This window comes from Telmatherina bonti (genome assembly GCF_933228915.1).
Source record: "Telmatherina bonti genome assembly, chromosome: 7".
In the NCBI taxonomy this organism is placed as follows: domain Eukaryota; kingdom Metazoa; phylum Chordata; class Actinopteri; order Atheriniformes; family Telmatherinidae; genus Telmatherina; species Telmatherina bonti.
In genome coordinates this window covers 24360339-24648696 of record NC_136625.1, presented here as the reverse complement: position 1 = coordinate 24648696, position 288358 = coordinate 24360339, and the positions used below count along the sequence as shown (strand labels likewise).

Here is a 288358-nt window from a genome sequence, read left to right as displayed (position 1 = left end):
TACAGTAAAATAAATTTCTATGTAGCATTTATTACCTAAAAATACCCTAATACTCAGTGTTACTGTACTTTTAAGAAAACAGAGACGATTGACAGGATGATGTTGACACTTTTTGCTAAGCTAAAGCTAACAAAACTGCATTTATTTAGCAATTCATACACAACTGCAAGTGAGTCTTCAAACTTTATTATTACTACACACATTATCCAATCCCAAGATACATACACTTTGATGCAAATTGCACATCTTAATTTTCTTCAAAGTATTGTTGAAAAAAAGGTTGAACCTTGGTATATCGCTTCATGATATCATGCTAGGAGAACAAACAAGATAAGTAAAGCTGACTGAGTCAACAGTACAAATCATTTGCAAACGACTTCATCAATGCAATAACAAGGAATCAAACATTTTTTAATGTTTTCACATTTCAGAACTGTAACCAATGTTTTACCAATATGAGGATGACTGGAGCATGGTTGGGCCACTGAGGAACAAAATGAACATTTTTCTGTATTTGTGGACAGCTGAAACAACAGCAACACTTAAGGATCAGGTGATTTAGGATCCTAAACTTCCAAACTTGCTGCCAGTTTCTTAAAAGTGAAGAGGTTTGCAGGTTTCCAGAAGGCCAAGATTTTAAACCTCAACCACAAGAATAATAACAAAAAAAAAAAATAAAATCTTATTTTGGTGTTTTACCACAATTCATGATATGGAAAACTTGTGGGTTGGGTTTTACAGTGTGGAATGGCTGCACAGCAAGTTTGTGTGTGGTTGCTGTCTCAGCAGAGTCTAATAAAAGAAGAAAAACTAACATGTTTCATTGATTAAAGCATTTAGTTTTTCCAACAACAGCTCAGAAAAACAGAAGTGGTTTAATAATTGGTTCCGCTGTGTAAATGTTCTAGTAAAGACCGGATACAACATACAGTATGTAGAGCTTATATTTCTGACTGTATTGTACACTTTCTCATTGTTTAGTTAACGTTTGTTCCTGCAATACACACACACACACACACACACACACACACACACATATATATATATACTACTCACAAAAAGTTAGGGATATTTGGCTTTCAGGTGAAATTCATGGAAAATGCAATATGTTCATGCTACAGTGATATAATATCATAAAGGTAAGACATTTAAGTAGAAGGATGCACTACTGATTGCCTCATCTCAAAAAATTTATTCAACACAAAAGGTAACAACAATGGTAGTTACACCACAACAAAAAATCTGAACGTCTCAATATCTCGTCATGTGCCCTTGAGCATCAATTACAGCTTGACAACGACGTCTCATGCTGTTCACAAGGCAACTTATTGCCTGCTGAGGCATGGCATCCCACTCTTCTTGAAGGGCAGCCCTCAGGTCATTGAGGTTCTGGGGTGCAGGGTTTTGAGCCTCTACACGACGGCTCAGCTGATCCCACAGGTTTTCAATGGGATTCAGGTCTGGAGAGAGTGCAGGCCGTTCCATTTGAGGTACACCAGTCTCCAACAGCCGTTCCCTGATGATGCGGCCTCGATGAGCAGGAACATTGTCGTCCAAGAAGATGAAATTAGGCCTGTACTGTTCATGTAGGGGCACAATCACTGGATTAATGATGTTATTCAGGTAGTATGGGCTTGTCACTGTACCATTCACAAAGTGTAGGGCAGTTCTGTACCAAGTGGACACCCCTGCCCACACTGTAACACCGCCACCACCAAAAGCTCGCCTGGTGACAACAGTGGCTGATGCATAGCGCTCTCCCTGACGTCTTCAACATCGTTGCCGGCCATCATTTCTGCTCAGTGTGAATCGACTTTCATCAGAGAACAGCACTGAGGCCCACTGGTTCCTCGTCCAGCGTAAATGCTCCCTGGCCCATGCAAGACGATGATGCCTGTGCCTGGTGGTGTGGTCAGGTACCCGTGCAGGTCGTCTAGCACGCAGACCACGCTGATGGAAACAGTTTCGAATGGTCTGACGTGACACTTGGGTGCCTCTCACCTCTCTTAAACGTGCCTGGAGTTGAGTGGCATTCATCATCCAGTTTCTCAGGGCAGTGTTCACAATGTAGCGGTCATCAGCACGGGATGTGGCCAAAGGACGTCCACTTCTAGGCCTTTCTGTGACTCTTCCAGTCTCTCCATATCTCTGTTGCAACCTGCTGATGACACTCTGTGACACTCCAAGCTCAGTGGCCACTTCTGTCTGAGAACGTCCTGTTTGAAGCATCGCAATGGCAAGGGACTGTTGTTCCATCGTTAGGTGTCGTCTTGGTCTCATGATGTCAAATTGTGAACAGCATGATGAGGACAACTGTTTAAACACCAGCTCTAATTGAACCAGGACATTTATTGGTCAATTCAAGGATCACACACCTGCCGTGATTTTTGCCGTTAAGCTCCTTGTTAGAGAACAGCAACTTGTGCAAAATTTATTGAAACATTTAACAGTTGGACATGTGCATTTAAAAGCTTAGAGAAGATCACATTAAGTTCACCTGTACAGGTTTGAATGCATTTTAGGCTTGTTGTGAAATTTCACCCAAAAGCTGAATATCCCTAACTTTTTGTGAATAGTGCATATATATATATATATATATATATATATATATATATATATATATATATATATATATGCACTATTCACAAAAAGTTAGGGATATATATATATATATATATATATGTATATATATATATATATATATATATATATATATATATATATATATATATATATATATATATATATATATATATATATATATATATATGCACTATTCACAAAAAGTTAGGGATATATATATATATATATATATATATATATATATATATATATATATATATATATATATATATATATATATGTATATATATATATATATGTATATATATATGTATATATATATATATATATATATATATATATATATATATATATATATATATGTATATATATATATATATATATATATATATATATATATATATATATATATATATATATATATATATATATATATATATATATATATGTGTATTTTTTTTATATATATGTATATATGCATATAAAAAAAACATAGATAACTAGATAACAACTAAATATCTCTGAATTAGATTTTTTAAAATGAATGTGGACAAGTACTGCTATTTAAACCTCCGTTTACACTTGTATAACCACAGAATTAATTACACTGTATATTGCACCTTCTAAGCCAAATTGTCTTTTTTGGCTCTGACAAAAGTTTGGAAATTTGCCAGGTGTAAACTGGTCCCTGTAGAGGTGGGTTTTTGTGGTTATCCTCAGGTTTCCAACTCCTCCGTTTTACACAAAATGAATCCACCTCTGAATGGCAACATTCCCAAACATAGACAGTTGTCTGAATGTTGTCTGAATTCCTGCATCAGGGGAGACATATTTGTGTGATTAAGGTAACTAAGTGTGCCAGCAAGATGTTAAACACATTGCTGAATGACTTAGTTTGAAGTTTAAGGTAATGACATACAGCTTTTAAAAAGCTTAAAATCACCATCTGTTGTTAATTAGGGGAAAAAGTGATTTGCCAGCCTCAAATATACTAAAATGAAAGGATGAAAATGGAAAACCTCAGGTGAAATACAAGTGTTGAGATGGTGTTTAATTCTAATAAAATCTTTTCTGTTCCTCCAAGGACCTACAAACAATTGGTCAAAGTCTGGGAAATAAAACGTTTATCAGTTAGGAAATTAAATATCTTGTCCTTTAAATCAAATTTAGCTTAAAAAGGATTAGCAGATCATTGTAGTCTGTTTTCCTTAGGAGTGAGTGTGAATGGTTGTTTGGCTCTCTGTCATGGACAGGCGACCTGTCCAGGGTGAAGCCCTCCTCTCACCTGATGATTGCTGGGATAGGCTGGCTCCTGCTTCCCCAAACCCTAAACTGGATCAACACTCTCAAAAATAGAGGTACAAGATAAGGACATTTCTGTACCTATAGGTACATTTTAAAGAAATGTTCTCACAAAAGTACAATACTGGTCTTTAAGAGACCAGAATCACACCTTCAGAGTACGAAAAAGGGTTCAAAGTGACATAAAGTACAAATTTGTACCATTTCGACCATAAGGGTACCTGCAGCATTGAAAAATGTGATGTTAATGGCTGTAATGTTACAAACTAGAGCAGAGTTGAGTGATGACAGTAGTACTACTTAACAGTCATTTACTGCACCAGACAATGAAGGTCAGATGCTGCAAACTAAGTGTATGTCTGGTCAGTATTTTGAGTTTTTGAAGATTATTTCTAGATTAAAGATAAGATAATATTGCTAAGTGGAATGGACCAGGCCTAATGCTGTGGAAAACATAAAAAAACATAACTTGATAAGGTGAGGTTGAACTTGATAAGGTACAAAAATAGACCAGAACTGAAGGGTACAGAAATGTCTCTCTAAAGAGTACACCCCCAGCGACAAGCATTTGTACCTTTTTAGGTACAAGCTGGTACCTCTATTTTTGAGTGTGAATGTTTTAGAAAATGAATGAATGAGTGAATGAATGAATGAATGAATAATTTGTTTTTATTTACATTTTACACTACGGCCCAACTTCATTGGAACTGGGGTTGTACGCCCACACACATCAGGGATCTCAGACTCCAACTTCTTGCAGGTTTTACATACGTTCCTGATCTGAAACGTCTGATGCAAGTTAAATGGCTGCCTCTGCAACAGGAAAGATCTAAAACCTGCAGGACTGTGGCCCTCAAGGGCTGACGTGTGCGATCCCTCAAATACAGTGTCCAGTACAAGGACCACCAACTCTGAACCTCTTGATCCAGTGCCCTGTGGGCTTCCCTGCTCCAACAGACTTGACTCAAAATAATGGGTCGTCAAGAGGATGGAGTGGAAACATTTGAACCCTGCAATATGCTGGCCCGAACAGTCAGCAGTTGTTCCTGATCCAGTAAAGTTAATTCAAGATAAATTTAATCTTCCAACTCATAAACTGCCTTGGCCCCAAAGAAGAAGACCCTCAGACTGGATCCCTTCTTGTCAAAATAAGGCCATGAATGTATACTTCTGTTTTAATTTAAAGATCCAGTTGCTGTGAAGTAAAGCCTGCAGTGTTGAGAGGAAAAGAGACAACCTTGAACAGACACAGAGACAAAACTTGTTATCGACAAAAATTGGCCACCATGTTTTTTTTTGTTTTTTTTTGTTTGTTTTTTGGTAAAATCATGCAAGAGCTTCTGATGTTTGCAGCTGAAAATAAAATTTTGGAACTGTAAGATTTTCACATGATAGCAGTCAGACACATGAACACCCACACAGTTAGAATTGTGAAAGAGCTGTGGTCGAAGCTGCTGGCTAAATTAAGAAGAAAGAGAGATTAGAGGCTTAAAGGAAATCAGCCAAGGCTCTCATTTGAGTGTTTGAGAAATCTAAGAAATCTAAATGCTGCATTTCTCAGAGAATCATTCTGATCAGTGATAGCAAGTAGTCTCTAAACTGGTGCAATAACCAGATGATGCCTTGTTTTGTTTGAGAGTCATGCAACTGGTATAACTGTAATACAGACAGGTTCAATTAAATTCAACTTTATTTATATAGCGTCAAATCACGGCAATGCCATCTCAAGATGCTTTACAGACAGAGAAAAAAACATAAAGAAAGCCAATTCAAAATAGCCTATATAAGGAAACCAACGGATTGAGTTGGAGGATCCAGCTCAATCTCCCATCCTGAGCAAGACAGGTGCGAAGCAGGTGTTTTCCAAAATAAATAAATAAAAAGTCATGATGATGTCTTTTAATCCCTTATAAACAGTGGAAATGGCTGTGATCATCCGTTTGGTTTCCCTCCTTCCGGTCCATGGGTCTTGGCCTAATAAAGACCTGTGTGGAGGGGAACAGTCAGACTTTCTGTGGAGAAATGTGTTCAGTCACCATGGCTACGGGTCAGAGAAGAACCCCTGCTGTGGTTATTATGATTTATCTGTCAGCTCAGTGAGTAGGTTAACAACTTACTGTCTATGCTGGATGTGTGTGTGTTTGTTTGTAGGTTCAGAAAGGCCCATAGGTCAGCTATAATATAATATTTAATTATCCCTTCATAGGAAGAAGCAGTGAAATTTCAAAGCATTATTTAAACAAAAACCAAAAAACCAAAAAGTGGATCACTCTGGACTTTGGTGCCTTCCAGTAGCAGCACTGATGTGAAAGTGGGAACATGAGAAAGCTTTGAGCAGTATTGATTCAGCCGAATACTCTCGGAGTGAGCACCAGAGGATCCGAGGAGAGAATTATCCATGCACCATTTCCTCCCCTGCTCCTCTGTGGAAAATTCTGCAGTTCCAGCTTTCTGGTAGCCTACATACAACAGAAACACACACTCACATAGACACAAAAAGTCACATTCACACTCATATGCTGTGTTGAGGTTTGAGAATAGCAGTTGTTTGATTTATTTATAGGTATTCCTTTTCATCTGATTGGCCCAGCTCCTGTCAAATTAATTTTAAAATAGGACAAACATGAAAGGAAAACCACAGACAAGTTGTTCCAATGGAAGGAATTTATTTATTTTTTCCCTCTGTAAATAATTTCGCCTATATGAAATTGCCATTTTTGGACTCATTCTGAGGATCCCAGATCAGTTTTTATAAAGTGAGCTAAGCTTGTGAGAGCTGCCACGGACCGTAATGCCAATTTGACCGTTAGTTCCTCTCGTGAGGTTATTGCCATAAACCAAGAGAAATATCTGAGACACGGGGCATTGTCTGCATATGCCGCTTTGCCCTGAGAATATCCTCCTCCTCTCCTCCCCACCCGGTTCTCCTGAATAATACACGCAGCCCCTCCTGCTCCTCCTCCGCACCATCCACAATTCCCTTCCCACCCAGCTGGCCCGGCGTCCAATGGCAGGCGCGCTTTCCTCTCCAGCTATCCAGTTGGAGCCAATCCCCGCCGTTCCAGTGATCCCTGTAAACCGGATGCCCTCCCTTCTGCCCCTCCAACCCACGTAATCTGTGGATCGGAGAAGCAGACGCGCAGTCGGTGTGGAGTTGGACTCAGATGGAGATGATGAGAGTGAAAATAGTGACCATAGCAGACGCGAAGAGATGGCACCAGTTCGCCTCAACGGGACAGTGAATCCTGCCGGAGGTGCGGGGGGAGTTTGTGAGTACATGGCATCAGGCGCGGTGTAAAAGGAAGACTGTGTGTGTGTGTGTGGTTTTTTTTTTCTTTTGTTTTGTTTTGGTTTTTGTCTAATCAGAGTCCATGTAGAAGATTATGCTTCCTTGAAGTGCTTGTTTTTGTTTTGAGGGAAGAAAAGTATATATGTTTGAATGAATTAGCACTTGGGCTGATTGTGAAAGTGTGTGTTGTGCGGTTTTGGATGGCGCTCAGTGGAACCAGGCGGCTACGCGTCTCTCAACTGCGCGCCTCTGAATTTCTTCTGCGTGCCAGTCATTTCTTATGGGTATGACTAGAAGGGGGAAAAAAAGAAAAAAACAACAACAAAAGATTGCTCTAGGAAATACTTGTCTTCTTCACGCACACTTAAACTTCTAAAATGCTCGTCGTTCCATGCGCAGATGCTGTCCTCGCCTTTTTGGAAAAGTTTTAACTTTAATGTCTGAACAGCTCAAAGGAATTCTGATCGAAGGCTCAAAAACAAAACAACTTTAATTCATTTAACCCCACCAAAAAAAGCTCGCCTCCTTGTTCCCACAGAGCCTGAAAGTCGGGGAACACTGAAAAAATCTTTATTTTTCAGCTGAACGATGCGCACCGGCTTTGTGCAGACCATCTGTCATTATATCGACATTACAGCAACCCTCCTGCCCCCTCCCAAAAGACACCTGAAGAGCAGAGAGCAGGCAGTGATCATTCAGCGAGCCGCCGCCACCCTTCTCTCACCGAGTCCTTATTTACGTAGGATCAGTCTGGGTGCGCAACGCAGCCGGACAAATATCACCAATAATAAAAGACGTAAAAAGAGTTCAAACGTGCTACGTTTAGTGAGATGCCACGCGTTGTGATTGTGTATCTCTTCGTAAAAGCGCAACAAGGAAGCAGACGGGTGGAAATAGAGCAGAGGCGGTTTTGTTGCTGGTTTTTTTTTTTCGCATCCTGAATTCTCGGAAACAGCATTTGCGCATCAGACTTCCTCCCGGATTCTGGGATCACGGCACATGGCAAACAAACAAACAGGAAGAAAAAAAAAAGAAAAGAAAAGAGCCAGACTGCCATTTTCAGGGTGGGTGCTCAGAAAGGATGCACACTCACCATACACACATAGTTGATCATGAGCATGGCTCATTCAGTTTTAGGGTCACAAATGTGGGTCTGGACTTTTTGTCTCCTGGTAGTTAGACTTTTTTTTTTTTTTTTTTTTTTTTGTTTTTTTTGTTTTTCTAAAGGGGCGTTTAGAAAATGCCATTTTGAGTTTCTGTATAGTGCAGTGCCAAGCACTAATATGCCTTACGGTTAATGAGGCAGTCTCCATAAATTCTCCTGCCATCTGGATGTAGTGGGTCTAGACGCTTAGAGCAGCACCACAGTTTACTGGCTATGGGGTGTGCACAGCATGCTTTAATGAAAAAGGCAAATTCATGCATTTTTTTTGTTTTTGGATTTGCAGCAAGGTTAATCTACTCCTGATAGCAGTTTGTTTATATTTAGATTCATTGCATAGACAAATAACTTTAATTTAGCTTTTTTTTTTTTTTTTTTTTTTTTTTTTTTTAAAGTATAGGACATGAACAGTCCTGATAGAAGCTGATGTGATCTGCTATGATGGCTTTACTTCCCTTCTCAGGACTGAGTTACACCTAACTCACTTTAGCTTTGTTCCTCTTGAAGGGAAAAAAAGATGAATAAAAGCAGCAACTTCCTGGTTCCTCGCCATAAAGAGCAGCTCATGTCCAAGTGCATGTCTGTTTAATTCAGTTTCCAGTTGCTCTCAGAGTCATCAGGGAGGTCTGAGTGAACAGGGAAAAAGCCAGCGTCTTCCTGCTGCTGTAATGTAGTCAGAGTAGCATTTAGATGTTGCTTTATCTGATCTCCTGCAGCTATGATAGTCATTTCTGTGTAAGTCATTATCACGTATGATGAGATTCATCAGCTGCACCCTACAATTATGTCAAGAAGCAACCTGCTATCACAGTGGAGATGCTTTCAACCGCAGGTTGCGGCTATTCCTGTGTTGCACGCCATCTCTTGTGCAACCACAACAATTAAAAATGCAAACTATTGTTGCTGTAGTTTGTCATTGTGTGGCGAAAATGCAGTATTTGCATCAAGGGGTCCCATTTTTTTTTTATATGTATCCCACTTTTTAAAGTTTGATTTCTACATCTGACTCGATATGTTTAAGGATGTAAAGCGGAAATTTTAACAGCGCTGTGTAGTAAAAGTGTTTGTGTTCATGCAGCCCAGGTAAATGGAAGCTGAGATCTGGCTGACTGCACATCAGTAGGAACCTGTGTTTGTAACGTAATGTGTTTGTGCTTCCCTGTGCAGTGGAGGGTAAATAGAAAGGTTAGGTAATGGAGACCCCTGGCCCCTGCCTCGGGCATTGCGACATACTGCCTATCTAGATGAGTGGTTGACCTCCAACCTCTTGTCTAGCCAAGGGCTCGGGTCTGCTTGGGTCAAGCCAGGTGGCTTTCAAAAGCCTATTGGTCCGTTCAGACTCACATGACATTTGAACTCACTTCACTCCTGAACCAAATGCACTCTGGGTTTATTAAGAAACTCTTGCTATGTGTGTGTGTGTGTGTGTGTGTGACTGCATGCTTATACGCACGTGTGTGTTCCAGGTTAAAGTTTAGGGAAACTTGTCAAAAAAAAAAAAAGAGGATATACTTTCTGATTGCAACAAACTTTTGCATTCTTTTTATCTGGAGGTGGAAACTAAAATGACGTAACAATGAAAAACAGTCAGGTTGAAGTGACTTGCAGAAGCCTGATTTCTCTTGTCACAGCGTCTGCGTTGCTGCCTGAACTGTAAAAATACTGCGACACACACACAATCTGGTCCCGACCTCGTCACAGCTGAGAGAAACAGGCTGTCTCTATTCTGTCACAACATGCTCTCTTGATTGTATCGCCGTGCAAGAAACTCCCCGTGGAAATTTTGGAATCTTTCCCTTTGTTCCTGAAGGAAAGGGGGCTTTCATATGGAAGTGGGGAACGCCAGGAAATGACAGGCATTCTTTGTGGACTGTTTGAAAATAAACTTGTCGGTCTTCGCTTCCCACTCTACAGCTAAGCAAAAACTACAAATTAGAAGAGAGGATTGAGGATTAAGGCCTTAACAATTCCTTAGAGGCATTTTCACTTTCCCAAATTTTCTGCTGCAGTTTATACTCCAGTGTGTGTTTTTTTTACATTCAGCGCACCAGGAAGAGGTGCCATCAGAGTCCGGGCTGAAAGGCTTTTTGTCCAGAGCTTTTACTTCTTTTCTCTATAGGTTTTTCAAAGCGTGCATTCTTATTTTTGTCCGTATTTGTCCTTATGTTGCCTTATTTTAACCCCCCTCTCCAGCTTTAAACTCAACCCTGCTGCTTGAGCTTTGCTTTATGAGGTGTGACAGTGAGGTCTGGTTGCCGAGGCAGGCTGTGCACACTGGAACATACAGCTTTACATTCAGCCGGCTGTGGCCGGGTTTGGGGAGGACTTAAACTCACTTCACCCTTATACATTTCCTTGAATGCAGGAACTCCCTTCTTTCTGCTGAGCAGGCATGAAAGTGCAAAACAGAAAGAAAAGCAGGGGTGGTGGTGGTGGTGGGGGCTACTGTCTTCAACCACATTCAGTTTCACATGTGGCATTGCATTACTGCCTTTTTTACAAGAAAAAAAAAAGCTGAAATAGGAATTTTATACTTTGTAGAATCATGTCTCTACATCGACAAGCTTACCGTCTTTCCTGTGGGTAATTTGGCACCAGCTGTTCAAAGTTAAACATTTTTCGTTCCTTGTAGCTTTACACCCACACCTTGTCACTCTTCCTCATCCTCCGCCTTCTTCTCTTGTTGTTTTTCCCACTAGGCCAGTGGTAGTTCCCAGGTATTTGACCAGTGTAGCGTAGCCGGGAGGCCGGTTGTTCTGTCCTCAGTGAGACAAAGGCAGCGTGCTTGAAGGAGAGGGATGAAAGGAAACGGGGCTGTGCAGCCACTCCTGTTTACAATGGGAAACCTCCTTAGTGAGGCTGTAGAGCAAATAACCACCTTCTCTCTTCTTTTTCTTTTTCTTTTTTTAAACAAGCAGCGACTCTGAGAGTGTGTCTCCATCATTTTGTGGAAGGTTCAGAGCAACCTGTGCACCCAGTGTACAGATATGAGTGCATGTAGTGAGGAAATGCAGTTCTGCAAACATGCATGAAGTGGATATCAGTTTTCTCTTCCTTACACCTGCTTAGAGTGAACGGACAGATGGAGACATTTCTTGGACAGAGGTTTGGTTGAAACTGTGAAAATTGAGCTTAGAAGCAAAGCAAGAGTTGTGTAAGAAGGGAAATAGAAAGCTGTCATCAGCTACATTTTCCCCCACATACTCTCAGTCATGTTTGAGCACTACATGTTGCAGAAATTTTCCCACATTGTTGCATGCTTGTGAGTGAATGTTTTTTTTTTTTTTTTTTTTTTTTTTTTGCATGTGTGTGTGTGCTGTATATCTGCCCGCTCTAATCCACTGCTGCTCAGTCTTCTGTCATCATCTCGGGTGGTAGTCAGGGGGAGGGAGCGGAAGCCGCAGGAGTCTTTTATGGCTGGAGCTCCAGAGACAACCTGTTCTCAGGCACCTCTCTGCTGGCACTTTTTTATGACATCATAAATTCCCCCATTTCCTCTGACCAGCCCTAGGTGGGTATAAAGGACGTACCTGGCCAGTAATTGTCTGTCTGGCTCTCTCATCTGTCAGATTCCTTATACTGCTGGGGACTTCCTTCACAGCCAGACTGTCAGACCGCCTGAAGATGTACAGATCTAGCACATCTGAACAAAGGAAGCATTAATAAAAATTTAAAAAAAAATTTAAAAAAAAGATTTATAATATAGCTGTATAGTGTTTTGTTGCATCTCCTTTGGTCATCTACGAGAAGAGTGGGCTTTTCATTAGCATTCAGAGTCGTTTCTGTGTGCATGTGCACTTCAGGCCGTCAACAGCAGCCTGCTCTTAGACCTGTCTGATACCTTTTGTTTGCTGAAGTTTTTGGGATGAAGAGCAAAAGAGAAAGGATTAGAGGAAGAAAGAAGAGATTCTTTTTCAATGTGGGGGGGGGGGGCGACCCTTAGGAACATTCATCGCTCAAATTCATTTGACGCTCAGCTCGGCTGGCCTCACCGAGGCTTGAACAATACACGCACCAGCGTGGCAACATTCCTTAAGGTTAAAAAGGTCAGGGGTCACCCTGTGACCCCACCCTGCCAATCAGTCCCAGGGCACTAACTCAGTGCCTTTTTGCTTTATGTCTTTGCACTTGTTGAACAGACTCTGCACCTTGTGTTACAATGTGCCCTTTGCTCTCTAATGGACTAGAATGGCACAGATCATTTTTTAACATTTTTCTAATGCTTGTTAAATCTGTTTTAGAAGTGCATTAAAAGTTAAAATAGGCAGAGAGGAGGTTGTGTGGGGGGAAAATTTCTTTTGCTTCCTTTTTTTTTTTTAAACTTGAGAGTCCACTAAATAAAAATGCTGCAAAAAATGTAAAGAGGAAACGGAGACTACGTTCACTAAAAGCTGCAAACTCTACAGGTTGAGTTAGAATGCCTTGGCCAGGTTTCCTTGGCGATGTCTGTAGCCCATGGCACATACAATAACCCAACCAGATGTTTTGCAAGCCTGGACTTACATATGGTAGAAAAAGACCCACCACACAGCAGCCCAGCTGTAATTATTGCCCATATTTTAAACTGATTTATGCCTATTTTATATAATCAGCCCAAAATGGTCAATGATTAATCCGACTAGGGCACTGCAGGGGCTCAAAGTAATATTTTTCCTTCTTTATGAAAAAAAAATCCAGGTTTATTTTTATTTTGTGAAGACCACAGCACTCTTCAAATAAAGCGTGATGATCGCTATTAAAATGGAGCACATGCATGTGTAGGCATAGAGGCCCTTTGAGTCAGACTGTAGGTCTGTTAGTCATTATAAGTGAACATACAGTATACACTGGAGTGGACAAGCAGCTACATTAAAGTCTCACCAATGGCCACATAAGACCACCCCAGAGACACACCACTGGCACTTCCTCTGCCAACTTCCATCACTTGGCCTCTTGGGGGTTTCGGGATTTCCGGGACATGCGCTGGACATTAGTTGACGGGGAAGCTTTCTCCCGAAAACTGTATTAACCTTGAGATAGATTTCCAGAAAAGATGGTTGTTTACTTGCTTCTGCGTATGCCCTCTGCCACTGACTGATATGTGTTTGTTTCTGTTTTTCTTTTAGATTTTCACAGACTATTTCTGTGACCTTGTGAAGATCGTTTCAATCAGGTATGCACAACACCATTCAGAAATGTTTCAGGCTCTGTGTCCTTAAATGTGTCACATTCAGTTGTCATCCTTGTTGGTGGGAAAACATCCGAGAAAGATGACTATAAAAACCCCTGAATTTCAACCCGGACAATAAATCCGCTTACAGTAGAGGAAGGAGACATCGCTCTCTATTAGTCTGCAGTTAGAAAAGAAAGGCTATCCGGCTGCAGCTGTGGAGGCGCTCCAAAGATGGGGACGTTTATTGTCAGGAACAAATAGAGGCCTTTTTATTTTGTCTAGCAGCTGACGCCTCTCCCCACCCACTCCTCTAAAACCGCTTTTGTCGGTAATGTAGAGTGGTCTGCTCAGGCAAGAGCGAGACACCATGAGAGTTTCCGAGCAGGAAAAAAAAAAAAGAAGAAGAAGAAAAAAGAAAAACAAGTCCGGGGTTTGTTGGCGACAGGCATGGGGTATGTGGAGGAAAGGCCCGGCTGTTTGCCATATGGTGTAATTATCTGCTGTTTCAAAAGATTATCTCCCTCCATCAATATAGTGTTTAATGTATATAAGTATAAGTAGGAAGGTATAAGTGTCTGTGTGTGTGTGTGTGTGTGTGTGTGTGTGTGTGTGTGTGTGTGTGTGTGTGTGTGTGTGTGTGTGTGTGTGTGTGCGTGTAGTTGTGATTTGATCTCTGGTCTGTAACCCCAGTGTAATGTTGAGACCCTTTGGCTTGCAGCTTTGCTGCTCCCCTCCTCAAGCCCCCCCCCCCCCCCCCGCCCTTCCCATCATGAGTACTCCCTCCCACACACACATGTAGAAGCACAGAGTCTCTCAGTACAAAAGAAATATTCAGCTGTAGAGAAGGGGTCCCCTCAGAGGGCGCGACATTGAACTGGGGGGGATTAAGAAGAAATGGCTGGCTGACACTGGGGTTGCCATGGCAAAGCCCCCTTTTCTCCTCTGCCTTGACCCTCTGCCTATTTTTCATTTTATGCCTCATTGTGGGGTGAGATGTAAGTGTGTGTGCTTGTGACTGTGATGGAGAAGGGAAGGTTTAATACAGCGGATGAATTTCGGGTTTGAAGCTGTTCTGCTTCACCCTGAAGGAAAACTTCCGCCTCAGATCAGCTGCGTTTTCTGCCAGCATACCAGGTGACTGAATAATGTGCCACGTTATTGGACTTTATTTACAAGCCAATGGATCTCTTTCACTGAGGATGTAGGAAATCATTTGCACATTGTTCCATATTCATAGAGAAAAGCGCATCGCAAGTGAACGCTGACAATAATTCAGAGATCCAGCATATTCACAAGACAAAAACCATTTTGTCTGTTTTATAACTTTCTAAATTACAGCTGCGGTAATGTAGCGCATTACTCATCCATTGTAGCCTGCGTCTTATCATGCAAGCTTGATGCTGGCCTCCCTGCCCTGGCAGAGTAATGGATGCAGGTCTAGCTTGCACAATGACATCAGCATCCCAAGCTGATGAAATGGGGCGATGAATGTCCGTAGATCAGCATTTGTCATTCTGACGTCAGCCCATGCCTCTATGTGCAGCCAGCAGCAGCAGCAGCACAGTGACACTGTCAGTAGTTGTTGACACCTCCCCCCCCCCCCCCCCCCTTTCTGTTTTGGGCTGTTTCTGACAATGGGAGCTCATAGTCTTCTGTGGCTATGTAGCGAAGGGGGGGTCTGGAAGAAGCTGGGATGCGCAGTAGGACATCACCATTGTTCTTTGGCCTGGATGTCCATAAGAGTTGTGGCAGAAATGAAGATGGCTCAGACATATTGAACTGAGCATTGTTGACGAAAAAAAAAAAATTTTTGTGTTCTTTTTTTTTAAAGTTAAAACTACTTTGAGTATCAGTGCTAACAAGCTCCTGTTCTTGTGTGTTTCAGATGCCGTTAGTGCCGGTTTACATCAAAAGATGAGAGACTTCAACTTACTGTGATTCATGAGGTGGTATTCATGCAATAATACAGATCTTTCCAACTTATGCTGAAGCGTAAACATACGTAGATATGGTTTCTATGCACAACATGAAATGATCAGATGTGTCACTGCCTTGCGGACAAAACACAGACTCCGCCACTGTCTTGTGCCATTACGTCCCCTCATTGCGCAAGCTGACCTCTGCGGTTTGAGCGACGTCCCCGTCCCTTCGCCTGCCTGGCTGCCTGTCCTCCCTTTCCTTGGCACCCTGCCTCCTCTGTCAGCTCGGCTCATGGTCACAACCGCCGTCCTGCCTGCCTCGGTGAACATTCAACGCTGTCGGTGAGTTTGGTATGGATTGCATAAAAACCATCGACCGTTGACTGTGCCCCGCGGCTCGCTCTGGCAGCATCAGAAATAAGAGAACAAAAAATAAGGGAAATAAATAAAAAGGGCAAGTAGGCACAACATGCAAATGCAGAAACGAAAAAACTGCACGCGCACACGGGCATAAGTGCCACTCTGTTTCCTCTGTACCCAAAGACCAAAGGTCACAATCAACATTCATTGCTGTCGCTGGGTTGGACTGTGTAGAAAAGCTCACTGAACAATGAGTGCAACTGTGGCCCAGATCTGCCTGACTTGCGTCTCAGCCAATCAGCCGCCCGGATGTGAAGCACTCTGATTTCTTTATTTATATACTTCTTGTTTTTCACTTCTATTTTCTCCTTTCCTCCTCCTTCCCCCGGTGCTGGGAGTTTAAGGGGAAGAGAGCGATAGACACGCAAATAGACTTCTGGCTGCTTGCTTTCTTGTCCTCCTCTCCTCTAATTGATGGTTATGTGTGCAGCTAGGGGGAAGGAAGCGGAGTGAATGTGTAATCATTGGGAGTCTCTTCTCGAGATGTTTCATCCCTCTCTTTTTTGTTTGTCTAATTATATACTGAGCTCAGTTTACTGTTTGTCTCTGCTGGCAGGAAAGACAGATTGGCAGAAAGGGAGGACAAAAGGATAGAAAAAGAGTAGAAGGATTACAGTACTAGAAAAATGATTATCTTGTTTTGAGTATATTTCTTATAATATTCCCACTGGTGCTGCTGCAAATGTGGATGGATAAAAGCAGATTTTAAAACATAAAAAGATTTTCACTTTTCTGACTAAGGATGTTTCATTATTTGTGTCTGCGCTTCATGTCTGCCCCCCCTTTGTATATGTATGTGTATCTGTGTGTGCACCAACACTATGATAGAGGACCTGTCTGCTGATTTCAGGGTGCAATATGTTATTTTCCTTCTATACGCACCCTTGCTCCCTCCTGGGAAAAAAAGTAGTTTATAAGCTTGTCTCCGTCCTGTCCAGGACCAGCCACACTGCTGCCATTTCTCATTGTACCTATTTTCTAATGACTCTGTCCTTTATCAAATATCCAATTAAGATAAATACACAACTCATGTAAAGTCTCACATAAAGTCTGCAAGGTATTATCACTGATTCCTTGGGTAAGTCAATAAAGTTTGATACAAACCAATTTGTCAATGTGCAATGTGATTATTTGCTGCCTGGATCGTTCAATTAACTCACATTCATTGATAACTCATTGTAAAATACCCCTCTAGCTCCATCTCTCTGTTGCCTCTATCATTCGTTTTTTTCTAATGTACTCTTCTGACATTTAGTAACCAAGCTCCATGTCCATGTCCTCCCTCTCCCAAGTCTCTCTGTATTATTCATAGGAAAGCACTCTGTGCAGTGGTGCAGAAGAATAGAGGTGATGTAATAGTGGCTGCAAGCGCTGCTTTAGACCATCATTTGGGATGGATTCATGCAACATGAAAAGATGCCTAGTTTACTCATCTTTGTTTGTGCTGCTAACAGCTAAAGATGATGGCCACGGATTGGACATTTATATATTAAAAAAGTTTATTCATAATTTGAAATTCTTTTCGAGTTGAGTTTCAGGAAGTTAGTTATAATGAATCAGCTCCATTCAGGACTTCTGTAGTGCAAATGTTTGGATGGAAAGTGAATGAAATCATGTGAAATTTTAGATAAAAGTCCATGTTGAGATGTGGACAAACTGTGTGACAAAACATTTTCACACGCAAACAAAACCACAGCAGCAAACTTAGTGCAGAAACTGCCAGTTTATTTCCCAGCACATCTGTAAGTGATACTAGCGCCATCTAGTGTTGAGTTGCCCGCATAGCTGCAGGCTGTGATTGAGTGGATATCACTTAGTGGAGTATTTACAGAAAGGAAACTGCAGGGAAGTATTTATTTTCACAGTTTATGTTAAGATTTTTCATTATCTTAGCTAAAACCTCTTTTTTCCTTTAAATTGGTTTTGTTTATTTAACATGCTCATAAATGTCATTTACACATCAACAACCCAAGTTTAATGAAGAAAATAATTCATTCATTATATTAATAATGCAGGATATGGACGCTCTCAGGAAAGCTGTATTAACCTGTTAATGACTGTCAATTCATTGTTCCAGCTGATCTGCAAATTACTGGTCTACAACTTTGAGATAAAATCTGTTAAATGTTACACTTTTTCATTAGACGATTTAGAAAAAAGGTGATAAGGATGCTGGTTGGTTGTAGCTTTCTAGAGATTTCATTATAAAGATTTAAATTACTTATCAACAGGCAATTATATTTTCCTTAAAAAAGGTGGGATGATGCCTGATGATCACAATGCACGGTAGTGCAATAGAACTGGGAAAGTTGTACTGCATAAAAGCTCACAAATTTATGTTTATTATTCATTAATTCCTTATTCTAACCATTTAATCCATTGAAGGGTCACAGGGAAGCTGGAGCTATCTCAGTAGTCTTTGGGTGAAAGGCAGGGTACACCCTGGACAGCTCGCCAGTCCATCATAGGGCCACACAGAGACAATCACTCACAATCACAATCACTCCTAGGGGCAATTTAGAGTAACCAATTAACCTAACATGCATGTTTTTGGATGGTGGGAGGAAGTCAGAGACAACCCACGCATACACAGGGAGAACATGCAAACTCCACACAGAAAGGCCACTGACCAAACCTCGCCCCAGCTGAGGATTGAACCAGTGACCTTCTTGCTGTGAGGCCACAGTGCTAACCACCATGCAGCCTTTAGCTTTATCATGACACTAATTATTATTGCTCTACTGTCATTATTAATTTTTTAAGTGGCAAAACAAAAATACATTTTCTGTGGCTGGATGTAAAATGTGGCCATATATTATAGATGATGGCTTGTGAAAGTATCAGGTCTCAACATTTCCAAGGCAACTCACATGTTTTCCTTCAGAAACCAACATGTTCCAAAACTGTAAATGATGAAGATAATTAATGTTACATTAATTAATTAATAATTAATGTTACATTTAGGATGAGGTTATATTGGCATATCAAATGTAGATTATCATGATAGTTGCAAAATAAGAAAAAAAAAAAGCTGAGATTATTATTATTATTATTATTATTATTATTATTAATAATAATAATAATAATAATAATAATAATAATAATAATAATCATAATAATAATATTGCTCTATGGAATTTAGCAGTAATGGGGCAGAGCGTTGCCCCCCCCCCCCCTTTCTTTTCTTTTTTTTTTTTTGATAGAATTTATTTTCATTTCTGACAACCAAAACACTTTTCACATCATTTGAGTACTATATTTTTGTATATATCCCCCCAGGTCTCCACCCCCTTCTATATACAATACCAATCTCTCGTAAAAAAAAACCAAAAACAAAAAAAACAAAACAACTTATTTACATATATTCATACATACACATACACGTATACACATAAACATACACAATATACCCCTATACACCCACATTTACATACATAAACACACATGCACATCACTAAACATGTGAATACACTAACATTTGGATATATATGGAGATATAAATTAATTGATTTTCAAATAGATAAGATCCGTTGCACACCCCCTCTTGAATTATTTCAATTTTGGAGACTGAAGGCATTTTGAAGACCGGATTTCTCTTTATTACTTACTTAATAATTTTGTTGCTTTTATTTCTAAGACTTGCAGACCAAATAATATGTAGTTTTTTATGCTGATTTAACCCTCAGCTGTAAAGATCATATAGTGAGTGCAGGATATGATAAGCATTTTTACAATAAACAACTAAACCAGAACAACTGAGTTTTGCTGACTGAGGTTTGACATGCCTGTTTCCTGTGTCATCAGCAGGAGAAAACAGACATAAGAATAAAGTTCACACAGTTTTAAGATGCAGCACTCACATTCACAGAAAAGAGGTAAAAAATGTAAAATATATTAAAGAAAAAAAAGTATACAATACAATACAGTAACACCGAGAGACTAGCTAAAGAAGTCCTCCAGTCACATGTTGTTGGAATGTTACACTATAAGCATTCATTTAGTTTTTGCTCCCTATATATGACATATCACAACACCATTAGATAATACTGAAGAATCCATTTATAAGCTCACGTTACTGCTATCACTATTTTAATTACATTCAGTTTTCTAAACTGAGAGGTCACAAGAAAAGAAACAAAACCTTAAACCCCAATACTCAAATGAAATAAACCTATATGTTACCTTGATTTATTGTTGTGAAGCACTTTGTGACCTTGCGTCTGTGAAAAACGCTATATACATAAAGTTAACTTACTTTAGAAGGAAAACAATTTCTACTTGAAGGTGTTTATTAATTACAGCAAGTGGAAAGTGACTGACTGCACACTGCTCCAAGATGTCAACATGTTGTTTCAACAGATGTTTCAAACATGTTTAATATTTAACAATGTAGTTTATGAATGCATGTAATATTACACCTCCTGTAACATCCCGGCCTTTCTTAACAAAAGAAGTCAAATAAATGCTATGAAGTGGAAAGTGGAATTCCCTCACAAAGTCAGAAATATAAAGGGTCTTACAATGAAATGAAACATTTGGTTGCTTTCCAGTGCTCACTATATCTATAACACATTTAAAGTGTCTTGTCTGTGGAGCAACACATGTGTGCAACATATTAAACTATGACCTGCGGAAAACCAAGCATCGCAGTTCTTTCTTGCTAATGTCAGCACTGATACAGCAGCGTGTGTCAACACTGAAATACCTGCACTGTTACATGTTTTACACAGATTGTGTTCATAACTTCCTCCTGCTGATGTCACATGCAGGAATTTCACCTGCTTAACTCACTTCCACCTTTGATCAGGGCCCAAAACTTCCAGTGCTGGATTTTTTTCTTTTTCTTTATTTCAATACCAAGATTGATCAGGAAGTCCGATATAATCATTACACTCCTGGAATGTACTGCATGTAGTAATTACATACAGTGTGATACTCATAAATGGTGAATGAATATTTCAATATGACAACAGAGACTTTAATAGCTTTATGTTCAAATATGTAAAACAAACAAAAAAAAAAAAACCCATTACATTGAGAAAGAATGTAAAAAAAGAAACAGGGCTCTTACAACTGAGCTAATATTTACATAGCTTAACAACAGCATATTTTTTTTCTTTTTTATTGCCAGCTGAGGCTCAAATGAGCTATAAAACGGTGAAACCTCTTCTGTTACTGCATATCAGGCAAAGCTAGGACAGAAAACACTCTTGCAGTATCTGTGCTCTGCTGTCTCCTCAAATGAACAGATGAACTTTGTTTTCTGTGAAGTTTATTTGTGAGGTTTTGACTGCTGGTGGAACCTTCTTGCTTTGGACCTGCAATAACAATTGAGATAAGTTTCTGCATTTGCAGTTTGCTTGCAAAATGACATAGTTTGTTACGTTCAAAGAAATCTCACCTTAAACGGTCGATATAGTCCATCACCCAGTCCCAGGCAGGATCAGCGCAGGCTTTACCCCTTTTTGTGAGGAAACTAGATGAACAATTGAACAAATAAAAAAAGCATATACACGTTATTATCTCTATTATAAACAATCATTGGTTATATGATTTGACCAAGATGGGCGGAATTTAAAAAAACATCTCAGTTACTCACATAATGGCATTGATATCACACATCTCTGTGTCAGTCTGCACAGAGTACCCCTTGATAATTCCAAAGGGTATTTTGCCTTTCATGTAATTTTTACAGCATCCAGGATAACCTAAAAGAAAAGGAAAGACAGAACACAATTAAGTTACTTTAAAAAATAGTAAAAGAGAGACACATTTTAATGTAACAGATTAATATATATATGTATATATATATATATATATATATATATATATATATATATATATATATATATATATATATATATATATATATATATATATATATATATATATATATATATATAAGAAGAATTCAAAGAAGCCAATAGCAGAAAAGAGAGGAAAAAAAGAATGAAAACAAGCACATACCTGCAGCTGTGTTTGTGGCCAGGACACAAACAGTAAGGAGTGTGATCGCCACCGCCGTGACTTTGATTGACACCATGTTTTCCTCTGAACCAGTGACTCTGATCTGAGCAACTTGTCTTCAGGTGAAGTCAGAGAAGCTGTGCTGACAAAGTGCTGAGTGCAGCAGGTTTAAATATAGTCTCTGGGTGACACAAGAAAAAAATAGCTCTGTACATAGCAGATGTAAAAGAGCAACTCAGAAAACCCCCAGCTTTTTCCCTTAAGAAAGACAAAGATAAGGGAGGTGGGTGGGAAAATCACATGTGCACTCTCACTCAAAGTAGTAGTTCTGATATTTATCTGTGAATTTTGGGTTTGATTGTCTGTATACAGAAGCATGCAAAATGAGAAACTCCCAGTAGGTAGTGGTTTAAAAGTGCTCACAGAGATTTCTTGTACATGCTTTACAATTATATTTCAATAAACTTAGCAATTACTATGAATGTTTTCATTTTAATCGATTAATTCCAGTGTCACATTTGTCCATTTTGTTGTGCCAGTTCAGTTCAATCCCACATTTTAAAAACTGAATACCGATAATAAAATGAGGATGTATCATCATCCACAAGGAATTTAAACACTGATAAAGGAAATAGATATAAGATTTGTTGGGGTGTGTACATGTTAGTATACAGTATGTGTTCCTGGTGAAACTGGCAAAGAATAAAAATAGATGGCAGATAGCACAAACAAAAAAAAGGTTCGAGGTTCGACTGAATAAACAAAAAAAAAAAAAAGAATTACTGTTTCAGCATGAATTTTACTATCTCCTTTGGAATGATGCTGTAGTTTCTCTATATCTCTATCAAATCACAAACCGATTTGTGAACGTTATCTCTTCGAAGTCCAGCTATGATCAAGTGACACGGAACAAAATCTGAGAGGTTTCTGTACAAAGACTGAGGTTTACAAAATGATCAGACTGGTAACCAGCTGTTCTCAAAGTCCTCTGACTGGGTCACCGCAGGTTGTTTAACCTTTAGCTTTCACACCAACAAAAAGGTCAAAGAAAAATGTTTCTCTGCGTTTTTCCTTTTCACTTTTGGAAAGGATTAAACAGAATAAATGTCTTTTAACAAATGGTTGAGATGTTGAAAGAAGAAGTTTATAATAATCATGTAGCAAAAGTGAAATGGTTGAGAGTTGAAACAGTAATGTTATAATAAACACTTAGTTTGGGTTTTACATACCCAAACGGTAGCGATGGCTCAGGCAGGTCTATGTCCACAAATTTTTAAAGTAATTCATCAAAGTGACTGCAAATTTACCTCTACCAAATGGTAGACAAGAACCTTTAAGCGTTAAGGTGAACTTTGCAAGCTATTGTTCTTCTGCTCAAAACTATTCCACTGTTATAAATAGACTAGATGTTTAGTTTTATACACAAAAAATAAGTGATTATTTAGAAAAGACTTAAAATGAATAATTCCCCACATTTTAATGGCTAAAACCCAAGAAATGGTTAAGAAAAATATTCTTAAATAAACAAAATACCAGTCATGCATGAATTTATAATGGTACAGATACATTTGTGACAAAAATGCAACATTTTTATGTTTTAAAATAACTTATTTGATTAAGAATTAGTATTCATAAAAGCTGTCCTCTGCATTGTAATAAACTGCCAGTGGAAATTAAACTCTCACCAAATGTAGAAACTTTTAAATACAGGTTAAAAAAATTTCTTTTCTCATGCGCCAAAGTATGACATCTGCACAGTAACTTTTAATTACTTCTGCCACCATTGTGTATCTGTGTTCATACTTTAATAAGAATCCTGTATAACCGGTACAACATGGGAAGTTACAAGGCATGACAATTCCAGCACATAAAATTTAAAGGACATAAAATAAGTATCTAATGGTTTTGTAAAATTTACAAGCAAGTGGAAGAGAGCTAGTGGAGGTGGGGCGGGGTTGTGACTCTGAAGACCTCCGTGCACCATCGTAATGTGGGTTGCTAAATGGCACATAAGTTATTTTCTAGGTCAAAGAAACACTTAGTATGAACTCAAGACCGAAGCATCAAAGGAAAAAAGTGCATTTAGAACACCGAAATAGGTCATGTTAAAGTCTATGCGTGTATCATAGACTTTCCACTAAAACCACACAATGTTTGAGTTATATCACAGAATTCTTATTTCCTGCTGCTTGCCTTCATCGTTGCAGGGCATCAGCATCATGAGGTAACTCTGATTTTTGACAGAAATAGACAACTTGTCTGGCCTTAAGTATAAATATGTTTCTTTATTACAAAATGAGTTTTTCAACACGTTTGATCCAGATCTTTATCTGAAAAGTCATTGTGATTGAATAATTTTATTTTTCTGTGGTAACAGGGCAACAGGAATCCACTCACAATCAGGGGGGGACACAAATCTGCTGAGTGGAAGAACACAAATGTCTTAAAACTTTGTTGACATGTTTCTTTAGGATCTCTTACTGCACAATAACAAGATAATTGAGAAATTGGGATTTAAGACATTTAATGTTTGCACTGGTTGCATGACTTCCCCTCTCAGAATATGTTCACTACTTTTCACTGAAGTCTGAATTGACTTCAACTTTCCATCTACATTTCCTTCAGGAGTAATGGTAATATGCATTGTGTGTTTCCTACGAATAAATAATAAAATTAGTGTACAGGGAAACTTGCATGTGAGGTCAGTTGATTTGATGAAAAGTTTTTTTAGTCATTATTTCAAACAATATGTCTGTTTTATGCTGCTAAAAAGTTGGCAGGATGTATTTCATGAGGACACTGTGTGTCTAGTTTACAAACCTTTCTCAAAACCTTATTTACAGTGGGGGTTGAAGTATTCAGATACTGTACAGTAATATTACATTAGGTTGTAAATATATCAAATTCTATCTAATTGATAAAAGTATTGTATCATAATGTTTGTGTGACAGTGGCAGCAAATGAGGAAGTAAAAGTTAAACATCTCTTTATGCTGTCAGTATTGTTATAATATGCTATTATTAGTATCAGATTTAAAAGAACCGTCTTATAATAGCCTATTTACAACAGTATACAACAGATTTTTTTTGGTTTTTTCACATCCATTTTATATTAAAAAGCAACTGTGTATTGTTTACATAAAATATGACTCATCAAATCCTGACTGTCAAACATTTACTACAATATTTTTCAGTTATAATGAAGGAAAAGATTAAAATTACACAACATTTGATGAATCATGTATAAAGAAAACACATTATGTATTGAATATTGTAAAACATGTAATTGAAGAAACATGTAATAAAGAATGAAAGAAATTATAAACACTGACATTCTAAAAGTGCTCGATGAACTATTGTTCAATTATCATTAGTTCATTATTACATTATCAATATTAAGTAAACAGTGTGAATTCCTGTGCTTTAATCCTGCAGAGGGGGTTTTGAACTACCATGTGGGTAAAGTACACTTCACGTCATACTTCCCGCCTGACCTAAATACATCATAGCATGGGTGTTTCCAGAGAGCTCCTTGATCTGTGGTTGGATAGTTCCATGAAAGTCACCGAGTATTTAAACGCTACAACCATCGGCAGAGTTTATCAGCTCATCCCATCTGAGATTCCTGAACTGCCTGACTGACGCTGCAGAAGATGGCAAAACTGGCTCTATGTGTCTCTGTGCTGCTGGTGGTTCTGATGGCACTGACTTCCAACTGTAAGTACAAATTCATGATGATATATTTAGAAATATCTGAACTTTATTAGCACACATAAAAGAGTAATTTGTTTTTAGTTCGTGTGATTTTTTTGTTTGCATTGAAGTGGCATTGCGTGGCTTTTGTTATTCATGTGCTTCATATGAATATCTTCTTTAAAGTTGCCATGATGCCTTGCTGCACAGAGTATCATGAATCTCCAATTGGATTTAAACACCTGAAGAACTACACAAACCAAACGATCACAGACTACTGCAATATTAAGGCAGTGATGTAAGTTTAAACTATTGATCTTAATTCATACATTCGGAAAGATCTGGTGCCAGCATGGCTTTGGTACTAATATGCAAACTTCTCCCCTTGTTTCATTACAGTTTCAAGTTACAGAAAGGAAAATTTGTCTGTACAAATCCTGACAAGCCTTGGGTGAAGAAAGCTATCCAGTATTTGGAGAGGTAAGAAATCTTTATTTAAATATCAAACTTGAGAATGACACCAAGATCCAACATATGTCTAATTTCAGTTTTGCCTCTTTTAACAGGAAACCTTGAGCGACGTGTACATTCACTGTGATCATCAAGAAGCCATCTGATTCAAGTCAAAATGATACATCATTTTAAAGAAACTTAACCAATGTCTGTCTTATTTTGTATGTTTCAGTTCAGTTAATAAATGAGTATTTTTGTAATATTTCTTTGGTACATTCATTTATTCATTTTAAAGGTATTTTACAAGACCGAACACGTGATCATTTACATCCACGTACAATAATTATCCCTGAAATAATACGATGCAGCTCTTCAACTAGGAGATAGGGAGAGAAGACAATTCTTTGGATTTACACACAGAGAGGTAGAGATTACCGAGGAACAACAGGAATGAGTAAAACACAACAAGCAAGAAAATATTTCATTTTCAACTGATAATTAATAATCTATATAAAACAAAAAAAATCTGCAACATTATAATTTCCTTCAACGGTAACTGAGTAAACACACGCGCGCACACACACACACACACACACACACACACACACACACTACATTTTTGTTATATAATTATCCTATCAACACAACAGTCCTGAAATAAGTTCAAATTTTTTGAAGATTTTAATTATTATTTAATAAAGTATGTGCTTATTAGGCTGCATTTTCCTGAGACTGTCCTCTTGTGTTAAAATATCCCTGGCTGGATAAACTATTCATTTTGATAGCAATTTTAGATGGCTGCTTTGGTGACAGTAACATCCATAAAAGGGATATGTTTGGGCCGGGTTGTATTACCATACTTTCAGTGAATGAATATCAAAATTGCAACCGATCAATTGATTAATTATTGTTTCTTATTAATATTCTTGTTTAATTTATACATCAATCCCCAGCAGGCATGACAAAATTTTAATTTACTCTGTAACCAGCACTAGATGTGCTATGTGTATCCGCATACTTGATTTTTTTTTTTTTTTTAAAGCTTTTGGTTTCTGATGAATAAAATGCAGATGTGCATGTTGAGAAAAACCTAACAAAAAATGTTGCAATGTTTCTTAAATCTTGTAGGTCTACTCTAAAATATCAACGTAAAAGGAAAATAAAACTGCATAATTGTTTATAAAACATTGTGTCAAAAAATAATGCAAAAATAGGCAGGTTAACTGTGTGGTTACTGCTTATAGCAGGATACTTATTTTTGAAAATATATTTTAAAAAAAAAAGACTATTGACATAATTGGCACTTAAGACTACAGTTAAAAACAAACTTTTAGTTCTGATTACAAACTATCAGCTACAGTCAAACCCTGTCTACATTAGTTAGAGGTGCACTCAATCAGGGGTGATTCTAAGATCAGAGCTGCTTAGCCAGGTAATATATACATATATATATATATATATATATATATATATATATATATATATATATATATATATATATATATATATATATATATATATATATATGCATTTAACTGATGTGAACTAAAGCATTAATTAATGGAGACTTTATCATTAATTCCTGTTGCATTTAACTGATGTGAACTAAAGCATTAATTAATGGAGACTTTATCATTAATTCCTGTTGTCATGAACTAATGATGATCTCAGTGATGATTCATTTGATTATTTGACCCCTAATTTGCTTTTTATTTTTAAAAACGCATATACAAGAAGGAAAAAAGAAATCTGATTTTAGGGGTGCTTTGCTTCTGAAGCACCCCTCCAAAAAAGGGCTAAAACTGCCAATGCACTCAATGAATGAACTTTCCATCAGACGCAAACCCACCACGGTGTGTGTAATTCTGTGCATCAGCAGCGGGCGGCAGTGCCAAACACCACAGGAAGGATTCTCTCTTAATGAATGACCTGCTCGCTGTCCAGGCGGAAGACGCTTCATGTCCTCTGTTTTCTAGGCAATATGGCAGGTCTGGATGGTGTATAGCTGTGACTCACAATGAAATGTGCCGTACTGATAAAACTCGCTGCGGTTATAGATCTGGTGAGGATGCTAGCCTTGTTCCGGGGAGTGTAGCGCTAACGACGGCTAGCTGAAGCTAACTGGGTTGTTTTGAAGAATGGCAGCAGCAGGGGGAGAGATGCTTTACTTAGAAACAAGGTAAGAATAAGAAACATAGACAAGAGTCACATTATTACCAAATATTTACAAATATGTTGTATGCAAACTTGTTCCTACACCTTTTCTTTTAATATCAGTTCAGCTATATTTGCGTTGTTAAGGACGTGTGTAGCATTTCATGTGTAATGCAGCTGATGTTTTCTGTTTAGGTGTAAAATAAGTGAGACAAATAGTGAAGGTGATACCAGATGGCTGATCTGCTGACCCTGCTGGAGCCATGAAAGAGGAGGACAAGGCTGAAGGTTCGCGTGTGCCTCTGTTTGAGGACCCGGACTTTCCCTGTGAAGATACATCGCTGTTCTCTGGCAGCTCCACGCCCATCACCAGGCTGAGGGAAAGCATCGCATGGCAGCGCCCGCAGGTTAGCCCTTATGCTTAGCCCTGAAGGGAGGAATAGGGAGGGCTGGAAATAACGCTGTGGATTCCTTGATTGTGTTTTGCTGACAGTGGTGAAATGTTTACACACTGTCAAGTTCTTTTGGTATGCCTTATCACCTGTCACAGGTATTTCTGCTCAGTCAAAGAGGGATTTTCCATGTCAGTGAATTGATTAGATGATGACAGATAATTGCTGTGTGCCAAGAAATCATTCCATGTAATGAAGGAAGTAAATAGTTTTTTTTTTTTAAATTCTTTCTTTGTTTGACTAAGGACATCTGCCAGTCACCAGCTCTCTTCCCTACCAACATCAACTTGGCTCATGCAAAACAAGGTTTGCTAGGAGACTGCTGGTTTCTGTGTGCTTGCACCTTCCTGCTCAAGGCCCAACAGCTTTTAAACAAGGTATGCAAACAGCTGTTCTTATTTATCTGATAAATGTGCAGGATTTGCCATCCTGGCTTTATCATGTGCTCGCTGTGTTTTTGACTTGTGTGTAGGTGTTGCCTCCAGGTCAGCCCCAGTGGGGTGACAGCATATACAGGGGCTCCTTTCAGTTTCGATTCTGGCAGCAGGGTCACTGGACGGAAGTGACCATTGACGACCGCCTGCCCTGTATTAATTCTGCTCTGTGCTTCTCACGCTGTCACTCACCCACTGCCTTTTGGGTTGCCTTGTTGGAAAAGGCCTATGCCAAGTAAGTGGCCTTGCTTGTAGAATTTCCCCATTTTATCTTTACAATTCAACCTAATGTACCATGAAGTTTGATGCAGGACCATTTCTATCCCTTGTACTTTCCACAGACCTTTTTGTACGTTCCCAGCAACAAGTTTACTGAAGTCTGTTAATCTGATTTCCTGTCTGTATGATCCTCTCCAGACTTAATGGATCCTATGAGCAGCTGTGGGCAGGGCAGGTGTCTGAAGCCCTGGTGGATTTGACAGGTGGTCTAGCCGAGCGCTGGAGCCTGGGAGACTTGGGCTCAGTGGTAGAACTGCAAACAGAGCAGGACAGGGGCCAGATGAGGAGCAAAAAGCTGGACCTGAACCTTCTCTATGCTGTGAAGGATGACTGTGCTCTGAGCTGCTCCACTCACAGTTCCCCTGGAGGTTAGAAAAATGTTTCCCTGTAGATAATAGAACGAGTAATCCTGCACCTAATCACTGGCTGACATTCTTATTTGACATAGGTGTCAGTGAGCCGGGTCAGTACCACGCATTGATTGTGATGGAGTGGTTGGATGTGAAGAAAGTGTCAGGAAGTGAAGTGCGGCTTCTTAGGATTCGAAACCCCTGGGGACGGTGCTGCTGGGGAGGAGAGTGGATGTGGAGGTGCTGTGGTGAAGATTGATTGTCACTAGTGTTATTTCTTAATCAATTTCAATGCTCAGTGTTTAGGCATATGGATTGGAAAATATTAAAATCTTGCTTTTAAAAGGTTGCCAAGTGTTGCTAGGTGACATGATGCTAAGGGCACTATTAAAACTTAAATATTTGGTGAAGCTAAACTTGAGTCAATCTGGCCTTATGATGACGATGATGATGATGGATCAGCTTTTTTCTAGCTATTCCATCAATATTTATGTCCAAATCATATCTTTATTTATAAACAAATGGGAAGGGGTTTTCCATATAGATGTAAGGTTGTTGCCATCATCAGTCATCTCTAAAGTTGTCCAGTTGTGTAGGAACTTTGCAACAGCAAGGCTGTGGGATTACAGACTTTTCCCTTTGCCACATACTTTTTGACTCTACCAAATGTTACTGTTTAAAAATCAAAGTGCATCAAGTTTGAACTACACTCTCAACCCTTTGTGGACTTAACTCAGTCTATATAAATATTCCAAGCTTTTGATAACCTCAAATGGACCTTAAAAGGTAATTAGATCCTAACCAGGTTACTTCTGAAGTTCTGTTTTTCCTGACATGCTGCTGGCTTAAAGGATTTATTTATTAAAAAAACACACACACACACACAAGTGAGAGATATAGAATTTAAGCTTTTCTACACCTCTAAAACAGCATGTTGTCATGCTGTTTTAGAGTTCTGAAAAGGGTGAACCCATTCTAATACTTAAAATCCAACTTGTTTTGTGATGATTTTGGTCTATAAACTCATTACGACTTAATGCACCTTATGACTGTGTTTACTTTTTGACTTTTGCCTCCCACCAACATTTTCATAACAGATATAGTAAAAGCATATTGATGTACATGAGAGCAAAATTAGTCGTTTTGAAATGCAAAAGATTTAAGTTTTCAGATGGTTTTAATTTATTGTGTCTAGTTCTTTCAGAGGCTGAGAAATAAAACGTTTTGATGGAAGTTTTTTTTAAGAAACCCATTTGTATGTTTGCATCCCTATATTTTAAATGTGATTTTTCTGTTCCTGCAGTGGTGCTGGTTGGGGTTCTGTTGACCCTGTTTGCACCTCAGACCTACAATCCAGGTTAGCTGAGGGTGAATTCTGGCTGGATGAGGCTGAATTTCTGTCTCATTTTGATGACATCACAGTGGGATATCCCATCAATGAAGATGGACACTTGAGGAGCATTTATACTGGTTAGTCTTTTACTCAGCTAAACAGCTTTTTTATTTTCAGTGTCACTTTTAGATCTACTTTGTGGTACATTTTCATACTTGCAATTGTCTTTCTATCTGTCCCTCACACAGGAAATCTCCTGACACACCGCCATCAGCTGGCTGCTCGGTGGGTGAAAGGGCACTCGGCTGGCGGTAGTCGAAACAGCAGCAGCTACAACAGCAATCCCAAGTTTTGGCTTAAAGTTTGTGAGAGAGGAGAGGTTCTCGTGTCCCTGCTGCAGCATCGAAAAAGGAGAAACCTAGAGAAATACGCACAAATGCCACTTGAAAACAGCAAGAATATAAAGCACCAGCACTACCAAGCCATTGCACTGCACATGTGGAAGGTTCGTTCTGTCATTTTTAATTAACAAAAGCTGCAGCAACTGGCTTTGTATCTGTTTATGTATGACTAATTTTCCTCAGGTGGAGAAAAAGCGTTTCAATTTGAGCCGAACGTTGAATAAACCTCCTTGTGCTTCTACGCACTGCCATGCCTATGAGAGAGAGGTGGTCCTTCGCAGGCTGCTTGAACCCGGACACTACCTTGTTATTCCCAGCACCTACCAGCCAGGAGCTGAAGCCCACTTTCTCATCAGGGTCTTTTCCTCCTCTTCCACATCCCTCAGGTAGAAATGATTCGACTGGAATTATCTTAAACAAAACTTTAAAACTAAAGACTGTTAAATGCCCTCCATGTTACCCCGAACTGTTTTACAGAAGTTGGATTTTCCCTGCGTTATGCTTATTAATCTGACGTATTTCGATCTGACTGTATTATTCATGCATTACATAAAGTCATTGTCCCCCTCAGTGCCCTGAAATGCCCAGCACCTTCACTGCCACTGACAACAGATGGCGAATGGGAGACCAGTTGCTTCCGGGGCTCTTGGGTGGAGGGAAGCACGGCCGGAGGAAGCAGAAACTTCCTCTCTCACTGGCAGAACCCTTGCTTCCCTTTCACAGTGAATGATGAACAAACATCAGCAGTAAATGTCAAGATTATTCTGCACCAGAACCGCCCTGACTCTGATTTGTACCCTATTGGCTTCCACATTTATAAGGTCAGTCACACAAAGAAAACGACAGTGGTAGCCAAAGTTGTGGGTTGTAAGTCATTCTGCTGTACACCACCAGCACACCCAAAGCCTTTTTCATGTGTAAATTTAGTCACCATTAAATGTATGCTGATGGTTTCAGCATCATTAATATTCCAGAGTGAACTTGACGTGTCGGGTCTTAACAGTGTGTCCAGGTACCAGAGGGGGGATCTGTACAGCCCATAATGAGGAATGACGACCCTGTGGCCAGTTGCATCCCGCACTGTTACACACAGGATGTCAGTTTGGACTGCTCTCTTCCTCCTGGTTGTTACACCATTGTGCCGTCCACTTATCAGCCAGACTGCTCAGCAAATTTTACCATCAGCCTGGCTCGCAAAATACACAGGTTAGCTCATTTCTGTTGATTAGTCAGAGGGTCTTTAGAGATAATTGAATTAATTAAACTTTGTAAAATATGATGGTGGACTTGGCTCTCTTTCAGGAAAGTGGTGAAAAGTCAGGAAAGGCTTGGAAGATCCATTCAGGAGGTCAGTCTATTTATTGTACATTTTGTGTCATTTTATTAACTCTGGATATATTTTTTTTCCCCACATCTGAGGTTTACTTTCTGTATTTTATATCAAATTCAATATTTTGTGTTTCATTTCATCCTATACAACAATATAAAGCGATTATACAACAGAGTAGCGACTGGCAATGTTTCACCAACATTTTAATATTAATTATAACTAAATTATAACAATTGTTTAAAGTTACATATCAACATGAACTAAAAACAAAATTGCTATAATTTCTGGCAACAGCTCCTCTCTGCATATCCAACAAATCAAATGATGATGATTTATTTTTGGGGCTATGTGATGGCGTGATGGATAACACCGCAGCCTCACAGCACGATGGTCGCTGGTTTGAGCCTCAGCAGAGGTGAGGCTGAGTTTGAATAGTGATCTTTCTATGTGGAGTTTGCATGTTCTTCCAGTGTATTAGTGGGTTCTTTCCAAAGACATGCATTTTTAGGTAATTGTTTACCCTAAATTCTCACTAGCAGTAACCGCAAGTGTGAGTGTTTGTTTGTCCCTCTGTGTTGGGCCTACACTGGACTGGCGACCTGTCCAAGGCGTATCCTGCCTCTCACCTGCTAATTGCTGGGATAGACTTCAGCTTCCCAGTGACCCTGAATTGGAAGATGGGAAATTAATGATTTTTTAAATTTTTGACAAGTGGTCTCAGTGAATTGGTGGCACTGAAAAAAAATCCCTGCATCAAGGACAAGTCAGGGCATCATGCTGCATACGTGCATTGCTTGTATTTACATTTTTACATTGTTGTCAGAAGATGGCACCACTGAATAATCCCTCTGTGTTGTTTTGTCTGTCTCTGGGCGGCAGGTTTCTCACATCTCTGTGATGCAAAACTATCTCACTGGGACTGTTCCTGCTTCACTGACATCAGCTCACCTCCCTGCACCTCTTGGCCCACGATGAAACAACCCGTTCCACCATCCACACTCACTACAGAGGCCACGACTTTGTTTGTGTGTGCATGTATGTACCATGAGTGGCTGAAAAGGCAGGGATAGGAACCGCTCTTGGTTTCTGTGCAGCAATATACTGGATTAGAACATCAGAAGTTGCCGGTGGGCTGGGCTGCTAATGAAGTATGACGGGACTGGCTGGTGTAAACAAACAACCGCCACTGAAGAAGACCGCCGCTGCTCTTGCTCATTCATTCACTGGTGCGCCTGCCGGCCCAGAACAAAGAGTCCTCTCATGATGGTCCTCACACAGGCTGGGGGAAGCAATGGGTGAGGGGATGGTCTGCATCATCAGAGCCAACCAAACCAAACCGCACCCCACCATGCCATACGATCCCAGATATTTCCACCTATTCCACATCTTGTTCACAATCCTTTATATCCACTTGTATTGTTTCAAAAGGCAAACTCTTCTCCACAAATCAGTTTACAAGTGTATTACCAAGCACTAATGTCAGGCTCAACCACCTGAAATCCCCTCAGTTTGCAATTTCATCCTCTCCCTCAACCTCCCCCTTTGTCCCCCAGACTTTGTCGACAGCTCTGGACCTGAACAGAGCCACTGTTTGAGGTTTCCGCAGGAAGAGATGATGAGCAAAGGGATGACACAAGGAAAGCGGCACATCAGAGGAAGCCACTTCAAATGAAGAAGCCGCCATTCTTCTTTGTTTTGAAGCTGCACATGTGCGGTGGTGTGTGTCTGCCAGCTTGTAACAATTTCTGTGAACTGAAATCCCAGGGTTTCTGATCATTCACCAAAGCCAGAGTTACCAGACTTATGAAAAGCCCCGATTAACTGATCACAGTGGTACTATTCTGTTTATTTATTTTGTTTGGAAATAATAAAATCTAATCAATAAAATCGTAAAACACAAGTTGGTATTAAGATTTTATTCAATGTGATTGTAGGTTTTTGTAGATATTGTCCTACTGTGTATCTTTCCGGTGAGTACATTATGGAGTTGGAGTCACCCCTGACCTCTCCAGCTCATCACACAGCATGCGCGTCCACATGTCACTACTGCGCGTTGCCGTTCCTGCGGAATTCAGGAGGCTGTGATCGGGCTCCGAAAGACTGCTAACTAGAAGATAATGAACAACAAATTCGATGCGTGAGTACAACTTTTGGTGTAATATGTCCCAGAGAATGGCTTTATCGGCGCATCTACAAATGCACAGGGAAGCATAAACTTGAGCTGCGCTGCGTGTTAAATGAGAGGTGTGTCAGCTTTATAGCATGGTGTTGCATGCTCTTCTCGTTTATGAATCCACGTAAGGGCGAGTTTAAGGTATGTCTGTCCGTTTATAGCGGAATAAAATAATATTAGTGAGTAGATGGCTGTTTATACTGAGGAATAGTGTCTGTTGTTAGCTTTAGCTTAGCCTAGCTAAAGATGGGGGTAGGCCGCTAATCCTCGGTGTGGTAGTGTTAGAGAGGCGGGAAAAGGGGCATGCATGTTCGGCTCAAACTAGTCTCCCACGGTCATTGAACAAGTTGATAAAACTAGAAGTTTTTAGAAAATGGCTGTTTCTATTAACAACCAGAGTAGCTAAACAGAAGGTGTGCACAACTGTTTTATTTTTCGTCTTTATATTTGGATACCACATGGGAAAGGGACCGGGAATTTCTAGTTAATCAGGCTCGGCTAGCTTCGCATGAGGCTCTTTCGTAGTACAGCCCGGTGTGAATGCTCACATTTAGGAAATAATAGTTAACTGTTGTTTGTATATATTTGTTTTTTTTTCTCTCTAGAGAATTTCTGTTGATCTGAATAATTATGTGTTTAATACAGTGAAGTGAAATTCAGTATAACCAGTCTTAGCTCTGCCATTTGCACTTGCTTCATGAAGTTTAAGATCCACTGGAGCACTCAGAAATGTGTATGAAAGTGTATTACAGGGTTGTGACTTAACCATGAACTTTGTTTAATCTAATACAAGTAAGTCCCGTTCCTTTCTTTCCATCAAAACCAGGCTGAAAGATGATGATAGTGGAGATCACGACCAGGACCAAAGCTCACCGAAAGACAGTGAAAAGGAAAAAGCTGAAGACGACGACAAAGAGCAGAACACAACCAAGAAAAAAGTAAGGCTTTTCAGGCATTAAGTAAAGTTTATTCTGAAACACTGTTGACCGTGTGTTTTCAGCTAGAACTGAGCCATTTCCTTGTTCCTGGCAGATGGTGGTTCCAGGGGCAGGAGAACACCCTCTTCAGTACAACTACACATTTTGGTACTCCAGGCGCACCCCAGGAAGACCAGCCAGCACTCAGAGTTACGAGCAGAACATCAAACAGATTGGAAGTTTTGCCTCGGTCTGTTGCTTTTTTTATGATCTCATGATCTATAGGAAGCTGTTTGTCACCTCAGCTAGATGCAGTCACATTATGCAAGCTGTGCTGCCTCATTGTGCTGCAGGTACTCATTGAAATTGTAATTATTAATTTTATTTCTTGGTTTTGTCAAGGTGGAGCAGTTCTGGCGTTTCTATAGTCACATGATCCGCCCTGGTGATCTGACGGGCCATAGTGACTTCCATCTGTTCAAAGAAGGCATCAAACCCATGTGGGAGGTGTGTAGATTTACTGTAATCTTTACTTGTAACTTTTCATGGTAAAATATGACAAGACAGTGTTGTTTTAACAATTACTCTGTTTGGCCTCATCAGTAAAAAAAAAAAACTTCTGATGTGCATGTGTATAGGATGATGCCAATAAAATGGGTGGGAAATGGATCATTCGTTTAAGGAAAGGTCTGGCATCTCGGTGCTGGGAGAATCTCATCCTGGCCATGCTAGGGGAGCAGTTCATGGTAGGAGAGGAGATCTGTGGTGCTGTGGTGTCAGTACGCTTCCAGGTAAGCTCACTAACGGAGTCACACCTGTTGCATGTGACTGTCTGATATCATAGGACTCACACATGCCTTTTTCCTTTCTTTTCTTCTTTTTTTATGCCCCCCCATCAGGAGGACATAATTTCCATCTGGAACAAAACAGCAAGTGACCAAGCAACCACAGCTCGCATCAGAGACACCCTGCGCAGAGTCTTAAACCTGCCTCCCAACACCATCATGGAGTACAAGACACACACAGACAGCATTAAGTATGTATGTCTCCTTGTTTATTATTTACTCTTCAACTTTTCTCTATCCTATAAACACTTCCATAAATTTGCATGCTCATAATTTTAAGCTTACTAGATGCAATGCAGGATTGAAATTGTATTGTTTTCTAAAGTTGCTCCAAAAACGGCTCTTTTATGAAGTAGTGATTGTTTCTCACAATAAATTAGAAAATGAACAAGATTGTAGTTAGTTGATATAGTTGTACAATTTTCTTTTTTTTTTTTTTTTTTTTTAATGAGATGCTTTAATCAATATTTTAATCATTTTTGACTTTGGTAGTCATGTAATTTTTCTTTTAATTTTTTTTTTTATTTCAAACAGGCCAACATTACTTATATTCTTCATGTGCCTACACATATACACATACCTCCATATACATATGTACTTGCTTACATTCATACATATAGCCTCTAACAATACCCATGTACTCTGTTGACAAGTCTAAAAATTGAATGAATGAATCACAGCTAATGAGAATTGGCACACACTTTTCATAGTTATTTGAGTATATTTAGATAAATGGAAATGTGTGTATTTATGCTGTTATTTAAATGATTCTGGATAACATCTTTGTGGACTGAATTTTTTGTTGTTTTCAACATACTTTTAAGATATTAAGCAGAGAGGAAAACTTTGACACAATGACAATAGATCAGACGATGTCAGGAACACTGTGCAAGTGTTTCTAGTTTTTTTGCCAGCTGTTCATATTGTGTGTGGTTTCACAGTAGTTATTACACTGAAAATGCACAAATATCAGAAATAGTATTTTACTTTGAATGATGATGCACTATGTGTTCCTCTGGTTGCAGAGCCTGGGAAGACTTCCATGGTCTGGTGAATGCTAGTGGCGGACGTTAACTCCTCACTCAGACACTCTGCCAAGAGTAAGAACTACTGTTTCATTAGTCACTGTGAGCAAAACCGATTTTCTCAGAGGTAAATGGTCTAATCATGTGGTGTCTCTCTGTGCTATGTAGGTGTGCATGTATATGTGACGTGTTGTGAGGGGTGGACAAGTCCATGAAAGGATTTCTTTTCGTGGATTGGCACTGCGGAACGTGGCGACGGAGCTAAAGTCAGGAACAGAGGCCAGAAGACCATTCCCTTTTTGTATCAAATTGGAAAAGAATAAGAAAACCTGTCGGCAGAAGAGCAAACCATCCTGTAGAGTGAAATGTTTGAAATCAAGCAGATAAAAACTGACTTTTTCTTCTATTTCTTTTTTTAAGAAAATAATTTTATACAAGACGCAACATCTGTTAACTTGCCACCAGAGGGAGGCTGCATTACTTGTGTCGTCTGATGTGGTCATCTTCTGTTGAAAAAGTGTACTTGATAAAAATTACAACCAAGTTAGTCTGATTATAAAACAAGTTTTTTATTGCTTAACAGGACATCACACCAAATGTTGAAATAAGTCTGTCTTAATCAGTTTTATTGAGACTCAAACAGGGTTGCAGGTTGACAATACTTTATTACAGTGCTGCATTTTAATTACAATTCCTCCGGCCATTTTGAACTAAAACATATATTATTGTATATGACATAATTGTAAATACAGTCCAATTCAGGATCGCTTGCGTTGAACCATAAATGATTCTTACTTTGACTTGGAAATTGAACCCCAAAGGATGTGGACCATCCTGTGTTAGGCAGAAAGTTTGTCAAGCTTCATTATGAGCAGAATGGTCAAGCTGCCTATATCAGCATGCCTGGCCTCAATTCCAACATGCGTCCTCTGTTAGTGCTGTCTATGCTCCATTGTTCCATGGGAAGGGCTTTGTTTTAAGGCCCTCAGCTAATGTGTGTGGGCATCCTGAAACAGATCTTTATCTGTCATACAGGAAATGAAACTGGGCCCAGAAAGCAGGTCTGTGACAGGTGTTATCCCAGGCAGCTTTTTTTTCTGTGGGTGAGGGCAGTTTGTGGAAGAACTGTAATGCTGCCCACGTCTGGTCACGTGATGATGGAAGCAGGTGTCGGTGTCAAAAGTGAAGAAATGCTGTTGGATGTACACCTGATGGATTATAGCAATAAATGTTGAATATGCATATGCTGCTAAAGTTGGCTCAGTGTTACTTCATTTCATGGATGGATACTGGAATGTCGTAGTTGTGTCGATGCTCCACTCTTTCTTTCCCCCTTTGGTTTTCCCATGGTTCATCTTTTCATTGGAGGCCTTTGCTTGTAGTGCAGTCTCATGTCCAATGTGGAAGCTGATCTGAGGGGTTTGTGACCAATGGCAGGGTCTTTGCACTTATTAGCTCATCTCAAAAAACATGTAATTCTGCAGAGAAATGAGGAAAAAGTGAGGTGCCTGGACTTTTCTTGAGGATTTCATTTTTATCCTTCATTTTTGAAGGATTTACAGATAAATGTTGCAAGGTAGTCTTTCAATGTCTGCAAGCTCACACTAAAGGTACCAAATTGTATTATACAGCTGTTACTAGCAGTTAAAATGAAAAACACCCAACCCTGCAGCTGTACAAAGGCCCTTTATAACCTTAAGGCTTTTTATTATCAGGCATTGGAATAAAAATGAATTCTTTCCTCACAGTCTATCCTGTCCAGGTCTTCAGGTTTGGTAAATACATTCCAGATAAAAAACAGACATTGCATTGTGTTATTTACAAAAAAGCCAAGCAAAATTTCAGATGTAATGTGTGTTTGACACAATGCTGAGGAAGAAAACAACGATCCTAGAGAAACGGGTTACATTTTGGAGCCTGCCGTTGTAAAAGGGGGAAAAGATTATTTTCAAGTGGAAAATATTCAATGCAGCTATAAAGTTTCCCAACCAATTGTTTAAGAATTTCCCCCAAGTGATCAGATTTTGCAATGCTCAAAGAAACGACTGAAACCCAAGAGCTACATCTCAGACTACTCAGCATGTCAAATATTAAAGTTTACAGAGAGTCATAAATCACTTGTTTGAAAGAGCTTTCATCAAAAAGACATTTCTCCAAGGACCACAGCACAGCTTAAGTTAGCCAAGTTGCATCTGAATAAAGTACAAACCTTTTAATACTTTGGGCAAATGAGGCCAAAATGAAATTAAAAACAAATATGACTGATACAGCCATAAAGAATATAATTTAACTGCTGCCAAAAATGGCTCTACAAGCTGTTGAATCATGGGGTATGATTAGCTTTTCAACACGCTGCTTTGCATTTTGGCTTAGTTTTTATCGATAAAAGGGAAAAAAGCCACATACTGCTGTTTAGCCGACAATGTAGTAATGTAATTATTAGACCTGGTAACATCTGGTGAAGGGGTTGATAATCTTACCAACAGGAAAGTTGCTGCCAGAAGCAGGAGCTTGTTCGGTGACTCCAAACTCAGTGGCACTAGAGGACAAAAACAAATCCACAAACATCAGTCACAAATTTTAAACAAAATATCCTGAATGTAAGTCAAAGCTCACCATTCACCAAACACATGTGACAATGTAAGGACAAATCCAATATGAAGTGTGTCAATGTTTCTGTACATGAACAGCTTTAATGTGCCTTATTGTCAGTTCTACAATAAGTCTTGTTGGAAAACATGTCTCATGATGGAATAAATGTCATGACTGGGGCAAGTGTTTTTTGTTTATTTATAGACTCATCCTTTGAAATGACCCATTTAAGCCAAGCTGTACTAGTCTGGTACAAGTAAGGCTGTCAAGATTCAGTTGAGTAAGATTTATTAAGTAATAAACCAACTTGAAACCTTGGTATGATGTTTAGAAGACTGTGGTTAGTCCAGACAACTTAAGGAAGTAATTTCTCAGCAACGTGGTATTGTATTGTAAGGTTCTTCTTTGTAATAATTAAAAATAAGTAACACTGTAACTTAATATTTATTCACAATTTAAGCAGTAATACAAACACTAAATGAAATCTAAACAATGTTGGACATATACACACATATATATATATATATATATATATATATATATATATATATATATATATATATATATATATATACACACAAAAAGTTAGGGATATTTGGCTTTCAGGTTAAATTTATGGAAAATGTAATATGTTTATGCTACAGTGATATAATATCATAAAAGTAAGACATTTAAGTAGAGGGATGCACTACTGATTTCCTCATCTCAAAAAATTCATTCAACACAAAAGGTAACAACAATGGTAGTTACACCACAACAAAAAATTTGAACGTCTCAATATCTCGTCATGTGCCCTTGAGCATCAATTACAGCTTGACAACGACGTCTCATGCTGTTCACAAGGCAACTTATTGCCTGCTGAGGCATGGCATCCCACTCTTCTTGAAGGGCAGCCCTCAGGTCATTGAGGTTCTGGGGTGCAGGGTTTCGAGCCTCTACACGACGGCTCAGCTGATCCCACAGGTTTTCAATGGGATTCAGGTCTGGAGAGAGTGCAGGCCGTTCCATTTGAGGTACACCAGTCTCCAACAGCCGTTCCCTGATGATGCGGCCTCGATGAGCAGGAGCATTGTCGTCCATGAAGATGAAATTAGGCCTGTACTGTTCATGTAGGGGCACAATCACTGGATTAATGATGTTATTCAGGTAGTATGGGCTTGTCACTGTACCATTCACAAAGTGTAGGGCAGTTCTGTACCAAGTGGACACCCCTGCCCACACTGTAACACCGCCACCACCAAAAGCTCGCCTGGTGACAACAGTGGCGGATGCATAGCGCTCTCCCTGACGTCTCCAACATCGTTGCCGGCCATCATTTCTGCTCAGTGTGAATCGACTTTCATCAGAGAACAGCACTGAGGCCCACTGGTTCCTCGTCCAGCGTAAATGCTCCCTGGCCCATGCAAGACGATGATGCCTGTGCCTGGTGGTGTGGTCAGGTACCCGTGCAGGTCGTCTAGCACACAGACCACGCTGATGGAAACGGTTTAGAATGGTCTGACGTGACACTTGGGTGCCTCTCACCTCTCTTAAACGTGCCTGGAGTTGAGTGGCATTCATCATCCAGTTTCTCAGGGCAGTGGTTACAATGTAGCGGTCATCAGCACGGGATGTGGCCAAAGGACGTCCACTTCTAGGCCTTTCTGTGACTCTTCCAGTCTCTCGATACCTCTGTTGCAACCTGCTGATGACACTCTGTGACACTCCAAGCTCAGTGGCCACTTCTGTCTGAGAACGTCCTGTTTGAAGCATCGCAATGGCAAGGGACTGTTGTTCCATTGTTAGGTGTCGTCTTGGTCTCATGATGTCAAAATGTGAACAGCATGATGAGGACAACTGTTTAAACACCAGCTCTAATTGAACCAGAACATTTATTGGTCAATTCAAGGATCACACACCTGCCGTGATTTTTGCCATTAAGCTCCTTGTTAGAGAACAGCAACTTGTGCAAAATTTATTGAAACATTTAACAGTTGGACATGTGCATTTAAAAGCTTAGAGAAGATCACATTAAGTTCACCTGTACAGGTTTCAATGCATTTTAGGCTTGTTGTGAAATTTCACCCAAAAGCTGAATATCCCTAACTTTTTGTGAATAGTGTGTGTATATATATATATATATATATATATATATATATATATATATATATATATATATATATATATATATATATATATATATATATATATGTGTGTGTGTATATATATGTGTATATATATATATATCTTTTTTTTTTTAACAATATCAAGTGAGTGTCAGAGGTCTAACAACATTGTTTTCAAAGTGTATTATCCAAAAATGTAGCCTTGGTCCTTCACTTTATCCATTCCAAAAGTCGCTCTTGTGAATTATACTGAAAACTGACAGTTCTGAACCTTTAAATGTTAATGAGATGTGCCTGTCTATGCCTACTCCATGTCCCTCTAGTGCAGTGGTTCTCTTTCTATGCAGGAGCCCTATTTCATCGACAACAGTAATGTCAAGCCCCACATTTCATCACATGAACCAAAGAAATAAACTAAGAAAATGTCATTAGTTTGGTTGCTGGAGAAATGTCTGCAAACTACTTCGAGTGAACCGAGTTTTCAGTGAGATTGATGCTGCTTTAGTGAAAAAACTCTGCTATATGATAGTTGGGTGGTTTATTTCTAAAGTGACCAGCAGGCTTATTCTTTGTGTTCAGGATAAAATGTCCCCAAGTAGTGTTATACTTGTTAAGCTTCATACTTTATAATATCAGATGATATCAGATGATGATACAAGCAAAAGACTGTGGTCTCTTCACTACCCACCATTGTTTACTACTATTATAATTTATCATTACTGGTCAAGCATGGACAGATATGCACATGTTTTCTTCTCTCTTTTTATTTTTAGTACATGAAGTTTTTTCTTGTTGATTCATAATATCCCATCAGTTCTTTTACAAATTTGTCCAGTGAGACAAACTGTTGTAGCTCTCGACCTGAGCTGTCATGTAATAACCCATGTGTTTTACCTACCAACCGGGGCTGCTGTCAAATATTGATAAAAGACATTTACATTCATTTAATTTGATTGTTAAAATCTGAATCCTTGGTTGTGTTCACCAGCCATTCAAAATGTAAAGATGTGGGTTACATTAAGATATTCTTGCCAAACTGTCCATAAATTACAGCTTTTGCATGGGACGTATGACTGACACCAAGAAAAGCCAATAAGAAGGGCAGGAAGTTTAAAAAGAAACTCTTGGAAGAGCCATAAACAGGAAGAAAACTGTGTAAATTGCTAATTATTACTCTAAAGCTTATAAATTTGTTGGTATGAACAATTGGTTGCTTTGCTTAGAGGTTTAACAGAAATGGAAAACAAAATAGAAAGCAGTTTGGATGTGCACAACCTTGCTTGAACGTGCCACTGCGGGGCCGTCTTACAGGGCCGGTTAGTTTGACTGGCACCAGCCAAATGGTCTGAGAAGAGCATAAGATTGGGAAAGAGGTGGAGTTTATTTTTTTAATTAACAGGAAAAGATAGTTTTAATTGTTTAAGTAAATGCCAAAGATGTGATGTGAGTCTTTTTTTAGGCATTGTTTAGAGCCAGTTTGTACTGGATGTTTCTAAGGGTCACAGCTGTAAATGTACTCCTGTGTTTGGTACTGAATAGTGTTGTTATACCTCATGAGCAGTGTGGATAGTAAGAAGTGTTGCTTTTCATCGTGTAAATGTAACAAGAAAAGTAACCACTCTACAAGAGTTGTGCACCTCATTGGGTGTTTTCATTCTGCAAAATGTAAGGTCACATCCCTGTTATATGAACTCACTGAGAAAATTCAAAAGACAAATTAACCATTTTGAACTCTGTCTGCTCGTGCACACCATGTAAACATGCACACACTAAATAAATTTAAAAAATACAATTGCCAAAATCAGTAAATAGATTTTAAAAAATGATAACTCACCCTCCATTCCAAAAAATTCATGGTCCATGTTGCAGTCATCACTGAAGCCAGGCCATTTTTTCCAAATTTTGCCTATTTTCTCCCCAATATTGGAGACAATCTGGAATATAATTTTAAATAATGTGAAAATGTATCTGCAAAGGCAAAACTATGATGCTGATTCGTTGTGATTATATCAAGGCTACTTGGAACTGCTGGTTGGAGAAGCAGCGACATGGGCAGCAAGAACCCTGGATTCTGATTGCAGATGCTCCTTCTGGATCACACACTTCCAGGAGAGGGGTGAACATGCTCCACCTGACAAGCAAACACATAGCAATAAGCAGCCGCGCAGACATACTGGCAAGTACTTCACACAGTGAAGCAAAGCCTCGATGCTTGGTTGACCACATTTTCAGCTGTCATGACTCTGCAGCAGCAGAACCTTTGTTTACTGACTGTCAGAAGAACTCAAACTGGGGCATGTATTATTCTAGCACAACTGAGAGAATATTTATACCGAGTCAATTTCTGGGCACTGAAACCTCTGCCAGGATGCTCCTAATTGGACAGAACTTCAATGAGTATCTCTTCTGGAAAAGTCTAAATTCGAAAGCACAAAGGCACTCCAGCTAACCCTGGAGTCAGATTTAGGCCAAACAAAGAAGGAAATATTTTGGTTTGACTACAGGAGTTGTCACTCCTCCCATTAGCCAACTTTCCCATTAGGAAAGATGCCGCATTCTTTCCTTGCAAGCCCAAAGCATCTCTGTTAGTGTATTTCCATGCAGACAGCTGTTTTGTGTATTAGCTCTCCCAGGTTTAGACTACAGCCTGGCTGTTGGAAAATGAAAGGCCTTTGTTGCTATTTACAGAAAGGCAGGGAGTCTGGACTGGCTCATGGTAGGCAGAGGCTTGGAGAGATGCGGAAAAAGGACCTTATGATGACATATTCATTCTGGGAGTTCAGTATTACTTTTGAAAGCTCTACATGTCATAACACAGCCTGGTTTAAAAAAAGAAATATGCCAGCTTTCAAAAACATGCAGCGATCAGTATATGGAGGACCGGGAGGGTCTTTCAAAATGTACTGCAGCATTTTAAATGAGAAGTCATTAATAGTGAAATAAAAATATTGATAGCTAAATATTTCCAATTATTTTTAAATGCTATGACAAAAAGGACAAATAAGTAACATAATTCTTAAATTTGGTTCAACATTTTCATTGAATCTATTTAAAAAGGTAATTCCCTTAATAATTTCCTATAAAAATGCTGAATTGCTTTTCAAAGAGCCTCCTGGTCCCTCCTATCAGTAGTCACATGGTCCCTCTCTCCTCTTTAGCCAATACAACACAGCATCCATTCCTTGTCTCAGTCTTTGTGAAACAAGAAAAAAATGTTGTTCTCTTTTTAGAAAAGAGAGCATTTTTATTTGAATCTTTTTAGCGTATTAACACCTTTCACAACTTTTATTCTATTCTATTCTACAGTCATTTAGCATTTAGCAGATGCTTTTATCCAAAGCAACTTACATGACAATGAACTTAACTAACATTAGTTGATTCCACAGATTTAATGATTTAATTAGTGTTATTAACGTGACATAATAGATAAGTGACAGAAAAAGTTTATATAAAGATAAGAGCAACAAAACAAGGATCAGACTGGCCCACCTTTGATATACTGTGCCAATGAGATTCTTTTCAGGTGAGTAGGCTCTCATCTCCATCAGACAGCATCCAAGGCAGCAGGCATCCACCCTGAGGGGCCGTTCAAAGAAAAAGACCTGGCGGCCCTGACAGTCAAAGCCTTGCAGGAAACAGGCTCGAGCTGGACCGCAACAGTGGAGGCACACACATGAACTCTCTAACACACACACACACACACACACACACACACACAAAGAGAATATGCTGAGTCCTATTTCATTCAACATCCATGAGTTGGTTTTTAGTTAAGAGACGAGTACCTTCCACAGCCACAAACATCTGTGACTTGCTGCCTCCTGTGGTCATGCTGTAAATCCTCTTGGAAACACACTGTGGACCTGCATTGACAAAGCAGTGGTCCCTTAAAACGAGCAAATTAAAAGGTGATGCAAATCACTACTTTTAGCGAGAAATATCACATCTACTCCATCTACCCACCTTGTAGTTCTGGTCTGGCAGTGATGTGAATCTGTCTGACTGTTTCAAGGACAGACATAATGTTCAGTCCTGCTGCATCTTCCAGCTTGTGCTCCTCCACCTCCAGCCTCCTTTCCACTCCTGATGGCTGCATGCATCCTTTCTCCATCTCCTGCTGACGGGTCTGTTGTTCTTCAGATTGAAGTTCTGGAGATGCTTGGTGGGATGTTGGTCTGGGTGAGTGAGTCTGGCATTCACAGGTAGGTCCACAGTGGCCTTTGAAAGCTTTGAAAATCATCTGGATGTGCTTCTCTCTCTCAAGTGGACCAAAGGAAAAAGGCTGACTGGTCACCACTGACATGGTATTCAGCTAAGATGAGTCATATGTGGTAAAAAAAAAAAAAAAAAAAAAAAAGAGAGAAATCTAATGATTTAGAGACTTTTTACAGTTGATGCTGTAAATTGCTTGAGAGATAATTTATTAGGAAAGTTCTCGGAAAACATATAAATATTAGAAGAAATCCACAGATTGAGTTATTTAAACTGCTGTATGAGAAACTTACTACATCATCTAATGAAAATCTCTACAGCTATAAAGTCTAACACTCTTTTGTAAAGTCCCACAAATAAGTGGGTTTTTAATTGAGCTTACCATTTAAATATTGATTAAATTCTTCAAGTTCTAGTCAAGCATTTCAAGGAAACAAGATTTCCCCTGCGACGCTGTGTTTCTTTCAGAGGTTCAGCTCTGTTTCCTGGCAGTGATGTTAACATTATTGTCACTAAAGCAACCATTCTGAGCCTCTTTATCATTCACATCACACACCGATGGTCCCAGCTTCCCAAATCCAAACTGAAGTTTTGTATTAAGTTATGACCAACAAGCGAAGGGATGCTGAGAAAAATCTAAATGTTGCTGGAAACAATCTTCCTGCGTATATTTGGTATAAAACAAATTAGAAAGAAAAAATAATTATAAAAACCTCTGGCTTCTTACCATTACTGGTGAACCTCCAGGCATCAAGAAACTCTGATCATCTAGCTGTGAGACACCAAGCAAGCACTGATGCTCAGGAGGGGTTAAGCCCCAGCCTACTTTTAACCTGTGTATGTGTGTGTCATTATTCACGTCGCAGTGTTTGGCTTTGTGAGTATGTGTGTTAGTAGATGTCTCACGCCAGCCCTTTCTGTCTCACCCCAACTCCGTTTCCATCCCAACCAGCCGGATCAGCCTTTTGTTGTGCTAGAAAGGCACCACTCAGCCATGTAATTGAAATCCTGCTTCCAGAGGTGGGGGACTGCGGTTCGTTTGTATTTGGGCGGGAGGTTGGGGGTGTCCATGCTCTCTAATGGCCTCAAAGATAGGAGGATGTTTAAAAAAAAAGAAAAAAAAATCATTGTGACATAGTCATGATGTCACATGTGCACCGTACCTTTATTAATAGAAATGTTCATTTGGAACATCCAGTTTTTGTGTGACATACATCAATTGCAGCTTTTTTCTTCATTCGTACCACTTCAACAACAGTCTGAGCCGATACCAGTATGGCTTCACACAACTCTAAAGCAGAACCATTATTACCTTGAGCAGGTACTTTAACCTCTGTTAAAGCCTAAGGACCAAAAACAGAGAGCTGTATCTTCTCTGCTCGCTGTGCCTCGCTGATCACTAACAGAGCTCTGACAAAAACTGTCACATTCCCAGTTTTGGTAAATCAAAGAGTTTCCTCCTGGCTCAGTCGAGGAAATCTGCATATATTCCAGACTCAGTTAACCAAGTGTGATATTGTTTAATGGAGGGAGATACTCCTTCGAATCCTCAAGGAAAGGTGAGGACGGCGGCTGGTTGAAATGGCCCATCAAGAAGATCCCAGTAGTGCCAATGAAGAACACCAGCGCCATTATAATGAAGCAAACCCTGTCAATCACCCGGGCAGCCAGGAACCATTCTTCATTTTCCTGAAGATAAGAAAAATTATATATGAAAGATTATATCATATGCAAAATACCCCCCCACCACACACACACACACACACACACACACACACACACACACACACACACACACACACACACATCCTATGAATGAGTAATAAGTAGATAAATACTAGTCAGTCTATATGTATATATTATGTCTTGATCATTTTTTGTATCTGCAATCCTTGTCATGTTCATCTTGTATGTCAGATAGTTCTCTACTTCTTTAAGGTGACTTTGTTTCCCTGTGCTGTAGTGGTGTTGGATGTGTTAATGGGTATTTTGGGCCTTTTTGCAAGAATTTGGAACCTCAGTGTAGTTATTTGTGTTTCAATGATGAGTGTCACTTTTTGTGCTTGCTTTATTTACCTTACAATGATAATTGCTAACATTTTCCGTAGATAGAGGCTTAGGGAGCTCTGGACCCCTGTCTGCAGAAACTGTGTTCATTAGCCTCATTCTGTAAATTATATACCTATCAGATATTTTCACACCTGCTTTTCTTAAATAGAAGGCAAAATTAAATTAATAAAAAGAAAACTAAGTAAGTATGTGTTTGAGCTTACGCTTTGGAAGTTGCTCTGCTGTCTTGCAGTCTCTGCTATGTGTTTGCACGAGGCCACACACTGCTTCAGTTCTGGAGAGGCGTGTGCCAGACTGGTACCAAGCTGCTCAGCTGTGCCTCCCTTTATCCCGTCATCTGGGCGCAAGAAAAATCAGTTTCATGTTATGTTGTAAGGGGAGGGGAAACACATTGCTGTGTGTGTGCTTGTGTATGAATGTGTATGAATGTTTGACAATGGTTTGAGAGGTTGTTGACTTGTATGTTATTGTTATTATTATTATTGCTGGAGAAACTCATACATGTACTCTTTTTTTTATTACTTACGAAGCTTCTCCAACACCGATTTCACTAATCCATTTCTGTCTTTGAGCGTGGCAAATATGAGCTCCGACCGAGCAGTTTTCATCAAATATTCTTCAGCCTTGGTAATGACTGTCATGGAGCTGCGCCTTCGAATGGGGACTCTGTCTTTGGAAAGCTCTTTTGAGTGTTTGTCACTATCTGGCATCCAGCGCTGCATCTGCATCCGCAGTAGCCGAGGTAGGATGTTCAGGAGGACCTGAGGTTGACACAAGGTTAGATGGGAATCCATGGATAAAAAGATTTATTTTCTACATTACAAAGTCTGAACATAGTCTCACCTTTCGGACCTTGTCAGTCATTATGTGGGTGTTTGGGGTTCTCAGGGACACATTGAGCACTATCACACAGTTCATCACAACCATGGTAGTCACTGACATCACAAACATCAGATACCTGCAGTTGAATGTCACAAATGAAGTTTTATTGGCTCTGTTACGAGTCACCTCTTCTTGGACTGAATCTTTGACTCATATAACTTACTTTCCAATAAGAGGCACCGCTTTCGAAGTCTCTGGAACCTTCTTAGCGATGAGGAAGAGGAACACAGTCTGTCCCAGAAGCGTTGCAATAGACATTGTGCACTTCTGTCCACCAGCTACAAAAACCAATCCAGTTCTCAGTGATGCGTTTTGGGGCACATGTAAACATACTGCATAATGCATGTTTTCTTTCTTTCGCTGTCTTGAGGGATCAAACCACCTCGGCCATGTAATAGTAACAAGTGAAGGCAACGTAAAGCTGATCAGAAGTTTACATTTATAAAGAGAGTGGAAAAACCTTTGGCAGGTAAGTAGTAAACCAGCAGACCAAGAGAGGAGAAGAGCACACATGGAGCGATGATGTTGATGATGTAGAAAAGGGGCTTTCTCTGAATAATGAGGAAGAAAACAACTTCCTGGTACTCCAGCTCGTCTTTGGTATATTGTGTATTGATCAACTTCTTTGCTGGCCTGTGTTTGATGACCCACTCTCCGTTCTCTGAAACCATCACAGCCAGTCTGTCATTTGTTTTAAGCACACAAGAACACCTTACTGTGCTTCACGATCCTTAAAAATGCTTTTAATAGCTATTTACACTAAGTTCTCCAATTGTTTCTATACCTGTAAATGCCTCTGGGTCAATATCCACCCACTCCAGTGTGTGGTTGTCCTCCTCCTTGAGAACCAGCTCGATCTCATTAGCGCTGTAGCTTTGGGATCTGAACACAGGCAGAGAACACGGTCTGTCTCCACAACAAACACGATCATCAATTCTACTTTACAAGACAGAATGGTGAATGGGGTTTGTGGATGAATAAACTTGGTTTGAATGTCACAAATGCTGTTTATGCTGAGAATCCTGGCTTGGAAAAATAAAGCTGTCTTTTGTTAAAACTCCGTGGTCGAGAAAGAAACTTGTGAATATTTATAGATATTGAGTTTATTCTTATATTTATTAATCTGATCATGATTCACTTACATAGAACTGGAAGATGTAAATTTCATGTTTATCCATTTTTCTGGCAATAGAAGGTGTTTCACGTGGAAAGGTTGCTAGTTGGTGTAAATTTCTTTGTTTGTTAACAAACGTCCTAAATTCTCAGGATAAATGTGATGGACAGTAAATTCTGTGTTCTGAGATGCAAAGATATTTGTTCAACAGTAAAGAACGGCAGGTTTTAAAAACTATTTTGAAACTCACCGAAATACCATGGTGCAGTTTTGCCAATCGAAGGGAAAGTAGTTCACTGTTATTGCACATGCACTGCGGTAGATGGCAGGAGGCAGCCAGTACACACATCCATTGGGAGCCACCAGTGCATTGCAGTAAAGAGCAACCTCAAATTGTCCATCCACACTGCAGAGCCAGAAAGAGAGGTAAGAATGAGATGGGTTAAAGTTTGTCATGCACACCATTCAGAAATCAAAGGAATTGTATGTATTCTTTTTTTCCTCGGGCCTCCTGGCTGACTACATTGACTTTTCTTCTCACATGAGGGTGGATGCACTCACTTGTTCTCTAGTATGACATCAGGCAGCCAGATGCTTTTGGAGGGGACACGTAGTTGAGATGTTATGTTCCCAAATAGAGTTGATCTGGGTGGCTTGTCCCACCTGAGCCTGTAGTCACACCATTGCTGTGGACAGAAATTCTGTAGGTTTGTCTTTTAAATAGAATCACGAGAAATGTCCAATCCATATGAAGCATGTGCAAGGTTACCATTTCAATCCAGACGCTGGTCATCAGGGCCTCCTCCTTCTCATTCTAAACAGAGACCAGTTTGAATAATCATATTAGTTCAAATGCCTGTTAGGCTAACTGCAAATAAAACCCCAAAAACCCAAAAAGCAAAAACAAAAGAAGAACCGCCATAATGAGCTTCACTCACCAGAGAGATAAGGTTGGTGAGCGTCATCTTGATGAAGACCTTGGTGACATCTCCGCTTTTCTCCATTGGCCGGACATTCTTGTTGTAGCCCTCCATCAAATCTTTAAAAAGTTCCCCTTCAAGGTTGACTGTTGACACTTTGGATGAAACACAAAGGATGGCAAGAAAATACCAAAGACTCCCACTGTCTCAGCAAACATAAAGATAAATAAAAAATTTAAAAAAGGAACTGTAGCTCAGTTGTTCACATCAGGTTTTCTTTGCTTACCTGATGTATTGTAGTTCTACTATGTTTATAACTTTGGATGGAAGCTTGAGAAAGTAATCCTGATGGTCTTACTATGTTATAAGTTTTGCTTGGATTAAGATTTGTGATGTAAAATTTACTGCAAAATATGCAGACTGAATGCTTCTGGCAAGAGAAGTCAAAACTTCAGCTGTGCAGTTATACACTAAAATCTCATTGGACCAAGGTGTCGCAGCTTTTTGCTAATAAGAGTGTTGTATATATATATATATATATATATATATACAGCATAACTTGATAAAAATCCAATGTAAACAAGTACAGTGTGAAACTAATAGGAAGGAACGTGAGGGTAAGTTGACCAAACTAACCAACTTTTGTTCAACTATGGTTTCGTTCAAATTTAGGGCTGTAATCATTCAAAATTCACTGACAACACAAAATAATCTTGAAGTTCATTTTAGTTATAGTTGAAAAAACTTGCAGTCCTTACCAAAACACAATATGCACATCCAGCACGAGCACAAATCAAGTCAATCTTTGTAGCCATGCCTTTGTTTTCTCCTGCTCAATAATGATATATAATTAATAAACCAATAATGGAATAAACAGGTTGTTGTTATATAGCCTGGTTTTCATGACTAAACCTGCTACAGATGTCACATGTAAAAATGCCAGCTTGCTAAGTAAAAGCCGCATAAAGTTTATATGTGGAAATGACACCTATGTTTTTACTTACACTTAGCTGAGAGAATACTTATTTTTGCATAAGTCATTTGTTAGTTAGCGATCTTCAGTTAATGAAAAAATCAGCACTGAGTTATTCAAGCCACACTCTACAAAACCAATAACATCCCACAAGCAAGTCCCTACCTGTGGTAGACATCAATAACACTCTTAAAAAGAGTAACAGAGTGTGTACAGGTCCAGGATCCATCAGTGTGTGTTTTTACACTGCTGATGTTGATCACTAATAAGATACTTGAAGGCAATGCTGCTAGCCGTAAATCACGTGGATGTATGACTACATGAATATGTTTGTCTGTAGAAGTCAGATCTCAGGGCGGAGCACCGAGGTGTTAGAGGAGGGGGTTGAAAGTGGGGGACTTCAGTCCAAAGATGTATTTCCACTCATGCCCAGCTGTCACAACACATACAGCAGGGACATGACATGCACATGGTTTTGGCTCTGCCCTCTGTACACAGATGCCTTCCAGTGTTGCACACGCTGTAATTCTGCTCTGTGCACCTGGCTATTGTTCTTGAGTGATTCCCATTAACAATGTAATATGAAGTCTTTATGGGCAAATTTTAGCACAGCAGTGCGCTGTAAAAAGCTTGTTCGCAGTTTTTTTCCCATCAAAAATCATAGTTACTTGCCTTCTTTAAAAAAGGATTGTGAGGAAGACAAGCTAAACGGATGCTGCCCATGTGTGACTTACATGGTGGTCAGGACAACAGGTGGCCCATTTGCATGACTGACTGGACTCTGCTCAGGTTACTAACACATTTATGGTTTGTTATTGCTTTGCACGTTCTTCTGTGTGGGCCACAAAAACACTTGCCATAATAAGGCACACTTCCCACTCACTCACATAAACACACAGGCCTCAAGCAGGAATTGATGAGTTGCAACACAGGCATGTCTCTGTGTTTACCCAGCTGTAAATCCCTGCATATCCCTTCTTATTGGATGTGAGCTGTGTGTGTGTGTGTGTGGGGGGGGGGGGGGGGGGGGGGGGGGGGGGGGTTGGGGGGGGGGGGGGGCAGATTTTCCTCTGCCAATCATCATTATACTCTCATGGTGACTGAGACTTGGTGAATGGAAAAGAAAGTGAAAAAGTAAGAAAGTCAGTGTGATACTTCTGCTTTTCCACAGACAATAAGAAACCATCATCATCGTCAGAGTGGCTCTCAGCATCAGTCTGGGAAGTAAGAAGAGAAAACATTGGGGTATTTGTTGTCATCACCATGCAGCAGCTGCAGTGCTGATGGTAAAAGTCTATACCCTTACATAGCATAATGAGGTTGGAATGGAGTCACTAAGACAGGCCATTTAGAAAATTGCTTTCATAAGAATATGATCACATGCTGAGAGTAGGGCTGCATTACTGCGTCACCTCTGAGATGCTTCAATTAACCCAACATGCAATAGCATTCATAGCAATTTATTTATATATAGATTTTTCTTTCTTTTTTTTTTTTTTTTTTACAAAAATACAGACTTTCTCTATACAAATAAATATTCAAAGAATAAAGATAACATGGATAATATATATATTTACAGTTTGTGTGCTTCACAAGAGGCTCAACCTTTGTAAGAGATAATATGAATAATTTAGATTGTTATACAGGTTCATAAGTTAAACAAGGCCACAAATAAAAAACAAATAAACCTAAGACGTGGCTTGTGGCCAGTAATTGGATTGATACATTCAGGTCTGCATTAAAAGTCACAGTCAGGCTCTTAACTGGGGAAACGCTTTTCACAGAAGACAGCAAGTGTGTGTTTGATTTCTGTCAGGATAGACCTTTTAGCCCCACAAAGGCCGTTTTGCATCACTGTCTGTCATGTGAGTTCGCTCATGCTCCTCTGGGGTTAAGTTTTGAGAGCCTCGAGTGCCAAAGCGATGATCCTGGGCACAGCACGGTAGAATGAATCGTTCTCCAGGCCTACAAGACTGTAGAAGGTCAAGGCTCTTCCTCCAACTATAGCTTTTATCCGGGCCTGGTAAAGTCCTCGATCGTTCTTAGAGTTCAGATCAACTAACACCTAAAGAAAAAAGAGGGCTTGGTTAGTGGGACTAATCCGAGTTTATAAAATATTCACCTTGGAGGCTTTCATTTTAAGGCATTTACCTCTTGGAAGTTCATACGCAGATTCTTGTTTGGGATGTTCAAGACCCAACTGTAGGAGTCTCTGATCAGATTGACTTGCTGTGAAGACTCTCTCAGTCCAGGACAAACTAGAAGTATGACAAGAATAACACAGATTAGAGAACATATGCAGCTAAAATTCATTCCACATGGATTGTTTTGTAAAAGAATTTAATAAACATTTATCAGGTCAAGGTGAGACTCATACTTTTCCCTGTTGCTCCAGGAATTTGCCTTTTGTGAAGAAGGCTCCTGTATTTTCTGTGAAGACTTAAAGGCTGAGCAGTGTATCTTGGATCAGAGGTCTCTGTGTGAGCGCTTTTGATGACTTGTTGATTGACAGAGCGCTGTGGGAATGGTAATGTTGAAGATTTTATTTCCAATCCTTCCTCATTTCCGGCAAATGTAAAATCCTCTGATGCCATGCTCCACTCTGTGTTAGAAGAAACAGCTTTGCTGGAAAGCGTTTCACTTTCTGACACAGCTTCTGATGCCGTCTCATCTTGTCTTTGTAATTTTTGAATTTCACCAATCAAGACTTTCAGCAGTGACCAAGGCTCCTGAGGTTCTTGGGAGGAGGGGGGCTGATCACCGTGGGCTGGCTCTCCAGTAGAAGAAGCAGGAAAAGGGAGGCTGTTAGGAGAGTCCTCCTCCAGGTAGATTGGATCCAAGTTCAGGTATGGAGGAGCAGTTCTGGATCCGAGTTTAGAGTAAAGAACCGAAATAACAGACTGATATTCTCCTGCCAGCTGTTGGACCAAGGAGTCCTGAGTCTGCAACATGTAGAAATCCACACAGATGTTGAGATTAAGCTGGAATAAACTCATAAAAATCAATAAAGGAAGAGAACTGATAACATCTACGGTTTTTAAAGAATCATAAATATACAAAACTGAGCTATTATGTGCAAATATTTTTTAATTTTTTTTACATTTTTTAAAGCTAATCTAACCAAACACGATTTCAGATATTCTTCTGGCTCAAGAAAACATTGAAAATCTAAGTATGAAATAGTTGTAAGAACACTTTACTTGTGGATTATACCTGTAAAAAAAGGTTGCTCTCGTGTCTTCTTGTTGTGATGTCTGAGATGTCAGCATCAGTGTGTTGGTCATCCATATCATCTGCCATGTCTTTCAGGTATTTCTCCCAGTCATCCACAGAGGGTCCGACATCTCTGAATAAAGCTGGTGTGATGCAGGAGGGACTGTGCTCTGCTGGCATCACAGCTCCACCTAGCTGTTCTGCAAGAAATTAAACTCCTGTTACAACAGAGACCCACAAAACAACACTATGATTACCTCAAATTAGGCTGTGTTGCAAAACACCACATGGTGTCATTAAGTGTTCACATTCTTGACCAAACATGCCGTGATACAGAAACATAATCTGTCAGTCCTTTACCTTTAATCTGCGTGAGACTTTGGCTCAGGCTGAGGTCCCTCCTCTCTCTGGTGTGGGTAAAAGCTGTGCTGTAGATATGCTCCACAAGCTGAGGTAGAGTTTGGGTGAAGAAAGTCAAGTCCACTCTGTCTCTGATGTAGTCCTCGGCCCTCTGGAGCAGGTCCAAGAGGGTCTGCAGGAATGATCGCAGCTCTGAGTGATGGAGAGTGGACAAAAAATTCAGAAAACCAACCCAAAATCAGCCTAGGAAATGTAGTCATTTAGATTGCTTTATCTTCATTAAACTGAGTTTTAGAGTAAGCACACTCACGACATTTCTTGAAGCGGGTGAGACATTTGTCGTCAGCCAATCGGCTACAAGCGCTGGCTGACTGTCCCGCAGGACAGGTCAGGGTGTAAAAATGACACAGAGAGCTAAACTCTGATTTCTGTTCCTCCTCTGTCATTTCAGTCGTCTTTAGCAGCTCAGAGCATGTTGGCTCCCGACTCCCAAACGCCTCTGAAAGGGGCAGGGTTAAGGTAAATTTAATGTTTTAATATTTGGACATTCTTAATTGTATGTTGCAAATAAATGTAATTATCTTCAAATGACACAATGACAAAAGGTTATCATGATTATTATATTAATATAATGTGAATCTCACTCTGAATTTCAGTCTGAATCCAGTCAGAAAACGCAGACACTCGCGTGTAAACTCCAGGCTTGCCTTTCTCCCCACAGCCATCTCCCCAGGAGGTGACGCCATGGAGCTGGAAGCGACCTGAAATTTGTTCCTGGTAAATCAGAGGGCCACCAGAATCCCCCTAAAGATGACACAACATCGTGCAAATGTTGAAAAGCTTTTACAGCGCATTGAGCAGACGTGAGTTCTGTAACTGAACACAACTCCTAAGTACAACTTAAAACAAGCTACTTATTTGACCCACCTGACAGGAGTCGATGCCTCCAGAAAGGTAGCCGGCACAAAGCATTGTGTTGGTGACTAGTTCTTTGCCAAGAGCACTCTTGCAGGTGCTTTGTGGCAGCAGCGGCACCTTGGCCTCCATCACCACGTCAGCAGATGGGCCGTCTGCAGAGAAAAACACAAAATCCTTTTGAGCTTAACAAAAATCTCCATATTAAGAAAACAGCACTTAGGTATAGTGGTTAAAGGGAATGAACAGGTGAAGGGAGATAAAACGAATGCATCCTCCACTAACCTTCATAGAGGGATCCCCAGCCTGCCACTAGACATGGGCTGCCAGTGGGGGGCTCCATGCCAGAAGGGAGGCACACTGGAGTGACATGTTCTGACAGGACCACTGGGGAAGTCAGCTCCACCAGGGCTATATCGTTGTTGAATGTTTTTGGGTTAAACTGTAGGAGAATGAGACAACGTGATTTATAAAATTGCAAATAAAATTGCAAATACTTGAAATAATAACTTAGTTTCACGTATATGTATATATGTTCTTTTTTTGTTTTTTTTTTACCTTGGGGTGGGGAATGATTCGGTTCACTTTAAGAACCTGCTCATCAGGGTCAGTCTTGGTGATGTCAAACTCGCCCACTACAGCTGTCCAGTGGCTCTCACCGCGGCTGCTGCAGAGAAAATATGTCAAAGGTAGTAGTGCGAAGGGGAAAACAAAATAAAGACAAGCTCAAATGCAATAGAAAAAATAAATCTTCTTCAGAAAACTCTGAGATAGGCACACCTACCCAGCAAAACAATGTGCAGCAGTGACCACCCAAGAGCTGTCCACCAGGACACCTCCACACATCAGCTCGCCATCTACTTGCAGGTTAACTAGCCAGGGCCAGCTGCCTGGAGATGCAGGAGAGCCACCTACAATCCTGAAACGCGGCTGTGTGATGTTTTGCACTGTGGAAGACCTCTGACCACACACTGCTGCTGGGACGGAGAGGTGAAAACATGCAGACGAATTAGTGTTTCGGAAAGGAGGAAAGATGATCAGAGCTGTGCAAATATATGCTTCTTCACCTTGTGCGTGCGTCTGCATAATAGGTTCCAGGTTCTGCATTGTGTTGAGCAGGCTGCACTGCAGGACACGAGCGCTGCAACTCTCACCCATGATCCTGATGCAACTTTCATTGTTTAGTTCACTGGGTGGGCAGCGATGCTGATAGTACGCACAGGCCTGACTCAGAGCCCAGCTCCGCTCTGCCTCACCTTGAAGCTTCTGAGCCTTACTGATCACATCACAACTTGGCTCTGACAGGGCGCCAGAAGGAGATGCTGTTGGACATGAAAGGGAAGTCAGGATGATATGAGATGCTGTCGGGATTCAACACGATGAAAGAAGGTAAATAGTGTTCTTACAGCAAGACCCAGACAGCTGTCCACAGTTCTGAAACAGACAGGGAGCACAGCCTCGACAGTTTGCTTCAGCCCGACTTCTCTCTGAAGACGCATGTTCAAGAGTGGACAGGGCGCTGGCCATGGCTGCTTCCAGAACAACTGTCCCACGGTCTGACAAGGCTGCAGGAGAAGACAGGAAGAAAAGAAATATGTTCATAAAAAGAAAATCTTTTAAGAGATTTATAAGCCAGCAAATTATTTAGGCACTGATTTCAATATCAAAGTCAGCTTTAAGATTCAAAGCCAAGCATTTCAACCTGCTCCTTTATTGGTTTTGGTAAAAACTGCTGAGTCATGGTGCAGTGCATGCAAAGCAAATCCACTTTTAAGTGTCATAAACGTAAATAATACATCCACACATGTATTTAGAGGTTTGATGAATTCAAATAAAATGACCAAATTTGGAGAGGAAGTCTTTGGCGTTGTGATTAAAGAAAGGCCATCTAGGTCATCACATAGAAGGCTGCCATTTGCTGTGGGAACACAATGTGTGTGAACATTTGCATGAATTGGTGCAGCTTTTTAGTATGTGTGTGTGAGTAGCCCCTTTTTCTCATGCTGCTCTTTGAGCTCATTGGCAGCATTTTAGAGAAGCTAGCTCACTCTCAGCGCACTGTTGAAGCTTCTACCGACGCACTTCAATGGGACCGCAGGCCCTGCAGCCCCCCTCTGTGCTGCACCACATCACAGGATACGCCACTAACAACAACAATGCTGATTGAAGACTTAATTAGAAGGCCAGGGCTGAGCAGGCAGAGGCTGCTGGGTTAGGGACCGGCCTTGAGGGCACCGGCTGACAGTCCCTTGTTCTGTATGCTCAACCCCGTCATCACCGACTGCTTATCTGAAGGCTTTACTGTAATCAACCAGAGGAAACCCAGACGTTTGAGCTCTGCTGCAGGTTTTGATCTATTTTAAAGTGTGAGAGAGCGGGCTTCCCTTAAATGAAGTTTGAAAAAAAAAAACAAAAAAACAAACTGATTCACATTCAATCTCTCTTAGTTTCTAGATTCATATAGGATCATAATTATCTTGTTTATTCCAATACACACTTTGCAAGCGAGCCACACACAGCTGTCTAACATATCCACACTGCACTTACATAAATATGAAAAGGTATTTATGAGATTTTAATTATGTAAAAGTATATTTTCAACAAAATGCAATGCGTCTGAACTCTTCGACCACCATACAAACATATTCCTTCAGTCGCTGAGCCTCCCCCAAAAGCTGTCTGGAATCAATGAATTTGTCTTCATATGTGTTTTGCTGTTTGCAATGAGTTGCGTTATTGCTTCAATGCCTGAATACATGCTGATCTACGGTGAAACTTAAATTTATCTGAATATACAGACATTCATTCAGAGGTAAGGTCAGAGCAAAATCCCAGACTTTTACCTGCAAACTATCTGGAGAATGTAATACTGAAGTGGGGTCACCAGATGTTTGTCTATTTAACTCTTTTATGATCACAGCATTGTAGCTAAGATGTATTTAGTTTTAATACATTGACAATAAGAGGCCAAAGCAAGTATATCAACTTCATTAATTCCAGCCCAGAAGATGTGCATGAAACCTAAATGCTACAATTTAATTTTCTGCTTATAGTTAGAGACAGTTTCTTTCAGTGAAAGTTCAGACTGTACCTTTGAGTGTGCTTTGGGGCATCCTGTAGACGTCCCTATTTGTTGGGGCACCCAGCAGACAGTCCAGCCCCAAAAGCAGCAGTGATATCAGCAGAAGCACCATGGTGTCCGAGCATCAGACCTCCAGTCCACAGTGACAACAGGCAGACAAACAGAGTACCTGCGGGATGAACGGAGAGGATGCAGAGGTGCTGGAGATGAAGCTGCTCTGCAGAGTTTCTACGTCTGGTGGCTCTATGCAATCACTAGCTGTCTTCCTCCTCCTGACTCTCTGGGCTCTCTCCCACACCGCGGTGCAGAGCATCTGTCTGTAAGTTTACTTAGAGGAACAATAGCTGCCTGGAGTTGTGCCTGGTATATATAGAGACCCATAGAGAACACCAGTAAGAGGGAGGGGGACGAGGATGGGGAAGGGAGGGAGAAATGCTCCCATGACCAATACACAAACAGATGAATTCATTAAGACTGTGACAGCAAATCGGGCGCAACTTGCCAAGGCTGGACATCACAAAGAGGTTTGGTTCTATGAAAGGAGACAGAGGGAGGGAGAGAGAGATACAGATAGGGAGGGGGGGGGGGGTTGGGGAAAGCAGAGAGATTGGCTGGGTGGCAGGGAAAGGGGTGTTGTTTGAATTAATTACTGTGAAAGGAAGAGGGAAAAAGTTATGCAGATAAGGATATGTGCTGATGTGACACCGGAGTGGAGGAATGTGGAGTGAGAGGGACGTCAATCAGCGACTGAAGCGAAGAGCTGCAGCGTGAGCAGAGCAAGCGGGACACATAGGGAGGCTGAGTGTGAGAGAGCAGGAACGAGGGAGAGGGAAGTGTCTGCCATTCGTGCCCCTCAAAGGGGGCATTGTCCCTGGTGTCCCTCTGAGGATGCCCACATCAAAGCCGTCCCCCGGGCATCACTTGGCTGCCGCCTCCATTGATCACTTACAGTCTTTTATTCCTCCCATTAAAATATTGTCAGTTCACATCACTTTTGTCTTTCTCTGCTGAACTCTGCTTTTGTTACATAAAGATACAGTAACTCACCGCTTCTGACCATCGATTACTTTAAAGGGAAATCAGTTCTTAAACATAACCTTTCATTATTGGACATTTTCAGCAACTAAATCAAACAAACTAGCTTATTAGATAGCTTAAACTGATGTTTGACATAATTCAAATGAAGTAATGCATATTTATAGGACTAAACTGGGTACAGAAGACTGAGAAATCCCAGTTTAATATTAGCTCGTGATTCCTTCCTTGATGCTTCTGATCAAATGGAAATAAAAATTGCTTTAAAAAATATTAGAGATGCCATGACATGGTGAAAGCATCATCATTTGGCAAAGTTAGTAAAATTTATAACATAAAATTTATATATCTTACCTGAGTGATAGGGATGGTTCTAGCAGATTAGTCTAAGATAAGTCTAAGATACAGATTAGTCACTGAAATGTACTGATCTGGCTGAGTTGCAAGTTCAAGAATTAAAGTATAAATACTCCTGCCTTTCACATTTATATGAGAATAGATTTAACTGAGCATGAGGGAGTTTTTTTTTTTTAAATCCCACCTTAAAAACCATTCAAAAATTTAGTGAGTGATACACAGCTCGACAACTGAGAGGCCAAACTCAACAATCGTTGGTTTTATGGGTAAAAGACACTCAGAAGGATTCTAAATTACAGCAAGTATTCTTTTTCATGTTATATTAACATATTTAACCTCAGTCAAAATGTGCAGAAACTACATCACAACTTATAACTCATAAAACTTAAAGAATATCAAGGCTAAAAATGTCCATTTCAATCAAGAACAAACAATCAAATAATTTCAACTATAGAACTTTAGGTTGTTAAACAGATGCTGGGAAAGAAACACAGGCCCAGTAAAGGCTTCCATAATGAGCAATTTCAAGATTATCTGAGCTACATGTGCTGTGAAAGAAAATATTAAACATACATAATATCTCAATCAGACCTTGCTGAAAGAAAGATTAATCCAAATTACATTTAATTGATTTAATTCAAAATCATGAATTTTTTGTATCATGAAGCATGATACAAGGAGGACAACTGAAACTGAATGTTCACTAGTTTATTTATAATACTCTATATTAACTCTGTATGGTAAAACTGTGAACAGCAATCGATGATATAAACTTTTATAGATAAGATGCTTTTAACATTCATATTTATAGAGTTATGAAAACAGAGAGACGTCCATGCTGACTACTAACCCTGAGAAGGAAAACAAATTGGAGTCTGCTTTGAACCAGCTGACATGCTAAATGACAAAAAAAGTTGTGACTGAATCTAGCAGCATGTTCTTAAAGAGAGCCATCAAATGCTGCCATGAGCCAGCTCTGATGGAGCAGTTCACACTGACAACATACAGCAGAGAGACTGTTATGTTTTAGTAAAAAATGTATAGCCAGTCTGGAAAGCTCAAATGCTGTGAAGATGTTAAACCACAAATGAATCACAACAAAAGCACAAGCTTGTGTTTGGCCATTAAATTAAACTTCTTCATTTCAAGCTGCGGTTTCAGTGTGCACATGTTTCTCTGTGCCCCAGCCCCCTCCGTGCACCCATGTGGCACAATGGCTCAGAGATCTGAGAGTAGGCTCAGGCGGAGCGGAGCAGGAACGGCATGGGACAAACGGGCGGCACTCTTTCATTCTCTCCATCCATTTGCCTTTAATGTCCTTTGATTAATTTCTCTTCTGCTCATTCTTCCTTCATCTGTCCACCAAGCGTGGTGCGCTGTCTTTTCTTCCTCTGCCAGCCTATCTCACTGGCCACCACTGTGATTTCTTCCTTCTGTACTGGATTCATTACCTGGCATGTGCAAAATATTGCAGGTTGTTTGGGTTCTGACTCTTTATGACCATTTTATTCTACAAACTGCAAACTTAATCTTGATTAGTATATTTAGACACTACTTAATAAATAACCAACACTTCCGTTCTTTGCTGAGAATACAAGTTGCTTATGGATGTTTAGCAATTACAGCAAATCACGTAAACATGTGATTGTTGTTTAAATCAAAATATCCAAAGGATAAAATATGTTCCAGAGTAAGACGTCAGTTCTGACACATCTCTTGAATTATCTTAAAGTGATTTACACCAGCACACCAATGGAGTTTGTCCAAAAGAAAAAAAAAAGAAAAAAAAAACCCAAAACAAAACAAACAAACAAAAAAAAGATAATACACCGCATAAACTCACTCTACAATGAAAATCTTCACAACAGTCGTGTGGAGTAACACCCAGGTATTGTGTTCAGTTATGAAACCATTTCTCCCATTGTCTCAGGGAGAAAACAATTGAAATCTAGGTCAGTGGGGTACACAACGGAGAAGAGGTTCCCAACATTTCAGCACAGACAGACACTTGAACCCCCTGACAACAGTCAAGCAGAAGCAGCTCGTCTGCACAGGCCTGTAATGGGTCATTGTTAGACATGTCATTAATTGGATCTCTCATGACCTCAACAATCGCATTAACTGCCATTAAAGGCACATTAAACACCAACTGTTCCATAATGAAATACCTAATTTACATAATCACGTGACAATGATGGCATGGTGGATTATGTTGATATGGAAACCGCTCAGACTATACAACTTCACAACACAGCCCCTGAATATCATCTTCCAATGTTCTGTGTCTATGCAGATAAAACTGCATGTTACAATAAACACAGACCATAAACAGTTTCAGCCTAACTTTAACAAAACAGGCTGAATCTTTGCATTTCCAACCAAGATTTAGTGATATAAAACTCTTTTTTTTTTTTTTTTTCATCAGATGTGGGCTTTTAATCTTACTTTTGTTGGCTCATCCTAACTGTGGTCATCACTTGGTGGCTGAAAAAGGATTGTCCAACTTTTTCCACCTAAAGAAACAATGAACAGAAACAGAATCACTCCTTCAATAAGCATCAAAACACTGATAGATTCTGCGTCTTTTATCCGACAATCTATTTTATTATGTCATCATAACTCAGCATAGATAAATTTTAAAAACTCATTGTTATCCTTTCTCTGCAGACCAAGTTATCTGCAGACCTGGAGACTGAAATGCTTTTAGCAATAAAAGGAACAAATCTTAATTTTAATTCAGATGTGAAACAGATGATGAAAATTCTCAGTTTACAGTGATTGTTTAGACCTTCAACTGGCTGAAAAGGGAGACGGAGCACATAAAGGGGATCCAGTCTGCATTAAAGAAATCAAAAAGCTGCAGATTTGAAGAGACTGACATCTGGTGTCAAAGTGCTGAAACTTCTTTTAGTACTTACATTGTCCAGTTTGGTTGGTGCAATATTTTTAATGTTTTTTCTTCTTTGGACTTGTTTACAAGTGCAGAAGTTATATAGGCAGACTTTGTCCTTTTTTTCTTTTTGTTGTAAGCAACAAGATGTGCAGGATGATTTTAACATGTAAACTTGATTAAGCAATGAGATATTTGTAGTTCAGGAGACTGAGTTTTCACTCACCAGTCAGGAGGCTGTTGTACTTGGGCATTCCTAAAGCCAAGAAGCTAACAAATTGTTACAACTGATTACCAACTAGATTTTTTTTTTTTGGCTCGTGACCTTACATTTTTGGTGGCTACTAAACTAAAATCTCCTTAACTTTGCAAATCATATCTGCATCAAGAAGCTGACCCACAGTAGTGCAGACGAACACTTCATTTAGTTAACTAACACATAAAATGATCAGGCTGTAAACAGGAAATAACTGCCTTTTTCATATAAGGCACACATTGTGGCTAGTTTGCTGGTAGTTTATGCCTAGAAGCCAGTGGGATACCAGTTTACAAACTGTTTGCTGTGTTTGGCTTTGATAGTGGCAATGACATTGACATTTTTAGGCACCACATCACCGCAACACAAGAGGGAGCAAACCATGTACTTGGCATAATCACTGATTTCTGGGGAAAGCAGGCGTCAGTCATCTGGTTGTCAACCATGAAAACACAGTCAGAGTTCTAGCATGGGGTTGGGTATGTCAGGATGAAGTTGAAGGGCTTTATCATAGCAGTGGGCAACTGAGGAGGAGTGTAGACTGTGAATTAACAAGTTTTCTTTGATGACAGTACACACATACTTGAAGAAGTGTTTGGTAGTTCAGGTGTTTTTTACCTGAACTTTTTCTGTATATTTGAGTATATTGGTAAGATCAAGTTCTGAATTGTTGTTTCTTTAACAATACATACTTAAAATGAAATAGACATATTAAAAAATCTGTAAATTAAATAAATTGGTAATAATATTTACTTAAAAGGACTGAAAAAAGGTGAACAAAGTTTGCTCACCTTATTTCTGCCTTGCGATTTATCAAAATTATTTTTCAAAGTCCTGATGAAACATGTAAATGAAAGAGGCCACATGGTGGCAGGATAGCACACAATTTGGAAATACAGACGAGCACAACTCTCTCTCTCTCTCTCTCTCTCTCTCTCTCTCTCTCTCTCTCTCTCTCTCACACACACACACACACACACACACACACACACACACACACACACACACACACACACCTATGGTGCACAAACAACTTTTAATAACAGTTCTACAATAATTTGATGGTAATTGGAAAAGAGTCAAAATTGACTAGCATCACTGGCCTGATTCAGGATACAAATAAGAAACAAACAAAAAAAAACATGAACAATATGATACTACATCATACACCCCAAGTCATAACTTGAACATCAAAACAAAAACTTGAGTGCTAGCTCTCAGAGGATGTCCACTGTCCTTTTCTGGCCTTTCTCTCTTTGTGTCAGGCTTTCAGCATCATATATAAACACACCTGCAGGAGTTACAACTGACAAATAAGAGTGAGAAATAAAATAAATAAAAGAAATAGTCTCATTTTAGGAAAGGCAAGTAGCGAATTAGTCTGTTATCAATTGATCAGGTTTTTGTATTTCAAATAGTGGTCTGCCATGAAGGACTATTTCTAGTAAAACGGTGTAGTTTTGACATTAAAAAAAAATTTCTGACATTACAATTTATATGGATGACCGAAGGCGTTCACCCTTTAAGTTCCCCATTTCTTCTTGCCAGTGTGACTGCACTTTACTCTGCAAAACAGTCCTTTTTAAAACAGTGACTTTAAGCCAAAAAGCTGCTGTTTCTTTGGTCAGACAAACCAATTCCTGCTGCCTCTGCTGCGACTGTATGACTGACCTGTTGGGAGAGGCTGAAGACATCATCCCCCTCCTCTCTCTAGCTAAGCCATTAGCCATGAATCATGTTGCTGCTACCATCACAGCCAATTGTCTGGATGAAAAGCAGGCTCTGCTTCTCTTACCGTTGTGTTAGCTTATGCCTGAACAACAGGTTCACAATCATAGTTTGTGATCAGCTTGGTGGTTCAGGTCAGAACAGGTATGTAGATGACAGGAAAAGTAGGCTTTAGCAGAGGTGCATGCTGGTGCATCAGTGACAGAGGAGAGACTTTGCTGTCTTCTATAAGCAAGAAGGTCAATGAAAGAGGTTGCTAAACAAAAATAAACATCTGGCAAATGTCCATTATGCTTCTGGATGGATGCCTGTGTCAAATTTGCTATATGCAGATTGAACTGACACATTACATCATCAGAGATATAGATTTACACTGGTAAGTCACACTCAAATGCAGGGCTTTGCATTTTCATTTGACTTCACAGGAGGTGAATTTGTTGCATTTGTGGAGAGAAAGAAAGAGAGGGGGGGTGGGGGGGGGGGGGGGGGGGGGGGAGAGAAGGAGGAAAAAGAGAGAGAGAGAGAGAAGAGAGCAGTGTGCATTACCAGGAAAACTGCTCCAGCGTTTATAGCTGGGAAACCTGTGAGCAGATGTGGTGGTGGAGTGATGCAGATACTGGACACAAAGGCAAATGATCTAGCAACTGCACAGGTACAGTAAGTATTCTGGACAATTATTTTGCTTGTTATCTGGGTTTTTAGCTGACATATGGTGACTGCAGGGTTTTCAGGAGCTTACTCTTGGCCAACTGAACTTAGCAAACATGAGACAGATTAATGAAACCTCAGAAAGCAAAAGCAGAATCTTTTTTTTTTTTTTTTTAAGATTTACATCTATTTTCACTGTTTGTAGTCTGACTGCTGTTCTGACAACTAACCAGAGGTTAGTGTGTGCATGTGTGCATCATCACCATTTATGCATTCATTCATTAAAGTTCCACTTAAACAGAGTCAAGTTGTTATTATCGTCACCATATATTTTTCTAAGGATTATTTGCCAGATGTCTAAAGACGCAAAGCTTACATTACAGAAAAGCTTGGTACAACACAGGGTGTTTCATTTAGAGTATAATCAGTCAGTAGCAGTTATCCTACTTTGACAAACCAGACATTTATTAGCTTGTTATGAGAGTGTAGCAGCCAGATGGAGGTTGTTGATCTTGTTAGAAAAGTAGATGTGAGAGTACCATTACCTGGATCACAGCAAACACATGCAGGCATGCACACACACACACACACATGCATCTATGCGTGCATATTCAAACACACGCGCACAAACAGTATTATGTACTCTACTTGTCACTAAGCAATGTGCACCCTGATCTCAGCACCTGTTGCCCTGAATGTTAAGTCATTACCAATTATTCATTGCATTAAATGGAAACACTCAAGAAAATAATAATTAGGAGTGAAGTTAAGGCAAATGTTGCAGGTTTATGAGGGCTTACATACTGGTTGTCCATTTCTTCCAGCTGATAGACCTGATGCTTAAAGTAATAAGTGCTGACCTGCAATGTTAATGATTGACTAAGTCCAGCATTTGCATAGTCTTCCCAGTGGTTGCTAAGAGTTATTGGACAGCTAGAGGATAGCTTGGCTTCATGTCCAGAAGCCGATTTGTTTGTACAGATAAGTACCTGATGTGTGTATATATATTTGAAAAGTGAACACCTGCATTTTAATTTATGAAGGAGGAAACAGAATAGATTTCCAGATATCACTGTGACTGCACACTGAACGGAAAATGAGAGAATTTAAATGCATGCTCACACATTCCTCTTCCTGTCTGTCCAGACCACTTCACTGAGCTGTGTATGTGTGTTTTCATACATCCGGAAAAGTACAGGCTTTCTGGAACTGAAAACATGGTGGGGCTGAGAAACCGCTCCACATGGGAACCATTACTGCTCAAGGCCTCCAGCATCAAGTCTTGTGCCAACGGCTGCTCCATGGGCATCACTGCACACCTTACATACGCCAACGCTGATATAGAGTCTGTCGAAGGTAAGAATCATTTATTTGTAGTGATAAAAAGAACACAGCACAATTTCAGATGTTAGCTTTAGTAAGAAATTACTTAAAATTCAGACTTTAGTGGCCAATTCAGGTTCATGGTGAGGCTCCCAGCTTCTTACTGGGTGAGAAGAGAAGCACACCTTGACAGTTACTGTCACCAGTTCATCATGGAGATGAATGAAACAAACAAAAAGGCACACTCAGTCACTCTCAGGGCCAATTTCTGATCCATTAGGACAGAGTGAGGAAGTCTTTGCAGGATCTAACTGGGGCGTACCTTGGGATAGTTATGCAAACTCCACAATTGAGATTCAAACCAGGAAATTTCTTGCTGTGTGAGATGACAGTGCTAACCACCACAGCCTGCTGCAGCTGCAGCATAATTAATACGTAGTGCTGAACATTTGCGCTTTAATTCAGAAACTTTTGTTATATTTTTTCTGGATCATTTGACTCAAGCACAGTGAAATAAAATTATTCAAGATCAATTATTCACTTCAGAAAATGTGGCAACTGAACTGAATTTGTCAGGATTTTATAAGGGCAGCAGAGAAAGCAAGAAACATCTTTGTAATGTTTTTTGAAAGCATCTGCAGTACATCGACATATTGCACATGCCAGCGGATTATTTCCCACATATTGTCCTGAAGTGGTTCAGAGGAATCACCCGTACTTCTCTAACCCTTTCCTAGGTGTTTTTGTGTACCCTCTCGGGGAAAAGGAGGTTGTAGTGGGCTTTGAAGCTGTGATTGCAGGCCGGCTAGTGGGGGTGCAGATCCAGAGCAGAGGGAAGGTGAAAGACTGCTGTTTGGATTGCTGCCCTGGATCTGGTCTTGATGGACACTGTGGGAATGGCCGGGAGTGGGGCTGCTGCGGGACTTCCAACTTGGATATGCAATGCACTAATGGTAAGAATGGAGAAGAAAAAAAACTGCAGATAAGTTGGAAAAAACACACACACAAAGCTGCCCGTATATTTATCTGGTACAATTTAATGAACTAAAGTGCAGAATATAAATTGTCTGCACACAGTTTTCTGTTGCTTACAGAGGTTCTACACGTGGAAATTCTCATCTTTCTGTGGCAAAACTATTGTCATCTCTCAGTAATTTTAAGTAAAGAATAAAAGTTTACCGGGTAAATCAAGACACCCAATAGTTTATTTTGCAGTACTGTTACCCTTGGATAATTTTTTTCAAATGTAATGTCTTTTGTGTTTTGAGCTTTTATACTTTGATTTTTTGTTTGCATTGTTCTTATAGGTACATACATCAGTTGCTTTTTTGTTGTTGTTTGTTGTTGGCTTCTCTCATTATCATGTTGTTCATATATATGTATATATATATATATATATATATATATATATATATATATATATATATATATATTTGAATTTTTGCATATTTTAGGTTTTTTTTTTTTTTAAACTCCACATAGGGTTTTAATCTACTTACGGGTCTTTTTTCATTACTGTTTTGAAATTGTCATACTTTTGGTGGAGCAAATAAAAAGTAAAAAGTAAAAAAAAAAAAGTAAAAGAAGAATTTTTGTTGGGCATTAAAATGCCATATTTTTAAGCTATTTTTGATGAAAACAGCACATAAAAGAAGAAATCTAAAAGTTATCAAACAGTATTGAAACTAATTCCAACTTACAAACATTCTATCAGAATTATTGGCTCAATTTTCTAAAGAATCTTTTGGACTCAGACTTATGTCTGAGAAAGAAAAAAAACTCATTATGCCCCATAATTATTTCATTATCTGCATTGTATATAACAAAGTAACAAAAAAATAAATAAAAGCATGAGAAATCTGTTAAATCTGTTAGAAACACCAACAGTGGATACAAAAATCAGACAGACTGCCTGACGTTGAAACTGTTTTACTTACTGCATGCAACTTTTCACCTTCAAGTCAAGAGAATAATGATTTTAATGCTTATGAAAGGTTCAATGTCACACATTTTGTGTGCAACTTATTTAAACTGCCTGGTCTTTGCAAAAGCTGTCTCATGCAAATATTTCCATAAACTTGTGAATTAATAATATGATTTAGATTTGATCATGCAGAGTAAAGTGTTGTCCTGCACATCCCAAAGAATCTCAAGTCCTGTGTTAAGGTTTGAACCAGTGGTCAGGCCATGTGTGAAAATAATGTTTTATGCTCTCACACAGTTTGAGCCTGATAAATTTCTGCCTTTTCATGTTGTTTTTAAGGTTGAACAGCTGTTGAACAATAACACCTCTATTTCTCCTCACATTTTGTGTGTGTATATATGTTTTTTCTTGAACTATTTCAAATTACAGCGATTAGTGCAAAAAGATGATGGTTAACTATTATCCATCTAGGTTTAAATAATGTGACATTACTGTAGTTTCAGTACTTTCCTTTGCTATTTTGTGTGCTTGATGCAGATCAATCATATATTTTCAACAACCACATTTAACATGGTTGTTTAAGAAATAAAAGGCTTCTTGATGCATCAGTTGCAGTTAAGTTACTTTTTGCCAAGTGAAACATTTTATTCATTCGTAACAGGAGGCTCTCACATGATTTGGTTTTTTGGTAATGTTTGAGAGGTTGAGATGAGACACTAAAATTTTGACAGGAAGTCCCAAAACATTGTGATGGAACTTAGTAGAACTGCAATTTTACAAACATTTAGATCCAGTTAAACTTCCCATTTGTTTCATAATCATCTGAATTATCTTTTGACGTGTTTTGTTTGTGTGTGTAGGGCATCTGATCCTGGATGAGGACCTGGAAAGAACCACTTTCATTGTGGGCTGTGGGCTCATCGGCCCCATGGACATAGTTTCTGTCATTATAAGCACCACACTAGAACTCCCCACATTAGAAAATGGAGCAATCCGCATTGTCTACCCAACACTACTTACCCCGATCGTCACAGGTCAGATGACTCCAAGCAAGAGTGACAATGGAGGGAAAACTGAGGAAACTGGGTATTTATAATAAGTCTAGAAATAATTTTTCATCTAAAACTGTAAATTAAAAATTAGATAAGTAGAATGTGTACCGCCTGTAATGCATTCGTCTTCAGGGGAACCAGCTGTTTTGGCGCCACCTCAGGGAAACAGGACCGGCCTTTGGATGCTGGGCAGCAGTGCTGCCACACCATCTTCACCAGTCCAGCAGCCAACCTGGCACCATATGAACTCAGCTTCCAGCTGCTGGTCAGAGGAGCCTGTCTGCTGGCTGGTATGGTCCGACTTTTTAAAAAAAAGTCTGATCCAGAGATTCTTGACTGAGCCATTGTGAAGAAGTCAGTTTAGAAGTTGTGTTAAATCTCTTCACAAAAATTAAATTATTGATTAAATCAAAGAACTGAAAGAAGACTGAGAATACTCACTCAAAAGACATTTTTTTTTAAAAAATAAAAGTTTTTCAACAATATCTATGACTGCTGTTACATTATCATAAGGACTCTATCTTGCCTCTATAGGGCTGGAGAGTCCTACTCATGCTCTGAGGGCCGATGCTGACCCAAGTGCTCAAAGTGCTTCTGCCACCTACATCACCTTGGCACAAGAGCATCCATATGACAGACACATTGAGATCATTTTGCACCTCAGTGGTGAGCTATAAAAAAATTGCTCATTTCTTTTTTTTTTTTAAAACTTGCTTTACATTTTTAAACTTCTATCTTCAAACATTTCCACAGAACCTCACAGTCCATTGGTCATCTTAGAGAGAGGCAGGCTGTCCTTCAGCCAGTATGAGCAGCAGACTCGTTCACGCCGCGATTTCATTCGCTGCATCCGCAAAGATTCAGAACCTGAAAGAAAGGTTGGAGAATGTAGTTAGAAATATAGTGTTTCACTAATTGTGGTCTTTAGAATACATGTCTGTGTAAGAACATTTTCTTTTCCTGCAGCTTGAGTTTGTGAGGAGGCGATACCACAAGGACATCCTCTATAGCCCCGTTTTAATGCTCAATTTCTGCCCCGACTTGCTGTCTGAACCTCTGGAGCTCCACAAAGCCAGCAGAGAGCTGCTGTTCCTTGTTGATCGTAGTGGCAGCATGAGTGGCACCAACATTCATCAAGTAAAGGTGGGCTGCAGGAAAAAAAAAACGCAGTATGAGGTTGAAGCACATATATTAACCTGGTTCCATTTTTTTTTTTTTTATCCTTTCTTATTTTATCAGGAAGCCATGGTGGTGGCTCTGAAGAGTCTGCCTTCTGGTACAATGTTGAACATTGTTGGCTTTGGGACTACAGTCAAGCCTCTGTTCACCTCCAGCAAGCTCTGCACTGATGTTAGTAAATGTTCACCTTGGTTAAAAGAGATTGTGGTAATTTAAATGATGATTAAATGATATTTATTTAGCTGATTTTCACATGAGTGACAAACATCAAGGGCTGCAGGGTGTGTGGATTCTCCTCCCATTGTCCAAAGATTTGCATGTTAGATTGACTGATCACTTTAAATTGTCCCAAGCATTACTGTGTGTGTGTATGGTTGATTGTCTGTCTGTGTTGGCCCTGTGATGGACTGGCTACCTGTCCTGCCTCATGCCTGCTAATTGGGATAGGCTCCAGCTTCCCTGTATTGGATTGAGTGGTTTAGAAAATGAATGAATGAAAAAAATCATCATATAACATTAAAAATCACTGTATATTTTTTATACAAATGCTGCACTCCAAATGTTTTTTCTCTAAAGCATTGTGTTTCGTGAATGCAGATGTTATTGAGCCACGGAGGACTATCTATTCTAGTCTGTGTACACTCTAATCAGGCAATAGGTCGGTTCCTTGGGTTGCCGTAGTAGCAGAGTATCAGGTTTTATGTAGTCCAGGGGCTGCAAGGACAAACAGTCTTCACACATTCTCTACACCATATGGTGGCCTTTCATGCATTTTCACTCAGACAGGACATGTCCTTCCCTCTCCTGTCCTGCCAGGCGTGTTTATCCACACAGCCAAGTGAGCTCATTTTAAGGCAGATACTAATATGTTTGTGTTGTCTTTATCTGAAAGGACCGGCTCAGTTCTTTGCTCATCTCACCGGCTAATTAGAGCATCTAACATTAAATAGTAAATTAATATCTTGTGGTGTTTGCACTGGTTGTTCTGTTGGAAGAGTTGTTTACAGTTCATGTCATTGCATCCCTGTTTTATTCTACTATACTGTCTGTGTGCATATAGGTGACTCTTATGCAGGCCCATGAATATGTCCAGAGGATGCGAGCAGACATGAGAGGCACCAACCTGCTGGGGGCGCTGTCCTGGCTCTGTCAGCAGCCCTTGCAACGCTCATATCCTCGCCAGGTCTTCATCATCACTGATGGGTCTATAAGCAATGTGGCCAAAGCGCTGGAGCTGGTACGCAGAAACACATGCGTTGGCAGGTATGGAAACAGTGTGTGAAGAATGACACAGACACATCAGGTGGATTTCTCACATGAGCAAAAACAGTGCAAATGGAGTTTGATTCAAACAAATGCTGTATGGCATGCATGTCATGTAATACGGCAGCATCATTGTGGGTTGTAAAAGTGCAGTAATGGTGTAGCAGTTGTAGGAATTATGAGTGGTGAATACAGGCAGGACGTGAGGGCAGACAGGAAAGAAAAGGGACTGAGGTATCTTGGAGCCCCGCCCAATAATTCTGTTAAGTGCTCTGCAGTAAGAGTCACGCCCCGTATTTCCCCCCCCCCCCCCAGGCTCTTTACCAATGCAAAAAACCTTCATTTTACTTTCATTAGTATTCTGCTGTTAGACTGACTTTCTCTACTGTATTGTAACTACCTCTCTGCAAACTAAGCTCTTCTTTATCTCATATAATCAATCTAATTTCAATGAATGTTACCTATTAAAAGTCTGTGTAAGTAAAAGGAATTCTTCTCTTTGTTGCACATGCATTGGTAAACATCTAGCAACATAACTACAGAATTTACAGATCTCAGGGTTTTAGATATGTTTAAATGTTCTATGTGTCATCTGTGTAGATGCTTTGGACTCGGACTTGGACCCAGAGCCTGCAGAAGACTCCTGCAGGGCATGGCCAAACTGACAGGAGGTACTGCTGAGTTTTTGGATGATGAAGAGAGACTCCAGCCCAAGGTCAATAGTTGTGCAACACTGCCACCTATTGGAGAAATATGATCTGCACAACAAAATAATACCCAGAAAATAAATGCATAACTCAGACACTTTTTTAGAGTAGTAAAAGTATTTTGAAGTAAAAAAAAAAAAAAAAAAAGCTACATTTCTTCCAACATTTACTTACTTTTGTGTTTATGTTCATAAACCTTTCATCCTGCAGTTAATCAAGTCTCTGAAAAAGGCCTTTGAATCTGTACTGACTGATGTTCGGATTGACTGGTACCTGCCAGAGAACATGGAGGCTCTTCTTTCCCCCAATGAAATCCCTCCACTTTACCCTGGTGACTGCCTCATCGGATACTGCACTCTTTACGACATGACAAATTTCAGAGCAAAAAAGATGGAGGTATGCTGGAAAACACTGCATTTTGAAAAACATGAGAGTTTGTCTTTACACGTGTCTGTAAATGATCCATTAATTTCATTTGTAGTCTCAAGGACGGGACTATAAAGGTTTACATCGTGGTTCTACTGGTTCAGTTTTTGGCCAGTCAAATGATGAGCTTTCACCTCCTTCTGCTTCTGAGCTAATGCCTGCGGTGACCCATGCAGATGGCACTGACCTGGAGGAAGCTCTGAAGGAAATTTCCAGAGAAATTTCTTCTGAGTTCTCCTGTGCCAGAGAAACCGACCCTGGAACCAGCCCAGGTCAGTCCCTCATCAGTAAAGCCTATCTTTGACTCATTTAGATGTGGTTTTTAACCGGTGGTTTTTGTCTACTTTAGGTGTAGAGCTGGACTGGTCCAGTGACATAAGGAGGAGAATCCAGGAGAGCTCTTATATTCAGGAGCAGTATGTCCTCACTCACTGCTCACTTAGCAGTGAGCGAAGTCTTCAAACTCAGTCCCAGTCACACATCCATGCCTCAAACTCCGACTCTGCAGGTGGGGCCTTTCTGTCAGACTCTCATTCCTCTGGTCCAGTGTTGGATACAGGGTCTCTACCACAAGGCCTGGAGAAGATGCCCCCTCCAGAACAGAGATCATCCCTGTCCCGTTGGGCAGACCCAGCATGGCAGCAGAACCTTTCAGCTGAGACCCCCGACAATGGGGCACGAAAGGTAAGACTATTTAAGTATGCCGACATGACAGATGGGTACATAACAATGTGATCATCCCCAAAACAATTTTCAAGCATGTGCTCCTTTGGACAAATATAGAATAATGCTTCAACCTTCTTTGGGACCTACTGGTTTTTCTTTCTCACACAACCAGAATGGGTGTTTGGAAGGAGGCGACGAGTTTCGTAGGAGGCAGAAAGTACTAGCACGTTCAACCATGGCCGCACGGAGTTTCTCATCACCCCAGGGTGAGCTAGAGATGCATCGCCTGAGGAGAGCTCTGGAGAGGGTTTCTTTTGACCAAGCATTAGGAGGGAGGCTGGATGAAAGTGATGGGGAAACAAAGCCTCCATCAAAAGGGACAGTTTCCCACCGGAGCCTCACTGACTCCAGTGAGTAATCGTGTCCATAAAACAAACAAACAAAAAAACCACCATCCTCCTAATTTCAATTCAATCGAATTTCTGTCCACTTTCTCGCTCTGATCTGTAGATGGACTCCTGTTTCCTGCGTCTCCACTGGACTGGGACAACCTCACAGACCCTGAGTATTTCTTCACCGCTGTTCCTCCAGAGGATCCTCCCCCAGGTCAGTGCCGCTTGTTGATTCATGGTGTCCTGAGTGGCAAACCAGTGTCCTGGGAGGTGACTATGGACGTGGGGCATCTTTGGATCCCTGAGGTTGAGGAAATCACAAGGGTTGACCGATGTAGAGGTGGAGGGGAAGACGGAGGGAAACCATGGGAGGAGATTATTCACCAACTGACTGCTCGCTCAGTTATAAGGGACTTTGAGAAGATGGCAGAAAAGGAGACTGATAACGGACATGGTGAGTACAGATGAGTTTTCTGAATCATCTCTGAATTGTAACGTACATGTTTCATCATTTACTGTATTATTGGTTTTTTATATGTTTTGTTTATTTCTTTTAAGGCTCGGCTAAGCGACATCGTATGAAGGCTATCCAGACAAGTAAGCATTGTAACATCATCTGTATGTACACAGCCTTCACCACCACGGACAGTAACGCCAACAAAGGCTTGACAGGGGGCATGGATGTCTACAACACAGGTCAGTTGAGACAAATGTGTGGAGAGAAAATCTTGTGTGTATCACATGGTTCGTGAACCATGTAAACCATTTTGTCTTAAATTGAAATACTTGCAAATATAAAATGTAGACACAAATATCTAGAAATTAAGCCCAAAAAAAGAAAAATTGCAAATGCACAAATAACAAAAATGCAGAAACATTTAAATTCTACAGGTTTTTTTTTTGTTGTTTTTTTTTCATCTTCAGCCTCACAAATTTAAGACTTCCACATACAAAAAGATTTCTGAACTTAAGACCTGTCAAGGGTGTACCCTGCCTCTTGCCTGCTCATTGCTGGAAAAGGCTCCCTGGACTGAGTAGTCCAGAGAATGAATGAATGAATGAATGAATGAATGAATGAATGAATTGCAAGGTACACATGGACAAATGCCATTTATGCACAGATGAATTACAATGCATGAGGGGTTTTTAGGTTCTGTTAACGCTTTGAAGAACTTCACAGCTTAAAGTGCTGGTGAGTTCAAGTGCTGGTGGAAAGGTGGGTCGTCTGGGTCTTGATCCTTTAAGGAGATATGTATTATTATGTATATAGAATCTAATATGATAAACCGATGCTTTTTATGAGATTGTGAGAGGCATGGGCAAAGCTAGGAGGACCAGACTCGGATTTAAAAAGCAGATTTTGCCTATACTTTTTATGTGTGTGTGTGTGTGTGTGTGTGTGTGTGTGTGTGTGTGTGTGTGTGTGTGCGTACATGTGCAGGGATTCATATGGGAAGGAGACAAACTTCTCTATCAGGTAGTCGCATGCAGAGAGCCTATTCTGTGGGACTGGGCAGACGGCGCACCAGCAGAGACAGTGAAGAGGTGGAAGACAACTATAACTCTACAGGTAGAGAAACTGGATTATGCTGGCACCCATTTCTGTTGTGAAGACTTTAGGTCATCAACAATCTTTGTATCTCTCAGACAGAGATGACACTCCTGCTTCACCCTGTAGCGTTACATCCTGGGACTCTAGTGAGTATGGCTGTCTACTCAGAGAAAAGACTCTAGTGTCAGTATAGTAATAAAACAGAAAGGCTTCTGATTGAAGCCTCAACGGAGGACTGTGGTGGGTATGTAGAAGGGAGACAACAGAACGTGTCTCCTCTGGTTCCATTACACACTCATCAGCTACAGCTACACGAAAATAATGAAAAAAGAAAAACAAGCTTCACAACCTTTTGATGGTGACCGGTCTTGCAGTTTTGTGCATCTTTGTCTTTGTCTTTCATATATATATATATATATATATCTGTGTGTGTGTGTGTGTATGTATGTATGTATATACACAGGAACACTGGGTCTGATCCACCAAGATCTTCTTATGACTCTTATTAGATTTGTTCTCAAGTAGCACTTGAGAAGTTTTTTTTTTTTTTTTGTAAAAGTCCTCCATGAAATTTCATGTTTGTGTCATATTGTTTTCTTTTAGATTGGTGAATTCTGGTCTCTCGCAAGTTAAAAAGACATGACAGAGCAGCTGGCCATATTTTGCACAGGGCGACAATATTCAAGATTCCCGGGTCATGTGCAAACAGACACAGACAGACAAGGAAAAATAACATAACAGCAAAAGCATGAATGAAAACAAAGCAGAATATTAAACATATACCATGATGCCTCAGTTTCTTAATTTTTAAAGTACTTATTTGATTATAAATAATCACAAGTTGGTCTTCAACTAAAAGAAAAATGGCTTTATGGACAAATGGGCAAATAATCAATGCTAAACCTGGACAGCAACCTGCAGTCTGGTCCCATGAACATGTCATAACTCACATGTCATAGCTAAATGGGAAAGTGGTCTGTTGTAGAAAAAACTCTCATAACACTGCCCACTATGCCTTCTACAGTTTGTAAAGCAAATTTTCACCTTTAAGATGCGATTCACCTTCATCTGATGAATCCTCCAGGTGAGTCCGATAGGTGTTCTTAACCAGGTGATCAGGAAATAACCTTGATTTGTTAATCAAACTAATCATTATAATTAAAAAAGCCACTTTTGCAATACATTTTAGTAATTATTAAAGACTTTGTTAAGCAGGTGAATGAAGGAGTCCCAGGTAACTTTTACATTTATAGAGTCAAATTCTTGTCGTTTAGGGACCAGGTATGGCATGTACAGTATTTTGCATATGTAATGTTAGGATCAGCAGGAAAAAAAAAAAAAATCCATCTAGACTGTGTTGCTGAGTGAAATTGATGAGAAATAGTTTTATTTACTTTTAAAGGAAATTCTAACATTTGTACAGAATCTGCAGTATCTTGCTATTTATCTTAGATAACAAAATGCTTTGTTACTTTACCAAAAGTTTCTTTAAAAATCAGAAAAACTCTACTGTAGTTTTATTGTATTTTAATGAACAGAATAGCAGAATATAACACAAACACTGATTCTGTTTGAATATGTTGGCCCAAATGTATTCATAAGAATATATTATATAGAACTCCTGAGTGCTCGTAAGATGTACTCTCATCAAAGAACAAATCCATGACACAAAGATTTTGGTGAACACCACAGTTTTCTTTAAAGATCATTAAGTAGGATTTAAGCACAAATTTGTTTATTGAAACACCTGGTGAATGAGACCCATTCTCTTTGTTCTGGATAACCCACCAAATGCACTTGTGTTTTGGGTGATCTCACCCTTTAAACACATCACTTGATCACATATTGATGTAACAGTACACTTTAATGTACCATATTACTCCACAATGCTGTCTCAGATGTTGGTGGCACTGGCTACTGTGCTATGGCCCCTGCAGCAACAGGCACCACCTGCAGTCGTTCACAGCGATCCATAGAGAGCAAGTCAATGGAGAGTTTCTTTGGCACAAGGTACAATCTTTGTATTCATTTCTCTGTAAAAAGCCTGAATTTCATTTCAATCCGACTGTTAAAGACATCTCTTTCTCTGCACTTTTGTATATTCTCTAAGCAGCGTACAGTGTATTTTGTCCTGCTTTCATGCCTTCCAGGTTCCCGCTGAGCAAACTCAGGTCCTCCATTTCATCAGGAAAGCAGGTTCCTCTAAAGTCCAGTTGTTTATCTGCAGAGACTGACAAACAACCTGACAGTGAAGCTCCTGACTACCTACCTCTGGTGAGCTGACAGCATGAGGCAACAGAGGCAAAACCTTTCAGATGTTTATATTCTTACACATGATATCGTATCACTAAGGAGCAGTTTAAGCAGTAAGAAATACACAACAATGGAAGATTACTTGCTTTACCGGGAACTGGTGATCATAAGTACTGCGATTATTTTTTTGCAGTATTATTTGGATTTTTCTTGCTTTCTCTTAAGCATAGGTAAATGTTTATACTTTACTACAACTGACTGATCCATCTACCTTAACGCTGTTTCCTCAGGTGCATCTGCAGCTTGCATCAGGAGCTTTTCTACTGACAGAGATCTACTCTGACTGTGTCCAGATCCCATTGGACCGCCTTAAAAGAGCATCACCTTACAGTCTGCACCGCCGCAGCCTCAGCCCAGCTTTCCGCTGCACATCTCCCAGCGCTCCCTCTTTATCCACCACTGCCAAACCTCCAGTTACTCCCGCTAGCCACCATGTTACCTTTTCTCCCTCTGCGTGCTCCCTTACCAAACCAACTGCTCCTCCTTTCCATCACGCTCCAGATGGCACCCCACTGATTTTGGAGTCAAAGCTTCTAAGAAGACACTTATCTGACCGAGAGCCTGCCATTTCACCCCCTGACATTCCCAGCTCTGAAGAGGGCTCCTTGGAGCTATCTGTCGGTCTCTCCCAGAGCCAGAGTCTGGGCCAAGCGGACAGCGGTCGTGGTTCAGAAACGGACGTCTGTGAAGGCATCTCAGCTGAGCCATCTGACCTCCAGGGCAGCAGCCTGCTGGCTCAGGAGGATTTGGAGGGCTCAACCTGGGCCACAGCTGTGGCTCTGGCTTGGCTAGAGCACAAGTGTGCTGGTTACTTCATGGAGTGGGAGCTAGTGGCAGCAAAAGCAGATTTCTGGCTACGTTGTCAGGAGCTGCCAGAGGGAGTGGACCTGGCCGGGCTCAGAGGAGCAGCCAGACAGCTTTTCCTGCTGCTGCGCCACTGGGATGAGAACATTAAACTTAATATGCTGTGTTATAACCCCAACAATATGTGAGACAATCACCTTAGATTAACCTGAGCCAAATGTAGAGATTAGCCTACTTGTTACAAATAATTCTGACTAATCCTCTTCACATCTAAAGTAAATGCTGTATTTTATTAACTGACATATAAAGTAATGCCAAGTTTATTCTAATTTTACACAAGTGTCCTTTTATTAGAACTAAGCTTAAATATGCAAACACAAGAATGCCTTGACCATCTGAATAAGCCTTTAGTAGCCTATGTTCCAGCGTGAAGCCGTGTAAGCAAAGTGCATAATCGCATTCGCTCGTTATGACAATTTGATAAACTAATATTACCTTATACAATGAAAATATCACAGAGAAATAAAGAACATATTGGACATTAACTGACTGTTTAATGTGAAGGAATGGAGACAACAGAAAAATAGCATCTATTTTTAACATGTAACACTTTCGCTGTTTCAAATTGCTGCTTATTTTTCAATATGTCTAATTAGAAGATGAATTAATAACAAGTCAGAAGATTTATTACAGCCTACCTAAATGCATTTGAGTGAAAAAAAAGTTGTCTGAAAATACTCCAACTGTGACAGGAAAAATGTAATAAAATCAGCCAATCACAATATTCATCTAAAGCTTACAGATATATTTGTACCTCTTATAACATACCTCAATGTACTGCTTTCTGTTAACGCAGCAGAAAATAACCTGTGCACTAATAAATGACTATTTCTGAAACCAACATAATATGAAGAGGAAAATGCATGTATAGGATGCAGCTCTAACATGAGCGGGAATTATCTGTAACCAACATGACAAATTATTTCAATACATAAAAGCATTTATGACTGTTCTTCACTTTGATTATGTGCCTGAAAATGAACCTGAGAAAATATCCTTTGTTCTTCCATCTCTTCAACTGCAAGTGACAACTACAAGCCGTTGCATCATGCAGGTGTCAGTCTGCACCTCCATGTTTGCTTCCGTCACTCTGAGCAGCGTGCTGAGATGAGAAGGAAATGACTCCTTTTATCGACTCAAACGGTCCACCACAGTCACCTCCCTTTGCATGGATAGTGAGGATGGAAGCAGCTGATTAGACCGAATACAAGTCCTGGTCTGAACAGGCTGTTGCTCAGTGACGTTTGTCTTTTCCAGCCGTGTGTTCATGCCTTTCTGGTGGGGCTGAAGGCAAGGGGGGAGCCAGCCATAGACAGAGGAGAATAATGAGGTGGCAGACGTGGAGGGAGGCTGAGCTGCTGTTGGTTGAGGGATACGTGTTCCATGAAAGCTCAATCAGACCCAGAATCAGAACTCTGTAGAACAGAAACAGCTCATTATTTTCACATAAGGGGGGTTGAAGGAAGTGGAACTTTTGATTTCGCATTTTGAACGTCCTCTTACCTGAGCAGGTGGGCTAACTTCTTGACTCCTCCACTCCAGAGCAGGTAAGGCAGCGTGTGGAAATACCACACGTAGAACTGGTAGTGCAACGAACGGCTGAAGCACATGCCAATGAAGTTAGAGGTGAACAGAATCAGCACCATCTGTGATTGGCAGTTAAGTTCCCAAAACACCAACAACATTGTCCATTTAATATCTGGCTGAGATCACGCAATTAGCAAGTTAACATTTGACTATCCATTTGCAAGGCAAGTTTATTTATATAGCACAATTCAACAACAGTGTGATTCAAAGTGCTTTACAGAGTAAATAATATATTAGAAAATAAGAAGCTTAATTTAAAATTAAAACATAAAAGCAAGGAAAAAGGAATAACATTAAATAAAGACACACAGATTTGGACTTAAAAAAAAAGCTCAAAATAGTTTTGAATAAAAACAGCTGAAACGCATCTGAAAACAGGTGGGTCTTTAACCTCGATTTAAATAAACCGAGTGTTTCAGCTGATCTGAGGCTTTCTGGGAGTTTGTTCCAGACACCTGGAGCATAAAAGCTGAATGCAGCTTCTCTATGTCTTGTTTTGACTCTAGGAACTGAGAGAAAACCTGATCCTGATGACCTGAGGGGTCTGGTAGGTTCATGATGAGACAGAAGGTCTTTAGTAGAATATAATTAGATGAAAACTGCTCAGTGAATTAAGAATGGGATTTTTTTTTATGTCCTCGTCAATAACATGACTTCCAAGTCCTGATGTGACCGGTCAGTGTCCCTGCAAAACCAGACACAGATACACATGATCATTCCTGACCTGACCTGCCAGAGGGTCCAACCTGCAGGATGAATTTGGTAAAAGTGAATTTGACATAAAAGACATGAACTGCAATATTTAAAATAAAAGTAACTGAAATCCCTAAACATCCATGTGAGTTTTCTTTTTTGGTTCATATTTCAATTGAAATATATTCTAAGGCAGGGGCATAACTTGGTATATATTTTATATCTTTCTTACTTAAGTAGATGTGACTTCAGTTTGTAAGAGTTTCAGGTGTTCAGGATTTTTACACATATGTGGAAATGTACACATATTCACATTTAAAATAAATTCTGGGTGTTGCAAAGATATTATCTCCATGAGGTCAAATACTTTATTTTTCAGTTGCAGATAAACATGGTTAAGTGTTTTGGGATTTTTCTTGGGATCCACTGTGATTTGCAAATTTTAATGGACACAAATTAAGGCAAAAAAATGTCGGAAATTACATTTATTTTGCTCCAGAAATTTCAGTTGTTTTTTTTTTTTTTCTCCTAAAAACGATAATTCATAAAATGTAAACATTATGATTATGTAGTTGTACTTCTTTGCACTAAAACAACCTGAAACATGTGGAGTTTGTGATATTCATAGATTATTATGCTGTTATTTTACTGGTCCAGCTTACTGGAGCTCACATTGTGGGCCCTGTACTAAAGTGAGTTTGACACCACTGCTCTAAATGTTTAGTACAGAAACAGTAAGGCATTAGACTGAAATGGAAGGATATGATCCACAGTGCTCTTCTGGGCAGGCATTTTCCTCTGATTTGGTTCCTTGAGGAGTTCAAAGATGCTTTCTCCAGATCTTGTGAGATAAAAACAAAGTTACTATATATAGGAATTTTTTTTGCCATTACACCTTAAGATAAAAAAATAAAAAAAATTAAGAAATAAATTAGCTGAAAGCCTATGAAAATGTTGCTATTAGCAACTGATTAAATAATAAGAGATGATATAATAAAACTTGTATTATAGCCAGTCAATAAATCAATGTATCTCACAAGAACTTAATTTAGATAAAGCATTAAACATCCCAAAGTACATAGAATTAATGTAATTTCAATATGCTTTATCTATTTAAACAAAGTACACAGTATGGCAGACATGGTATATGTTCAACATAGATCTTATTGCACAAGAATAATGCTTCTATTATTATTAATATAACAAATGTCTGCACTATATGACCACCTTTTACATTGCCTGATTTAGCTCCTTCAGCTCGCTAGTGACACACTGATGCACTCCACATCTGTCTCACCTTTTCCAGCGCCGGAAGGTAAAGAGCAACAGGACAAGCAGATGAGTAGCCAGCAGGAGCAAGTGGAAGTAGCGATTCAAGAAAAGCCACTCTGGCAGGAAGCGCCAGTTTACTGTCCACTTGAACATGAACTGGCGGCCGAGATCAAATGCCCGAGTTACATAACCAACAGGGTTTTCTAAGAGGAACGGAAGGCCCAGCAGAAGCTATGGTATAGAAAAAATATGGAGACAAAGGTTGCTAAAATATATTTCTTTTACAATATATGTGCTTAGCTTTATGTAAAGGAAATATGTACCTGTATGCCTGCACATAGTGAAAGTTTTGGGATTGTCCTGATGAGACCAAACTCCGACAGGAGAAGAAAAAGTAATCCAGGGGCAAAAAGAAGCACGTTCATTTTCACAGATACTGCTAAACTGTCAAAAGGAGAAGGATATGGAGTTGTAATTTCATCAGCTCACTTAGGGTACATATATAAAAAAAAAGACAAAGATATATATCTATTTAAATGTTAGCTGTGGCACTGAAGAGTCAACACTTGCCTGTAAATCCCACAGCCCAAAGTCCAGTATCCATCCATGAAAAGATTAACAGCAGCAAACAGTAGCATCATGGCCACTGGATCATTAAAGAGACGCAGCACAAAGATGGAGTGGATCCGATAAGAGGCACAACACACAAAGAAGAAGATATAGGGAGGAACCTAGAAAAAATTCAGTCCATTAAAAAAAAACAAAAAACAGAAAGCTGGTCTAGTTTGTGTGTTATCTGTGTATCTATATTTGATGATGATTTTCCTTTTATATATATGGACCGTTGTGTCTGTATTAAATAAATATTATTTTTCTAAAGTATATTGACACACAGAATAAATAGTTTGTTTAGCACAAGTTGGTTTTTACCCTTGGTGTAAAGTTAGAGAAGCTTTAAAGCACAACGTCAGTCTGACCTTTTTAGTGCGATAATATATCCTGAAGACGAGCAGAAGTGTGATGAGGTAGAAAATTGTGAAGATGTACTGGCCAATGCGGATGTTCACCCCATGGTTGGTAATGTAGTATAGAACTGTGAAGATGTAGACAAATCCAGCTGGATACCTGCAACAAAAAGGTCTTTTTCTTGACTACAGTCCCTACACTGAAGGATACACAAACTAAAAGCTTTTCATACTCACACCAAAGGCCCAGTGTCTCCTTTAAGTTGGGTGTAGTCATAGGTACCATTAATTACTCCTTCCACCTCATCCATGTAAGCTTTCCAGTCAATCTCAGTGTCTGCAACAAATGACATGAAAATGCAATCATATCTAATAACTAAAAAAAAAAGGAAAACAAAAACAAACGTCTGCTTTCATATGCGACATAGTAAAACAATTCTTAAATATAACTCCCTGAGTTGATTTTGTCCACTTACCTACTGTATATTAAAAAGAAAGATCAGCTGACCATGAAAGTGCTACTGATAGTGTAGCAGAATAAATCGATTACATATGCTTACACATATCTGATAGGACTAAACGTAAACACAATACTTAGTGCAAAAAAAGAGAGTTATAATGACATTACTTTGCTATTTCAATATCAGAATTTTACCATCATTGGGATTGTTGAAGTCCTATTTATTAGAATAACCTATGTCAAATGGAATAATACATGAATTTGTCAATTTGTTGTTATTGTGCTTCTGGAAATGCACAAGACCATCAATAACAAACATATTTATTCACTTATCTTTGAATAATAGGCAGTTTCAAATAAAAGTAAGTGCCATTTCATACTGAGACAGAGCAGACGACTGTGGTCATGCAGTGCCAGTGAATTCCCTTGGACAGGTGTCAGTCGAAGTTAATGCTAAGCTAAGGCTAACTTCTTAGCATTCAAATGCCAGGAGAAAAGGGAGTGTATACCAGAGCATGCTAACTAGCCACGTGGCTACTTACATGCTACTTTCTGTATGACCCAAAAATTGATTCCGATTTCCAAAAACCACAAAACTGAAACGACCAGTAACGTGTACTCCGTCTTAAATAAGAGCAAATGCTTGTCCTGCCAGAGTGTCTGAAATGTTTCCCACAAGGGGGACGAACACACAGGAGACTTTCTCCGTGCACCTCCTGCCATCTCGGCGGAGAAACGACGTGGAAGAAAAGGCCTAAACTGACATGCGCTTGTTGTCACGTGACGTTTTCACCCTTCACGTCACGTGACATGGATAACGCTGCGTACACTGATGTCAACTTGGCAGCTCTTTACTCTGACAGGTAAAAGAAAAAGAGGAGAAAAATAGAACTTTTACAAAGTTGCTTTTGAAACTGAGATATATATATTTTACACATTTTGTATAATCATTCATAAGATTATTCATTGTTAGATTGTAAAAACGTTTAGAGGTCACTGCTGGACCTCAAATAGTCCTACACCATTAGCATGCTAGCGGCTAACTTCACAATGAGCAAATCGTCTTTGAAGTATATAATTTCTGTTAAATATCTGTTAAAAGTAACACAACTTGAGCGTTTAGGATATTGTTATCCATTTTAATTTGGTTTAAACGGAGACAGTCTTACTGAATCATAAATGTGAAATATAAACCGGTGTGCAGTTCTAGTCTTAGCGTTTTCCACATGGATATAACGTTGCTGCTACATCTCTTTACAGGTACCTTCATTAGTAAATTTCATTATTTCACATTTGAAAATATGCACGATAAGCATGCTTTGAAAAATGTTGTTAAATACGTTCCTGGTTTTGTTTCCAAAACCCTTAAACTTCCTCGTGGACGTCACTGTTTACTTTTGAAGATCTACACCAGAGGTCCGTTTTAGCAACACGTAGAAACTGATCATTTGCTTTAACTCGTCTACCATATTTGTCAACATGTATTTATGTTATCGTTTCTGCTTCGTCCTCATATTTGGCGTTCTTCATTTACTTATGAGTCTTTAACTAAGTCCAAGAAACACCTCGTCAGAAATAATACCATAACATTGCTTTGAGTCAAGAGGTATCGTCATCATGCAAAGGGAAAATACACCCAGTACATAGCTAGATGTATCATTATTTCCGTGGTATATATTTTGCATGGAAGCTGTGAGATTGGCCTGTGGATTCATTCTATTGATAACACTCAACACACTAAATATATATTTTAAGCATATAAGTATGCTTAAAACTAGCTTGGAGCTTCCTGCTGTGGCTTTACAAACTTTATTGAAATATTGTTACATGCTGTTTGTGTATGGTCTACTTTTAGGGTTGTGACAGGACACAGAGGGAATGGATGGTTTTTCTGTGACGTTCACAGAGGCCGTGTGTCTTGGGGCCAGCCTTACCTTCTCAGGCATCTTCTACTATTTGCATAAGAAAAGCCGAACAACCGTAGATAAACTCAATGTAAGTTAACAGACTTTACGATTAATCTGAAAATGATCTCTAGTTAATTGTTGTTTAATGTTCATGCTTACATATTGGGGCAACCCTCTGGAAAATATTCACGTGATATAAGTTTACTTAAGTGGCAGTAATTTTTTAATAAAACTGAGTGAAAAGTCAGCAACAAAAGGTAACATTCTCCAATCAGACAACTAAGTATAGCTGTTTTTAGAGGCCTGCAAAAGTAATGTGAAGATGCTAAAACATAAGGCTTGAGAAAATATAAAATAAAAAGTTTAATTATACATGGTATTGAGATGTTTGTCTGAATTTTCCTTTGTGATGTTGCATTGTATGAACATGTTGCAAGGCTGCTAATATGCAAAATCACAACCCTGAATATATTATATACTGCTTGTTTTAATAATCTGTTTCATACGGTCAGAATGCTCCACACTTCACTATAGATGGAAAACTCAGAGAGCTTTTGAAAGTTACTCCTGGGGCATGTCTTCAGTATGCTGTCATTGAAGGTAAGCAACCTTTCACAGTTTCAGCAAAGATAGAGGTTGGCAGGTTTTCCCTGTGTATAAACTTTTATTCTCTGCTTTGTATGTTTGTACATGTATACATGTTTTAGGTAATGTGAAACCAGTAGGCAAGTCTCTGACAAGTAACTTCCACAAAGAAATTGCTGGTGTGTTACAAAGATTTACACTGAAAGAACACAAGCTGGTATGGAGCGGCATTTCACGCACATGGTAAGAACAGAAATAATGCACAATTAGATTTAAAACCAACGTTCCCATTTTTATGATTTCCAAGTGTCCAAGTGATTTCCAAGTCACTTTACAACTCATGATGATCACTTTTGTTGGTGTTGTGTAAGCAGAGCAAAGCAAGTTTATTTGTATAGCATATGTCATGTAAAGGATAAATTAAAGTACTTTACATAAAAACAATAAAGTTTTACAGCTGCTTGCAGGAAGCATTAAAAACAAACTTCCAAAAGAAACTAAATAAAAAGAGAAAAAAAGTAAAGTAGAAAAATAAAAGTTTAAGCGTGGTGAATTAATGTTTGTTTTCATAAAAGGCGTTAAATAAAAAAAAAAAAATCTTGACTTAAAGCAGCTGAAAGTTTCAGCAGTCCTGCAGATTTCTGGGAGTTTGTTAGGAACATAAAAACTGAACGCTACCTCTCCGTGTTTAGTTCTGACTCTGAAGACAGAAAGATTTGACCTTGATGACCTGAGACATCTGATTGGTTCATAACAAACCAGAAGATCATGAATGTATTTTGGTCCTAAATCATTCAGTGCTTTATAAACTGACAGCAGGATTTTAAGTAATTTTTTTTGACAGACAGAAAGCCAGTGTAAAGATCTGAGGACTGAAGTTGTGACCCAGTGTCTTGGTCTTAGGGAGGACTCAATCAGCAGCGTTCTGGACTAACTGCAGCTGACTGGCAGACTTTTTAGGGAGACCTTTAGGGACAGCGTTACAGTAGTCTGGTTTGCTAAGGATAAATGCACAGACACGTTTTTCTAAATCCTGCTGAAACATCAGCCTTTTAATCTTTTATATGTTCTTTATGTTCTTCACAACTGTTTGTCTTCACAACTGAGACTGTCAAAATTCAGGCCTGAGTCCAGGATTGAAGTGGGATTTTTCTGACTTTGTTGTTGTTTTTAGAGTAACTGTCTGATGCTGGTTACTGACTTTTAGTCTTTTTTTCTTGGTTTGTGTTCATTTAACTAAAGTATTTTCTGGTACATCCAGTCTTTAATTTGATCAATACATTTGATCAGAGTCTGGATGAGATTTTATTCTCCTGGTGACATGGTTAAGTAGATTTGTGCATCATGATCATTACTATGGTAACATATTTTGTTGTTTTTTGGAATTTTAAGTTAATGGGAGCTTGTATGTGTTGAACATCAGTGGCTCCAAATAAAGCCTTGGGGAATTTAAAAAAAAAAAAAAAAAAGGAAATGATAAGTTAAATGTTGTGTTTCTGTATACCATGTTTACTTATATACCAGAAAAAGAATGCACAGAGGAAATGATTGGTCTTAGTACAGAACTGGTGGTACCCCTTAACAATAAGTCAATTTAACTAATGCAGTTTCACTGCTACATGGTTCTATAGATCTAATCTGAAAGTCTTTGCACTGACTTTTATTCTCAATATGTAGATTTAAATTATTTAAAACAATCTTAAAGGTTAGAAATGAAGGGAAAGTTTAATATATGCTTAGAATTAGTGAAAAAACAAGAATCAAAAGTAGGTATTTTAAATAATGGTTTAATTTAAACTAACTTGAGGGCCTGTGGTACATAATCAGTGCATAAAAACAGAATGATTGGATCAGGAACCGAGATGTTTTAAAGGTACCCATTACTAACCTCTGTAAAGAGGGAAGTTGGAAAAAAAATTCAAAGTTGTCACCAAAATTGAGACCATTTTTCTGCATAATCATCCTGCTGTATGTTTCTCTTCCTGCTACAGGATGGACACGGAGCGGGTTTTACATGAAAGAGTGAATATGGTGCCTTTTTTATTATCTGGATTAGATGACACCACCGTCAGAGTCCTTTGCCCTCTTCAAGCCTCTGGAAATCACATGGAGATCACTAATGAGAAGTTTCATCAGGCCAATTATGGTTTTGGAGACCTAGTAGGCCAGTACTTCAGCGGGGAGAAGTCTAAAGGTCTCCTGGAGATCGAAGAAATGCTCAAGGTCAGTTCTCAATTAAGGTTTTTTTTTTTCTTTTTTTTTTTAGTGAATTCATATAGGTATACAAAACACATTTAGTTTTGATGTGTTTCCCAGGCAGATGTGAACAAAAACAAATGACTAAACTCTTTTCCAGGTGGGGACAACAATTACAGGCGTCGGGGAGTTAATAGTAGACACAGATGGAGCTCTGAGTCTTCGACCCCCGTCTGATGGCTCCGAGTATTTCTTGAGCATTGCAGACTTTGAAACTCTGCGAAGGGAGAACAACAGCATGGCCGCTTGGTGGAAGGCGCTGGTTGTTGCCTCTGCTTTAGCAGGGGTAGCTGTCTTTCTCTGGGCGGGCATACGCTACTACAGACACCTAAAGGACCGCTGGGAGCGGGAGCAGGAGAACAGGGAATTTGCGAGACGGCAAGCCGAAGCCATAAGCCTACGATCAGGCGAGACCTATGAAGATGGAGACAACAACCACACAGGGAACATGTGTGTAATTTGTCTGAGTCAGCCACGAGACTGCATCCTGTTAGATTGTGGACATGTCTGTTGCTGCTACGTTTGCTTCCATGCCCTCCCAGAACGCAAATGCCCCATCTGTAGGCAGAACATTGTCAGAGTGCTGCCTTTCTATCAGCCCTGATGTGCGACCCAGTGGCTATTTGATCTCAGTGCACTTTAAACAAAACTGTGCCAGCTTCTCTCTTCAACGTTTTAAACGGTTTCACTTTTCATTTAAGAATAAATGAGAATTAAAATGACACTGAGCAAACATTTTGTTGATAGCAGCGGGTCAGTGAGGTACATCTACCAGCAGTTGTGTTCAAAAAGTTCAGAAGAACCAAATGATTTGAAATATTATTCATTGAAGTAATGCCGATGGATCTCGTCTTAAACCTTTATGTGCCTTATTTGGTTATATGACATGCTGCTGTGTCAGTGCTACTATTGTAACGTATGAACTTGGTAAAAAAAAAAAATATCTAAGACATTTAAGACATCTTGTGAAAAGAACATTTAATGTGGTTTTATTAACGCGCTACAGAAAGGGAACATGTTCAATCACTGGTTTATTTTTACAAAATCCGGAAATTAAAATCTAGAATAAGTTGCAAGTATTTCACTCATCAGGCATGGATGAAATGGCATCTTGATTAACATTAAGGGTTAGTCTACCTAATTTATTAGTGCATACCACCAAATACTGTAAGTGAAAGCATGTTTTATACAAAAAAATGAATACAGCTTTTTGCAGATGTCTGAGTAATTGAAGTGATTATAAAGACAAGAAATGATTATATCACTCGTTCTCTGTATTTCAGGTATTAATCCAGATAAATTCGCAGCTGGTTGCATTGTTCAGAATCTGTAAACGAGTTATCATCATTCAAGTTGCATTGTGGGTAATGATTGGCAAGAAGGGAAAAACAAATGTGGAACTAGAAAAGCACTCTGAGAGCGCAAACCTCCGCAAAGGCCTTTAAAAAGTTCCTGGATCCAAACGGTGATACAGATCACCTCTGAAAATAGATCAGTTATTCCTTTTCACATTTCCAACAACTCCTGAAAATTTCATGAAAATCCATCCGGAACTTTTTGAGATATCTTAAAAACGTATAAACGCTGGTAAAAACATCACCTCCTTGGTGGAGGTAATAATAAAGGAACGTTTTGTGGTGTTTCCATATCAGTTTTTTCAATGAATAATTGTTCAGACACAGCACACAGTGATGTTTTATTTTCATTACAGAATCCTCTTTATTGTCGCTTATATTTTAGCGTTGCCATGTGAACGCTTATTTTGATCACTCTGTAACTGTAAGGAGAACCGTGAAAGATGACTGTGGAAATCAAGCTACATTCGTAAACAAAATTTGAATCCTGGATGTTGCATTGACCACACAAACCCTTTTATGAGCGGGTTTATGTTGTACAGTGAAAAAATGAGTTGGATTGGATTAAAAAGGAAATATTATGAAACACTGAGAAGTATAAATGCAAAATCAGTTGAGATCTTGTCTCTGCAACAAAGAACCAAACCTGTTGTTAACCTTTAACAATAATCATTGTTACATTTATCGTTAAGATATCCTAAAATTTCTTCATACATGGATCGATTTGTGATCAAATCAGTTGAACTGGACATGGAAATATTTGTTGACCATACTTTGTGTCCAGTAAGCCTTTGTATGGTGAGTCATCAAGTGTACTATTTTTCTGTTCTCTAACCAGCATCGTGTTGATGTTATTAGAAGACAGAAGAACTTGCTTTTAGCATTACCGAAATAAATAAAAAGCTAACATATGTATGTCTGCATGTGTCATGTCAGGCCCGAGTGGGTAAAAAACAAACAAAACAAACTTATAAACAAAAGAAAACAAGCAGGTGGAAAAACACAAGACTTTGTGTCTTCATCAGTGATCACAGAGATTTATTTTTGCCAAATTCTCTATGAGCCCTCTCAGCAGATGAGCAACGGCAGCTCTGAGGGGAGAAATAACACTGAAACTATAACACTAAAAGACCTTTCAGGGGATTTGATTTGCTCAATGCAGTTTAAGAGGATAGAATCACATCGAGCACAAGAACAACTGATGCTTACAAAAAATAAATCATGTATGTGAAGTCCATTTAGAGAATTAACCAACAAAATGATAGCTTCCTATCCTTGTCCTGTCTACACAGAACTACAGCATATTTATCTATTTATTTATTTTTTTCACACTTAAAAATAACATTAAAAGTCGACATAAATATACAAAACAAAAAGAAAATGAAGCAAACACTATTTACTCTTTCAATTGCCGAACAGCACAATGCAAATAACATGTAGGGTACATGAGAGAGGTAAAAGCCAAAAAGGCTTATAACAGCACCACTCCCAAACCACTAGGTGTCTATCTTTCCATACACTTTCATTGCTGACCAGTGGTGGGGAGGGGAGAGACACTGACTCCAGTGGCTTGTTACACTCCCATGTCATGTTTAATCCATCCTGATAGCTGCCAAACAATTTAGATGATATGGTCATTCCCTAATTGGATTTGCTTAATGGGTGTAGACTCAGATTTATAATGATGAGGGAGAAGCAGGGTGGTTCATTTAGGTCAAAACCTCATTCTATTTACAAAGTGTATAAAGTATGACTTCAGGTCTTTCACACCAGTTTGCTTCAAATCAAAATAAACTATTATGATGTCATTCAAAGTTCCCAGATTTTGTAAGATCTCTAAACTTCATCTAAAGTCATTATGTCCAAACTTTTTTTGGTGTGTATTTGTTTTGTTTGGCAAAGAACCAAAATCTTATTTTGTGTATGGACATCTTGCATGCAGAAAAGTATAAAATCACCGCAGACTGAGGTCATTACTGTATTTAATACCAACAAGTTTTAAATAAAACCACATTTTCAGCAGTTCAGAACAAAAGTTAAAAACCTGAAAATCCTCACACATTGTGATATTCTGTGCTTCAGCTTCATGTGAGAAAGGCCAGATGGAGAGTTGTCTCTGTGTTGTTCTTTCATTTTTATTCCTTTTTTGACTCTGCCTGGCCAGATTTTAGCAGACACACCAACAGAGATGCATTATCTCAGGAGAGAGGCCCATCACAGCGTGCCATAGTCCCTGATGCCAATTACCGCTGACACCCATCTGCTTTGGGCATGCAGTGAAACGTGGTATAAGTGACCTACTTTCTGACAGTAGTGTTGCTGCAGTGCTTCTTCTTTCATCAATAAGCTGCGTACTCCCTCTCTGTGGAGCAGGACAAAGGGACAGGAGAGACAGGAAAGACATGTCATTTAGACAAAAGATCCTTTGGGTTAAATTTCCGGTTTAGGAAAATTGTACAGATTTTTCAGAAAAAAAAAAAAAAATTACCTTCTGCACATGTTGTGCTTGGTTGATTATTTATGTGGGAAACCTGATTAATCATTATGACTGGCACCTGTTTGCATCTGAAATGTCTGGTAAACATTTCAGAAAGCGGTTCTAGCGCCAGTGGTGATCCTGTATCTCAATAATCTGGGACCTATAACTCCATCCTCCAGGATGACAACTCTTCCCCACACAGGCAGTATCATCACAGTGCGTCCAGAATTTAGGAGTGGGGAGGATGGCATTAGTCCTGCTGTGAGTCCAGACCTTAACTCGGTTGACACCTGTGGGATCAGATTGTGCATGCTGTTTGTGACCAACACAATCATGCTGGCTGACCTTCAACAACTCCTGGTTGAAGACTAGGATGCCATCTGATACTAAAAATGTGACCTGGCTGGTTTCTAATGCTACTCAGGTCTCTGACAGGGCATGATGAAAAGCGTAAATATGATCAATATGTGTAGTTTGTGATTCTGTGGGAGAGTGAAAGCATCCCATACATCATGTAACTCAAAACAAGAAACTCACACCCCAAATCCAACTTGCACTCCGAATCCAACCCGTTGGAACTTAAAATAAGATAAAAGGAAGGAAGCTGGATGAGCATTTGAGCCAGGATAAAACAACAAAGATCCAGGGGTACACCAGGGATTGTGGGTGCAAAGTGTAGCCGCTCTGTGGCTTCTGTGCGCATTACACTCCAGCTTGGAGCATTGTTAATTCACCTGTGTGCTCACTGATCTGAGAACAGGAACTCTACTGACGTTTACTGAATCCACTGGAAGATGTATATGTCGGAAAACAAACAGCATTAAATATCCTGATTAAAGGTGCAGGTTTACACAATGCTATTATTAGGTTATTAACATCAGCTGTGTGTGTTTCCTGTTTCTGCAGATGTTAAACAGTTTTAGCTTTCCTGATACAAAACCTTGTCTTCTGTTCCACTCTGACACACACACACACACACACACTTACACACATCTTAAGAACTAAATTGATCCTGACTCTCAGCTCCAGGCTTGTTATTGGTGTTTTTCCTCATCAAGGAGGAACATGGTGTGTTTATACAATGTATGTGTATGTGTGTGTGTGTATGTGTGTGTGTGTTGGTTCAGAAAAGCTTGGTCTGCTCAAACAGAAAGCTAGGGAGGAGGTAAGTGACTCAGCACACTGATTCATCTGTAATTGGGAGCACTGCTTCAAGAGCACACACACACTCTTTTTCAGGGCGGGTGCCCTTGTCAGAGATGATGGGACTGACTGAGAGAAGCTGCTCATTAAGAACTGCTGCCTGAACCATAAAGACTGACACAGAGGAGGAGAAATCACAGCAAAGACAAACATCAGCCGCATCCCAAACTCCCAGCACTAAACCCAGCTGGAATTCACATGTACAAGAGTTGATATGGGGAAATGTCCAGTTGGAACAACATATGCAGCATCTCTACCCTGAATTTGAAGCAGCATCTGGTGCCATGTGGGGCAGCAGGTCAGATTTTGCCTGACAGCCTCTGTCGCAGAAAGATGACATCATGTGAAATCCCTGGCCCTATTTTGAACCCTGCTGCATGAATCAACATCTTCGCTAGCCGACAGCTGGAAGCTGCACTTTGTTGGGCAGGAGCAGCTTTGTAAATCATCGCTGGGGAAAATGTATTATCCCTGATGTACTGTCTTATACAGTGAGTATGGGTAAAAACGTCAACGGGGGCAACTTGATTCATTTTTACAACCAACAACATCCTTTTTTATACTCTGTGACAGCTGCTTGTATTTAAAGGACAATGACTCACTGGGTTGAATCTACTTGCAAGGAGGGTTTATTAATAACTGGTGGTCCACAAGAATGCAGTCAGGACTCAGTCATGTGTTTTTTACACAGGGTTGTTTCTGTGGGTGACCAGCAGACAGGAGCCAGCCTAAATCCCACTCAATAACCACGTCTTTTTCCAACTGGAAACCCAAGAGCTCTTCCAGCATCACCGGTCTCAAGGCTGGTAACCTGTCATGTATCAGCTCAGCTATGCAGACTGGTGACTCAAATAGAGGAGCACTACTTCAGTGGAAAAGTTATTCCATGTTTATATAGGCGGGTCAGCTGACCTAAGTTGTTGAAATAAGTTTGGTTCAACAGCAGACTTTTTGCTGGTGAAGAACTGAGATCAGATTTTTATGACACATCATTTGTGATGGAGTCTGAGTTTTTTAGATGTTGCAGAAAAAAATAAAGTCATTTTAAATGTAATGTCAATGTATTAACTCAACTGAGCCTTGTTGAAATGAGCCATTTGCCCATTTTCATCCAGATCCATTTCATGGTTGACAAAGGAATAAACTGAAATCATTTTGCTTAACACAAACTAATATTATGTTTTCTGACTGACATTAAATGTTAACTAAGTATTAGTTTTTGACTGTTGTTCCTTCTCGTAGTCCAACAAAACCCTGACAACCCAGACAAGAGTAATGACTACAGTGACAGCGAGGGCAACGACCATGCAGTCAGGGCAGGCTTAGCTCCCAGTGTGGAGAAAATTGAAAAAACAATAATTACATCATTCTTATAAACATTAACAACTTTATAGACCAACATGTATAAAAAAAATATACATCAAGAGTTATATAAACCATGTGATTGGCTAAAATAGATCACGATAATGTAGAATTAAACAGGAAAACAAATAATTAAATAAGCAAGTAAATAAATAAATGCAAAATGTAATAACTTATTTAAATGGAAAATTGATTAATTTAACAGTAAATAAATGAAGTGAAAATGTGTTCAAAGCTAAGCCCTGGAGGTAGATATTGAGCCTCTTTAAAAACAAAGAGCAGTTTCTGACTGTTCCATAGCAACAGAATTAGGTCCCATTTTAGGTTTTGGTTCAAACTTTGCAGACAACCAAAAAGCCAGTATCAAAGGCCAGGGCTTATTTAAATGCAGGTATAATAACTAAGAAGGATCAAAATATTTAGACATTTACAAACCACATCCCAGCGGTGACTGAGATTTAGATATGGTTACTGTGGAAACCAGTGGCTTCATTCTCATGTTTAAGAAACCAGTTGGAGATGTGTCATGACACATTATTCTACTGGAGGAAGCTATCAGAAGATGGACATGGTCAGCAGCAACACTCCGGCAGGCTATGGTGTTACTCAGCCTGTACTAACAGCATAATTAACATGCCCAAAGTGTGCCATGAAAACTTCCCATACCACTGCACCTCCACCATGTGTTTTTACTGTTTACACCAAATTCAGATCAAACTATCTGAATGTTGCATCTGATATGGAAACTTTTCAGACCAGCCAACATTTACTAATAGTCGATTGTCCAATTCTAGTTGATTTTCCTTTTGAACTGTACTGAGTTTCCTTTTTTTAGCTGACAGGAGTGGCTCCTGATCAACTGCTGCTGTTACCCATTTGCTTCAAGCTCAATGTGTTGCACATTTAGAGATGGTATTCTCCATACTGGTTGCAACCAGTGGTTATCTGAATTATTTAGCCTTTCTGTCATCTGCAACCAATTTGTTTTTCATTCTTCTCTCACTTCTGACATTAGCAAGTCATTTTCATCCAGGCAGCTGCTACTCAATGGATATTTTCTCTTTTTCACACCTTTCTCTTTAAGCCCTGAGCATGATTGTGTGTAAAAATCAGCAGATCAACAGTTTCTGAAGTACTCAGACCAGCCCATCTGGTATCATCAACCAGGCCACGTTAAAGTCACTTAATTTACCTTTCTTCCTAATTCTGATTGGAATTTCAGAAAGACTTGATTAAGTCTTCATGCCTGAAATCATTGAGTTGCTGCCATGTGATTGGCTGATAGGCTATTTGTATTAAGAGCAATATGTACACGTGTGTCTCTCACTATCTCAGATGTTTGTTTGGTTTTTTCGTCATTTTAAATACTTTCCAAGCTCAGACCTTCCCTATCCATTTCCTGTTTTGCTGAGTATTTGACTATCACGTCATGATCTGGGCATTTAAAAAAAAAAAAAAAGTGTCTAAATCACCGTCCTTTGCTGTCCAGAAGGCCTATGCCCGCTGAGAGTCACGTTAGGTTCCTCTCAAGCTTTATCTGCATATACTGCACCTTGTTATCCAAGTTCTCCTCTGCCTATGACTTGGTGAAGGAAATGAAATGTTGAAATTAGGAAATGTTGGATGGAAATCTACAGTAGATGGTATAAAAGTGAAAGATGTTCACAGGTTACAATGAGAAGGTTGCATGCTTTGATTGTCCTGAAGTGTGGACAGAAAAGATATGCTGAAGAAAATTCTACAGTTTTCTTAACCTGAAAGCTGCATCAGTAAGCGGCTATTTGATCAATCTCCTGTTGGTGTCACTCTTGCTCCTTTTCCGCTCGGAAGTCCCCCTAACGCTCAAAAACAGTCACACACACAAACACGCGCGCGCGCACTCTCGCGCTTCAAACCCGGATGGATGACTTCACCGCTCTGCCTGGGTTTCCTTTATGATCCCGGGATCTCCCACTTCCCTCGCCAGACATCAGCCAGCAACACAAGTGAACGCAACTCTCTCTTTTCTTCTGTCTCTTTTGTACACACACTCTCTTTCTCACACACACAAACACACGGAGTCTCTGCAGCTGCAACAGCATACAGGGACCACAGAGACATCAACACTGGCCCCTCTTGAGGATACGCACCAACTTGCAAAAAGACGAAGGATCTACAACTCCTGAGGAAGACTACCTTTTTCTCGCAAGTGATTCTTCACCAGTCTACGTGCCACAATGTCCGAGGTTCTGCCATACAACGAGGGCAAAATGAGCGGCTACGGGGCGGACAGCGAGGTCAGCCAGATGTCCTTTAGCTGCGGACTGCAGGACACAAGCGCCTTTTTCGCTGCGTCGCAGGCAAAAAGACCCCCAAAGCTCGGGCAGATCGGCCGAGCCAAGCGAGGTAAATGATTGGATTCACACTTTCAGGCTTGTCAATGTAACCGATGCACAAAAGCCTTTATTTATGCGCTGCGTACCAACATGAATAGTGCAAATCTGCGGCGTTTTAAAGAGTGGACAGAAGTGGGAGTTCAGTAATCCTGGAATAGGAATGGTCTAGAATATTCCTTGCACGGTCTTTCTAAAAGGTTCACACAGTGAATATACTTCTCTGTTACAAAGGTCAGAAGTTGTCGACGACATCCTGACTGCATTTACGCACGAAATTGCCTTTGTGCAAGGACACACCCCACAGCAGGGTTAAAGCTTCAGGATGAAATGCTGGCTCGTGGCCATTACTGGGAATAAGTTGTTTTTTTTTCCCCAGGTGCGCGTTGGGGGGGGGGGGGGGGGGGGGGGGGGGGGATGTGCTCTAATGCTTTTTATATATTTATTTACACAACTAAAAGTGCACATCTGTCTACTTTTAGTTTGGTCATTTACTGCGCCACTTTCTCACATCTCATCGACTGTAAATAAATGAAAGAAACAGTGAACCATTGATTGAAAATACATGTCTTTGTTCTCACGGGCTTATCAGTGAAATGTGATGAATCTGAGCTGTACAATGTGAGTAAACATCCTCTTTCCTTTCCTGTCTGCAGTGGTCATCGAGGACGACCGAATAGACGAGGTCCTGAAAGGGATGACAGACAAGTCTTCACCTGGCGTTTAAACGCCAACGATGCCTTGCAGACTGTTTTAATTTTTGATCACCGATTTGAGGCACTTGTCGGCTGTGCATGTTCGAGGATGTTGCAGGAGAAAACGGCAGCTCGATGCAGGCTGGGGATGACAGGAGGGAAATGAGAGAGGCAATGGATATAGCGTGAAGGAGAGCGACGTGAGGAGGAGAGAGGTGAGGAGAGAATGGTGGACTCTGGAAAAGACCAAGATTCATCGTGGGATTGCTGGCAATTCTCCAAACGAGTCCCGATTTTTACTACTGCTGCGCAGCAAGATGTTGAGATGGCTGACACCTCTCTGTATCTCAACTTCTGCTGACTGAAATGATGGATGAACTTGCCATTACTTCACGGCCATCTCTTTCTGTTCCTTTCCAAATAAAAAGCGCTGTAAGCAAACAAAAACACTGCAACTAGAGGGCAAAGCTTAATCTCAGCCCTATTTCTATAAGTTGTACAGTAGGTAGCCTAAGCTCTCAGATGTCCCCCCCTCCCCCTCCCACTCCTTTAGGCTTTGCTTTGTTGATCCAGTCAGCGACGGTGCATTCAAGGGAGCTGTCCTTTCAGCACTGGTCCAACGCATTCCTGTTGCTGCTATAATGCTTTTTGAAAAACAGACCAACCAAACTCCACAATCTGCTAAATAGAGGAGACTCGTTGTATGTATAAAAATATATCCGAGGATGGTGCAATGTTAATATTCTCTGTAGTAGAACCCCATTTCTTTCAGCATTTAAAACAGAAGCTAGACCGCAGATAAAACTGAGAAACAAGCTACATTTTTCTTGCATTGCCCATCAGTGGTTAACGGTGCAAGCTGGCACCTTCATGTAGCTGATTTATACCTGCACATATCTTTCTTTTCCCCCTCTCTTTTGTCTTCTGTTTTGCATTTTCAGAAACACTCAGATATCTACGGAGGCCAGCGGAAACGTGGAGATTCTAGTAAATGTTTTAAATAATGGTCATGAAACTGAAAGTGATTTCTATTATTATTTTTTTTCTTTTATGTTTTGCAATTATTTGTGTTTTTGTCTTCTATGAATTCAGATTTTCTCCATGTATTTGCATGAACTTGTCACTCCGGGTGCCAACGCAGGTGCCGCCACTCTTACCCTGGCACGCTTCTTTTTAACAAAAGTCATATTTGTATTTTTATATCTAAATATTTGTTATTTAAATTATATGCTAGTCTATCGTCTTACAATTCATCAACAGAAATATTTGTACTTCAGAGAGGATATAGCGAATGGGACTGGGCCTCACACAGGCGCATCTAAGATTTTAGTGGACTGGTCTCATTCTATATCAAAGGTCAGACATTTTTTTAAGACTTACTGAATGTGTCTGGGGTTTTTGCACACATCAATGTTAAACTATTATTAAGAAATCGTATACTGTGACTTGAGCTTCGTTGATGAATTTGTTAGAAAATGGCAGTTTTAGAGTATATTGCACTGTTTACGAGTATCCTCAAATAACACAGTGTTATTTGACTGATTTTGGACATTACAGTTTTTGTTTCTTATTTTGTTTATTTTGTACCATTATTTTAAAGAAACTGGATATGGTTTGTTGTGCATGAAACCTTAATATTTTCAATAATGAAATATTGTTTTATGAAGCAAAAAAAAAAAAAAAAAAAAAGCAACAAAAATGTCATGACATTCTAAGAATGAGTTATTGTATATTATGATGCCATTTTCACTGTATTTGGTGAATAAATAAATGGTGACAGAAAATGTTAATGCGATTCCTTGATGTGGCTTTTGTTCCAAGGCATTCAGGCAACAAAACGGTGAACAAAGAGCCACCGGCAGGGACCTGGGCGCCTTGTGCAAATGAAACTAAAGAAGACAAAAAGAAAATAAAAAGCACATTCTCCCAACCACAAACGACTTTTACATCTATAAAGACCACACTTTGTTACAGGGTGGGGGCCTCTGCAGACTTTGGATTTGTTAGTCATCACCTCAGTGATGGTAAATACTGATTCTTAATTAAAGAGTGGGGAAGAAACAGCGATCCATCTGTTGATTTGCTGAATGGCTCCATGCTGGCCTACACTAGCGAATCCAATAAATCGCAAGGCCCCAGGAAAGCCACGATTCACAACACGATGATCTACAAAAACATAGTTCTACAGCAGGGGTGCCCAAAGTCCATCCTGAAGGGCCGATGTCCAGCAGATTTTTGATGTATCGCTGTTCCAACATCTGGCTTCTGCTAAATGGATCACACACAGCCTATGGAAAACTTGCAGGATCGTGGCCCTCAAGGACCGGCGCTGATCACCCCTGATCTACAGTGACTTCATGCAACAGCTCACACACAGGCATGTTCCCACTCACCAAGTAGATTCTCATCTCTAGTGCAACAAGGAAAAACACATATGATGTGTGTAAAGGTCCTAAAATTCAGACATCTTTTTTGGTTTCAGACACAGACAGAGGCTGATCAACTGAGCTTCTTCAATGTGTCAATAAGATTAATGGCATGAGCATTAACACTCATGGGCATTGCTCAGTGGCTTTTGATAAAAGAAAAACAAGTGGCTTTGGTGACTCTCTGGCACATTAACACAAGTCTTAACTTATTTGTCCATATCAAGTTTGCCTAAATGTCACAACCATCTGACAGCAGAAGGTGAACCATTCATCTAATACTCTTGGCTTTTCAGCTTTATCTTGTTGATTCTTACTCACATCAGGTGAGCCAATACACACGCATTTCCTAGAAGCACCCCGGCTCCGGGTGGAGACAACCTCAATCAGCAGGCACTGCTTTTTAAAGCGAGGAGATCTGTGGAATCAGGTGAAAGTGGAAGATGGAGGAAAAGGCCAAAGAATATTCTACTACAATGTTTGCCAGTGATGTCAAGCAGGAAATTGGGTCAGCTGGTATCACTTCTCTTCCACCTGTAGTACACAGACCTGAGCAGCATAGATAACGAGTCAGTGAAAATGAATTGCCCCATGATCACGCGAGAATGTTCCTGGAAACCATGCTGGATGATTTAGAGTTTATTGGTTCAAAAACATCTACAGGATCATTAAAAGTAAGCAAAAGGGTGCAATGGGACACTAAACATGTTATTGCAATGGGACAATAACATGTTTAGACTGATTCTTATATCACTCTGAGAGGAGGGGGGGGGGGGGGGGGGGGGGCTCTAATAGCTGGGCAATGCATCAACAAAGTGTCACAAGTATAACCATCTTCATTCCCATCAGCTCTGTTATTGACCGTTCTGATAACATCAGCACTGTACGAATGAACAAACAGAGATATTGATTATGTTGTGGACAGTGTGTGTTTGTAAGTGTGTGCTCCTGTTTGATGCCATGAACAATTACATGTTTCACAGTAATGGGCAGCTTCACACTACTAACCCTGTCATACGTGTGTCTGTGTACATGACACTTGTACTGCAATTTACGTTACTATTCACAGAAATATGGTACAGTTCCTTTGGCATAATAAAATTTGCATAATAATGCATCATTTCCTAACAAGCTTATGGTTGAATCAAATGGTAAATCATGGAGTATCATAGCTTGGGCTCTAAAGGAGAGGGGTAAGAAATATGTCTGTAAACTGAATTTTGACAGGGGCTGCAAGGTGGCATAATGGTTAGCACTGTGGCCCCAAAGCAAGAAGTGCTCGAACAGGCTCTAAGTTGCCCATAGGAGTGAATGTGAATGTGAGTGGTTGTTTGTCTCTTTGTATTTGCCCAGTGACGGACTGGCGACCTGTCCAGCATGTACCCCACCTCTCGCCCAAAGACCGCTGGGATAGGCTCCTGCTGCCCCGCAACCCTTAATCCCACTAAGCGGTACGATAATGAATGAATGAATTTTGACAGCAAATCCAGCAACACAACAATAACGACAACAAGATTTTCTACAAGCCCAGCTGATGGGAAACGGACCTGTATTTCCACAATAAAACACTGAATAAATATATAAAAACATCTTTATTTAATTTGATTAACAAAGTTCACTGTATATAGCTTTTATAAACTATGTATTTATTAATATCTTACATAATGATAATACAGAAGTATGTAAAATAAAAGAGAAAAAAAGTTTATGTATTTTCAAATGTATTTATTTAAACTTTACAATCTTTCAAATTCAACTAACTAAATTAGGTTGTATTTAGGTCTTGTCACTGCATGCATCTGATTGAAATGAGACTAAAAGAGCTGCCTTTAATCCAAAAAAAAGGAAAATTGCATTTATAGATAATTGTCCTAAATCTATTCTCCAGTCTAAAGGAGATTCTTTTGATCAGGTGAATGAAAAGTTTTGTTTGCTATACTAAATAAATAAAACACGTAAATAAGTGCTTTTTATACTCTATCAAGCTGCAGAGCCCACAGTGTTGATGTGGAACCTAAGGCATGTTTTGCAGCTGTGGATGTTCTGCACGCGTTTACAGGGCATAGTGCTTTGCTCAACCGTAACGCTCCAGTTGAGCATGAATATAAACTGGAGAAAAAACTGAATCATGTTTGTTTACATTGTACACATAATAACCAGTTTCTACTTGGAGCACTTTTCTCATCTTAAAAGCTCAGCCAGTCTCTGTATTCAGTCAGTTTACTGCTTCTACATGTCTTCCTTTTTAAAAATGTTTCCTCTTCTCAGGGTTGCAGTGGTTTCAGTAAAGTGGACTGTTCATTTATCAAATCAGTCAGAAATCTTGCTGCCAGTAATAGTTTGAGGGTTTTGACAACAGGTCAACACATACATGTTACATAATCGTAGCTGCTCTTGCAAGCATGCAATTTATGCTATCTCCCTTGCCAATTCTACTTCAGTCTGACACTGAGGCATTAAACCAAGCTTTATAGCTTTACTCATGCTCAATAAATACAAGTTTAAAATAACTCTTATTTACCATTTGACAAAAACAAGATAGCAGTTTTCCAAAACTTTATGCAATGTCTTAATATTTTGTTGTGTTAATATGTTGTTGTGTTTGGTAAGTCGGCTGCTAGCAGTAGTTCCCCACCGATGGTTTCTCAGGACCCCCATTCATGCAACTACCAGAAAGTTGTTTTTTTTCTTCAAAATAAGGATGAATTATCTGCACCGTGACATTTCTCCGACATGTCTCAATAATGAAATAGTGCAAAGCTATTGTTTTTGACCTCCAAAAATACAGTTCCCATGTGGATAAAACACCCAAATGATTAAAAAAAACAACTCTGTGTCTGAAAGGCTCGGGGTCTCCCTTTGCTCTTTGGGGGAAACCTCTTGGGGACCAAGGGACCCGGCTAGGGAACCAGTGATTTATTTAAATGTTGTAATTTTAAGCCTTTTCATTTAAAAAATCAAACCTTTCTGTGAGCTCTTAACCTATGTGTGGAGGGAGCTACATGTTTTCAAATTGTTCACTCTATTTATTGAGGTTTTCCTTCGCTACTGTCATGGCAGATCCACTCGTTTTGGTGTTCTTTGAAAGAACTAGCTGAGGATAATAAAGCCTTAATAATTCTCTAAACTGCTACGAAAGATGAACTTCTTCATCTATAACTGATGAGCAGCTTTGGTTGAGCTTTGAGGTCAGAGGTTACCTGACTGTCGACTGGAGCAGAGGATCTGATAATGCTCGGGTTAACACAAAAAGTCCTGTGGATGCTACCTCTATGAAAAGTTTGCTGTTCAATCACAAAAACACAGAGAGAAGCACCACAAACATGCAGGTGTCAGAATGCCGAACACAGCAAACCCTACAGCAGACAGATCATTGCAGATATCACTGCAATCTCTTCTGTCATCGTGCAAATACACAAACGCTACTTTTGCTCCATCCCGTATGGACATCCAATAATATTCTTCCTCCTGTTACATAAGTCTGCTATTCAATATACAGTATGATGCTATTATGCTGCCTCAATATGGGTATATATGCATGACTGTTTCTCTTTGCTCACATTGCATCTAACAAATGCAACAATAACAATGCCCTCTGTCCTCTCTGGAATGTTCCAGAGCAGCTTGAGAACAGGCTACAAGAGAAAGGAAAAGCATTTATTCAAAGACTTGGCTACATTTAACATCTATTTTGACTGACGGAGCACCTTTGAATAGCGAATTGGGAGTAATTATAAGCATGAAAACGGAAATAAATTGACCTAATGATTGTAATAATGAGGGTGACATCCACTGGTCCAGTATGTTAAGTGTCTGGTAATAAGTCCTCTGAACTCAAACCCTGTTGGTATAAAACCTTCAAGTGGCCCAGACCACATACACAGTTCAGGTAATTGAAGAGGAACAAGGATAATTTAATGTTTGATTAAATGCATCAACTAGATTAATTACTTATTTCCATTTCAATGCTCCTGTTGGGTCCAACAGTTTTAAAAGTGATACGTCAACATTCAGAACCACTGAATGTCAAAGACAAAGCTCATTGTTTCAGACAGATGCAAAGAAAAAAAACAAAACAAAACAAAACATAAAATCAGTCTAAACTTGGAGAACTTCAGGACCTCATAAAGCTTGTCATTTTTGGTATAAAGCAGGAGTAATGTGGACGGGACCTGGAAGGTTGCCTTCATCTGAACCTGCACACGCAGCAGACTGGCAACCACACCATGGATCAGAGAAGCTTGGATTTTGGGCGCTAGCAGTTTTTATTTGAAAGCTACTTGACAAGAAGGTGGACAGGGAGAGATGGAGATAACATGGAGGTGACAGCATTCTAGTTTCACCAAAAGAAATAGTAGCACTCACACACACAGTTATTTATCTATACAAATAAGATGACCGATCAGAGCAGTCAGTCTTTTTGATAGAGGGGAGTCCTAAATAGACAGCAGCTGAACTAGAGTGTTTCAGGCTGACAAGGACAAGACATGCTGAAATAATGCATAGAATTAGAAAATAATAATAAATTCTTGCAGATCACTATTCATCATCAAACTGAAAATAAGCATGGCATCATCTCTTCGAAGCATGGCCGTATGGCTTTGCTTTGTTGCACAAAGCACACATAATCAGAAGTGAGAATTTGGATAAGAATCACAGAGACTGAGTGTAGTTTCGGGAAGCAGAGCTGAGTTGTGATTCAGTTTGAACACAAACTCAACACAACAAACCCAGAGTTGTTTTGTGAAAGCACGCAGTCGACCTTTTGACTTGTATGATCCATCACGTAACACCCACACAACAAATGGTGCTTCCAGAGGACACGGTGGTGGTGGTGGTATAAGAGGAGCGATGGAGGAAATAAAAGAAGAGAAGCATTGAGCGTGCCATAGATTAGTGGTGTTGCTGCCCTTGGGCAACAGAGCATAGAGGACAATTAGCAGCAGGAGAGAAAAACAATCTGGCTTTGCTTTTTTACACCCAGAGAGATCTGGATCATACAAGATCAGGCGAAATAAAATAAAGAACAGTCCAGAAGACAGGATTTATATGGATGGAAAACTTCTCCTGCGTGTGGTCTCTGCTTCGCGGTTATATAACTTAAGTCCGGTCAAGTTAAATCTCACTGTCAGGGTCTCTGCCAGTCCCACTTAGTCCCGCTGAGGCAGCTGAAAATTAAATTGAAAAGATTTCTGAGTTTTAATATATTCAAATGCTGGCAAAAGACAAATAGAGGTAAGATCAAACTACATGAAGATGAGAAATAAAGTAGCATCATGCTTTAGTGGTATGTAGGGACACAGTCAGCCTCCATCCATACACAGAGTGACGTATCCGTCAAATATTTTTATATGCCAGTTCAGTAGTGTGGCTGCAGCGTTTCTAGTCAATATCAAACCCATGGCCATTTAAGTCTTACATAAGCACCCCCATGTCGCCCATCCTCCAAAGTCAAATAGGTGCCAGGCTGTTCTTCATCCCTGCTACTGAGTTAGTCAGGGAATTGCAGCGATTTGTCACCATAGATACCAGATAGTACCTAGATAAATGTCTGTTTACTCATATGTGTGTGAATATTGTAACAAGAGTATCCAGTTACTTCCATGGTACACTTTGGTAAAGTTACATTCTCTTTCAACTGGAAACACATATAGATAAACTTTTCAATTATTCATTTTTCTTAAAAGTGAAATGTTTATAAACAGCATTTTAATTTATGCCTCTAGCTCAACTGTTCTGTAAACGCTTTTGCCGGTGACATATATCTGCTCCTGCCACCATGAACAGACATGTTCATGTTCCAGTCAAGCTTCCTGAACACTTAAAGAAGTGGTCTTTGTAGTGAGGTTGTATTCAGCTGCCTTTCTGTGGTTAAAATAAAGCAACTAGCAGTGAATATTTTTGTCAAATTGTTGGCATGCCAGACAAACAAATTCTTTGCGGTTTAGCGGTTAAAACCCCAGCTGGGGGGCGTTGACAACACATACTCCCAAATGGTGCCCTAATGGCCATTTTTGAGATTTTCAGTATAATTCCAAAAGTAATTGCAGAAATATAATCATTAATCATGGGTTTACTCTCAGTGAGCATGTCCTCACTGTGTTGGATCAGGACTTGAAATGAATCTAAATGGTGACGATTACATAGCAAACTCACCTAGTTACCTCTGATTGTTTCTATTTAATATCATATTTGTTTTTTAGTTTCTTTTAATTGTTTTATTCTCCAACAAACATTTCAAAGTGTTTCTTTTGAACGTTGCTTTTGTTAAATCACTTCAGCTTGTCTTGTACTTGAAATTTCACCACACAAGTAAACCTCTCTTGCCTGATAGCTTCATGTTTGTTTACAGACAGGTTGGTCTACACTGTAATAGAAATACTTCAATGAAAAAGAAGTAAAAAGAAATAAGTAAAACAAGCTACAGTATAATCAGCTCTGCACACATTCCACACAAGAACACAACTGTTTCTTTGTTTCCACATTTATCATCAGTTGAAGAAACATATACTGCAGGTTGGCCCTGCGATGGATTGGCCAGCTGTCCAAAGTGTATCCTGTCTTTTGCCCAAAGACTGCTGGGATAGGCTCCAGCTTCCCCTCGACTCTGAATTGGACTAAATGGTTAGGAAAATGAATGAATGAATGAATACTGCAGGTTTACCTTCATTATTTGATGTTAATCTCATAATAATGGACAACTGGGTGAATAATTACATCCTTTTTGGATAGACTGATGGATTACCATGGTTTTCATGGTATCAATTGTAGTTGCGTTTCTGTGACACAATAAAAATCTGTTACACAGACCTCATGGTATTGTATTGTTTTGCTAACACCAAAGTTAAAGTTTGTCAAACTGTCATGTTACTCCAGCTAAAAAATATGGTAAGACAGAAGAGCCATCTGAAAAATCACACAGCTTCTTTTTCCCAAGTCTTAAAAATAGGCGGTAATTAGATCTCAGTGGAGAATTAAAAATAAATGATTTCTACTTTATTAATGTGGTACCCCTCCAGTCAGAAGTCTTCCTGTCTGTCTGCACACATAGCTTTCTCTACCCCCTCTCTGGTCTATATTTAAGCAGCAGCAAGCAAGCTGAGACCTGTATCATGTTTCTGCAACAAACTGCACAGGGTCTGCTAATACTTCATGTTTATTTGTATGTGTATACAGGCTGCTCGGCAGGTTGATCAAACCCAATAAATCACTATCAACATTTTCTGACTGGAAACTAAAACATACATGAAACAAATGTAGAAAAATTTCCAGGAGAGCATAAAGGTGATTTTGACTGATATACTGAAGGACTCTACATGCAGGTGATGCAGCTGTTGTGTGCCCCATCTAAACTGCTTCAACCTTAAACTGCAGCGGAGAATAATTTAGTCAGGTTAGTAGATGGAGATTTCTATTATGAAGTTAACACTGCCAGAAAAGTGCTGCAGAGATAGGAGAGGGAACCATGATGAGTCATAGCTAATCTAGTCCATTTTACCAGCAGTGAACTGTTGGCCTAGGCTATCTGGTCAGTTATTTCAGGTTATTATACACCACTTTCTTTAGCATTAAGGATAGCAAAAACAAAACATTCAAACAAACAAAACAAAAAACAACTTTAAGCTGCAAAGTTTATGCTGAAAGTCAGATCTGGACTGTGCAGAAGAAATGTGAAGTAATAAAATACATGGAACATGTTTAAATTTAGTGTCCAACGGGGACATTTTTCCAAGTCAGTACAGCCAGTACAACTTTGCTACTCTACCATCCATGACAAACCCTACAATGACAAACCACCATAACACTAGTAAGCGTTTTGGCAAAAAGTTTCACCTGTATATATGTTATAATTCATAATTCTGCAAGTTTTACAAATCTTTATATGTATGTATGTATGCAGATGGATGGATGGATGGATGGATGGATGGATGGATGGATGGATGGATGGATGGATAGATAGATAGATAGATAGATAGATAGATAGATAGATAGATAGATAGATAGATAGATATTTACATTTTTTAAAAAAATGTATTTAGCACCAATTAACAATTAAGGCCATTAAGGTAATCATAAAACTCTCCAACTTTAAAGCTCACAGCAGACACACTATTACTCTGCTATGATGCTGGACAAGACAAGTAAAAAACAAAACAAACAGGATTTGCTATATTTTCCCAACAGGAAAAACAAAAAATTCTATTCTTCTGACTAGTTTTGATCATACTTTGGCATTTAACATCAAACAGACTTTTACTAGCTAGAGAGAGCTCAGAGAAGAGATAGGATGTAAGATGGATGATGAAATCTGTAAGAATTTCAGTAGTGCGGCTTTAAGATGTAATGCCAATTTATATGCAACTTAATGCAACTTTATATTTAAGATCAATTCAATCCATTTAAAATAAAAACAACCCAATTGAATGTAACCAAACGTTATTACAATTAAATCAAACTAATAATAAGCTAAATTAGCAGAATTTATGATAAAAGTGTCAACATATTACCAGTTTCTAAAAATTGCAGACATCTTATAGAGAAACTAACAATTCCCATAAAATATTATAGATTAAATCTCCCATCATGAACCTCAGGATGGGGAATTAGTTTTTATTTTGTAAAAAACTGCAACTAGAGTAACTGTTTGTCTTTTGTGCTGTAAATATTGCAAATACTTTAGTCCTTTGAACTTTAGACAACATGTCCTTGTTGTGACTCGCTCTCTAGTTTCTTCTTTTCTCCAAGTAACAATTGCAAAGCATCTGAAATGGATCTGAATCATTTATGTAGAAAAAACAATCTTTAAGCTTCCCCAGTAACACCTTAAAAAAAAAAAAAAAAAAAAAAAAGATTTGTCTAATATTATATATATATACACATATATATACACATATATATATATATATATATATATATATATATATATATATATATATATATATATATATATATATATATATATATATATATATATATATATATATATATATATATACATATATATATATATACACACACACATACACACACAAACCACTTGAGAAAATCCTAACATGGTAAAGCATTTCAGTGTATGTGTTCATTGAGATATAAACTTTAAATGCAGTTATTAATTATCAATTTCTTAAGGCTGAGAGGTTCAGTTTCCTCATGTCCCTATCACATGTTATGGTAAGTTTATGAAGGCAGCCTTACAGAGATTGTGTTCCTGAGATTACATCATTAATATGTTCCAGATGTCCTATAAATCAATATTAGACAGGAAGTCTTCCTTGTCTTCGTTATGCACTGTGGTGGCACGGGAGGGTGGAGATTTGCTGTCCTCACGTAGCTTTTGTTCCAGAGCTGCATCTTCTGGGCTGAGCTTCTCTCCTTTGGTCATGACATAGACAAAATATTCAAAGCCTTCTCCATAACTCTGGTGTTTTATTGACCAGTTGTACTGGACTTGAGCGTAGAGGCGCTTCCTGAAGAAAGGCTGGGCAAAGGTGATGGAGACAAACAGGCCTCCGGGTTTCAGGCAGCGACTGATCTGAAAGAAAAAACACAAACACACAAAGGGCAATAAATAAGAGTTTTATTTGTGGACAGACAGAGAACAAAGTGATTTTGTGTCTTCACCATCATAATTTAAAATTTAGTTAACTTCAGCTATTTTCAAGAAGATCATTTGGGAGGATATTGTCTAGATGTATGGGCATGTTCATGTTCTTTAATCACTTTCATAATCAGTTGACACTGTTTTGCATCCAAATGCTTAAATTGATATAAAGTGTATGAGTAATTCAAACTGACTGAAATGATGCAGTAGACTGGATTCAATACAATACCAGTAAACTGAATCCAAACATAAAACCCTCTTTGTTTATTTTTTGTTAGTGTAGTTTGTGAGCGCATTAAGTTTATTTTCATGACCACAAAAAAAGTACAATAGAGAGACTAAAGAAGCACACATTTGCAATAAATGAAATATAAATTCATACTCATTAATAACAAAAAATCAAAACAAAAGACAAGCAACCCATTATCATAATTTCTCAGAAGGCAGAACCAAAAAGTTTTTTGGTCGTTTACCAATTTTTAAGTTGTATATTTAAAGAAGGTTAATGTAAATATTCAATGCATCACACTAAATTATGTCAATATAAAATTTAATAACACCTGTACCCGTACAGGAACAAGAATGTATGAACAGTAATGTTTGAACAACAGCAAAACAATGATGACACAAATGGGAGTCTGCATTGACTATCTTGCTTTTGTTCAGTATTATTTCTAAAGAGGATTTTCAATTTGATCATTGTTTTAGATTTTAGATTTCAAAACTCAAGTTGTTCCTTAAACTCAGTCCATTGATTGCAGGACAAGAAATTTTGTGTTTGTTCTTACAGAGTTAAAAATACAAATACACACACACACACACACACATATACATATATATATATATATATATATATATATATATATATATATATATATATATATATATATATATATATATATATATATATATATATATATATATATATATATATATATATATATATATATGTATGTATAAATTACTTTTGACATGATTTGCTATATTTTCCCAACAGGGAAATTTGACATGGACCCTGGTGCTGTTACATCTGCTGCCTTTAAAACATTTATTACAACACACAACACAACACACAGCATAACCTAGTAAACTATGTTTGCTTTCCCTCACCTGACACAAACCATGGATACTGTGTGGCACTCGAAGAGGATGACTTTTATAGCTGCAAAATGATCCTTAACACAGCCCAAAAGCTCTGTTACACTTCTACAGATGTAAGTTTGTAACATTTGTGCCACCTAAATATTAAAAAAAAATCTATAGACAGAACAAAAAAAGAGGGGTGTTTTTTTAGAAGATGACTAGAGAATTTTACATAACTGGAAATTTTTAGTGGGAAGAAAAGAAGAAAATACTCCAGACAAAAACAGAAAGATTCTTATGTTGAACAAAAGGGATTTTTGTTTGGACAACTTCTTTTTTATCTTAAAAGATGGAATAACAAACATCTCCTTTACAACATATTGCATGAAATATAAAAAAAAAAACCTATCCTTAATTCATCTTATATTTTGGAGTTACTGGACATCTTCAGCTTGTTTGATTGTTTTCGCAGCAGACATTTTGAACAGGATGACAACGAGCTCTCATGCCGATGACTTGAATCCCTGTGCATGTGAAGCTGGATTTATTCTGCTATCGGCTTTAAACTGGTTTCTTTGATATATTCCTGTAAATCTTTCTTTCATAGTATTTTTCATTTTTGTTTTCATGTATCTATTACAGGTGAACTACTTCATAAATTTTTTTTGTTTATGCTTGTTAAGACATTAACGTATCTGCAGTGAAGTTTAGCACAGATTGGGGGGCCAATAATCTGTCCCAGATTTAAAAATGTTTAAAGGTAACTTGGTATCTATAGAAGCAGTCTCTTCTTTGATGATGTATCACAGGTTATGAGAAATCCTCATTTTCCTCATGTAGATGTGGAGAAAAACTACTCTCTATATGATGTCACAGTTTAAGTCATATACCTGTTTACTACTTAATATAAACCTTAAAATCACATTTAGAAACCAACACCACTGAATGTGTCAAATAAATGACCTCAACTTGTCGTCTCTTCATACAGATTCATGCAATAAAAGCCATGGGAGACACTTCAAACACTGATTGTTTCAGTCCTCAGTTCTGCTGCTCCGTTGTGCAGGTCTGATAATGCAGCGTGACAGCATGAAAACTGAGAGTCACTTCAGAGGAATAATTGTTGCTTGGGTTCCCTCACTGGTGTTTTTATCCTCCGCGTGAAAAACACGTCAGCCTCTTGCAAGGATGGCAGAGCTCAAGAAAACATGAGAAAAGTTTACACACTTGCACAGAATATGAAAACTGACAGAAACAGATTTAGTCATACACTGGCAGTGGGTTTCTTTGGAGACAGAAGTGTGTGTGGGAGTAAAGAGACAAAATATACAGAACACTGAGAGGTGTGCAGCAAAGTTTTTGTATTTCACAAACTCTTTACATACATAAACCCTAGCCAATGTCCACAGACACGTATCGGGATCTGGAGGGATTCTTTCATCCTGGTATAACCCCATTTAAAAAAAAAACAAAAAAAAATATCAGGATGTTTTGTGTGAAATGTGAATAAAAACCAGAATGCAGTCATTTGCACATTTCAAAATCTAAACGTTATTCCAGATAGGACACACTTATCAGATGTCAAAACGGAGACATTTTACATTTTTATGGAAAATATGAACTAATTTGGACATGTCCAGGATGTACCCTGTCTCTCGGCAGATGATTGCTGGGATAGGCTCTAGCGTTCCCACAACCCTTAACTAGACCAAGCGGTTAAGAAAATGAATGAATGAATGACTATTAGTTCATCTTGAACATCAACGCTGCAGGGAGAACAAAATACTTGAAAAGTAATTGGAGCAAATTAAAAACAGAGGAGCATTTGACAACTAATTAGGTTATTTGATGACAGGATAACATAAGAACTGCATATAAAAGGAGTGTTTCAGACAAGCAGAGCCTCTAAGATGTAAAGATGGGCAGAAGTTTGCCAAACTGCAGTAACTGCTCCTAGAAGTTGTTAAATAGTTTTAAACAAACTTTCCTTTATATTCGATTTCAAACAAATATCTACAAAGTGCAAGACCTTCAGAAGATGAGGAGAATCAGACAGAGCTTCTGTTCTTGTGGGACAATGTCAAAGTTAAAAACTGCATGGACATTATTTTTGGGTCATCCAGTGGGCGCTGCATTAAAACCATGATTGAAATGATTAAAAGCATCATTCTCTACTGGAAATTACAACACGGGCTCAGGAAAACTTCCAGAAATCACTATCTGTGAACACAATTCCACACACAATCTGAAAGTACAGGTTAGCTTGACTGTGCAAAAATAAAGCTGTATGTGTACACAAGGTAGAAACGCTGGCATCTTCTCTAGACCAATGAGACAAAGTGGAAACTCTTCTGTGGCCAGAAGGTTTAAAATGGTAAAATCTTTTAGATGCTGTATCCTGTATTAAAATAAAGAGGAAGGAGGACATTTGTTATTGTTAACAGTTTAAAGGCTGCATCTCTGATGTTTTGGGGTCACATTAGTGCTCATGGAACAGGAAATTTGTAAACACAGGAAGGATTTAGAGCAACATCCATAAAACATCTCTATCATGAAAAGCCTTGCATATTTCAGAGAGACAATATTAAACACCATACTGCATCCTGCCCTGAGATGGACTGGTGAGCTGTCCTGGGATAGGCTCCAGCTTCCCCGCGACCTTTCATTGGATTAAGCAGTCAGGATAATGAAGGACACTGCATCCTGCCATGACTCAGCACAAATGGAGGAATCAAGGCTGATTTCAGGTAAAAAAAAAAGTTTATTAGGCAAACGCACAGAGTCCAAGTAAAGAAGTCAGGCAGCAGGAGTGGGCTCAATACCATGCAGAGTAACGGACTGGCAAAGAGAGACTAGAGATACTGCGCTTAAGATGAAGAGTTTGATGAGGTGATGCATGGCAGATGTGCTCTGTCCAGGAACCCCCCCCCACTTCTCAGACATTTATGAACAACTGTTAAACAAAGAGGGAATGCTAAAAATAAAGCTCAACGTGACTGTACAACAATAACATCTACTGTTAAGTTGTAGCGTTGTCCTTGGCAAAAGATTTCAACCTCCTTTTCTTCAGTGTTAGCATTGCTGGTGTGTGAATGCACAGGAATGTTTCGGTGGTGGTCTGAAAGGATGTTCGCAGTGTGGCTGCCATGTTTCTGTCAGTCTGTCCCAGAGCAGTGGTCGCTACACATATGTAGCTTCCCATCACTAAGCATGAGTGAGGAGTGGATGAATAACTGATCCAATGTAAACGTTTTAAGTGCCGTCGGTAGTAAAAAAAACAGTATTAATCTAATCTATTATTACTATTATAATTGTTGTTGTTATTATAATTAAGTTAATAAGCTCTGATGTCTCTGTGGGCGGTTTTACGACAGGGCTTAGGCGTGACATGAAAACAGTCATGGCGAAGTCATGAAGCGAGGAGTGGTTGTGTTTTGTGAATAACCTGTGGTAGAGTACAGAAGTGCTCCCCGTTGCTGCTATGGTCTTCAAGAGAAGAGTTACTTTGAAATGAGCACGTGCATCCTGCTCTTCTCACATGATTCATATCAACCAGCAAGCAGCCCCACAATGAATTATTCATCCTCTGCTGTGACATGGAAGACAAGTGTGAGGAAGGGTGGAGAGGGTTCTTGGATATGGAATAAAATAAGCAACAGAAACTGGAAGCTGAAAAGTCCAAATCTGGGTATTCTTGATACGATCATCACAGATTCTACACCGAGAGCGGACCAGCTGCATTGTGCCCATTGGCTTTCATCTCTCATTGAAACACACTTTGACTTTTTCAGTTTGTACTAAAATAAGCAACTAAATGAGCAAGATTGCTCTGGAACTGTTGAAAGCCAACATTGCACTTTTGGCGAAGCGAAGTGCTTCTGGTGGGAAAATAGTCTTAAAACTGCCAGGTAATCATCTGTAGTTGATGAGAAAGTTATATAACTTGTAGCTTTGAGCAACACCATTTTGATTGCCAAAAAAGTGTCATGTTTCTCAACATATCAGAATTTTATAAGGCTGTAATCATTAGTTTCTATTTATTAGCAACATATCTCTGTAAACATATATGTTTATGTATATGTAAGGAGATTTAAATATGAAGAATCTGTAGGAAAAAGAAAAACGTTGGTGTTGGATCATCTGGGTTTTGAGAGTCTGATGGCTGTTTAAGTTGAAATACTATTAAAACAATCACTTTTACATTGCATATCATTTTTCTTAAAGTTGCAGGCTGATTTTAATTAATTTGAAAAATGTCCATTTTCTCTGATCCCCAGTCTCAGCCTCGCTAAACATCAATACTGAAGTATTAATGCTACGTGTCTTTAGTTTTTGGCTGCTTCTGGGTAAATCAAACCCCTAAAGTTTTGTGAAAAAGTATTTGCCCCTTTCCTGACTTCTTACTGCTTTGCAAATTTGTCACACTTAAATCTTTCAGATGATCACGCACATTTCAATCATGGACAAACATAACATCCTTTTATTCATTTATTTTCCTAACCGCTTAGTCCAATTAAAGGGCGCAGGGAAGCTGGAGCCTATCCCAGTTGTCTTTGGGCGAAAGGCAGGGTACACCCTAGACAGCTCGCCCGTCCATCACAGGGCCACACAGAGACAAACAAACGCTCACGCTCACGCTCACACTCACACTTATTGGCAATTAAAGTAACTAATCAACCTAACATGCATGTCTTTGGACGGTAGGATGAAGCCGGAGTACCCTGAGAGAACATGCAAACTCTACCGTTTCTTGCCCAGTATTTGACTCTTTCTAAACATTTAGTCAATTCTAGCTCTTTAGATAAAGAGCAGTGAAACTACAAGGTTTTTCCTTTTGCAAACAAAAAATATGGAAGTTATAACTTCTCCTCTAGCTAAAATGCAGTTCACATGTCCAGAGCTCCAGAGGTCGGAATTAATAACGAAATTACAACAGGAGTCTAAATATGCAAACCTGACTTCACCACCTCAGCCATTATTCATAGCATTGACATGCACGCGTGCACTGTGTACCACTGCGGTGTAACTCCAGAGGCTTATGTCATAGGTGAATGAAGGACTGAGGTCATTGAAACCAAAGATGACACTCAGCTGAGGTAAACAAATCAGCTATAACCACAGTAGGACTGATAGTTTAAGAGGGAAGCCAGTGGAAGTAGGAAAACACGCTGTCATGCTTAAGACTGTTTATCACAAAGTAGCACCTTGGCATATAATAATTCCAGCTTCCCCTTCACACCATGTGTGTTTCTGGACACTTCACCGAATAAGAGTCAGAAGAGGATGCAGCTTGTTAGATGAGTCATATCTCTACACCATATGCAAATCACAGATGCGAGCCTTATCTACACTGACACACACATAACACACATTTAGATTTACTAACAGGGATGAAGGTTAATGGTATATAAAACCAAAACACACATCCATAAACAGACACAGACCACGATTTCAATCCAGCCGTTCTCAGAAGACATTTTTGTAAGATGATCTAAATTGGGGCATACGGTTAGAGAACCAGGGAAACCACTCTGTTAATACTCATCTTTACACATTGTACTGAAACAATATCTCAGCACACACACACACACACACACACACACACACACACACACACACACACACACACACACACACACACACACACACACACACATAGATAGATCATGGCTTGTTCTAAATTATTCAGTGTGGTGGCGGAAGCTTGTGTCTAAGTGACCTGACCTGTCTTGAGTGCAACAAAGAGGAAACATGAGATTCAGGTTTTAGTTTCACAGCAGAATTTCCAGGTGATTCCTGTGGGCCTTCACGTGAAAATAAACATTTAAGGAAAAAAAAAAATCCAGTGTATTTCTCTCTAAATAAAAAGGAGGTGAGAGGAACAGGCAGGTGTGATGATAGCATGCTAGAAGATAAGGACACTAATCTTTAGTGAATTTCTTTTTGTATGTTTTTCCTCATACAAGCCCATTAAGATGCAGATATAAAACAAGTGATGCATGTGTGACTGGCTTCCAGCCACCAAGCCCCAACAAAAAAACCCAAAAACATCAGTTTTGAAAATGCTCGGGTGTAAACACAGCCCTGTAAATGAAAAGAAAGACAGCCAGTGTCCTCAGAACAAGTCTCCAAGACCTTCCGCCTGGAGAACTACTGCTCAAGTCTGGCTCCTTGCAAGCAAAACACGAAGAAATGACGACCGACTCAAGACTTTTGCCCAGTTCTGTGTGTATTGGGAGAAACAAATGAACTCGTCTGAACCTTTGAAATATTAAGTTTGTATATGTCAGTGCAAGTCCCCAACTGACCTTTCCACATTAGCCAGAGAAAAGATAAGTTGTCAGTCCAAGGAGAATGACATTTCATCTGCTCACTAGTCTTTTGCTCTCCAGGTGTGCATCCTAAATTTTTTCTATTCACTGCTTTGACTGTCTGTCCTCAGTGGACAGCAATATTACAACTCATCCTGTGCTATCTCCATTCTGTCCTCCATGAGCTCAGGTTTGCCTGCAGACATTGTACATGAGACAACTGATTATCTTTGGTGGTGAGTTGAGGACAGAGCGGCGGATGGTCTCCGCTGTGCCACTTCTCACAGCAGGACCCTTAAGTCACCTAAGCTGGGTTCAGTTGAGATCACAAAGGTAAGTAAGTGGCTACTGAAGCAGTGACAATCCTCTTTAATTCTTGTGCAACAAGAACAATCTTTCATTGAAAGAAACTAAAATGTATTTGTTGTTTCAGAAAACATTAAATAGCTATATATTTTGTAAATGTCTGCAAATAACATGTACAACAGCCTCCTTTGGAGAAAATGTGCAAGTAACCTAAGAAAGAAAACTTGGTAAACCTAGGTTGCTACTGAATGAGCCATTGGGTGTTGTTGAGCCAATAGCATGAATAACTTCCATCTGAATGTGGGGTGTCAGGAGTGAAAACAGCCTTTTGTCCTGTTTAAGTCAAAATTTGGGCAGATAACCCACAGTGTGACTGCCTGGGAACACCCAAAGCAATAGAAAGTGTCCCTAAAGGCTTTTGTGGCTGCAGAAAGTCCAGTCTAATAGACTAATAGTTTTATCATGAAACAAATGTAGGTAGCAGAGCTTGAAAAAAGTAATCACATCTGTCAAAGACAGAACTCCATGATGGAGACGGACTCAGAACATACGGAATGATAAGACAAAAAAAAAAAATCAGTGGTTGTGTTGCATCGATTTTTATGCTTTAAAAACCTGTCCGTGTCAAAAAGGCTCTGCCTTGCTTTGCAAAAAATAGCTTAAATTGATGACGGGAGCTGAAGGTATGGAGGAAGATTAGTGAGGGGCAAGCAGAGGTGAAGGTGGTGCTTTGCGTGAGTGTGCACCCACTTCACCGTGGGTGAGGCGGAGCTGATCGGTGGGAATAGACAACAACAGAGAGCTATCTCTGGCTACCAGACCTGCATGGACCACAGCTACCACCTTCTTTAGATATACTGTACACCCACATGCAAGCTCAGATACATGCACTTTCAAAAACACACCAAAACTTACTTGCATGCTGACACATCCGTTCATGAGCACACACGCACTTGAAGTGGGGCAAAAAAAGAAAGAAGGGAGGAGGTTCACTTTTTAATTTAGGTCATATTTTCATATCATACCTTGTGAATTCTCACCCCTCCACTCCGAGCTTATTTACTGGTATCATGTAGCTCTGCAGACCCCCTCACTGCAGCTCCCCCCCCCTCCTCTTCAGGAGATGAGGTAAAGGGAAAATGAGTAGGCGAGAGACGAGTAGAGGGGGCTCATTGGCTCATTGTGGGTCTCCTAACGAAGTAGATCTGCTCTTCTGCTCCTTCCTCAAAGGGATTCGACAGCTTGATTTGTTTCCTTCATTCTTCTATCCCTGTTTTATCCCCCCCTTTTTCCTCCTTCTGTCTCTAAACCACCTTTAAGAGCTAAAATGTGCAAATACTTTCCTGTAGAGCATCATCTCCCTGAAGAAGCTTCACATGCAACAGCGAGTACGTAGAAATTCACCTGAGTGGGCTTTTGCTGCATGAGCACAGTCTCTTTTTCAGGAACAGGTTTGAAAAGAAAAACTAGGGTTTACAAATGTGTTTTAAAGTAAAAGCAGCAAGTCCGAATGAGCAGAAAACCGAAGGTTTAAACACACCCATGTTCCCACTGGAAAGCTTACAGTATCTGGAGCAATGATGAAAAACATGCAAAACGTGAGAGTGTTGGATTCCCCCCTCCCACTTCTTGCTTCCTTCCTTTTGCCCACCCACCTTTCCTCCCCCAATTTTTTTTTTCTCCTCACGCCATCTCCTCCACCCACTGACTACATAGATAAATTATACATTAGAAAGCTTCTTTTCTTTGCTCTTTTTTCCCTCCACATATCTTCACCCTTGCCTTGCTGGGGTAAAACTGCTTCTTTGTGTGTGTGTGTGTGTGTGTGTGTGTGTGTGTGTGTGTGTGTGTGTGTGTGTTTGGCAGAGCACATAATGCTCTGCCAAACAGCTCAACCTGATTTATGATGGTGATTTCTAGGCTTAACATCCTCCCATAAGATCAGGTTGTGTGGGCTTGTGGAGGCAACTGTAAGAAGAAAACTACATCCAGCTTCTCGAATCAGCGCATCTATCTCTCTCACGCCTTGCGTTTCCATGGAGAAAGTTTTGCAGTGGTCACAGTAACGTATGTAGGTCAGAATGGGACGATGCTAAAACAAAAACACAAAGCAGCACAGAAGTGAGACTCCTGCCTTCATGGATTCAAGCAGAGACAAGAAAGTTAAACTAACAAGCAGATACAACAAGAGAAAGCAGCTCACACATTAGAAAAGTACCCTGAATGTTGACTGCCATAATAGGCATAATTTCTTTGTGAGTTAAGGCTTTTCGGCACACTGCCAAGCATAACTGTGTGTCAGAAGTTTTTCTCAGCAGCTTTATTAGTGGTGTTATAGTTGGTGAATGCAGGAGCTCAAGAAAGACAAAGAATCACCCTTTTTTTGACAGTAAATGTAGCTCTGAAGTAGGTCACTGCTGATGCATTGGCAAAGTGCCTCTTCAACACGAAGAAAGCTGAAAGCTCGCTTTAAAATGAAGGAAACTCTCATCTTCAGGCTAATATTGCACGACAGATTTGTGCTGTGTGTGTTATGTGTGGACTGACCTCTGTCTCAGTGATCAGCATCTTCAAATTCAGCCACCACATTCTCCCCTCATGGCAATCTGGCATGCCAAGCTTAAAATAAAACCTCTTTTCATCAAAAAATAACCGTCTCTTGCTTTTATCTCTTCTTTCTCCTTTATCTCTCCCACTCCCCCTCACTGCCTCCTCACCCTTTCTGCTTTCCCTTCTCCACTGGGGACCAGAAAGAGGTTTGCTTTAATTACTGAACTACTTTTCACACCGGTGGAGAAAGACAGAGACACATTTCAGATACACACACCCACTCATTGTGTCGTGCTCCCAGCTCTATCTTTCATCCAGATACTCCCCAGTGTGAGCGTGTGAACGTTACTGTGTGTTTAATTTCACGAAGACTCCTTTAAACATGCCTCATCCATGGTCACTTCTTTATAGCAGCATGCTATGCTCAAATATGCTAAATTAATTAAGCTATGTTTGCTATTCCTGGCTCAGTGGGATGAAAAAAAAAAAAAGGGTGCAAACTTTGTGAAAAACTTTGTGGTCGAAGGCATGGAGTCAGCGAATGTGCAATTAATAAACTCATCTTCCTTTGAGAGCAGCTCAAAAATGCAAAACTCTGAAGAATGAGAGCAGCAGAGAAAGCAGAGCAAAACGTGAGCGGCTGGTACAGTGACACGTTTGGCTTCCAAGCAGGCAGTGAGAGGAGGGAGTGTGATCCTTTTTTCCTCTTTTTTTGTATCCGCTGCAGCTCTTTTGTCACAAGCTATGTTTTGAAGCCCGTGCCACTTCAACTTGTACTGAAACATGCATTGTTGCTTGATGGTTTCATGAATTTTATAGATTTTCTGCATTAAATTTTAACCTAAACCATGATCAGTTGGTATTTTATTCACTTGGGAAAGATGGTGTAATATCGAATCACTGAACATCAAAAGTGAATCAACACGATTATAAATTAATTTGATGAGAATTGATATATATTTTTTGTTTTATAAACTATGAAAGGACCTTAAGAAGTCTCTCAGTCTGAGATATTTTCTGATCTGAGATTTATTTCAGTGTTGCATTTTTAAAAAAAAGTAATATTTACATGTATTTTGATCTGGATAAATGATTCAAATGGGAGTACTTCTTTTCCCCTTTATTTGGATGATGTGCTTCCTTTTTTTTTTTCATTTTTGCAGTAAATGTTTGCTACAGCCTTGGTATCTTTTTATGTTTTTGTCCCCACAAAAACTTTTCTACATAATTTGATTAATTATTTTACCCTTTAAAATATTTTCTTAACATATTACACCCAAAATAATGCAAATCATCATAATCAGAATTAGAAAAAGTACTATTTATTCAAATAAAACCCACAAACACCTAATTTTTTCCATTTAGTATAGACATGCATTTTCACAGCCACGTATGCTGAATCACCATGAGATCTTGACAAATGTGCATGATAAATGTCAGTATGCCATCAAATGACTCATAAACTCAAAGTATTAAGGTTAAAAATGTTATTAATGTTTACACAAGTGATAATGTTTATAAAAATGTTGTGCAACAATGAGAACACTGCTCCATGCCTAAAGTTTGCTATAAATAAGGTGGACGTGCAAAAGTAGGCACATTTTCCACCACCGAAGCTTTAGAAATTCACCTGGGATTTTTCAAAACTTTGAAACATTTCCTCCAACATTACCCAGGTGAAGAACTTTTCCATCTCCCCCAAACTTCCCCTGAAAAAAGCACCTAATAGAAAGTGAGGACTTTGTGAGAAGAACTGCTTACCATACTTGAGCTCTGCACTTTTGTTCACAGTTTGTTTAAAAAAATGTGTGGCTGCAAACACTTTTATTTTACTTCTACAAACATAACTCTGGGTTTTGAGCTTTTTAAAAATGGGAGCCAGGCGATGGACAGACGATGACACCCAGGCTGTTTTAGTGTGTTTGCCAAGGACAGCGCGGCTTTGAGTCAGCAACTTGTAACCACAGTGTGTATTGGCGAATAGCCAACAAGCTGGCAGAGTTGAATGTGGGACACACGGAAATAAATTCGGAGAAAAAGTTATCAGCCTGATTAGAATACATTTTGCGGAACTTTGCGGTGTGGTGGAAATGCAAACCGTGCAGATTACCAGGGATTCTGCCATCCTGGTAAATAAATGCAGGTGACAAAACTTCCTGGAAATGTTGGTGGAAAACCCCCTACAGAAGTAAAATAATGGAATAAAAATATAAACAGGGATTAATTAGAAATCGTCTTGTTGAATAAGTGTTATCAATGACAACTATGCATTCCTGTCAAACAGCCTTAATTCTTTTGTTAAACATGGAAGCATCATGGTAGAAGAAAATTCAGGTCTTTCTGAATCTTATGAGAAAGTCTGGCTTTGCTCCAAGACAACATCTGAAAGCAGATAATTAACACATCTGCTTTAAATACATACACAAATTCTCCACACAGATCAACTAAACCAGTTTATATCCTCTCAATAAAAAAGTGCAAATGCAATATCTTTGTTTTTTATGGGTTTGAAAGTCTGACATTATTCTAGCTTCTCAGCTGCATTTCAGTAGCTTTTATTCAGTTATTTTGAGTTCAGTTCAATTCCAAATCAGCATGGTCTTTACTTAATGTTAATTCTTTTCCCTTTCTTTCTTGTTTTTACTTTTAAATTGTACTTCTATTTTTTTTTCTAATGTTTTATTTTCTCTGGAAAGCACTTTGAATCACTCTGTTGTTGAATTGTGCTTCATAATGAACCCGCCCTGCCTACCTGCCAAGCTTTTTTTATGCAGCAATATGGAATACTGTTAAAGTTCACAAACTTCCATGCACAATAATTATCCATTAAATTGTTGTGGATAGATCTGCGACAGTGATAATAGCTACTGTACATTTGGCAAGGCTTTCTTCTTTCAACTTGGACGGCGGTTAATGTTTTACTACTTTACATAATTTTCCATCAGCCATAAGCTGCCAGACAGCAATGCAAGAGTCAATCAACACTGACACATACTGTGGATGGACCGAGAGCCAAAACAGAAACAACTACATCAGTAAAGTGTTTCTGTCCTCTTAAATGGGGAGGCAGCCATAAAGAGCTTGGCAGCAGCTGGAGAAGGAGGGAAACACAGCAAGAGAGGCAGCGCGGGAAGTAAAAATGGGCCACTGTGTCTGGCTGCTGAAGGGGTCTCCCGTGGGACTGAGAAGGGGGACAGGACAGCTCGGTGGAGGTTCCCACGGCACACTAACACAGTCCACTCTATTTGAAGAGCCACCATCACAGGGAAGTCACTAAAAAGTGGAGCTAGCACTACACACAATACATCACCTTGTTACTTTCTCTAAATCCTGCTCAGCTTGGGAGCAGTAATACCCAACGATCATGATGATGTCAGATGATGTAACTTGACAATGGACATCGAACTTGAAACAGAAGCCGACCGACTTATGTTTCTCTGAGCACAAGTTGCACCAATTGGATGATGGCAGCTGTGATGGACTGGCAACCTGTCCAGGGCGCACCCAGCCTCTCACCCAATGATAGCTGGAGTAGGCTCCAGCTTCCCCGCAACCCTGAATTGGAGTATGTATGTATGGATGTATGTATGGATGTATGTATGGATGGATGTATGGATGGATGGATGGATGGATGGATGGATAATGGCAGCTGTAAAGTGTCCAGAGCAGTATTTCTGAACTAACGCATATGTTGGAAAGTTCAATAAATAATGCATCGTTGTAGAAAGGTTTTATTAGCAAAACCAACCCCTTAGTCCTCCTCTTCTCAGTACTTCTGATTAGTAGAATTTAAGAGTACAGTTTGATTTGTTGATCATTTTTGATTTATACCTAATATCATCTTTGGTATCACGTAGCTTGAAGTTGTGAATACATATTTAAGGGAGCAATAAGCAGAAATTTGTAATTAGACAAATGGATTAAAGGAATTAAAAACTGCTTTATAAATCTGTGAAATCTGTGGTTGATATGGCCATAAATTACCCAGGAAAAAGGAAGATATGGAAGGAAGCTAAGTGTAATTCATCTGAAGTATAGCATGATGTCACACAGAGTGTCTCTCCTTTGATGAGGTGGAGGGAGGTGTGACTCCTGACACACTTGTTTTGGGTTTAAAGACAGGGCACAACAGCAAACTTCCTGATGAAAAAAGTTTGCTGTCTGCTCCTTAAGGTTTGTGAGTAAGGTTGGATACAAACTAATGAGAAAGTACAGGATTACTCCAACTTCATAAGCACACTGAGTAAACCCATTTTTGTTTTATAGCCATCACAGTAACTGGTCAGTTAATCATGTTGGCAAGTGGACAATGGTCCACTCTCTCCAACACTCACTGGTTTACATACAGCATGTATTTCTTTTTAAGTGCCACAAAGCACAACAGAAATCCTCAAGATTAAAGACAATTACTGAGAAGTTCTTCCAGTGACAGTGTGCCCACTCAATGCATGTTGTGCAGAATGCAGAGCATTGATTACCTGCCACTGAGAGACTGTAGAGCAAACTAGATGCAAGAAACTTGCGTACAGCTCAGGACTGCTGGAGGCGTGGGCAGGCCAGTTTCCATAACAACATACAATAAATAAATAAATAATTGAAAAATACAGGAAAATCTTAGCAACTTAGTATTCTTAAAGTTTGGGTGCAAGAGAGACATTATTTACATCTATTTCTTTTTAATTACATGATAAACAGATTTTTTTTTTAACCCTGTCATGTCTAGCATTGTAGCAGAAGACCATACAGAATGGTAGTCTGTACGCCATATTTAGCCAGACAGATTTACTTTATCAAGGGAGACATGTCTTATATATGCCTGCCCTTGATATTATAAATTTTTTTATCATTATTTTTACTGAGATCGTCTGTCCTGATTCGGCAATGCGCTAAACCTTTCAGGGAAACAGAGGGTAGGACAAGGAAAAAACAAAACAGAAAGAAAGGAGAAGAGAGGAGGGGACCAGAAATATATTTGCATATATATATATATATATATATATATATATATATATATATATATATATATATATATATATATATATATATATATATATATATATATATATATGTCTGAAGAACTTGTAAAAATTACACTGTGTACATAAAATCCAAGGTAACCAATAGAAGTTTTATTTTAAATAAGGTAAAGTATGTTCTCATCGCCAACACATTGAGAGTAGTGTGAGGCAACACTAAGAGTAGCATCATCCCCTAATTTCTGCTGCAGAAAAGAGCCCTAAAAATAATTCATAAAGTAGGTTATAAATAACATACTAACAGACTTTTTATTTTGTCTGGTATATTGAAAATAATGGACTTTGTTGAAAGTAAAGCTTTAATAAAGTATAAAGCAAAGAACAAATATATATCAGAACATTTACCGAACTTGTAAGATGAATTCGAAGATAAGGCGTGCAGACGCTAGTTGGACTCCAGGTTTGCTCAAACAACTATAAGAAAGGCATATTTCTGTTGCAGGTGTTGAATATTGGAATTCTGAAAATGATAACTTCAAGAGTTGTACAGTACGGAAGTGTAGAGCTGTCATCCTCATAAAAAAAAGTTTGGGCCTTATTACGTTATAACGTGATAGTTTTATTGTAAAAACGTGAAACGTATCACGTTATAACGTGATAGTTTATTGTAAAAACGTGAAATCTATTATGTTATAACATGATAAGTTTATTGCAAAAACGTGAAGCATATGTATCTGAAAACGTGAACTTGGTAATTTTCGACTTTAGATGAGGAAATTGTGTGCAGGGTGGATAGGAGATCACAAATTACTCATACAGGACTTGATAGAGTTTTTCATCATACTTAGGTTGAGACATTGTGAAATTATGGTGCTTTGGAACACTTTCGATCACATTGTAATAAATTTGCATAGTTTAAGGACAGTTTTAAAAGACATGGGTCTGTACAGAAGGAAAAATGAGTCCAATCCCCATGACGTGGCATAATTTCTAATTGAAACTTGAGGGCACGAGATTTGCTGTGAATGCAAACATCATTGGTGCATCCAAGTGCCGTCTATCCATTCCTCTTCTACCGCTTATCGGGGGTCTGATCCCGGGGGCAGCAGCCTAAGCAGGGAATCCCCCCTCCTCAGCCAAATGCGCTCCCGGGCCAGCTGAGAGATGTAATCCCTCCAGCGTTCAAGTGGTTATACGTTTTTACATTAAAACATATCACGTTATAACGTGATATGTTTCACGTTTTTATAATAAACTATCACGTTATAACGTGATACGTTTCACGTTTTTACAATAAACTTATCACGTTATAACGTGATATGTTTCACGTTTTTACAATAAACTTATCACGTTATAACGTGATATGTTTCACGTTTTTACAATAAACTATCACGTTATAATGTAATGAGGCCCAAACCTTTTTTTTTATGAGGATGACAGCTCTACGTTTCCGTAGTACAGAACTAATTTATCTTACAAATGTCTCCCTATCAGTGGAACATTTCCCAGTGTAGAACTTTCTGTAATGGCATGTCAGACACAATGTGTTTAATATCGCCATGTCACAAAATGCTGCATTCAATGTCATGTGCGGGACCAACAATCTTTCAGCTGCAGAGCTGCTGCAGTGTACCATCTGTCTGAAGGATTAATATTCGCATAGCATATGTGAAGTCTGTGGTTGATAAGACCATAAATACACAGGAAAAAGGAAGATATGGAAGTAAGCAAAGGGTAAATTCATGACAATCAAATTCAGTTGCTGAAATTAACAAAAGAAATTAAAAATAAAAAAATAATTGTTAACATGATGTAGCATCATAGGTGTGGCACAGATGTCTGTAACATGATACCTACACAATTAAATTACAGTGGAACGCTCACTGTTTACACCAACTGTGCTTAATTATAAATTATTTGCTTTGGATAATTATGGCAATTTCTCAGTGAATAATTGAATCTATAGAAATTTTAACATGACTATCTATGTTTGAAAATGTTTCCATAATTTCATTTTTCTTAGTGTGCAAGTTTGCAACAACGTACCATATGAAAATGCAAATATTAGGCAACTAAGACATAGATAAAACTTTGATTAAGACATTCTTCTGACCATTTCACATTGTACAAATCAAATTACAGTCTCTGGAAATGTTACAATAGAACTTTTGAAGATTTTTCTGCTGTTGGAAACATGAAAATGAATGCAGAAGTGCCCAGGAACATCCTGTATGTCCTGAGTCAGCCAAATCCACTTAAAAACTCTGAACAGACCAGAAGAGGATTTGTGATCATAACCACACAGCCAATTCCAACTGCTATCAGGCAGGAGGCTGGGTATACCCTGTATGGGTCTCCAGTCCATCTCAGAGTAAAATGAAAAAACAAAACCCTCACGCAATCTCACAATCATCACTGGAGTCAATTCTGAATCATCAATTAGCCAAATGTGGTAGCTTTGGGACTCCACACAGAAAGGCCCAAATCTGAACCAGGCAAATGATAATTGGACTAAATTATTTCACACTTTGTGAGCTGCTGTTGCACAATTGACATGCTTAAACATTGTAAGCTACAGTCATTCATTTACACATCCAGCACTTCTTTGTATATAAGGGGAAAACCAGAACTGCTAATGCAGTTCACACACACTATCACACAGTGATGAATGAATCAGAGGAAAGAAACATAGGGTTTAGTGTCTTTCCCAGGAGTGTTGGACATGTGGACAGGGAAAGCCAGGGATTCAACCACAACCATCAGTATTTGCAGATTGCTCCATGTGATGGGCTTGGGCCGTAGTTAGAAATGTCTTCACACTTCCTTTCATCTGGACATCACAATCATCTCTCAGTGTTCTTTGTCCACAATTAGACAACATTTTTCTTTCTCTCTTGACCAAGCTTCTCTTCACACAAAATCAGACTTAAACTCATTAGGCGCTACATCATAAGACCGTTCTATAACGATGCCTCTACTGTCTCATTACAGAGTATAAAAAATCAGACAAAAGTGTTGGAGCTTTCACGGTCAGGCAGTCATAGCTGCAGATGGTAAAAAGTGATGGGTAAGAGCTCAGAGGAGTGAAACTGTACTGTATGTGAGGGAAGAGAGGAGCAACTGAAAAGCCATTAAAGCAGTGATAACTACAAAAGGGTGAGAAGCAGAAAATGGTGGTTGGAAATGTAAATTACAAAGAGGAGGAGAGATTTGACAGATGAAGAGAAAGGAGCAATCATGCTTTAGTCTTTTCAGAAAGCCATCCATCTTCTGCTGCTTATCTGGGGTCAGGTCGCGGGGACAGCAGTCTAAGCAGGGAACCCCAGACTTCCCTCTCCCCAGCCACGTTTGCCAACTCTGCGGGGGGTCTCCTCCTGGAGGGACGTGCCCGGAATATCTCACCAGGAAGAAGTCCAGGAGGCATCCTGACCAGATGCCCGAGCCACCTCAACTATCTCATCTCTATGTGGAGGAGCAGTGGCTCTACTCTGAGCCCTTCCCGGATGACCAAGCTCCTCACCCTATCTCTAAGGGAGAGCCCGGCCACCCTGCGGAGGAAACTCATTTTAGCCGCCTGTATACGAGATCTCGTTCTTTCAGTAACAACCCACAGTTCATGACCATAGGTGAGGACAGGAACATAGATCGACTGGTAAATCAAGAGCTTTGCCTTCTGGCTCAATTCCTTTTTCATCACAACAGACCGGCGCAAAGTCCACATTACTGCAAATGTAGACACCGATCCGTCTGTCAATCTCATGCTCCATCTTTCCCTCACTCATGAACTAGACCCCAAGATATTTAAATTCCTCCAACTGGGGCAGGACCTAACTCCTGAGGCGGAGACGGCAATCCACCCTATTCCGGCTGAGTATCATGGTCTCAGATTTGGAGGTGGTAATTCTCATCCCAACTCGGCTGCGAATCGCTCAAGCAAGAGCTGGAGATCACGGCCAAATGAAGCCAACAGGACCATGTCATCTGCAAAAAGCAGAGACCCAGTCCTGAGGCCACCAAGCTGGGTTCCCTCAACACCTCAGCTGCACCTAGAAATTCAGTCCATAAAAGTTTTGAACAGAATCGGTGACAAAGAGCCTTGGCGGATTCCAACCTTCACAGGAAATGAATCTGACTTACTGCCGGCAATGGCGACCAAGCTCTGACACCTGTCATACAGGGACCGGACAGTCCGTACAAGGGGGGCAAGTACCCCATACTCCTGGAGTACCCCCCTCACCTCCCTGGGGTACATGGTTGAGAGTCTTCTCCAAGTCGATAAAGCACATGCAGTCTGGTTGGGAAAACTTCCATGCCCCCCCCAGGACCCCAAAAAAGGTATAGAGCTGGTCCACTGTTCCACAACCAGAACGAAAACCACACTGCTCCTCCTCAATCTGAGATATGACTATCCTACAGATCTTCCTCTCCAGGACCCCTGAATAGACCTTACTGGGGAGGCTGAGTACTGTGATTACCCTATCTTGGAACACAACCTCCGGTCCCCCTTCTTAAAAATGCGGACCACCACCCCAGTCTGCCAGTCCAGAGGCACTTTCCCTGATGTACACGCGATGCTGCAGAGGCATGCCAGCAAGGAGAGCTCCACAGCATCCAGAGCCTTAAGGATCTCATCCACCCCCGGGGCCGTGCCACCTAGGAGCTTTTTAACCAACTCAGCGACTTCAGCCCCAGAGATGGGAGAGCCCACCCCTGAGTCCCCCAGCTCTGCTTCCTCACCGGAAGATGTGTTGGTAGGATTAAGGAGGTCTTCGAAGTATTCTTTCCACCGACCTACAATGTCCCAAGTTGAGGTCAGCAGCTCCCCCATCTCCACTGTACACAATATTGATCGAGCACTGCTTCAACCTCCTGAGTCGCCGGATGGTGGACCAGAATTGCCCCGAAGCCATCCCGAAGTCATTCTCCATGGCACGCCCGTGCACGTGAGCATTGAAGTCCCCAAGCAGAACAAGGGAGTCCCCAGAGGGAGCACCCTCTAACAATCCCTCCAAAGACCCCAGAAAGGGTGGGTACTCTGAACTGCTCTTCGGAGCATAAGCACAGACAACAGTCATGACCCGTTTCCCCCACCTGAAGGCGGACCAATCTGGGGGCCACACCTGCTCGGCACCTCTCGCCATGAGCAACTCATGAGTGGAAGAAGGTCCAGCCCCTCTCGAGGGTGCTGGTTCCAGAGCGCAAGCTGTGCGTCGAAGTGAGTCCAACTATATCTAGCTGGAACCACTCAACCTCACGCACAAGCTCAGGCTCCTTCCCCACCAGAGAGGTGACATTCCACGTCCCTGCCTCTTGCTGCTGCCCAGCTCACACTGCACCCAACCCCTACGGCTCCTTCAGATGGTGAGCCCATGGGAGGTGGGGCCCATGTAACCCTTTCGTGCTGAGCCCGACTGCACCCCACGGGCAAAGGCCCGGCCACCAGGCGCTTGCTCTCATGCCCCACCCCCAGGCCTGACTCCAGAAGGGGGCCCCGGTGACCAGGCAAGGGAACATTTCCACCCATTGTCGTCGTCATCAGAAGAGACTTGGTCCCTCCCCTAGATGCCTGTTTACCATGGGTGACCCTACCAGGCGCATAAAGCCCCCAACAACATTGCTGCTTGGATCTTAAGGACACACAAACCCCTCCACCACGATAAGGTGGCGGCTCAGGCAGCTGCTGTGTAAACACATACTTTGGTGTTACAAAGCCTCACATCAAAATGTTAAAAGTCGGTACCTATATATGCTCAGTTCTTATGTGTATATTGTTGTATATTTGGCAATTTCCTTCTAGATTGTGGTGCAAATGTTTTAGTCACCAAAAATATAGTGACAGCACTTTGCACACTACTTCAAATGTTAGGGAACCTGCTTTATTAAGAGTCAGGTTGAGGAATTATACACTGTACATACAGTTGTTATTTCCAAACAGGGCTTTTTTAATTCAGATCAGTGGTATTTGGACTGCAAATGACATCTCTCCCCATTACTTCGTGGATATATGTCTCTTTCTTTTTATATGGAGCTCAAAGAATTCTTCCTCCATCAGAAATTTGTAATTATTTTTTAAACTGACCAAATCATTTTACAAACTACTTCTTGCAACATCTGTGTCATGCCAATGCAAATATCCCCCTAACAGCACGTCCATAAAATGTAGTTGCTTAATAGTTTTCACGATTTAAAAGTCGTGTTGTATTTAGATATTTTGGACCTGGTATCTGGCCAGTGAAAGTCTAAAAGTAAAGTCTGCACTGAGGCAAACAGCATTTACTGGAAAGTGGATCCTCCAATACAGAATTGGCTTCATTCTGACTTGTAATGGCTCTGTTGGCAATGCTGAGCCCCAGCTTTCTGGGCAGCTGCTGTGCAAACACATCTTTTGGTGTCACTAAAGACATTTGGGATTTAACACTGCACCTAGCCAAGAACAGTAACTGGGTGTATGGGGTATTGCTGAGGAATATCCTCAGTTATTACAAGATAACAGCTTGGATGCTCATCTCTACCTCACCTGGATTCCCACAGTGAACAAAGTAACCATCACTGTTGCTGAAGCTAACCTAAGTGCAAATAAGTTACTGGTTAGCAGATTTTAATACAAATGTTACAATCCAAAGATTTTCTAAATTCTTGCAGTGCAGTATCAGAACATACAATACCAAAGATAAAACACAAATTATGCCTTAAACATGACAGGTTAATTACAAATTGTAGTTCTCAGTTTATTAAATTATTTAAATATGATACATGAGCACTCTATCAAGGGACCACATCTTATTTGATCTAACTGCAACACATTTAAACAAAGTTGTGAACTTGGATCAACAGGAATCTGGATGTTTTTAAGACATAAAATGTTCTGAAATAGGGGTCATGACGTTAGCAACATTTGCTGATGAAGGCAGCTATTTACTTCTGATTGGGAACAGCAAAAGACAGATTTATTCAAATTTTAAGCACTTACCCTAATACGGAAGTAAATCAAGTGGAATTATATTTTCTTAATCTCTATTTCAGTATAAATTATTTAAAAATGTTAAATCTCAACAAAATTAAGCCATAAACTCTTGTTATGTTGGAAATTTGCAGAGAGGTGTGGTAACTTGGCAATTATTAAGCTGATGAACAAATACAAAATTGATGAGTTTTGCAGCATTTGCCGTTAACATGCACTGCAGGTAGAGACACTGCAGACCAGAATTGGTTCCTGTTCCCATATCTAAGGTTCTTAGGTCTAAAGATCTTAGGTTTTGCTGAAACTATTTTTGTGGTTGTTCATATTATGATATAAATGTGACCGCCATCAGGTTCTGGTGTGAAAAGTCCCTAAATGAGTAAACAGGGTCTGAAATTATCTATATGTGCACATGAACACATGAAGTCACATGGAGCATATGAGAAGGACTGTATTTTTTAACATGTCAATTAGACATTGAATTACTTTATCAGGCCACATTTTAAGTTCAACTGTTCATTAGAAGTTTTATTTGCAAGATGTTTCCAAATGTTGTCTGTTCTGAATTAATACAGAAGGAAATTAAAACAGTTACCAGGGGACGCCAGCAGGGGGAGTTTGAGCCTGTTGAGCTGTAAAACGAGACACCGTTTCCTAGCTTCAGTTAAATACATGCAGGAGCCAAGGAAAGCTGGTGTCCGTGTATTTCATAACAAATTCTTCCCTTATCAGGTGAGAACCCCTTTTTAATTGCAATCTGAGTTCTTAAAAGGGTTAAGCAAATGTTAAATGTGGTTTTGTTGTTTCGTGAAATTGAATATTTAAATGTAATAAAGTGTTCTGTGGCAACTGTTAGCCATATGCCAAGTTGAAGGAGTTAGCTTAAAGCTAACCGTGTCCTATGCTGACTGGTTCACTGTACATCAGCTTGGAGTAATGATAAGAACCATAGAATTTGCTGTGCTGTAATTTTAAGTGTTTTGTGTTTAATTCATGTACTGTCAGGAGTGCTGTTGATTGTGGACAACAAACAGGTTAGAGAATCCTTAAAATTCTGGCAACAAACTCATCTGCAGTATTTCAATTTTCTTTCCTGTATAATATTTGATCTGCAAATGTTGGTAACAAAACTGTACATGTAGTGTTACCTGTTCCCAAATGTTGTATGCAGCTTATGTGATATCCTAGCTTGAGTTAAATACATGCAGGAGCCAAGGAAAGCTGGTGTCCGTGTATTTCATAACAAATTCTTCCCTTATCAGGGCTTTTACACATACTACATTTACAGAAGTAACATAAAGGTGCATTCACATCAGCATAGTCTGCTAGTCAATTTGGTGGAATTTATAAAAATACTTTATATGTACTGTTTGGAATGTGTTAGAAAATGTGGGTTACCTGGGGAAAAAAGTCAGATTTGGGCTAACTTTGCCAGCAGTGTGAACAAAACCTAAGTGCAAAACATGACAGTATACTCCTGATAATCACTTAAATAACTTGAAAATGACAAAAGTAATCTGTCCAGCCAGGCATTTTCTACCACTTATCAAAATTGGAGCAGTTGCTGAAGCAGGGAAGTCCAGCTTTTCCTCTCATCAGCCACATTTGTCAGCTCATCCTGGAGAACCATAGAAATTCTCAGGTCTTCCCTGGGGTCCCCTTCTACAGGTACATGCCTACAGGTACACCTCACCGGCAGGCGCCCAGGTGGCATCATAACCAGATAGCCAAGCCACCTCACTGGCTCCTCAAGATATATAGGAGCAGCAGACGACTGGATGACTGCGCTTCCCATCCTATTCATAAGGCATAGCTCGGCCACACTGCAGAAACTCATTTCAGCCACTTGTATTTGCGATCTTGTTCTTTTGGTCACTAAAACAAAACATATTTGTTCAGGCAAGCATTTTAGTCCAAAAAGACTCAGTGACACTGCTGCATGTTTATACTGTCTTTTTTTTCACAGGTTTTCTATGTTTTTATTGTTGTGAAGCACTTTGTGACCTTGTGTCTATGAAAAGCACCATATAAATACAGTTTATCTTATCTTATCTTACCCAACCTTGTGACCAAAGGTGAGGGTAGGAACATAGATCACCTTTTAGCCTAGCTCCTTCTGCACCATGGCAGACAGATGCAGAGACCGCATTAATGCAGAAACCACAATGATCAGCCTGTCAATCCTACGCTCCATTCTTCCGCTTGTGAACAAAACCCCACTTGGGGCAGGAGTTCACTCCCAACCTAGAGAAGACACGCCACCATTTTCTGTGCTGAGGACCATGGTCTTGGATTTGGAGGTGCTGATTCCCATTGCATATTCACAAGGTTGTGAATCGATCATGGCCTAATGGAGCCAACAGAAACACATCAGCTGCAAAAAGCAGAGACCCAATCCAGAGGACAATGTCCTCAACAAAAGTACTAATGCATAAATATTTAACAAATGAAAATGAGACTTTGCTTTTGATTTATTTCTCATCCCACTCATTTTAAAAAAACAACTGAAGAAGCAGGTCTGGACAAAAATGATGGCTCCCTTAACTTAATATTTTGTTGCACAAACTTTTAAGAAAATCAGCACAACCACACGATTTCTGTGACAGTCAGTGAGGCATCTGTATCTGTCAACAGGTATTTTGGCACACTCCACACAAGCAAACTGCTCCAGTTGTCTCAGGTTTGAAGGGTGCTTTTACCAGACGGTATGATTAAGCTCTTCCAACCGATGTTCAATAGGATTTATGGCAGGACTCAAAGAATGCCATTTCAGATTAAACCCTGTTTTGTTCGTAGCCATTCTTGGGTGTTTTTAACTGTGTGTTTTGGGTCACTATCCTGTTGGAAGATCTATGACCCGTGATTGAGACAAAGACTTGATAGTCATGAGACTATCATTGTATCCTGCACAGATTCAAGACACCAGATGTTCCAGATGCAGCAAAGCAGCTCCAAAACATAACTGAGCTTCCTCATTATTGAGTAGAGATAGTTTTCTTGTCTTGGAGTGCTTCATTTTTTTGTCTGTGAACATAGAGCTACTGTTCCTTGCAAAACAGCTCGAGTTTTGTCTCATCTGTCCAAGGGACATTCTCCCAGAAGCTTTGTAGCTTGTCAGAAATCAGAAGTCTGCATCACGTTTAGTTCAGGTATCATTGTTGAGAAACCAGCACTGTCCGAGAGGAACTTGACCACATTTTAATGGAGGGTTCAGATGGTTGGATCTACAATTTTCATACTCGGTTTTGGCAGAAATTTGCAATAATAGTCTTTTATTAGAATAAATAAACAAACAGTAGTTTAACTATTCATTACATGCTCATTGTGCAATAACATTATTATTTATTTCTGTATAAAAAAAGTATTTAAATCAGTTGATGTGGACAAAACGCTATCACATACATTTTAAATCTCCTTGACTGGATCTTCTCAAAGTTGCATGTTGGGTCGATTTCTTTGGACAAAGGGGACAGAACAAATCCCTTTACATCTTGCCACCAGCATTAATGCTGGAGCAAGTTACACTACACACCAGAGCCTGAAAATTCCTTGAAACACAAAATCCATCTTCTTAATTTTACTGTTTTAAGTACTTCCAGTGAATAAACAAAAACAAAACAAATGTTCAGAGCTGTAAGCTGTTTAGTCCAACCTGAAAATGTCACATCCGATTTAAAAGATACTCAATAGCGTCCTGACTCGTGCAAGTGCCGGTGAACTGTTGCCTTTATTTGAGAGCTATTTTTGTGTCAGCAGTCGATCCTGCAGGCAGAGTATACAGCTTGCAGTCTGCTACAGCAGCATCTAGTCACGTGCCCAAAACCAGGTCAGCGGCGGCATTAGAGAGTGGGCTGCAGCTCGCCCACCAAGGTATCCTCAGAACCTCCACCCTTTCATGCCCTTCTTTAACGGCAACAAAATAAAACTCCAGTGTGAGAATTCATTTTTAATTGTGTAGTTTTTTTTTTTTTGTTTTTTTTTAATCAATATACTTTTAGATTATTATTAACTTAGCTCAGAAGTGTTTCTATTGGTAAATGTTTCATCTAAATGCAATTGTGTAAAAAAAAAAAAAAAACTGTTTTAAATAGTAGCAGGGACCAATAAACACCTGAACAGCAGGCTGTCACGCTGTCACTTTATCACACCTTCTGTTTGTCTGAACTCTTCTTATCTGTCACGGCTCTTTTAGTGCCTCTCTGTCTCTCCATCACCATCCATCTGATGAAGGACAGGATGGATTCAAGAAGCCATGGTTGTTTGGGGAAAATTCTACATGCCCCCAGGCTGTTGTTTTTCATAACTGAATAGTCTGCCAACAATCTGGTTACAAACAAAAGACACAACAGACCGGGACGCTCACACTATCAAGCTGCATTTAAAAATTCTCTCATTTTAATTTCATTCTATACGGGTCATAGGCATACAGTTCTATACAGTAGTCCCAAAGAATTGGATTGAAGTGCAGGCATTTCTGAGCATTATTAACTGTTCTGAACATGTAAGACAGCACAACACAACAACCATCCCCCATCCCACTTCCCTTTACACATGAATAGCTTTGTCTACTGAAGACTTTACTGTTAGTGCGCCTTCTCATCCATTTCTAAATTTGAACAGACATAAAAAAAAAACCCAGTCCGTGTTTAGCTGTTTCTGGATTAATTGCAGCTTTTGTCAAGTGGTGTGGTTATTTCAAGCCCTTGGATATCTCTATGTAAACAATGCAAAAGCCTCTAACATTGCTTTATGTACAGAGGAAATATGGACAGATCTTTACAGATGGGACCTGTCCAAGAAAGTGGACAAAATATGAACTTTTTAGAAACCTTAAACCGAGGCATCAATAGTTGAACCTTAACATGTTATAATTTTATCATCCAAGTACGATTAATATGTGAAAGCTGCAAAGAAGCATGCAACACAATAATTTGATGTTATTTTACTATATTTATATGTTCCTCTGCATATTCTTTGACTATTTCAAATATTAAGTTTTAATCAAGGCCACAATTTCACTTTAATTTCAGTCAAAATGGAATAGCCAAGAAAAAAAGAGAAAGAAGTCAGAGAAGAAAACTTTGCCTCTGTGAACACCTCTCGTCTGGCAATAGCGGGATGGGATGTGCTGCTCTGTCACCTAGTTTCCATGGTAACCTGTTGCTATGGAAACAGGCCCTGGAGTAGACTCAGGCGACGGGGTGATGGAGATTTTTGCTGAGGAAGAGGCAGATGGAGGTGAGGAAAGAAGCAGGAGATTTTTAAAAATGAAGAAAAAAAAACAGAGAAAGTGAAGTGGAGGGGGCTCAAATTAGTTGCAAACTCAAACTTACATTTGAAGCTTTATCGCGACTCGGCTGTCACCAGAAATACGGTGCACATATCCCTGTTAACAGTATCTTCAGTGCTGGCTGGTTTAGTGTTGTATTACGTGTGTGTGTGTGTGTGTGTGTGTGTGTGTGTGTGTGTGTGTGTGTGTGTGTGTGTGTTTTATGAAGATGTTTTACTTGAGAGAAAAAGCAAAGAAAAGCAGCTTCAGTGGCATTCACTCAACTCTTCTGATGTGCAGTAGATTTGTATATGTGCCAAGTAAGAAGTGGCAATAAAATCATGGTTTTAGACATTCAGGGTCAAAACATTTCAACCACTGGAGTGTTGAAAGTTTAAATGAAAATTACTTTAGTAATAGTGGGATCAAGGCATTTGAGTTGGTTCTGACTAATTAAGATAGAAAGAAGAATTTAATAAGAGTCTGTGCATGTGTTTGAGAATGTGAGATCTCAACATACAAAACAGGGTTGCACTCAGGGTTGCTGCTCATAAACAGCATCATATGTTTGTGACTGAGAAAATAACAAGGAGGCAGCGCAGTCTGACAGCAGATAAATTCAAGCCTACCACACTCATTTGCAGATGTCCACATCAGAGGCTGTTTCCCAGAAATTACAGACTGATCAGCCATGGGACATTTGATTTCCCGTAATGTCTCCTTGCACACACACACACCTCCCTTTCCTCATCTACATGTAGCGCTCTAATCTTTCCCTGGCCAAATTTGGACTGCAGCCTGTCGGGTTAGTCCATTCTACTGTTGTCACATAAAGAGCCTCGGAGCATGTTGTGTGCTACAGTCAGAGGCAGACAATATGTGCAGCAACTGGCAGGCAGCACTATAGGACAGATGGATGCACACACACACACACACACACATGCATTCAGATGGTCATTTATTTATGCAGACTGAGGCTTATACGCTCCATGGCACTGAAACCGGACAGACTGAACAGCAAAGTTCAGTAAGACTTCCTCCATTGCCACAGCTACACAAACACAAGGGCCTCAAGTATAAACAAAGATGAAACAGGAACAAACAGGAAATTAAGAATTAACTCTGTACATTTACAGCAAAAAATTTCAAAACAATTATAATTAATGCATAATCAAACTACTACTAATACTAATAACATCACTAATATCCTAATAAACATTGCTTAGTTGGGTTTGCTTCTGTTCTTATCTGTTTGAAATGATGTGTTTTAATTAAGATTTAAGAACATCTTAAGTGGTAAGAAAAAGTTGTGATAAAGCCACATAACACATAACCGCAAAACAATGGAGGAAATTAAGCAAATTCTTTCAAATACCACAAATGGCAATGCCTTTTTTTTTTTTTTTTTTTTTTAACATATAAAGAAAAGAATATTAGCCTTGCAATAACTTCAGCTCGACAAAAATGAAGTAATTTAATTAACTACTGGGAGAATTAAACAACTCTGCTTCAGTCAAGATAAACAGAAGTTTAGTTTGCAGCCAGCAGCCAAGCTGTTGTATTATTCACTATATTTGCCATCTGCTTGTGGAGAACTAATCGATACTTGTCTATTGCTTAATGCCTGATAACTTTCTGCTGATAATTTAATGTAATGGTGAGGTAAGTCTTTCATTTTTTATGTTTTTATTTCTGTTTTTAATAATAACTATAAAAAAAAAAAACTTTATGCATTTGAATGAAGTAAATCCATGTGATGTTAAGCTACAAGGTACAAACACAAGCCAACCTTCTGTACAAGACAATCAAGGCATTAAGTAACTCGCAGAAATAACTTCTGAGGCCTAAAACAATAAACAAATAAAAGCATTCAAAGCTAAGCGACCATAGGTGTCTAAATGCCAATTATGACAATATTTTGTGCTGAGATTTGTAACACCAAAGGCTATTAATAAAAGATCGGACACTTCTTTGTCTTGATTTACACTTTTCTTTCATCACTTCACTGTTAACACAAAATACATGTGAAAAGCAGTGTCTGGCAAAAAGCTAATTGACAGCTTCTGTGTTGCGGATGTAGAAGTCACTGTAGTGACATCACACCTCCAACATGAAAGGTGTCATTTAAATAAATATATAATTATGTGTAGGTTGGTATAAAGAACAGACTGGTGCAGCAAACTTGATTGAAAAGAGAGACGAGCCCACAGATGTCACAGTAATAGTATTTTTTGTGCCACAAAGCAAAGAACTACACATCTGGAGCTGGGACTCTGGAGGGCACTGACTTACATCTGTGTCTGTGCAAAAACATGCTGGCCACTGTCTTTAGCAGCAGTGGCCAGCTGTTCAGCGGTGGAATCCCTGCACATCTGGCAACCTGGAGTCCAGAGGGCATCTACCAGGCAGCAATGATGAGAGGATTGGAGAAAAAGACTGAAGGATAAGATGAAATTTAAAAGAAGACAAAAAGGTGATGGATTTATTACCGTAACATGAACCTGATGAACAGTGAGATGCATGGATGAGGAGTTTTTAAGTGACACGGTGAGAGAAGTTGCCGTTGGATAACTTGGGCTAAGTAAAGGTAAGATGCATCAAGCTGTGGCCTTAAGGGAGCTAACTTACTATCATGTTAAGCCACTGTAGACAAGACAATCAGGGTTAGAGGAGGATTAATGGATCCACAACCCTAAATATCTGTGACAAACATTTACTGGGAGTTCTGTGTGGACACTCACTCTCAAACCCAACTACAAGACTTTCCTGCCTGGTCTGGACACAGCCAAAGCAAAAATCACACATTCAGATGTGACGTTTGGCCTTGTCTTTTCATTACCACCTCACTTACATTTGTTCAAGCAGCAGGGGAGAACCACAGCAGTCCAACACTGTTGCTGTGTCTACGCAGATAGCATTCAGCCCCAGTTGCATCTGAGTGCTAGGGACACGTCAACAGGCTTTCTCTGTTGCTATGTTTTATAGCACACTCACTTCTGTGAGTGAATGTCAATATTATACTGCTGGTTAAAAATGTTAACTGAACCTCAGCTAAAGAGCTCAGAGCTCCCTGGTGGAACAAAACAAATGACCACAACATCCAAACATCTTCTCAGAACAACACTAAAATATACATTACATTTGAATACATGTGAAAGATTAAAACAAACTTTGAGAAAAACATGTTGAGAGCCTCTTAAATATCCCTCACATTGAAATGATACTTGCTACTGTTTGTAGAAGCTTGTAGAATTTACTTCACATCTAAATAAACATCTACAAAAAATGTTACTTAAATATCCTGAGCTGGCATGTTTTAAATGAACAGGGACTAAATAAATAAATCACAAGTTTATATAAAAACAGTTCTTCCTTATACGTCTCAGCACCAAAAACGTGCTAAAAGTGTTCTCTGGGTTCACTTCATCCAGACTAAAATAATTTACAGCTAACAGTTATGTGATCTGTTTGTATCTATAGAAAACAGGTCTATTCCAGGCAAGAAGGTCGTGCCTCAGGTATCCGAACCAGTGCCCTATACCTGTCTTTTCCACTCCTTCAGGCAACAAATTGCTGTTAGCCATCTGCTCTACTCCATTAGCTCAAAAGTGAAGAGGTCATTTGGTCACTTGAGAGTGAACCAATATAATGTGGTACAGATCTTTGGGAGCAGAATAATACATTTATGAGACTTCTTGATGTCTACTGATGGACTGGGAAGCATATGGAAGATCACAAGGCACAGACTTCCATCCAAACTAGTTTCTACTTGTCCCTGAGAGGTTTGGAGAGCACATAGAGAGATAGAGAGAGAGATAGAGAGAGAGAGAGCGAGAGAGTGAGAAAGTAAGAAAAAATACAATGTAGAGGAGAGAAACTGATCCAACTACTGGCTTGATTAATTGACTATGTGGATGAAGTGTGTTTTCACAGTTCAACCGATCCAGAAACACTTTACATACACAGACGTGCTCTTGGCAAATACAAACAAAAATGTGGTAATACACAGGCATGCAGACAAACAAATGTTTCCCTCTACGTGCTCATAGCTGGATTCCAGCAGAGGATTGTGGGCTGGAACAAACTGCCTTGGAATAAGATGCAAACAACATCCTGAACAAGCCACCAGGAAGCCCGATGATCACTCAGGGAAAACTCACGCATGTGCATGGAGAACATGCAAGCTTGCATGAAAATGCTATAGATGGCCATCTGGTCTGGATAAAGGGTCAGAGGTGAACTCACTGATCCAACATATATATTGAACAAAAAAACAGGTTAGATCTTGTTATGTCAGAGCTTTCTGTTTTTATCATGTTGGATCAGGTTTTTTGCCCTCCCTCCTATACGCTGTTAACATCATCTTCTATAGTGTCTCCAGAGATAAGCCTGCATGTTTGCTTTTATCCTCATAGTTTAATGAGATCAAATCAAATAAAAACTACTTTATTAAATTAATTGTATGGTGAACTATTATTTTTTTCTGGTCATTTATTGTGATATATTAATATTATTTCACACATTATTATACCCAGCCTGCAGATATTCTTCATTAAACCAGATGCAACCAGATTGTGGTGCATGCAGTAAAATAAACAGCAACTTTAAGTAAAATGTGTCAGTTTGTCTAAAGGCTAAATTGATCTGACTTCTCTCTGAATTCTCCAAACTGCAACAATAACTTTTAATAAGAGATCGAAAAGGTTTCAGATTTATCCAACTCTGTTCTCCTTCGCCCTACACTCTCTGACTTTGAGAGGCCTTAATGTGAGAAAGTGTCTGTATTGATTCCTCTGCATTCTAACACTATGTGGTCAAAGAACAAAATCAGAAAAAAAAATCTGATGGAGGCAGAAAAGTAGATGGAGAGTTCATCGTGTTTAGAAGATTCCAGACACTGTAGTGAAAGCATACATGATGTATGAGTAACCAGATTTTGCCAGTGTTGGCAGAAGTAAATGTAACTGGGATTTTAAGTGTGCGTATATAAAAAAAGATACCTATTTACATGAGAATGTAGGAATACTGGTGTAGATAAAGGTTTAGTGAAACTAATTTGACAGGGCAGAGGATGTGTGTTTGCAGATGAGCACTAAAAAATGTGAAAATGTGAAAAATTGCTCAGAAAAAAACTGCTTTCACTTTTACACTCACACACACACCGCTGGCAGATTTGTATTCTGTACAATCTGTTAAGGTTTGTACTTCACTCTACTGTCCTGTGGCTTGCATTGTGTTCCATATGTCTACTTAAATATGGATTAACCCCATTATTTTCTCCCAGTTGTGCTTATTCTGTGTTGCCAGGACAAAGAACAAAGTATGCAGAACTAATATATGAACATGAAGAAAACAGCTTTGTAAAAATTTAAACCTCTGTTTGAGGGGTTTTCTTTTCAGGTTTTTTTGATCAACTGCAGAGCTTTACTTACTCTCCCTCATTATCCCCTCCATGTCACTTTTACTGTCCCTAGCCCCCAGTCTCTCTCATCCTTCTCCCCTATAAACTCTTATTCCAATTAATACTCTTCCTCCTTTAGGCATCCGCTGTTTCCATGGGAACAGTGTTCTGTAGTCAATACTGGTTGTCTTAGCAACAAGGAGCTGGCAGGCCATTTGTGTGTAAGTGTGTGTATGTTATGGTGAGTGCACATGTGGGATGTTTACTTGATTTGGGTTTGCCCCTCTCTGTGGAGCAGGTTTTGTATGTTATTCAGTTTTCTTGACTTTATATTTAATTAGATAAAAAAGTTGAGATAAATCTTTTTTAAACTCTGTCCCAAACTATCGTGCACATACAGTGAAGGAAAACATAATGCATTCCACTTTACTTGTTTCTATTTACAGCCAGATTTTTACTGACAAGGGCAACTATATGGTAGATTTTGTGTCCAGATGCGACACCTTTGTTATAATCACATATATTACATCCAGAAAAATAGAGAAAACTTCCTAAAATGCAACAAAAAAAAACTTAAATCTGTCATTTGTTCATATGGGTGAACGTTTACATATAGTCACAATTTTAATAAAATCACTTTTTATAACAAACTACAAGACCCCCGGAACATTTGAACAGGTGAGAATGACGTGAAAATGTGTGACCATAATGCACAGCTCCATCTTTGATGAAAACCAAACACACCAGCACCACAAACACGTCATACAACTGTGAAACGTAGTAATGGCAAGACGTGGGCTTGTTTAGCATTTACAGCACCAGGGCATCTTGAAGTGAATGAGTAGACCACAGACCCAGCCGTACTGCAGATGAACGCATGGATGAGTTTCTTCTGGTCTTAATTCTGTTGATGCTTCTGAGTTGGTAAAAAACTTCGTGACAGCTTTGATGTGGCTGTTGAAAGTCTATCAGCACTTCAAAGGTACAAACTTTGTCAGTGATTTTAGGAGACCGAGTTCGTTGGAGTTTAACCATGCTGACCCTCTTCTACCAAACAGGATAATCTTGGTTTTGTCTTCATTTAATTGTGGAAAATTGTCTTTTATCGAAATGTTTATTTGCCCTAAACACCGACACAGCGGCTACGGATACATGATCTTTTTTTATTTGGAATGAATGATTCCAAATTAAATGATTCTGAATTAAAGTATTCTCTTTCAAGTTTACATGAAAAAAGTCATGCTGAAAACATGGAAAAACTAGTTTATTCGCCTTTACTTAATTCTGTTTTAGATCTGGACGTTGGGATGGGGATCTGACTGGAAGTGACATACTTACGTATACCGGAAATAAACAAATTCCACTTCTTGCTTCTTGTTTTTTCTGTTATACTACAGAAAATCACATAAAAAGGACCATTTCTTATAATTCAAAACTAATTTTGAAGCACCAGCTGACCACAATGCAGAATACTTCACTTCTTTGAGCAGCTGAGGAGGAAAAGAAAAATGGGAGTCAAAAGACGGCACAGAATATGTATGTCATGGTGACAGGAGAAGGTAACGAGCATCCATAGAATAATCTGAAATAATTTAGAGCAGGATTAGGATAATTATGACATAGTTTATAGTAACACCTAAAAAAAATAGATTATGTGTAAATATTTAGAAAAAAAGAGAAGTATTTTTGAAAAATGTAATAATTTTTACTTAATTTTTTTTTTAACAAATAGAGAACAATATAGCTACAGTTTTATGCCAAATTTGAAAAGAAAAAGGTTTGGTTTAATAGTTTTATGGATTTGTGATACAGGTGTCTGTGACTTCAATATACAGACAGCAAATCCAACAAATAATGTATTTTGGTTAAAGGCAAAATATGCCCACATTGTTGCTAAAGTGTCAGAGTAGCCTGCTGAATCTTTTTCATTTTATTTTATTTCACCAGGAAATTTCACCTGGTCCCATTGAGATTAAAAACCTCTTTTTCAAGGGAGTCCGAGGCAAAAGGCAGCAAAAAGTATAAATTACAGCAATGTCACAATTACAATTACTTATTAATTTAAAAAAAAACCAAAAAAAACCCCAAAAACTGAGACCTTAATGTCAAAAAGAGCTCCCTAATACACAACAGGCTATAAGTCAGAAGTTAAGTTGAACCAGTTCTCCACATAGGTTTCCTTACTCAACAGGAGCAAAACCAGTTCGGTTTTCTGCTTCATACAGAAGATTAAACCTGACTGGAACCACCATCATCAAAAACTCCTGAGGAACGGTTAAAGCTCAGGAGAACTGGAGCTGTACTGGTTGCAAATGATGGTTCAGCATCTTACTAAAACAGTTTTTGTTGATTTCGCCTGTAACATTTTACCAATGTGTTCTTTAGTATTCTACATACCTCCTTCCTTATTGTTCCTTCACACCATTTAAAGCTCCATCACACAGATATTCTAGTCCGTTCTACTGACTCATTTGTCTGTGTTGACAAAAAGCTCTATCTGACTGTGTATAACTAATAATATGAGCCCCATCTGTGTCAACTAATAACTGAAGTAAACATTAACTTGTGAGATGTGTGCAATAAAACATGCAGTCACTTTCTGGGAATTATAGATGACTCACATTTATCACAGTTGCCAAACCCTGTCAGGGCATCACGAGACACATTATATCTATGCAGACAGTCCTAATGTAAACTTAAAGCAGGCTTGTGTGTGCACACGTGTGTGTGAGAGTGTGAGCTGAACATGGAAAGAGGCAAAAGACTATATGTGGAAACAGGAATGGATGGAGAGCATCTGGCTCCTGGGGCTTTCCTGCTCACAGCTGGGACAAACCACCATGCTGGATTAACAAGAGTATCCACAGATAGTAAGAGCAAGTACGAGGTAGATGATGCAGACAGGATTTGAGATTAAATCTGAGAAATTTACTATACTATTTTAGTGGCTATGACGATTTGCAACAAATATATTTAATGGAGCATATGCACTAATAATAATATCTGATGATATTCTAAAAGAAAAGTGCATCCTTGCTTATCTTTCAAATCCATTTTCACACAAAACTCTACATCAATGTAATGAAAAAAGGGGATTACTTATACAGTAATCCCTTTTAAAAACACATTTCAAAGCAGGCCAAAGGCTATAAAGCAAACAGAATGGCTAACAACCATTACATACACATGCATACATTGAATATTGATGCTGCACTAAAAATAGCGCAATGTGAATATCCTGCACGGTGCTTTAGGTGCTGTTTTGGTGTTATTTATTGTGCAGGGAAGGCCATCTGCTAGTGTGAATGGTGAGTCTGTATATGACTGAACACGTGCAGAAAATCATTCCAGGGCCGTGTAAAAATCTCTAGAGAGCTGGGGGGATTCAGCTCAGCAGCCCAAATCCCTGACATGCATCAACATACACACACACACACACACACACACACAGAGGTGCAACGATGCATGAAAAGAAACATTTTGTTAATTCAAAGTGCACATGTACATTCAAGCATCACAAAAAGCTAAAAGGCACATGGACAAATAAATTGTGAAAACAAGATCTGCAAACACACAAAAATGCACCTACAAACACTGTTTTTTTTATCCTGTTCTCACATCACCACACATGCGCAACACAAACTGCATTCACACACGCTCCCTCTGCCTCACGTGTGCTCCAGTGCTCTACTTTCCTTCTGCAGAAACTAGAGGGGAGATGGCTCATCGGGCAAGCCCCCCCTGCACCCTCAACACACACACACAAACGAGTTTAAACTGTAGAAGTGTGCAAAAGCGTGCATGAACTAACACATACAGTGCACATCCATAGCAGGCAAACAAATGGGCAACCAGACATACACAAATGTGCAATGTGGATAGCACACACACATGCATGTCCTAGATGAGTATATATACAACAGTAAATGTGCACACATGCATAAAACGAGAAGACGTGTGAAAGGGGAAGGGAGAAAGCAAGAACGAGTGTTAGCGATAGATAGATAGATAGATAGATAGATAGATAGATAGATAGATAGATAGATAGATAGATAGATAGATAGATAGATAGATAGATAGATTTTGTATGATGGAGCTTTATCTGGAATGTGTAGGTGCTGCAGTGAACTGTGTTCAGAGACAGTGATCAGTGATATCTGGAATTGTTCCTGAGCCCATGCAGTGATTATTGTGACAGAATCATGCCTGTTTTTATTACTGTGCCTCATTCGTACCACCATCACTTCCTTTTTTCTGCCTTATGCTGCCCTTGTCTCTCTTTTGAGACATGGTGCTGTCTTCATAGCAAACATGGGTGATTATTTTTAATGAAATCTCAAAACTGATCCAATAGACAAGATATTTTTCTTATGAAATTGTTTTGTGAGGAGATTGTTATTTAATTGTTATTTCATTAATCAGAGTAGAAACTTGTAGTTAGGATAAAAATCGGACTTTAGACAGACGGAGTCTATATTGGAACTGACTGAGGCATTCAGACTGCACTTCTAAGCCTTTTAGAAACATGGCTTGAAGTGAGAGAAGAAAAAGTGTGGCCAGAGAGGAAGAAGTAGATTGATGTAATCTATTTTATCCTAGTACAAAAGGGTTCAAACAGCATGAAAACATGCTGAGATCAAACCACAGATAAAACAGACACACATGCACACTGTGTGTTATTTAAGAACTAAAAAAAGAACAAAACATGCACTTTTCAGAAACTCTCACGAGGAAAGCTGTAGTATATCTGTGTTTGTGTGTGTGTGTGTGTGTGTGTGTGTGCGCGAGCTGTATGTGGCTAAATATGAATGTTCCCCTGGGCATCTTCTCGGCAGGCATCCAGGCTTCTTGGTAACAGGGCCTGGGAGAGCTCTGCCCAGCAGGAGTCAGAAGCAACCAATCAATGTTATCAGTGTCTCTGCATTCACATAGCGCAGGATCATGTCATGACATGAGGATCTCCATTCAAGGACTTTACAGTTGTCCGATACAGTTTCCTAAACAGTTAAAAGATTTGACACTGCAAGTGAAAACTTGACTTTCTGGTTAAAAAAGAAACAACCAAGCAAACAAAACATATATATCAGGAGATGATCATGGACAACGATTCATCTTCTGGAGATCATGAGAATTTCAATCATATCGGAACACAGCGGCCAAAGAGATTTTCAGCGTGGTGGGTTAGGGTTAGACTGACAAGTCAGCCAAGATGGCTAGCCTGAATTAAAACTAAATATTAAAAAATGAATGAATGAAACAAACAAACAAAAACCTAAGTCATCAGGCGAAACTTTCTGCACATCTGTCACCGACAGCAGTAATTTCTGATGAACTCTGGAACTGTGCAGAATAATCATACATACAGCTGGCCAAATTTCTAACTGCACTTGAGTACGCCTCAGGGTCTTAGAAAATCTCCGCTGCAGCTGAACCACCTCCAGGGACACTATTCTTTTGCTAAACCCCCTTATTAAACAGTGAATAAGAGATAATAGACAATCTCCATGTGTGGTATCTTAATAAAACACCACAAGAGTCACGTCAAACAGATATCTGTTCCCTTACTACTAATTTTATATTGCTAAAAAACTTGTATTAAGATAAACTCATCTGAGTAATTCCAAGAAACAGTCTTTACCTTTAAACAGGACTAAAGGTTAACAATTAAAAGTGTTAGCTTGAAATGATATCCAGCGAAAGAGTCTCCATAGCAACAGAGTGATTCATGGAGCGTGTCAAGCTGTGAAATAAATTTCACACTTCACCGCACCATGGACTCTACAGTGGGATTTTATTTGTGTGTATGAGTGAGCATGCAGGTTAGCAATTAAAAATAACACTGTACTGATAGTTAAACAAACAATCTCATGATACACTTGTGTGTGTTTTTAATAAACAGATCAGCAATGATGCTGTGAGAATGTTTTGTTGGATACTTTTGCTGCAAATGCTGGTGCAGTGTTTGTGTTCAGTCAGAACTTTCCTAAAACCGGCCAGATTAGTTTTACTTATCTTCAGGTGCCGTGCTTCAGCACAATTATTTTGACAAACTTCAATATGAGTAGAGACACCTTGGTTTTTTGTTTTGGGTTTCCTTTTTTGTTAATCAAACATTTATTTAGGTGTGATCTTCCTAATGGCAACTGTTGATTTTAGGGATAAAAAAAAAAAAAGTCAGGAAAAGACTCTAATATGTCTTTATCATTATCATCATCATCATCATCATTATTATTATTATTATTATTATTATTATTATTATTATCATCATCATCATCATCATTAATATTACTATTATCATTATTATTATTATTGAACTGCTCATTATTATTTATTAATAATAATGCTTATTATTAATTATTATATGAGCAATTAAACCTATATTTTTTTTGGCAAACAAACTCAAATTGTAAAATGACAGCATTTAAATTAGGCACTGAGCACATGACAGGGATTGTATCATGTGCTCACAAATAAAATTTTTAAAAAAAGCAGAGTGCAGTCGATCAGTTATAGCATTCACACTATGTGTTGAAGGGTGCAAAGTTTTTGGCCACATGGAACAGTGTGAAGAACATGAAGTCTCTCCATCCAGGACCCGGTATCAGTCATGCGTTATGTCAGTTTAATTGGTTTGGATTTAGTTTGTGAAAGAGTTGAAAGGCTTCAAACGTGTCATTGTAATGATTTCTCTGCCCACATGTATTAACATTTGACTAAGATAAATTTATTTTATTTTTGTGCATGCATTTGTTTCATCATTGAAAATCCACTAAATTAATCATTTGCACAAAATCTTAACATGCTTGTTTAACTTTTATGTACAACATAATCCTCTACTCTGTTATTTATAAAAAAAAAATTCTAATATTTCCAGTATAAACAGCATTTTTTTTTTTTTTTAATCATTTTTCACAAATAAATTTCTATGTTTTATGTTTTTAACCTCAGCCTAAGTACTTGCTGGGAGAACGTGTTAAATTGGGTTTCATATTAAACTGTGCTTCACTCATTTCCCCCTTCTCATCTTTGTTTCTCCATCTCCTTTGCTACCTTCTTCCCATCGGTCTCATACTGGCGCACTGCTCATTAGCTTTCTGTCAGTCTTGGTTTCTATCATCCCCCTCTCTTCTCTCACACTTTCCCTTTTGCTATCACGCAGTTCCCTAATCCTCCTCTCTTTTTTTATAGCATGAATTTGCCATTCCCTGTGTGTGATTTTAACAAATGTTCCTACTTCTCTTCCTTTTCTCTGTAACCTTTTTTCTGTCTTTCTCGCCTTTCTTTAGCTTTCATCTATCTCCATCTGTCACTGTGTCTTAATTTGTGAGAACGCTGTCTGTAAAATAGAAAAGCTCTCAACAGACCTCCCACATTCCTGCAAAAAAACACACTCACACGTGAACAGAAATCGTGACTGCTGTACCCATACAAGCCACAGCGTAGCGCGGAGGACTATGGACTTATCCATGATCACAAACAAACATGCACAGACAGACACTTGCACCGACACACCTGCAAACCACTCAAAGTGTGGAGTACAAAGACAACGGGAGCACAGTCACACATTACCACCATCACACAGCCCCGAGCACAGAGCAGGTGAGGGAAATAAATGTAGAAATGAGGGGAAATGAAGTGAGAATCAAAGGTGAGAAGAGAAGATGTGTTGAAGAGAAGCAGGTGATGACGAGTTAGAAGAAAGTCGACTTTGTTACTGTAATGGTTTCCAAACAGAACAGCTATTTGAGTTCAGCTTCCCTCCTTTTGAAGGAGAGTCAAATCCTCCCATCTGTCCACCATCCACAGTCACTGATCCTTCCTTAATACTTCCTTCTGTCGGGAGGAAAATACCAAGACCACTGACTCCTTTTTATGCATGGGTGTAGGTTGCTATTGTCAGATATCATCCTTAAAAACCTGGCCTATAAGTAGCAGGCTACATGCTAATAATTCCTGAGTTGGGTTCGTCTCTGGTTAATTTTGTAGACTAAAAACACAAGTTAAATCAGTAAAATGAAAACTTCCCTTAAATACAATCCAGATAATATTTTTCAGGTCTCATGACTTTATACATCACATGATCCATCTTAGAGACATAACAGTCAACCAATAGGAGCCCACCACTCAGATTTCGGAGTTAAAAAGATGAGATAACAACACATCCACGTCATGGTTGTATTTGCGTGATGGCCAACACATGTCCAACCAACAGGCTTGAATAATAAAGAAGAAAAAAAATTATATATATATATATATATATATATATATATATATATATATATATATATATATATATAAATGAAAGAAAAAAAATTATATGTGTATAAATATATATATACATATATATATATATATATATATATATATATATATATATATATATATATATATATATATATACATATATATATATATATATATATATATATATATATATATATATATATATATATATATATATATATATATATATACATGTATATATATATATATATATATGTAGACACATATATATATTTATACATTATAGTGAATTTGAAATCAAATGAAAAATACCTTATTAATCCCCAAAGGAAATTCAATTTTCTGACCAATATTGTAATTTAATCTTTTAAATTTTAAATCTTCCGTTTAGTGTTCGTGCTCAAATTTGTTCTTTATGCATCAGAGGGAGGGTTTCTTCATGAGACAACATCAAAATGTGAACCGCTTCAGATGAGATATGAATGGCTTCACTAACCAACTGCAACCTGGAACATGTGGCTAAAACACCGAAGCCTGAAGGTTACAATTCCTCTACAATAGGTTTATACTTTGTCCTTGGATTAAAATCTAAGCAGTGCAATAGTTATTTATCCTTTTTACACCACAGGATGTCATCGCTTTCTACATGCTTTTTAGTTTGTATCACACACAGCAAAGTTTCACCTTGACATGCACACAGCGATGAGGTGGGGTGGCTGTAGCTGGTAGTGGCTCCCCTCATGTAGAGTCCTGGCCATCATATTGGCCACACATAGCGTCACAGCTAGCTATTTTTATGTTTATTTTTTGTCCCCTTTGCAGAACCATCCTGCACTGCAAGGTGGCTTCAAGGCACTTAAGCTGCACACACACACACACACTCCTGATAATAATTGGCATGGTTAGAGAGAGTGGCAGCTGTCCTGACGAGACCAAACAACAGATGAGAGAGATGCCTCTTTCCAACAGGGATGCCAGGCAAATGCTTGGACCCTCAGGGCTGACCAACTTTAAATCCCTTTGGAGCAGAGACAATGTGGAGAGTTTGTACTGACAGCGGTGGCCAGTGCAGATATCCCAGAAAGGGCCCCACTGCTACCTCTCGATCATACGCCAAGCAGGGGTCTTGCACGTGTTTGTTCATGTCTCGCAAATAAAGAGGAGCCAGAGAAATTATCAAAATGAAAAGAAGTTATTTGTCTCACTGTAAACAAAAAAAAAGATTGAAAAAAAAAACCAGTAAGAGTAAAAAGGACTTTAAAACTGTTGTAGGCAGTGCAGGTAAGAAGGTAGCTTAGAGGAGCTCAGTCTGTCCTGCCCCTGGGTGTCAAAGGCTGAAAATAATATCAGATAACTTGGATAATACACAATTTAAGCTGTGTCCTGTGAAGATGAACTGTCAAACTTATAATGCTGAGTTACAGAATTTATAGACATGAAACTTGGATAATGTACAGCTGAAGTTCATGGATAAAAGTTACTGTGTGTTGCGTGGAAGTGGTGTTTGTTTTCTATTTTTCATATGTGCCCAGTAAACTTCATGCTTCTGAAAACTGCATTTATTTATTGATATCCTGCTTTAAATGTAATCATAGGGGCTTCAGCACATAGTTTAATCTTCACTACTGGAGCCATGTGAAATCCTTTTCTTCCCATTAAATTAAAAGAAAAGGACAAACAATTAATTGGATTATGCTTCACCTGAATCATTGATGTTATTTATTTTGCTTCTTTTCTTTTAAACAAACATCTCCAAATCATTTATTGCTAAAATGTTGCAGTTATTTGTATAATATAAACTTCTTTGTTACTCTCGCTGCACGAATAAGGAAACAACTTTGACACATCAAATGTTTTATCTTTCCTAATACTACCTGCATTTCAGATACTGCAGGGTGTGTGTTCCTATGCGTGCTGATCGGAACGTCGGTCTTTAAAAAGAAATGCCTGTCATTGGATAAAAATCTTCTGACTATAAAGTTAACATGAATTTTTATGTAAAGTTTGATCCGTCATGGCAAATAGTCTCAAATGCCATTAATGTCTTCACTTACAACTTATCTATAATTCTACTGGTATTTATTTGTTATTGTTCTCACCTGCTTATTTTCTGTTACAGTCTCAGCTTAGTGAATCTGCTGCTGCAAGCACACAAACCTGATGCCACACATCACAGTGAGCTCCGACGTTTGGCTCCTTCCTTGTAAGACATTTGTGTCAAAACTATTTTGTGACTTGTGTCTGAGGATGTGAGAGCAGAGCAGGTGGGCACGGTGGGGTCGGGCAGGGAGCCGGGGAGTTGATGGTTAATGAGGTTTAATGGTAAGCACTGCGGCTTCAGAGTTTGAGTACAGAATCATTTTTGGACACTTTCTGTGCATGGTAATTACCCAATAGATGATGTATGTTTTCTCCATGTGCTCTTTATCATTCCAAACATGCTGGGGTACTGAGTGTAAACTGGGTGTTTGTGTCGATTAATTTTAAAATGAGAACACAATAACAATTGTGCTTAATTTTAAAATATCAGCATTTCAAATATGCATGTTCAGAGACTGACCTTTCCTGACCTTTTACTTCACTTTTACACCAAATGTGATTATGTATTCAGTCTATGCATTGAACAAAATCCAAAACCTGTAAATACAAATTAAACTTTGAATTGTGACTTATTAAGATAAGCTTCAAATGTGGCAGCGATAGTATCATGAGTAATTCCTTTCCACTCAGAAACCTTGATTTACCTACTTCAGTTAATAGTGGTGTACTCTTGTCTCAGCATGTCAAGGTCTAGCACGGTTAATGACCAAAACACTGTAGTCGTCGCGTTGACACAGAGGTGGCCAATGCTGCAGTCAGTTTTTTTGCAGAGTGCTGAGTGCACTCAGCATCTTGACAGTCAAATGATGGACTGTGGAGTGGAAATGTTAAGTGCCACTATTACTTTCAGAGTAAGAAAGTAATTTACCTATCAACTGTTAATGTGACAGGACATTCACATAATGATTGGAGTGTGGGAAAACTGACTACAGAATCAAGAGCTTAAAACCAGATCCGTAAAACTTCGGCAATCTGCAATTACCAGGACCCCAGAAGAAAGCAACCTTTCAACTTCTGTGTTGCACAAAAGAATAAACTCATTGCTGCTGATTGTATCATGTTTGATACTAATCTTCTCTAGTTTTAACCACATATTGTTCCAAGCACTGGATTAAATTCTCTAAGACAGATAAAATAGCTACAAACACTGTAAAAAACCTGCAGACCTCCAAACTGAAGAAAAAAGCTGCAACTTTTAAATACTGGCAAAGTTTTGACAAAGACAATATACAAATTCAAGCATGTCAACAAACGTGTATAAGTGAGATCTGAATGTAGAATAGGAAACTTAACAGCACAATGAACCGTCACAAGAAAGATTAACGCAGGATGTCTGATAAACACACTCACTGCTCGCAGTTGTGCAACATTCCAGATAACTTCTTTTCTCAATCCCTTGTGAATATAAATTTCTCTGTAAACTTCCATAACTACAGATATGGAAAGTGGAGTAAAATGCAAACTGAGACAAAAATCATCAACTGTAATAATCTAAAAAGGTAATGATGCTTACGCATTTACCAACCGCACAGTGCACATGCAAACTGTTGTTTCTTGCATCAGTAGCTCCATGTTTTGGAGTGGCTGTAAAAGCAACAACTGGTTGTTTCAGTTTAACAAATTTGATAAACACAAAAGGTTTTGAAAGAGCTTTAGTTTCACTTGTTAAACAGTCATTCATGAGGTGTAACAAACCAGTCTAAACATTTTCCTAACTGTGTTGCTCACCAGGAGAAGTAACTGCCTACACTGGTAGGAGAGCATGCAAAAAGAGCTCTGTAAGAGAAGCAGTGAATCACTCGTGCTTTGCAGGGCAAAAATGTCAACTTTAATTACATGTACTATTTAACTGCCCTGTCATGACAGTGGCCAGCATGCAGAAGAAAAAAAAAAAAAAAAAAAAAAATGTGTTAATCCATCTTTTTTCACCTCTGGAATGTGTTTTATAGTCTAAAAATATTAGAAAGAAAAGATGAAAAAGCATGTTATTGGCCCTAAAACTCTTCTTGTGCACTGTATAATAAACTGGCATCACATCCAGATTGCACTATATTTGTCACAAGTATGGACATAACCTTAGCTGAGCATGTGGATATGAAGCCTTAGAGGCATTTTTTTCTGTCACCACATTCACATCATTTAAAACTTGAAGCTTGTGGCCATATAATTTACGTACAAAACATCCAGCTGGAATTAAGTGTGCAGCAAGCTACTTGGCTGGTGGCCGAGGCCTACAGGAAGCAAATTTACAATAGTTATTTTGATAACAAAGGCCAAAAATACACGTGCAGCATCTAATGATTTCTCATTGTTATATTAACTTAATGCTTTTCTTTCCAGTCTGAAGTGTCAACATTCACTTGGTCTGTAAACTGTCTAGAGGACACACCCAAGGCGTTACAAAGAAGCCTCAGCGATTTATGTTTTTATTATCTTTTTATGTTCTCATCAGACATCACTTTTTAAAATGTCGATAAAAAAAGCTTTTTTTTCTCTTTTTACATAATACTTCATTTTATCCTCACTCTGGTCCAATCGTTAAAATGATATGTAAAGTAATCCTCATCTAATCTCATGCTGCTTGTGTGTAGTATTGTCTTTTATGTGAAGCCTGATGTTGCTGCAGTTTCTTGACCGAGACCAAAGAAAGGATGATAATCCTGATTGTACACTTCCAGGACAAATAGTGTTCTGTTTCGGATTTGTTTTTTTCCCCCAGCAAAATAGCAATAATTTAACCATAACAAAATCTTTTAGCAGTCTTAACCAGACAGATAGATACTTTAACTTGCAGGAAATTTACACCAAAATGTTTTGTGTTTAGCGGACTACAGATTAGTGTAAATGTCAGAAAATGTGTTGTGAAGGGATTACTCCGTCTCTCAACCGCAGACGATTCAAACTTCTGATAAATTGCATAATCTTAAATTTTCTGGCATTAAAATAATTTTCTAAGATGGAGGTCTTAATGGTGTAGAGTCATCAGGAAGCCTGCTTATAAGGGGCATTCACGTATTCACGTAGCATGCTTCCAAACTCGTTAACAACGATGTGTTGTGCAATACGAGAACGGATCTGCGCTGCGCTGCCCTGGATGCAGATTCGGTCAGACGGCAGATGGACTCAACTCTAAAGTTCAAATATTTTCAACTTGGGTGCAGGTCTCTTTTGTGACACGCTGATGTGTCTAATTAGAGGAAATATGAGGCAGATCACAACAAATCATCTACTTTGATTGGCAGAAGTTGTGTAAAGAGAGAGCTGCCTAAAGTTTGTTCTCATTACTTTTTTAAAAAAATTTCTGCAAATCTCTTCAACAGACTGTCAAATCCTCAACCTGTAATAGACCTAGAAGTAGTCGCTGTATAGGTGCAGCTACTAGATGAGTCTACTCTGTCCAAACATCTGTCTCGAGGATAACATGAGTCCACTGCATCTTAACTGATGCTCCTACTTAGAAAAATGACTGCCAGTGATTTCCTCTGACAGCTTGAAATATTCTTCCTGCGTATCAGTCTGCCGCTAGTAAATTAATATCTTGAAAACCCTCAGGCTCATTGCAACTGGCACTAAAATTGGGCACAGTTTGAGAATGTATATCTCCATGTGTTGACCCTGTAGTGGATGAAATTCACACAGAATACTGTGCATTAAAAAAAATTACATTTTTTATGGGCTTAACGTCAGTTTTAATTGCTTTATAATATATCAGTCAGATCTCAGTCCTCAAAATATCAAACTTTTTGGAAAATACAAAGATCTTTAACAATACCTCTGTGAGAGCTTGGTGAATAAAACAGGCAGTTTCAGGGGACACCTCCCATGGTGTTTTCTCATCCACCATGATAGCATCCAGAGTGGCCTTCTCTAAGATGACATCAAAGGATGCATCAGAGAAAGAGAGCTGGCGAACATCCATCTGCTGCCAGGTCATACCGGGACAGCTGCTGTACTTGGCACTCATGGTACTGATGCAGATTGAGGAGTAATCTATGTTGGTGATAGTGTGGTAGCCGGCGCTGTACAAGTCACCACTCATGCTGCTGTTTCCACAACCTGAGGGGGCAGAAATAAAACAAGACATGAGGCATTGCCAGGTGAAAAGGGCAAACTTCCCCCCCTCCCACACAGTACAGAGGTAAAAGGGTCATGCACTCAGAAGGGCAAAAGGTAATTAAACTGAGAGGAAGAGCTTGGAATAAGACTGAATCGTAGATTTGGATGGCCAGAGTGTGCCCATGTCATCATGATCACTTTACTTGAGTGAAAAAAAGGCATAAAGATTAATCATAGAACCATGTTCAGACAAGAGCAGCAAGCTGAGGTGGAAACAGGTTGATGTAAGGCTTTGCAGAGCTCTGTTAAAACTGTTACTGTCATAGAAGAAGAAATTGCATCAGCATGAAAATATGTGAAAAGATTTCACCAGCAGGCAGCTGTACCTCTGTTGTAGAACATTTTGCATTGATTTATTGAGTACAGCATGTCAGTCATTAAAAGATTATTGATGATCATAATTATCGTGTCATCTCTTATTTATGAGCCATATTTATAAATTATTTATTACGTTTCAGATTTCAGTGCAATGTAGACATTAAATGTTACACCACCGACTGGCCCAATCTAACTACATACTTACCTAAAGTAATTAAAGTAATTCTACTTAGAATTAACTGTGTTATTTCTATGCTACCTTCCAATATTCAATTTTGTTTTCGCCATTTTTGTTTAGATTACATATCTTTATTTAGGTTGTACATATAGCACAGTCAAAATTAAAATAAGGTTTAATTTAATGATGAAATTAAACACAGTAAGTTATATTACATCAGCAACAGGCCAGTTATTGTCTCTGTGGTGGTTGTTAAGAAGAATGATGAATCGTAAATGATAAATGCTGTCCTTTGCTGACAGCTGTAATCTCCACCCAGTTGGGCAATAAAAGTCCCACAGTTTACTAAACATGACAGCTGTAAATTTAAATACTGAGCGATATCTTTGTTTAGGCAAAAAAAAAAAAATCAGTCCCAGAAGCAAACATAACATAATGGTAAAATAAAAGTGAAGAGACTCACATGAAACAATACAAGTTGAAAGTAACCAACTGAATGTGGCACCTCATCTTTCGGATCAGATGACTCAGATTGTGGAGATGGAGGAGGATGAGTGGGTGGAGAAGACGGGCAAAGACAAAGAGGAATAGAAAAGAGTAGGAGGAAGACTTGTGGGGGGACATATAAACTCTGTCAGAGTGCAAATTGTGTTTCAGTAGAGGATCGTGCGCGATGACTGTCGAAATGGGACTATTTTCTTGTTCTTTTAAGAATGCGTGCACATGCATTGCTTCTGTCTGGCGACATGTGAGAGAGTGTGATAGGTGGAGCTGTGACTTCCAGCAGCACACTGGCAATGACACCTCGGTGTGGCTGTCATTTGTTATCACCTTACTGCTTCTACTAATTACCAGCCTGCAACAGCTTCACAAATGTGTTTCGGAGTGATTCAGTTTTCAGTCTCACACAAAATATGTTGTGGATGTGTATGCGTTGGTCTGTTTGTTGTACATGTGGAAACCTTATGTTGTACAGTCATAGGGGGCATTAAATCTCTCGCAGATAGCACCACACAAGTGAAAGGACAAAAAATGTGAGAAAGACAGAAATAAAGATTATTTTAAAGTAAAAGAGAGATTGTAGCTGAAAAAAAATGGCAAAAAATAAAGCATGATCTGCAAATGCTTGGATAGCAACACATTTTTCACTGCATGTTTCACAAAGCATTTGCAAATACAGTCAAATACATCTGGAGGAGACAGAGCTTTAATTCCATGAGCTGAACAATGTCACAATACAAACATGTATGAAATTAAACAAAAAGTACAATACAATACCCAGTTTACAGAAGCTCAAATGCAAATTAACATTATTTTTAATACTTTGTCAAGAGTCATTTGCATTAAGGTTTCCCCTTGACTGCTTTACGGTTTGGGTATTTGACCTTCTGGCCTTAGTAGGAAATAACTCCCTGAGGTCTGACACTATGTCTTCTTGGTGTTTGTTGGTGTGGTTTGGGTCTTTTGTCCATCTACACCGCAAAGCCCTGCTCTGTCAGCATTCCTGCCTTTAGATGATTCTGAGCAGAGAAGTTTATTCCCTGTCATTTTAAATTCATCCAGGTGCAAAATCACTGGAAGCCGTCTGTGACGACAGTAAAATTAAAGCTGAGTCTGCATTTTGAGCCCATATTAGTGATATAACTTCAGCTTGCATTTTCTTTAGCTAGTTGTTAATATAAGAATCGCATTAAATGTCAACTAGCTTACCAAATCATAGAACAGAACATGCATTTTGTGTTTATTTCTTAATCACAGATTTTTACAAATACAAGCGCGTATATGCCTTGGATGTGTGTGTTGTTGACATCAGAGGGTTTGCTTCTAAACAAGAAAAATATGTATTTACTACTTGTCATGTATAAATGATTGCTTCTTGATGGGTGGTGAGAAGAAAACATAATGTCAGTGAGTTGAATTCCACACACTGAAAAATGCATTTTAGATAAATTTCAAACACACACAACAGCTTTAATGAAAATACTGTGCAACGGAAAACCGGATTCAAAAATGAGTCATGAGTTATAGCTGTGCTTCTCACTCCTGGTCCTCAAGCTCGTGTCCATTCTGCAAGTCCACTCTAACACACCCAGTTCACATTAACGAACCTCCTCACCAAGTTCTTTGCAAGCCTGATACAGGTGTGTTAAAGTATAGTTACATTAAAAACATGTAGGGCAGTGGTACTTGCAAGAATTGAGAAACTGAGTTACAGAACAACTCCCTCTGAAAACAGTGAGACAGAAAAAAAACAACAACTCTGACTTCAATCTTCAAATTACAACCAATTTCATGGCCACTGTCAAGTTTGTGTTAAAAAATAAAACCTGGTTTCCAGGCCACATATGGTGCTGTGCACTGCAAGCCGAATCGTTCCTGACTCTCCCCTCTCAGATCCCCAAGCACGCCAACCGCTATTTTCAAAGGGTTTTCCCCATAGACAAGGCTGTGGATGTGTGTGTGAGTGCATGCGTGACAGATATTTTTCCGCACACTCTGCTCTGACGAAGGGGTGTCACATGACTTGTCGTTCCTAGGGGTTGTCGCAACAAATATAGTACATTAAGGACACAACTCCCAATCTGTGGCATCAGCTGTGACCCCTGACAACCCTGACCTACACAAACCCATCGACCTGGCCCCAGACACATGCAGTACATCAGTTTGTGTATGTGCGTGGGATATATTAGCTTCAAAACAATTGTACAATTGTGCGGTGTTCATCAAAGGTGGGGGATTTCATGTTGCATATATATATATATACAAATCTGGAGCCTGATATCTGTTTCCCTTCAGCTAATTTAGCTCCTATTAACCAGAGAATGCATCCTAACTGGATTATTCAGAACAGCAGAGGGTGGCGCTAAACTTAGAGGTGTCATATCATCTCTTTCTGTTGGCCATGTGAGTGTGTGATGGAAAATCTGAGTCCTGGTCTTAAAATGTTTCATACCACCCATAACAAATATATCAAAACAAACTGGCTAACACCATCTATCAATCATTGTTGAGACATTAGTATATAGCTTGTTAGTGTTGGTTTATTGTGTTTGCTTTTTCAGTCTTTATTTATACAGGAAGTTCTGCACAAACAAGATTTATTTATTTATTTATTTATTTTAATAGGACAAGAATCAACACAGCTGCTACTGAAGAGAGGAATTTGGCCACAGATGGAGGACGCTTCCCACAGCAGATTCAGAGACGCTTTGTCCAACAATGGCATCAGAATGAGCATCTGACTTGGCAATGCTTTTGATATCTGAAAAGCACCTCAGTATTTGACTAATAGCCATGGTGATACATCATAGACAAAGAAACACCTGAAGCAATCCAAAGGAATAGCAAAAGAATCTTTTTCTACAGTAAAACAGCTGTTTCACCAAACAGAATAGAAAACAGCCCCTCAGTACATTCCTACACAATACTTCTGAGTCCAATATAATATCTTTAACCAAACTTAAGCTTGTGTTGTTCTTTTTCATGTTACAAATGAGAACATATGATAAAAAATAAAGAAGAACTTCTAATATTTTTATCAATTTATTTTTACAATGAATATTTATTAACATCTTTATTTTGAGAACATGCTATAGCAAATTTGTAACATCCAATTTCCTTCACTTCTTTTCTTTGACTTGTACAACATGTTGGAGAACTGACCTTGGAGCTTTAAGCTCCAGCAACTCTACAGAGTCCATCTATGGTAATGAGGGGTGGTGGGTGGGGAACCCCTGCGTGTAAGCCAACAGTATGAAATATCAAAGCTGCTATCTGTGAGGTGAGCTGAGTGCAGCAGTGGAAACTCCGTGATGTCAGAGGCATTTGTGGTATTCAATCATATGCCATACTGGTTTAGAGATATAAGGGGACTGTTGCCAATGCTGATGAAAGGTGATGTATAAATGCAGACTTAGAAACAACACTGAGTTCAACCATCAGCTCTCACCAGGCTCTGGGCAAGCCCGAGGTAAATTGACGCCAGGATGACACTTCACTAACTTTAGCTGCAACTGCTGTAAATGTCAACAAATGGAAAGTTCCCATGTGGACCCTGTTTGTTTTTGTGTGTGACTGTGTGTGTACAGGCACATTAATTATGAGGCTGCATGTGGATGTATGTTTGGTACCACAGCTTGTATTAGTACACATTAAAGATGGGAATGGCGAGGAATTTTCCACTATTTATACAGTTGTTTAACTAACTAATAAAGCTTGGATGTGTTAGAGGCTCTGTATGTGTGTGTGTGTGCCATCAGGACTTTAATGAAATCCCTCAGCGTCACATGAGACACACTTTATAACCAGTTAATCCTCATTAGCTTTACTATATTATTGTCAACTGTGTTTTTTTTTTGTTTTTTTTTTAAGTGTAACCATTTAAACTCATGTAACAATAAATCTGTGCATTTATAAAAAGTCAAAAAGATGATAACTGGGTAAACTAGGTTTCTGACGTTGCAATCCCACTTCATGAAAATAATGAACTAGCTGTGCTTTTTGAGCTCTTCAAGGTTTACCACTCTTTCCAGGAGGCTTTATTATTGTAGAGTGGTGCTAAAAGTGGATGGAGACTTTTGTCTTGGAGATATTAGGCATTACTTTGTTGTCCAGACATCAGTCAGACAGTTGTGACTCCTCCTGCCTTCCTCCATCACCTGAAATCCGGCCGGCAATGGCAGTCTTATTGGCCAATATGACAACAGTATTTGTCGGGGGAATTGGACTGCAGTGGTGTGTAAAAATAGAAAATTAGGGATCTAAATCTTTTACAGGTAGGTAGACATCCCATAATCCCATGGCAAGGTGGTAGTATTAAAGCAAGGTTGCCAGTTTCACCATGATTTGTGATTCAATATTAAATGCAAAAAACAGCAGAGAAACATCCATCATACATACCTGTTTGGGTTGTACAGATGGTCATGTAAACTTAAAAGCAACTGTGTTTTTCTAGAAATAGCTAAGTCAATGTGATCATTTCGTCTGTCAAAATTAGCCATATATATATATATATATATATATATATATATATATATATATATATATATATATATATATATATATATATATATATATATATATATACATATATATATATATATATATATATATATATATATATATATATATATATATATATATATATATATATATATATATATATATATATATATAATATTTATAATATAATTTTTTTTTTCTGGTTTTTTTTTCCAAAAGCCATAATACCTTCCCTGGCTGAACAGACATCATCATTATCCGAATCATCACTAAAAAGTCCAAATCTTGAATATTTGTAATGTCCTGTGGAGAGTTCAATGTATACTGTTTTTTTTTTTTCCAAGAATAGCCCTTATATTACCATGCAGTCACATTTAAATTAACTTAAATTGTATTGCTGATATCAAAACACAATTAGAAAAACTGTGCCGTCATGAAAAAGAGACATTATGGATGAAAGAAGTTAACAAAACTAAGAAAATATAGAAAAGGGGGGGGGTATTATGAATACAGCAATGAAGGGACTAGAGATGCATGGCTGGGTTAAATTAGCAGACTCATCTCCATGGTGCTGAGAACCTCCTGCTCAAAATACACCAAGCCGTCAGTGCCTTTGCATCACACTGTCTACTTTTAGATACATCACCAGCTTACAGAGAATCAAATGAAGGGATACTTACAAATACAGCTGGTTATGTGGTTCAGAATGTGTGAATTTTTCCCTTACTGACAACGTTATTGCATCTGCACAACAGTTAGATATTCTTCAGTGAAACTCTTTCCAGCCATTTCAGATGCTCCAGCAAAGTTGCATCAGCACCATGGCCAGATGAAATTCTCTGAACAGCTCGGTACTTCCGGCGAGTTCTCCTTACAAGTCTTTTCTTCTCTCCACTTACAAAAGCAACCTCAGTTATGTAACCGGGTGTAGAGATAATTAGTGACTGAATAATTAAGCGTGTGCCTGTGACAGTGCGACTGTTTGATGGAGTGTGTGCTTTTGTGTGTGTGTGTGTGTGTGTGTGTGTGTGTGTGTGTGTGTGTGTGTGTGTGTGTGTGTGTGTGTGTGAGATTGAGATGGAGGACTTTTGGAAGGACTCCACTGTATGAATCTGCCCCTGTGTTGTGGCACGAAGCCGAAAGCTTCTGCCTTTTCCAAACCACCAACATGCACCAGGAATGAAAGCTTAGCAAATTGCAACAAGACAGAGAGCCTTCTTTTCTCACCTTGTTGTCTTTTTAAATTACTTTGTCACAACTGAACAGTTATTGAAAGCCACCCACATCCCTCTTTATACTTTTATTTAAGCCTTGTTTATACAACCTATATAAGCACAAGTCAAGCATTTGCTGGATAAATTTTTGGGGGAGGGAAATTACAGGCTTAAGTGCGTTAGACTACAACCTCTGCACAAGGAAAAACACTCATCTTTGAAAGCTGTGGCACTTAACTTTGCATTTAAAGCCCTAGTTAACTTGCGTGGGGTCAATCAAGCGACTGGAAAAACGACTTTTCTGCGGCAAAAGTCAGCGGATCGGAAACGATGGCTAGAAGTCTGTGCAGCTGTCAGACAAAGTAGGCGAGATGGCAGCAAGTACGGTGACTAAAAGTGGGAGTAGGAGTGAGACAGAAAGACAGACAGTGGAAGATGGAGGCCAAATGATGCAATGCGATCTGCCCTTTCTCTGTAAATGAAGAAGCAGTGGGGGCAAACACACACCATGAGTCAGGTCTATCACTGCACATCAGCCGCTTGTACTGTATAATGTTGTGACTTGTCATACATCCAAATAAAACAAAAACAAACAATCCTCCCTCTAAATAATGAATAATGATACAGTAAGGGACGCAGATTGGTATGATATGATGATAGTTAACTATTCATACAGCTATTGTCTCCATCTATCCATCACTAGCAATTTTCATCCTCCTGAAGTGGCAGAAGAATTCACATCAATCATCACAGGACGTCTAAATATAATCATCTTCTCACAATGACACCCATAAAAATAGATACAAGATACAACAAAACTGCATCTCCTTTGGAGGTAAAAACATGTTCCTGGACTAGTTTGGGTTTTTTTTTTTTTTTTTTTTTTTTTTTTTACTTTACATTAACATGACTTCTATGGAAGCATTGGAACAAAATATTCTTTTGTTTATATCAATGGAGTTTTTATCCCTATTGGTTTTCAATGGTTTTACCAGATTTTATGTGTGTGACTTGAACAGTCTCTCACGTCAGTCTGGATATAATCCAGACATACAGCAGATCTCTAAGGCAGCTGACACTTTCCACTGTGCCATGCTTGTCATGGAAAATTGCTATCACTCTAGTATTCCACAGTAAGCACACATGTAACACCAGCTCTTCTTTCCTTTAACTTTAAAAATCAGTGTGCCATTTCTCCCTGCAGTGGAAAGATCCACACTGTCACAGCTTTTGTCACTCGATAAAGTAATATCACCTTTAATATGAGCTGCAGTAAACTGTAGAAGTTTTGTCGGTGGTTTAGATGCAGTCATATTAACAGCAGTCATATTAACCCCCACCCCAAGTGAGTTTTTACAGTAGCAATATTATGCTCCACAAATAGAGACCTGCGCATTTGCAAGTGTGTGTGAATCTGAGGGGTTTTGTTTTAATCTGTCGGTGAGTCAGTGTTGTTGCAGCAGAGGTCATGATTCAGCAATAAACCAAGTGTGTGAGTGTGTGAAAGATCAGATTCGATTTATCTGACCTTATGGACACACTGAGCCCATTCAACAGATCGAGGCAACCACAGAGAGAGAAACATAGTGAACGCCAGCAAAGTTAGAAGCGTGTGGCTGTGTGTTCTTCCTCTCCAATGACAGCCTTCATTCATAAATGAAGATTCAACAAGCTGACAAAGATCCCTCAAATATTTCCTAACAAGTAGGACAAATTAGGCACTACAATGACAGATTGCTGTGCAAAAACTCTTTTCTTTTATATGTGTTAGTAAGTTCACATTTAATTGAGGCCATTACAAATGCAGGTACATGCTGTGAAAAAGACACATGCACACAAACACACAGTGACAGACATGCACACAATCATTATGTGTGGAGGAAAAGGAGAGGGTAACAGCAGTGTATGTCTTTTCAATTAGCCACCTACCAAGACTACGTCTGTGACAAAATGAAATGGCAGGAAAAGTACAGGTATTATTAAGTTTAAAAGCACACACACACACACACACACACACACACACACACACACACACACACACACACACACACACAAAGGCTCAAACTTGACTTGACTGGTTAATTTTCTGCCTGGTTGGCAGGCGGGTTTGTCAGTTCAAGGTGCCTGCGTCTGTATGCAAATGGCTTTCTTGCCTGACCTTGGTGTGATTATGCAGTATGGATCAGGTTTTACAGAAGAGGGCCGGTCCACTGTGGTAGCATTATGGCTGACAAAGCATATTGATCCCTGCAGGAGGAAATAGCATGTCTCCCTGCAGTGTCATTGTGTCAAGGGCTGCTCTGAATATGGGTTTTTAATCAGGATGATTTGAGAAATCTGAAGTGATGTGACAGCAGCCCATTCAAGGTGAAAATGAGCAGTGTTTTAAAGAAAAAAAAAAAAAATCCAACCCTATTTTCGGGGGGAAAGTGACACCACAGCTCAGTTCCAGTAGTTATGATAATTATGATAAAGCAATCGAACACTGAAAGTGATACATTTGTCTTTAAAAACTACACTGATACATCCAAGCTCTGTACTGTGGCTTAGTTCACACAATTTACAGCAGAAAATTGTAGTAACAGCAAATTGCCTGGGTTACCTGTTCCTCTAACAGCCTTTGAATTGTGCTGATTAGAGTAAAATGGCCTCCAACAAATCATCATCCTGTCGGAAAGATATGAGAAAACTACTCAAATACTTGAGAAGAATCACAATTTAAAATCAAACAGCCATTAGTATCCAAACAGTGATCATTTTAACCTAAGAATTCTGCCGCTGTCTCCAATACTGTAGTCATATACATTTAATAAAACACCTTAAAGGCCCAGTGTGGGACAATTACTCCCTATTAGTGGTTCGCTAATTGAATGTGAACAACCGAGTAGTGCTCTCTGGCACCTCACTGTTTATTACCACTACCGAAGCCGTGGAGGGTCACATATGTGAAAACGTCAACATCTTGCACAAGTTGGAGTGTTTGCCAGGTGATGAAGTAGAGAACGAAAGATTCTGTTTTGTTATTGATACCAATAAGATACAATCATGCCCTCCATGTATTAGGTACCTAGCTACTGCTAATAGCAAATTTCATTGTGGGAAATTGTGTGAGGCGGACATCAACTCCCACCCCGTTTGACAAATCAGATTAAATAAATCATGAAATACGAGAAAAAAGTCTAGGAAGAAACTACTTAAAGAAGAACACTGTTGTCTGCTGGAACGACTTATGTGAAGAGGAGCAGCAACAGAAAACTGTTTCCACTGTAGGGTAACACTTTCCCTCATGAATTGTCTCCATCTGGTACACGCCACACCAGTGTTTCACCTGCTTATTTTTCTTTTTCTTTTCTTGGATATTTTTTCCTCTCTCTCATGGAGCAAAAATTATGTATGCTGCCCCATTTCAGAGGAAAAATGGCAAGCGGAATGATCAATGATCGCCTTTGCTTGTTTCACTCCTGACAACACACAGGGAGGCACAGCATCAACATGTCCGGCTAAGAAGTTTGTCCTCTTTTGGTTACCTTATTTAAAGATAGCCACACAAAATGGCAGCCTTTGATTGGGTACACCACCACCTATGTATCCATCCATCCATCCATCCATCTTCTGCCGCTTATCCGGGGTCGGGTCGCGGGGGCAGCAGCCTGAGCAGGGAAGCCCAGACTTCCCTCTCCACAGCCACATTTGCCAACTCTGCGTGGGGGATCCCTAGGCGTTCCCAGGCCAGCCGAGAGATATAATCCCTCCAGCGTGTCCTGGGTCTTCCCCGGGGTCTCCTCCCAGAGGGACGTGCCTGAAACACCTCACCAGGGAGGCGTCCAGGAGGCATCCTGACCAGATGCCCGAGCCACCTCAACTGGTTCCTCTTGATGCGAAGGAGCAGCGGCTCTACTCTGAGCCCCTCCCGGATGACCGAGCTCCTCACCCTATCTCTAAGGGAGAGCCCGGCCACCCTGCGGAGGAAACCCATTTCAGCCGCCTGTATACGAGATCTCGTTCTTTCGGTCACGACCCACAGCTCATGACCATAGGTGAGGGTAGGAACGTAGATCGACTGGTAAATCGAGAGCTTCACCTTCTGGCTCAGCTCCTTCTTCACCACGACAGACCGGCGCAGAGTCCGCATTACTGCAGACGCCGCACCGATCCGTCTGTTGATCTCGCGCTCCATCCTTCCCTCACTCGTGAACAAGACCCCGAGATATTTAAACTCCTCCACTTGAGGCAGGACCTGACCCCCGACCTGGAGAGGGCAATCCACCCTATTCCGGCTGAGGACCATGGTCTCAGATTTTGAGGTGCTGATTCTCATCCCAGCCGCTTCACACTCGGCCGCAAATCGCTCAAGCGAGAGCTGGAGATCACGACCAGACGAAGCCAACAGGACCACGTCATCCGCAAAAAGCAGGGACCCAATCCTGAGGCCACCAAGTCGGATCCCCTCAACCCCTCGGCTGCGCCTAGAAATTCTGTCCATATAAGTTATGAACAGAATCGGTGATAAAGGGCAGCCTTGGCGGAGTCCAACCCTCACCAGAAACGAATCCGACTTACTACCGGCAATGCGGACCAAGCTCTGACACCTGTCGTACAGGGACCGGACAGCTCGTACAAGGGGGTCCGGTACCCCATACTCCCGGAGTACCCCCCACAGGAGCCCCCGGGGGACACGGTCGAATGCCTTCTCCAGGTCCACAAAGCACATGTAGACTGGTTGGGCAAACTCCCATGACCCTCCCAGGACCCCAGAGAGGGTATAGAGCTGGTCCACTGTTCCGCGACCAGGACGAAAACCACACTGCTCCTCCTCAATCCGGGATTCGACTATCCGGCGGACCCTCCTCTCCAGGACCCCTGAATAGACCTTACCAGGGAGGCTGAGGAGTGTGATTCCCCTGTAATTGGAACACACCCTCCGGTCCCCCTTCTTAAAAAGGGGGACCACCACCCCAGTCTGCCAATCCAGCGGTACTGCCCCCGATGTCCACGCAATGCTGCAGAGGCGTGTCAGCCAGGACAGCCCCACAGCATCCAGAGCCTTAAGGAACTCCGGGCGGATCTCATCCACCCCCGGGGCCTTGCCGCCAAGGAGCTTTTTGACCACCTCAGCGACTTCAGCCCCAGAGATAGGAGAGTCCACCCCTGAGTCCACCAGCTCTGCTCCCTCATGGGAAGACGTGTTGGTAGGATTGAGGAGGTCTTCAAAGTATTCCTTCCACCGACCCACAACGTCCCGAGTTGAGGTCAGCAGCTCCCCACCTCCACTGTACACAGTATTGACGGAGCACTGCTTCCCCCTCCTGAGCCGCCGGATGGTGGACCAGAATCTCCTCGAAGCCGTCCGGAAGTCTTTCTCCATGGCCTCGCCGAACTCCTCCCATGCCCGAATTTTTGCCGCATGCCGCTTAGCCCGCCGGTACCCATCAGCTGCCTCCAGAGTCCCACAGGCCAAGAAGGCTCGATAGGACTCCTTCTTCAGCTTGACGGCATCCCTCACTGCTGGTGTCCACCAACGAGTCCTGGGATTACCGCCACGACAGGCACCAACGACCTTGCAGCCACAGCTCCGGCTGGCCGCCTCAGCAATAGAGGCACGGAACACAGCCCATTCGGACTCAATGTCCCCCGCCTCACTCGGGACATGTTCGAAGCTCTGCTGAAGGTGGGAGTTGAAGCTCGCTCTGACAGGGGACTCAGCCAGACGTTCCCAGCAGACCCTCACAACACGTTTGGGCCTGCCAGCTCTGACCGGCTTCCTCCCCCACCATCTGAGCCAACTCACCACCAGGTGGTGATCAGTTGACAGCTCCGCCCCCCTCTTCACCCGAGTGTCCAAGGCATGTGGCCGCAGGTCCGACGATACGACTACAAAGGCGATCATTGAACTGCGGCCCAGGGAATCCTGATGCCAGGTGTACATATGGACACTCTTTTGCTGGAACATGGTGTTCGTTATAGACAATCCATGACGAGCACAGAAGTCCAATAACAAAACACCATTTGGGTTCAGAGGGGGGGGACCATGCCTCCCAATCACTCCCCTCCAGGTCTCACTGTCATTGCCCACGTGAGCATTGAAGTCCCCCAGCAGAACAATGGAGTCTCCAGAAGGAGCACCCTCCAGCACTCCCTCCAAGGACTCCAGAAAGGTAGGGTACTCTGAACTGCTGTTCGGTGCATAAGCACAGACAACAGTCAGGACCCGTCCCCCCACCCGGAGGCGGAGGGAAACTACCCTTTCATCCACCGGGGTAAACCCCAACGTGCAGGCACCAAGCTCGGGGCTGATGAGAATGCCCACACCTGCTCGGCGCCTCTCACCATGAGCAACTCCAGAGTGGAAGAAGGTCCAGCCCCTCTCGAGGGTACTGGTTCCAGAGCCCAAGCCATGCGTCGAGGTGAGTCCAACTATATCTAGTCGGAACCGCTTAACCTCGCGCACAAGCTCAGGCTCCTTCCCCACCAGAGAGGTGACGTTCCACGTCCCTAGAGCCAGCTTCTGCAGCCAGGGATCGGACCGCCAGGGTCCCCGCCCCTTGCTGCCGCCCAGCTCACATTGCACCCGACCCCTATGGCTCCTCCCGCAGATGGTGAGCCCACGGGAGGTGGGGCCCATGTAACCCTTTCGGGCTGAGCCCGACCAGGCCCCATGGGCGAAGGCCCGGCCACCAGACGCTCGCTCTCGTACCCCGCCTCCAGGCCTGGCTCCAGAGGGGGGTCCCGGTAACCCGCGTCCGGGCAAGGGAACATTCATGCCCAGGTTAGTCGTCATCATAGGGGTCTATGAGCCGTGCTTGGTCTGGTCCCTCCCCTAGACACCTGTTTGCCATGGGTGACCCTACCAGGGGCATAAAGCCCCCGACAACATAGCTGCTAGGATCTTCGGGACGCACAAACCCCTCCACCACGATAAGGTGACGGCTCAGGGAGAGGACCACCTATGTATTTATACCTAATTCATTGTGAGCCACGTGAATTTTTTTCATTTGGATGCAATGGAAATTAGACTTCAGTAAAATGTAGATTTATTAAAACAATACTTAATTTTTGCAAATAACAAAACCAAATAAGTTAGACACTGAACCTTTAAAGACATTATGCTGCAGATCATAACCTGCCTGACAGGTTTGAAGAGATAAGGCTTGAAGATACTTCTGCAATCTCTCTGCATTGGGGCTTTGCCAACACACATCTATATGTTATATTGTTTTGCTGCCAATTTGGGGGCAGTCTCAAAAATTTGTGGAACAATCTTAGCTGTGGAAAACTCTTGGTTTGGTTGATGCTGTTAATGGTGTTTTAGCTTTTCTCTGCTGTGGAAAACACTGAATGCACAGTGAAGAAAGATACTTTGTTGTAAGGTGAAATGAAGTATTAAATATTCATAAATAATTGTGCAGTGATAAGTATTGGCTTAGCTTTTCACGTGTGCTTCTTTGCTATTTATTAGATGGATGGTGCTTTGTCCATCTTTTTTTGGCCTCCTCTTGCTTGAGTTAATTTTCTGCATCATCTGCAACATCTGCGAGGGCAAAACATCTAAATAAAAGGATACCAAAAAAAACAAATAAAAGAAATGCTCTACAAGGGCTGTGAATGGGAAATATCTTTTTTAAAAAAAGGACAAAACTGACTGAGCAATTTGCAGCTTTGTTTTCAATAAGAAAAACATGGCAGCTTAAACAAATCATTTTAGTTTATCTTTATTTGTATAGAACTGATTAAAAGCAAGTTTTTTTCTGCGTTGTTCTGAGACATGTTTTGGCAGTTGATTTAGACAATGTTACATAGCTAATACAAGTCCTAGAAGCTTCCTGTATATCTTATCCTAGGGACAGCTCTTGGTCAAAACTAACTCAAAAGGTCTTCATTGTAGTTAGATTAGCTAGATTGTAGTTAGATGGCAAGTTAATGCCATCCAAAGTAAATATCTAGAAATATATAGCTAAACAGTGACTTTCTGAAGAGTTTGGGTACAAAACAAATCTCAGTCTTTACTGAATTGAGAAAAAGAAAATTCACTAATCCAGGCCTTCACATCTATAAGACATTATTGTAATTTGACCAACTGATTCTTTTCTATAGTATTAGTTAGTATAATCTGCATGGCATTGGAAATTTATGCCATTAAGTGTCATTCACTCAGAAACCACTAACATCTGTGCCAGATAAATGAGAGTCTAAAATTGCTGTGTGGCTTGAAATTTAAATGATGCAGGTGTCGACAATTTAGTTTTGAACATTAAAAATGCTTCAGACTACGATTAGCAGATATAATGTTGCCCAACGCACAGAATACTTCAAAACGGTACTTGCTCTAAAATAGTTACTGCAGTTTGTACCAATATGATAGTGTAATTTGTAGTCTGCTTTCAGATCGTCAATGAGCATCTGACAGAAATGAAGTTGCTAATGAAGAGTGAGTCAGCCTCTGAGACAGGCTGGTGGATGAAGATGGTGATTAATGCAGCATGCTTCATCCCCTCCTCTGATCTGCTGCTACATGCAATATGCCAATGCGTCAACACTACTCTCCATCATACACACACAAACACACACACACACACACACACACACCATTCATCCAGCTGTTTGCTTGATACTTTAACAAGAAGCTGTCATTTACTTTTTGTGAGCCACATCTGTACATATTTCTTGCAATTATTCACTGTATAATGAAAGATGGATAAAAGATAATGGCGTTGAAAGTCTCTGCTGCCTTGACAGCGCAACATGACATGCAGACACTCACATTAAATAATCTGTTGTCACTTAGTCATGACCACTTCCCGTTTGGTAGGAACTGCATGTCCTTCATCCATGAGAAAAGAAAGAGAAGATGAAGAGGACGTGAGAAGTTTGAACGAGAGAAATCAGAGTGTCAGTGTGAAACAATAGTTATGTGGCTGGTATTTCCCAACAGGCTCCTGCAATACAACCATTACCCATCAGATCATTATTTGAGAAAAGAGGAAAAAAAAGGAAAAGAAGTGACCTTTCACTGCTACTGCTTAAGTCAGACACTCTCATTCGTTCAGCATTGAGGATGTACTTATATGGGCATAGGAACAGCAACTCCAAGTAGACCTGTGCTAGTCACAGTAGGGATATCTATGATGTTCTGAGGCTACCTGTGGTGTCGGGAGGACGACTCAAACTCATAACAGCTTTCACAAGGCTGCAGGGGATTGAGAGAGAGGTATGAATGACATTCAATTTGTTCGAAATGAGAGAGCGAGGGATGTAAATGGTTGGGGCAATGAATGGGGATAAGAGCGAAGGAATTTAGTGGGTGGGGAAAAGAGTGAAAGGGAAGAGATGCGGAAGAAGAGCAGGCTGAGATAGATAAGTGTGAAAAGGCATAATTGGCAAGTACGCCGATAAAGGGGAGAGTATAAAGGCTGGAAGAGAGCGGGTGGTATGACGTATTCACAGTCTTTCTCCAGTTCTCTCATCTCTCTCTTGCTTTCTCTATTAGGCATCTCTGCTGCAGCGTTGACTCCAACAGCATACTTGATGAGAGAGCCCGCACAGTTCTCAAGACCCAATACACACACTTACACACAGCTGGTTGAGACATTGCCAGGTTAAGCGACAAGTCTGGCACTGATCCTGATCTGATACTGCAGGTTTCATGGGGGCTGCACCCTTTACAGCACCTTTTTCTGGCTACAGGATCTTTGCTTACTGATGGAGTGCTGATGAAAAAGCAGAAAACAAATGCATTCAATAAAAAACATGTCATAAAATAAACTAAAGAGCAAACATAAAGAAAAAAATAAGTATTTGGATATCCACGTACACAAAATACATTACACGCCTGGTTCCACACCTTAATAAACACCACTGAGTACACCGATGAGTCTGGCATCGTGACATGGAAGAAACAAATGATCCAATCAGCAGCATGGGAGGACTCGCAAGAAGCCATTCAGTGTCATGAGTGGGAGTAATGCCATTGTCAAGTAATGGCGTTTAATGGGCTGGAGAGAAATGTCCATAAAAGTTAAGTTTTGTCTGTTTGTTTTTTTCCCCCTGTAATCAACATATTTGAAGAATATTCAAAGAATATTTATTGGTATGAAGAAACAATCACAGCAGTCGAAAAGAATTTCTAAACACCTTTGTCATTTTCTCTGTTGTACATGCCAAGAGCTACTGGTTTTCTTGCCCTTTTTCTCCTCCAGTTTGGTTTTCAATGAAAGACCATCATTCTTTTTACAACAGACTTCACTGCCACCCGATGATATACAATATAAATAAGTTTACTGGCCCCACAATGGCTAATTAAAATGGCCCAACTAGACCCCACAAATATCCAACTGCATTCCTGAAGGGTCACTGTGGTGCAGATTTTAGATGTTTCCTTAACCAAACCCACTCTGTTTACATTAAATGATCATTAACAGGTTTGTGGAAAAATTGACAAGCTGGTAAGAGATCCACTTAATTTGAATCAGGTGTGTTGGTGCCGACAGACACCGATAATCTACAGGGCAGTGACCTTCACACATCTCTGGTACAGGCATTTGTTATTGTTTCTTTTTATCAGGTCTGGTTAGGAGGCGGACACATGCTGGACAGAGAATCCTTAAACAGTTCTTTATTATCAGAAGTGCTGTATTGGCTTGCAGGAAGTGTAGGCAAAAAAAGCAGAAACTGGTCCAAAAACTCACAGGGCAGGAAGACTATGAGCAGGCAAGGCCGCGGCCAAGAGGACACTGGAAAACTGGGTAGAGAACACTATGACACGCCCTGCGATGGACTGGCGAGCTGTCCAGGGTGTACCCTGCCTTTTGCCCAAATACTGCTGAGATAGGCTCCAGCTTCCCCACGACCCTGAATTGTATTAAGCGGTTTGGAAAATGAATAAACGAATGAGTGAACACTAAGACACTAAGGCTGCAATGCAGGGAGAAACTCACAAAATGATCTGGCAAGGAAAGAAGGCAGCCAGCCACCTAAGTACACTCAGAGGGAAAGACGTTGGTGAAACACATGATGGTAATCAGGAAACAGGGAGGAGGAGATAACCCACAAGGGAGGGGAAAGCGAGGCACCTGGACTTTCATTTCATTTCATGGACCTTACTTTCATTTTCCATTTTCCATATTTTCAAAAGTAAGAGCTTTCAAAGTATAGATTCTTGTGGGAGAATATGCGGAATTCTTAAGTCAGCTATAAGGTGCTCAGTTCCATCAACCAATATAACCAGCAAACTGTGATTACCATGATTGCTTGCCTCAAAACTAGAGCATAACAAAAATTTTTAGAGTTGATGCCAATACCGATATTTACTAGCTAAAAATATCTGAAATCCGACATATCAGCCAACATCTGATATATCAGACGTCAGTCACATTCAGTTGGTTTAGCTGACAGTGATAATACATAGGATAATGGCAGGTGTTTTGAAACCGATAAAATATGTGTTTAAGAAGATTCATTCACAAACACAGCTTATGACAATAAATCATAATGTCATATTTACTGGTCAGTGAAAATTTTCATCCCTCACTTAATACATGGGACTAAGCTACAGTTTAAGTAACAGTGTAGCTGCTTTAGAATAAAAGCAAAGCATAGTATTATCTATTTGTGAATTTTTGACCTCCTGTAAAATCCGCATAGCAATTTGAAGTGAAAGAGGATGCTATATAATAGTCATATTCAGTTGTAGTCTAAATTATTCAACCCGACTGCAAATTAGGTTTATTGGCAAAATGTACCAAAACTAAAGACTTTTTGCAAATAAACAAATGAAAAATAACCTTTGAACTAGTTCAACAAAACTATTTTTTTCCAAATTCAAAAGAAAAGGCCACTTTCAATGACCACTGCTGTCTCAAAATTATTCAGCCCCTAACGACAAGCATTTTCAGTACGTAGAGCACCTTTTTGCTTTTATGACCTGCTGCAAACGTGATACACAGCAGCCTCTGGCAGCATTCCTAGGAAATCTTAGCTCCTTCTATATGGGCAAAGGTCTCCATTACTCTAATGTTCTAGGGTTTGTGTGCTGCAACTGTCTTTTTCAAATCCCACCAAAGATTTTTGATGGGGTTTGAGTCATGCGAATGCCACAGCCACTCTCACATCTTCCAGTACTTCTTTTGAAACCAATCTTAGGTAGACTTTGAAGGATGCTTGGGACTTTGGAAAGTCTAATGACACCCAAGCTTCAGCTTCCTCACAGACAGTATCATACTTTCTCTCAGGATTTCCTGACACTTGATTGATCCATCTTTCCCTCCATGGTAACTTCCACTAGCAAAGCAGCCCAGACCATCACTGATCCACCCCCATGCTTTACTGTAGGCAAGGTGTTCTTTTCAGCATGGGCTCTATTCTTCCTCCTCCAGACATACTGCTGGTCAATAAGCCTAAAAAGTTCTAGTTTTGTTTCTTTGCTCTATAGAACAGCATCTCCAAGCCTCTTTGGCTTATTTATGTAGTGTTGAGCAAATTGGAGATAGTTTTTCCATGCACTTTTGGGTCGGTAGTGGTGTGTGTCCTGAAGGTCGGGCATGGAGCCCTCCACAGCATGTAGTGTGTACCTTACTGTGGAACTTGAAACCTTAATGCCTGCTGCCACCAAGTCTTACTGCAGATCTTATGAAGTCAGTCGGGTGTTTTTGACCACCTGCCTCCTCAGGAATCTAGTGTCAGCCATTGATAGTTACGTCCAGATAGTGTAGCCACTGTTCCTTTAACTCAAAACGTGCAAAGTATGCTTCCAGCTGTCTCTCTAAGAACATTCAGTGCCTCAGATATCTTTTTTTATATCATATTTTTATATAATTTTCCTTGTTTATGCAAAGCAGAGATCTCTCCTATGAAAGTTTTGGGCAATTGTCTTGACTTAACCATCTCTAACATGCAATCCAACATCAGAGTTAACAATCTAGGTATTTGAGGTGTTCCTTCTCAAGCACACCTGATGAAACTAATGAAAACCTTTATTGACTGTATCAGGTGTGCTTGAGACTATACATGATTTGCATATGCAGACATCTATCCAGGGAGTTGAATAACTTTGAGACTGCAGTGGTCATTGAAAGTGGTATTTTCTGTTGATTTTGGAGAAACTAATGTGATATTAGTTGATTTGAGCTATGAAATGTTCTCATAACAGTAATATCTCAAACTAGGCCTAATGACAGTATAAATAATGTAGTATATAGTGGAGTATATTTGTTGACAATATGTATTTGTCAACAGTTTGAAATAAAACTTATGACTCATAACATTTGTTATGTCCAAAGTCATGATACAAGCAAACTAATGTTGGAATATCTGTTTAAACAAACTAACAATTAACTATTTAAGCTAAATAAAATAAAATAAAATATCTAAGTGACGACCACAGGAATGATTGCTGCTAACACTGCTTGAAGCTTAAAGTAACATCTTGTAACTTTTTGATCTTGATAATATTAGTTTCTGACTCCTTTTTGATGCTGCAGTGACATATTCTGTACACTTTTCAACAGGAACAACGCATCACTTTACAGCCAAGTTTTGCTACACACACTGAATCAGATGCAAGCAACTTCAGTAGTATATTTCAGTACTGTAAAATGACTACATTATTATATTTAGAATCTAATACTTTTGTTTTATATATAATTAAAAACACAAACACACAGGATAGACTCAAAAATACACAAAATATCCAGGCTGAATCTTTCATGCCAGTGATGAGTAACGATATGAGAGAGAAGAGGATTAAAAAGCTTTACTTAATAATAACCAGTCCTTTTCGGTGTATAAGCACCCCCCGCTGGCTCCCCCGTCCTATGCTGACCTCAGTCAACTGTAATGAAAAAAGTGCACACAAACACACAATATACACAAAATACCTCTGAGTTAAAACACACAAAAGTAATACTGAATGCAGATTAAATAAAAAGCAGAACGATCTCTCTGCTGTCAAAAAGCCTTACATGCAGATGACTAAGACCAAGTTGCCAAGGCCAAAGGCTGTCTGGCTGTGTATTCATCAATGACAACCAGATTTAACATTAAATAGGTCAACATGTGTGATCAGAAGGTGATGTCATGCCACAGTGTCCTTGTGAGGAGGTTTACACATCAGTTTACACTTCAGTGTCCTCTGATGACATGGCACAACGTTTTCAGAAACAAGAGGCTGATCTATAACAAAGCCTTTAATGTCCCTGGGGACTGCCTCAGGCTTAGATTCAGATGTCTTGGGTGTAGAATTACAATAAAGGGGTAAATATAATCAAAGAAAGCAAATAGAGGATTTTCAGTGACCAAGCAAGTAAAGCAAAACCAAGACCAGGCCTCAAGATAAACCGCTGCTCTAATCTCGGAAGAAAGAATCACAACTTGGTAATGTTGATGCAAATATAACATTTCTAAAGTTTTATACAGGGAAATAACAGCTGTTTCTAAAATAAATTAAAAAAAACAAATGCAAAAGACGCAATTACAAGATAATTGGTTTCTTTGTTTTTTTATGTAAAAGGTCAAAACAAAATTATTTACAATGGTCAAGTGAAATGACAATGTTAACATCATTTTAAAAATGATTCTGGGAAAAAAAAAAAAAAGCAAACAAGTGTCATGTACAAATGTTTTCATATGACATCCTTAAATATCATTGGTGCTACTGGTTACCTTCAGAAGTCACATGACAAGTCAGGGGAAAAATTATGGTCAAGAACAAATCTAAAACAATTCTACAACAAAATATCTGAAACTTAAAGTAAACTACAAAAGCCAACACAAAACAACATAAAATCTATCCTCAATCAATGGAAAAATTTTGCCACAAACCTGCTTCAAGCAGGCCAGCAATATAAACTAGGACAGGACCAAAGGTCACCATGAAGGTCCTGGAAAGGACTGGTGTTCTGTGGTAAGCCATTAGCCAGAACACTCTGTAGACGTGTGTTTTATTAAATTATTATCATTTTTTTTTTTTTTTTTTCCTTTTTTTAAGTCAATGCTTACAGAAAAGTTCCCTAATATGTATGTGAAATGCTCGCCATACAAGCGAAAGAAGGTCCTCTGGTCAAATGAGATCAAAATTTAGAAGTTTTTGGGCCATCAAAGAAAATGCCGTGCAACATCTGTGTGCCAAGCTCACACAGATATACTGAAACTAGTACTGTATTGTGGGTGGTGTATCTAGTTATGAATGCTGTTTTTGTTGTTTACTTCATAATAAAAAAATTTAACCCCCCTGTGTTGTAAAGCAACATAAGAAAAATGGGGTTAAAACTTTTGCAAGCCAGTGTATAGTAGAAAAGCTTAAAAAAGGCTTCCAAATAATCTCATTTACGAGCTGTTGAAAGCAGAATACACAGAAATATATAGAAAACATTGGCATCATTATCCTCTGAATTTTTGCAATTTGTTTTTAGTTATTATGTGTAGATGTCATACAGTTGAACCATCAGATTATCAGGGTACCCATCTGTATTTTCCTCCCCGTTCAATCTCATTCCCCTCACTGATGTTGACCCATTACTCAGAAATGCATTCGAAAAAACATTAAGACCTAAAAGATGGGTTTGAGTGAAAAGGGCGGAAGTCAGAGACAGAGGAATGAGTGCTCTGAAAGTCTGAACAGAATAATGCATGGCAAGGGTGCAGTCTGATGCCAAAATGAAGTTACATCATTGCAGGTCAACGAGGGAAAGTGTAATCATGATAGAGATGAGATGAGGAGGGGATGAGAGACAGGGAGAAGTAAGGGGGGAGGAGCAGACAGGGAGCCCAGATGTCAGCTCCTAAAGATGAAAATGAGCTGGACTGGAAGCAAAGACTACATGCAATCCAAAAAGCATTAAATGAAGAGCTGAGAAAAGGGAGCAGTTTATAAGACAGAAAGAAGAGGAATGACAGAAATGTGTGAGAAAAATTAAACACAACTAAGTGAATGGATTGCATATATACACAAATTATAAATACACATACCAGGAGCTGAAATTTAGCTAAAAAATAAATAGAAACACCTAGACTTTGCCTCGTGAATTGCTTGGATGGAGTAGGCAATCAGACTTTTAGAGTTATCTTCTTCTCCTCCTCCTTCCGTGTCTCCTCCCTACTTTCAGCATGTCTCTCCCTGCTTTTCTCTAATATGGATTATGTAACCGGCAATACAGACTCCTAAGGAGGGTGAGATGGATACGGAAGAAAAAGGCAATGGCAGGGGTAATGACAGAAAAACAGGCATGGACATGCACAAGAAAAAGCACTGAAAACAGCAGCATGCACAGAAAGAACAAAAAGATCAGATGTATAAGGCATGGGAGTCGTGATGAGGGTCTTTAAGATGAAACAGGCGGCAGTAAAGTGAAGAGAACAGACTCTGTAGGCAAAGTAAAAAAAGATGTAGGAAAGAATAACAACAAATGAACCAACAGACATTTCAGATATATTTTACAGAAAAAAAGTAGTTCATATTAAAAAGTGTTTGAAAAAAGGGGGGTTTTAAATGAGGAAAGAAGGTATTTGTGACGAGCTGTGAATGTGTCTGATTTATTAATGTACATGAACAGAATAAAAACCAGAGACTCAGATTCTCTCATCATCAAATAGTCATACACCTCGCACTCATTGGCCTTCGTGTAGCTTCATAAGCAGCATACGGTGACAGGAGACACATTCACCATCCAAGCATAATGCACAGAAGGCAAAAGCGACTTAGGCTCGTTAAACTAAGAGCGATGTCTTGTAAGAGGGACGGAGGAAACCTCATCAGCTGGGATACAGGTTTGCAGAGAGCTCCATCTGAAACACAGCGTGGCAGCTTGTGTCATAACACGGCACTCACAGTCCGGTTTGGGGTGACATAGTTTGAGTATGGCTATTGTGTGTGTGTGTGTGTGTGTGTGTGTGTGTGTGCGCGCGCGCGTATATGTGTGTGTTTGTGTGTGCGCACATTGGATTTAATCTGCACAGGAACATGAGGTCTGGAAGGACTCCCATCAGTGGGATTTGTGAAAATCTGCAACTCAATTCGCCCATGTCTCAAAATCTTTCTTCTGTCCTCCCTGTGTGTTTTAGCTTTTTCATTAACTCAGTAACAGGTAGACAAACAGTTCATGCTTCCTCCAGCCAGCGACCGTCTGGTCATAAAATCACAGCTGTGACCAGGCAGGCTTGGAACTCCATATGGCGAAAACATGGCTGGAGCTTTTACATTGGCTGTAACCTACCTATCTGGGAGATCATGTCTCCATAGCCCTCTCAAATTGAAAAAGCACCAAATAGAACGAGTCAGGGATAGATTAAAACATTTCTAGTTACACTTTAGCAAGCAAAACTCTACTTTGAGATTAGTTCAGGAGGCACTAATCTGTTCACTCAAATGTACATTTTACAGATGGACAAACACTGGAGGTACAAGTCTTTAGAGTGGCACAGTTACTGATATAAATGTATGCAAAGTCACTTGTCTGTTAGTGTACGCAGCAAGTTTTTTTTTTTCAGAAGTCTACTTAAGTGTGATAAAATAAACATATGTGCACAAAAGTTATTCATTTAAACAAGAAAAGTATGAAGTGACTGAAAGCAAATAAAGTGCTGCAGAAATGTGCATCTCTACACTTCGGGATATGTGGCTTTGAGCGTTTTCAACACTCCTCCTTGTTTGCAATCCTTCAACGATAATGGAAGCAGTTTTTTACCTTTGTTTCAAGTCATGCACAGTAAAATATGTTAAATTCTTGGACAGTTTTGGTATTTCTGTTTGTGTCTCAGGCCCTATTTGCATTGCAACATTTCCACACAAAAGTGCAAAACATTTTCCTTTCCAGAAAAGATGCAGTGCACATGCCAGGCACCTAGTGGGCTGTAAAACTTCAACGACGTACGCAGATGTGCGTTGTATTCTCATTCGCATCTTAACAGATGTAACCTCTGTGTCTTTGCTGACTGCATATTCTACCAGGTTTTATTCACCAGACAAAATTATTTGGCTGTGCAAACATTACACAGATGTCCACCATTGTTGGGCTTTTTGCATGTTGGACAGGGTCTGAGTGCTCATGTGCAAGATGATGTCACTGCTGTCCAAAGATTCCAATCCTAGTTTACACGGATAGGAGACGCCTTGCGCTGCAAGAAAATTTCATTCTGGAGGCCGTTGTCATACTTAGCAGTTTTATCCACCCAACATTCGGTTATAGTGTTGCTTCAAATAAAGAATTAATAGCAGTCGAACTGCGTTGTATACCATCCATCCATCCATCCATCCATCTTCTGCCGCTTATTCGGGGTCGGGTCGCGGGGGCAGCAGCCTGAGCAGGGAAGCCCAGACTTCCCTCTCCCCAGCCACATTTGCCAACTCTGCGGGGGGGATCCCGAGGCGTTCCCAGGCCAGCCGAGAGATGTAATCCCTCCAGCGTGTCCTGGGTCTTCCCCGGGGTCTCCTCCCAGAGGGACGTGCCTGGAACACCTCACCAGGGAGGCGTCCAGGAGGCATCCTGACCAGATGCCCGAGCCACCTCAACTGGTTCCTCTCGATGCGAAAGAGCAGCGGCTCTACTCTGAGCCCCTCCCGGATGACCGAGCTCCTCACCCTATCTCTAAGGGAGAGCCCGGCCACCCTGCGGAGGAAACTCATTTCAGCCGCCTGTATACGAGATCTCGTTCTTTCGGTCACGACCCACAGCTCATGACCATAGGTGAGGGTAGGAACGTAGATCGACTGATAAATCGAGAGCTTCGCCTTCTGGCTCAGCTCCTTCTTCACCACGACAGACCGGCGCAGAGCCCGCATTACTGCAGACGCCGCACCGATCCGTCTGTCGATCTCACGCTCCATCCTTCCCTTACTCGTGAACAAGACCCTGAGATATTTAAACTCCTCCACTTGAGGCAGGACCTGACTCCCGACCCGGAGAGGGCAATCCACCCTATTCCGGCTGAGGACCATGGTCTCAGATTTTGAGGTGCCGATTCCCATCCCAGCCGCTTCACACTCGGCCGCGAATCGCTCAAGCGAGAGCTGGAGATCACGACCAGACGAAGCCAACAGGACCACGTCATCCGCAAAAAGCAGGGACCCAATCCTGAGGCCACCAAGTCGGATCCCCTCAACACCTCGGCTGTGCCTAGAAATTCTGTCCATATAAGTTATGAACAGAATCGGTAATAAAGGGCAGCCTTGGCGGAGTCCAACCCTCACCGGAAACGAATCCGACTTACTACCGGCAATGCGGACCAAGCTCTGACACCTGTCGTACAGGGACCGGACAGCTCGTACAAGGGGGTCCGGTATAGAGCTGGTCCACTGTTCCGCGACCAGGACGAAAACCACACTGCTCCTCCTCAATCCGGGATTTGACTATCCGGCGGACCCTCCTCTCCAGGACCCCTGAATAGACCTTACCAGGGAGGCTGAGGAGTGTGATTCCCCTGTAATTGGAACACACCCTCCGGTCCCCCTTCTTAAAAAGGGGGACCACCACCCCAGTCTGCCAATCCAGCGGTACTGCCCCCGATGTCCACGCGATGCTGCAGAGGCGTGTCAGCCAGGACAGCCCCACAGCATCCAGAGCCTTAAGGAACTCCGGGCGGATCTCATCCACCCCCGGGGCCTTGCCGCCAAGGAGCTTTTTGACCACCTCAGCGACTTCAGCCCCAGAGATAGGAGAGTCCACCCCTGAGTCCACCAGCTCTGCTCCCTCATGGGAAGCCGTGTTGGTAGGATTGAGGAGGTCTTCGAAGTATTCCCTCCACCGACCCACAACGTCCCGAGTTGAGGTCAGCAGCTCCCCATCTCCACTGTACACAGTATTGACGGAGCACTGCTTCCCCCCCCTGAGCCGCCGGATGGTGGACCAGAATCTCCTCGAAGCCGTCCGGAAGTCTTTCTCCATGGCCTCGCCGAACTCCTCCCACGCCCGAGTTTTTGCCTCGGCAACGGCCGAAGCCGCATGCCGCTTAGCCCGTCGGTACCCATCAGCTGCCTCCAGAGTCCCACAGGCCAAGAAGGCCCGATAGGACTCCTTCTTCAGCTTGACAGCATCCCTCACTGCTGGTGTCCACCAACGAGTCCTGGGATTACCGCCACGACAGGCACCAACGACCCTGCAGCCACAGCTCCGGCTGGCCGCCTCAGCAATAGAGGCACGGAACACAGCCCATTCGGACTCAATGTCCCCCGCCTCACCCGGGACATGTTCGAAGCTCTGCTGAAGGTGGGAGTTGAAGCTCGCTCTGACAGGGGACTCAGCCAGACGTTCCCAGCAGACCCTCACAACACGTTTGGGCCTGCCAGCTCTGACCGGCTTCCTCCCCCACCATCTGAGCCAACTCACCACCAGGTGGTGATCAGTTGACAGCTCCGCCCCCCCTCTTCACCCGAGTGTCCAAGGCATGTGGCCGCAGGTCCGACGATACGACTACAAAGTCGATCATTGAACTGCGGCCCAGGGAATCCTGATGCCAGGTGTACATATGGACACTCTTATGCTGGAACATGGTGTTCGTTATAGACAATCCATGATGAGCACAGAAGTCCAATAACAAAACACCATTTGGGTTCAGAAGGGGGGGACCATGCCTCCCAATCACTCCCCTCCAGGTCTCACTGTCATTGCCCACGTGAGCATTGAAGTCCCCCAGCAGAACAATGGAGTCCCCAGAAGGAGCATCCTCCAGCACTCCCTCCAAGGACCCCAGAAAGGGTGGGTACTCTGAACTGCTGTTCGGCGCATAAGCACAGACAACAGTCAGGACCCGTCCCCCCACCCGGAGGCGGAGGGAAACTACCCTTTCATCCACCGGGGTAAACCCCAACGTGCAGGCACCAAGCTGGGGGCTGATGAGAATGCCCACACCTGCTCGGCGCCTCTCACCATGAGCAACTCCAGAGTGGAAGAAGGTCCAGCCCCTCTCGAGGGTACTGGTTCCAGAGCCCAAGCCATGCGTCAAGGTGAGTCCAACTATATCTAGTCGGAACCGCTCAACCTCGCGCACAAGCTCAGGCTCCTTCCCCACCAGAGAGGTGACGTTCCACGTCGGACCGCCAGGGTCCCCGCCCCTTGCTGCCGCCCAGCTCACATTGCACCCGACCCCTACGGCTCCTCCCGCAGATGGTGAGCCCACGGGAGGTGGGGCCCATGTAACCCTTTCGGGCTGAGCCCGGCCACCAGACGCTCGCTCTCGTACCCCGCCTCCAGGCCTGGCTCCAGAGGGGGGTCCCGGTAACCCGCGTCCGGGCAAGGGAACATTTATGCCCAGGTTTGTCATCGTCATAGGGGTCTATGAGCCGTGCTTGGTCTGGTCCCTCCCCTAGACACCTGTTTGCCATGGGTGACCCTACCAGGGGCATAAAGCCCCCGACAACATAGCTGCTAGGATCTTCGGGACGCACAAACCCCTCCACCACGATAAGGTGACGGCTCAGGGAGAGGTATACATAGACTGTATATAAAGAGATGGACGGAGTCTCCGTGACGTCACCCGTAGGTTTCTGAAGAGCTGAATTGAAGCTCGGTGGGTGGTTCCTACCGTCGCCATGTTGGCAGGGTCTTGCCCAGAAAATACAAATATGGGCAAAGAGGTGGAGCTGAGAGGGCAGCCGTGAGCGTCATGGTGGGTGATTGACATCGAGCGAACTCCGAACTTTTGGTAGCTAAGAGCTAACCGAGCTAACCTGGAGATAACGGGAGCTACCCAGCTAACGGAGGTAAAAGGGCTAAAGCTAAGTCACATTGTAAACCAGCTAAATGTGCTTCTTGCTTGAAGCCAGAGATTGGTACCTGTCAATCAAAAGGACACGCCTCTAAATTTGCCGAATTAAATTACTTTTAAACGGGCGAGTTAGAAAAAATTTCACTCCAGCTTTTCATTTTAACCTTTTTTCACTATTCTGAACAGAATTGATGAAATGGCAGACTGCTGTTATACGGTCTGGAATAAACATCATATTCAAAGAAAAGGAAACAAACTAACTGACCAACATTAGGGGAAAAAGTGGAGAGAGGTCTTCAGGGATTATTCTTGTGGGAAGCATTAGTCATGTTTACTTTCAGGAAACTGATCGTGATGTGCTCAGTCATGTGAGTAACATGAGTGCTGCGTCAAAACCATAGACTGTATATAAAAGATGGACGGAGCCTCCGTGACGTCACCCATAGGTTTCTGAATAGCTGAAATGAAGCTCAGTGGGCAGTTCCTACCATCGCAATCTTGGCAGAGGCATGCGCGTCGTCTCACCTGGAAAATACATATATGGGCAAAGAGGTGGAACTGAGAGGGGGGCTGTGAGCGTCATGGTGGATGATTGACATCAAGCAAACTCCGAGCTTTCTGTAGCTATGAGCTAACCGAGCTAACCCGGATATAACAGGAGCTAACCAGGTAATGGAGGTAAGCAGGCTAAAGCTAAGTCATGTTGTTAACCAGCTAAAACCCACGGTTGTTCTATGTTCTTCTTACTTAAAGCAGGAGATTGGTACCTGTCGATCAAAAGGACACGCCCCTAAATATGTCTAAATTTGAGATGAAATTACTTTAAAACGGGCAAGTTAGAAAAAAATTCATTCCCCCCACAGTTGTCATGAAGGTAAACCTGACCTATTAGACCTAAAACGGATTTCTGAACCAGGCTGTAAACATGTTTATTTTTGCTGTGAAGTTGGCCTTTTTAACATGGGAGTCTATAGGAATTTGCTCTGTTTAGCAGCCAGCCCCTAGTAAATGTAGGGGGAACTGCAGTTTTATGCACTTCCGCCTTCACTTTTTACCGCCGAAGGCTCCGTCCATCTTTCATATACGGTCTATGGTCAAAACAAATTCTGAAAAAGGATTTTAATTTGCCCTAATATGCTGTAGTTCTTTTCACAAAAAGGGCAAATTCTCAAGTAAGCTTAAAAGGGCAAAGTGAGGAAGTTTTTACCTTTATTAAGGTTTATAAATGTCCATAAATTTTGATGTTGCATAGTGTAACATCTGTTTATGTCATATAATATATGCTGCTATTGTAGAGAAGACCTGACAGTTTCTAAAACAATGAGAAGGTGGGTTTAGTTAATAAACAATGCCAATGTATTTTATGGCTGATGAAGGGATTTACAGCTCTTTAATATGCTTGCATCAGTCATGTGATATAGCTGTCTGGTCCTAGTGGATGCTGCCACTCATTAAACTCGTAAATTAACAGGAATGCATCATTTTCATTACAGTCCAACAGAAAAATGAATGCATAACAATGTGTTTTTAAAAAATATTGTCTTGGGAAGTAGGTAGCCATGGCAACAGGCAGAGGAAGGGATTCTGCAGTGGTGGTTTCAGTTTGTCTCTTGACACTCTCTCAGACTCACAATTTAATACTGCAGGGATGGGAGGGATTGTCTTGATCAAATTTGCTGCATTAAACAGAAAACTTGACTCGAACCTTAAGGGTTAGTTTCTCTCTGTCTCGCAAAAACAAACTTTTTTATCCTCTTTTTTTCTTTATTTGTGTCTTTGTGTCTGTGTTCGGGTTAAGCGAGCAGAACATTATAAACTATGGCAGACCATCTGCTCTCTGATTCCCTGTACAGGCTAATACAGGCCATGCATACACATGGTTGTTTGTAATGCTCTGGTAGTGCTTGTTAATCCTTGCACCAATGGACAAAATAACCCCTCAGTTAAAAAAAAGCCTCTTCAACATACCCTTTCACTCATTATATCACTGCCCTTCAGCTCTATACAACTTAAAGTTAGCCAAAACCATGTAAATTTAAATAGACTGTGATCACAAAGCAAAGTGGCCTTGCAGTGTACTTGGTATCTATTCACTAGCAAAGTAATGAAGTCATCTTTTAAAAAAAAAAAAAAAAAAAAAAAAAACACTAATACATCGGTTAGCTGATATAGCAGGCCGATATTTGCGTCAGACAGCACTTATATACATGGTGTATGCTCCATATATCTACAAGGAAAATCAGGAAACAGGAAATAAGTGACAATACATTCCAAATGCAGTAACTCGCAATCTCACTATTTACAGAAGTAATGTGTAACTAGTTAGTGTTTTGAGTAATTACCTCAACACTGTGCACAACTTGATGCACTTCAACTGAATTAATTCTATCCATTCACAAATAATAAGTAGGTTACAACTACAATGTTTGCACCTAATCACTCAAAAAATGTTTTGTCAGATGGCTAAGTCAAATTGATAGATGTCTACATAATTCCACGTTCACTTGAAAACTTTAATTAAAATATTAATTTACAAAATTTCTGAGTTTTCTATTTACAACTATTAGTAATATTTATTTTAAAGAATCAACTTGCAATAACCAAAACATATTAAGCAAAAAATGAAAAATCCTAAATCATAATGGTGGAAAGTGCTATTATTATCATTTGTAATTTTACAGACACCCCACTGCAAACCCAGCAGCACAGAGAACATGGCGCACTCAGGCTCGTGAAAGGCAGCATGGTTCAGTAAGTGTGAGAGTAGCTTTCAGTAAGCGAGTGTCCACACTAAGTGGTTTTCAACATTTATCAATTCAATCTGTCACCACACATACATCACCTCGCTCTACATCTACTTAACACGTCTCATTGAATTCATATTTGTTTTCTAGACAGTTTATCTAATCAACTGAGACAGAAAAAAAAAACAATTTCTATTTGTTCCATCCACGATGACATGGGTCACACAGGTCAGCATAAACCTACATTCACATGGATTATTACAAGCCCAGTGACTACTGTGACACTACATTCACTGGTCACTTTCTATGTACACCTTGCTTGTACCAGGTTCTTCCAGGACTCTTCAGAACCACCTGAAGTCTTCATAGCATACATTCAACAAGATGTTGGAAACATTCCTGAGAGATTTTGGCCCATAATGATGTGATGGCATGACACAGTGGCAGCAAATATGTCAGCTGCACATGATGAGGATCCTGCATCCCAAAAGTGCTCTGTTGAGATGTGTGAGTGCTGCATATGCATCAAAATGCTCAGCCCACCATGTTTCACACAGACATCAATCCATCCACAGATATCAAGATATACAAAAACAAACAAACAAAAATAAAATTCAAATGTATCACGTTACTAAAAGTTTGGTTGGTTCCAACTCTGTGACGAAGCAAAGTCTGAATTTTATTCACTGTACTTTGGATACCCTAGCTAACATATCAAAGTAGCCTGCTTATCATGGCAAGATGCCAGAAGGTGCAGATTCCCCAGAGATGCAGGCTACTCACTCCTCATGTGAGGTTAGCACTGGACCTCCTGGACTAGTCCTGAGGCTGTAACACTCCACCGATTAACGGCAAATCTTCTTTTTACCGCTTCTTTCATGTCAGACCATATTTTCTGGATCTCAGAGGTGGTCCAATGTTCCAATCCTGTTGCACTCCCCCACTCAATGGGCTTGCTTTTGTTGCTTATTCCAAAGGTTAGCCCACAAAATAACATATACTGTTTTGCCTCCACCTGCACTCCAACTTTGTTTTCATATTCAGTGAAATTCTTCTTCTGTTTTGTTGTCCATAGTGTGTTTGCCATTGTTGACAAAAGTTGACAAAAGCTGAGAGTGTGTCCGTATTTTTACATTTGCATGTTATTAATGGAAGATAACAGCACAGTTTAAGTGGCTCATGCCAATTCCAAATGGGTTGCAATGTATCATGCAAAAATATGCAGGAAAAAATGTAACTACAGTCATACATTTCCAAGCATTTTCCCAGTTTTGTCCAAATGCAATCTTCAATATGCTACAATAAAGCTACACAATCCTCCTCACATGAGCCCCCCTGGCGACTGTGGAGGCCATTTGAGTACAGTGTGCTTATTGCCATGTTTAATAATACAGTTTGAGATTATTTGAGCTTTGGACATAGTGTATTATTCTGCTGGAAGTACCAATGAGTACATCAGTTTATTGTGGCCATAAAGGGAGGAACATGCTCAGCAACAACACTCAGGTAGATTGAGGGGTTTAAACTATGCTTATTTGTTACTAAGAGGCCTAAGGAATGACAAGAAAAAATCTGACATACCACTACACAATTCAAGGAAGGATGGATCCATGTGTTCATGTTGTTTCTGCCAAATTTTGAACAACCATCTGAATGTGGCAGCTGACATCAAGGCCTGTGCCTGTGTGAGTTGTAGCCTCAGTTTCCTGTTCTCAGCAGACAGGAGAGGCACCCATTGTGGTCTTTTACTGCTGTAGCTCATTTGCTTCAAGGTGCATTCAGTAATTGCATTCGGCATGCCTTGGCTGTGACCAGTGTTTATCTGAATTACTTTTGCCTTTCTGTAATCTCCAACCATCCTCCCACTTCTCTTTTCACTTTTTGACATCAACAAGTCATTTTCATCCAGACAGCTGCTACTCACAGGATATTTTCTCTTTTCCAAATCATCTCTGCAAACCCTAGAGATGGTTGTGTGTGAAAATCCCAACAGATCAGCAGTTTCTAAAAAAAAAAAAAAAAAAAAAAAAGTCTGACTACTCAATCTGGTCCCAACAACAACGCAATGTTCTTCCCTGTTTGGATGCTCAGTTAGAACTTAAGCTGATGGGACGATTAGCCAATCACGTTTACTTCTTCAAGCTGCTAACCATGTAAATGTTAAGAGTCAGAAGAGTGTAAATCATAGTGAAGAAAATATATTTCAATTAAACAATATTAGATATTAGACTTACTTTCTCTGTACATGTTACAAATAGACAAAAAACATTGTATATATGTTTGTGTATATACATATTAATGTCAGCGATAACAGAAATACACAGAGAACATAGAAGGGAGGGAAAAATTGAAGAAAATCTTGTTTTGATAGCAAGAAACTGTTGCAACACAAGACCACTTGGATTAAAAAAGAAAAAAAACAATGATCTGAAGGCTCACTAATAAAAATAAAATCTGTGAGGCAACTGAGAAATAATAAAATAACCAAGAAAAAACAAATTAGCTGTCAATAGAAGCATCTAAAATGCTAAAATAGTTTCCCTGAAAACATAGCGGACGCTGCAATCGTGTTTACAAGTAAACAAAACTGATTCTGTATTTACTTAGAACTGTACATCTCTTGTGTGCATACAAGAAGATATGTTGTGTTTGTGGAAAGTTACATAAGATTATCATGACCAAGCTCAAACTAACTGTTATGCATGGTATTTAGCAGTGGGAGACACTGGGGGGAAAAAAATCCATTTTGATTATTGAACAAAACAGAAGAGATTAAATATGCAGAGAATCAGCAACTCACAAACAGGATTTTAGGGAGTAAATCAGTTAACATAAAACTTAAAAGTGTTAAGAGATACATGTAAATCCATCATTTTGACTAGGAAGAGAGCCATATATCCACAGGCTAAGAGAAACAGGCAGACGTGTAAGCTGGCTTTAAGATGCAGAGGTGGTGGTGCAGGAGTCTGTGCCTGCCGAATTACAAATGACATTATGTAAGAGTGCTGGGGACTGCCTCCCACAAAGCCAGCAATCTTTAAATAAAAAGCCTTTTGAACTAACAACACAACACACACACACACACAAAAACCCAAGAGAAAACAGTATTTAACAACTTAGTTGCAGTAATGTACTTAGAGAAGATGCGGAGGGGACCAGAAGACAGGAAAAGTAAGGTTTAGGTAATAAACACATCTGCTAACAGAGTCAAAATTGCATAAGATCTCACAGATTAATACATCGCTCTTGAAGCCATTAAATAAGCCTAACCCTATCCATTGGGAAGGGATCAGTGTACAGAAAAACATTTTGCACTCAATAGTTTAAAAAAATGGAAAAACCAAACAAAAGGAAAAAAAAAAAAGAGATTGTGTAAGAGAAGACTGAAACAAAGTAAAGATTATCTTGAGCTTGAAAGCATGTTGGAATGTTTGGTGTAATTAAGAATGACAAACTCAGAGGAAACACAAGCTTGCAGCATTCAGATGCACTCAGTAACATACTGCTACATCACAGGTTGAAAGTTCAAATATCTAGCTTTCTTCATCTTTACCTTCACCAACTTCTACTCCAATTTATTCTGAATTCACTTTACCTTGGAAATAAGTGGAAACTCTTTGCTCTTGTTCTTTGCATACTTATAAAATCCTTTTAATTCCAGGATATTTTGCATAAAATGTCTGTGTGGCTTGCCTGAACTCAGATGGGAGCTGTTTCAGAAACTTACTGTAATGCTTGATTTTGGTTTCTTTTAAATGTGAAAATATCGAAGTGTTTTGTTTGTTTTTTGTTTTAGTGTATTTAAAACTGAGTTACAATTGTTTGAACACGGCATTTGTATAAGCATCTGCATTGTCTCAAGATGTATTTCCATCCAGTGTTGCATGAATGTTTCAACGAGATCTTGTACTGATGATGAGAAGGTCTGACCACTTCGCAGGTCTGGACTCTATATTGGCCAGTCCGTGTGGGAACATTATGCCTTATTTTTCCTGATTCACTCTTTTTCCATTTGAGCACAATAAATATTGGCATTGTCATTTTGGAATATGTCACCATCATCAGCAAGAAGGAAAATACACTGATGGAATAACCTGGTCCTTCAGTATATTCAGGTAGTCAGCTGACCTCCTTCTTTAGGCACATAATGTTGATGAGCCGAGACCTGGCCAAATGAAGCAACCCCAAATCACAGCACTGCTTCCACTGGTTTGTATGGTAGGCAGTAGTTAGACTGTGGAATGGGCTGTGGATACACAGACAATTTGCAAATATACTTATTTAAGTCATCATATAAGAAAAAGGTTTTTTAAACGTACAAACATGAGGGGCATGATTTTTAATTTGTCATTATTATTATTGTTGTTTTTATTAGTTCAAACAATAATAATCATTATTACAAGCATTATCCTTGTTGTTATAGGATGTTATGGTACTGTAATGTATTGCATTGTTCCTGTAATTATATCTATTACTGTTATCATTAATCCATAGATATTTGTGATATTGTATATGATGAAGTACATATGTGGTAGTTCATAGTGCGAGGCGAGTGGACATGAGAAGCACTGGCTTCTTTCTACTTTTTTCCTTTATTGTATATTTGCTTAGATTAAACCTGCAATTCAATTTATTCCATGTAAGACGCACTCCATAACTTTTTGACTTTTAAAATATGTGTTTATGACCTGTTTTGATGTTGCCCCAAAATTAATTCAGCGCATTTCCGGAGCTGTCACTGGCGAGCAGCTTCCCGCTGCCGGAAACTGGAGCGCGACGTGATGCTTTGCTTCGCGGTATGATAAGGAACTGGCTGATGTGAACATGCAATGTAGCTGATTTAGCAAAGAAACGCAAGAAGATTAAAAGAGAAAAGGAAAAAACAATGGATGCCAAATTAGCCGTCGATAGGCGGCGCATGACAGGGAAAATGGCTAAAGTTCTTTAGTGTGTCTTCAGTGCATCACAAAGAAAAAAAAGCTTTTGCCAATCCTCCATTTTGGACACCCGGCCTTGAAGTGTTTATAAGAAAATATCCATGAATTTATTCTGCTTCACTTCATCACAGTTAGCCTTTGCAGAAATAATGTTTACATAATTTTCACTATGATCTGATAATTATTCAAAGGTGCAACTGTATCTTACACAAAGAAATAAATTATATTTACAGTAGAAGAACAGCAGTTCCAAAAGCAAATACGTAAACATCGGTAAAACGTCTCCCATACATTTATAAACAACTCGTCTAAAACTGGGTCAGTTCATTGCGTGACTTGCCACAAGATTATGCAGAAAAGATTATTTACTTTGAACGTCTGAAATTAAGGGCATTATATATTTTTCTTAAGAACAAGCTTGTTTAAACCTTTTAAATATGAACTGGAAAAACCCCGATGCCAGCAAGTGCTGCCACTTCTCAAATAATCTTTAATCAGCATTGCAGGGTGAAAAGATGCAGGGAAAAAAACTCCATCATATGCATCCAAGTACTCCACAACTTGGCTAGCCAGTAGATCCTACTGGGAAGTTATGAGCCCTTCTTAGACTGGAGATTTACAGTGAGAAAAATAAATCTCCACACTTTAAACAACATTTCAGAGGTTATAGTTGCTGATTTTGAAGAAATCCAGCACGACTTTCTCTATAGATGAAAGGCATGAAGAAAGGCGCTAAACCTCTTTAAAATAAAATTTTGCAGAAGTTATCTAAATGTCCAGTTTTGCTGCGGATTCTTCAATAACACAGAATAAGCAAAGGAGTTTAGTATTACCTGCCAGGTAATACAGAGCAGTTAAACAGCTCAGTGACAGGAGCAACACAGAGTCTCTACCTGTACACCATCTTCAGCTTCTAAATTCACACAGACTCCAAAATACACGGCACCACCCTCACCTGCAGGTGATGGAAGCGAATAACTGCATTACCACGGAGGGGCTTGCAGTGACAGTGCGTCACCGGCAATAACTAAATGTAGTGGGACACCAATGACGCACACACAGCACCATCACCTCACTGATAGGGGTTTCCCTGCTCTGAGCTACGTGATGACAGAGCAATGACACCACTGAGACTCTCACAGACAGAGCCCAGCCCTCTCTCAGCAAGCCAAAAAACCAAGGTACACATTTGTAGCTCATCTTCATTTCTCAACAACAATAGTACTAAAAATGAATAGATGAATAAATGAATACAGTTTTTGGGCACCTTGTAGCTGTTCACATGCATCTGCAAACAGGGTAATTAATTGTCCTTGAACATATTTACTTAGTTGTGTGTGTTTTAGATATAAGCCTGCCCCAAAGTTTACCCCTAACTGCAACAAAGTGTAAAATACTGGCACTGCAATGGCTGTTTGTTACTCCTTTAAAAGGTAGAGTACGTCAGATTTTCAATATTTTCAAAATAATTTAGCTAATAAAATAACTACTATCATAATCATAGTTTTTTAAACATGTAGGTTCCAGTCTGTCCATATTTAATGCGTTATTAAATTACAAGTTTAATTAATGACAAATGACAAATTTTACTGGTAGGCAAACATTTAAGAAGGGTCTTTGTTATTAATTAAACTTGTAATTTAATAACACATCAAATATGAACAGACTGGAACCTACATGTTTAAAAAAAAAAAAATCTAATTATGATTGTAGTTATTTTTTTTTTAGTTAATTTATTGAGAAAATATTGAAAATCTTACATATTCCACCTTTAATGAGTAACAAACTGGGAGCAAAAGTTTTGTATTGAAACAGACATGCTCCTGTGATATCATCTGATTACAGCCAAGCAAGCAGGAAAAAAAATTAATAGAGCTTGCTGTTATTGAATGTGTTCTGTGAGTAAAAGTAATATTTCTCTGGTTTGAACATCATATATGTATTTAGTGCTCTGCGACTTTGGCTCAAGGGAAGGACCACATGAGCTCAGAGTTCACTGCCTCGTGTCCATCTGTACGTTTAATTTAGCCATTTGTAAATCCCATGAAATCAAGTGCTTCCCTCAAAGCCATTTTTTAATCTTGCATGTAGATTTTTCCAGACAGAACTTGTCGTTGGAATCACCGATTTAAGTGTGCAAGGTCGCAGAGTTGTGACTTTCTATGCTGCAACATACAGCGGCTGTCACAGCGAGGGAAGCACGTTTTTTGGCGTTGATGACAAAAGAGCGGTGTGACTCTGAATGCACCAAGATGACCCTTCTCTCAGGCTGACATGATGTCTTTGTGAACAAAGCACAGCAGGCTCCAGGATGACACATCAGCTCTTAAGAAGTGGCTCTTGCGGCACATTCACCTCTCAGCAGCCTGTCTTCGCTCTTATTGTTCCTTTTCACTGGGGAAGAGGTGACGAGAGATGACACTGAGGAGGGAAAGTGAGCATTGCAGAGAAATGCCGAGCTATAGGAAAATTCACAACTATATTGTGCAGTTTTGTTGCGTTTATAATCATAAATCCAACAAATAACAAAAAAAGGCTGTTTATTCAGAGTGATATCACATTTATGACTTTTTGTCCCAGAATCATTACACAGTATTTACACAGTATATGTGGACATATATTGTGCACCACACAAATATAGCACCTTTCACTGGGATTTCAACAAATATATCTGTACAATTGAAATAAGACTTCTGTGTGTGGTGGGAAAGAATGAACAGCGTGCAATGTGTAATAATCAAAAGCAACATTATTTGGTTGGACTGCTATCCCATACCTTAATACCTTACAGTTATATTCTTTAACTGCATCCGTGTTTCCATAAACCTTCCTTTCCTCTCCATCAGTGCATTCATTACGCCAGTAAGCCTACTGACCTTGAGCGGAAGAGACTTAACTGAATTTCATCCAACCAATTAAATTAACATCAGACTGTGTGTTTGGTGGATTATCCGCTTATTTAGGCCATTGTTTCCAGAAAGCATCTGTACTGTTAACATTTCCAATGTAATCCAATTGTCCTCGTTATACGTCTCTTGCTACAGTCCTAGTCATATTTCTGACACCTTAAATAGATTTTTTTTTCTTGTCACAAAGATTTTAGATTGTCTTTGTTTGTTTAAATTAATCACAACTCCAGTAACTTAATATGTAGGTTATCACTTCCTGTAATAAAGGAAATAGTTTCTTGTGTAAATGGTAATACTTACTGCTACTTAAACTATGCTTGCTGTCTGCAGTCATTGTAATAAAATTCATTTTGTGGTGTAAAAAAAGCTTACTGTGATGAAGTGGCATAAAAATGATTAAATTAAATCGGCTTCTTAAGTCTTTAAGCCCAATCAGGATTTATAAAGGCTTAAAAAAATTCCAGAAAAAATCACCTAAAAAAATGGCTTAGACCCTGTGGGTGATAGGAACACCATATAAAGAATAAACCTGGAAATGAAGAAAGTAAGAAATGAGGAAATAAATAGACAAAAACTTTTTTTTTTGCATTTTTTAAATTTTTTTTTTCTCCACATAATTTTATTGTTTTATTCGTATTTTTCCCAATATTGTTCTCTAGTTTTTTTTTTCCCTCATTATTTCCTCACTCCTCACTCTATCCATTCCTTGCATGCCTGCTGCTAATCATCTGCTTTGGATGAGCTTTCTTGTCTAAACCGAGAAGTTCAGCAACCCACAAATGATGAAAGGTCACTGTCCTCTGAGCCAACGTGAAGGGACTGAACCTTTATGTATTTAGCCCTAATCATGTACAATTAAAGTAAGCACTGTTGTTGCATAAAAGTAATTTACATTAAACATATAAAACCTCTTTTAAGATTTTGGTCTGATTTTTGTAAGATGGCGCATTTCTTAACACTACTCGGCTGATGAGTGCAGGCACTCATGAACTGTGTTTTTTATCTGATCCATGTACCCTGTTTGTAGGTTGGAGTCAGACAAATATTCCCCAACTGAAACATAATTTGTAGTTAGATTAGACAGCTCTGAAAAGTTACAGTAATATTCTGCTTCTTCAGTTACAACGGTCTTCAACTTTCCAGGCGCTGTATGCTGTTGGTGATGTTAGAGACGGCATACTGAGCATGAACACTAGGAGAAACCTGTGCTACTATAAAGGAGTTATAGTGTGAAATCAAGATGGAATAACCCTTTTTTTTTTTTTTTTTTTACACAGAAATACTGATTTAAAAAATGATTGCATTTGACTGACAGATATCCTTTGCCAAAATCATTTTTATTCGACTTTGTCAGAACCTGCAGTAAGATACGTTGCCTCCAGAACAGCATTGTTCTGATTAGTTCTGATACATGAAAATATGATCAATTCCAGACTCTCGTGTGTCCGAACCAGGTTTTTATAGTAAGTAAAAATTAACAACACAATCTAAACATACAGCAATCCTTTGCAATAGGCAACTATGTAATATAGACATTTGTTCTCTCATTTTATGTTATGAAACTGGAATATAAATCAGTTGGTCCCCATGTAAGCCTGAGCCACTGTCATCCCTTGTAAATATAATGAATTACTTTATTAAAATGCCTGACACAGGTGTTTATTACATTATATTAGTTGATTTTATACTATTAGTTGTCATGATGTGACGCTTCATGTGCTTTCTCGGTTTTGGTTTCCTGTCTTATTTTGTAGTTTTCCTTGTTTAGTTCCTTTTGTGTCTTGTTTCCTGTTTTGCGTTACTGTTCATTAAGTACACCTGAACTCAATTAGTTCATCCATTTCACCTGTGTCTTGTTCTCTTTTCCAACATTTATAGCACCTTGGTTTCAGTTCTGTTTGCTGGTTCATTTTGTTTGCTTCCTGTGTTCATGTGTCAAGTTTTTTTTTTTTTTTTTTTTAAATAAACATCTAGATTCAGCATTCCTGCTTCCAGACAATTAGTCATGTTTTATTCCTTATTACAAAGATGTCCTGCAAAGTAAGGCACATTTAACAAAGAAAGAGAGCTCCATGAGGTAGATAGTTGAACAAAGTTTAACAGTTACAAGGAAAACATAGACAAAAACAAATTGGTGAAGCCTAATGTGGCCTGCCACAATAAGCCACTTTCTAAAAGTTATCATGTAACACTAAGATAATATCTCTCTCCTGTTCTTATTTACATCTGTAGTTTCATCTTATAGTTTTCTGCATAGGCCAGGAGTGTCTCGTTCATCTCTGCAGTGTGCGCTGTGAGTGTAGTAAACCAGAGTATCCAGGTAGTTCTTATGAAAGTGCACTAAAAACAGTTAAATATTGGGTTTGGTTTTTTATCCAGATTTTTTTCAGTCTTCCTTGCCATATCCATCCCCGTGATTTTCTCCTTTTCAATTTGCATATGGTTTGTGAAGTCAACGTCAAATTAAAATCTGTATTGCAGTCTATAATAGTACATTGTGCTGCAAACATGTTGCTCAGCTGTATAAGCTGTATCATTGCCAGATTCCTGCCTTTTAAAATAAGGTTTGAGAAGTCTCTGTTTTGCCTTTAAGCCCCCTTCAGAGGTCTCTGCACAAGTCTGCTTAAATGATCTGCAAGTAAATATTAATGATTTCTAAACTCAAATAACGTATCACTTTTCAAAAGAGAAAGAAATAAAGAGCTGTTCGCTTTACAACCAAAGCCTACTTTATGTTGTCCAACACACTGGTTTAGCCTCACATATAAAAGCCCTTTAATCACATTAAGTAGTCAGATTCATTGTTACGCTGTGTAATTTACATTGTGAGATCAACAGCCATGCAGCCTCTTCTACTGCTGCTGCCATGTTATTACTGTACATGAATGAGAGTGTGTGATTCGTCACACGTTAGGTGAACTGTAACCACACACACACACACCTCAGTGAGGGCATTTTGTCCCGTTAAAAACTGAGTTACTCTCAGAAAAACATGAATAAAAATCTTACCTACATACAAACAGCTAGCCCACCTTCAAGGCATTTTGTGTGGTCTACATACCCCACACACACATAATCACAGGTTGGAAAAAAAAAAATTGATAATAAGACATTTTCTACTTGTCCCTGAACAAAGACACTCCCACTGCAACATCAAAAAGCCTGTAGCACGCAAACACACACCAGCACACCCTCTGTGCTCTGTTTATCAGGGCCAGGCCCATCAATCATACTTGCTTGGTTGCCTGGGTAACCCCGTTATTATTCAAAGCACGGAGCACCAGCTTGCACACAGGGCTGGGTGCATGTGTGTACGTGGTGGTAAGGTAGTGGAGATTCCCATTGGCTCAAAGGCAAAGCGACCACCTTTCCCAGCATCTTCCATGATCTGAATACCAATGAGTGTGGGCATAATAACCCAACACAAACACCCAGGTGACATCTCAAATGGGCAGCATCTGGAGCACTCCCATCTCTCCAATAAAAATGTCACTTTCTTCAGTTCTTTCAGCAGCAATGCTCCACATTCGTGGTTCTCACCCACAGGATTTTCATTCATCATCTTTCTAAAGGCAAAAATCTTATCTGTTCACTCCCTCTTATTGTTCATTCACATTCTGCGGCTGCAAGGCTCATTCATAAACAGCACCACTCCTTACAGCAGCAAAAAGTAGGGAGTTAGGGAGGGGAGAAGAGGAGAGGGCTGATTGGCAGGAGGGTTGCCCCTACTGACTTACTGACTGCTGCATGGTGAGGGCTCCCTGAACACCAAAAATAACCAATGAGGACACAGAGAAGAGGGGAAGAGGAGGGAGCTGGGAGGAGAGAGGATGGGGAGTATAAGATTCTATCTGCTTGACACAACACTCTCCTGCACCTCCTCTGCCTCTATGTCTTTTATTCACTCATTCAAGCATACAGCCATTCATTTCGTTAAAACCGTTCTCCATTCACACATCATCCCAAATCTGCCGCAGTTTTGTACCTGCGGTGGATATTTCCACTGATCTCCATCAGACAATGCAGTGGTGTGCAGAATTTTTGGGTGCAAGGACAGTAAAAGATTAAACGTGTGTGTGTGTGTGTGTGTGTGTGTATAAGTTCCCTCTGGTTGAGGCCAAAGGACACTGCAGACAAAACAACCTCTGCTGCCTTTGTATCACTGCATTGCCATCCTCCAGTCCTGACATAAGTCTTAGTATTTCAACATCAGTGCTAATTACTCTTACCAAGCAGAAAGAATATTGAACTGACCGGAAATAATTTATAATATTAGCACAAGCCAAAGGAAACTGATCTGATTCAAAACCATATTATCAAATATCCCTCTCATGTCGCAATTCTAAGGAAAGGCAGTGATCAATAGAAGGGAAAGCTTGAAATTTTACTCTCCTGAAAGCTGTCTATTTCACACTGCCTGTGGAGGAGGTGCTTCCGTGCATGTGCTTGGGGGTGTGAAACATAAAAAGTGTCGTTAGGAGTAAATACAGAGGAGGAAAAGTGAAAATGATCAAAACTGATGACAGATCATGGATAAGCCAGGAAAAATTGGGAGCACAAAGAAATAACCAAAAAGGTGTCAAAGGCATGAAAGCAGATAAATGTTACGCAGAAACTTCCAGAAGCTCAAGTTTAGAAATGAAACTGGAACTTTCCAAGAGCAAAAGCATATCTGATATCAGCTCGATCACCTGACAGCTGCTAAGACTTACACCTCTCTCACTCCCATGTTCACTGTCCCATACGCTCTGTGTTGTTGCCAGTCACTTTCCATACCATCAGCATTTTGTTTCTCTCTCTCTGTGTGTGTGTGTGTGTGTGTGTGTGTGTGTGTGTGTGTGTGTGTGTGTGTGTGTGTGTGTGTGTGTGTGTGTGTGTGTGTGTGTGAATCTGTAACACTGTAGGGTAAAAAGATGCGTCAAGAGTGTCAGAAATTTTCCTTCTGCTGACTACATGATCCTCTGGTTTAACATGTATGGCATTCAGTCATGTGGAAAAAATAAGAGAATGCCATGGAGACTGAGACACACTTATTTAATACGATGCCTGAAGGTAACATATTGGACACAACAATAAGCAGAAATATGTATTCCCAACCATTTGTTAAATAAAAAGTAACAGTATATGAAGATGTTTTATTGCAAAATTAGACAGCGTGAGACACCCATGACCAAAGAAGTTAGCACTGGTCCCATTTGGCATTTTTGTGGAGGATGTTCTTTTTGAATGGAGTTTATTCCCGCTGCCACTGGGTGAAACGCAAGGTACACCTAGGACAGGTTACCAGGTACCATCCTCCATATGATGCACAATTTATGACTTAATTAGTGACTGCATGCTGCACGAGTCACCAAAGCAACCCCAAACACTTCCATCGCCATGCCTCACAAGCACTGGAAGTCTAAATCTAGCTAGTTGTGTTTTTTTCTGTGAGTCAAAATTCTCAATTGATGTCAAAAAGACATAAAGATCATTTTGATGATGTAGCAAACAGAATAAACCTCGAAAGTCCGGAAGAAGGTCCTGTGGCCCTGACAGTTGACACCTGTTTTTTCTGAAAGAAATCTTGTTTAAGTGCGGTGAGTGGAGGCAGGACCCAGATTCAAAGCGCTGCTACAGCAGTACATAACAGCATAAAAACCTAAACGTATAAACAGACAAACAAACAAATGTCTGATAATCACTTTTATCTGTAGATACTGAATATGTATCTGTAGCATATTTATATCAAGATTTAGACATAAACATGCTAAAGACACTGATGGTGATGATGATAATTACAATGATGATGATGGCACATAAACATATCTTTGCATCTTTAAATTTCAGTGTTAATCAGAGTAAACAAAGGAGGATTCTACTACATATCTAGAACAAATATTTTATGTATTAAATATTCAACACACATTCAAATACTGACTTAAATTAGTAAAGTATACAACAGAAATGAAAGCTGGATGTTAATTTCTGAATGAGCTATAAGTCGAGATGATGGTTAGCTGAACTCTTGTGGAAGAAGTGCAACTTGCCTACACTCTCAAAAATAGAGGTACAAGATAAGGACATTTCTGTACCTATAGGTACATTCTAAAGAAATGTTCTCTCAAAAGTACAATACTGGTCTTTAAGAGACCAGAAGCACACCTTCAGAGTACGAAAAAGGGTTCAAAGTGACATAAAGTACAAATTTGTACCATTTTGACCATAAGGGTACCTGCAGCATTGAAAAATGTAATGTTAATGGCTGTAATGTTACAAACTAGAGCAGAGTTGAGTGATGACAGTAGTACTACTTAACAGTCATTTACTAGACCAGACAATGAAGGTCAGATGCTGCAAACTAAGTGTATGTCTGGTCAGTATTTTGAGTTTTTGAAGATTATTTCTAGATTAAAGATAAGATAATATTGCTAAGTGGCATGGACCAGGCCTCATGCTGTGGAAAACATAAAAAACATAACTTGATAAGGTAAGGTTGAACTTGATAAGGTACAAAAATAGACCAGAACTGAAGGGTACAGAAATGTCTCTCAAAAGAGTACACCCCCAGCGACAAGCATTTGTACCTATTTAGGTACAAGCTGGTACCTCTATTTTTGAGTGTGTAAAGTCCATGTATACTGGATGAGGAATGTGATCCACTTAAATGGGCAACAAACCAGAACTGGACCTGACTGTACGTGTAACCGTTCTGAATGAGCTGTGAGGGCTCCACCAAAGAACTTCTCATGTCAAACTAACTTTTCATGGCTAAGAACGAAGTTCACTTTTTAATCAAAATTGTAGAGCTCAAACTGATAATATGTAAATGGTACAGAGCTTTTATATATGTTTGTTTCTTGCTTGAGGGAAGCAACTATGGTAAATTGTGTTCCTCTATTAGCCTAGAACTTTAACTGAAAATTATTCTCATTTCTAATGCTGTCTACACTGATGCTGAAACGCACCCACACATGGGTCTGTTGCTCTGTGGACTTTCTTGCGCTCCTCTTGGTTATTCTGTGCGCCTGTCATGCAGTCCATGCTAGATGCACTGAACACAGATACTCTTGAGATGATAGGACGCATGCATCTCGACTACACTTATTATATCATCTCCCATCGCCTTGGGGAACAAGCCATGAGCGCTGAGTGCTTGGAGACCTGGGTCATTACATCACTGGCAGCAGCCTGAGGGAGGCCATAAAAGAAGGAGCCGTGGCTCTGTGGCAGGCGGGAACTGGGCCATGTGCGAGCTGATCATTGCTAATGCTTGGTAATGTTGCAAACTCACATACTGGTGAGATGGAGGGTCAGGGACTGCTTGACGTAATCTTATAACGCACATCACCTCTGGGCTTTAGATTATCATGCAGCCAGACCAGCATGTAATGAGAATAATAAAGATTATAATGATGACAAAGTCACGTTATGAGGCAGATATGTATGTGCCCATTACCACCTACATCATTTTTTCTTTGTTTTCTGCAGTCATATTTTATAACAAGACTTTTATAATCCAGCCCACTCCAGTATTCATCTTCCAAGTTCATTTCTGTGGCTATCCTGATTATTATTCAAAGTGATGTTTTTGTGTATTTTGGGTTATTTTAAAGTAAAAACAAATTGACAGAAGTGGGTGTGCAAGTGGGCTGAACAGGATATGCTGCTATGAATGAATCTACCTACTTGCTGATCATGTGGGATAACAAGATCAATACTGTATTTTGAAGATGCATTCTTATGTAAAACTAGCACAAAATATCTTGTTTAAGTTAACTGGGGTAAATGCTTCAAAAACAGAGGACCACATATATATGGTACGAACTAAAAGAAAACAAAGTGAAGTAATGTACAGTGATGTCTCAATAGAATAAAAACAAGAACAAGTTAGATTTCACTGGGGTTTTTTTTTTTTATCTAAATCAGACAAAAGAAAGACCAAAAGGGGGAAAAAAAAGCTTGCTTAAAGTAGCACTATTTAACTTTGTGATCTTAAAAATAGTTTTTCTGACTCCTTTAGATGGATAACTGACATGGATTATCCACATTCCTGGAGCCATTGTTGCCCTGCAATGATCGTAGGCTGAGAAACAACACTTCCCACCAGTTTTTCCAGGATGCAGCGTCACTTTAGCATTTTAGCATTTCGTTTTATGACACCATATCACATGCCAGCAACTGAATATAGTCTCATTACCCATTTTAAACACACACTAGGGCTTATCAAAGAAACACCAGAGGACATTATTTGAGGAGCAGAGGAAAAGAGACATAAAAAGGACAGAGCAGGAGATAAGACAAGAGACAACACTGAACTGACTGGTTGGAGTAGTACATTTAACTCTACACCAAATGAACCATTATTAGAAGATGCCTCATTGGAAAAAATCTGCCAAAGTTCTGTAGTGCATCTTAACACGAGCTACCGAAGACGAGCCTCATTTTCTTTATGAAAATCTCCCAAGAAAGGCAAAACCATTAAATCCAAAACTGCAACTTTTTCTTTTCCTTTAAATACAGATTAATACTTAAAAAATGACCATTAATAAATTATATTATCTCTCAACAAATAAGTAAAGGGGTTTCTGAGGGAGTATTACATATAGTGTACAATGTGCATGTCATTGTCCTGTACAAAAGTTGATTTTTATAAGCAAAAACACAACTGGAAATCGCAGGGATCTGTGCTTAAAGACATTGTTTAGTTCCAGACTAGACTAACTAGACTAACAGTACGCTAGCTTTACCTGATAGTTTGCAGTGGACCTGACTTTTCATATATTTCTCAAAGAATTTAATTTAAGGCTGTCATCTTACACTTTGCAAGTTTCTCTTTATTTATTTTCTATTCATTTTATTTATTTTACTTTTATTTCTGTTCATTTGAATTAGTTTTATTTTTATTTACTTGCATCTAAGTTCACAGCCTGAGCACAATGAAGTATTCTTCTGCCGTTCTAATAGCGGTTGACTGGGTATGTAGAGTTTTACCATCACAAAGCGGTTTTATCAAGTAAACAAGATATTTTCACATATGTATACTCAGTACAAGCTTAAATAGATTCACATTTAAAAAGGATGTATTTTGGCATAAAACTTAAAAAATTCCTGAACACGAGAAAAAATATGTTAAATGAAACAACAATCTGATGACAGAAAAGATCTTGTAAAGTCATGGATGTTCTGAATTTAACTTTTTCTTACACCAAAACAAGAACAGGTTTTGCGTGAGGAAAAAATAAGTTGAACACCAGCAGCTGGAGACAGAAGTTTAGGGGTCCTGGAATGTGTGTGTTGGCTCACTATCAGATAGAAAATGGCTCAAAATTGTGCAGCTGTTGTCTGTGTACGGATGCTGCTAAAATGTGTACAAATAATTGTATAAAAGAATCATGAAATGACGACAGTGGGGCGGCTGCAGCTCAGGGAACGGGCAGTCGTTTCCAGCTTTCTCCTAACTACATGCTTAAGTGTCTTTGACAAGACACTAAACCCTGCATTGTCCCCAATGTGTCTATCAGGTTATGAGTGTGTCTGTGTGTGTGTGAATGTGACATGTATTGTAGCTTTGACTGGTCAACAGGACTGGAAAATCAGTCCATTTAATGCAGCTGTGGGAAAGGCCGTCCTAAGCCTCTTTTATCATTGCACTTTACATGTGAAGTAAATGTGACTTTCCCAGCAATTTGCAGGCCCGTGTCAGGGTACACCCTGGATACATCGCCAATCCATCACATGGCCGTTTTTAGGCAGCATGGTGGTTAATATCGCGGCCTCACAACAAGAAGGTCGTTGGTTTAAATATTGGCCGGGGGAGGTTTGAACAGTGTCTTTTCCGTTCGGAGTTTGCCTGTTCTCCCATGTATGGCTGGGTTCTCCTCAGGTTATCCTGCTTCCTCCCACTATCCAAAGACACATATGTTAGATTACCTGGTCATTTTCATTTCTCCCTAGGAGTGAATGTGTACATGAATGGTTGTCTCTTTGTGTTGGCCCTGCAATGGACTGGTGTCCTGTCCAGGGTGGACCCTGCCTTTCGCCGGATAACTGCTGAGACAGGCTCCAACTTCCCGGCAACCCTGAATTAGATTAGGCAGTATAGAAAATAAATGACTGAATGAATAAATCGACTTTGTTGACCCAAATCTGTTCATCTTTATCTACACATACTGCAGACGGCTCAGCCCTGTATCAATGTGTGCATTTCTAATTTATGTTGCAAAATCAGCCAAGTGATGGGAGCACCTTTGGTTAGAGAGGTAAGTTCTACAGTTGTTGGTGAGATGTAGGTAAGAGCCCACGAGGCAGGTGCATTTAGACTGTGTTTCCTTCTTCCCTGAATGGCTCAGAGGTGTTATCAGTGGCAAATGATGTTCAACCACCCACTCCACTGGGCAGCTTTACACACATAACTTGTAAGAAAGGCGCATCAGTCCGAGTTTTAAGAAGTATCGACTGAAACAAACTGGTTTAATGTATTTCAGTACATGCAACAACTGACAGAGATGTTACCACTGCCATTAGAAAGCAGGATTCCTATCTATGCATCCCTCTGTCACTGCTCTCTTTTTCTGGGCTTGATGATCTTAATGGAAATTAAATCCATCTCAGAGAGCTAAATGGACCAAACCTGTTTAGTTACAGTCAGCTCTTCTCCAGCCTTCTCCTTCCTCCTCCTACTTTTTCACTGTTTCTGTAAATTGGATCCCAGATATTGAATAACTTTGCCTTATTAACTTTTCTTAATTTTTTTTTATGAATTTTAGGATTTAACAAATCAGGTGAAATGTGTGCAAGCTTGGCAAGAATTTCTCACTTTGAATAGCTCTTCAGCTTCACACAAAATTCAGTGTCTTTGCTTCCCTCTACTGCTCCCTATCTATGCAAGTGTTGTTAAAATGCAATAACTGGTTGCAACATTGCCTGACGCCTCAATTTGGGGTGATAAGAGACGCGAGAAAAATATTTCCCAGTTAAGATTAGTGATTTTAAAGAGATGTAAAGCTTCTCCTAAAGCACTGCGCATGAATGTGGTCAGCCTTGGTGCCGCCTGGTGCAGTGTAATGCAGAACTGAAGCAAGAGACAATATCCTACATGTCAGACTCCAGAGTCTCTGAGCCCACTCACGCCTCTGCTGTAGGTGTGTCCATGACGCACACTGAAAAAATGAGGCTGCACATTATCTTACATCGTCTCCCAGAGCTGACTTACTGATTCAAATCACTGCTATTAACCAGATCATCAGCTTACAAATGGAAATTCAATTGTAAGAACCCCAGGCATAATAAAGTTGCCCGCATTTTGGACTTCAATGTAGAAGGAATAAAGCAGAATCAAAATGCAGAGAAATGACACCCCAACTTTTGACAGCCCTATCAGTCTCGCTCCCACACACAGATGCCTCATAGAAAGCTGCTGTCCCTCCCTGACACCAATTTAACAAACCCACTGGCACACAAAAATACCACTGCACATGAGCGTGGCAAAGCATGCAAATGAGAGGAAAAGACAAAGCTCAATGCATCCAAACAAGAATAAGACTTCATGCCATTTTAGCATTTTTAACTTTTGCCTATTTTCATTAAGCAAAGTCTACGAGAAAATATCAGTCTAAACCCCTTAGTCAATGTGTTTTTGTTTTGTTTTTTTTGTTTGTTTGTTTCAGTAGTCCATAAATAAATTAACCTTACCATGAATGACTGAAGTGTAGAACTTTACTTTGATTGAGGTAAAAAATAATAATTATCCCTTATTTAAGCCACTAATAAATCGATAAAATTATACATGCTAAGAGCTTCAGTTCATTCAGTACAGACTATCTAACCTAAGCTTCGTATTTGATGTAGCTCAGATTTTAGTGAAGATCTACTCTGTGTTATGTTCGACGTTGTAATGTTGTGTTCATGATTTAAATGTTTGTGCTGTGAGCAAGAACAGCAAGGCAGGCAGGTGTGTTCAAGGGAGCTGCTTTTGTGCAAAGCAACAGTGACACCTTGTGGGCATTTGCAGTCATGACATTGAACGAAAGGACTCAACTTGGTATGCCTGGCAGAGACAAAACAACTTTTTCCTGACCTCTCACAGTGTATTAAGATCACAGGTCACCAGAGACAATCACGGAAAGTCAGCACTCAGAAGACAGTAAGATAGTTTTACATGTATAACTTTATGCACAATTTTCTTCTCACATCCAAAATAGTACGATTGCTTAAATATCATCGCAACATCAAACAGCCCAGATATTTCAGGCTAGAGAAAGAGAGTCTTATGCCTTATCAGAGCAAATTTTCACATATTTCTACAGATAAACACATTTTGTGGCACACAGTATGTCTCTTGTACCAAAATTACTTCAGCTCTCAAACTCACTTCATTAAGTCTTAAAACTTTGGTGTCATCAAATAAATTTCAACCAGTTTTTAGGGGAACCATGAAAACAGGGATGTATTCTAAAGGGAGGATGCTGCACATCCTCTCTATCCATCATGTGAAATACTGTACAGTTCTGTATAGTATGGAGGTAAATAAGAGGGACTAAAGAACATACATGCTCACATTTTTCATAATTACATATATATAAGTAAAGTAATCCTTAATACTTAATAATAAGGTAATCTTTAATACTACTTAACTAGCCCAGATATTTACTTAAGAGCTATCTTGTATGCCAGAGCAAAAATATGTGGAAATAAATAAAAATGTAATCTGAACTCCTGAACAATACAAAACCTACATCGCCACCCATTTAAAATTCTTTAAATGGTAATGGTGCATAAGTTCCCAGTGTGTGGTACTACCTGGTTATAATGTGACAAAAATGTGCCAACATAACAACAGATGCCATGAAAATGACTGTCCACCTATAGGAAGGGCTAAATTAAAATGCTATTTTGAGGTTTCCACACATATAATCAGTTGTTAACTACATGAATACTGTTTTTATATTCAGGTAACCTTTATTACATTAACACATGGATAATTCTATGCAAATCACTAACTTAAAAGATTTCATGGCACAACAGGTTATTATATTGACAATAATGACAACCGCATTAAGAATATGAGACAGTCTTAATGAAACATGGCAGGCGCTCCACTGTCTTCATTTGACAGCAGAAAATGGGACAAGGACAAGGATGAAGGATAAGAAAAAAGCTCTGACATGTAATAAAGCCTCTGACACACACTCAAACCAAGGATTTTTGCCGCAATCAGGATGTGAAACGGCTAATTTTTTGTAATTTCTTTTTTGTATGTACAAAACTGAGTGGGGAAAAGATTTTCAGCCAATCAAAATGTAGAGGGAAACAGAGAGCTACTAACCCAGTATTAGTATCGAGTCTTCCTTCTTGATTAGTTTTTCCAGGAGGTGTTGGAATTTGGAAAAGCTTCCCAACCAGTCATAGCACTGCTCTGTCTTGTATCGCTCATCCCAGTAGGCAACTTCTTTGTATCTGGAGTTGTTGTCTGGCAGGTAGTCCATAATCTCTGCAACATATTGATAATAAAAAAAAATCTAAATACTGTATGCTTCATAATCACTTATATTATTTATTTTTTCTATTATTTTCCTTCAACTGCTTTTAAGTAGCAATAATCCCTTCACTACAAAACTGTATCATGCAGGCTCGGGCTGTACTGCCAAATCGATTTTGGAACAACACATAAAATCCGGGACAGTTTCATGATACAAACCCATAGGTTAGAGGGAAAATCTTTCAGTGTCTTTCAAAAAAGCAAGTATCTTAGACAGGCTTATATTGCAACTTAGTGTCAGAATTCAGTATTCCTTTTTTCATGAAGTGGTTTATGATGAACAGAACTAATATTTTAATACCACCATCAGATAAATCATTCTTCACGTATGCATATTTTTTTTAGGTTGATGCATTTAAATACACACTATTTAAAAGAAAAGAATCAGTTAATGTTGGAGGGGGTTGCTGCAGAGCTGTGACAATCATTGACTATTGTAATAATCTTCTCATCACTTTTAACTTAAGACACCCTAAATCCCCATAATACAGTCTCTCTCAACATGATTTGATAGGTTTTCCCCATTTATTATAAGCCGGAGGCTGGGACACAGCCTTTTATGTGTGTCTTTGTTAATGTATATGGTTTGATGATGCGCACAAACTAAGGCTTCACAATGAAACAAACCACGCCCATAACGCACTGCGCATGCGGAGAAAAATGTAAGGTGGAACTGCAGAACAACTCTCCGCGGCCAGTGCGATCCATACAAAGATACCATATTCCAAGCATAGAAGATTGGAGCGTCACTTCCACAAAATGACTTTTATATCACATATGACTTACTTGTTAGTTACGAACTTCTTCTAAGCTTCAGCAAGAAATAAAATATCAGCCGGTATTTCCCCTTGCATAAATCCACGTGTTGGAATTGAGTGTAACAACTAGTCCCCGGACAGTATGTGCGAGCTTATTACAGTTTAACATACACAAAAGCATAAACCTCGGTGAAAAACTAAGCTCAGCTCTGTCTAAAATAAAAGTATTTAGTAGCATTTGCTTATAAAGCGACACATCCTCTTCCAGTGTTTCTGAAAGTTGGTGTTTTATAGGGGCGGAGCAACATGTTTTAACACGTGGGTGTCCTGCAGTTATGCGGCTTTCAAATACTGCTTGAAAATTGTCAAATCTCAGTGGTGCGTTCAAGTTGCCTTTCACACAAGCCATGTTTCTCTTGACTTTAATTGGACAATTAAAACAAAGTTATGGTGTTATTTTTGATTACAACAGATTTATAGCCATCTTTACAGCACAACTTCGTAAATTAAAACGGTTGGGCATTTCAGTGAGAGATCATTTTAGCAATTGTATCAAAAGACTATTTAAAGGCCTCTTATCAAGCAAAACCATTCATCAGTGATAAAATGGTCATGTTGTCAGTTACCACTTAATTATATGTTCTGTATATTTCTATATGTTCTATTATTCAATTATTTTGTCACTTTACCTTTCCCCCAGTTTGCAGTGGGAATAAATGTTTGTCGTCAAAAAAGACATGTCATTTACTATATCAACCCCAGTGTTTTCCTCATTGGATCCTCCGTGATAGTGGCTATGTCACCTTTGTCTGCAGGGTTGCCGCTGCAGGGACCATCCATGTCTTGGCAGTTGTTGGGTTTCTGCTCTGTAGTCTAATGTTTGTATTTTTGGAATGTTTTCAATATGGCATCAGTCCAGTGATGACTCCTGTTGTGGTGGTCTCCATGGGCTTGGCTAGGGCGGCCCACGGTGTGGACGAATCCACAAAATATGGCTTTCTCACAACAGCATTAAGCATCCAGCCTGATATTTTGGACCAGAATTTTTTTACCTAAATGGGATTTTTGGGTGGTGAGGCCTTTTGTGTATTTGCATGAATTTGTGAAAGATTTTGAAAGATCAATTGTGTGTTTTTAATTTATGCAATTTGTTATTGTATCTGAATGTGTAACTTATTGTGAAGGCTTATTGTAATTTGATTGAAAAATATTTTAATTTGATATTAATAACTGTTGTTTTATGCAAAGCTCTTTGTACTGCTCATTATTTGGGCTGCACAGTGGAATAGTGGTTAGCACTGTGGCCTCACAGCAAGAAGGTTTCTGGTTTGATCCTCAGCTGGGGCGAGGCTTGGACAGTGCTCTTTCTGTGTGGAGTTTGCATGTTCTCCCTGTATATGCATGGGTTCTCCCACTGTCCAAAGACTTGCATGGTAGGTTAATTGGTTACTCTGAACTGCCCATAGGAGTGAATGTGAGCATGAGTGGTTGTGTGGCCCTGCGATGGACTGGCAAGCTGTCCAGGGTGTACCCTGCCTTTCACCCAAAGACAACTGGGAGAGGCTCCAGCTTTCCCACAGCTTTTTTCATCAGATGAAGCGATTAGGATAATAAATTCTTTTTTTTTTTTTAAAAAGAAAAACATGTGCAGGCTACAGTGGAACAGTGGTTAGCACTGTGGCCTCACAGCAAGAAGGTCACTGGTTTGATCCTTGCCTGGGGAGGGGTTTGGTCAGTGGCCTTTCTGTGTGGAGTTTGCATGTTCTCCCTGTGTATGCGTGGGTTCTCTCCGGGTACTCCGGCTTCCTCCCACCGTCCAAAGACATGCATGTTAGGTTAATTGGTTACTCTAAATTGCCCCTAGGAGTGAGTGTGAGCGTGAGTGGTTGTTCCTCTCTCTGTGTGGCCCTGCGATGGACTGGCGAGCTGTCCAGGGTGTACCCTGCCTGTCGCCCAAAGCCAGCTGGGATGGGCTCCAGCTTCCCCGCGACCCTGAATTGGAATAAGCGGTTCAGAAAATGAATGAATGAATGAATGTGCAGGCTAATCAGTCCATAGAACATGTATGAACATATTAGCTAATTATATAGATTTATAGTGTTGAATTGACCCCAACGTTAGCATAATGTTATACAATATTTGCTACTTGACAATATGATTGTGCGTCCTATAGAGATCAGCGATCAGGGCTAGTCAATTCAGCCCATTAAGGACCACAGTCTTGCAGGTGTTCAATGTGTCTCTGCTCCAAACCACCTGACTCAAATTTAATGGAAAGTCTATAGTGCCGCACAATCGATTTGATTCAGATGTGTGGCAGCAGGGACACACTGAAAACCAGCAGGACTGCAGCCCTTATTAGTGCCCTACAGCCCTACATGATTAGCCCTGCTGTAGATGATGTGACAGAGCCAACAGACAGTCATATCATTCTTTTAAGCAGTCTGAGAAGCATCAAACATTTCCACCCTGCTAAGATAAATTCCACTGATATGATCTTTAACCAGAAAAGCTATGTCTAGCAGGCTATGTGTAGCCATACTCCCTTAGTTCTGGTAAAAATAGATAATTAGGGGGGAAAAGGAAAGATATATATGTAAACGTATATTTACCTGTGGTTTTTACTGCTACATTCCACTGCAGCTCTTTTTACTATATGACATGATTCCCACTCCCTCCATTACTTGCTCAGTCAACACATTCATGTAACAGCTGTTGGAACTGCATATAACTGCATCACAAATGAGAACAATAAATATGGTTAATTGTCATAGATGTATAATGTTACTGACATAACTGAGGGCAGCTAAATTTGGAGTTACAATTAAGGGACAGTGAGATTTAAGTTGATAGTGTGATTTTTCACTTCTGACTGTAGAGGGCAGAAAAAAATCTGCAAGACTGTATAATATGAATAACTTGAAAGGGGGTTTTGTCTGGGCATTTTTATTTAAAAAAGATTTCTTATAATTTTAAAACAGTTTGCAACTTACTTTAAACATTCAATCTATTCCAGATTAATTTTGAATTGTGACTCAGGATGAAGATCTAAACTAGCTCAAATCAAGAGTCTCACTCTGGGTAACAATAAAATCTGAATGCTTTACAAAGTATTTTTAAAAGATTATTTTAAAACTTTTTTCAGATAAAAACAGGATTCTACTTTCAGGAATTAATTTCAAGGTCAAGTTTATTTGTTAAGTACATTTAAAACAACGTGAAGTGTCCAAAATGTTGCACAGATCTGAAGATTTAAGATATGTTGTAAAACACAAAAAAAATAAAATAAATACTTCCGACTAAATACTAATGGCTCATGGCAACAAGATGAATAGCTTCATTATTCTAAATTTTTTCCAAAAATGACAATACACATGTAATCATGTTACCTTGAGATGCCTCATTCAGCAGGTGTTAATGTACGAGTTCATACCCAAAACTAAGCTTAAACATCCTTTAGCACTGCAGGTCTGCTGTGGTTCAAAAAGCCACAGAGACCGAAGATAGTTTTAAAGTCTAACCTCTTCCAGTACACTTACAAAAAAAAAAAAAAAGAAAAGAAAAAAAACATTCAGCAGATTGAGGGGGATTTATTTTTATAGCTGCATAAAAATCTCCATATATCACCTGAGGCAAGATCCTTAACGCCAGCTTACAACAGTATGGACTCTGTATTGAGCATATTTTGAGCCTCTGCTTGAATAATAACTGCTCTTTTTGGAAATTTAACTGAATTACTACAGAGAGACATTGACATGAACACATATGCACAACAACATAAGCAAAAAATTACTCAAAACATCTTTACACAAATGCAAATTTAACACAAGAAAATGCCAAGTGAAAATCCTGCAAGCAGAGCCAAACCTGTCAAAGAGATTGGCAATATAACCAAAGCAGATGTATTGTGGTCACATAATGCAAATCAAGAGAGGCTGATGCTTTTACAGAGAAAAATCCCTGCAAAGAGACGAAATAACCAGAAAAGACAGAAAGAACTTTTCAAAATATGTACAACTGACATGATGCAAGATAAAAGCTATGCAATGACAGGCGAAATGTTTGGGGGGAACACACACTGAACAAAAAGTCTGCACATGCAACACTGCAACATAAGAGTTAGAAATTACTTAAAGATACTATTTGTAAAAATGTCTGATATCTAGTGGTGAAGATGGGCATAGAAATTACTTCAAATGCCAAGCACAGCTGTAAAAGGATGTAGCAGTCAGTGGCCAAAATTCTTGCTGACATAAACATTTTCATCGGCAAGTGGATCCTGTGGCCTCAGGTGCAGTGATGACTTTACCAAGGGTAACTACTTATCTATATTCCTACTTTTTTATTCTATGTGCTTTTTGAAAAGTTACTTACCTCAAATGGCACTCAAGTACGTATCAAATCTAGGCTGTACTGCAGTTTTAAAGCTCAAAGTTTAGCAAATAGCTGCGTATCATTCAAAAACAGCATAGTAAAATTAGTGGCTACCGTAAATGTGGATCCACAGGAAGTAGATATAAATGACCCATAGAATAAAAACAAAACTGATTTAATTAAATACATAAAAACAGTTTTTAATGGCACACAATTATTTTCTGTCATTATCCTTTGTTTTTGTTACACACTGGACCTTTAAGAGCAAAGTCCAATAGATGTGCAAAAAGATGCAAAATGATGGTCAAGACTCACTAAACAAATACAGATCTATTATATACATGTGCCACTTGACTGGAAGGTGATGGATGATAAATAAACAGAGAGGCAATAATAACCAATAGGGTAGACGAACATATGGAAAATCACTTCTTAAACTGGTTCATTTTAATTTTACCACTTATGTCAAGAAATAGGGCAGAACCCACCTCATAACATCATAAAATATAGTTCTTATTTTTGTACAACTTGTACCTATTTACTCAAAAATATGAAAAACGATTATTTAAGTTGGGTTCCTCTTCTTAAAATTTTTAATGTTAATCAAATTAGCATTACAGCATTAGCAAGATCAGAGAGTGACTGCTGTGTGTCAATGATTCATTCAGAGTATATGGCCGCCATAAGCAGATGAAATACTGTAGTTATCTGTAAGTTATCAGGTGGAACTCATTTTTTGTCGCTTACTGCAGCTAGAACAGCACTAAAATGTTTGGATAATTCTCACCTTTGGGAAATTATGCATCCAAAAAACACGCTTAACCAAGAAGTTGATGTATTTGAGAGTGCACATACGCAGACCCACAAGAACTCTGCAAGCAAGAGTAATTTCACATTTCCCCCTGCAGATGGTAGTATCACATTGTTCTTTTCTTGTTTTGTTTTGTTTTGTTTTTGGAAGAAAATATTAGCTGCAACAAGAAATTTACCAATAAACCGAACACAATCACACCATTTCACTCTCTGTTGTTGGGAAATTTGCTTCAGCTGACTGTTTTGCTTATATTTTTTGCTCTATTGCCAAAGGCACATTGGTGTGAACAGCAGTAGAAAGAACCTAAAGATAATGTATTTACTGCGGGAATACATTCATCCTCATCAACAGACTGCTTTTTCTGTATCAAACTCGTCTGAATGTTTCATAAACTGTTTTATTTACTCTCCTTGTGAAGCTAAGAGCAACTACAGAAGACAGAAGCGCAAATGTTGCATGTTCATCACAAGTCACCATCTCCCATTTTACATGTGGAACCGCAATCACCTTTAACTCTCCACATATTCCTGGTAAAAATGTTTTCTGGGATTGTCTCTTTTATTGCTGCTTCACCACTATGGATAAATAGTCATCAAGGAGAAAATATTGCACTTTGCTATAGCTTCATCTGGAAGGATGCTATGAAGGTGCAGTACATGAACAAATCCACATACTGTAAATCCTTCACAGGTTTAAGTCGACTTTCACTTTGTTCCACCACAAACTCTCAATAGCTTGCCAAGTATATCTTTGTGACAAAGTGGGTGAGATTGTAATTGTTCACCACTTGTCCCTAACATTGACCTTTTCTCATATTTGTTCCTTTGACTTTATTCTGTTATTTGTGTTGCCAGGTAACCATGCTACATTTACTATCCCCGGTCGTTAGTGTTTGCATTGTGTTGGATTTTTCATTGTGTTATCATTTAACAATATTCTTTGTTTAACTCCACTTTGCAGGATAGGTGTTGGGAAATGGCCAACCCAGCACGTCCTTATTGCAGGTGTGAGGGACTTCCTAGATTAGGTGATTGGGAGAAACCAAGTGAAGGATTTCCTCTTCTGTAGTTTCTTTAAGTGAGGGTTTATTTGAAATAATGTATTAGAACTGGTATTCCTTTTGTGTATTTTTGTTTGTTTAGGAATTTGGTTTGTTTATTATTGTTGGTGTAGAATAAGGTTGCTGGGTATAGTGATATGGGGAACTAGTTTAAGCTAAATCAAAATCAGGTGTGTGTCTATTGGAGTATATAAGTAATCAGTTTTGGGGTGTTTGCGAGGAGAGAGAGTGAAGGAAAAGGATATGAAACTAGTGACTGATTGCCCTGATCTTTTAAACTATATAATGGATAATTCGTGGAAAATAAATGTTCATCTTTAAGGAAATTCCAGGACTGTTGATTCTGTCTACGTCTAATCTTCAACCTTGGACACACTACCCCACAATCTTATTGAAAAGTCTGTTTCTTTGTGAGATTTCTGTTTAAGTGATCAGGTTCAGAGGGAACACGATGGCCCAATGAGTTAAGGTCTTAAGAAAAGCCAATACCACTTGAAAAAAAAAGTCTACACTGAAACAGAAGGAGCTTAAATTATTTTCCTCATGTAACATCTTTGGTTGCTTGTTATTCAAGTTGTTTCTTTTTTCTTATTTTAAGAATTCAGTATCATACACATTGCCTGGCCAAAAAAAAGTCACCTCCTGGATCTAACCATGTAAATAGTTACGAGCCTATTGGATAATTGCCGTATGGATGTTTGCAGCTGGCAGCTAGTTATTTAACCCCAGCCAATGCAGTGGACTGGCGAGCTGTTCAGGGTGTACCCTGCCTTTTGCCCTAATACTGCTGCTTCCAGCTTCCCCGTGACCCTGAATTGGATTAAGCAGTTAGGAAGATGAATGAATGAATGAATGAATGAATAATACAATGAGAAGCCTCTCTTAAACAACAACACTAAAAGACATATCCAGTGGCCAAAGATGTTAGTCTTTTTAAGGATCAAATCACTGACATGCATCAAACATGGAGATTGTGGAGACTTCTAAAATCAGGTTAAAAACAGTCAAAAGTGTTTTTAATAACTGTAAGAATATATTCTTTAAGGATGATGTGGTTGGAAAAAAATCCTGAATGTTGGCGATAAGCAATCACTTAAATGTTTGGTGAAATTAATAATAAAAAAAACAACATAAAACCCGGGCCACGTTTGATAGTGAAAGTAAGAGCATTTCTACACAAACAATGTAAAGGTCATCAGTAAGTCTAACTGGAGAAAAAGGTTTCAATTTGCTATTGGCAGCGTAAAGACTGAAATCTGGGGCAATGGAAGAGAGTCATGTGGTCTGACGGGTACAGGTTTACCCTGTTCAGAGTAATGGGTTCATCAGGGTAAGCAGAGAGGCAGATGAGAAGATACAGCTATCATGTCCAGTGCTTACTGTACAAGCCTGTGGGGGCAGATCTATGATCTGGGATCGCTGCAGTTGGTCTAGTCCAGAATGACCAGGTTATTCCATCTATTAGTTTTTTTTCCGTGATAGTACAGACAAATTCCACTATTTGTAAAGTTCAATTTGTGAAACAGTGGCTCAGGGAGCACGAGGCATCGTTTTCATACATGGATTGGCCACCACAGTGTCCAGTACTGAACCTCATTAAGAATCTTTGGGACCACAGTCCAATAGACTTACTGTGCCAGTGTTTGGAGCAAGTAAACACCTGGATGAGAGAGAATTTCCTTCAATTAAATGAAGACAAAACTGAGATTATTCTGTTTGGTAGCAAAGAGAAGAGGGTCAACGTTGGTAAACACCTGGAGACTCGAGCTCTCAAAACCACCAATCAAGTCTGTAATCTTGGAGTGTTGATAGACTCAGATCTGACTTTCAGCAGCCACATCAAAGCTGTCACTAAGACAGCTTTTTACCAACTGAGAAACATCAACAGAATTAAAAGTTTAGTCTTCCAGAAAGATCAGGAGAAACTCATCCATGTATTCATCTCCAGCAGACTGGATTACTGTAACGGTCTTTTAACAGGACTTCCTAAAAAGAGCATTAAACATCTGCAGCTCATCCAGAATGCTGCTGCTTGAGCTTTAACTAGAACTAAGAGGTCTGAACACATCGCACCATTTTTAAAATCTTTACACTGGCTTCCAGTCAATCACAGGATAGATTTCTAAACCCTGCTGATTGTTTACAAATCCCAGAATGGTTTAGGACCAGAATACTTCTGTGATATGTTCAGAGAATATAAACCAAGCAGAGCTTTTCGATCCAAAGACTCTGGTCAACTAGTCCAGACCAGAGTCCAGACTAAACATGGAGAACATTTAGCTGTTAGGCTGCAAACAAGTGGAATAATCTGCCAGTGGAGATTAAACTTTCACCAAATGTAGAAACTTTTGAATCCAGGTTAAAAACATTTCTTTTCTCATGCGCCTATGCATGGCATCTGCACAGTAACTTTTAATCAATTCTGCTTTTAATTATTTTTATATAATTTATGATTTTATTATGATTTTGTTATTTGTATTTTCTTTTATGCTTTTTTTTGTAATGCCTTTAATGTTTTATGCAAAGCACTTTGAATTGTCTTGTACATGAAATCTGCTTTACAAATAAACTTGCCTTGCCTTGTTCTGGAGAAGGCTTTGTGCAGTGGTTGGACTCTCCCATCACTAATATAAGATCTTGTTACATTGCAGGAGCATACAGAAGCAATGTCACAGCAAGTGTGTGTCGTAATCAAAGCTAAAAGCACACATTTGTGCCCTTTTTTTCTCTTTTTTCCAGGCAATGTAAAATACTTTATACAATTAATAGAATGACTTATATACAGCATTAACTTTGACACATTAATTCTGTACACATGGATAAACAGGTGAAATGCACATTAAAAAAAAAAAAAGCGAAACTGAATAAAATTAAATACAAATTAAAAGTATGAAATCATGCAAGTGACCAAAAGGATGAAGTGATTAAAAATATATATATATTCTGAGAGAGGAATGGCATTAAAGAGGTGCAAAACAACCAGCTATGATTAAAAAATGACCCAGGCAAAACAGGATATATGAATTTATTCACATTTTTTCAAATTTATTTGAACACAAATGAGTAGTAGCCTACATAATATCTAATACTTTATGAACAACAAACTGAAGTGAAATGACGGTCATATGACCATGAATCAGACAATTTATCTAAACGGTTTGAGGTTTGCTTTCATGTTTAGCGAATGGAAGACATAAAGATTCTGCACCCAGGGGCCGCTGCCTCATATTGCGTCCTTTTCCACAAGTTCTCCAGAAATGAGTGCGTTAAAGCTGAAAGTAGCACAGTGCCTTTACTGTAGCCTATACTATACGTAGGGTAGCCACTGCATCATAGTTATGTAACCTCACTCTAACACTTGGGGTACAATCATTTTAAAGATTTGCAGATGGGAACCAGGCGGTCTGGTTGTAGCTTGGAACTTAGCGAAGACAAATAGGTCCTCTCCCTTTCTCAGAGGTTTTTTTTTTTTTTTTTTTGGAGTACTCAGATTGATGCAGAAGCCGGGATCTGGCTGAAGGTGCAGAGAATAATTTGAGTCAGATTCCTCTGCATAGTGGAAACACTATCCCAGACCACGTGAGAGGATGTTCAATGACGGTCCCCGACAGACCGGCTCATCTCCGCTGGCACTCTGCTGACATGGGCTCCTGGACACTCAGCTTCCCACAAGCAGCCGCGGAGGGAAGACGAGGTTGTGTCCGCATGTAACCCTTGTTCTTTTCACCGTTTTCTCTTCTTTTTCTGTTCTTTTTGTTTGTTTCTTTGCTTGCCTTTCTTCCTATTCTCCACTCAGTAAGTCTAACAGTTAGGAGGGGGGTTATGGCTTGGCCGTGCATCAGCAGAGTGTGTTGCCTGGCTCGCTTCTGGAACCAGTTCGACAAATCCGACCTCTCCGTCCCGCTAACTATCCAAAACTACTCGGACATCGCCGAACAGGAGGTGCGATCCGTCACCAAACAGGTCTCCGACTCGGAGCGCGCGCCTGGGAATAACTATTCTGCTCCGGACCCGCGTGCCAAAGGCTCCCCTCAGGCACACACAGACGGTTCGGGGCCCCGTGGATCTTTCAGAGTACGGAAGGAGCCCAGTTACAAGCCCCGGGAGGACTACCAGCCGCCCGGAGTGCCTTTCACCAGCGTTACTCAGTACAAACAGGATTTCAAACCCTGGCCCATTCCCAGGAAGGAGAACTTCCCGTGGATTAGTAACGGGGGGAGCACTGTTTCGGGAAGTCCGGTGAACAGTTGCCACGTCCAGGCGCATTCAGGGGAGACCCGAGCCGACAGAGAGGAGCGGGGCAAGGGGCACATATGGGGGGAGCAGCAGGTGATGGAGGAGAGCAAAACCAGCTCCTACAGGTATGTGTTTCACTTGTTTCAGCACGAGGAGCTGTCCACTCAGTCAGAACTCTGGACCAGTGGAAAAAAACCGAGCTGCTGATGTCTGCAGTGATGCCTAATGAGACTCAATGTATTTATAGTTCAGAGTTCCAAGGTTGACTCAGTTTGCATGTATGGAAATGGGGGGTGTAGGGTGATCAATAATTCTCTTAGACATTCCATATTAATGCAGTGAGGGGGGTTCAGATATAAATATTTGATTCAGCTTGCTTTCTATTTTAGGTATGAAGTATGCAACTCCCTGTAAGACTGATCCTAATGGTCAATATAGGAAGAGTGCTCCCTTTAAGTCAGCTATGGGAGATGGTGCATGAAGTAGGCAAGACATTACCTCAATAACAAGCCTGGTTTGAACTTTTACTGATATATTTTTTTCCCCCTCTAGGCAAGAGTACAGGCCATGGACAGGGGCAAAACCAGCCAAAAGTGCAAGGAGAAACCCCTCTGCTCAGTATTCTAGCCCAGGAACAGAGGCCACCCACATCCCACGTGAGACAAGCTACCAGGCTGCCTACAGCGGGGAGGTTAGCAGGTCCACAGGCATGCATCAAGGGGAGTACGTTTTCCCTTCTGCTGCCTCCAACATACAACCTCCACCTGTTGTTCGGCACACACCCACTGCCCCACAAATCGGCAGCTCATCAACCCCTTCCAGCCTCCAGCAAAGCATCCTGCCTGAGAGGACTGAGCCCAGTGGAACAACCAGGGGAGAGGTAAGGACATGGAACTGCCTCTTTGGCCTCGTAATTTTTACACATTGTAGGTTGTTAAGACTTGATAGGAAGATCTACGGATTTAAACTGCAGCTTGCTCCTTCTGAAAGTCATCTTCGCCCCCAGGAGGCCTGTTGCTGTTGGGGCATCTCAGAAAAGTGATACAGCATTCAGTCCCAAAGCAGCTGAAAGTGACCCAGCTGTTTAAAACAGGCCATGTGCTCCGTTAGGTAACACTACTGGTGCTACACTCATTACTCTGACCTGAATAAAGCTGGCTTGATGAGAAACGGTGATGATTAAGTCTTCTAACTGTTGTTTGCTTTACTGGGAACATTACTTGACCTCTGCCAATCAAATATTTGTAATCATTGCAAGAAGGAAATACTCTGCCACTTAATTCAATTAGTAACTTTTACATTTAGAGGAAGTGATCTCTGATTGTACTGTAAGAGAAATCAGTGCCTCTTAACAAATGTTAAGCCTCATGCAAACTCTATTTTCAAAGTACAAAAAGTAGTTCAAATTGTTGACACAATTTATTCAGGAATTATTTATGTTCTTTATTTTTCATCCACTCCAAAGTCTAAATTTTGCACGGTTAAAGTGCTTTTTTTCTGGCCAGTATACAAAAACAGCAAATAAGCAAATAGCCTAAATGTACACAGAATATAAATGGCAACTGAAAGCAATCAGCATATTATTTTCTCAAGGAAGCTGAATTAGAAAAATTTGCCCCAGATTTGTGCAATTAGCCTTATTAGAGACAAAAGAAGGTATATAAAGACACAGCTTTACAATTCAATTGGATATTTGCAGCAAAATTAACCACAGCAAAGTGTCAGGATTTGCTGAGGAAGCTGAGAAGTCATCCGATTGGTTTTATATGGGGATAAACCACTGGAAGAAACCTATATCCACTTTTTTCTCTCATCTACCTGAATGCTGCTTTACTTATCTTACTACCTTGTCTGACAGTTAACAAGGCATTTTTCGGGAATCTCCAGAGGTTTAGTGGCATCCCTTCCCTACCCACCCCTCTCAGCACCATCTGCCAGCACAGAGCTGGGGCTGTTCTAACTGGACCGGATCAGGTAGTTTGTTCGTGTTGCAACAGCTGCCTCAATAATCCAGTAGGTAGCCTGTCAGGATAGAAGGACTAGAAAAGTGCTTTTTGTTTGTTGTGCCCTAACTTTAGTCTACTCACAAAGAATGATTAATGTATGGGAATAAACTAAGATAACCCCTCTGCTTATTTGCATAATTTTCTGAACATGTGCTGCTCTTTGAAGTTGTTTTGTCCCTCGGTATCCTGTGTGATGATGATAGAGGTCATGAAGTGAAAGATGTCAATGACAGGACACAGACTCTAATAATAATACTGACCCAGTTCATAGCACATACGGTGAAAATGGTTGTACCGCTGGAGTGGATATTTTTCATACATACTGCATGTATATTCTGCATTTGTCCATGTTCAACTATTTCATCACTCAGTCCAACAGTGTAGCAAAAACTGGCCTGGCAGAGGATCAAGTTGATCTCAGATAATCCAGCACAGCCCACTCACTGCCAACTCATTACTGACTTTCCAGCCCCCTGCAGAGGTGTCTGACCAAGCATTACTCATCCCATGCCAGCATGCATTACACTGGGTCATGGTACGTTGGGCTGGTGTTGGTCAGCGAGGGCTTTCTTACATTGTGATGGATGATCTGCATGCCCTCTCCAGATGACAAAATGACTTTATGCAATGCAGACCACAAGAGCTAATTCAAAGACACTGGTTGTGCTTGTTCATGTAAAGATACAACGGTTAAGTTCCATATTTTCTGCTGAAATAATATCGATCTGTTCTTGATGACAATGGAGAGAGCCATACAGCGGTAATTATTGTTCAAATCAGTTAGTAAAATTATCTGCTCTTACACTCTGAACAGATGGAGCCACCTCAATAGATCAAAGCCATATCAGAACATAAAACAGGCAGCATGGAGGCAACTAACTTTCAATGATGAGGAAGCTGCAATTCCTTGAACTCTCCAAACTTGCAAACCTAATTTGAGGCATCCTAGTGAGAGGCTGAGAGAAAGGACCTCTGTTAAACCTAAAACCCAGCTGGTTTGGATTAAATGTGTGCACAGTTCGTGTGTGTTAGGAATCAAGCCTGGCAACACAAGGCAAACAGATTTGTGAGCATGGGCTGTATAATCTGCAGTGTGTGTCAGGGATGAACAAGACAAAACAGCTGACGATGGAGCACTTTTCACATGCATATAGAAAACCTCAGCAGGAGCTGTTGTTAAGACAAATTCTTAGTTGATCCAGAGTCAGCTTAAAGGCAGCGGCCCCCTGAGATTACGTAATGGTGCCGTGTTTTCTTATGGCAGTGGCACAGATAGATAGAGTGATGATGAAAATGCTGCTCACAATGGTTTAAAACTCCATAAAGAGGATTAGGTCGCCTGTCGGGACAATGCATCCTAAAATCCACTTTCCTGTTACCTCCTTTTACCCATTTTTCTCTTGCGCTCCAGTTAACCAGGAGTGAGGATGAGGGAGTCGAAGAGGCCTGAGCTGGGATCTGGTTTTCTACTCTAGGGACCTCATTTATAAAATGAGTTACAATCAGTTTTGGACTTACATAGGAGTGCTTGCATCTCTCTATTCTTTCATTTGAAGCTCATTCCCATTCCCACGCTGCCAGACACCACAGAGACACAGTCCTGTGCCAAACTGGCAGGACTGAAAGCCTGGGAAAAGAGCAGAAGAGAGGAAAGAGGGGGTTGAGGGAAAGGAATGGGCAAAGATAAGGTGAGAGGAAGGAGATGCACCTTGTGATAGATAGGTGATGACAAACGAGGGAGAAAAAGAAGTGGGGGGGGGGGGGGGGGGGGGGGGGGCATCACTTGATGGATTATCTGTTCAAGTGCAATGTTGCACCGGGTGGCAGTCTTGTTTGGCACCAATCTAATTTAGGAGAGAGGCTGGCCTCTCTGCTGCACAGAGCAGAAAAAGACTGAGTGTGTGTGAATGCAGGGTGGAGGTAAAAACACTCTACACACCAATCTGACTTGCTGTACCTCTACCCCCCTCGGCCCACCCCACACAGTCCTCTGATGTCAAACTCAGAGGGTTGTGTGGGGTTCACAAGCTTAAAAACCTTTCAAAGACTCATGCTGATTGCCTTATAATAATCTCTACACTTTACAGATAATTACTAAAATATTTAGGCTCATGCTCATTGGCTGATCCACAAAAGTAACTTGTACAAAAAACAGAAGATCTCAGTTTCTCTTAGAGGTCAGACCAGATAGATGGAGTCTGGCTGGGCTTTGAGAACAGCTTTCATCAGCAGAACAGTACTAAAAAGGAAACGCTAACACAGTCAGGGCTGCTTGTGTCCTGACAGCAGACATGATGCTTTGTGATGGCACTGTCCGATTGGTCTCCTCTCATTTCATGGGTCCAGGAACAGCACCACAGTTGCTGCCCTCTGTTTCATCACTGATCATTTAAAAACTGCTGCTATAACTCTCTTCTGGTGTCTCTATTCCTTCTTTTAGGAGCATCTGGTGCGGACCAAACTCCCCCCAAACCCTTCTGCTGTATTTCAAAGTGGACCAAGGGTCTTCAACATCTGACAGCTGTAACGATTCTCCCTCATTCCACCTCAGTCGGTTTCAATTTTCCAGAATCAAGCGGGGAATGTTTCCAGTCCATTCCACTACACAAGAATCTATGCAAGGGAATGTATTGTTGTGAACCTTGTAGAGCTGCAGCGCTGTATCCCAAGTGGAGAAACAGACTCCCCCCTCCCCATGCTGTTCTACACCTCTCTCTGCCCCCTGTTGCTATGGAAACGAATATGCATGTAACAGAATAGTTTTGAGACAAGCTCTTCTTTTGTTTTATTTGGTTATAGACGCACAAGAAAATGGCTGCTGTGTTTGTGTGTGTGTGCCGACTGGTTTGTTGTTTTACTGTACATTATGTTGTCTGCACCAATGGTTTCTGCTTATTGCGCTACTATACCCTATGAAGTTGCTAGAAATCTGTTTGAAAATTATTTATTTAGATGATATTTACTTTACCATTTTCAGAAATGCATTGTTTGGTCTCTTTTTGTAAATCTGTTGTTAAAGAAAAAGAGCGAATTTATCACGTAGACAGAATAACAAAAGATTACTAGCAAGGCTCTTAGCACTTTCACAGACAAACCCTTCCCTGTCTTTCAGTATTATTACAATGATTCTAATTTCAAAGTATTTTGTGACCTTTGGTCTTGATTGTATGAAGATATTGACAGTTCTGTTAAAAGCCAATAATAAAATGAGAAAAAGATAAACTCAAAAATATTAAGGAAAAACCATTTCCTGGTATTTCCGGTCACGGCGCGACAAAAGTCCTGATTTCAGTGTGGGGTGTAAACCCCCACCATATGAATTTGAGTTAACATAATTAATTGATTTATATCTAAATTACAAGTTCAGCATTTGGTTGTAGTTTTTGTCAGTTCTTTCTGGGGAACATAAAAAATTGCATATTCAACAAAATATTTCTTTGATAATCTATAGCTTCTTTCCTGGTAGTGAACTGAACAGATTAAATGTTTTATTCTGCTACAAATTGGAGCCAACAGTTTGTATGGATTATTTTGTGGACAGCAGTTGTGACAATTATTCTTCCAGGAGAATCTGACAATTATACAGGCAAGAGCTGATCTATAAGACAGATGTCAGAACCAAAGATCTCAACATAGAACACTAAAACAAACATTTTTGCAAAGTGTATGAAGTGAGAACAAGCCCCCTTTTTAATTAAAAAAAAAAAAAAAGACCATAATAAAAAAAAAACAAAAAGAAAAACAAAACAAAAGTGAGACAAGGCCTTGTAATTCTAACTTGTTTGGTCCACTTAAGGACATTTATCCTGACTAGGTTTATTTAAAAACAATACCAACAGAAGTCTGGCTTCCCAGAAATATTTTTCTGAATTTATTATAAGAATATTAATTCATTTTGGTTCACATAAAAAATGACAACACAATGTTTAAGTATCTTGTAGACCAATATGATTTGGTTTAACAAGCATCATAACCCAAACACATGCATTCATCCAGTCATACACACATTAACATAATGCAAGTTCCATGTTACACTTACTTACCAACACAACATCTTATTTGCTTCATATGACAGAACACATAACCATTCACTTTAAAGTTCACCATCTCCAATGGGCACGGCACCCTGTATTCACACTCACTCCTGTTAGGTTATCACTGTTTGCAATTTAATGTCACCACCTACAAAGAAAAACAAAATCAAAACAGTGTGTGGAAACATATACTGGTCATAATCATCAATCAGCCAGAACATATATATAACCAGCCTAATACTCTGTAGTTCTGCATTATGCAGCCAAAAAGGTGTGAACCATGGAGACGCAAACACAACTACTGAAAGATGTAAACACCATAATAATTTTCTCTTGTAGGTTCAATTCTGAGGTTTCAATGGATCAGATTAATTCATGTGCATTCCAAGAGATGCTTGATTGGACTGAACTTTAAGGATTTTAGAGGCTGAGTTTACAGCTTGAAGCCCTTTGTTGTGTTCTTTTGCCTGCAACAATGATTAGGTGGGAGTATGTGTCAGTCTCTCTCACATAACTTCCAGGACATAACAGGTTCCTAGAAGTAGCATTACTCTGTAACAAGATTATCAATACCATTTGTGTAACCTGTTTGTGGATTTAGTGTGGTGGTTAAATAATCTAGGTAATACATAACATGATAGATATAATTAAGGTTGTGAAACAAAGAATTTTTAAAAGCGCTTCAAAGGGCAGCAAGCCTTGCTCAAGAAAAATGTCACAAAACATTTTAAAAGACTGTGCCTTGAATTCACAATGATTCATTTAGTACACTATGACCCATGTCTTGCTGGTCAGATTTTTTTAAAAAGGGAAACAAGATAACAAAAATACACTCCGTCACCTCTTGTGGAGGTCCATAGAGAAAGAGTTGCTTCCTGCACGTTTGTATCACAAAATCCACAATTATCTGCTAGGTAACACTAAAATGCATCAAAAGATGATTGTACTGATGATCACTTGTTGTCATGGCAACAATACCTTTGGAAGTGCTTCTCAGATTGCTTTGCACAAAGTACCCACTATTAAAACACAAATAATCATTAGTGTGTCCAAACGGCTGTAAATTAGAAGAGTTTTCTCAGCAGAACCCACTGAATTGTTGAGACTCAGCAGCAGGATGGTTCCTTCATTATGCTTCATTTTTCCAAAAAGCTGGTGTCTGGCAGTAAACATATAAATGCTAAAATAATCTTGTTATATGGTACAAAAGAGTACATGTGTCTCTCTACATCAAACAATGCCAGCTCCATGATGCAGCTTCTTTTGAAGGATTAGGAGCAAAATGTGACAAAATACCCACAGCATTAAAAACATTTATTATTTTGCTGCTTAACAGCTGCTTCCAAAAGCAAACTGAGCCATTCTGCAATAAAGTTAATGAATACAGTACATAAGTTATCACTGTGCAACCTGAGGCAATGGAATTACATGCGTGTGCTAATATTCACACAGTTGAGCCGTCACTTCTTTGTCTTTTTTGTTGTGGCCAGTAGTTCAGATGTCACCATCACTCCAAGCGTTTTAGTAACTAGTCAATGTCCAGATCTTGTTTCACTTTAGTTGTCCTTAATCAGGTAGCCCATATGTGTGTTGGTGAGGAAGTCACAGGAGGGGATGCTACTGACTGCCTGGTGGATATTCATGGTTGTGATCTCTCTCGGAGCCCTAAAAGTCAGAGTAAAATACACTATATTGTTACTGTGGTTATCACAAACACGAGGAAAGATGATATATGGTAGTTTTTTTGTCATCTTTTCATTTCAGATTACAAAAGTCCCATCTGTCTTTGGTTAATTTTCTTTTATAAGTCAAACAAGTAACGCTAATGTCAATCATGATCAAATAGGTAAAAATAATTGTTGCCATCAGAGTAAGAAAATGGTGGGCTGGACAAGTCTGAAGTATAATTATCAAAGTAAGAAAATGGAGCACTAAGTAGGGTGCATGTTCAGAGAGGTGGGGAAAAAACTGACCTGTTTGGAGGAGATTTGGCATGGGCCCCAGCCAGAGCTTCCCTCAGGATGTCACTGGCAAACTGTTGTGTGGCCTGCAGTAAAGACATATCAAGTCATCACTCACATCAAAGCCCAGCATTGTCCTCAGAGCACAATAAAATGCACAATGAAGTATAAGTATAAAGTGTTTATAGAGAAATCCATGAATTTATGCTACAGTGTTTCTTCACTATTCAATACTACTTAATACTTACTTAATAATTATATAAGTATTATATACTTATATCAATGACAGTAAATTGATTCTTTAATTTTGTATCATTTTCAGACCACATTTCCAGTACAGGTCATGTACACTGGACAAAAAAAGAAACTGCAGCATACAAAATTCTCCATATTTATAAAACAGCACATCAAGGGCCCGTTTCATTTATAAATCAGAAACCACTTTAAAGCTGGCGTATGTGAGAGGAGCGCCTTGCCCCACCGCTACACTTGCTATAAAAGGTTAGGTGAACACTTGATAAATATTCATTGATATTATCCCCATGATGGCGCAGGAGTGGAAAAGAGTGAAGAGACCGAATTTTTTCTAAATGTGATTTTAAAATCACGATGGACCATGTTGCAAAATGTAAGACTTTCTTTGATGGGCACAGTGTGGGCATGACCAGTGCCAGAAAGTCAGAGGCGTGGAAGCGGGTGGTAGATGTGTCAACACTGTGTCAGGGCAGCTGGCAAGCCCCTCCTGATGGAGTTGTGATGGAAGTAGATGAGGTTACAGACACACCACAGGCACCAGACGATGCAGGTAATTTATTTTTGTTTCAAATTATAAAATTAACATTTACTGACACAACTGAGATTTAAATAGCGCTAAAAAACATTTCTTTGTTCCTGGGTGTTCCAGCTGGGTCGGCAGTGTTGCCGCTGTAGGTTGGAGAGGGTGAGGCTACTGACTTCACTCATAAGCCATTCATCTTCAAGAGCCAATAAGCTTTGCTAGTTTCTGAAAATACAATAAGTCCAGAGTCTGCCATGCGGCAGGTCCTCAAGCAGTGCCAGACTAGCCAATGAGCATATTTATGCTTTGGGATGCAAGTGCTTTTTTTATATCCAACCACCACTTCATTTTCTGAACAGCTACATTGACATTGTTATTTTTTTTTCCTAACTTGATTTGCACGACAGATTTCAGATGCTGTTCGCTGCATTATTTAGCTTTGTGAACGGACTAAAGTTCTGTTTCAAGTTGACATTATTTAGTGGTTGAGGTTCTTATTAGTAGTATCTCTGTTTCTGCTGTTTTGGTTTTTTTCCAGCGCGTGAGCACAAGCATTTCTAAAATTATCAACATCAAATATGCCTCTTTATTCATGTTTGCAAATGCCTTTAATATATAATGTGAAAGGAGATATTTGATTTTTCACAAATGATATTTCACAGAAAGGTTTTTTGTATTATTCTTCTGCTCAGTTTCTCAGTGCCCCAGTTTCATGTTTCTCTACATTTTGTGCTTTTGGCAGGGTCAGAGTTACCACGGAGATAGGGTCAGTCTCCCGCCAGTTTTGTTCTTATAAATCCCAAAAGTAAACTATAACTGGCAGATGCTGGTTTTTGTATGTACCCCAGCTTTATAAATGAGGCCCCTGGTCTTGTGTAAGACTGACCTTCAGAATCATCGCTTCAACGACTGGAGCAAACACATTCTTCTCCACCTCCACTGGCTGAAAGGTTACCCCGATCTGAAAGAGACAGAAGGGTCATCATATGACAAGGAAAAGGTTGGAGCTACTTCACTAAATAAAAACAGTAAAATAGCAGATGATCGTTAGTTGAATTTATCGCCTGCCTCTACATCCTCAGTTCCATGAGGGGTTCCTGACCTGCTGAGCTGTTTCACTGACAAACTGAGAAGACGGGCAGGGGCCCAGGAAGAACTTTGGCTCTGCATCTGTTTCTTGCTCTTCTTCTTTGACCTCCAGTTTCTGGCAGGGTGGGGTCACTGTGACAATGTCAATTATTTCGTCATCTGGCTCCTCAGGCTCAGTCTTCAGCAGAGCTTGCATTTGCTCCAGACGCAGTACCAGCTCCTCGCAGCTGCTCAGTGTGGACGGGCATTCTGGGGGAAGATGTATATTTAACATACCGTTGAACTAAGCAGTAGCAAAGCATGAAGAACCACACCATTATTTTAAGCAACAATGGAAAAGGGGAAAGAGATTCATAAATTACAGGCTCAATTTACCAGTTCAACAAATTGATAATTATAAATCAACATATTTGTTCAACACGGAGGGAGACGAGCAGAACAAAAAGATTATTGTGCTGTCTGGCTCAGATGAGTGACTCACTGAGCTAAGTGGCAGTCCTTCACCTTTTAGAGACAAAAGACAGAATTAATGAGAACTCACTATGAATGCAAGTGCATTTGAACAAAAAGCAACAAAGCTGCACACTAGCCACACTCACACACAACTAAACAGCAAACAATGCTGGATCAAGTGGTAAGTACAGAAGCAATACACCCACACATGCATAGCTGAAGAGGAAATATTGATCCACAGGAAGCTGCTGAAAACAAAGAGTGAAATAGCAAAACCAAGCCGAAGTTACTTTTCTTGTTGAAAATCTGCCCCCCAAAATGCAAACAATGGAAAAATAATAATAAATACATTTGACAAGTTCAACAATCAACGCACCAGGCTCATTATCTATTTGTGTGAGGATGTCTTCGATGGACTCGTCATCATTCTTGTGTTGGGGCTCAGGATCAGGAGGTGTGTAGCCCCTCTGTCGGCACCACTGCACCACCTCTCTGGTCTTTGGGGGTGTGAGGGCCTGCAGGCGGGGTGATAGGTCCAAAACGTCCTGGACAACCCGCTTCACTGCAACCGCTCGCTGAAGCTTCACAGAGAAATACAATCTATTAAATGAAGCTTCAATGAAACCTCCAAAGATTGACGTAGTTAAAATGTATTCAGCGATTTTCAGAAATGTGTGCACACAGTCTCTGATGCTACACTCTCTTATAGCCTCCATTCCAACATGCTCAGCTTGTATAGTGACATGATTTCAGATTTCTGTTGTCCAAGTAAAGTAAATCAGTAATATGTAGGTATAAATGTCCACATCGAGGCTTGTCTGGGAAAAAAAGGAGAGCAGACACAGGCTGGCTTGTATGAGCTATTGATGAACCCATTAGAAAGAGATGACCAGGCAAAGAGTCTTTCTCTCTGACCTGAGAGAAAGACTTGAGGCAAGCAGAAAGCTTTTGGAGTGGGATGCAGCTCAAAGACAGATTACACAGATAAAAAAAGTGCACACATTGCATATTATTACCAACATCACAGATGCCCTAAATCTGGAAACTGGAGAGAGTCTGCAAGTAAGGTTAAATTACATATTAAACTGAGGGAACAGTGCTGCATTTACACCTTGGCATGATTTAAAAAGACTATCCTGAATTGGATTTTCTAGGGATCAAGAAGCACACAGATGGACAAGTTACCTCTGATGCTCTACGCTTGCCAATATTCCAAGAATAATACTGCTCTGTTGAGGAGGCACAGAATGGATGGGAGTCTTCGGCTAAAAGAAAGATGAAGACAATGCAAAGAAGCTTGACAAAACTCTGTGTATGAATTCTCAGACTTTTGATGCAGTTTTTAAAAATGAAAATCCCTTCTTTTTTCTTTTTTTAAAATCAGACAAAGTTTTTGTTTGTTTGTCTCTAACCACCAGCTAATAAGGACACATCACAATGGACCCTGGATGACATTTCTGAGGACAAATGAAGGGACAGTCAAAACATGTCAAAGAAAAAACCAGCTACTGTCTAAAAATACTTTTTGTCTGATAAAAAAAAAAATGTAAAAGTCACAGTAGAATTAATGAACATAATCACGGCATGAAGATGATACAAATGGTATGCCTACTTACTCTTATCTGGTACAATGAGAGGGAACTTCTTGACTACCGCTGTCAGCAGCTGCATCATGGTTTCTATGTGCTCAGTACTGAGAAAAAAAAAGGGGGAAAAACACTCATTGCTGGCAGAAGAAGTTTTCCCTGAAAACCCTCATTAAAAGACTTGTACTAGCCAAATAATTGACTTCTTTTTCAATAACAAATACTTTTAAGTTAAAAAAAAAAAGAGCTCCTCTGTGGACTACTGGAGCGAGCTTAAGTTAAAACTATTGTTGATTTTCTTCCAAATAAATGTTTAATCTAAACTCTACATTAGAACGGATTATTTTTGTGCAGTCCAAGCAACAGAAGTACCATAAATATTCCTTGTTCTTACTTAATGAGGTCGTGTGCAGTGTTATCTGCACACTGCTCCTGCTTAACTGAGGTAGCAGCAGAGGCAACTTGGGCAGAGGTGAGAGCAGGGGCAGTCACTGGGGGGGAAGGACCTGCGGTGACAGCTGTACCAGCACCTGGTTCTGTTTTCACTGTAACAACAGAAAAGCAAATAAGGAAGAAAGATCAATTAAAATAAATCACATTTTATTCATTTATACTGGGGAGTGGCGGGCCGTGATATGAGATGAAGGTATATGGAAGCAGTGTAATTCGGGACAGCAACATGGACCAGGCAGGCTTTTTCTAAACTAACATTTGTATCACATCCAGCAGTTAAAAGCAGAAATACTAAAATCAGAAACATATTTATGAATCAAGGGGAGCCTCATATCCAAAGATATGGAAGAAATAGAAGTGTAAATTTGTTCAGCACAACACAGAAGTCAGACAATCATTCTGTTGTCTGGACAAGTTGAAAGAAAAGAAATTACATCACATTTTATTGGACTAAATCTTTATAATGAACACCATTAACATGTGTGTAAATTATTAAATTATTTTTTTGTATTAAAATTGTTCATTTGTCAACTTAAGGTATATAAAAATGTATTCATTTGGTCATTGCTACTAATTATACCTCACACTGAAAACTCAAACATGAAAATAGACGACTAATGGAGGAGAAAGGCTGGAGTGAGGATGAACCCCTCTCACCTTGTGCCAAAGGCAGGACAAGGGAGGGGGGGACCTGGCTGGCAGGACTTGGGGAGGCTCCAGCTCCAGCTGCTCCAGGGGTTGTGGAAGAGGAGAAGGATGGAGTACTGGAGACTGGGCCTTTATTCACTACTATACAGAGAGAAAACACACCTTGATGGATCAATTGCCCATTCAGTAAACATGCATCAGCGCTGAATGTAACATGAGAGGGGAGGATGGACATAAAGTAGTTTGCACAGAAAGATAAGAAACTGACATGCTTGAATATTTTCCTCAAATTATTAAATATAATTTGAAAAATGAACCCAGTTCACAACTACAAAATATATCTGTGAACTTACGTCTTCCTACTGAAAGTTATGTGAGAATATTTTAACATTTTCCCATGAACACAATATGCCATCAAACCAGTGGAAAGTTTTTATCCCTCAGCACTTGTCTTTCTGATTGTAAAAAGACACCTTACCTTTCCCAACAGGCATGAATATGGTCTGCAGTCCACCAGACCCAGCACCAACACCCAGTTGTTTAAGCTGGTTGGCAGGAATGGTCAAAACGGTCTGTTGAGAGCTGGAACCTGCAGAGTGGATCTTCAGCGTACCTGGACAGAAACGTAGTGCGTTCTATATAAAGAGCAGTTTGTAGCTGAACCGGCACCATGTGCTGTACGAGCATGTGCACATTCAGGTGTTTTTAACAGTGGAATGTAGGTGATTTCCTTCTGCCTACCTGACAGTGAAGCACTTGTCTTCCCTCCTCCAGCTGCCACACCACTGACTAATGATGCTGCAGAAACTAATGATGTGCCGCCACTTTTTGGTACACCCACCACACTGCCCACCCCTGCGCCTTTGGACATGCTGATGACAGGCATATTGGTGATTCCCTTTGCAACAGTCACTACAGCCCCAGTTGAGCCTACAGCAGGCTTTGTTATTGTGGTAGAGCTGCCTGCTCCTTTGACCAAGGAGGCCACAGCTGTCTTCGACAAACTGCCGGCAGCGACGGCGGCACTGGCGTTCTTGGCTGCACTGATTACTGCTGCTTGGTTGGCTGCCACAAGAAGCGAAGGGTGCTGAGAAGCAGATTTCCCACCATCAGCAGCCTGCATGAACACAGAAGCATAAAATCAAAAAGAAATATAAGAAACACTCAACTTTTGAACTTTTCAGCATGCATTTCACGTTATTCAAACGTGTACTGCAGACTCACTGTGGAGAACTCCACCATGCTGATGTTCAAACACTGCGTTTTTTATGATAGAAAACCACATGGTATCCAAATGAAATGATGTCAGTGAGATGGCAGGCAGTGCAGTGATGAGACAAGTGGTTAGAAATTGGCATCCTCCTTTTTTGTAGATTTAAAAATGATGATCACATTTTAAACCTCAAGTCATTCTGCAGTGAAGAAATAACTCCTCAACATATTGACCTACAAGAGCTGAACATTCCCAACTGGAAACTTTGCTGACATTGGAAAGTATCATTTCAAATCACATTCATGTAGAATTGTGCTGAAGTGGGTACATAGTGATATCTTGTAGGGTGCTGATAGATACGCTTAAAATTTACATACACAATGGAGTTTAAAAGTATAACACCCGGCTGAGGCATTTTTACAGTTTTCAACCTGTCCGTTTTTTTTTTCACTACCGTGCCACTCTGTGAGTGATTTGCACTGATCAGGTCACTGGTTTTATGGAATTTTCAAACACAGAAGAGTTACTTTCTATCACAGTCTTTACAAAAGGCTGCACCATCTCACCATCTCCTGAGTATTTATTTACTCTATTAGTGTTGTAGTATATACAGATTTGGTCTGAGCCTTTGTGAAATGTTTTTCTGTGTTTCTATCACTTAATAAAGCTTAGCTGCTTACTTTAAAAATGTAATTATTATTTATGGCTCATTAAACACTTTAAATTCTCTCAGCTCTTTTTCACAGATACATCACAAACCTTGAACTGCACTTAATTATCTCTGCTGTTTTATATGTCATCTTGTTGCTGTGGCAAAACAGATGATTTTCATTTTAGTCATTTATGACCTTTTAAATATGTATAAATATTTATTAAATTTAAATGTGCTGCAAGTCATGAAAATACATTTTAAATCTTACAAAAACAGTCAATGAAGTTCTTTTGTCATTGAGAATTTTAAATTTCTATTGCTTGAAGTTCCCATACACCTGATTAAAATTGTTTAAAGAGGTTGTGAATAAAAGAAATTCCATTAAAAAAAAAAACTGTTCCTTCTATTTTCAAAAAGGCTTAAAGAGCAGCTGTCAGACAGTTTAAAAAAAAAAAAAAAAGGACGACAGCGTAACTAGCCTGTTGTTGACTGGATGCTGTTGCCGTGCTGACAGGGGTGGAGCTGGCTGCAGTAATGACTCCCCCTGTCATCCTCAATGTGGTGGTACCAGGTTTGGACATGTGGCCAGCTGCTGTTGCCGTTACTGTCTTAACAGAGCCATCAGACAGCTTTAGCTGTGCTCCCTGTGAGCTGGCCACCACCTGTCAATGACAGAAAAGGAATGGTTACAGATTTCATGAACTCTTAACAAAGTGAGACAGGTTATCTAAATCAAGTTGTGCCTAACAAAATACGATATGTATTAGATTCAGTGCCACATTTGAAAGTGGCCTGAATCTGTTTAGAAAATATCTGACTCAATATGACTGGTGCTGTTCACTCTGTCAGAAACTAATCAGATATGGGTCACACTGGAGTGGGGGAGCATGTTCAGGTCTCCAAAAAGGCAATTCCTTTGACAGGAGAATAAGCATAAAAAGAAGAACAAAAAAAAACGCTTGCATTTCAAAAGGCTTTCGGACCACCTTCCATGCTCGGGCCTAATTATTAAAACAAATCAGAAGGCCACACTGAAGAGATTGCAACGGAGTCCTGACCTTTGACAAGTTCCCTGTACTTACATGAGCCAGGATGGCTGCCTTCTGCCCAGCAGTCACCCGAATAGCCTGCTGGGTAGCAGATGCGGGAGATGAAGCTGAATGACCTGCTGAACCCCCCTGCTTTCCTGACCCTTGTGCTGGCTGGCCGACCAGAAATGTGCCCTGGTAAAAAAACAAGACAAAAAACAAAACAAAAAAAAAAGAAATAAGAAATACAAAAAATAAACATGACAGCTGAGGACAGAGGAATCAACAATTACATTAAAATTCAAGGCCAATGGGGATGTAATGAGATTAACATGTCACTAGTATTATGCTACAAGTAAATTACCACATATTATCAACATCTGCAATTTACAATTACACTGGACAGCAAATTTGCATTTGACAAAAAAAACAGGGCAGATTAGTTGGCCGGGTTATGTTCAGCTACGTTATGTGAACATATACGTAAAGGTTTTTCTGTCAACAGAATTTTTCCTCTAACATTATGTACCACTAGATCCCATGTTCTTATGCATTTTAAAATAGTATAAAAGAATTCAATTAAATATTAAATATGAATCACAATTAAGTTTGTGTTCACCCTTTAATCACTGAAGTTACAAAACGCATCAAGCAGCATTCTTATCAAGAAAATGTCTACAGGTTCCTCCAATAAATGCTGTTTCTCAAATGCACTAGAACTGTTACAAAGGTGAGCGCTGGATCGATTCTGTACGCTGTATAACTGAGAACAAGTCAACAATTTTTAGAACAAAAAAAAAGAAAAAAAGAACAGAACATTTGTTTTTCTAATACTGGTTAACATAATTAAATTGATAATGTCTTCTTAAAAATGCTGGTAGTTAAATCTTAATGCTCTAACAAAAAATGGAAATCTATAGATAAGTGCTTTTTCCACTCAATCCATCTATTTTTTTTTTTTTTATCCACTCTTTCCTGAGTTCAAGGTTGTGAGGAGGTTGGAGTCTATCCCAGCCATTACAGGGTTGAATTAGGGGACATCCTAAACAGGCTGAAAGTTCATCACAGGGTCAGTACAGAAAGACAAAACTGCACAAACTGTACCAAATCCACAATACCCATTTAATAAACATGCATGTTTCTGGTTTTGGGGGGAAGCAGGAGTGGAATTTAACAGTAAACTTTGTTACTGTGAAGAAATAGTGCTAAATACCAAACCACTGTGCAATCCCCATAAAAACATCCATCCATTTTCTATACCTTATTTTATTATACTATTTATTCCAATGTAGGGTTGCAGGTGGTTAGGGTGTATTCCAATGGCTATATCACAGGGTCAAAACAGGGGGACAAACAACAACTTACGCTCAAACTCATATGTAGGATGGATGTAGAAATACCCCCTAAAATGCATGTTTCTGGAATGTGGAAGGAAACTAGAGTGGAATTTCAACTGTGGGCCGACTCTTACACAGGCCACCCCCAAAAGACATTTAATGGACACATTTTACACTCGACTGTCAGAGAACAAATAGTGTCTACCTACCTGTGGGGTCTGTTTAAGGATGTAAGATGTGTATGAGAGGTTAGAAGGTAGGCTGCTCGAAGAGGAGGAAGAGGAGTTCTGAGAGCCTCCTGGACCTGCTGATGAGCTGCTCTGAGACTGCTGACCTAAATTCCAGGTAGACACATGAACATCAATCTCAAATCGGATAAAGAATCCTGTTTTTTTTATCTTCATACGAACACAAAGCCTCTGTAGTATCAAATAAGTAAAATCATGAAACAAAGCCTGGTAATTTTATATGGTTCAGCCACTGTGAAATAATCCACATGAAAATACCCAAATAAAGAAATAATAGTCTTTAAGCTTGAAGCTGGGGTAGGTAATGTTGGGGAGCTATCAAGATTTAAAAGTAGCACCCTGTCTTGGCTCCTCCCCCTCTGGTTTTGCTCCTTGTGTGATCCAAGGCTTTTCTTACCTCCGCCAAGGAGGTTATGTTTTTACCGGCGTTCATCTGTTTGTGTTCAAGATAACTCAAAAGGTTATAGACGGATTTTTATTCAATTTTCAGGATTTGTTGGAAATGTGAAAATAAAGAACTGATTGAATTTTGGTGGTGATCCGGATTACCGTTGGGATCCAGGAATTTTATAAAGACCTTGGCGGAGGTTTGCGCTCTCTGAGCACTTTTCTAGTTCACAGCTTTTTCGATTCTCTTTCTCAACTGTTTAGCGGATGGAAGCAAATAAACCGAGCCGGGTCGGGAAAATCCTTCCTGCATTTTCTCAGTCATGTTGGTCTTCTGAGTTTCTTTTTTACTACTTTGTCTTTTCATCCTCACACGCTAGTTATATGCAGGGTGTGGAATCAGGTATGCGCTGAGGGAGGAGGAGGAGGGGATCCGGGAGAAGAAACGTAAAACTAAAAGATGGACAACTCCTTTTTGGTCCGAACGGTTTAAGGATCAGAATTTTTACAGATTTATAGTAAACTGAGGGGTCTAACTATATTTGTTTTTGTTCATGATAACAAAATGTATAGACTCTTCTCAGGACGAGGAACCACATCTCCCAGAGTAAAAAAAAAAAGTCTCTGAACAAGATTGCCTACCTCAGCTTTAAGGAAGAATGACAACCATTATGTTCCATATCAAATATCAGAAAATGCACCAGTGTGTCTAAAAATAAAAAATTTTCATATTCCTCACTTGCACTGGAGGCTCGGAGGATAGCTCCCTGTGGGATGAGAAGCAGCTTTCCCTTCCCTGATGGGTTCTTACTGTTGGTGGTCAGATAGAGCTTTGTTCCAGGTGGCAAGTTCGCCAGACTGGCCAGGTTGTTTGCAGGGAGTTGAAGGGTAGCCATCACTAAAGAAAAAAAATATACAGAATGAGTGACACTTAACCAATGTCACAGCATGACTATGAAGTGTGTTTGTGTAAACTGACCTCCACTCTTGCCACCAGAGCCACCAGCTGCCTTAGCACCAGCTTGCTGACCAGAGATGCTGCTGGTTCCACTTACAATGGCTTTAGCGACTCCCTGAGCCAAAACTTGTTTACCACCCACCACCTTTGAGACAGAAGGGTTGCCTTTGGCAACCAGAATCTGTCCACTGCTAATGGCAACCTGTTTGACAGATGACTGAACTGCTGAGCTAACAGGAATCCCCAACATCTACAAAGAGAAGAAGCCAAATGAAGTTTATTGATTGTTAGAGTTTGAAAGTAAAAAATACCTAATATCACTAAGTTATTGGTATGACTGAGTATATCCAAAAAAGTCTAACCTTGCCAGTTGTGGACCCTGTGGCGCCTCCGGTTTGTTTCTGGGCTGACATGGAGATCATGTGACCTCCCTTGACTGCAACATACTGATGAGCCACTGTAGCAGCAGGTTGCTGCTGGCTGGTTACTGTGGAAACCATCTGCTGTTGCTGTGTTGTAACTTCCCCAGGCTCCTGCTTGATAATAACCTGCACAAAAAATATTGAGAGAGCAACTGTAAGAACGGCCTTGCTGCCACGAAATAAAACGTTGTCGATAATGCAGCTGTGTTATGTTGAAAGATTCACTCTATAGTTGAAAAGAAAACGGAAATCAACATAAATCATTAATATGATGTTAATGACAATCTGCTTATTATTTTTCAGCAGATCATTCAGAATGAAGCATCAAGCAATATTTTGCTTAAAACTGATTTTAGAAAATCTGCATCATCATTAATTCATCACAGATGCCCCATCTTCCCTGGCTTTTAATAAGATAGCAGATGTCAGATGTTTACAGCAGATATACCTGAGAAACCACAAAGCCAATGATGGTATCAGTCATGAAAAGGAAAATGTTTGGTGCAATACCATCAAATTCTTTGAGGAAAGAAAAGAGACAATGTGCATGTGGGAGTGGGATCATTTTTACAGTATTCTTTTGAGAAATTTTGTGTGGAAGTGAAAAGTACAGCTCTCTCTGCAAAGCTTCCCACACCCCCTCCCCCATCTTGGGATAGATGTCCTATTTAAAAAGCTGCCAAGGCATTCACATCTGCTGAAGATAGCACCCTGGCCTACTATTAATATCACTGCTGTGTTTAAGATATTGATGGTAAAGACTATATTCACAGCTGGAGGACAGCTTAGTAAAATGAATGGTTTTAGTTCATAAGAATTCATGTTTGAGGATGACTTTGCCGACTCACTTTCACTCCTGAGGAGAGTAAAGTGCCAGTGTGAACCTTGGGTGCCGGAGAGCGAGTCCCTTGAGCCTGTTTGGCAGATGGACTACCTGTGAAATAAGTCACACACAAAAAACATAGTAAGTAGGGAATATGACCTGCGAGGTGCTCTTCAGTTCTTAACCTCTCCACACAACCATGTAACAAGGTAACAGTTTCGAGCCAGGGCTATGCTGAGTGGGAGGTAAAAATCAAAATTTAACTGCAATGCATTTATAAGTAGATCTAAGTACTGCTGAAGTTTTGTACTGGATACACTGCATTACAAAAGAAATATTATGCCAAGTTCGGTGAATCAGCCTCAACACCCACAATCAGCCTCATCAGTGTGTGAGACATCATTTCTCAGTACTTCAGTCCTGTTGCCAGATGTGGTTAAGCTGTGCACTTGTAGAGGAAGTGTGGGAGTATATAAGGGGGTGTAATGGAGCATTGTAGGGAAAAACATGGTGTAAAGTGAGTAGATGTATCAGAGGTGGGGAGATACAGATGATAGTGATGATAGTGATGATTTAGGAAGCCCCCCACTGTTCATGATGCAGTGATGCACATATCAAGAATGCTTAGTTTCACCTGACAGTAAGCTATCATTTTGCAGGCAAGTTAAATTCCAGAAGAAAATATAGTTTTTGCGCAAAATATTGTACCATCGTTTTGAAGAAGCATGCACATATAAAATACACACTAAATTTGAGTGTAAAGTCTAATCATATATCCTCTGAATCTGACCATGAAACTCATCAGTTTGATCACCCGAGTTACCTCTGATCCAACAACTATCATGCTGGTTCACCATACTTCATATTGTAACTGTGTCATAAGATGAGAAAGGGGGAGGGTGAGAAGGAAGATGAAAGACTGGCTATAAAAATGCAAAAAGATTTATTGTAATCTGGTAGATATTGTTCTACTGTAGAGTCTTATACCCAGTTTTATGCTCTTTAAGGCTGGCTCAGACTCCAATTCTCAATTTCGCAGTAGGTCCACATCCAATTCAAAACAGCACTTTGACACGATGAGACATGTACCTGTGGAGGCAGCAGATGTGGGAGCCATGCCAACCACCTGGCCAGGTTTGTCAACTATAATATAAGGATTGTTGAGAACAGAGGAAGAGCTCTGCTTGCTGTGAACAGGGGTGGAGGTTGTGGGTGTTCGGGGCAGTGGAGAATGACTTGGGGTGGAGATTGGTGAACCTGTGGGGAAGAAAATATACCAGCTTTCAGTGGAATAAATTCTTTTGAGGATGTTAATAATAAAAAAAAAGGGATTGGAAAAAGGTAGAAGTACAAATTTCCTCAAGCCCTGATGACTTTTAACAAGCATACATTTAAAGGCAAATTTTGAAAATCAAATATGTATTATCTTTATTCGCTCCCGTTGCCTAATATATAAAACCATTTTAAACATTTAGTCACATATATTGGGGAGACATTGTACACAATACAAAGTACATCCGCACATGGTGTATAATCCTTTCAGTATATGTTAACTTTGTGGCACACGGTAAACTTGGACGATATTTTCTATTAACTTAATCTGTTAACAGTTAAATTACATTTTTTCTAAAAATGTCATTACTTATTTTGCAATTCAAAACAGAAGTTTTTATCTTCTGTGTTTTTCTTCAGAAAGCAAGAAGACTGGATGAGAATGGATTTAAAGAGACATCAAAATCAATACTAAAGCACTGAAATAGTCTAATGTCAGTGATGTTTCTCAGTTGTTTTCATATTTCACCTCAGGTACAAGGAAAGGAAATAAACACTAATGTCAAGTTTATTAATATTCATTCCTGGCAGGAAAACCTTACCTGAAACTATTTTACAGCTCATGGTAATGGGTTGGAACGACTTCCCAGGAGACTCAGCAGGACTGGGCGGCTGTCCTTGTGGGACTATTTTACAGCTTGCTGTGATGGGCTGGAAAGCAGAATTGCCATGGGAACCAAGAGTAACTCTGTCACCAGCTTTGGGACGCGTTGGAGTGCGTTCACCAGGGGTGAGGCCTGAACTATGTGCGCCTGCAGTCCTTCCCATCTCTGCTTTGATGAAACCTGAAGAGAAAGGAAAATTACAATACAAGTATCTTCCGACTTCAACTGGGCTTGGCACAAAGTCACACAAGTGATGATCGTGTTATCAGTTCCATTTTAACTTTCAAGATAAATGCAAATGAATAAACAAAGACTTGGATATAAATAAGAAGTGTCCCAGTGTGGAATGCAATAAGAAATTATGCAGCTGCCTGTTACTGAAACTGTGTAGAAATACTGTCTAAAACAGGGGTAAACAACTTTGGCCTACCCCTACCCCTGTTTGGCACACCTGCTTGTTTCAGACATTTCCCCCACTTTCAAATGAACTGGCCAGAGCTCAACAAGTTGTTGCATCCAGTTCAGTTGAATCAGGTGTTTTTAAAAAGAATTCGATGCATTATCTAAATTTTATCGATAATGAAAACTCATAGATAAGAAAAAATTTAAAGAAAAAAGAGGACAAAACACAAAATCAAAAAACACCTAAAAAACAGTAAGGTATATACAACAGCAGTGCTAAAAATAACCATTTTTATGCTTACATTTAAAGGACAGATATTTGTATTAGTGTACCTTTGTCAACACTGGAGTCAAGTGAAACAGGAGAAGTAGATCGTCCATAAGTCTGGGTTAGGGATGACATGGGGCTTGCTACTCTGTAAGTCACCTTCGAAGAAGATGGCTGAGGGATGTAATTTTCCCCAAGAGAATCCCTATGAAGCTCCACATCAACCACCTGGAACAAATATAACTTTCAGAGGAAAGCTCTGTGAAGAAAAGTCATAGCAAGAAGCAAAGAGGACATTTACAACATACAGTTTCGGCCCCAAGTGTCTGTAGTCCTGTGTATGTTCTGTCCAGCTGCAGGAAAACACAAAACAGTTACACAATAAATGTGCTGAACAACAATCTACAGCAATATTGCAAATCTTCCAAACTGCTTTTGCTTTGGTCCAACTAGCAATGTGACACGACCCTTTTAGCGTTTTGTCATTTCTCATGAGTCTATTTACTATTGGGAGATGCCATAAATAAAATGAGATCTGACCTTTAACTGGTGGATAATGTCAATACGCTTGTTGCGAGGATCTTTGAAGTGGATCTGGATCCTCACAGGGAACTCCCCCCAACCACGACGTGTTAAATGAAAGGGAGGCTCACTGAAAATAGACACATTTCAATGAAACATCATTAGAATACAAATATAACAAGCCTCACGTTGCCTTTAAGAAATCTCACCCTGTTTTCAGGCTAAGCGTGAGGTAAGAATCTCATAAAATCCATAACTTGTAGGACACTCATCTCATCCAGACCCTTTGAAGTTCTGACGGTATATGTGCTTAGACTGTACATGTCTATTCAGTTTACCATGTAAGTGAAGTTCTTTGACTTTTATTCATCCCCTTATCTAGATTCAGGGTGCACTGAGATTCAGCAGATAGCTATATATAGGCCTGCATAAAAGTTCAACGAGAATGGAGACTTGAGTCATTCATGGGCAGCTTATGAGCTGCTGCACTTTGTCAGCTGTAACAGAAAAGAGGATACAGCTCAGGATAATGACTGCTGACTGTTAAAAGAGATCATTTATGCAAAAGCCAAAAGCAAACTTAAATCCTCTGACATTCTTAATAGTATCATATCCAAAACTTGAAACTCAGACTTTAAAGCCATGATAGTTCTAAAGATTCAAAAACTGATTGCAAAACACTTATCTGCACACCTTAGTGCTGTGGGCAAAGGTAGAGCAGAATTAGGTAAAAGGTGTGGCAACAATTAGTTAACTTGGTGTTCCCTTCTAGTCTGACTCACTGCACCTTAAAAGACATCAACAAATGATGGGTTAAGCACACATTGGGTTTCATAATGAGATGAGAACGGAAGAGCTACACTGAACATGCACAAGGGGGCGCTGTTCATTTAAAGATTTCCTCAACTTTCTATTTACCAACTCAACATGCTGATTTTGAACTTACAGGTTGACCTAAAAGTCATAAATCATGTGCCAGTTTACACAACTATTATCCAGAATTGTTATATTGCTTCCTTCAGTTTGGTTATTTGTGTTCTCACTCACCAAACTGGGGCAAGTTATTGACTTATAAGGTTACAAGTGAATTTTGTGTCTATGGGCAACACAAGACTAAGACAACAAACATATTGGAACAAATTTGTCCCTGCCTGTCTTTTTTCTGCTTTAGCCTCAGGTAAACCACGTGAAACAGCAACAAAGCTCCAACTTCTATCACATGAGGAGGAGTGCTTCCTATCTCTAATAAAGTGTGCATGACTCTGTTGTGAATATGCAGAATGTCGTACAGGCACAAACCTGACTTCAACTAGATCATTGGGCTTGTAGCTGGGATGCAAAAAGAACCAGACTTTCTTCACAAAGTGGTCGATGCTTGGTTCTCTCCTGGAACCTCTGACATACACCATCCACTTATGGGTAGATTGATCATTCTCTTCCCGCTTATCAGGGGGAATGTACCTGAAAGGAAGAAAGAGAGGAAAAACAGCCAGTGGCAGTGTTGATTTAGCCCGGATGAACATTAAGAATAACATTAAGAAATAAGGTGGTTGGAGAAGGAGGAGTTAAATTCTCTGTGAGTAGCAAAACAAGCACAGGCAAAAGGGGGAAGGATGACGACTAGTTATTCCCTTTTATTTGTTCTGACACCTCTGAATAAAATTTGGAAGAGTGGAAGACTAAGGGGAATTGTGATACATGGATCACAGAAAACAACTCATAAACTACATTTAATGAAAATAATTTCAGGAAAAAACTTACTAAACTGGTAAAGAAACTTTGTAATTCACTAACTGTTGACAATCTTCTCATAATGTGCATCTGTGCACTCCCAATACATTACAAATACAGGACATTTCTTCATCCTTATAAACAGCACACAACATAAACAGGTCTTGTCAGTTTCCAGGTATAAACCCAACCTTCATCTCACAATGAATAAAGTGGTCTCAATAAACTGACGGTTATCTGGATCTGTGGCCCAGGGGGGAAAGAAAGAAGGTAAAAGGGTATTTCTCCCTTTATCAAGACTGGGCTTGTAGCAAAACTGAATTGTGGCTCATCTCTTGAAAGAACTCTTGCACAAGACCAGTTCATCTATGTAAAAACTACCACCATTCAGATTCATGTCATCTTCATCAACAACTGAAGTAAATCGCTGTCTTGAGTTTAAACTACTATCTAGGCAATGTTTCTTGTCAGAATTCGATACTTTAATTTAGTGCTTCTGTTCATGATTTGTGCTGCAAAAACAGAAGAGCTGTATCAATCACTTACAAAAACACCTTTAAGACAAATACCAACTTGAAGCTCTGGCCACTTGGCAACTTTTAACTTACAGAGTGGTTTTACTTATTCTTAAAAATTTTCAGTAATATTACAAAACAGTCATTTTTAACCCTATTGAGATCATTTTCCTTATTACATAAACACTATTACCTGACAGGCTCCCAACCACTATAGTAAAAAGACCATCTTCACAACACACTGAGTGAGACAGATGATAGAGATAGTAGAATTTATGCTTTGCTTGTTTAGTTCCATACTTGGACACATTCCCCACAACAATTGTCTTCTTTACGTAGAGTCTAGAGGCTTCATCTCCAGTTGAGAGGTAGGTAACTCTTTGCTCTGCTGCCATCAACGATGGCACACCAAATGTGTCCTACAATAAAGAATGGGATTGGGGGAAAAAGATAATACTAATTTACATGTTTCAAATGATCAATGGCCCTATATTTCCAGTGAGGTTAAACTCACTTTGCCTGTGTTGCGTCCCGGTCTGCGCTCCGGCCTGCTGCTGTCCTCTCTCCATGATCCATCTCCGTTTCTCTCAGTACTCTCTCCTTGTTGTGATAGCGACTCAGACTCTGAGTGGACCAGAGATGGAGTCTCAGAGCCCTGGTTGAGAGGGGAAGAGGAACGAGATGGGGACTCCAGGAACCGGCGGATGGCTGGATGGTTCAATACAGCAGGGTCACTCTTGGAGGCATGCTGAAACAGAGGAAACATTATCTGTTGCAGCAATAATAAACCACATCTGCCAGCTATCTGTGTCCAGCCATGTGGGATTATACCTCAGGGAGCTTTGTCAATCCAGCATTGGCATAGTAATTGGCCACTATGCATGCCCTTAACTTGTCCATCATCCTCCTGGCTTCATTAAGACGCTGCAAAACAATAAAGAAACATACTCTACTCAAGTATAAACAAACAAATTAATCAGAGTATTTTGCATTATGGATACAAAAAAGTGAAATAATAAATTATCTCAATACCTGGCTTATTACATCAATCTCATGTTCTTTGTTTTTCATTTCCAGGGAAAACTGCTCCCTGATGATGGCTTCAATTTTCTGTACTGCTGCCTCTCGAGCTGGCAAAAGATTGATAACACAACAAAGAACAGGAATAACCACAGGTTTTAACCAAAACATGCCAAGGAAGTGTGTGGACAGAGGCTCAGAGTAATAACTTACCATTATGTTCAGCTGTTTTGTTTCTCTTACTACTTTGGACCAACGAGATATCATCATAGTCAGGATCATTATCCTCTATTTTCCTTTTAACTCCTGACATGGTTTCCTGTAAAAGAGAATATTTTCGGGAAGGGTGTATTTATATTATGGTTAAAACTTGCTAACTGCTTCCAAACACTGATAGTGTGTTATTAGCAAACAATTAGCTGCGTAGCAGTTGAAGTTAACACATACTTATATTAAATGCCTTAAGCTAGCTTTAGCACGAACAAGCCACAAGGTTGCAAGACTGCCTTCACCCAGCATTGTGGTTTCAAACTGTTGGCCAAATCTTTAAAACCATAAGCGACTTTAACCTATTAAAACAAATTTTTGTCTTACATGTAACGGTGCTTTACCCCGTAGCTTTTATATTAGATAAGGTCTGCTGTTCGCTCAGCCGGCAGCACCACCACGTTAGCGACAATCCTTGCTCGCTCCATTCAGCTAACATTAGCACACATTTTAATATACCGATTGAAATGGTATGAAATACAGACTTACAGATATGATCTGTGCTGTAGAGTAACTTTCCTTAAAAGACAGTGTGTTTCAACTCAATGGAATATATCTTTGTGTATTCACCTAAACCTCGTATTTCGGAAATTGCTAAATCTCAAAGTGGACAACTAAGCTAACTAAATAGTTTTCAGTTAGCCTTACAATTCCCCGACATAACCACCAGGCGCCACTGTTGTACAAAATCTGTGGTGCTGAGTAATTTCATTCTTTCTTCTTTCAAAAGGAAAAGGAAGCATTTTTATAATTGCCATAAAAATGTGATGACAAGGTATTGTCTAACTAGCCAGGTAAGTTATTCGGAAGCAAAAGTGGAGGTAAGATGTCTAAAGTGTTGCATAATCAGATAGTAACTGAATACTTCCTTCATCTTGGCTCCATGACCGCAAAATTCTTCGGAGCTTATCAGGTATTCGTCACTAATCTCTTGTTTCTTCTCGGATTCTGTGGAAACTCTTAAGCTTGACAGTACTGAAGCCACAAAAGTTTTCTGTTTAGTCATTTCAGGGTTTAAAAAATGTAGTTAATTACTAAAGTGCCTTGGAATGTGAGGAAATAATGGTACTCAAATAATATACATATTATTTTACAGTCTCAGTACTTAAAAATAACATGCACTTAGATATTTATTCTCAGAAGGAAATATGGTCATTTAAAAAAAATCTAATAAAGATACTAGTAATGCAAAAATGTGGATTTTTTTCTAAACTGCACGTGATGAGCATGGTGAGGGCTTTTACTCTTGTTTGGACAAAACAAGAATTCTGAAACAATTTTCTGGGCAATTATCACTCACTATGGCTGGTTTTCACAATGTTCATGTCAAACAACACAATGAATCAATTTAACAGGATATGTCAACATATTCATTCATTCATTCATTCATTCATTTTCTAAACCGCTTAATCCAATTCAGGGTCGCGGGGAAGCTGGAGCCTATCCCAGCTGGCTTTGGGCGACAGGCAGGGTACACCCTGGACAGCTCGCCAGTCCATCGCAGGGCCGTCAACATATTCACTTGTATGAAAATAATTGTTAGTCAGCATGATGAACGTTATCTCAACCAACAACAGCAATGTTGTTTTTATAATACTGTATCAAGAACATCTAATAACAAAATAACTGACGGTATAATAATAAAATTAAATGTCTTTTTGCATATTGGTCATTCTACTGATTATGGTGTAATTGGATATTTCTTTTTACCTAAGTAACATTTTACATACAGGACATGCAACCAAATGTTATACAACATGGCAGAAGGTTTTGGTTTTCACTTGGGGGGGGAGGAAACAACTACTTTAAAAAACACCAAACAAAGACAGCAATGCACACATTAGTTTTGCCTGTGAAGACTGATGCTTTATCTTTTCAGGTTGTGCAGTTGTATAGACTAAACAGAGCCAATATCAGGAGTGCCTGCTTTGGAGTCCTCGTGAATGGCATCAGGGCTACGTGCTTGATGTGATCTTGTTTGTTTTGTTTTCTTTTTCACTCAACACTTTATTAGCTGTCAGATCTCTGCCGAAGTGTGGCTGTCATTTATTTTGTCAAGTTGAAGACAACTCATAAACACAAACGTTACCACAAATTGCAAGAAAATCTTGACATTTAAAAGAAAACTATCCAAATGTTACTGCTCTGCACACATTTCTTTTTATGGGGTTTATAACACGTTAAGTACTTTTTAATAGCTCAAAAAAGGTCTTGTGCCTTTTCCAACACTGTAAGTTCATAAATTTAAGGCACCTATGTAAAGAAGTGCATTAAATTTATGATGCACTTATGTAAAAAGTAGCAATTACATTCTTCTTTATTTCAGATGTTGATACTGTCTATGTAAAATGTCTGGGAAGCATTTTGTTTTGATTAAATCAAAACTTTAGTTATTGCAAATCACCAAAGACACAAATAAAGAATTACGTATGTTTACTGTAGCTTTGGTTGCTCAATCCTACTTGAAATAACATAGCTGGTTTTGTGCTATGTGTCTGCGATTAACACAACAAGCCATTAAAACATCACCAGCATGATTGATTAATCCTTTAATGAACTGAAAACACCAGCACACACACATAGCAGACCGCGACAGACTGCACAGTGCAGTTTGTTTCTTGTTGATTCGCCAAAAATTCGTAGCATTTTCATTGATGTCTGTTGCACCAAAGTTGTGGGTTCAATAAGTTCAGCAAGCATTTTTCTTCTCCAATCAGGGGTCTATTTGTGGTCCATTTGGTGTGCAGGCAAATAATGCAGCTACATTTGCATACAAGGATTTTAAATGAGAACATCCACTCACACTTTGGATGGATTTTATTTATTACTTCAACCACAACTGGTGCTTCCCATCTTAGTCCTTTAATTTTTTTTTATTATTAACTCTTTATTGCATCTTGGATTTGTTTATTTTAATTAAAAATTGGTATGAATATAAACCACATAACGGCACTTCCTTCATTATGATCAAGTACTATAACACTGGCAGTTAAAACAATATCTCAATATATGAGGAACTTCTGTTTGAGAAATTCTGGTATCTTAATCCCATGTTTACTTATTTGTATTATTGCATGCATAAACCACTTAGACACAAGACAAGAAAACACACTGATATTGAAAGAAAAACTTTATTTAGTCCCTTTTACAAAAAGTTAACATTGTATTTCAGCTTCCTTTAGTTTACAAAATTCTCATTTATTCTTGCAGTTTATTACAGACCATACCAGGAGAAAGTGGTGCTTAACAATGACATCATACATGCAATAACAAAGGTTTACATGAAAAGGATCAGATTTAACTGCACACAAATTGTTTTATCTCAAAGGCAAACAGGGCAGCAATAAACAGGTTAAAACATCCATACAGTTTGCAGGGACAGTCCTAATAACCTTTAGGACTGAACTGAATTTACTTTGGCTGTTACCTGCATTCATATGAAACTTTTAATCAACCTTTAAATGTTCTGCTTTCCCGGGTTACATTTGCATCATTTTATTTTCATGTTGGTATTAAAATATCTCAACACACAATCTTAACACTCATCATAACAAGTTAAAAAAAAAAAAAGAAAAGAAAATCAAAGGAAATTAAAGAACAGTGTTTCGGCTTATTAAACCCAGAGACTCTGAAAGTCACTACGTAGCCAATAATGGGGAAAATAGAGAGAAAAAAAGATCAAATAAATCAACATAACAGGAAAACGTTTGTGTCCCTGTTTGAGTAAGTAGTTGGTGAAATCACAGATGCACACACTCAAAAGTCTTTCTTCCTCTTCATTTAACTAATATTTCTTTAATTTTACCATTTTCTTGATCCTCATCTCACTGGTCTCCTGCTTTATCATAGTTTACTCTGACATGGAGCGTGTGTAACTCTGGGGATGTTTGCTTCTCAGTCTGTACTTCTACTGAAGCCTGAACACAGAACTGATTTGTCTAAAAACACACCTAGTAGATTATTTAACCTGAAAAATCTGCATGTTTTTGTCAAACAGATGTCCAATTCTGACAGTGAATTAAAAAACAAAAAAAACAACTCTCCCTCTTCATTGCTCCTTGTGTCATTTTTGTCAGGTCACCTTAGGACCTCAGGTAGAAGCCAACAGGAGGAGCTGACAGGCCTTTTGATTGTCTATTCTATACATCACATGATAGCGAATAACATTTAGTAACAAAGAAAAGAAATAACTGTCTTAATTCTACATTTAACAGGATTCTGTCAAAGTGCACAATTGGGGCTCTTAGTTACAGCAACACAATATAAAACCCTTAAAAAAAGTTACATTAATATACAAAAATGAAACCATCAAAGTTAGATTCACAGCAAGTTTTTGAGTCCATCAATACCAATCGTAGCAATAAAAAGTGACTTTTCTGACCGTAAGCCACAGCATCCCAAATCATTACCATTCAGAACTCTTCACCCCCCTGTGAGGTATAGCAATGCTACACATCTTTGCTGACCAGTAAACCCACATACAGGCATATGCACAGGGAGGTATCCATAGTTACCCAGAGTTAAACCATAACGTGTATGTTCAGGTGGGAGTTGCGAGCATTAGTAAGTAGAGTGCTATTGACAGAAGTTACTATAGCAGTCACGCAATGCTTAAACTACAGCTTTATGATAAACATGTTTGGCTTCCATGCATTCAGACTGAGTCATAGATATCATATACATACATACATACAAACATACATATCAAACATGCACACGACTTATTCAGAGCAGTCTTCGAGTTTGATCTACAAAGGCTTCTCACATCTACAAATCACCCACAAGCCCAGTACACCAATGAACTGATATTTCTATCAAACTGAAACACTTAAGATAAGCGTAATACCATAAACATCTAGTTCTACTTTTTAAAAAAAAGTACAGACATATAATTTAAAAATATCTTAAAAAATATATATCAGAAAATGAATAATAATTATTATATTGGAGAAAAGAGAAAGTTGGATAAAAAAAAAAGTGAGGTGATGAAACAGGTGGAGCAGGGAAAAGGAAACACGCATGGGAAGTGGAACTTGTGAGGACAAACTGAAACAATAAACCAGAGCCAACAATGGCTACATTCCAATATAGTTTTTACAGCTTCTTCTCTTCATGTATTTGCCTAAATCTGCATTAGGTTTAGGGATGAGAACGAATAATGAAATATGACAGTTGAACTGTGAGAAAGTGGTTGCTGACAGTTAACCACATTTTTATTATATTAGACATCAATGAGCATTTTAAAAAAGTAAAAATCAGAGATGTGAAGGGAGAATACTTACATCCTTATTCAGTGCTTGGCTGTTCAAACATGTTAGCATGGTGCACAGCGTAGAAAGTTAGAAATTACGGTTGATCATTCTGTTTAAGACTACTAAGACTTATCTCTAGAGGGGACACTTTTGGTTCCATAAGGGCATTTTTAATTTTGCTTAAAGATGGTGTAATTGTTCATCATCATTGTCTTTGATTGCTTCGCCTCATCCACAGGCTGGATCTCAGAGTGACATTGCTTTGGACAGTAATAAAAGCACAGTGTTGGGAAGATAGTAAAACTGTAATGAAAAGACTCCATCAATGACTATTGAGTGAAAGAAAAAAAGAAAGATTGGCAGCGCCACAATAAGTACCGCTACATCATGAAAAGAAATAAATTAGCTCAACAGTACTATGTCTGACATTTAGAAAAAAAAAAACAAAAAAAAAAAACGGATATGGCTGGCTGTGGGATGCACATTTGTGCCAAACAGTTTAGGTTCCTTAGTGTGTCCTCACAAGTGAAAGTGTGCATCCATGTGCATTTGCGATCATGACTTGTAGTACTTCTCAGTGTAGCGGTGGATGGTAACACAGCCATGGTAGCAGATGGCTCTGGGCATGTTTGCACTTCCAGTGATGATGCCTGTTGCCGGGTCGTAACACAGGATGGAGTCTGTGGCTTCGCCGTTTTCACCTCGACCACCAAGTATGAAGAGCTTACCGTTACACACAGACATGCCGCAGCTCTCCTGCAAAGAGACAAAGACAAGTTTAAGGGGACTGCTTCGCTGAGTACAAACTCAAGTCCATCTGCTCGAAATATGCACAGAATGTATTACCAGTTTGGCAAACGTGTGCACGACATGAATCCAATAGTCTTCTGCGGGGTCATAGCAGTAGATGGTCCTGGTGAGTCCACCGCACACATAGATCAGGTTGTTAAGGGACACTGCTGTGATACAGCGCTTAGCGATGGGGATGCTGGCTCGTAGTAACCAAGTATTTGAATCTGGATCGTAGCACTGAACCTGTGACAGAACCAAATTTAAAAAACATACTTTTAAATTCTATATATGTACACTCCAGTTGGGCAAAAGGTTTGACAGATTGTTGTGTGGTTTTGTGGACTGTGGGCTAACATGTTTGCCTCTGAGAGGTTTGCATTTATTCCAAGGATTCTTTCTCCAGCTTATATATTTAAAATAAACTTTTTTCCAAACAGTTTGGTTTCTGGCTAAGCATAATATACATGAGATGATAGTTTAACAGATGAGGATCTCTGAGATTAATTTAAAGTGACAGAACACCTCAGACATTCGGAACTTGAAGGAATTAGAGGTGGCATAAACTTTAGACCCTTTCAGGATCAGGTACACAGTTAATAATGCTTTCAGAGACGCACATATTTTTGCCTTATCACTTGTCAGACCGTTCCTGTCCACCAATGTTTGTTTTCTACACAAGGAAAACATTCTTCGAAGTGGAAACAACTACTTCTGTTGAATTTTAGATTCCAGCTAAATATATGTTTGGTTTCACATCAGTTGTGTAGACGGGTGAGCATATGACTGTTTCTCACCTTGTCTGAACAAGTCTCATCGTCTGGCCCTCCTCCAATAACAAAGAGCTTGTTAGCACAGCTGGCCACAGCTGGAGAGCTGACTGCCTCTTTCATGGGAGCAACTTCTGTCCAGCGGTTGGAGAAGGAATCGTAACACTCCACACTGCTCAGACGGCTCTGGCCATCATAGCCACCCACAGCATAGACCTGAGGACACAAACATGCATGTTGAGGTTGCCACCTTAAATACATATTTGCAGATGTGTATAAGGGAAGTTATGACTGCCTGTTTATACTTTGCAATCAATAAAAATCAGACTTAGAAACATTGACATTCAAGCTTAGTAGGCCGTGAACATGTACAACAGCTTCTACATCAACACTTAGAAAACCAGTTAATCAAGTGCAGAGGATGGGCGACATACTGTTAACAGCAGTATTATATTCCTGCCCTTGTTTTTTTGTTTGAATGTTCTACACAAGACCCCTGCAGATATCAGTGAATTTACTAATCTTTAAGTTACCCACCAAGTCTGCAAAAAATCTAATAAGAGCTTGAGTCTACTCAGAGGATGTCATGGAGGATTCCAGCAATTTTCCCACTTTCTACAAAAACACAAGGTTTCACAGTACATGCATTTTTGCAGCGCACCTAATAACAATGAACAAAACAAAACAAAACAAAAAAACCCCAGAAACTTACACCATAGTTAGTTTGCTGGGTGAAACAGACTGGAGCATTGTGTTGACATTAAGATGCTAACAGGGGAATTCTTGTTACACATCCAAATTTAAAATTATAATCTGACATAGAGATGAACTTTTTATTTTTGCCATCGCTCACGTGTCAAGATTACAGACCGAGCAGCATTGCATGTTACTGTATGCATCAACAGGCTCGTGCAACAAAAAAACATCAGGCTCTTCCTGTTTCTCTGTAAACTGGAAGCACAAATAAGTACTCAGAAGAGAAAGAAATTAAAGAGAAACAAAGAGACAAAAGAAGATGGTGGGAAGAAAAAAAAACCAAGCGATAAAACCTGACTGGGAACAAGTCTGCATTGATCACCAGTGTAATGGTGGATAGCACACATGCTTTTTTTTTTTTAAATTAAAAAAAGCTAATGACCTTTACTCTTGTTCCAGACAGGTGGTGTTTCTAAACCAGTTATCTCTGCCTGTCAACATTAATCTATTTTCATTTAAATAACACGCGTTCAAGCAGGCATTTGTTGGGGAGCAGCTGTTACGCAGTAATTTACAAAATCAGGCTGTGACCATGTAGACCAGCTTTACATAGTTTATTCTAATGCTAAGAGTTGATTAGCTGCTAAAAGGATTCAGTTGTTTGTTTTCACGAATAATGGAGAAGCTGGACAAAAAGACAAGAGAAAAATGTGGTCCTGAAAGATAAAGTTACAATAATCAAGTGCTAATCATTGTTTAGTTTTAAAATTACCGCTGACCGCAAAAAGCTGATTGTTTTCATGTTGTTTCCTTTTATTTTTTTTGTTCCAAGTTGTAACATTAACCCACATGATTACTGATTTTGATACCAACTATTGATCAGATTTCAGGTGCAGTACGCTAAACCCTTTAACATGTTTGCTCATAGCCTAATGTCCAGTGCAAAGCAATGACAACGACCAAGAGATCACAATTGTCTAACATGTAAAAGAGGTGAGAAGGAGTGACCTAAATAGAAACTGAGGCACATCATGATAAACGAGAAGTCTTCATCCCATGAAATCACAACAAGTAGGGGAAACAAACTTTGACCCACTTTAGCTTACATTTTGCAGAGGCAAGACCAGTCCAACTGGACTTCACATGCTGCAATAAGGAGTGTTTTCCACCTAAATTCTTGACAGAATCATCTTTATCAGCTCAAACTTACAGCATGAAAATGAATGAATATAACGTGTATGAGTTTAGTGTGATAAAGCAAATGAAACTATCATTTTCCACAACTAAGCAAATTCGAAGAAGTGACTTTCAGTGGAATGTATTTGCATTTAAGTGTGAACATGTCTATGTGATCATTATAGAGGACTGTCTATAGCCTTGTTATTTTCTACATGCAACTGGAGCAGCAGCACTCTCCATCAAAAGCGTGAAATTACAGGCTGATGTAAGAAATGATTGGGTACAGACATAGGAGGGGGAACTGAATTCTGAAGAAAAATGAGAGACATCCTAATGAGAAACACTGAAAGACGGAGACAAAAACCAAGATGCAATCTGGAACGATGTCATGACAAATGGTATTCAGTAGTGATGGCCAATACGAAGCAGGGCTCCGAAGCTTGTATCGAGTAATTCCGGAAGCGCTTTGCCGAAGCACTTGTCGACGTGTGTGTCGCTGACGTATGCAGTGACGTGTGAAGCATCGTGAAGCCTCGCCGAGCATGCGGCGTCACGTGACAGGTTCAGGAAGTGTCTCGCGCTTTTGGAGCGGCATTCGAAATAAAAGGGGGGTTGAAACGCAATGGATTGCCCGTGTCATCTCGTTCATCTTGAGTTATTGGGTCCACTTTGTTGCTGTTTCAAAACAATTATCATGTTTTTGAACTGTGTAATTGTTGCTATGGAACCAGCAGCCAGAAAAAGAAAAACTTCACCTGTCTGGGAACATTTTGATTTGATTTCTCTGAATAAGGTAACTACCTTGTTATGTACAAATTCTACAAATGTAAGTTTAAAAACAGCTGTATACTGTTTGCATTTTACTAAATCTATAGCCCTCTTTTTTTTTTTTTTCAGGTGAAGTGTCTGTTGTGCCTCAGGGAGCTGGTGTATAACAACACCACCTCATCAATGCTAAGGCATTATCGGTCTTTGCATGTCAATGTGGAGGCCACTCAAGAAAATCCAGGCCCAGGTATGCCTTTTGGAAACACAATAATGTGATCTCACTGTATAATGTCACATTATTGTAATGCATTTAGACAAGAATGCTGATATTGCGGAGTTGTTGGTGAATATGGTCGTTGAAGATTCCCAACCCTTTTCCTTTGTGGAGGGCACTGGCTTCAAAAAGCTTTTTGAAGCATTGGCCCCTAATTATGTTCTACCCACAAGGAAGGTAAGTACACAAAGCATTTTTTATATTTTTCTCATTTTCTTTTTAACACATTATACTTTTATTGTAGACTCTGAAAGCCATGGTGGATAAACGATACCAAGAAACCAAGGAGAAAGCCAAGGCTGTGGTTTCTAAAGCCCAGGCTGTCAGCATTACATCAGATTTGTGGACATCCATCAACACAGAATCTTTTTTGGCGGTGACATGCCATTTCATTGATGAAAGCAGCAGTCTGCAGTCTGTGGTTCTTGGAGTGCAGCATTTTACTGAAGCACATTCTGCAGTAAACCTGGCAAGCACCAAAACGGCACTTATGACAGAATGGGGCATAAGGGACAAGGTCACATGCCTTGTGACTGATGGTGCACCCAACATGGGTGCCTGTCCAAGGGAACTGCATTTGCGCCACACAACATGTGTTGCACATTCCCTAAATTTGATGGTGAGAAAGGCAATGGAGAATTCTCTTGAGATTTCTGCTATCCTCAGTAACTGCAGAAGGATAGTGGGATATTTCAAGAGTAGCACTACTGCAAAAGTAAGCCCTTTACATGCACCATGTGAATTGTTTTATGTGTGTGTGTGTGTTGACAAGTTTGTTGTTTTTTATAGGAAAGACTGTCACAAATGCAAGTTCAGATGAACCTTCCTGTGTTGAAGCTTGTTCAAGAGGTGGAAACTCGCTGGAACAGCACCTATTTAATGTTCCAGCGGCTATATGATCTCTGTGAACCTGTTGGTGCAGCTTTGGCCGGACTGTGAACTGACATTCAACCGCTGTCGGCAGATACTTTTACAATTATCAAAGACTGCCTCAAAGTTTTGGAGCCTTTCAATCAGGCAACGACTGAGTTGTCTGAGGAGAAGAGAGTGTCGGGGTCAAAAGTTATTCCACTCCTTTCAATGCTCCACTGTTCCCTGGAAGAGGAGGAGATTGGGATGATCCAGACCGCAGAGAGCAGAGAAATGGCCCAGTTTCTTCGAAGACAGCTGAGGGACAAACTAAATAACATCCAGTCAATGAGCATCATGTACCTGTCAACACTTCTGGACCCAAGGTTTAAAAAAATTGGTTTCTTTAGCCCAAATAAAGCAGTGGATGCAGAGACAAGACTGATATCAGAGTGTGCTGCTATTATAAGGCATCATCAGTCATCATCATCATCTCCATCTCCATCCACTCCATCAACATCAGCTACTCAATCTGTGGAGCAAGGTAATTAATACAGTACAATTGTGCTAATAAGTAATGTTTATTTATTCATTTTTTTGTAGGAAGCAAATTGTGGCATCGCTTTGATGCAACTAGTCAGCAGACTAGAACGGCGAATGTGACTGCAGGTGCCACAATGGAGGTCCAAGCCTACCTGTCGGAACCTAACATCTTGAGGAAATCAGACCCACTGAAGTATTGGGAGCAACAGAAGGCTGTATATCTAAATCTGTACAAACTAGCTGTGGCATTTCTGTGCACTCCTGCCTCGTCTGTGCCCTGTGAAAGGGTATTTTCTAAAGCTGGAGAACTATTGTACAAAAAAAGAAATCGTCTTTCTCCCAAAACACTGGATAAATTAATATTTCTAAATAAAAATGGATACTTTTAAATTACATCTTTATTCAGTTTTGCATAAGCACAAACATCAAGTAACACAAGCACATTTCATACCAGTGTGTAGTTCATTTTTTTGTCCACACAATGGAGACATAGAGCAAATGAAGCACCTTGATGAAGCACCAACCAATGTGTGATACACTTGGCAGCGATGCCTCACTGATTCATGACGCCTCATTTTCCCATCACTAGTATTCAGTGTCCTTCCGGCCACATACAAGGAAAAGATTCTTTTTAAAAGCTTCAGATAAGGAACCTCTCAGGAAAAATGGTAACAAAAACTTCTCTAACCCAAAATTATTGACATACTGAAAGTATATCTCTATCGTCTTTTTTTTTTTTTTTAAAGATTAAGTATAAAATGACAATATAAATTATTATTAAAAGCTTCTATGGTCTAATTTTTTTTAAAACCATAATCATATTTAAACTTGATTTTAAATCTCTATGTAAACACATTTGCACATAAACTTAAATTGCAGCTAACCAAGATACACGATGCTCTTTTGAGTTAATTACTGACTTTTACAGCCACACTATGACCATCTAACCGATTACGACACTGCTGTGGAAAACTCACAGCTACATCCAACACACGCATGTTTGTGGTCGTCAGGCAACAAAAATGGCTGATGTCTAGAAGTTGCAGAAAAAAACAATACAGACTGGCGACATACACTCATCTACCAAAACTAAACAAGGATGTTTGGTCGTAAATGCCACATCCCCTGTAAATACTGTACTTTGTAAATCTAAATTTGCTGAGTACACTTTCAAATGTGGTGCCAGTGTGTATTTATATATTCATCTACAGTTCTTCAAGCTATGTATGCCTGCTTCAGAGGAAGACGAAGCATGATACGGGCTGACGGACGGAGCTGGTTCTTAAATTGGAAGTGTGAAGTACTGGCACACATCCAGTGAGCTTACACTGCCCTCAAACGTGTCCACCTGCCCTGTATGAGTGTTACAAACAGCTCCGCAACAGTGAAGTGATTATCAAAAATGACTGATCACATCACTTTTAACTTTATTTCACTCAAATTTCATAACCAAAATGGTTCCAGACTTCCATTTTGAATTAGACAATTAACATTGTGAGGAGTGCACAAAATATAGAAACAGATGACAGAAAAAGGTATCAAAATGTTTATAGGAGAACCTATAAATGATTCTATGCGTTATACAATGTACAAGGAATGTATGAACCGAAAGCAGCCAAAACACTCAGTGGTGCATTGTAATACCTTTACGTCAGAAGACACTTCAAAATTTCCTGCTAAACCTTTTACTTTTGTATCTGATAAGTCCAAAACTATGTGAGGAAAGACGATGAGAATTGTTTGCATACCTTTACAGTTCCTATGAAGTCCCTTAACATCACGCATTCCTGCAGAACGCATTCCTGCAGAACTTTGCTGATAGATGTGGTTAATCTGATGGTTGTACTATGTTGTAGTATATCCATCAGTCTCTTGCTGTCACACATTAACAGCATAAGTGGATTTTTCAGGGAATTTTTTCTAGACATATCCTTTCAAACATATCCTGTACACTTTACCAAATAGCAGCTCTGGAGTATTCCTGGCAAGACTTCTTACAGAGGAGTGCATCTGTATGTTGGAGACTGGGAAACTAAGGATAAACTCAACAGCTGTTTTTCTGTCATAGTGGGGATAAGGGGATAATGTTAAAAATCACAAAAGGCATTTATGATTTTCTTACCTTGCCAAGAAGGACACCCATCTTGTGTCTCCAACGACCTTTGTTAAGGGAAGCCACTCGGATCCACAAGTTGAGCTGAGAGTTGTACATCCACACATCCCGACTGTTGATGCGACCGCCTGAAGAAAAAGGAGATTTACACTTAAAGATTATGTCATTGAAAATACTGATATGGTTATTATCAGTTCAATATAATGGTAGAGTCATTCATTCGTATTATTAGTGTTATTATTTAATTACAAGGATCACATGCTCAAAAAGACAAAAATTAAAACAAACCAATAAACACAAGATGCTCTTAGTTTACCCCCAGTTGGACAGAGTAATACTCTGTCTTTAAACAAGGACAACTTTGTAAGTCTTATCTGACTTTGAGCTAAATTGGGTCTTTGAAAGTTAACTTTCCAAATACGTCAAATAGGACAGGCATATGGTCAAACATGCTGCAGTTGTCCTTTCTATACAACAGACGTACATCATGTTTCAGTTTTTAGAAGTTGAATAAGAATATTTTTCCTGAAGATTTTGAGGCAAACACACTAAAATCAGGGTTCATGTCAGCAACCAGAAAGCCAACTTCACTACCAACACAGCATGACTGGAATCCTCTCTGCTGTCTTTGAAACAGAAAAAAACAACAGCACGTTGTTCCAGTTGCAGTGTTACCCAGACGCATTTTAAACACGCCTGAACTTGTGCCCACCGTTTGACAATAACCCCATACCACCAACCACATAAGGTGATGCTGCAAGATAACCCTAACCATGTAATGGAGGAAGGACAAGCATGATAAAATGCTGGAGATATTATGTGGAAAATTAGATGGAAAAAAAAAATAGGGGAACTTTGTGGTGAAAGATCACAGCAGTGTTACTAGACCAGGAGAAGTAATCTGATAGCTTTTGTAGAAAATCAAGTACATTTCACTCTGGAGGGTAGGTGCAGTGTGGATACAGACAAGAAAGGAACACAAACTGAAACATTTGTGCAGGTATTTGTCTCACCATGAATCTGATAAACCATATTAATTTTTATCTGGCAGATAAGACTGGCTAGGAAAATAAACAAAAATACTTTGCTCCTTAAATCCCAACTGTCTCTCTGAGACAACGAGAAAGTTTTTGCTTAAAAGATAATTTTTCTTACAGTAACATATATATATATATATATATCGATATTGAGATATCGAGAATAGTTTTCATCCCAAAAAAAAAGTCACCTTCCATAAGATTGTATTTTGGAGGGTTGATCGGTATTTGTACATGGCTTTCTAATCTATTCTTTACTCATGAGTAATACAATCTATGTTCATTTTAAAACAATACTGTGGCACACAGACAAAGTCTGCCATGTTAAGGGGGTGTAGTCGCAACATGTGTTTGCTTAATAATCTGTTGGATAGTCAGGCAGTCTGCTGCCTTAAGGCTTCTGTTGTTAACAGACTTTGCATGGTGGAAACATATTGTTGGAGGATATACCACATAACATGAGTCTGGAACCTCCTATAAGTGTGTTGAAGAATTTATGAGTTGTGACTATGATATGTTCTGATGCAAACACGTGTTTAGCTGTTCTTGAACAGATCAGTGTGTCCCATACATTAAACACCCCCCCTTCCCCAAATTCCAAAAACCACAGTGTGCCACAATAACTATCACTGGACAGAGAAACGAAAGATGTTCTGTTTACCCAATTGAGCCACATGCCATTAAAAACTATTGCTGACTGCAGCTGTGCTCAAGTACAGGCTGGGGGCCCCTCTGAGACATTTAACCAGTTCCCAGTGAGGACAGGAACATCCAGACAGATGGGAAATGTGCAGGACCGTAATCGAGGAAGTACATGATCAAAAAAAAAAAAAGAATGGATGGATAGGAGAAAAATAAAAACTAAAGAAAAAAGGTGGAGAGACAATGAGGATCATAAACTGCTGTAAACCACAAATTCTTATGCACGCCACGTGAGACAGAAAGCCGTGGGGGGAGGGATATGTTTTCAGGCAGCATGTGAGGGTAGATTGATAGCTCACACGTGAAGACTTGGCACATTGAGGGAACGCTGCATACTCTTTGCTAAGGGGTGCAACTTTTTTTTTCTTTCCTTGCCTCTGCTCTAATTTTTTCCCTTTTCCCCCCCCCCCTCTGTTCTTCAGCTGTTTTTGCTCAATAATGTCATGCGGCTCATTTAAAGCATGTTTCAACATGAGCATCTAGCAGAGACGTCCGAACTCATACAGTTAAAACTTTCTTGGAAGTATTTTCACAAAAGAAAACAAAAGACCTCTTTGCTGTCACTCTAACAACTTTCCAGAGGTGCATTTTACGCATGAATCCTAAGTTCTTTGACTTTCACAACGACACTTCCACTGGTGCTGATGTATTGCTAATGTCTTGTTTAATGTGTTCTTTTTAAGTTTTACACAAGGGAAGGCTCATTTCACTCATGATGCAGAACCTTGGCAGTAGCCCTAAAAAGTGGCCACAAGAGCTATAATATCTTCCACTCATATTTATTCTGAAAAAAAAAATCCAAACCCTTTTAGATAAATATAAAGAGTTACTAGATCCCTTCAGACAATTTCCTGAGAAAGCTGTTGAAGCAATAGGAAGGTGGTGACTTTAATGTGTGGCCAATAGGATTAGTGAGTAGGATTAAACTGGCCAATAAGGGCGTCACTTAGCACTTTGCCTAGAGAGTGCATCCAGATGTTGCTCTCATATTTTCCTTCAACTGTAACAGGCAGAGGTTGTAAAAATAACACAGGGCAAACAGCCAGTATATCCTTTCTCGCTGCTCCATAGAGATATGAGAGGCAGGCTGAACCTGAGAAGGTCCCGTCTAACAGTGTGCTGACTGGTAACAGGTTCTGTAGGATCTTACCTGACACCAGGATGTCATTGCGCAAGGCACAGACAGCGTACTCTGATTTGGTGAACTCAGGAAGTTTAGCCAATGATTTCCACTCTCCTGTGACTGGATCATAGCATTCAGTGTAGGGCAGATTGAAGCCCCCAGCTCGCTCACAGCCACCGACCACCACCATTACCTCTGAGTAGCCAGTTGACCTGTACAGGAGAAAGCGTGGAAGATCACACAGAGAGAGAAATGGAAATATGAAATAATAAAGTACAAACACAAGCACAACCTTTTAAAACTCAAAATATCTCCATTCGTTATCAAACCAAATTAAGTTTATGATAAAAAGGTATCATTGACATGTACACTTAGTTGTCCTCTTTGACTGTTAAGCACATGCTAAGGAAATGACTTCATTTCCTATTGAGGGGGGAGGCTGGGTTTGGGGGTTGGGATTAGCTCATGTGTACTATTTATTTTTTTACAGTAAAATTTCAACATCATATTAATACACATATATAGCTATTTTATATGTAGAGCCTTTGCAATGTCTCATGTTTCTCTGTTTACTTGGTGTGAAACAGTGGTTAGATCAGGCACAAATCAGAGTAAAAAGTTGCTTCAAGTGCTTGTAAACATCCATAAGACAGTATACCCACAAGTGGTTTAGCTTTATGTTTGTCCAGAGGATCAGTTATATTTATATTCTTGAGGCTTCTCCTCAACAAAACAAGAGAGGCCAGTGTAGTCACAGGAGGGAAAGTGAGGCATTTGTTTTGAGCATAATTTTATCTCAGGGCGAACAAAGCCGACAACACAGGAACCAACTACTCGCCTAGCTTGCTAATCTGAACAACTCTTCCTAGACAATGACAATACACCTGAAATACACGTTGCACAGCTTTGATAACTGACATATGGTACTGCTCCTACTTTTGCCATTTTAACAGCCCAAATAACAAAAGCAGCTGAACGGCTGTTTGTTGTTCAGCAGTCTACCATATGGTCTGTTTTGTGCTTGGTTCATCGGGTTTCCATCAGCACTCGCCTTTATCCTTTTCAAGTAAGAAAGACTTTAACATCCAACTGAGCACTCTTAAAAAAAACAACAAAAACAACCAGAAATACGTGATTATTCAGGAAACAGGTGTAAGGTGAACAGGTGCAGATTCAAAGAACTCAATCACATTCACAAAGTGAGCTCATCATTTCACGTGATTGTTTTTTTTTTTTTTTTTTAAATATATTTCCCTTTAGAGCAACCAGTCTCTGTTTGAACATGTTCTGCCTTGCTCTATCGTTTGCATTTCCAAATACTTGTATAAAAGGAGGCTTCATTAATGGCACACTTTTATCACTCCCCTTCTGTGTCACAGAGTTCATGAGCAAGCTGGAACCTCTAGCTATACAATGTGGGATAGAGACTGACTAACTGCTTAAAAACTATCATCACAGTGGAATAACAAATCAACAAGATAGTAGAGATTTAAGTATATATCCCAGAATCGTTTATGTAACAGCAACACTCCATATGTTGTTGTTGACCCTGTGATAGCTGGGGAACTGCCCGGGCTGTACCCAATGATTCGCCTAATGATTGCTGGGATAGGCTCCAGCTTCCCTGCAAACCTTAATTGGACTAAGCGATTCAGAAAACAACTGACTGACAACACTCCACATTTTGTAAGCTTAGAGGACATACAGAGCCACTTTCGCAGACCATCATATTTAGCATACTAAAAAGAGGCAACATTTTTCGTTACCTGCGTGGACGAGTTCTGGGTGACATCATTTCATTTCCTAGCACGTGGTAACGCCTGGCCTCGTGGAGAAGTTGGTAGCACTCTGGAGCATTCTGGATGAGCTGGTCTCCCTCTACTGTCTGGACAAAGTAGTTGGGATGGAGCAGGGGCAAGCGAACGTGGTGCAGCAAAGCCTTCAGCATGGGCCTCCTGTTCTCCACAATGTGGTACACCCACCGCATAACTGCCTCAAACACAATTTCCTCTTTGAGAACACTCAGCTCATCGCTGTTAATGTAGTCCATCAGCTCTTCTTTGCGAAGGTCAAGGAACTCCTCGTGCTGCGCCACCTCTGAGAAGTTGGCCAAGGCATAACTGCGGCAGCGGCTGGCTAGCTGCTCCAGAGAATGTGCATCTGCAAAACGTTGAATGCCCAGGCAGTTGCACGGGTCCAGCTGATCCTCCAGGAACTTTGCACAAGCATCACGCAGTGTGTAGATCTGGAAGAGGCTGGAGGTTTCAAAGAGGAACTGGACATTTTCAGTGGTGATCTTTGCACGGCCCGTGTATACATAGGTCAGGAAGGAGTCCATGGCCTCGGCTAGAATGCCATTGATTTCAACCTTCATCTGATGGCTCTCACGGTGATCGTTGCAGAACATGGCTCTGAAGTAAGAAGAGCATGCTGAGAGAACAGCCCGGTGGCAGGGGAACTCACGGCCCTGTACGCTGATGACCACGTCGGTGAAAAGGCGGCAGTCACGGAACTCATTGAACACTTGCAGGATGCCCTCTGAATGTGATGAGCCAGAGAAGAAGTCCAAGACATCCTGGCTTCCCAAGGTTTTGGATTCCACATCAAAAACCTTTGGAATAAACATGTATAAAGTTATGTAAAACTTCTGGCTTAAAAAAAAACCACTTTAATATAGAAAACTTGAATATTTCCTGTCTCACAGCACCTTGCGTTTGACTGCTGGTGAGTCTCTGATCCCAGAGTCCTCCCTGTTTATCCTCCTGCCCAGAATCAACACCATGGCTGACACCTCCAATATATACCCTCTCTAAACTTCTGGATGACCTAAAAAAAACAGAGAGCAAAGAGTACAGCACTACTCGAAAAGGTTTGCATAAAATACCCTGATGGACTGAAGACAACTCATCAGTTATGCTCAGAGTAGACAACTAGGAATGTGCAAAGAAGACATAGATAAAACACTCATTAGATTTATGCAGCAAAGCCAGAAACCTCTTAAGCCTGTGGGGAAAACAATAAATGTTTTACATCAGAGTTGAGGACAACAAGTTGCAATGAGTCAAATCCGAGAAGTTAAAATCACTTCCTCTTGCTCGGGCAACACTGCTGCAAAACAGTTGTGCCCTGCAGCACAATGGATTGCATGTGAGGGAGGATGACAAAGAGACACGAGCAGGAGCGAGGTTGAGCAACGGTTTGGAGCGCCAACACGTCAGTCAAGTTTGTTTTGAAATAAAGTGGGGGCAGGGATGGGATCACACACGACATAATAGGTGCTTGAAGTGTCAGGACTACTGCTATCCTTGTCTCATATTATGTGCTTCTGAAACTGTCTCTTTATAGAAAAAACACCCAGTCGCTCAAGAGAGGATGTGCTGTTAAATATACAAACAGCTAAATAGCTTTTTGCCTGTGGCCCTACTGCCTCTTTTAAAAATGGCAACAAGTCTGACCTAGGCTCCTATGAGGTAATTTATCTGTTGTTATTTTTAACTGTAAGGACTCAGCCCGTTCACGTGCCTTGTTTGCCAGAAGCAGCACCTCACTGCAGTCATGGAGATTATAAAACACGGTTAGCCAGAGATGTCCCGAAGCAGATTTACTTTATGGCTAAATTATACTGAAGATGAATTTAAATTCAACATGCCAATGAGATTAAAGCGCAGTTTATTTAGGAAATGCGTGTGTTGTAATTCAGACAAGATTAAGAAAAATGTGGTAAAATTTCATAGGCAAAATAGTTAAAATTGTGTATATATTCTTATTAATGCCTGAAAACCAGGTTAAATGTGCATTTGAAGGCAACACAAAGAGATCTGCTTCGGTCAAACAAAACATGCTTGGCTCGTGTCGACCGTTAGTGGCTTTTAAAAAGAAAAGAAAAAAGTTAGAGCACTGATAACATTTAAACAGGAAATAACACACAATTATACATTATAAAGTACAAGTAAATCTATATTTGTATAGATAAATATTTACCTTTTTATATATATATTTAGAAGAAGAAAAAAAAGCCAGGCGAGGCTTCCTCCTCAAATACAAAGAGTGGGAGAGAGAGAAAAGTGTTGACAAAAACAAATCCCGTGTCCTGAAAAAGTTTAGCAAGGTCTCTCAAAAATCTTCCCTTGGATGGTTATGAAAGATTAGAGCGGCTGTAACGCAGCAGGGACATCTTGCTGTTCGTGTCAAGCGAAAACAAAGACTTCCAACAAGCTAACTTTGTTGTAAACACATAACCCATATATATATACTTGTCAGAGGCAATGGAAAAAAAAACTCCAGAACATCTGATGCATTGTGGGTAAAGAAGTCCTCTTATTATTGCATTGCTGTGACTTGCTGAATAGGAAACAACATGTCCCAAAAACCTCTAGGTCTCCACGTGGCTTCTCTTTGTTTGCAAACAAACAGCAGGTTTTTAATGTAAGGAAAATTGAAAACAGGAAGCAAGAGGACGAAAAACTCGTAGAGAGATATTTTTTTAAAGCGATACTTTTACATACTTATTAGGATAGCTAATATCGCAACAATAAATACAAAAAAACATTGGCAAGCGTAATTTCTTTTTTTTACAGTATGCAAAAATGATACTCGAAGGACAATGTTATTACATATGTATTATACAGAGATAAACATAAATGTAAATGTAATAGTTTGTAATATGACTCTGACCACATGAATACAGGATGAAGCTGAGTGTGCCCCCTCCACCCCCCAGGTAAGAAGCGAGGAGTGACGGGTTGGGGATAAACAAAAACGTCTCCTCCCCCTTTTCCAGGTATGGGATATACTTCCTATCAAGGAGGAGTTTGATCTAAACAAAGCATGTCACAACTTCCTTATTCTGTTGCAAAATACCAAGAAGACCCAGTTACCCAGTCAACAACCAATACTACAATAAATACTGTTATATGAGTATTAAGAGAAACTGGACCCTCTTATAAATAATTACAATTTATTATTAATATCCATGTGTTTATGCCATATATAGGCCTATACATAAAAACATCCATCAACAAGAGTAAGAATCTTCCACATGTTTTCTACCAAAGGCACCTGTTGACCTTTATGATCAGAAAAAAAAATATCACATCAGCAGTCATGAAGAAGATTAAGTTATTCTGCAAAAACAAACAAATCAGCCTTCCTTGTGCATTTTAGATTTGTAATTACAGTTGTATGATAATAACAAAAATAAAAAGGCAAATATTATGTATTGTGATAAATCTGATTCACACAGATATAGAAAAGCTTCCAGTGAGCAGATGTGTGGAGTATACTGTGTATGCTGAAAGTTAGGCCATGCACATTGGTGTCAAGCAAACACTGGTTGTTGCAGGAAGTCACACTAACATAACCCAGTCACAGATAAATGTGTCCCTCTGCTGTTGAGCTATTGTAACAGTTACAAGTAAAATACAAGGTAACTCACCCCTCTTCTCGTTTCAGTGATCTGTGCACACATGCAGTTTTAGACTACAAGGATTCTGAATGCAAATAAAGTTAAGTGCTTTGTTTTTATAGTAATAAAACTACATCTTATTGACTGATTAATATTTTACTGCTTTACTATAATTAACCCTATCATATGGAACCAGTCTCATCAAAGTCTGTGCAATGTAGAACGAGTTTCTTAAAAAACAGAAAAGAGAGAATGAAATGAGATGTGTGATGAAGTAAATTTAATTTATTATGTTAAATAGGCAGGGCAGCAATCAAAGCTGTAACACTGAGGACATGTCTTCTGGAAGGTTTGGTATTCTAACAAGCTGAGAAAGAGGTTGTATTTAGACACAAATCACATCTGGTATTACATGCAAGTACATATTTTCTAAACTGACCCTCTTGGCATTCTTTGTTATGAAACTAGGTTTAGAAAAATGCGCATGGAAACATTTATATGCTAGGAAGACATATCCAACATGAACAAAAGAAAAAATTGGGATGGCTTGTCAAAAAACATAAAATAAAAAAAATGCCAGCTGGCACTGTACTCATGACTTCACAAAATCTAGCTTTATGCCCGTTATTATTTTGTTAGATGTTCATCTAGAAATATCACATTAACAAAAAAAACTATCACACAATATGACTGGAAAATAACTGGAGAGTTATTAAGAGTCCTTAGGATAAGCTGATCTGGTTGAGTCTCTTGTGACGATGCAGTAGCACCAACATTAATGTGTCAGCGATCTCCCTGTACCTCAGCCCATACAGGTAAGGAGCAAATGCCCTGGGCAGCAACATTAAAATACAACAGTTGACTGTGCTGATCCACACGTGAACATCCTGACTCATGCTTTTCTTTTGGAACATGAAGAGTTCCAGGGTAAAAACAAAGCCGGGGACAAAGTAGAGCAGGAGCAGAACTCCGTGGGCCAGCACAGTGACCCGTGCCCTGGAGAAGCGGTTGTGCCAGATTCCCTGCGTCCTTGTTACCATGTATAACCGAATGTAGCAGTATAAAATGAGTAGGGTACAGATAAGAGCGGCGACAAAGAAATAGAAGCAAATCCCACCTTCTTTGAGGAAGATGAAAGCCAGACAGTAAATCACTTTTTCATGAGGACTATCCTCCTTTACCTTCATCATGATCAATAAGGTGAAAGGGTACAAGGCTGACAGTATCCACACCCCAACCAGGAGGCAGCGGGTGTGGCAGGGTGTGAGAAAGTCATGGTAACGGAGGGGCCAGCGAACAGCAGCAAAGGTGTCGATCACCATGAGAGTTACTGTAAGGACAGCACAGCAGTAAGCAGTGACAACCATAGTTATAGCCAGCTCACAAGCAAGCCAAGGTATCTGAACTCCTAGAGAATTGATCATCACTGTGGCCAGGTTGAGGACAAGGAAGAGCATGTCTGCTATCAGGGTGTTGGCCACCAGCAGGTAGCGGGTCTCCTGACGCAAGGAGCGGGACAAAAAAATGCAGATCAGCAGAACTGGGTTGGCTAGCAAGGTAGCAAGAGTAATGATAGCAGTTGGGATGCAAAACAGTTCAAGGTTCCACTTCTTCATACTGTCTGCCCACTGATGTGTGTGGTTTAATATCATTTTTGATGATGTTGCTGTGTTTTTGAGTTATAGAAGAAACACAGATGGACGACGGAGTGTTTTATGGTGTGCTCTGTACTTCCTCTGGCAAAGTCCTGTGAAGAGGTAGAACAAACAAAAAACACATCATACATTACATCGAGCCTCTTTGAATCCTCATCCTAAAACATGTACAAGAACAGCACAGTGTGTATGTGCAGAGGATATTTTTAAATCTTTCATGGAACACAATAAAGTCTAGTTAAATTCTGCAAAAAAGCTCATATAACAAGAAACAAGCAGAAAAATAACAAATGAATTTTTAAAATATGGGTTTACTAGGTACTCAAATAATGATGCCCTTCTTGTGTCTGGGCAAGCTGGTGATATTTATAAAACTGTTATACATTGCTTTGAATGACTATGCTAACTACATCCATTGCCTTTATGGATGTCTTTTTCCAGCATTTCATAGTAAATATAAAACTATTTAGATGCAAACAATTAATAAAACTGAAACGTTATCTGAAATGCTGGTTCATCGCTGTCAGAATTTAAAAAAAAAAAAAACAAAAAAAAAAAACAGGAAGGAACTCTGTTCTTTGTATGTTACCAATAAAATCCTATGCAAAATTAAAAATTATTTAGGAATAACAGCAATGCCAAGACACAAATATCAGTTTCAGATTAAGAATTTGTGAATTTCAAACATCCTGTTGGACATCAGATTTAAAAATCTGATTATGAGTATGAAAAATATAAACATGATGGAAATTTCTATCACCTCCATAAATGTTTACTGGTATTCCACATAAATTGTCCTGCTCTTTTCAAATTCAAAGCCATTATATTTACTGGCAAAACATCGATTGATGAAAGATGATCTTACCTTATGTCTGGTGTGGGAAAAACCTGCCTGTGCTGCATAAATCAATGGTTGTTGTACAGCTTCTCTCACTCTGTGTTCTTATCGGATGCTTTGTTGACTCAGAGATAACATAGAGATGCAGAAAGCAGCCGCCACTTGGCTGTCACATAGTAACAGGGTGGAGCTTTTTATCCTCTTAAGTGCTCTTCATGCTTTTGTATTTACTGTATTTTCTCCCTGAATTTTTACATCTAAGGTTGTCTTAAAAACTCTGGCCTGACCTGACAAGATACAAGATGGTTTAGGTCAGAAGTTGCTGTAATGTGCAACAAGGGAACGTTGTAACAGTGGTAAGATTCCTTCATTTACTCCTTGTTCAAATAGTCTGTTAGCCTAAGCTCAAACTTGCGTCATCACACTGACAGCTTGGATAAACACTAAAATTATCCCCACATCTGAGATTTTATACAGTTTAAGAAAAATAGTGCATTAAACACAGTGATTTAATAGTTTATTGCCATTAATGGTCACTGATAAACTGCAACAACCACACAAAGCATTTTGCTGACCCTATCAAATATCTTTTACTTGATGCCTCCATGTCTTTCTGTTTTAGTAGTTTACAATTTCTTCTTTTTCTTCTTCCTATATCCACTTTTTCCTCCAGTCTCTTTTTCTTCCTCCTCCTCATCAGCTTCACTGTTATCATTATCATTACTATCAGCTTCAATTCTACCATGGTGCAACTCCTCCTCCCTACACTCTCTTGTCAGGAGTCTCTCAAACACATCATACTCCTCTGTTGATGCCTGGGCAACATGTGTGATGAAAGTGTCCCGCTCCACGTTAAGGATGCTGTCCAGTTTGGGGTTGACGATGGTTGTCTGTCCTTTCTTGTCTGGGGTTTGATACAGACCCCGCCGCTCCAGAAAACTGTGCCGACAGCGTACCTCATCAAGAGTAAAACGGAACAACCTGCTCTTCACCATCTCTGTCTGTTTGACACCCATTCGGAAGTAGACGTACTGTGGACAGATGAGGAAATTAACTGTTACAAATAAAAAGATGGGGGGAAAAAAAGCCAGGAGGAACAAATACAGAAATATATAACCTTACAAGAAATGTTCATAATAATAGTTGTTCTTCTGACATCAATGCACCAGGAAACGTAGCACAAAAAGCACAGAAATACTAATTGGAATGCATGACTAGCTACGCTGCTCATTCCACAGAAGCAGGATCCTTTTTGTTAAGGCAACTAATGAGGCATTTCATTCCAGTGTTGAACAACAACTGGTACTATAAAAGCAAAGAAATAATCAAAAACAGAACACAAATTCCCTTACTTTCTGCGCAAAGTTTATATTGGCTATAGATTATCAGTAGCAATGTAATCTGTTTACAGACTGAAAGCTGTATAAAACTTGATAAGAACCAATTTTGAATTAGAGACTGCAAGTGACACATAATGCTGAGCATTAACAAAAATTCATTCACTGGAAATGCCACCACCAGAGGGAGTACTAGCCCTGCGTATTTTAACCCTGATAAAATACACATTTCTAGTCAATTTATGGAAGTTATGTGGTTACAAAAAAAGCAGCTCAAAACAAAGGAAATATTCAATTTTTTGAAGTGAAGTGTGTATGAACACTACTGATACACAACGCAGTGCACAATGGAGACATTTATGGCTACATAAATGGAACACAGCTTGACAACTGCTGCATCAATGGCCATTATGTTTTGAGGAACTCAATAAATCTCAATCTATATTCCATGTAAACAACACTACCATGGGAACTGCTAACCAACTCACATACACGCGCGCACACACACACACACACACACATTTTATGCACATAAATGGCAAATTTAAATAATGAGTGAACTTTATACAGTATGTCATTGACGCTAGCAATCATACACTGAGGAATAAGATGTTTTGATCAATATTTTAGTAATTTAATTGCTTTTCTATGTTTAGTTTGGCCTTATTACTGCATTTAACCTTTTTTAATAGTTGGAAATATGAAGTTATTTTAATATCACAACCTCAACATTATCTATACATGTATTCAACTATTACATAACAAAAAGAAGGAAATGTGAAGTGCTTGCATTATTTTTTTGTTTGAATATTTTGAATGCATTTCTAAAATATGTCTAAAACCATGGTGCAGATATATACAATAATCTGGATGTATAACATTAACACAATGTTGCCTTGATGTTCATTGCTGAGTGGGTAATTATTCTGAATGTCCATAAAACTTGGTTCCTGACCTGAAACTTGTACTCCAGCTGGCCCAGGTCCTCCAGTACTACAGCTGGACAATCTCTGAGGATGTGTGTGACCTGCTGGACAGTAAACAGGCACTTCTCTCTCAGGAACAACACTACATTTTTTATAGACTTCACAGGTACAGTCAGAATCTTTGGGTAATGGACCACCATCCTCTGAAGGCTGCCTAAGAATGACATAAGGGAGAAACCATGTTTCATAAATTTGCTCCATACAATGTCTTTTTTTTTTTTTTTTTTTTTTGTCAAATCTTAAACACAGTTCTTCATTTATGTAATAAACTCACCTTCTACTAAACCTAGCTTCCGCAGGTTGCTTATGCGCTGCTGAAGCTGCCTTTCTGCAACACTATAAAGTTCTGGACATTTATCCAGCATTTTCAACACACTGGAGGGACTGAGCCCCAAAACGAACAGAACTGTGAGAGTTGACAAGGTCTGTTTGGCAGCGCTTCCCTGTCTGACCCGGGACGCTGTTTCAATGATTTGGTCTGCCTGGGAATCTGTAAATCCCATATCAATCAAAGAGAGCAGAGATAACTCGCTGACCGGTTGCTTGGAAAGAGGTGCAAGTTCAGAGCTGTGCTGCGATGTCACCTGGTCGATGGAAGAATAATAAAGTCTGCAATCGACGCAAAGAGACGGCTGGAGGAGTCTCCTAAGCTGGAGAGCGCTGAATACTGAAGAGGACGATGCTTTTCTCACAGTCCACCGGAAAATCTGTGGAAAGAAGTTATCCTTTCACACATGACTGTAGTTTTCTCTAAATTAAACAGATGTAATGTGAATGATCTTCATATGGCTATGATTAGCTTCAGTTAGCAGACACAGGGGCTGATTAAAGGTCTGGGAAGCTAGATGGCATTTTATACCTCTTACATTTTTTATTTAAATCAAGCGGCCTGCTGTTGCAACACTGAAATTTTTAAAACTGTTAAATGTTTAGAATAATTTACCTGATACATAGCAGGGGTACCCATGCTTGTCCGTTTCCAATTATGTTCCGTCTACAACAAAATCGTCCGAAGGTTCCGGTGTCTTTTGCACGAGATAGACGCCACTCTTGTTTTGCATTGTAGGCTTTTTAAGCAAATATTATACATTCATGGTTTTTTTTAAAAAAACCCCCAACTTTATTCCTTTTCCTTAACTTATATAAATGAGCAATATTAAAATGGTTTTCACATAAAATTGTGTTTATTTGTGCAACTTATGAAAACACAGACAATTGTTAAGCGCCTTGACCTCTCATTTTGAATAAAATTAACAAGCAAAACAATCCACAATTCAAGACCCCCCTAAACAAAACTCACTTGGTCAGACCAACTTCAGTAGTTATAATCAGATAAGAAAAAGCACCACACAGTTTAGTCAACAGTTCCAATCGTTTATTCACAGTAATTAAAACAAAATGTTTTTAATCACACACTGGTCTGTACTTGTTGACGTAACTCTTTCCCAATGGTTAGCTTTTTGTATGCAAGAACAATTTTGAATATCTGCAGTTGTCAAATAGACAAATCAACTGTTATATTTACTAACTTGGTCAGAAAAAACATTTCATTTGAAGCCAGTAAACACACTGGAATCAAGGTTTTCTGGCGAGAAATACAAGTAGAACTACACTAAGAATGTTTTTTTTAATAAGAAGCAAAAGCACTGTGTAGCCTTATTCAAAATACATTTTCACAGTCAACCCAAGGGGAACGTGTTTTGGTAGGATATTTATTAGTATATAAAAATAAATTTATATATATAAAATATTGTAAATATACTTACACTAAACTGAATAAAAATCTAAAAATATTTTCAAGATTAAAATTAAGAACAAAAAGGTTCTTAAAAAGAGGCCCTTCAACTTAAAAACTTTGGTCAGTTAAGTTTTCAAAGAATAAATAAAAAGCAATAAATGACAAATCAAATTGCAAAAAAAAAAAAAAAAAAAAGTCTCATTTGTTGACATTACATTTCTCAGAAATCTGTCAGGAGGCACACTGTCATGTTGTCTTACAGAGATGTTATTTAGGCATCAGATTTCTATTGTACTGACTAAAAAAAGCTTCCCTTTCACTAGTCTGCTATTTATTATCATTACAAGGCTGAAGACAAACGGCAGTGTGGACAGTTGGGATTCCTATTAAACTGTGCAAATTTAGTGTCTAATCTTCACAAAGGTACTTCTGAAGTTCATTTTCCAAGGCCACCATTGACAACCTCTCCTCCTCTTCATCCCCCTCCTCAGATAGAGTCTCATCTCCATCATTTGGGAACAAGCTTGGTCTGATGTATGCCTCAGGACTTGGTTGCTGATGTCGTGGCAAGCCTATTGGACAATGAAAGGGTCCAAAATACATGTAAAGAATAGCCAACTTTGTCAGTCTAACTTTGGTGCTTGGGAGTACTCACATAAGCTCTCTGATGCAGGGACCACCTCAGCCCAGCTGTAATCTACAAGAGAAATGGACTGGCTAATCCAGGACTGCAACAGCAGGTGATCTAAAGTCATCCTTCTCTTGGGATCAGGGTGAAGAAGCCCGCGCAACACAGCATGCAGCTCTAAGAGTGCAACAGAAAATTTTCTTAAGTAGAATGCCAAGAAAACGCTGTATACTACAGTCAAAGTCTCAAAATTCTGGTGAGGAAAAGTATACCTGCAGACAAAGGGAAGGGGGGCTTTAGTTTTGCTTCCAGGATCTCACTCACATCACAGAAGGGATTCTCACTGAACAGCAGTGTGTAGAGCAAAACCCCCAGAGACCACATCTCCAGCTCTGGACCCTCATAGCTAGGGAGAAAGCCAAAACCATCAAAATAAGTCCCAGAAAAAAAGTCAAAACAATGTCTTTATGTAGCCTTTCTAAGGTTACAGTTACTATATTCTTAAATGTCATACTGCTTCTGTAGACAATTGTTTACTGTTATCAGGGACTGTTGTCAAATTTACTGGGTTATAACAGCTTATAAAGATACTCTTGTAATTGAGCTTGCATATTTCCATTTTTTGGGGGTCTAGCCATCCCTTAGTTATGCAGCTACAAGCTTAGACTGCTGAGGGACGTCACCGTGACACACTGGGCACTTTCTTTTCATCTCTCTGCTCCTTATGTCTCATGTATATACATAAGACAGTATTTGGCATTATTAATGTATTTCTCCTCTTTCGGATGCCTGCCCTCCATGAGCTGGGCTCTGTTGGAGGATTTTTTTCTTCTTCCTGTTAAAGTTTTTTTTCCCCCTCTCTACTGCCACCTACTGCATGCTCACGTTGGGGGCCTGATTCAAACTCAATATTCGATGCAATCTGTTGGTTTTGTGTAACTAGGCTATTTTTATGAATTGGCTCAAATTGAGGTGTCTGTAAAGTGCACTGAGATGATATTGTTGTGAAGTGGCCCTATACAAATAAAGATGAATGGAATTGAATTAGCATCCGTTTTAAGAATAACTTCTGGCTTTAAGAAGGATAAAGGGGTAGACAGTCAATGAGGAAAAAGATTATAAAAGAAGTTTAAGTTTGTTGGCGTTTAGTATATTTCGGTACAACTATTCCATTTTAGGCATTTACATAGTGAAGACACATTTCAATGAGTCGTACTACCAAAATTTGATAAATGACTGTTATTAAGCCCTCTAGTGTGTTTGAGCTCAAACTAGAAAGCACTCAGAGAAAGCAGATAGAATTTAGCAAGAAACCCAGATGAAGACAATCTATTCAGTATCTTTGCCAATATTTCATCAAAACTAATGAGGACTTTTCACACTGTCAACAGTCGGACAGCTCTGTGTGCACATTCTTTATAGACCATCTGAGGGCATGAATGATTCAAACAAAGTACTTGACCAACTAATCAAATTGTTTTAAATATCTTTAAAATACACTCAGAGCTACACAGGTAAAACATTTTTTGTTTTACCAATGTTTTAACAAGAAAACCCTGACAAAATGATATATCACACTAAGTGGACATTTCTGAATTAACAAGGACAAAACATTTGCATAAATAACTTTTTTTCTTTTATCAAAATTATTTTGACAATGAGGTTAAGATAGCTCAGTTTTAACCTAAAATGCCCATAAAATTATAAAGAAGAATCATCTTCTTATTCACCGCTATTAAATACTCACGGATTTCCCTGAAGCACCTCTGGGGAGCAGTACTCCAGCGTGCCACAGAAATTGTAGAAGAGTTTCCCGGGAGCCAATATCGCAGCCGAACCAAAATCAATCAGTCGAATGTGAAAACACTTGTCAATGATGATGTTCTCATCTTTTATGTCCCTGTGAATGATGTTCTTGGTCCTCAGATAAAATACAGCTGCCACAATCTACAAAAACACATCAAGTTGAACAAGGAAAAAGAATACCGCGCTCATATACTCCCAGTCAAAAGTTTGGACACACTTTCCCATTAAAACCAATGAGAAAGTGTGTCCAAACTTTTGATTGGTAGTGTCTTACAGAACCCATTCTGTGGTCATCTGTATGTTATAAGGCCATACGCATACCTGCCTAAAGATGTAACTGGCCAGGGGTTCATCCAGGCGTGGCTGCATGTCTATGAATTCAAAAAGGTCCAGCCCATCTCCATGTTTCTCCATCACCATCTGGAAAAAACTTCCATTCTCAAACACCTCCAACACCTAGTGGTACACACACACACACACACACACACACACACACACACACACACACACACACACACACACACAGACACACACACAAATATACATGCTGAAGGGCATTATCAAAAAATGACTCTGAAACTCGACCTAAATGTTGTGAAGCAATAATTTAATTACCTTGACAATGTTATGGTGATGCACTCGTGTCAATATAGCAATCTCCTGGCTCACTCTTCCTAACATGGGGTCATCTATCCAGCATTCTCTTGCTATCCTGGCCTTGCTGATGAACTTCACAATCACCTGCAAATTTTCAGTTTGGAGAATGAGCCATGTTACAATAATCTTGCCCCTTTTAAAAAAAATCTCTTTTTATTTATTTATTTTTTTTAAGGTTTAATAAGAAACTACACCTATAAAGCATACTTCAGCATGTATAATTTTTCTTACTTCTTGTCCATCACAGCGTCTTATTGCCTTCCAGACAAAACCAAAAGCTCCTTTTCCCACAGCTTTCAATGGCTGGTACTCTTCTCTAAACTGACCGTCGCATGCTCGAGACTGATCAAGGTCCACGGTGGAGTGCAATACTTCCCCTTGGCTGGCCTCACCAATTTTCTGAATAAAAAAAAAAATCTGATGAAATCAAGACAGCCACTTTAATGTTCAAATAAAAAATTATAATTGCACCGTATTGACTTGGAGATCTTAACTGACCTCCCCGAGACTGACTCCTGATTGGTTATTTAGTGACTGATCTGTTTGCAACAACGTCCCATGTTTGCCAGACCGACTCATCCACACACAGAACATGAAGCTTCCATCGGGGAGTTTAGTCCTGCAGACATCACACTGGACATCTACAGATAGAAAAGACAAAACAAAATGCCACATTTGATTCTTGATGTCATGTTTATGATTTTTATTCTAAAAATGAGACCAGTAGTTAAGTCCAATACCAACCTACTCTTGTGCCATCTCTGTGGTATCCACTTCCGTCAAATTGTCCTTCCAGAATCAGTGGAGTGGATGAGGACAGGATGTGTCCATTCATCTTCTGCTTCTTAGGTGTTGATGTAGCTGGTGCGTCTGTCAGTGACTGAACCCCAGTGTTGATTTGGTGGCAGCACTCTTGGCTCTTTTCCTTATGAATTGTAGAGAGAGCTGCCCACTGATCTTGCTCACGGTGGTCCTTTTCTACCTCTTCAGTGGAGTTGTTCTTGGTCTTCACGGCAGTGTAGGCAGTTTCAGCAGACTTTGCTTCCTGGTCTGATGTCACCACACATGGCGAAGGAGTTCGCAGGAGCTCAGCTGTATCGCAGGATAACTGGGAGGACTGGTTCTCATCATTGAGCCCTCTAATGCTGAGCATCTCCATACTACCACTCAGATTGAGATCAGCTAAGGCACGAGTAACGATATCTCCATTGCTATCAATGTCCAGGAAGTCGCTGGGTGAGTCCACGATGTGTGCTGAAGGAGAACCCTCCATTTGAGCAGGATCAGGACCACCATGGCCAGCAAACCTCTCACAGAAGCCAGAGGAAGACCTAGAAGTTAGGGTTAAATGAACAAGTAACAAATCTGTTTAGAATAACACATCCAGGTGATACACTATTGCCAAAAAAAGCCCTTTTATTTATTTAGAGAGGGAACATTTTTATGGTGTGCATGAGCAGCCAGTGACAGAGATTTCATCAAGGATTAGGTTATTTTATCTTGCTTTTTAGTGGCTTTTTTGTGCTGCAGTGTAACTACTTAACATACAAACCATCTCCCCTTACCTGCTCTCCACTGAAATAACTTCAAAACTTGAGTTTTGGTGGACAAAGGCACATGTGTGATGGGTTTTGTGTTCATCAGGACAGACGCTACCTCCTGTGGCACCAGTATGTCCAGCAGGAGTATCTAAATAGTGGGAAAAAAAATGCAAAGTTGAAATATTTAGATTACCACTAAATATTTAGACATTCATTTTAAACTTTAACAAAATTCTATTCTTTGTGTTGAGAAATTTTAAACTTCTGTAAAGAAAAATAATTCTAACATACCAGGAATGATGTTGATTGCAGGTAGGTTATTTTTCTGAACCCCGTCGTTCAGCTGCTCTTCTCTGTTATGAAGTGACGATCCAGCTGGAACCAAACAACATGCACCTTCATCTAGAGGTTCCACCCAGGCAAATGTTTTGAGGAGGGCCTCGGTAGTATCTGCGCTATCCAGCTGGCTACTGCAGGGGGCTACTTGGGCTGCTTCCTCCATCAGCTCTGTAGTATCATTGGCCCTGATTAAAAGAGAGGATGTTTTATAAAAGATTTCTTTTACAGGATGAAACACTGAGTAAGACATTACTTTTTATTCATCTCTTTGTGATCACTTTAGGTGAATTTACAGTTTTCACTGAGTGTGCTTCAGCTGATACACCTCTAAGCTGATAAGGTGAGTAGTCAGGGGCAAAAATGTGTCGCGTGTGTAATTGTAAGTTGGCATAGTGAATATTAAGTTTGACAATGGAGCCACTTTGTGTTCAGATGTACAGCAAAGCACTTGCATGCAGTCTAATCCTATTAGTTGTCTTTATGCGGCTAAATAAGTTTGAGTATTTTAGAGTAAACAGATTTTGTTGAGTACCTATAATTTATCTACACAATTTTTTAGCATACAGATGTAGGATTTGACTATGGTGAGATATTGTGAGTTTGTTTCACTCTGGGAACATAAGCAAAGAGTAGCTTATATTACCAAGGAACAGCAAACTCATAGCATAGAGACTTCAGCTGGATGGTTTGCCATCTGCTGAAAGGGAGGTGATTCAGAGGAACATCAACACAACCAAGAAGATCATCAGCTTCCATCTTTATCTCTAGAAGATATGCACAAGTCCCACCACCTTAAAAGAGCCCATAAAATACATAAAGATGTAGCTTATAATGGGCACTTTGTTAGAACTGCTGGTTTCACGCTTACAGTTTATATGCAGTATGTTGTGTTTTTTTTTTTTTTTTTGCAAAGTTTGAGCTTTTTTTTTTTTATAAATGTGTTATCCTGCACTGAAAGGTTTGGCTTTCCATTTGGCTGTGCTATGTACAATAACAATAATCTATTTTATTTTATACATAATTAACAATAAGCTCACATTTTCCAACAAGCACATAGTACCTGCTAACTTACATAAGTACACGTGTTGAGGTAACTGCAGGAGGCGAGAGGGTAGACGGAGCACTGCCCTGCTTCTCCAGCCTAGTGCCAGTTCCAGTGAAGATTTTTCCTCTTGCTACTGAGGTCTTTCCCAGGACAGCCTGTTGTACCATCGCCATGTCTCCAGCCAGCAAAGAAGAAGGGTCTGAAATTAAGAGGACAAGAAAAATAATTTAACAATACACATTCAACTCAATAATCCTGTATAATATGATAAAACACAAACATACATGTGGAGAAAGATGGGACAAAGTCGCAGCAGTGCCACAACAGGAAGTCATTTTAAAATCAGAAATCCAAAAATCCCCGGACATATATGATGAATCATACTTTTCTATATTAGTGATATTGATTCAATTGTTTACATACAGATTGAAATACTCACCAGATTTCCCTGATATTTTGCATGAGACTGGACTACTACCAGTTCGTGCATGAGAATCCAGGAGGGGGCTGACCCTTCTGTCCGAGTCAGACATCCATTCATAGAAACCAGGCATCAGGAAAGTGACACTCTGTGACAAAAAAGCAGTTATAGAATTTAGATACGACATGGTCCTCACTCTAAGCAGCCTTGTTCAGCTGATTGTGCTGGCAAACCTGTCCCAACAGCTCATCCTTGGTGTAACCAAACAGACTGAGAGCCAGATGGTTATGAATGCTGAATATTGAACCATCGGGACGTAGGAGGAGAAGGCTGCTCATAGGAGCAAAAACCCAGACTGTTCCAGAGTATTCCAGAGAGGGGCTGGGGGAGACATTGATGCTATCCATTTTGATTTCTGTGAAAACCAGAAGAGAAATTCAACATGGGGATTATAATGTTATGTAGTGTTTTCAAGGGTCTCTGCTTTCAAATAAGTGTAGCTGTCCCAAAGGCCTGCTTCAAAATCTGATCAAATATTGAATTTCTATGTGCAAAAAAATGTCATGGTTGTACTACAAATAATCACAGTCAATCTACACTGCCCACCCCCCACCAAAAAAAAAAAAAAAAAAAAAAATGGATTCAACTGAGGAATTAGGTATGAACCTCCTATTGGATAATGGCTGCACGGGCAATTGACTTTCCAACTGATGCAATGAATAGCTTCTCATTTCTTAAAACAACCATGTAGAAAGACACATCCCATGGATGTGGAAATTAAATTATTTGGTTTAAGAAGAGTCAAATCATTGACATGCATCAACCAGAGAAGACATCTAAGGAGATGGTAAAAACAGCTAAAATTGGGTTAAGAACTGTCCATTATCATTAAAGCTGGAACTCAAGGGAGTGGAAATGAACAGCTGTGCAAAGAAAAGAAGACCACAAATCAGTAAGGCTAACTGGGGGAAAAGGCTTCAATTTGGCAGAAAGCATAAAGACTGGACTCTGGGTCAATGGAAGAGGATTGTGTGGCTTGATCAGTCCAGATTTACCCTGTTTCAGAGTGACGGGTGAATCAGAGTAGAAAAGAGGCAGATAAAGTAATGCAGCCATCATCCCTGGTGCCTCCTATAAAACTCAATAGAGGAAGTTTATGATCAGGGGTTGCTGAAGTTCATCAGGTCTAGGTTCAGCAACATTATGTCCCAAAGAATAAGGTCAGGTGACTACCTGAATATACAAAATAACAAAGTAATAATGAAATAATGAAATTATCAAATTAACTAAATGTTTTCTTCCCTTATGGCTCATAGAGCATGAAACCTAATTTTTACACATGCACTGGCCACCATAGAGTTCAGACAAAGCCCCGATTGAGAATCTTTGGGGTGTGCTGGAGAAGGTGGAAAGGAGAATCTTCTGACATTGCACAAGTTTATCAAAACAATACCACAGGGAATGTACGCTGTAACCAAAGCTGAAGGTGGTCCAAGAAAATATTAGTGTGCACCTTTTTTGGCAAAAACACTTCTATTGGCCAGGAAGTGTGGCGCATAGCAGGCAAACCTTCAATTTTTCAACCCCATTCTCTGAACTGAGGATACCATAAATCTCTAAAATTTATGAGTAAGCATACGCATCACTTTTTAAACAATTCTATTAATTTCACTGATTTTAATTGTATTTTTTGAGTTTTAGCCTGTGAACATGCTCAATATCAAGTTGTTTAGTGAGTTTTACAGCGCCGCAAAGAGAAACATGTACCAGCTATGTCTAAATAATATTGTGTATGTGTGTATATATATATATATATATATATATATATATATATATATATATATATATATATATAACCCACCTGATGATTGAGGTCGATCAAAGTGATCACGTAGTGAAACCCCTGTCTTGCTGAAAGACGACATCACAGAAAGTGTTGGCTGCTTGTGCTCTCTATTACAAATATCAAGACCATCCATTATGGTGTCACCACAGTTATTGTGGTGGTGTTGGGTTTTTCCACAAAGTGCTGCACCCTGAAGTTTCATACAGAGTGGGACTGATGCACCCCCTTTGCTCTTCCCACATACTCTCTGAATCTTCAGCATCTGAAATTTGGAAGAAAAAAAGTCAGAGATGACAGACCTTAAAATATTGAATATGTGCTAACAGTCAAGGTAAAGAACAGGGCTTGTCCTTAGCTGTGCAGAAAAGTTCCAGCTGCAAAGTGCACTTACTTTGGGCACCGCATGACTGAAAGGGATTTGTAAGGAAGGGATTAACTTCTTAACAGAAACTCCTTTTAAATCCTCATGATGGTGGTACCCATGAAGATGAGCAAATGCCTGGTCACAGGTTAGTATTTGCCCCTAGAAATTAAATAAAAATATTAAATATGCAATATTAACTCGAAAAAAAGATCAAGCACACGAGGATCACACTGCTAAATCTTTATGTACTTACATCTAGTGAAAAGGACAAAAAAGCTGATACCCTCTCTACACATTCCAACAAAATAAGCCACAGGTCTTCATTTGGTGACTGTCTGTGGGTACACACTGATACTGGAACCTCTCCTGATAATGTCACAGCATCCACCTACATAAGAAGAACCTATAAATACACAACCCTACAAAAACAAATCCTTGCAGCAAAAGTTAAAGTAAAGGTAAAAACAGAATAACAAATTCCATGTATAGGGTATTTCATACCACTTTTCCAGACACAGCAGCAACAGATCCATCTCCAACAAGAAAATCTTCTTCCATTGCCTGTTCAAGGACCTGACTGGTTTTCTTTAATACAGAAGACAGCTTCTTTCCAATCAGTTCCTTAGTGGAGCACTCAAAGAGTTTGCTTGCCTGCTCATTTGCTGACAAAATCTGACAAAACAAAAAAAAACCCAAGACAAAACCAGTTTACAGCTGACAACAGTACAGTTCAACCAGCACTTTTAAACAATCACTGCTCACTGCAAATGGACACAACAAAAGCACAGACAGTACCTCTCTGGTTTTATGGGAGACAGTAAGAATGACTTTGTTTGGGCTGAGGGCAGATGGATATCCTGACACAGCAAAATCTTCAGAGATAAGGACACCGAAAAGACTCTCCTCCGTTTCTGACTGGGTTGATGGGAGTGGCAGGGAGTCAGCAGAAACTTGAGAGCCGGGTAGTAAACTGAAGTTTCGGGCTGCAATGGAGATGCAAACATCTGAGTCATTTAAGCATAAATGGGAGATTTATAAAAGTGAATTCTCCCACTCTTATAAGTAGCACAGCAACAATTACACAACATTGAACTTATCTAATGCAAGGATATTTCTTCACATAACCAGTTCTGGCAAATAAGCATGTCCAAACTTATTTATCTATTTTAGATAAGACATATTAAGGACATAGGCACTAGTGTTGTTAAGGACATTTAAAAAAAAAAAAAAAATTATTATTAATGATCTGGAGTAGTCTTTAACTGGTTTATTTTATTTTATACATACTCATTCATTCATTCATTCATTCATTTTTCTGAACCGATTAATCCAATTCAGGGTCGCGGGGAAGCTGGAGCTTATCCCAGCTGGCTTTGGGCGACAGGCAGGGTACACCCTGGACAGCTCGCCAGTCTATCGCAGGGCCACACAGAGACAAACAACCACTCACACTCACTCCTATGGGCAATTTAGAGTAACCAATTAACCTAACATGCATGTCTTTGGATTTTGTACATACAGTTAAACAAAATTAAAACAAGAATATTTATAATTTTACGCTTACCTGTAAAGAAACCAGGACAATTACAAGGTAACAGGCTTTTCTTGTATGTCGGCCTCTGGCTGCATGGATATGATTTATTAAGGTCAAAGTCATCTTCCAAGGAATCGGAGGAGAGGTCTGGCAAAATACAAAAAGTCCGTCCTTTGTCTCTGAGGCTTTGGTTTGCAGAAATTCGAGCCTCGGTCGATAGTGACATTGTGCTTTACCACCTGGCACTGATGCTTCACTGAGCTAAACATAGACGAAAAAATGCAAGGACTTAGAAAGAAATGCTTAAATATGACGGGACAAATGAGAAATGTCTACAAACAGAAAATGTTTTATTGATTACATTCGAGTAGCTCAATTAGTTGCGCTTAGTTAAAGAAACACTCACCTCAAACTTCTAGTAATCCTTATTTCTTAAACGATAGGACAGATTCAGACA

General features: G+C 39.6%; 16 protein-coding genes across 18 annotated transcripts; 6 read left to right on the top strand and 10 right to left on the bottom strand.

Moving 5' to 3' along the window:
* Positions 1–21052: 21052 nt before the first annotated feature.
* ccl20a.3 (chemokine (C-C motif) ligand 20a, duplicate 3) lies at positions 21053–21878 on the bottom strand. The gene is made up of 4 exons (XM_079244322.1): positions 21795–21878; positions 21427–21535; positions 21229–21303; positions 21053–21145 (listed from the first exon to the last, which is right to left on the bottom strand). The coding sequence occupies exons 1-4, from the start codon at positions 21868–21870 to the stop codon at positions 21100–21102; spliced, it is 306 nt and encodes a 101-aa protein (XP_079100448.1). The 5' UTR covers positions 21871–21878; the 3' UTR covers positions 21053–21099.
* A 6066-nt stretch (positions 21879–27944) lies between these two features.
* Positions 27945–34481, top strand: capn10 (calpain 10). Its single transcript, XM_079244244.1, has 13 exons — positions 27945–28118; positions 28289–28500; positions 28791–28922; positions 29018–29214; positions 29397–29626; positions 29707–29848; positions 30912–31078; positions 31190–31446; positions 31526–31728; positions 31914–32163; positions 32346–32548; positions 32645–32690; positions 33552–34481. Exons 2-13 carry the CDS (start codon positions 28357–28359, stop codon positions 33645–33647), a joined length of 2067 nt encoding a protein of 688 aa, XP_079100370.1. The 5' UTR covers positions 27945–28118; positions 28289–28356; the 3' UTR covers positions 33648–34481.
* A 214-nt stretch (positions 34482–34695) lies between these two features.
* On the top strand, positions 34696–40274 carry eif4e2 (eukaryotic translation initiation factor 4E family member 2). 3 transcript variants are annotated; one of them, XM_079243658.1, is made up of 8 exons: positions 34696–34809; positions 35672–35783; positions 35878–36012; positions 36165–36269; positions 36401–36553; positions 36662–36798; positions 37633–37707; positions 37801–40274. In XM_079243658.1, exons 1-7 carry the CDS (start codon positions 34790–34792, stop codon positions 37679–37681), a joined length of 711 nt encoding a protein of 236 aa, XP_079099784.1. In that variant the 5' UTR covers positions 34696–34789; the 3' UTR covers positions 37682–37707; positions 37801–40274. The 3 variants fall into 3 exon arrangements, with proteins under 3 accessions (XP_079099784.1, XP_079099785.1, XP_079099783.1); XM_079243659.1 differs by having other exon boundaries at positions 36662–36802; XM_079243657.1 differs by lacking the exons at positions 37633–37707; positions 37801–40274 and having other exon boundaries at positions 36662–37600.
* LOC306758347 (phospholipid scramblase family member 5) lies at positions 39084–46632 on the bottom strand (the record flags this gene model as incomplete). The annotated part of the gene is made up of 7 exons (XM_079243656.1): positions 39084–39110; positions 40113–40171; positions 44164–44263; positions 44349–44460; positions 45819–46011; positions 46115–46192; positions 46293–46632. 7 exons carry the CDS (start codon positions 46630–46632, stop codon positions 39084–39086), a joined length of 909 nt encoding a protein of 302 aa, XP_079099782.1.
* Positions 46633–48041: 1409 nt separating this feature from the next.
* chrng (cholinergic receptor, nicotinic, gamma) lies at positions 48042–52678 on the bottom strand (the record flags this gene model as incomplete). Its single annotated transcript, XM_079243818.1, has 12 exons — positions 48042–48230; positions 48815–48948; positions 49138–49372; positions 49455–49569; positions 49657–49771; positions 49954–50154; positions 50278–50375; positions 50858–51013; positions 51169–51293; positions 51377–51421; positions 51546–51682; positions 52666–52678. The coding sequence occupies 12 exons, from the start codon at positions 52676–52678 to the stop codon at positions 48042–48044; spliced, it is 1563 nt and encodes a 520-aa protein (XP_079099944.1).
* Positions 52679–68201: 15523 nt separating this feature from the next.
* vwa5b2 (von Willebrand factor A domain containing 5B2) lies at positions 68202–80773 on the top strand (the record flags this gene model as incomplete). The annotated part of the gene is made up of 21 exons (XM_079243509.1): positions 68202–68340; positions 69045–69260; positions 71092–71317; positions 71416–71573; positions 71818–71949; positions 72037–72161; positions 72250–72426; positions 72523–72633; positions 73523–73725; positions 74326–74440; positions 74643–74828; positions 74914–75130; positions 75208–75542; positions 75697–75934; positions 76035–76370; positions 76475–76612; positions 77358–77486; positions 77564–77614; positions 79367–79478; positions 79619–79742; positions 80012–80773. The coding sequence occupies 21 exons, from the start codon at positions 68202–68204 to the stop codon at positions 80771–80773; spliced, it is 4230 nt and encodes a 1409-aa protein (XP_079099635.1).
* Positions 80774–81205: 432 nt separating this feature from the next.
* alg3 (ALG3 alpha-1,3- mannosyltransferase) lies at positions 81206–86345 on the bottom strand (the record flags this gene model as incomplete). Its single annotated transcript, XM_079244379.1, has 9 exons — positions 81206–82060; positions 82149–82291; positions 83688–83766; positions 84223–84428; positions 84521–84641; positions 84768–84928; positions 85175–85322; positions 85400–85499; positions 86165–86345. 9 exons carry the CDS (start codon positions 86343–86345, stop codon positions 81880–81882), a joined length of 1320 nt encoding a protein of 439 aa, XP_079100505.1. The 3' UTR covers positions 81206–81879.
* An 89-nt stretch (positions 86346–86434) lies between these two features.
* mul2 (mitochondrial E3 ubiquitin protein ligase 2) lies at positions 86435–92518 on the top strand. The gene is made up of 6 exons (XM_079244177.1): positions 86435–86485; positions 87478–87617; positions 88042–88129; positions 88237–88357; positions 90106–90337; positions 90471–92518. Exons 2-6 carry the CDS (start codon positions 87501–87503, stop codon positions 90972–90974), a joined length of 1062 nt encoding a protein of 353 aa, XP_079100303.1. The 5' UTR covers positions 86435–86485; positions 87478–87500; the 3' UTR covers positions 90975–92518.
* Positions 92519–98749: 6231 nt separating this feature from the next.
* On the top strand, positions 98750–101470 carry camk2n2a (calcium/calmodulin-dependent protein kinase II inhibitor 2a). Its single transcript, XM_079243680.1, has 2 exons — positions 98750–99154; positions 99798–101470. The coding sequence occupies exons 1-2, from the start codon at positions 98986–98988 to the stop codon at positions 99866–99868; spliced, it is 240 nt and encodes a 79-aa protein (XP_079099806.1). The 5' UTR covers positions 98750–98985; the 3' UTR covers positions 99869–101470.
* Positions 101471–111503: 10033 nt separating this feature from the next.
* On the bottom strand, positions 111504–211634 carry ece2a (endothelin converting enzyme 2a; the record flags this gene model as incomplete). Its single annotated transcript, XM_079243221.1, has 3 exons — positions 111504–111794; positions 158837–159120; positions 211475–211634. The coding sequence occupies 3 exons, from the start codon at positions 211632–211634 to the stop codon at positions 111504–111506; spliced, it is 735 nt and encodes a 244-aa protein (XP_079099347.1).
* Positions 211635–222515: 10881 nt separating this feature from the next.
* Positions 222516–227453, top strand: map6d1 (MAP6 domain containing 1; the record flags this gene model as incomplete). The annotated part of the gene is made up of 3 exons (XM_079243227.1): positions 222516–223054; positions 223482–223809; positions 227376–227453. 3 exons carry the CDS (start codon positions 222516–222518, stop codon positions 227451–227453), a joined length of 945 nt encoding a protein of 314 aa, XP_079099353.1.
* Positions 227454–228914: 1461 nt separating this feature from the next.
* Positions 228915–250230, bottom strand: yeats2 (YEATS domain containing 2). Its single transcript, XM_079244092.1, has 30 exons — positions 250157–250230; positions 249614–249719; positions 249413–249510; positions 249212–249304; positions 248895–249128; positions 248681–248799; positions 247434–247595; positions 246153–246264; positions 245921–245965; positions 245678–245840; positions 244880–245122; positions 244095–244262; positions 243031–243116; positions 242123–242308; positions 241782–242010; positions 241542–241700; positions 240377–240501; positions 238885–239025; positions 238282–238464; positions 236679–237054; positions 236416–236550; positions 235947–236078; positions 235231–235381; positions 234867–234943; positions 234436–234515; positions 233627–233831; positions 232811–233046; positions 232595–232669; positions 230943–231016; positions 228915–230634 (listed from the first exon to the last, which is right to left on the bottom strand). Exons 2-30 carry the CDS (start codon positions 249711–249713, stop codon positions 230526–230528), a joined length of 4296 nt encoding a protein of 1431 aa, XP_079100218.1. The 5' UTR covers positions 249714–249719; positions 250157–250230; the 3' UTR covers positions 228915–230525.
* A 4952-nt stretch (positions 250231–255182) lies between these two features.
* On the bottom strand, positions 255183–268544 carry klhl24a (kelch-like family member 24a; the record flags this gene model as incomplete). The annotated part of the gene is made up of 7 exons (XM_079244302.1): positions 255183–255675; positions 255766–255954; positions 256506–256694; positions 262910–263028; positions 265790–265974; positions 267529–268373; positions 268470–268544. The coding sequence occupies 7 exons, from the start codon at positions 268542–268544 to the stop codon at positions 255475–255477; spliced, it is 1803 nt and encodes a 600-aa protein (XP_079100428.1). The 3' UTR covers positions 255183–255474.
* Positions 268545–271888: 3344 nt separating this feature from the next.
* On the bottom strand, positions 271889–272867 carry LOC306758490 (putative G-protein coupled receptor 148; the record flags this gene model as incomplete). Its single annotated transcript, XM_079243817.1, has 1 exon — positions 271889–272867. Exon 1 carries the CDS (start codon positions 272816–272818, stop codon positions 271889–271891), a length of 930 nt encoding a protein of 309 aa, XP_079099943.1. The 5' UTR covers positions 272819–272867.
* Positions 272868–274234: 1367 nt separating this feature from the next.
* mterf4 (mitochondrial transcription termination factor 4) lies at positions 274235–276958 on the bottom strand. Its single transcript, XM_079244085.1, has 4 exons — positions 276926–276958; positions 276257–276689; positions 275952–276136; positions 274235–274690 (listed from the first exon to the last, which is right to left on the bottom strand). The coding sequence occupies exons 1-4, from the start codon at positions 276947–276949 to the stop codon at positions 274286–274288; spliced, it is 1047 nt and encodes a 348-aa protein (XP_079100211.1). The 5' UTR covers positions 276950–276958; the 3' UTR covers positions 274235–274285.
* A 1170-nt stretch (positions 276959–278128) lies between these two features.
* Positions 278129–288127, bottom strand: pask (PAS domain containing serine/threonine kinase; the record flags this gene model as incomplete). The annotated part of the gene is made up of 20 exons (XM_079243816.1): positions 278129–278292; positions 278376–278525; positions 278621–278754; positions 280096–280295; positions 280476–280610; positions 280770–280895; positions 281043–281210; positions 281310–281452; positions 281556–282142; positions 282377–282500; positions 282644–282876; positions 283764–283935; positions 284176–284305; positions 284391–284572; positions 286019–286265; positions 286395–286526; positions 286621–286755; positions 286869–287039; positions 287163–287350; positions 287932–288127. 20 exons carry the CDS (start codon positions 288125–288127, stop codon positions 278129–278131), a joined length of 3717 nt encoding a protein of 1238 aa, XP_079099942.1.
* Between the last annotated feature and the right edge of the window lie 231 nt (positions 288128–288358).

What these genes read in the sequence shown, in the direction of transcription:
- ccl20a.3 (XM_079244322.1), bottom strand. Translation starts at nt 21,870, where the DNA reads ATGGTGTCAATCAAAGTCACGGCGGTGGCGATCACACTCCTTACTGTT. An exon ending in TGTGATATCAATGCCATTAT is followed by an intron (nt 21,304 to 21,426) that starts GTGAGTAACTGA and finishes TTGTTCATCTAG; the next exon opens with TTTCCTCACAAAAAGGGGTA. An exon ending in GACTATATCGACCGTTTAAG is followed by an intron (nt 21,146 to 21,228) that starts GTGAGATTTCTT and finishes TTGTTATTGCAG; the next exon opens with GTCCAAAGCAAGAAGGTTCC.
- capn10 (XM_079244244.1), top strand. Translation starts at nt 28,357, where the DNA reads ATGAAAGAGGAGGACAAGGCTGAAGGTTCGCGTGTGCCTCTGTTTGAG. An exon ending in CCCAACAGCTTTTAAACAAG is followed by an intron (nt 28,923 to 29,017) that starts GTATGCAAACAG and finishes ACTTGTGTGTAG; the next exon opens with GTGTTGCCTCCAGGTCAGCC. An exon ending in CTGGCTCGCAAAATACACAG is followed by an intron (nt 32,549 to 32,644) that starts GTTAGCTCATTT and finishes GCTCTCTTTCAG; the next exon opens with GAAAGTGGTGAAAAGTCAGG.
- eif4e2 (XM_079243657.1), top strand. Translation starts at nt 34,790, where the DNA reads ATGAACAACAAATTCGATGC. An exon ending in ATGAACAACAAATTCGATGC is followed by an intron (nt 34,810 to 35,671) that starts GTGAGTACAACT and finishes CATCAAAACCAG; the next exon opens with GCTGAAAGATGATGATAGTG. An exon ending in AGAACACAACCAAGAAAAAA is followed by an intron (nt 35,784 to 35,877) that starts GTAAGGCTTTTC and finishes TGTTCCTGGCAG; the next exon opens with ATGGTGGTTCCAGGGGCAGG.
- mul2 (XM_079244177.1), top strand. Translation starts at nt 87,501, where the DNA reads ATGGATGGTTTTTCTGTGACGTTCACAGAGGCCGTGTGTCTTGGGGCC. An exon ending in AGCGGCATTTCACGCACATG is followed by an intron (nt 88,358 to 90,105) that starts GTAAGAACAGAA and finishes TTCCTGCTACAG; the next exon opens with GATGGACACGGAGCGGGTTT. An exon ending in AGATCGAAGAAATGCTCAAG is followed by an intron (nt 90,338 to 90,470) that starts GTCAGTTCTCAA and finishes ACTCTTTTCCAG; the next exon opens with GTGGGGACAACAATTACAGG.
- camk2n2a (XM_079243680.1), top strand. Translation starts at nt 98,986, where the DNA reads ATGTCCGAGGTTCTGCCATACAACGAGGGCAAAATGAGCGGCTACGGG. An exon ending in GATCGGCCGAGCCAAGCGAG is followed by an intron (nt 99,155 to 99,797) that starts GTAAATGATTGG and finishes TCCTGTCTGCAG; the next exon opens with TGGTCATCGAGGACGACCGA.
- yeats2 (XM_079244092.1), bottom strand. Translation starts at nt 249,713, where the DNA reads ATGTCAGGAGTTAAAAGGAAAATAGAGGATAATGATCCTGACTATGAT. An exon ending in CAAAACAGCTGAACATAATG is followed by an intron (nt 249,511 to 249,613) that starts GTAAGTTATTAC and finishes ATCTTTTGCCAG; the next exon opens with CTCGAGAGGCAGCAGTACAG. An exon ending in CCTCCGAGCCTCCAGTGCAA is followed by an intron (nt 240,502 to 241,541) that starts GTGAGGAATATG and finishes CCTGGAATTTAG; the next exon opens with GTCAGCAGTCTCAGAGCAGC.
- mterf4 (XM_079244085.1), bottom strand. Translation starts at nt 276,949, where the DNA reads ATGGGTACCCCTGCTATGTATCAG. An exon ending in GTACCCCTGCTATGTATCAG is followed by an intron (nt 276,690 to 276,925) that starts GTAAATTATTCT and finishes TTCTTTCCACAG; the next exon opens with ATTTTCCGGTGGACTGTGAG. An exon ending in AGCTGGAGTACAAGTTTCAG is followed by an intron (nt 274,691 to 275,951) that starts GTCAGGAACCAA and finishes ATCTGTCCACAG; the next exon opens with TACGTCTACTTCCGAATGGG.